Consider the following 244,760-nt stretch of genomic DNA (forward strand, 5'->3'; position numbering starts at 1 on the left):
AAGCTTAAGCCAAGGTGCAGAACCTGATAAAGTGGCCTCTGTTCTGGGCTGGCATTTTTAGAGCACTCCTTATAGCCAAGGTGACCTGACCGTCCTCAGCATGGGTAGTACCTATAAAGTTAGCCCTGTGGTTGGTAGATGATTTCCACTAGCAGTCTGTCCTTCATGGGAGGAGATAGTTAGGATGGGGAGTGGGGAGGGGGCAACTGAAGGTTCCTCCTAAAGAACAACCGTTGTTAGAGATTGTGGCCTTGGAATTCTCAGAACACAGTATTTGGGAGGACACTAGACGTGTCTATGTGGCTGAAGCCATGAAGCCCCATTTCTCTGGAGCTTCTCCCTCCTCTCAGGTCCTGTGGGAGAAGGCGAGGTGTGTAGGAGGCTTCAATAAAAACTGGGGGCTCGTCCCGGATCCTCAGATTTCTGGGGTACCTCCCACCCAGGTGAGCAGACAGGAACGAACACATACCAAGTCCCATGGAAAGCTGTGGAGAGCTTCTGACAAGGACATGGTGTGATGTGATTTCTGTTTTTAAAAGTTCACTCTTGGGGCACCTAGGTGATTCAGTTGGTTAAACTCCCGACTCTTGGTTTTGGCTCAGGTCATGGTCTCACGGTTGATGGGATGGAGCCCCACATCTGGCTCTGGCTCCTGGCCCCGAGCCTGCTTGGGATCCTCTCTTCCTCTCTCTGCCCCTCCCCCACTTGTATGTACCCTCTCTCTCTCAAAATAAATAAAATTAAAAAAAAAAAAAAGGTTCACTCTTTGGGGAGATGGAAGGAACTGGTGATTTCTTGAAAGAAGACCTGGTAAAGCAAGGGCCATGAGGAGTGGGCCCACTGGGGAGGTCTCCATAAGTAGACCTGGCCACTGCTCTAAAGACCTTGACGCTCACCTCTCACACCTGGCGCTTAATCAACATGCAAGTTGAGGAGCAGGCTGGTCCAGAGGACAGAACCGGTTGCAATCTGTAAATAGTGACATCGGTCAATTTTAGGTTATGTCTGCTTCACTGTCGCTATCTTTCCGTTTCCTCCTTGTGTGATATTTTGTCATGCAAAAAGGTTATGGGACACTTACCACTAGTCCTACTCAGCAGTGCAGATATTAAATAGGACATGAAAAGGGGAACCATACAGGCAGAGAGGAGGGGACAAGCAGCCCCTGGAACGCACTTCTCACTGCCCTGTCGCCAGAGTTGCAGTAGAAAGGGCCCTGTTCCAGTGATGTTGAGATGGAGGAGGAACACACTTGGCTGGCGTGAGTGATTAAAAAAGAAGGGATTTTTAAAAATGTTTATTTATTTGTTTTGACTAAGACTTAATATTTTAATTTTTTAAAAATGTATTTGTCAAAATGTCACATGCGATTTATGGAACAAACCATAAAATGCTGTGCAATGAAATCAATGATGAAAGAGCCGAAGATTCGTATGTGCAAGAATGATTCCCAGTTCATCACAAGCCTCAATCACAACTTTGTCAGCAGCGGAGCCGGAAGGAGCGGCTATGCCACAGCACTCCTGTTAGCTCTGTCTACGTTACCCCTGAAGGAAAGAAGGCATCGGAGCTGATAGGAACTTCATTAGGTTTCTCAACCCATTCCTTCTTCTCTGCTTCAGTTAGTAGTAGTTCAGGGACTTCCTCAAACAGTACCTTCCACTTTACCAAATCTTCATCCTCGCCTATGGTTCTGGTAACACACTGATCAATGGCATTGGAGATTTCTGCTCTCTTCACTCCAGTTTTAAACTTCATTGAAAACACTTGTGGATAATGTCTAAGCCACCAATAGTTTGCCTTATCCACTGCAAGGTCGTGCAGTGTTTTCAGGACTGCTGTCCTGCTCCAATACCGATAACCTGACCATTCCTGGCATAGCACACGGAGTTAGACTGCGTGTACTTCGCGGCATCGGTGGCTACAATGAAGTCTCTGAGCGCAGACGCTGGCAAATCTTTATTCTCGATCACAACATTGCTAAACAATGACCTGTCGATGACGCCATTATTTCTCTTCTGAGAGACCCAACTCTCTTAAACGAAGACCCAAGAGAGTTGGAACTTCGTTTTCATCTGGACTGTGAGACTGGTCCAGCTGAAGAACACAGTAGTACCCACTTTTCTTTTTGGAAAGTATTTTCAGAGCTTCATCTTCATATCTTAGGGCAACAATACCATCCGATACCTCTCCGGAGATAATTTTGGCAGTAGGGACATCACAAATATCAGATAATGCAACAAAGTCACCAAATGAAGACATCCCGTCAGCCCCTCTTCCTCTTGCATATGCAGTTGATATGAGCGTAAGGGTTGTTGTTGTTTTTTTAAATATTTTTGAGAGAGAGAGAGAGACAGAGAGAGAGAATCCCACGCAGGCTCCGCACTGTCAGCACAGAGCCCAACACGGGGCTTGAACCCACAAACTGTGAGATCATGACCTGAGCTGACATCGGATGCTTAACCAACTGAGCCATCCAGGCGCCCCAGAGTGTAAGGGTTTTACACAGATCGTAGACCATGCAGACTTTGGCCTCATCTTCACTTGGTGGAATTTCCAACAGCAGTACCTGATGGGCTGACATGTTTGAAAGAGGCAGCAGCAGGAATGTCTAAAGCTTCTTTGAGTTTCTTCACTGTATACAAATTTATAAATCCAGGGGCTCCATTTAGAACTGTGATGGGAAGATTGGGCTTCAGCGCTTTTGATGAGAAGGAGTTTGGTGAGCATTCATTCCATACCTCAAGGGTATCTGAGATAGTCCTTTACTATACTGTGTCCTGAAGTAATCTGAAATTGCTTCCTCATATTGTGCCGTACGAGTGAAAGCCTTCAAGGCTCAATGGCGTCTAGTCTCCAAGCGGGTGTCTTAACTGTCGGAGTTCTGCATCTCTGCGGACGTGGCCACATAGTCCTCGGGTTCACATACTACTGTCACTCGAGCGTGGTTTTCGGCTGCTGCTCTCAGGAGGGTTACTCCACTAATATCAATCTGCTCAACAGTTACATCTGGAGAAGCCACTGTCTTCACAAAGGGATACAGATTACAGACGACAACCCTGATAAGATTGAAGTCAAGTCTGGCCATGTCAGCATTATCTTCTGGGATATTATGAGCCAAGATACTGGCATGGACTGCAGGATGCAAGGTTTTCACACGGCCCCCTAACATTTCAGGAAATCCCGTCAGCTCAGAGACATCTCTGACTGCCAGACCAGCATCCCTGAGAGCTTTTGCAGTCCCTCCAGAAGCGATCAGATTCACACCAACAGAAGTTAGGTTTCTGGCAAATTCCACGAGGCCTGTTTTGTCAGGGACACTAAACTAGGCGAGCTGGCCTGGTGCCATGGCTGCGGGTGGCAGGGTGGGGAGTGAATGAGGGCAGCTGTGGCGATGCCAAATGCAGAAGGGCACAGAGTGGCCAGAACACGCACGATCAGGCAGGCTAATGTTTATTTATTTTTGAGAGACAGAAAAAGAGAGAGAGCACGAGCAGGAAAGGGATTGAGAGAGAGGGGAAAGAGGATCCTAATCAGGATCTATACTGACACCAGTGAGCCCGATGCAGGGCTCACACTCATCATGAGGTCATGACTTGAGCCAAAGTCCTCTGCTTAACCGACTGAGCCACCCAGGTGCCCAGGAACTTTTAAAAAGAATGGGTATGGGGAGAGAACAGCTATGTGACTATGTCACATTGGAAGTACCTCTGTCAAGGAAGTAGCCTAGTTAGAAAAGGGGAACTCCTATGGGGCACCTGGCTGGCTCGGTTGGTAGAGCATGTGACTCTTGATCTCAGGGTTGTGAGTTCCAGCCCCATGTTGGGTGTAGAGATTACTTAAATAAAATCCTTAAAAAAAGAAAGAAAGAAAGGGAGAGCCCCTAAAATCCTGTAGCTGAGATCATGAGGCTAGCTGTCTAGGGAGATGAATGAATCTCTAAGGCCATCAGATGTATCTCACCTTACACTTGAAAAAACATTCTGTGTCAATTAGGATGTTGTCATTGTAATTGAGTCTTCCTAACCAAAAGTGACTTAAGGGGTACCTGGCTGGCTCAGTTGGAAGAGCATGTGACTCTTGATCTCCAGGTCATGGGTTTGAGCCCCATGTTGTGTGTAGAGATTACTAAAAACAAAACAAAACAAAACTTTAAGCCAAAAGCAACTTAAGCTGTAGAATTTTCATAATCTCATTTAACAAGAAGTCAGCAGAAAAGTCCCTGGATTGACTCAGTGCGTAACCTGTCCCACAGGACCTTGCCATCTCTCCCCTCAGCCACCCACCTTGGCAACATCTCCCCTCAAGGTTGCAAGATGGCTGCTGCAGATCCAAATATCACGCCATTATGCAACAACATCCAAAATCTTCCCTCCTTGTCTACCCTCTTTTTTATCACAGAGAGAAAGCTTTCTCAAAACTCTGCCCCCACCTCCCACCAGGGGACATCCCCTTTCATTTCGCTGGTCAGAACTGGGGCACCCAGGCTCCACTGACCCAGCCACAGGGAACAGGGAAATGTGACCATGGCTGACTTGGACCATGATTCATGCTATCAACAGGGAAGGAGAGAATGCCTGCTGGGAAGTGACCCCCTGCGTCTCCCATTACATTTTTGTTCTTTTCTCTGATTACAAAAGTCATACATGTCCATGGTAGAAAATTTGGGAAATCCAGAGAAGGATGAAGTAGGAAGTAAAATCTAATATTCTACCATCTGGATCCAAGCACTGTCTTTTCACCACTCTTACCTATCTCTGCACTCGGCTCCGTGCAGTCCCCACCATCCTCCTCTGGCACCAGCCCTTCATATCTGCCCACCCGCTCCCAAGCCACCTTCCATTCAGCCCAGAAACGCTTGCTGTAGGCCTTGGCCCCACCCTCCTCCCTCACTTTTTTTTTAAGCTGTGAAAAAAAAAAATTGTGAATAACAGAGTATGTATAATAGATGTGTATAGTTTAAATAACGATGTGAGGGACACTTGTAAGCCCACCACTCAGCCTGAATACTTTGAAGCCCTGATCACATCCCTTCCTTTCCCTTCCCGAAATGGCTGTTGCTCACTGTGTTCATCAGTTGTTGCCACAAAAATGCCACGTGTTGCCTCACAGCTCAACAAGCCCTTGCCTCACTCTCACGGTCTGCAGGTTGCACTAATCTAGGTTGGGCTTGGTGGGGTGGCTCTACTTCAGGCCGTGGGTTGTCTGGGTGGGGCTCCAGACTGCAGAACTGGACCCAGGTCTGCCCCACGTGTCTCCCCCCCCTACTAGGATCAGAGTCTACCTGGTGCCTGTTCTCCTCCTGGTAGCTCAATGAAGTGGGAGAGCCACGGCAAACAGCAGCCCAAGCACGTTTAAGGCACTGCTCATCTCGTGCTTACTAATATTCGGCTGGCCCAGGTAAGTCCTATGGCCAAGCTCAACCTCAGTGGAGCGGGGGAGTCCACTCTCTTCACAGCAGCGGGAGGTCCCGAGAACACTTGCCAACCCATAACCCAGACTGCGCAGTCATGCCTTTGGTTTCTTTATGGGTTTACCCAAAAGGGGATGTATCCCTGAGGAATAGATGAGTTGTTTTCCTCTGGTTTTGCACTTTATATCCGAGTGGATAGATTTTGTCTGAGTTACTTTTTTCCTCCCTTCTCCTTACTTTGTTTTCTCCCTGTTTTATCAGCCAGGATGTTTGGTTGTGAACACAGACGCCAGTTCTGGCTCACTTAAAGAACAGGAATTTATCGGAAGGGTGTTGGGTGGTCTACAGAATTGACGGGAAGGTTGGAGAAGCAGGCTCAGGAAGTGGACAGGATACAGATCAGTACTTGCCTTGGGCTGGAGGTGGAGCTTCCCTCTACAGGGAACTAACTCTCTGTAAAGGGGCACAGAGAAACTTCTGGGGGTGATGAAAATATCTTGTATCTTGACTGTGATAGTGGTCACACGGGATATATACATTAGTCAGAACTCATCAAACTATACACTTCAAATGAATGCAATTTGTTATATGTAAATTATACATCTCCGTGATATAAAAAAGAGGACCTGCTTCATTTAATAATAATTTTTAAATCTGTAGTGGCTGATCCTTCAGAAAGCAACTGTGGGGTTCTCCCCAGACCAGTTTCATATGATTTGAGGTGATATTTTTGGCTCTATACCTGGTTCCGTTGGACTCTTATTGATTCTGTGAGCTCCCCAATACCACTTAAAAATTTTTTTAACGCTTATTTATATTAGAGAGAGAGAGAGAAAATGTGCAAGTGGGGGAGGGGCAAGGGAGATGAAGACAGAATCCAAAGCAGGCTCCAGGCTCTGAGCTGTCAGCACAGAGCCCCTCGCAGGGCCCGAACTCACAAGCCATGAGATCATGACCTGAGCCGAAGTCAGATGCCCAACAGACCGAGCCACCCAGGCACCCTAGCACTGAAGAAAAAAAAAAAAAAAATATATATATATATATATATATACGTATATATGTGTATACACACACACAAATATATGTGTGTGTGTGTATACACATATATACGTATATGTAACAGATATATCTCAATAAACAGTTCAGTGATTTGAGTATATTCACAGAATTGTGCAACCATCACCACAATCAATTTTATTTTGATTTTTTAAAGTTTATTTATTTATTTATTTGGAGAAAGATGGAGTGAGTAAGGGAGGGACAGAGAGAGAGAGAGAATTTCAAGCAGGCTCTACACTGTCAGAGTAGAGACTGACACAGGGCTCGAACTCATGAACCATGAGATAATGACCTGAGCTAAAATTGGATGCTTAACCAACTGAGCCACCCAGGTGTCCCACCACAATGAATTTTAGAACATTTCATTTCATCACCCCCCCCCCAAAAGTCCATACACCTTGGAATCACTCCCCATTTCTCCCTAGTCACCTGTACTACTTTGCTAAGGCTGCCATAACACAAAGTATCTGGGTGGCCTCAAGCAACAGAAATGTATTCTCTCATAGTTCTGGAGTCTAGTCCAAAATCAAGGTGCTGGTAGGACCAGGCTCTCTCTGCAGGTTCTAGGGGAGAATCTGTTCCAGCCTTTCGGTTAGCTTCTGCTGTTGCCAGCAATCCCCGGTGCTCCTTGGCTTGCAGGTACATCACTGCAATTGCTGTCTCTGTTACCAAGTGACATTCTCCTCTGTGTCTTATGTTTTCACGTGGCATTCATCTCTCTGTGCGTCTCTCTGTGTGTCTGTTCTCTTCTTATAAAGACATCACTTATATTAGTTTAAGAACATACCCTGGGGGGCCTGGATGGCTCATTTGGTAAGCATCTGACTTCAGCTCAGGTCATAATCTCATGGTTTGTGAGTTCGAGCCCCACATTGGGCTCTCTGCTGTCAGTGCAGAGCCTGCTTCAAATCCTCTGTCCCCACCTCTCTGCCCCTACCACACTCACGTGTGCACACCCACTCTCTCTCAAACATAAACATAAAAAAAAGAACATAACCTACTCGATAGTCCTTATCTTAGTTTACATCTTTTTTTAAATGTTTATTTATTTTTGAGAGAGACAGAGACAGAATGTGAGTGGGTTAGGGGCAGAGAGAGAGGGAGACACAGAATCTGAGGCAGGCTCCAGGCTCTGAGCTGTCAGCACAGAGTCTGACGCGGGGCTCGAACTCACGAGCTATGAGATCATGACATGAGCCGAAGCTGGAGGCTCAACCAACTGAGCCACCCAGGTGCCCCTCTTAGTTTACATCTTAATTATGTTTTCAAAGACCCTATTTCCAAATAAGGTCACGTTCATAGGTACCAGGGGCTAGGACCTTAACATATCTTTTGGGGGGACACAATTCAACCCACAGCACCCTCTAATCCTTAGGCAACCACTAAGCTACTATGTGTACTTATGGATTTACCTACTCTGGGCATTTCATATAAATATAATTATACGATATGTAGTCTTTTGTGACTAGTTTCTTTCATGTAGCATAGTGTTTTCAAGGTTCATCCATGTTGTGGCATGTTGTATTAGTACTCCATTACTTTTTATGTGAAATAACATTCCATTATATAGATATACTGCATTTTGTCTACTTACTCACTCATTAATTGATGGACATTTGGGTTGTTTCTGTTCTTTGACTATTATGAATAGTGCTGCTGTGAACATTCTTGTACACATTCTTGTATGGACATATGTTTTAATTTCTCTTGGATATATACCTAGGAGTGGAATTGCTGGGTCATATGATAACTCCATGTTTAACTATGAGGACCTGCCAGTCTGTTTTCCACAGAAGCTGCACCATTTTACATTCCTACCAACAATGTATGGAGTTTCCAATTTCTCCACATCTTTGCCAACACTTGTTATTATCCGTCTTTTAAATTGTTAGTCATTCCAGTGAATTTGAAGGATTTCATTGTGGTTTTGATTTGCATTTCCCTAACAACTAAAGATGTTGAGCATCTTTTTATGTGCTATTCCCATATTCTTTTCTTTAAGTTTATTTATTTTGAGAGAGAGAGACAGATCAGGCAAGGGGCAGAGAGAGAGAGAGGGAGAGAGAGAATCCTAAGAAGGCTCCACACTGTCAGCACAGAGCCTCATGTGGGGCTTGAACCCATATGAACATGAGATCATGACCTCAGTCTAGATCAAGAGTCGGGTGCTCAACCAATTGAGCTACCCTGGCACTCCTAGTCCCATATTCCTTTAATAAATTCCTTCTCTTAAATCAGCCAGAAATTTTTGTCATGGTTTTGTTCCTTACAACCATGAATCCCTGAGCCTTTCCTGAAAATCTCCTTAAGAGGTGTCTGTCTTTTGAGTTGGTTGTGGGCCTAACAAAGGAGTACAAAGGAGTTCCCCAGGGGTCCACTGAGTCTTCCCTTAAGGTACCTGAAGACCTCAAGAGTACAGGAATTCCATTTCACAGAGGCCCTAAAAATTCACCAAGGCCCCCAGGGGTGAGAAACTGCTTCCAAACTCATTAAATCATTTAGTAAGCACTCACTGACTCTCCCTACTTGTCCTGTGCCTGGCCCCGTGCCTAGGTCCTGCCTTCAAGTTGCTTGACATCTGCTACACAAGGCAGACCTAAACCTAGCCAGTTTCTGCTTAGAGTGACCAGTGCTGCTGCAGAGGAAAACATAGGGTCTCTCTGTCCCTGGGAATAGGAGGCTTCTTAGAGATGAAAATAGTTTAGATAAATCCTGGAGGATGAGTGGGAGACAGCAGGTAAAGGATGGGGTGTGCGATGAGGCTCAAGAAATGGTTCGTTCAGAGGGACAGCTTTGTATCAGTGATGATGTATTAGTATACTAGTGATGATGTAAGTTCAATTGCCATAACAATCATCCTCTATGCTGTAAATAGATGTAGTTCTTTAAAGTTCAAGTGTGAGCCGTCCAAGTGGGAGTATAAATTATCTATTTCTGCGTAAGAAATTACACCCAAATGTAGTGGCCTGAAACTATAGATGTGTATTGTCTCACATATTTTCTGTGTCAAGGATTGGAAATGGCTTAACTAACTAGTTCTGGCTCTAGGTTCTCATGAAGTTGCTGTCAAGACATCAGCCAGGGCTGCAGTCATCTGAAGGCTCTATGGGAAGCTTGGTTATTGGCAGGAGGTCTCAGTTCCTCAGAATGTGGATCTGTTCTCATGACATGGCAGCCACCTTCTAAGATCCAAGACAGAGTGAGGCAGAAGCCACAATGCTTTTTATGACCTCATCTTAGAAGTTACCCTCTATCACAGGTAAGAATTATGGAGGCCATCTTCGAGGCTGGATAACATAATCTGCCTTCTTAACCCCAATGACTTGTGTCTCTCCTACATGCAAAATACTCTCACCTTCCTGTAAGGCCCTGAAAGTCTCATCCCATCACAGTATCAACTTGAAATCCTGAATTTTGTCATTTTAGTCAAATTCAGATGAAAACAAGTCTCCTTGGGAATAGTTCCTCAAGTAGTCTCATCAAGTACAGTTCTGCTTTATCCAAACACCTGCAAATGAGAGACAAGTTGTCTTCTCTCTACCTGCCCAACATCCAAGCAGGACCAAGGTAACTGCTATCGACTTTCCTGCTCAAATAGAGAGGAAACAGGTACACAGCAGTCACTGGTCCATAGCGATTCTGAAATCAAGCAGGGCACACTTTGCTTCTGAAATCAAGCACTTCCATGATTCAGACCAAACTTGGGAATACTTCCTTGTGGGTCTTGGTTCTGCCCTCGGAGTCATCCTTCTTTTCTCATGAAAGATTGACCATGTTTGCAGCTAAGTAATTTTTTCAGCCCATTTCCTCAACTATTATACAAGTTTAGAAATCTAAAGTTTTCTTTTCATTTTATGTTGTCCCTGTTCCTTTCAAATATAGGCATTTGAGTTTGTGACACATGGTTTAGACAAAGGTCTTGTAGGGAAAAACAAAATCCATATTTAGGGAACTTCCATGAGTTCTATATGACCAAAACATTGGATGTTCCCTGGGTTTCTCTTTGCTAGAATGTTTAAACATATACTCACAATTATTACTTACTTGTGTCAGCCCTCATATCTGACTGTGATAACCTCTAGGGCAGGGCCTATTTCTCAAGGACAAATAGACAAATCCATTATTATGCTGGGATATTTAAAAAAAATTTTTTTTTCAACGTTTATTTATTTTTGGGACAGAGAGAGACAGAGCATGAACAGGGGAGGGTCAGAGAGAGAGGGAGACACAGAATTGGAAACAGGCTCCAGGCTCTGAGCCATCAGCCCAGAGCCTGATGCGGGGCTCGAACTCACGGACCGCGAGATCGTGACCTGGCTGAAGTCGGACACTTAACCGACTGCGCCACCCAGGCACCCCTATGCTGGGATATTTTAATACAACTCTCTCAGTAACTGATAGAATATGCAAATAAAAATATCAATAAAGACAAATGAAATTTGAATGACATGCTTCAGAATTTTGACATAATTGACATAATAGAACACTAGATCCAATAACAATAGAATACATATTCTTTTCAAGTGCACACGAATATTTATTGATATGCTGAGCCATAATGTAAGTCTAACTGAATTTCTAAGAGTTAAGATCATATAGAGTATGTTCAATGAACACAGTTGGATTATGCTAGTAATCAAAAACACAAAGAAAACTAGAAAATCCCCAAATAATGCAAAGGTCAAAAAAGAAATCACAATAGAAATTACAAAGTATTTGATTCAAATGATAATGAAAATATAATATGTCAAAACATGTGGAATGTAGCTAAAGCCATGTTTAGAGGGAAATTTGTGGCTTCAAGTGAATATATTGAAAAGAAAACAATGGCTGAAAATAAATTATCTAAATATCTATTTCAACTAGTCAGGAAAAACACCCAGAAATTAAATCCAAATGAAGTAGAAAGAAGAAAATAATAAAGTTGACAGAAGAAGTTAATAAAATAGAAAACAAAGATATGAAGGGAGGATTCAAAGAACCAAAAGTTAATTCTCTGATAAGACTAGTAAAGTTGATGAAGTTTTGGCCAGATAGGTGAAGGATAAAAAGAGAAGACAAAATTCTCAATTTAGAAATGAAAAGAGTGTCATCCCTACAGATCCTACATGAATCAAAAAGATTGTGGGAGGAAATGGTGAGTAACTATATCCCAACACGCTTGAAATTCAGATGACATGAACAGATAACTAGAAAAACACAGCCTACTAAAACTGACACAAGAGGAGACAGGAACTGAGTAGTTTCTATTAAAATTTTTTCTATTAAAGAAACTGAATTTTTTATTAAAAAAAAATCTTCCCACAAAGAAAACTCCAAGTCCAGATTCTTCCAGAGGACAGAAAAAATAGAAGTACTTCTCAACTTATTTTATGGGATGAGCATTACCTAGGTACAAAAACCTAGCGAGGACATTATCAGGAAGGAAAATTATAGGCTAAACAAAGATGTGAAAATTCTAAGCAAATTATCAGCAAGCCAAACCCAAAGATCAATAAGTAGGATAATACTACACAACCAAATTGTGTTAATTCCAGGGATACAAAGTTGATCTGACATTTGAAAATTAATATAATGCACCAATTTAACAGAATAAAGTTAAGAAAATCATAGGATCATCTCAAGAGATGTGGAAAATTAGTTTGATAAAAGCCACCAATCATTTATAATAAAATCCTTTCAAACTAAGAATAGAAGGGAACTTCCTTCATCTGATAAGGGGCATGCACACAAAACCTACATCTAACATCATACTTGCTGATAAAATAGAAAAAGCTTTCCTCCTGAAATGGGAATAAGGAAAGGGTGCCCAGTATCATCCCTTCTAGTCAACATTGTACTGGAGGTCCTCGCCTATGAAGTAACAAGAAAGAGTGTAGAATTAGAAAAAAATAATTAAAATTATAATTATTTGAGGGCAGGGGCCTGGCCTGATTCCTTTGCCGGGGCCTGGCACAGAGTAGGTGTTTGTTTGGTGGGTAACTATTAAGTGGACAGATGGAGAAATGGATGGACAAAGAGAATGTTAAGTAGTAGGGCCCCAAGGCAGGGGCCTATCTTGTAGGGCACTGATGACTACATAATCAACAGAAAAAATAAAACAACAGTGAAATTACACACAGTGAAAAATTTTTTTAATATTTACTGATTTATTTTGAGAGAGAGAGAGAGAGAGAGAGAGACAAAGAGAGAGAGTGCAAGCAGGGGAGGGACAGAGAGAGAAGGAGAGAGAGAATCCCAAGCAGGCTCTGCACTGTCAGCACAGAGCCCAATGCGGGGCTTGATCTCATGTAGCATGAGATCATGACCTGAGCCGAAATCAAGAGTGGGTCGCTTAACCCATTGAGCCAACCAGGCATCCCTGAAACTTCTTATTGATGAAAAATTGATAAAAGGATCAGGGAAATCTTCTTGATAAAGTGTAGATCAGCAAAGGTTTGGCCACTGTCTTCATTTCTTTTCTCTCTCTAGGAGCTTTAGTAGAGAGTCAAGATATTTGGCCCCCACTTTGACCCTAAAGATTAAATTTTTTTTTAAGATTTTTATTTTTATTTTTTAAAGTTTATTTGTTTATATTGAGAGAGACAGAGATAGCACATGAGCAGGGGAGGGGCAGAGAGAAGGGGAGAGAGAGAGAATCCCAAGCAGGCTCTGCACCGTCAGCACAGAACCCACAAAACTGTGAGACCATGACCTGAGCCAAATTCAAGAGTTGGACGCTTAACTGACTGAGCAACCCATGCGCCCTTAAAGATTTTTATTTTTAAGTAATCTCTACACCCAACGTGGGGCTCAAACTCACAACCTTGAGATCATAGGTTGCATGCTCTACCGGCTGAGTCTACCTGACCCTGAGGATGTTTTTGTCTTGTAGGTATGAATACAAATTTTTGATGGAATTATATTATATTGATTACTTTTCACTGAGAAAATATTTCCCAGAACAAATCCCATTAAGTCAGTTCAATACCTTTGATTTTTCTACACAGTCATTAAATCTATTTCCAACTTACTCATTTTTGCTTAAATTGAACTCTAATTATCTTCATCTGAAAAATAATTTTCGGTATAAATTTCATAATGATGATTTGTGTTACCAGTCAATTTAAAAAATCCATATCACAGTTTAATAATTATAGCTTCTGCCATTGTAAGTTATATTTTGTGGTCATTATTTCTATTTTCTATGGAGTTCACTTTTCCTGGGATGAATTTTCCAGATCTACATTTTGTCAAGAAGGCTTCCTTGATTTTTCCATCCATTTTAGTCAATGAGTAATTTCACTGTGTGCAATTTAGATGTTGTCAGTTTTATTTTTTTCTGTTGATTATATAGCGGGTATGAATCTTACTCCACAAAGTTAGGGAAGTAAGAAATGACATATTACTTCATTCAATTTAAATCAAATTAAATCCAATTCAGAGCTTACATTATATGGGCTCCTTCCCCTGCAAAGGATCTGGTCTTTTGTAGAGAAAAATATTTTGGTTAATGGATACCAATGTCCTTCTATCTACCATGTGCTGTCCCTCCAGACAGCAGGCCAGACATATGTCCAAGCCCCAGACCTTCCTACTTCTGGTAATCTCTCACTACCCTCAAAGGCATTGGCTCCTGAATGGCCTTTGCAGAAAACAGCCTCCCAGGCTCTCTTGGGTGAGATGCAGACACATTTCTTTTCCCCTTAATTCATCCAGGTTAGGATTAGAATGTTTCAAGAGAAGTTTAAGAGAAAACAAAAAGCCTACAAGAAAATGTGAGAGCTGGAAAGGATGGGTTTGGTGCATTCTTTGATAAATTTGTGCAAATTTATCCTCTTTGAAATCAGTTTTGACTGTCAAAAGGTGATTGTTCACAATAGATAAAGACTTCCTAAAACTGGAGAAAAAAGGAACAGCTCCCCCTTAAGACTACAATGAGAGCAAACTAGTGGGTACGCAGGTGGTTATTCTATTCTCAGAACTTTTCCATCTCTTGCAGAACAGCAACATGGCAGGCCATAGGTATTTGGACAGAGGCTCTTACTTCTAGGCTCTTCCCTGTGGGGGATTTCCTGCCTTAGTCTTGTTCTCTCTGCACTGTTTTGCTTACCTCAAGTGTATTCTCTGAGACCTAAGATCAGTCCATCCAGAGACAACTTCTCGTCTGCCTGATCTTGTCCGCTTTGCTCTATTCATTCCTGCCATCCTCAAGTGCCTCCTGCCAACCTTTCTAAAGCTTTCCTCCTTCATAAAGAGCCAAAACAATACAGTTGTAAACAAATACAACAAAACAAAATGCAAAATCCTTGTCTCTTTACAGAGTTGTAGGGTTGAAGAGAAATTTACATTAGACACTCATAACAGCCCTGGGAGGTATGTGTGAATATCCACGTTTTGCAGAAAGATGAAGTGACTTGCCCAAAGGTCACACAGCTTGTGAGGATGCAGATAGGAAGGAGGATTGGAGTTCAATTCTGGCTGGCTCCTTAGTCTCTGCCAACTGCATGGCACTACCTTCTGAACCCCACACTCCATTAAAAATTCCTATCACATGGCTAACAGACACATAGAAAGATGCTCAACATCACTCATCATCAGGGAAATACAAATCAAAACCACATTGAGATACCACCTCACACTGGTCAGAGTGGCTAAAATGAACAACTCAGGAAACAACAGATGTTGGCGAGGATGTGGAGAAACAGGAACCCTCTTGCAAACTGGTGCAGCTGCTCTGGAAAACAGTGTGAAGTTTCCTCAAAAAATTAAAAATAGAACTACCCTATGACCTAGCAATAGCACTACTAGGAATTTCTGCAAAGGATACAGGAGTGCTGATTCATAGGGGCACATGTACCCCAGTGTTTATAGCAGCACTTTCAACAATAGCCAAATCATGGAAAGAACCCAAACGTCCATCAACTGATGAATGGATAAAGAAGATGTGGTTTATATATACAACGGAATACTACTTGGCAATGAGAAAGAATGAAATCCTGCCATTTGCAACAACGTGGATGGAACTGGAGGGTATTATGCTAAGTGAAATAAGTCAGTCAGAGAAAGATATCGTATGTTTTCACTCATATGTGGAACTTGAGAAACTTAACAGAAGACGATGGGGGTAGGGAGGGGTAAAAAATAGTTTCAAACAGAGAGGGAAGCAAACCCATAAGAGACTCTTAAATACAGGGAACAAACTGAGGGTTAATAAGGGGGTGGGGGAGAGGGGAAAATGGGTGATGGGCATTGAGGAGGGCACTTGTTGGGATGAGCACTGGGTGTTGTATGTAAACGATGAATCATGGGAATCTACCCCCGAAACCAAGAGCGCACTGTATACACTGTATGTTAACTAACTTGACAATTAATTATATTTAAAAAAAATTCCTTTCCCAGGGCACCTGGGTGGCTCAGTCACTTAAGCATCTGACTTTGGCTCAGGTCATGGTCTCATGATTCGTGGGTTTGAGCCCCACATTGGGCTCTGTGCTGACAGCTCAGAGCCTGGAGCCTGCTTTGGATTCTGTGTCTCCCTCTCTCTCTGCCCCTCCCCCGCTCACACTCTGTGTCTCTCAAAAATGAATAAACATTAAAAAAATTTTTTAAAAATTAAAATTCCTGTCACAGACACAAGCCCCCAGTCTCTGTCGTCCCTTCCTACATAATTTTTATGCTCTAGTCCAACTACTTGGAAGAGAGATTCTTAACCTGGGGCCTGAGAGTCCAGAGGGCTGTGATCTTGGATGGGAGAGCTGCATTTTTATATTAATTAATCTTTACAGAAATCTGGTTTTTCTTTCCATTTTGAATATAGGTGACAAGCCACAAGTAGACTTAGCAGTACCTTCCAATTTTGTCACCAACAGAAATCACAGATGTTTCCCTATCACATTACAGTTGTTGCAAAATATCTTGAAATATTTTGAAATATCTTGAAAATATGCTGACATATTTTGTGTTCATCACTACTTTGAAACTGTGTGGTTATTAGGTAGTGAGATCTTTCATTTGTGAATGAATATATATTCATATTTGATCACTGTATTTCAGTATAAATGGTTTCTTTGATAATTCTGGTATTTTATGTTATGCACTTACAATCATTATTTTGAGAGGGGCTTCATAGGCCTTAGCAGCCTACCTAAAGGGTCCATGGCACGAAAAGGGTTGAGAACCCCTGATCTGAGTTTTCCTGAACTCAGGGACGCTTCCTCTGCCCTCTACAGGTTCCTTCACTGTCTGATGAGTTCCTCCTCATCCTTCAGAGTACACTTCAAGGGTTTCCACTTCAGTAAACTTTCCCAAAGGAGCTCAGTCCAGAATGGAATTTGATAACTAGAGTACCAGTGACCTCTCTCTCTTGGCCCCAATTCCACCCAAATCCCAGGCAGCCAATGCAGGAGTTACTGTACCTGGGGTCAGTACCTTATGCTGAATGAATAATACATAAGTATCCAACGCTGTCCATCTTCTTCTATGGGGGTTCATAGATCCCACCCAGAGGAACCTCAGCTCTTCTGGAAATAAAAGCACTTGTTCTTTCTCTTTTTCTGGAATGCTTTCCCACCTTCTAGTTGAAATGAAAATTGGTGGCTCCTTCCTTTCCCTTCCTCCACCAGCCAAACATCACCCAAATAAAAAGAGAAGATCTCTATTGCTCTCTGGACAAGGCAAAGTTATGTATCTCCTGGGTCAGGCACTGTACTTAACATGAATTAATTCATTTCACCCTATGAAGCAGATAATATTAGTCACATCTTACAATGGAGGACATGGAGGTTCAATAAGGACAAATGATTTTCTCAATGTGGTAGCCTCTAGGTGGCTGAGCTGAGATATGAACCCAGATCTGGTCTCCTAAGTCTGTGCAATTTGTATGATACCAGAGTTCTTTCTACTCATTCAAAGTATGGGCCACCCCAGGAGACAGGTCAAGAACTACTAGTTAAAAAGAGAAAAGGCATGGATTTGAAGACAATGGATGTTAACACAAATTTTCCATAGCTGCTTTTAGAGATTAAGTGGAACTGATAAACATTTCCCAAAATATACTCTTCTGAGTCTTTTTGGGGGGGGGTCTTAAAATATTTGCTAATTAGTTGATTACTTGGGTTGCCAGCTTAATTGGTATATTGGTCTCCTAGGACTGCCTTAACAAATTACTACAAACTCATGGCTTAAAACAACAGAAATGTATCCTTGCAGAGTTGAGAGGCCAGGTGTCTGAAATCAAGCCTCCTTCCTGGAGGCTTCGGGAGAATCCATCTATGCCTCCCTCCCAGCTTCTAGTGGCTTCCAATAGTCCTTGGTGTTCCTTAGCTTGGGGCTGCGTGACTCATCTCTGCCTCTATCTTCACATGGCCTTCCCATTTATTGTCTCTGTGTCTCAAATCTCTTCTCTTTTTCCTAATAAAGACACCTCCACTCACTGGATTTAGGGCCCACCTAAATCCAGGATGGATCTCATCCTAAGATTTTTAATAGCCAAGATTCTACTTTCCAATAAGATCGCATTCACACGCACGAGGGTTAAAACTGGGACTTTCTGGGAGACACAATTTAACCCACTATAATCAGACTGCTTTTTTTTTTTTTTCAAGTTTATGAACTGAGCAGCTTTATGTAAAGGATCTTCCTAAACGTAAACTTCCCAGCAAATTCTCTCCTGGACCTTCATCAGTAACAGCCCTCACTTCTGTCAGCTTTTCAGAGCATGCAAAACATCTGGTACTTTGATTAATTCTTTTATCTGCCCTGGGGTTCTATATGGTCAGCAATTTTATGGATAAGGATCAGGTGTAGGAGGGGAAGTAACTAAACACGCATTCCTAGTTGAGTTAGGATTTGAACCTGGGATGTCAAGCCTCTTTCCTCCAATTGCCTGCTACTGCATGGAAGCTTCCATAGCTGTTATGTTTGTGCAGATTCATTTATGATTTACCTTTGCCCTTAATTTATCTTTCCATTGTCATTTAAAAAAACTCTTCCCCCAGCTTTATTGTTATTTCCCTTGTTGATTGTATGGTCTATATACTTGTCATGTTAATTAAAAAATAAACTTCCTTAGATTTTTAAAAAAATATTTTATTTTTAAGTGATCTCTATGCCCATTGTTGGCCTTGAACTCTCAAGCCAAAGATCCAGAGTCCCGTGCTCCACTGACTGAGCCAGCTAGCAGCCCCTAATGGATTGATTTATTCTTTTTTAATGTTTATTTATTTTTGAAGGAGAGACAGAGTGTGAGTAGGGGGGGGGGGCAGAGAAAGAGAGAGACACAGAATCTGAAGCAGGCTCTAGGCTCTGAGCTGGCAGCACAGAGCCCGACGCGGGGCTCAAACTCACAAACCCTGAGATCACAACCTGAGCCGAAGTCTGACGCTCAACCAACTGAGCCACTCAGGGGCCCCTGATTTGTTCATTAATTCAACCACTATTTACTGAAGGCTTACGCTGTGAGAAGCCCCAGGCTGAACTGATTTAGGTGGGTCACAGAGATGAACCAGACCACCTTGCTCCTTGTCCTTGAGGACAGTAAATAGACAGTGAACATATAGTGTGAGCAGTCCATGGGAGCACAGTGGGCTTCTAACCTAACCAAAGGTGAGGAGAGGCTTCCTGATGTCGGAATTGGGTCTTAAAGGATAGATATATAGGATGCAATCCTATTCTTTAGTATTGGTTGTTAGAATTAAATATTAGGATGGGCATTTGATACCCATCTACTGAATGTTATTATGTTATTAGTTTTCTAGCACTCTGGGAAGGTGGCCTAACAGGTTGATATAACAGCCTTCATCACAAATGGTAGTAACTTCCATTTGTCCAGGGTTTGGTCATTTATAAAACATTTTCATACTCCTTATCTCATTTGCTATCACACAAAAAAAATCTCTTTTTAAAATATATTTAGGGGTGCCTGGGTGGCTCAGTCGGTTGGGCATCCGGCTTCGGCTCAGGTCATGATCTCACGGTATGTATGTTCGAGCCCCATGTCAGGCTCTGCTGACAGCTCGGAGCCTGGAGCCTGCTTCAGATTCTGTGTCTCCCTCTCTCTCTGCCCCTCTCCCACTCATGCTCTCTCTGTCTCAAAAATAAAAATAAACATTAAAAAAAATTTAAATATATTTAAAACATTTTAATTCAAGGGATGTCTAGGTGGCTTAGTCGGTGAAGCAGCCGACTTCAGCTCAGGTCATGATCTTGTAGTTCGTGGGTTCGAGCCCTGCTGTGCTGACAGCTCAGCGCCTGGAGCCTGCGTTGGATTCTGTGTCTCCCTCTCTCTCTGTCCCTCCCCAGCTCATGTTCTGTCTCTCTCTCAAAACTAAATAAACATTTAACAATTTAATTCCAGGATAATTAGCATACAGTGTTTCAGGTATATGATATAGTGATTCAACAATTCTGTACATTACTCAGTGCTCATCACTTAGTAATCTTAATCCCCTTACCTGTTTCACTCATGTCTCCACACCCCCCCTCCCCCACCCCCCCCCCCATAACTATCAATTTGTTTTCTATAGTTAAGAGTCTGGTTTTCTTTTTTGCTTGCCTCTTTTTTTATTTTGTTTCTTAAATTCCACATATGAGTAAAATCATATGGTATTTGTCTTTCTCTGACTGACTTATTTCACTTAGCATAATACTCTCCAGAGCCATGTGGTTGTAAATGGCAAGATTTCATTCTTTTTTTTATGACTGAGTAATATTCCATTATACACACACACACACACACACACACACACACACACACACCATATCTTCTTTATCTATTCATCTATTGATGGAAACTTGGGCTGCTTCCATTTTGGTTATTATAAATGCTGAAATAAACATAGGGGGGCATATATCTTTTTGAATTAGTGTTTTTGTTTTCTTTGGGTAAATACCCAACAGTGGAATTACTGGATCATATGGTAATTCTATTTTTAATTTACAAAAAGCTCTTTGAGAATGCTTTGTTTATATTCATGCATTTTTCTTGTTTATCTTAGCTAAACTCTAAAATTATAATTTAATTTTCCATTAAGATGATTGCAAAAGTTTAAAAATTAAGTTACATAATTTTTGGAACTTGTAAACATTCAAATTGCACCAAGTGTTAAACCAGGGCCTGGTTTCTGATCCTAACTCGGCCATCTCTTCCTCTCTCTGGGCCTCAATTTTCTCTGCTATAAAATGGGCATGTAAAGGAAGTTTAGGCTGAAGGATTAAATGACATAATGGATCTTAAATGCCAGCCCAGCAGCTGGCTCAATGAAAATTGGTTCTCCTAACATGGTCTGTAATGTCCATTTTCTTGCAATTCTAATGCAATACTTTTTTTTTTTTTTGCAAGCAATTCTTAAGTAAGAGTCCAGCCCACACATGTGTGCCAATGCTCTTAAAGAGATGCTTTGAGAGAAAGAGGAGCTCAAACAAACTCATTAACACAGTGGAGACAAAACCATCTCACAGTCCCAGTTAATCAGATAATAACAGGCAAAGGATAGTGTTTTGACACTGTCATTTTGTCCTTGACTGTGTTTTGCTTGGGTTGCAGAAAACAAACAAAAAAAATCAGATGTGGTAGAAATAATCAACACAAAATAAAACTGACAATGGCTAAAACTACATGTGGTAAACATTTATTATGGATGGAAAAGCAAACTGAATGATCCCATCTTTGTTGGTAACATTAAACATTGCAAAGTTGACCCCTGGGAAGATTCCACTTGGTAGACATAATCAACACAAAATAAAACTGACAATGGCTCAAACTGCTTCCAGGAAAAGGTGGAATTGGTGGAAATAATGACTAGAAACTTCATAATAACTGAAGCAAAAATCGGTAAAAATTGGTAAAGATAAAAGATAACCGAAGAATCTGACCTTTCTTGTAAAATTGATGGAGAAAAGAATATACCTTGATGAAAATTCAATATAGAAAAAGATCTAGAAAAGTTAGAAATTGTTTAACTGTGCTATACAGAAAATTTATCAAGGAATTAAATTGGCTTCATGGAGTTGATTCCTTAAATACTTTAATAAATCCATTAATAATGGTCTAATTCTGAGTAAAAAGTTTACATACCAACAGTTGGCAGGGATTCGGAGAGAGAATTCTCAAATTAGATGAAGGGTTTGCACTGTAAGTGTCACTTTACAGTCTCCAAATACTCTCATACTCATCGCTTTATTGGATTCTCCTAATAACGTTTTGAGGGGACAGGGCAGGATTCATTCCTTCCATTTTACAGATGTAAACACTGAGATTGAGGACAGTTAAGAGACTTACTAAAGGTCACCCAGCATGTTTAAGGCAAGGTCTAATTTAGGATAGTCTGGTAAACTTTCTCATCCCTGTGACCCTAAACCTGATAATGCTTTACTTCCTGGCCAGACCAGATCCCTTCTAATTCTGATCTTCACCCAGCCCCCCTCTTTCTTCCAGTAGGACAAATGGGAAAAAGAAGGAGGAGGGGAGTAAAGAGGGTTTAGAAGAGGGCCTGGGCAATGCAACACTTAGGGAGGGGAAGGGACTTCCCTGTCACATAGCAAACATGTCACAGGCACTTTTCTTACTCAGCTCAGAAAAGAGAGGGGCACTTGGGTGGCTCAGTTGTTTAAGTGCCCAACTTTGGCTCTGGTCATGATCTTGCGATTCACAGGTTAGAGACCCATGTTGGGCTCTGTGCTGACAGCTCAGAGCCTAGAGCCTGCTTTGGATTCTGTGTCTCCCCCTCTCTCTGCCCCTCCCCCACTCGTGCTCTGTCTCTCTCTCTCTCTCTCAAAAATAAACACTAAAATTTTTTTTAAAAATTAAAAAAAAGGGAGTAGAGGGGCTATGATATTTGGGGAAATGTATGTATGGGACTGGGCTTTTAAGGCTGGGCAAAAAGGATGAAAATGAGATAGGCAGTTTGAAAATGATAGTGCCCGCGGCCCCTGGCTGGTTCAGTTGGTGGAATGTGCAACTTTTGATCTCAGGGTTGTGAGTTTGAGCCTTACATTAGGTGTAGAGATTACTGAAAAAAAAACAAAAAAATCTTAAAAAAAAAACAAAAGAAAATGACAGTACCCGATATATTTGGGCAGAGTGAGTCATAAGGAACAGAAGTGTAACTAGAGTTAGGTGGGGTGAAGCTGAAGAGACTGATTGCAGCAGGGCTGTAGACCACATTAACCTCTGATACAAGGAACCTGGCCTTTCTCACGTACGCTTGAGGTTCTCCAGTGGGCTGGCTAGTGGAGCTTGAATGTTCTAGTGTTCAGAACATCAAGGAATAACAATATCCTAAATCTAAAATACCATAACAGGATTTATGCTAAATAGGGGAATCATCTGATGCCATGTTCCATATGCTAGGAGAGTTGGACACAGAAGAAAAATTATTTTTTTAAGTATAAGACTTATTCAGTCAATAGACAACGTTTTGTTTAAGGAGAGCTTTGCAGACCCTTTACAGTAACTCTGTTCCTCCCTCCTCACTCCCCATCTCCACAGAGATCTCTGGCCCAGAGATTAAAAACCAGTGCTATAAGAATTCAGATAGAAAGAAAATTAATGTGCCTAAAATTCATTCTAGGGAAGGTAGGATTTTGATTTGAATTTCAAGTATGAGGAGAAAAGGAGGAAATGGCTTTGGAAAGACCAGAAGAAGTAAAAATTTGAGAATAGGTAATGAGAATAGAAAACATTCTACTAATTTAATGGTTTTTTATTAATTGTAAATAACCACCATTATTTGTTTTAATAGTGGAACTGTTGAGCTCACAGAAAAACCAGACAGGCCTCATCCCGGAGCACCATCGAGGGCAACAGGAAGCCGTGGTAAGCTTTTAGACAGCAAAGAATTGTTGTTGGATTTTGGAAATTTTTTGAAAATAGTCTTATAACTTAAAAAATTAGATGCTCTTTTTTAAACAGTTCAGGCAATAAGAAAATAAGAATTACTTGAAATCTGACACCCTTTCCTCCAAGATAATCACTGATAGTATTTGGGGAACCTCTTTGCTTAAGTCTCACTATGCTTTTATAGACTATCGTCTCAAACTTCACGTAAATTGGACCATTTAAACATGCTGTTCTGTAATCAATGTGTTTCCCTCCAGAATAAATGGTGAATAGCTTTTCGTGTCAATAAATAGATCTACATCATCATTTCAAATAGCTGCTTACTGCTGTATTGTTTGTATATACAAATGGACATTTACAATACCCCGATAATCAAAAACCTCAATGCACCTTGTGCATTCATCTTTTTCAAAATGTTTCATTCTCTTTTTAAGGTAAAAAAAATTAATGGAGCCCGGTCGAAAAGCAACCTCTTTTCACATTTGCATTTAAGTTGCCAAATCGTCCTCTGATTTGCAGGGAGACCAGGAGGGAGCTGCTGAATTAGCTCTGGTGTGACAGTGGCAACGGGGCTGACGATGAGAGTACAGACTCACAGGTGATCTAACCCATCTAGGCCTATCCTCAGTGGGTTGGCTTATTCCTTCCTTTTTTCCTCTCTTTCACTTCTTTTTCTTAACATGGAGGAAGAAACGAGAACTGCATCTCCCAGCATTTCGCAGGCACCACCCCCTGGGAACTCTAGTACCGCCTCTGAGAAGGGTCCGGAAGGAGGGCGGGAGACTGTGGGAGCATGCTGGGAAGTGTAGTCCAGCAGGGGGCGGCGGCGGGTGTATGTGTGTGTAAAGAGGTTGGAGACGTTGCAAACATCGCTACTTTGAGAAGAGGGCTCGGGGAGACCTAACTTTCCTCACAAATGGTTTCTGAGTTTACAAAGGCCGCTAAGGGATGGTTGACTTTACTCCATTGTCCGTGACCAGGGCGGGCGCGGCCACTCTGCATAGGGCGCGCGGCTGGAGGCGCAGGCCGCGCAGGCCAGGCGCGAGCCGGAGCAGGGCATGCCGGGAATTGTGGTCCCGGCGCGCTGAGGCTGTGGGACGTGTCGCGGCGCCGCGCAGGCTCCTCCTTCCCCGCCCTTCTTAGCGGTCCCCCGCCCCCTCCCTCCGCCTCCTCCTCCTTCGCCCGCAGCCGAGCGTCCCCTCCCCCCACCCGTCGGGCTCTTCGTCGGCTACTGCAGAGGATTCAGAGCCGAATCTGAGGAGGAGGCTCTCGGTCCCTGCGCGCCATCCGCCACCTTACTGGACACAGGCGAGGGAGTGAGAGCGTCGTCGCTGTAGCCTCCAGAGAAGACAAGGGCATCGCCGCCTCCGCCGCCGTTTTCGCCTGCAGCGGCTCGCCGGTGAGGAGACCTCCCCCCCTCTCCTGGTCCGCTCTCTAGGAGCCTGGGCCGGTGGTACTTAAGGAGAACGAGAGTGGGGGCTGCGGAGCCCCCGCGCGGGTTGGGGGAAGGGGGTTGAGATCGCGATGGAACGGCGGGTTGGCAGGGGAGACTTGTCCAGGCGCGGGCTGGGGGTGGGGTGAGGGTGGGACCCAAGCAGGTTGGGGGGGGGGCGGCGACGAGGGAAGGGGACTTTTAATAGCGATTGACCCGATATGGGACAGGAGCGTGAGCTTGGGAGGTCGGGGTGGAATTTGGGATGTTTTTGGGCGACATGGATGATGAGACTGGAGTGGGATGGCTTTTAATGGGGGAGGGGACTGAATGAGGGAGATGGATTTGGGGTTGGCTTGGAGCAGTTGACAGCTTGGGATCCAGCCGGGGTGCAAGGTGGGGAGATGATTTCAATAGACAGTGGGATTGCAGGGTTGGATAGGATCCTGGGGGAGGGGTGTTAATTCAGGAGGGTGGAATTTGGGATGGACCTAAGGCAGACTAAAGTAGGTGGTAGGGGCTGGGAGTAAGGGGCTTGGCATGGGTTGAGACCTGAGCTTGAAGTGGGCGTTTGCCCTCTGGGGGCGGTGTAATTTGTGGAGACTTATGGAATAGCGTGGGTTAGGAGAACAGAGGAGGTAGAATTGGGGGTTTTTCTGGGGAGTGCTTATGGAGGTTGGAATAGGAGCTTGGTGGGGGTGAGACTTTCAATGAGAGGAGTATGATGGTGAGCTGGCAGGAGGGGGGTAAACTAGAAGTTAGGCCCAAAATGGGCAAGCAGAGATTGAAATTGGAGGGGGACACAGGGGATGGGATTTAGGGTGATTTTAGAGCCACTGGAAAAGGCATGGTGGCTCCCTGGGTGCGGGGTTGAGTCAGAGGGCTCAGAAGACGCTGCTGGGCTAGACACAGTGAAAGAATAGTGGCAGGTGGTGCACAAGGTTGGGGGATGGTATCTTGAAGAAAATGCCCCTTTCCAAGGTGGTGGAGGGAGTTTTGGAAAAGGAGTGTCTGAGATGAACTGGTAGGACTGGAGGGGTGGTTGCTGATGGTGAGGTGGCAAAGAAGCTATTTAAGGAGTGGGAAACCTGGAGTTGCAGGTGCGGATGGGGCAGGGAGGATGGAGTGGGGCGGTGAGCAGGGCTGGGAAGAAGTGGGTTGGATGATTCTAGAGAGGAAAGATTCTTATGTCCTCCAAGAGACACAAGAGGGTGAGGGGTTGTACTTAAATGGACAGCTTTGGAGGCTGTGGTTAGGGGAGGGACAGTAATCAGAGGGGACTTTGCAGGGGACAGAGAAGGTACATTAAAGACTTTCTTTCCTAGAGGATGTCTTAAGCTGTTAGTTCGATCTTTTTGTTTCATTTGTATTAGTATCATATTTGGAAGTAAATCAACCTGAAAGGTGAAGTTAAGAGGGGCTTCAGTTAAAGTAGAATTAAGGGGAGGGGGGGGCGACGGGAGGGTGTTTTCTATTCATTTATCATAAAAAGAAACTTTGAGGAAAAAACCTCCCAAACTAAAGATGGAGAAGATAAATCTGAAATGTGATAGATATCTTTCTATATGATGTCTCTGCCTGCTTCTTCCCACCCTCTCCTTGGTGCATTTGAAAATTAGTCCTGGAATTTGGAATTAAATAGATTTGATGAGTTGAGATATTTAAGGGAGCATTTCTTGCTTGAGAACCCATAAATGAGACTGAAAAATATGAGGCTGAATTTATTTCTTAGGCAAAGTGCATGTATGTAGAAAGAGCTTAGGCCTTTTTTTTTTTTTTTTCTCTCCTCTTAAAATTGATTGTCTGAAGACTCCATTTATTGGTGTCCTGGTTTGCAAGGCAATTAGGCCCATCATTGTATTGCAGGCTAATAATCCTGAGATGAATCTTGGCACCACTGCTTTATGTAAACAGAGAGAAGACAGGAAATACAGAAATGTCATAAATATTCATTGGTGAAATGGTTTGGTATTGATGGAGTTTTTCATTTGATTCTCTTTTGACATTACTTGATAAGATTTAAAATAATTGGACTATATTTCTATAGATTGAATTTTCTTCTAAAGGAATTCAGATGGTCAGAATTCTGTCTGATGTGGCTAGGTAAAGCATATAGAATCATTTTTGTGTTTTTTTTAGGAGGTGGTGTTGATATAGGAACATTGCATTAACTGCAGAAGCAGTGTCTCCATCTATTCACCAGCAATTTTATTTAAAGCTTCATGATATGTTCATTCTTATGGCAGAATAGTGATCCTGGAAGGTAGAGAGGGGTGTGATTGGGGGGAAACAGTTTTAGGGAAACAATTTTCTGCACTTAATTGCATTAACTATGATATGTTAAACATGAAGTAGCTGTTGATTAGAGCTCAGACTGAGAAAACATGAGGAGGGATGTAAAGAGGATAAAATTGGCATCAACAGGATCAAAATGATTTTTTGTTTGCTTGTTCAAGCTTCAGACTTCAGCTCGTAAACAATCCATTTTCCTTGGCTTTCACAGTTGAGCATGTAAAAATGCCCAATACTTAGAATCCTTTTTTTTGTTGTTGTTGTTCCAAAATAGGTAGAATGATGGAAGATTTGACTTATCCTTGGGATTGAAAGTGTTTTGTTATAAGGAAGCTGTATTACAATAAAAACCAGGTTTGAGCAGTTACCTGTAATTCAGTGAGAGTGTAATCTAATGCAAGCATTTCTTCTCATAACTTTGGGGTGCAGACATTGCTTTTGCGGATCTGCAGGCTTGAGCTAGAGGTGAGATATTTATGTTAAAGCTCTAGCTTTTGAAAGCTCAAAATGAAAAGTAATCACCTGGGAGAAGCGTCTTGGTGGATTATTCCCCCCTCACAGCTGTGGGCACCGTGCAGTAGAAATGTATATGAAGTGTGTGTTTAATTCTTCTGATATTCTGGTAAGAAGGAGAGAGCAGATGGAAGTATTGATAGGCCCCTCGGTAGAATGAATAGCCTGTGAATTTAGGGGTGGAGAGTCCTGGGTTCAAATCCCCATTCTACCTATTGATAGCTGAGCGATTGATTTCAGTAAAGTCATTAAAAACCTTTCATACTTAGTGGTAATGGTTGCACAACATTGTGAATGTACTTCTCCTGAATTGCACACTTAAAAATGGTTAAAATAGTAAAAACAAACAAACACTTTTATGTTTGGCAAGGCCATCAAGGGAAACAAATCAGTTCATGTCCTGAAATAACGTTATGCCTTGAAAACACTGTATGTATATGAACTATTTGTTCAATGTTTATTTACTTATTGCCTGCTAAGTGCCAGGGAAATAAAAATGAACAAAAAACAGTTGTGAAGGAGTCTTTCGTTGTTGGGAGAGATAGATGAATTAAATATAGTGAGAGGGGAGCCTGGGTGTCTCAGTCAGTTAATGCCCAACTCCTGGTTTCTACTCAGGTCATGATCTCCTGGTTTGTGGGATTGAGCCCTATGTTGGGCACTGCGTTGACAGCACGGAGTTTGCTTGGGATTCTCTGTCTCCCCTTCTGCCCCTCCCATTTGTGCTCTCTCTCTCTAAATAAATAAATAATCTTAAATTGAGAAAAGTGAGGCATAACTTGGTGTGGTGAAAGGTGTGGCTTCCGAATTGAGTCCACCATATACTGCTAGCTGTGTGACCTTGGGCACAATAGTCTTATCTGTAAAGTGGGCATGAGAGAACTAATTTTAATTTCATAGGGTTGTTTTGAGGATTAAACAAAATAATCCATGGAAAGTATTTAACATAGTGGGTTGATTACATAGTACATATTAAAAAACATTAATTGTTGCCATTATTATGAGACAAGAAGATATTAGAATGTAAATAGCCTTGTGTGTCCTACCATTGAGTTCTTGGTATAACGATGTTCTATAATTTAATAAAGAGGGATTACTTTGTATTATCATCTCACAGTTTATCTATTTACATGTTTGTACTGTAGTCTAGGAACTTTAATCAGTAAAGTGCTAAACATGTTAGCTGTAGCTTCCTCGTCTATAAAATAAGAAGAAAAACTGCTCTGAGGGTTTAAATGAATTGTTTAAGGTCACAGTAAATGGAAAAGTCTGGGTTACAGCCCCCAAATTCTGATTTTCCAACCCTGTTTGTATCTTCTTTTTACATTGCAGAATAAATCGTATGTATAAAGGTGCGTGTAATATACATCTTTATTTTAAAGTATGGTAACAAATTGAAGACCTATCTTTTTCCTACTTAGCTTAAAAAGGAATTTTTTAGTACCTTTAAAGCCTTTTGTTATTCCCTGCCTGATTGAATCTCTCTCCTTCTCTATTCCTAATAAGTAACTGCTTTCCTGAATTTTGTGTGGATCGCTTTCTTGTCTTTATAGTTTTACCAAACAAGTGCATATCTTTAAACAATTTATTTTTTTACTGTTGCAATTTTATGTAAATAGAATCATAGTGTAAGTATTCTCTGGCCATATTCTTATCATTCTTATTTTTTTCTACCATTAAAATAACATGCATGTGGTAGAAATTGGAAATTACAAAAAGTAAAAGGAAGCAAAATTATTGTCTATAATCCCATTATCTGGCTATTTTTTTTACTTATATGTATATGTAAGTAAAATTATATGTATACCGCAGTAGATGAGCATGTGTACACACACACACAGGGTAGTCTAGATAACAAGAAGCCAGCTTGCATTTATGGCTGATGAGATTATCCAGATGTGGATCAATCGTACTTGGAAATAGGAATGGGAAGGGGTAATAGCAGCCTTTGTGAGCTTTGGAACAGCACTTTCTTAGAGCTTTTTCCTCATTGCTAGCTCTGTATTTATTAGATACTAATTCTTTGTTATACCAACGTAGAACTTCATTTCCTGTTTTGATAGGTCACTTCATTCTTTTCGTCAGAATTTGTGTGTGTCTTTTTGCAGGTAGTCTGCCTAGTACACTGATCCTTTCCTGGTTGTACAGGAGGGTCTGTCATCTGATGTACAGAGAGTACCATGGATAGGAAGTGCTCAGTTATACATATCAGAATTTAACAACCTAGACATCAAGAATTTTTTTGTCTAAGAGGTGTGAAATCCAGATTCATTAAAATCTGTTGGAGCTTCAGTTTGCTTGTCTGTAAAATGGGTCTCAAATGAGATAATAAATGTGGAAATACTTTTTAAACTGGAAAGTATTATATAAATGTTAGGGTTTTTACCATCCTAGTTTACAAAATTGAAATCCCCACACAGAGGTAAAAAGCTCGTCATATTTGATTTATTGCTTTTCTGAAGAGTTGCTCTTGGAGGAGGGTTATAGGGACAGTTCACAATTTCTCCCTTGAAACTTGAAGATTGTTGGATATAGTGGGACAGAGAATGTGCTAGAGGACTTTCTCCTAGTGAATTTATGAGACTTGGTCCCACAGTAACTGTGCTGGCTAGCTCAAAATGAAACGAGGCTATATTGAAGTGGAGAATGCAGTATACAGTGTTTGCTTTTCATTATTCTGACAAAACTCAGTTTTCCACCTGTAACTTATAACCAAGACAGAGTAGAAGTGAGACAAATGATGTGCACATATGTAAAAGGGTGATAATACTCCATTGTTGATTTGTTGTATGGGTTAAATGAGATAAAAAGGACAAAGAACCTGGAACACTCACTGGCACATATATAATTGGTGCTTAATATGACAGCCGTGACTACTATTATTTTTATTTTACTTATGAATTGTTTAGAGCAAATTTTTCCTGTATGCTGTTCTTTTGTTATGCAGTATTTTTCTGAGCTGTATCTCCTCACACTCATTTTACATTTGGAATAGAAATTTATGTAATATTATCATAAGTAAAGCAAAACAAAGAACATAAATCCACAACTGCAACACATTCCAAGGCCAAAGAGCTAGTAGTCCTGTCTGCTTCAGATAGGTTTAAGACACTTGTTCAACAAATACAGGGCCACTTGGGTGGCTCAGTGTCTGACTCTTGGTTTCGGCTTAGGTCATGATCTCATGGTTCATGGGATGGAGCCTGGCATCTGGCCCTGGGCTGATAAACATGGAGCCTGCTTGGGATCCCCCCCCCCCAAAATAAAATAAATAAACTTAAACCACCAAAATACATATTGAGTGATTATTAGATGGCGGTGAGGGGGTGCTGTAAGTGTGGGCTACAAAAATTAAAATTCCCTGCTCTTAAGGAGTTTAGAGTCGATACATTTGGGAGACAGACATGCCACACATTGCCATAGCATGGTAGGATAAATGCCACAGTGGGGCATGAACAAGGGGCATGGGGAGGATGGAGGTTGGTGTGGCCTGATCTGCCGAGGGGAACTGGCAAGAGACAGATGCTTGGAGGAATTAATGCTTGAGCTGAGACCTAAAGGAGATGTGGATGTGTTGTGGAAGGAGAGCTTAAAAATGGTTCATGATGTCAAAAGCACAGTCTTCCTTGATTGTTCCCTCCCAGTGTTCTTGTAGGCCTTAGTTTCACACCTCTTTTTAAGGCCTTTCTAGCATGTATCCCTACTGTAAGACCAAATGAACAAATCCCCAAACATACTGTACTGTCTTGCTCCTGTTTTTTTGATATGCTATGCCTCTTACCTGGAAAGTCTTCTTCTACTGAATTTCTTAATTTTTACTTTGTTCATTAGATAAGGTGTATTAATGAACACGTTTTGTGGTTTTTTGTTCTTCCCAGTTCAGCTGGAAGAGATTTTTGAAGCTATGGAAATCAGCTGATACTTAAGATGACATCTTTATTGTTTCTGCTTTCTCAGTAACTGTTGGTATTCCTTAGGGTTGGCTCCTTGACTTACTGAACTTTCTAAGATTCTTTCCTTAAGTAGTCTTGCCCACTCTATTGGCTTAAACTGTTACCTATATGCTGATGACTCTGAAATATCTCCAGCATGAAGCTCTCTTGTGAGTTCCAGACTTGCAAATTTGACTAGCTTCTGGCCATCTACATACAGATTTTCTACATTTAGATTTTCCTCACATTCAAAAGGTCCAAAACAGAACCCATTTTCCCCATATACTTCTAACCTTTTCCATTCTGTCCCCTTCCACACAAAAAGTTAAAATCATCTCTTCTTGTAGTCTTGTAACAAATGTACTACCATATATCCAGTCATACTGGCTAATGAATATGTGCCGTTAGTCCTTTCTTTCTCTTTTTAAAAATTTTATTTATTTGTTTATAAAAGTTTATTTATTTATTTTGAGAGAGACAGAGACAGTGTGAGTGGGGGAGGGGCAGAGAGAGAGAGAGAGAGAGAGAGAGAGAGAGAGAGAATCCCAAGCAGGCTCCCTGCTGCCAGCACAGAACCCCATGTGGGGCTTGAACCCATGAAGCCGTGAGATCATGGCTTGAGCCGAAACCAAGAGTTGAACACTTAATTGACTGAGCCACCCTCGTGCCCTTCTTTTTTTCTTTCTTTTTTTGTTTTTTTTTTTAATTTTAATTCCAGTGTAGTTAATATACAGTGTTACCTTAGTTTCAGGTGTACAGTTCAGTGATTCAAACTATTATTTTTTTTTTCAACGTTTATTTATTTTTGGGACAGAGAGAGACAGAGCATGAACAGGGGAGGAGCAGAGAGAGAGAGGGAGACACAGAATCGGAAACAGGCTCCAGGCTCCGAGCCATCAGCCCAGAGCCTGACGCGGGGCTCGAACTCACGGACCGCGGGATCGTGACCTGGCTGAAGTCGGACGCTTAACCGACTGCGCCAGCCAGGCGCCCCTGATTCAAACTATTCTGTATGTTATTCCGTGCTCATGACTGAGCACTGTTTTTTTTTTTTTTTTTTTTTTTAATTTTTAATGTTTATTTTTGAGAGAGAGAGAGCGTGAGCACGGGAAGGGAAGAGAGAGAGGGAGACAGAATCTGAAGCAGGCTCCGGGCTCTGAGCCGTCAGCACAGAGCCCGACGTGGGGCTTGAACTTATGAAACTGTGAGATCATGACCTGAGCTGAAGTTGGATGCTCAACTGACTGAGCCAGCCAGGTGCCCCATGATAAGTGTGCTCTTAATCCTCTTCACCAGTTTTACCCATCCTGCCTCTAACCTCCCCTCTGGTAATTATCGGTTTGTTCTCTATAGCTAATAGTCTGTTTTTGGTTTGTCTCTTTTGTTTTTCTTTGTTTCGTTTCTTGAATTCCACATATGAGTGAAATCATATGGTATTTGTCTTTCTCTGACTTATTTCACTTAGCATTTATACCCTCTAGATCTGTCCGTGTTGCAAAATGCAAGATTTTATTCTTTTTTTATGGCTAATATTCTATTGTGTATATATACCACGTCTTCTTTATCCATTCATCTATCAGTGGACACTTGATAATTTGGCTATTTTACATAATGCTGCAATAAACATAGTGGTGTGTGTATCCTTTTGGGTTAGTGTTTCTGTATTCTTTGGGTAAATACTCAGTAGTGGAATTACTGGATCATATGGTAATTCGGTTTTTAATTTTTTGAAGAACCTCCGTACTGTTTTTCACAGAGGTGCACCAGTTTGCATTCCCCCTTTTACTCCACATCCTTGCCAATACTTGTTTCTTGTGTTTTTGATTTAGCCATTCTGATAGATGTGAGTTGATATCTAATTGTGGTTATGATCTGCATTTCCCTGATGATCAGTGATGTCGAGCATCTTTTCAGGTGTCTGTTGGCCATCTCTGTGTCTTCTTTGCAGAATGTTCTGTTTTTTAATTGGATTACTTGGGGTTTTTTTTGGTCTTGCATTGTGTAAGTTCTTTATACATTTTGTATACTGACCCTTTATTGACTAGGTCTTTGGAAATACCCCATTCAGTAGGTTGTCTTTTAGTTTTGTTTCCTCTGCTGTGCAGAAGCTTTTTGTTTTGATGTAGTGCTAATAGTTTATTTTTGCTTTTATTTCCCTTGCCTCAGGAGACATATCTAGAAGAATGTTGCTATGGCTGATGTCAGAGAAAGTTCTACCTGTCCTGTCTTCTAGGACTTTTATGGTTTCAGGTCTTACATTTAAATCTTTAATCCATTTTAAGTTTATTTTTGTGTATGGTGTAAAAAAGTGGTTCAGTTTCATTCTTTAGCATGTAGCTGTCTGGTTTTCCTAATACCATTTGTTGAAGAGACCGTCTTTTTCCCATTGCATATTCTTGTGCCCTTAGTCATTTCTTCTCCCTTATCCTTCATAGCCCCAATTAAATGTTTCTAAATATTTCTGGAATTCATCTCCCCATTCCTACTATTACCGCCTTAGTTCAGACCCTGATCTCACCTGGACAACTGGTTTCTGTATCACCCATCTAGTAAACCTGTCTTACTCAGCAGCTACGACATCTATCCAGTAGGTGTATATGTCCACATTGTTCTCTTGCTTAAATCCCTTTATTGGCTCTAAAGTCTAGGCTCCTTACCATAACTGTTAGGCCTTCTGTGACCTGTGCCTATGTACTTCTGCTTGTAACTCTTCCTATGACTGGGAATACTGAGTAGCATGTAGTTCTTACAGATATCTTGCAATTTCACACCTTTGTTGACGCCGTTTTTCCTTTTATTCATCCCTCTGGGTTGGGTCCATCTCCCCTAAGAAACCTTTCAAAACCTTAAAGGTTGCTGTAAGTGCCCCCAATTTGTTCCCTCGGTCATCCAATACATGCTTATGTCATAATACTCTGTTTTAGGTAAATTGACTGTTTTTGTCTGCTCCTGTAAGTTTTTTGGTGGCAGGGACTGTATCCTAGTCATCTTTATAGTTTTAGTTTTTGGAGGGTACAAGTAGTGAGTGATTAGTTTTTGAACTGAATCTAGTAAGGATAGAGGACAAGCCAGGAGTATGACATTCTAATAAGGAGTAAAATACTATGTTGTTTTTAAAAATTTTTTAGAATGGAATTTAGAATTTAATTGGATTGATAAAGGCTTTGGTGATGATGTTGGTGTATAGCTTAAGATTCAGAAGTAGAAGCAGCAAGAGGTTATATTCAGGAGTTGGCAAATGATTTCAGTAAAAAATATTTTAGGTTTGCGGGTCACATGCAGTCTCTATAATTTCTTCTTTTCCTTTTCCTCCTGTTCTTCCTTTCCCTCCCCATCTTCTTCCTGAAGCTCCTCCTCTTTTCTCCTCTTATGTTTCATTCAATTTTTTAAAAAATGTTTATTTTTGAGAGAGTGCAAGTGGGGTAAGGGCAGAGAGAGGGACAGAGGATCCGAAGCAGGCTCTGTGCTGACAGCATCGAGCCCAGTGTGGGGCTCGAACTCACAAACCATGAGTTCAGGACCTGAGCCGAAGTCAGATGCTCAACCAGCTGAGACACCCAGGTGCCCCATCTTCGTTTCATTCTTAACCCATAGGGTATCAAAAATCAAACTTTAGGTTGTAGAATATTGAAGATAAAAGAGACTAAAGCAAGTTCATATTTCTTATTTTATTTATTATAAAATTTAGTGTCGTGGGCAACTATGCATATCTTTAGTGTAGAGAACAATTATACAGAATCTTTTTTGTCAAACTGTTACTCTGTTTATCTAAGAGTTTAATGTTTTAATAAATGGACCATTGATCTCTATATGAAGATGCTGTAAGAACGCTTTGGTTTATAAAGCTCCAATACAACTCCCTCTCCTTCCTCCATTTAAGCAGTTATCTGGGTCCTTTTAGAATATGCCTGTTTTCATAATGGTATAGATTGTGCTTTTTCTTAGATATGGACATTTTGAAAGAACTGTGGCTGATATATTTTTTATAGTAAACTTCAATTCTTGGCTGACTGAATATTATGATCTTGATTTGCCTTGTGATCATGTCCTTCAAGGTTGACAGTTTCTGCTGATGCTCATATTTTCTAGCCTTTGTTTTAGAATTTTTTAACATATCCCAGTTTTCTAATGTGTCATCCTTGTTTTATTTTGAATTTATAGCAAAAATCTCTATAAGTATTGTTACACTATACTTCTGTAAACAGAATTATACTATTTTATTTAACCTATAGTGCATAGGTGTGTCATGTTGCATTATTTTAAGAATGAAGAAATCAAGACTCAATGGGATAATTTGTCTCAGGCCTGAGAACTAGTAGGGGATGAGGATGGAAAGACAAAAGGGACCTAATAAGTTGTATATCAGGTAATATGCTGGGTATTTTTTCTCCCTTATATAATTTAATGATCACATTTACCTTGTGTAGAGTATTGTGCCTATTTTACAGAAGAGGAAACTAAAGCAACTGAGGTTTGTAGGGATTAAGTAGCTTGCATTTGGTTACATAGCTAATAAAAGCAGCTTGTATTAAAAACCTGATCTGGAGTGCCTGGGTGGCTCAGTTGGTTAAGCGTTGGACTCTTCATCTTGGCTCGGGTTACGATCTCACAGTTAGTGAGTTTGAGCCCCATATCCGGCTCTGGGCTGATGGCATGGAGCCTGCTTGGGATTCTTTTTCTCCTCTCTGACCTTCTCCTGTTTCTGCATGCGTGTGTGCATGTGTGTGCTCTCTCTCAAAATAAATAACCTTAAAAAAAAAAAATCCAGTCCCACATAGATATGTGGCTAGGAAAGGAAGGAATGTTTTAATTGCCTTTTTAGATAATTGTGGATATTCTTTTTTGAATATCAACACCAAAACTTGACAACTGTTAGTTTCTTTTTCTTTAAAAAAAATTTTTTTTAAAGTAACCTCTATGCCTAATGTGGGGCTTGAATTCATGACCCCAAGACCAAGAGTCTCATGCTCTATTGACTGAGCCAACCAAGTGCCTGACAACTCTTAGTTTCATTTTTTAAAGTTTATTTGTTTATTTTGAGAGAGAGGGAGTCATGTGCCAGCAGGGGAAGGGCAGAGAGAGAGGTGAGAGAGAGAATATCAAACAGGTTCCGTGCTGTGCTGTCAGTATGGAGCCTGACGTGGGGCTGGATCTCACGAACTGTAAAATCATGACCTGAGATGAAATCAGGAGTTGGGCACTTAACCAACTGAGCCACCCAGGTGCCCCGACGACTCTTAGTTTCTTAAAGGTCCATTACATTATAGAAAATGAAACTATATCAGTGAGCTTTTTGTATTGTGTTACCTTAAAATCTGTTGGTCTGTTTTGTACTTTGAATGGATCTTCTACCCAGGCATGATTTTGTAGCATCATATATTGGTCATTTGCAAAATATTGGTTTACTGAGTTACATAGATCTTCTAAATGTTGTATTCTATTATGTAATGTCAAAAAATCACATTAGTTAATGTTACCACCAATCTTATCAGTCAATTCTTTTCTAATTTTTGCTTGTAAGCTCAAATTTTAGCAATGGCAACAAATAGTGACAGTTGTTTTCCATGAAGTGAGTCTCACATCATTCATTTTTGAAAAAATGCTGAACATCCAAGTCTGAATAATCATAGTTCATCTGCCAGTTGTTCTTTCAAGTAAAAACGGTGTTTCATGAAAAAAGCTGCTAGTTCAGCTTGAAACTTAATTGCACGAATGCTTTAATGTTTTTCTTTGAGACAATTCTTGTACTTTGGTATGCAGGAGAAGTACTTTATACTTCCAATTTCATCACAGAATATTAAAAAGATGTGCAGTTAATGATTGAGATTAATAAAGTTAATCATTTTTGTGGCTTTATCAAGAGCATTCTTTAGTGAAACTGAAATTAGTTCTCCTTTTTGGCATGGTTATGAAGAATGGAAAGATACTATTACAGTCTGGTGTCACTGCCTTCACTCAATACAGGATGGTATATTTTCATTTATTTGGATGATGATTGTGTTTCCAGGCTTTACTTATTTCTCATCAGAAGAATAGGTGGTTTTATTAAACCTTTACTAACAATACTGTTTTGAAAGCTAGCACTAGGGCAACTCGCTGGCTTAGTTGGAAGAATGTATGATTCTTGATCTTGGGGTCCTGAGTTCAAGCCCCACGTGAGGTGTGTAGAGATTACTTACATAATGTAAAACTTAAAAAAAAAAAAAAGCCAGCATGAATGCAGTTGGTTTTTACTTGGTTTAGTAGAACCAAAATACTTTAGAGTTGAACAGTTTCACAGGTTTGTCAGGATGTTAGAAAATCCCTGGGGTTGGTGCTTATTATTCACCACCTTGTGGTGAAGGAAAGGTATGAAATAGCCTTTAGAGAACTGTGCATAACTGTGTATAAAAGTGGTTCTCTAGGTATTTAGTCCTCGTACCCTTAACCTCTGGAGCATTTACAGTAGAAAAAGAAAAAAGATGTAGTTGAAGCCACTGCCAAGTAGTTTTGTTGCATAATGACTGGTTTTTCACTGTGATTGGGCAGTGGAGAACGGAGGAGGTGGGTTAGACAAGTTGTGGTACTGAGCATCATTTAACCTTTCTGCCAGCACACTTAAACTGCCTGGAGCCTCGGTTCCGAAGGGAGGAGAATGAACGTTCATTGTGTGTCTACGTTGTGCTAGTCCTTTATGTTTTTTAATCTTATTTATACTCACAGTTATCCTGTAGGATGGTCACGGTTATTTTATACAAGAGAAAACTTAGGCTGAGAGATGTAGAGTCTGCTCAGACCCACCAGCCGGTAGGTAACTAGGGTGGAATTTAGCCCCAGACTTTTCTGTCTCCATGGCCTATGAGAGCTCTTTCCTACATGCTGTTCTGTCTTCCATGGGCAATGTCTCCGTGATTATTTGTGTATCCTTGATACCTGGAACCTAGTGGAGCTTAGTACATTTTTGTTTAATAAATGAATCTGTGATAAATGAGTGAACCAGTTTTTACAGAGTAGGACATAACCTAGCTCCTCTGGGCTACTGTGTAGATTAGTGCTACAAAGTTTGCACACTAGATTCTCATCACCATTTGCTGTGGGGGAAACGGTCAACCTTCTTAGTGATAAACTATGAAACTATTTAAGTAATTTGGATATTTAGGAATTAAAGAGATCTAATGGGATGAATTTTCGTTACATTGTTAATGATCTCTTCAGAAATAAGGTAATACATCTTTTTTGCCCTTGTTTTCCCCCTTATTAGCTATGAGACCTTGGACAAGTTACTTCACTTTTCTGTGCCTCATTTTTTTAATCTTTAAAAGGGGAAGGGCAGTAATAATAGTACATAATTCCTGGATAGTTGTGAGGATTGAATGAAATAATTCATATGAAGAACTTAACACAGTGTTTAGCATATATTAAGAAATGCTAGCCATTATTCATATCTTTCTAGAATGAAGTATGGGATTAAAAACTTTTTTTTAATGTTTATTTATTTTTGAGAGAGAGAGTGTGAGTAGGGGAGGGGCAGAGAGAGAGGGACACATAGAATCCGAAGCAGGCTCCAGGCCCTGAGCCGTCACCACAGAAGCCAACGCAGGGCTCAAACCCACGAACTGAGATCGTGACCTGAGCCGAAGTCGGATGCTTAACCAACTGAACCACTCATTGTTTGCCTCTCCTCCCACCTTATATATTTCATCTCTAGTACTAATAAAGTATACATTGTACTGTGTTTGCATTTCTCCAGATGCGCCATGCCTCTTGTTTCAATGTCTTTGCACATCCTCCTCTCTGGGCCTGGACATCTTAATTGGTGTAACTCCTACTTGGCCTTTGAGACTCAGCTTAGGAGTTAACCTTTTCTGGAAAGCGTTCCTTGGCTTTTCTCAGATTGGGATTGGGTGCCCCATCTCTGGGGTGCCCTGATTGTAATGATCTGTTTATTTATTGTTTATTGATTTCCTCCACTTGCAGGGAGCAGGGATTGTATCTGATCACCCTTTTTCCCAAGGGCCTATTTTTGGCCCTTGAGGAAAAGGGCATCAGTAAGGTCTTGTTGATTGAATCCCTAGTGTCAGGCTAATCTGTTAGCAGCTGTACTTTCCCAACCAGCCACAGTTACTCCGTATTGTTCTAGACTGAGTTTTTGTGGAATGGCTTTTCTGTTGTTTTCTGTTGTCCTCCGCCCCCCTCCCCCATGTTACCTCTGCTACACTTCAGTCCACTCTGACGCAGCTTTCATCTATTTTTGCTCATAGTTGGGGTAGTGGGGCTGTATATGCAGTAGACCTGTAGATACTCAGAACTTGATTTGCGACAGATCTTAGAATCTCACTTGGAATGAATGAAGGTTATATTGGTAAATGAAGAAGTTTGGACCTTTTGTTTGCTTTTCTGTTGGTTCTATTCTCTACTTCCAAGTTTCTTTTTTTAACTTTTTAAAAAAGTTTGAGAGAGAGAGTATGTGAGCGAGCACTCATGAGTTGGGAAGGAGGAGGTCATGAGATCGTGATGCTTGATCATGATCAAGAGTTGACACTTAACCGACTGAGCCACCCAGGTGCCCCCTTCTTTTATTAAGTTTTTGGTCAATTTTAACTTTCAGATAACATAGAATGAATGCTATAAAACTAAATTTGATCAGTACTCAACTTGTGCATTTGATTTTTTGACCCTAAATATTGGATTTGACTTATTAGTTTTGGTGGTAGAGACTTTAGGAAATGTGGGGGTTTTTTGTCTACCCTGTTAAGCACTTAGTGGTCCCTGACAGGTGATTTAAATTACGGCTTCCAAAAAAGGTTTTGCTAGAGTCTTAGTAGCACATAAAAATAATCATTTATGTATGTGTTCACTTAGTTAACATGGATGTCACGCTCTGTGCTAGGTTGGTTCTGATGATACACAGAGATGAGTAGGATGTGGTCTCTGTCTCCAAGTAGCTCCTGGGTACAAGGAAGCAGGTATAAACAAATACATTACATTCAGTGTCTCATAGATGCTGTAAAATAACAAGCGGGGGGGGGGTGTTAATACCTTTTTCAGGGAAGAGTTCTTGGAGGAGTAAACACATGAGCTTATTTCTGAAAGAAGACTGGGTCTGGTGTGTGGAAGATTCTGGATGTAGAGTCAGAAGACCTAGGTTTGAACTCCAGCTTAGCCACTTACTAGCTCTCTGATTTGGAGAAAGTTGTTTAAGTACTCTGAATTTCAGTTTTTTTCCCCTGTAAAATGAGAATAATCACATCCATATCTACTTTCGAAAGTTGCAAGGATTTAATACATGTGAAAGAACTTCATAAATGTTCTATACAAATATTATATCCTGGTTTTTGTTTTTTATTCAATGATAATAGTATTTTGGCAGATTGGAGCATCAATTTTCTTACCTAGTCCAGAAATAAGTAAGAAAAAGACTGCATATATTAGTGTGTCATTTTTGAAGTACTAACACTATTGGCATCATGAATTAGGGCAAAGAGTTTTTTTTTTTTTAATTTTTTTTTTTTTAACGTTTATTTATTTTTGAGACAGAGCATGAACGGGGGAGGGGCAGAGAGAGAGGGAGACACAGAATTGGAAGCAGGCTCCAGGCTCTGAGCCATCAGTAGGGCAAAGAGTTTTAAGTCTAGTCCATGAAACTGGGGTTCTGTGATATTATGGAAGATGCTCTTAAGATGTTTAAGGTGTGGTGTCTGAAAAAATATTGAATGTGGTTCTGAATGGTGTGGATGGCAACAAGCCAAAGTGGAAAGAGTTCTATTTCTTGTCAGAAGACTTATGTCTGTGTTACCTTTGGAGTTTATTTAAATTTCAGAATTGCATTTTCCTCATCAGTAAAGCAGAGAAAAATAGTAGTTACTTGCAGACTGAGAATTAGGGATAAATTGAATAAAGTAAACACTAGCCTTAATCAGTTAAAAGTTTAATTTGTAGACTATGTTTTTAAATTTCTTTTTGGGGCTCCTGGGTGGCTCAGTCAGTTGAGTGCCTGATTCTTGGTTTCTCCTCAGGTCATGATTTTATGGTTCCCGGGATTGAGCCCTACATCGAGCTCTGTCTGCATTATCAGCATGGGTCCTGCTTGAGATTCTCTCTCTCCCTTTCTTTCTGCCCCTCCTCTCTCTCTCTTTCAAAAATAAACATTAAAAAAATTTTCCTTTTAATATAATACTTTTTTAGAAAACCTTTAAAGAATAGAGGGGGCTTTCTATCATTTAAAGTATGCTAACACTAATAGTATTTTATTCCTTCTTCAAGTTTATTACCTCAAGTAATTTTTAAGGTTTAAATCCCAGCTCTGGCACTTACTGGCTTTGTGATCTTCAGAGTTACTTAATCTTTCTATAACTTGTTTCATCAATCTTTGAGATGGAAATATAGTGGTATTTACAGTATACAGGTTTTAGGATTAAATGAGATCATTAGATAAAGTGCTTAGTTTGGTGTTTGGCATATAATTAACAATTTCAATAAATTATAGTATTGTTATTATTACTTTCATTTTGTAAGTGAGGAACTGGGTGGAGATTTAGCAACCTGACTAGATTCACTTGTAAGAACCAGAGATGGGAGTTAGTCCAGGTTGGGTAACGCCAAAGCCTTCACTCTTTATCCTTTTATCAGGCTGTATTTTGTAATTAATATTTTATTTATATAGAAATGTATTATGGAGTGTCGTTGAGTGTTTGGAAAAAACCTGTTACTCTTAAAACTGTTTTTCAGTGATGTTTTACTAATAGTTGATATGAACTCTAAACTAAATTGGTTAGGGAAAGAATTCCTTGGCCTGACTTCCCTGAGATCAGACACAATTTAAGGGTAGATACTCTGGTTAGTGAAACTTGATCAGTGGTTAGTAAAAAGAACCGTGTATTTTTTCATTTCTAAACACCTTTATTGAGGTAAAATTGACAGTGAATGACAGAAATTTAATACATTCTGCTAAGTTTTGACATATATATACCTGTGAAACCATCATCATAATTCAGATGGTGAATATATCCATCACCTCCCAAAAGTTTCCTGGCACCCTTGTGTAATCCCTTCCTCTTGCTTTCCCTGATCCCCCATCCAAGCACCCGTTGATCTGCTTTCTGTTACTATAGTTTAAACGTGGTCTTGAAGTCAGACCCAATCAGGCTTCAGATCCCTCATCTGCCACTGTACTATTTGGTCATCTTTGGAGATGTCATATCATCTCTCAGCCTAGTTTACTCATCTGTAAAATAGGAATTCTATCACCTGTCCAAAGGACCATGAGGAAGCTAGGAATAGTGTGTAGAAAGAGCCTAGCATGGTGCCTGACACACAGCAGCCTTCAGTCACTGGAAGTCAGTATTATCAGCCCAGCTTTCAGTTAGTGGTCCAGAGTACATTTAGGAGTTCAGAGTTCCAAAATGCTTTAATATCACCTTAAATCTTGTTGTCCTTTCCCACTGAATGAGCTTTTAACAGGAACGTTTAGATTTATGTAACTTGAGGCCCTAAAGGGCTTTTGATACTCTGTCCTTCCCTCCTCCATGCCCAGTGTTCCACATGTTATTATGAACACATGTTCTTCATAAATAAGCAAAGAATGCCACAGCAGATTTTTGAGTTCTTGATGCCTGTGTTTAAGTCTGGCATTGTGATAAGTTGTATGAGCAATGAGCTTGTAGTCAAGAGTTCTGAGTTCTAGTTTCCATGCTGCTTTGGGCAAATCATAAAATCTTTCTGAGCCTCACATATAAAATTTTGTCACATGTAAAGTTGGGAAGGGTCGTATCACACAAATTTGTTGAGAGGATTAGAGGAGAATTTTGAAAGTGAATTGTATGATGAAGTCTTGGTTCATATGCATTGTCCCATGACTACCTTGTATCGTTAGAACTTTGTAAAAGCCTCAGGTAGCACTTAAATGTGATGTCTTAACACTCCTTTTTTCCAAAAAGTGTATTTTATAAGGTTCTACAGGTAGCACAAAAAAGCAAAAACCAAAGGTTGAAAGTGCTTAGAATTTAAAGTCAATTTAAAGTCAGAGAACCTTGGGGCGCCTGGGTGGCGCAGTCGGTTGTGTGTCCGACTTCAGCCAGGTCATGATCTCGCGGTCCGTGAGTTCGAGCCCCGCGTCGGGCTCTGGGCTGATGGCTCAGAGCCTGGAGCCTGTTTCCGATTCTGTGTCTCCCTCTCTCTCTGCCCCTCCCCCGTTCATGCTCTGTCTCTCTCTGTCCCAAAAATAAATAAACGTTGAAAAAAAAAATTTAATAAAGTCAGAGAACCTTAAGTTCAAATTTTCCATTAGTAGCTTTGTGACCTTGGGCAAGTTATTTAATTTCTCTAAGTTTAAAATTTTCACCTGTCAATAAGGGATATCTAGTCTGCCTCAGAGGGTTGTTGTGAGGATTATAAGTAATGTGTGCAGTGGTTGGCATATAGCAGATACCTTGTGATGCTAGTTCCTTCCGTTTCCAAAATTGGTAGATTTGTGGAGTTTAAGTGAGCTATTACTGAAAGGATTACTTTGCCTTCCTCATTCTCTGCTGCAGTTTGGCTCAGGATAGGTGTTAGCTAGCATCTCAGATTTTTCATTTAAGTATTAAAATGAAGTTTGAAGTTTATGATGCTAGCGGTTATTATAAAGGGATTTTTTTTCTAATAATGGGAGGAGCCAGTTCTATACTTTTGTACTTTCTCATTAATTCTCATTGCTGTTGCTGGAGATACTTTGTGTTGTGGGAGCCAGGGAAACCAGGCGCTATTTTCTTGTTTCTTCTGTTTGTGTTTATTTGGGTTGGAGAATTGTCTAAACGTTTCTTAGTGAAAAAAGTGCATTTGCTTAGTTCAGATTCTTCCTCCTGGGCGAGCCCAGGAATGACCTACTGGGGTAAAAACAAATAGGAAAATATGTGGATAACTGGTGAGTTCTGCTTGTAAAGTTGTCATGGTCTTTGAGTTTGGGGCAGTGGAGAAAAGAGTTGATTCTCTGTTCCCCTCTTCCCCTTCCGAGCGTTTATAGCCCAACACAAAGGGAGCTTTAAGATGGAGGTCTGCATTGTAATTTCCTAGAAATTGCTGCTTCTGGTAACCGCTCATTCAGTTTGCACCTCTTTGCTGCAGTGGATGAAACAATGGGGACAATAAAGCCATTTATCTGATAGCTGTAGCCTCAATGGGATGTTTGTTTTAATAATGGTATAATTTGCAGGGCTCATAAATTGTGATTTTATTCTCATGGAAATAACTGCCCGGTGGTATTTGGATTTTCAGGTCTCCTGTTGTGGATAATTTCACTAACATTCTGGCTGACAATTCCCTTTATTCCAGACTTCGTTTTAGATTGTTCAGGCTGGTTGGGTAATTAGCCCAGTGCAGAGCCAATTTTCTTTAGTTTGGGGCTGGCAGGTGGTTACTAGGTAACTAGAGGATCTTCTGAGCAGGGAAGAAATTCTGCTTAGGGATTCAAGGGAAAAATAGCTGAATTTGATTTTGATTGTCATCTGGGATTTGTTTTTGAAGGTTTTGTGTATTTAATAACAAAGTATCTAGATGAAAATAAAAAATTTAAATCATCTGAATGTTTATTTTCCATGCTACCAAACATTCCATTATTTTTGGAAAAATCGTACGTTTGAGTTTTTAATTTTCATCTACACGTTTTTGCTGGAAATACATCCACAGAGGGCAAAGGATGATAATAGCTACTGCATGCTAGACATTGCCCCTAGGTGTTTTAAATACATTATCTCTAAATCTTAATTAGAATACTGAGAGGTAGGTATTGTTTCTGTTTCACATATGCAGAAAGTTAAATTCAGAGAAGTAATCAAATTAAGGTATCTCAGCTAATATGTGGCAGGCAGTTTATCAGATTCAAAACTCCTGCAAGGTTTTTAATTGTAGTAGAAGACATTCTGAAGAGACATTAAAGTTTGTATTAAACTCTTAGATATTACAGCGATTGGCTCAGTATTACATGAATTAGTACCTACCATCAGATATACATATATGATTGTTCTTCCTGTCATCTAATCTTTTTTTTAAGATTTTTTTAAAGTTTATTTAATTTTGAAAGAGCTACCGATAGAGACAGAATCCAAAGCAGGCTCCAGGCTCTGAATTGTCAGCACAGAACCTGTTTTAGGGGTTGAAACCATGAACTGCAAGATCATGACCTGAGCCGAAGTCAGATGCTTAATCGACTGGACGCCCATGCGCCCTTCCGATCTTTTTTTTTTTTTTAATTTGTTTATTTATTTTGAGAGAGAGAGTGTGTATGTGCACACAAGTGGGGGAGGGGTAGAGAGAGAGAAAGGGAGGAAGAGAATCCCAAGCAGGCTCCATGTTGTCAGCATAGAGTCCAACGTGGGGCTCAATCTCACGAACTGAGATCGTGACCTGAGCTGAAACCAAGAGTCAGACACTCAACAGACTGAGCCACCCAGGCACATCCCTGTCATCTAATCTTGTATTCTATAAGTAAGGTACATGGAGTATTTTGATTATCTTACCAAAATTAAAGGCCCTCCAAACATACACTGTTTCAAGAATGCTTTAAAAGGTACCAAAGTATATAATAATCTCTGGTTTCAAATAACCTCACACTTGGAGTTTGGGGACTGGGCTTTTAAGTCTTGGCACTACCACTTATTGGGTGATCTTGGATAAAGCTCTTAACCCTCATTGGCTAACCCTTAGCCCTTGGGTAAGGGCTCATTTTGCTCATTTGCAAAATAGGGATATGATACCCATTTACTAGGAATACTGGTGTTAATGTATGTGATAGCGCCCAGTATATGCCTATGACATAGTAGAGGCTAAATAAACATTGGTTTTCTTTCTTTAGACTTAACTCTAGTAGTATCGAACTACTAGAATAATTTGATGTTTCTTTTATCATTGGCCATAAGAGTTATTAAAGGATGGCCAACTTCTAGTGCCACTGTGTTACATTTCTTGTTGAAACTGTTAAATTGACAGAGTTCATTTTTCTCAAGGAACTTGCTGCCCAAACTAGGTAATTTGTTTAAGGGACATACAGACAGCTGGCTCACTATTTATACTCTCTTGGTCCAGAGGGTGAGTGCATATATGGTAAAGGCATTGGATTTGTGATCATACAAACTTGTTGAAGTTCCAGCTTTGCTGCTTACTAGCTGAGTTTCTTAGGACAGCTGACTTTCTCTGGCTATGACTTGGGATAGGGATAATAATAGCTGACCTTCTCATATGTTGTGAGGATCAAATGAGATAATAGATGTGAAAAAGGCTTTTAAATTAAAAAATGCTAGGTGAGATAGTAATTATGTGACTTTCATAGGTAGATTAGGTGGGGCTTAGTGAGAATTCACCACCATTTTAAGAGATAAATTTAATTTATTTAATTATTTTTTAAATTTAAATTTTAGTTAACATATAGTGCAATATTGGTTTTAAGAGTAGAATTCAGTGATTCATCACTTACATACAACACCCATTGCTCATCCCAAATGCCCTCCTTAATATCCATCACCCATCTAGCGCATCTCCCACCCACCTCCTTCCTTCATCCCTCAGTTTGCTCTTTATTGTTAAGAGTTTAAGAGAAATTTTAAATTTCACTTGAACTGTATAAAGGAAATGTTTTGATGAGTTTTGTGTTAGCTCTTGGGACAATTGAAGAGAAGATGCCAGAATGAGGTCCTTGGGCAGGAAGTATTGGGTGAATGAATGTAAGAATGGGGTGGGAGTAGGAGTACAGCTTATGGCCAGCCAAGAGTATTTAGGGAAGAACTTAGTTATGAGGTTCAGATCTTGGTCTAATCTTGATCCCTAGAGCAAGGAAGAGGGAGGCTCCTTGATTAGAAAATCTTAGAATGCTAGGCATTGTGTGGAGAATTAATTGAAAGAGTAAGGATGGTGGTAACAGCTGTAGCCTCTCTCCTGAGGACACTCAAGTTGAAATCCCAGTTTTATGTCTTCTAGGAATATGTACAGAAGATTTTGTTTCATTTCCAGCTCTCCCTACCTCCCAACAGCTAAGTGTGTCCATGTTTGGGGGGCAAGTTCCAAGTGAATCTTGTGCTTATTACATAAATCAGTTGGTGGCTCTCAGGTGAGCACATTGGCATATTTTCATTTAAAGAGGTGCAGGTGGCTGGCAAGTGGGGGATCTGCTTTCACAGACTAGAAAGCTTAATTTTATGCAATCATATTCAGGTTATCTCTTCCCTGAAAATTGGTTCTGTTTACAGCATTTCAGTAATGCAGATGATATTTTTCCTAAGTGGAACATCAACCAAAATTTTTAATGTGTTTAATTATTGATGTATCTGAATGCTGCAGTGTGTTGGTTAAAGATTTTTTCATACGAAGAAAGCCTTTTGGCCCTGGATTTTGGTGCTGCACCAGTTTTATTCATTTTTCTTTCAGGGGCATGCCAGTTTTTCTTTGCTACAAATGATTGTGTTATGTTGTCTGGAGCATTGCCTTTTTTGTTGGGTATTGGGATAGACTGTTTGTTGTATAGGATAGTTTCAAAGTCTCCATTTTATTTGATGATAACACGTTTAGACTTCTTTCTTCTGTCCTCTTTGTCTGCTAGTATGAAGATGTTGCAGTGATTAGGCAGGAGATGGATCTCCATAGGCCCCCCAACACTCAGAATCAGTGTGATTTGCTTTATCATATTAACTTCATATATAATAATGTCAACTGATATTTGCATAATTATGTTTGTAGTTTCTGTTATTTAATATTTTTCTTTTTACTTACCTGTTTCTTGCACTAAACTGGTAGCTCTTTTCGGGCAGGACCATGTATTTCTTCATCTTGTATTCACTGTGTCCACAGATCTAATAATGATGTTGATGATGGTAGCTAACACTGTGCTATTTGTATGTCAGGCATTGTGCCAAGTGCAATATTTTTTTAATCCTCATTATCCCCATTTTATTGAAGGGAAAACTAAGACTCAAGTAATTTACTCAGTCTCACAACTAACAAAGGGATGCATCTGTGATTAGAAGCCAAGCAGTCTGACTTCAGAGTCTACATACTTAACCCCTGTACTATATCTTCTCAGAAACAGCTTGTAAGGATATATGGGTATATGTAAAATATATTCTCTATCTTATTTGAGCCTTAAAACTCTGTGAAGTGGGTATGATGCTGCATCCATTTTATAGGTAGGGAAAAGTGAAGTGAATCAGTTAATATAGGTCATACATTTGTTGAGTGTCAGAATCTGGACTCCAGATCCCATGTCTCCTGACTCCCAACTCCTATATTTTTTTCCCCTCAATCATTCTGTTGCTGTTGGTTATAGCTACACATCTGTTTTCTTAGGAATGCACAGTAATCTTTTTAGATAGGGAAAATAGATTCCTTTACCTAGACTCACTGAAGATAAGAGGCAGACTTAAAAAAAAAAAAAAATCTTTCTGTGTGCTTTTCTTTTTTAAATCCAAGGAGCAAAATTCCCTGGTAGATAGACTGTTAGAGCTCCTTGACAATTCTGGATAGACATAGACATAGACAATTCTGACCTAGACAATTCTGTGTGTGTGTGTGTGTGTGTGTGTGTGTGTGTGTGTGTGTGTGTGAAAGAGAGAGGAGAGACCGAGAAAGAGAGAGAGACGGAGGGAGGGAAGAGAGAGAGACAGAGAGAGAGAGAGAGAGAGAAGGCCTTTGTTTTCCTAGTAGCTGGCACAGAACATATTTTCTGTAAAGGTTGCTGAATGCATGATTGCAAGAGTTTATGCTAATCCACAGTATTATTAAAGAGTGATGATGCTAAAATTGCTACTTTACTTTTGTATCTTATGCTTTCTCCTGATTGGTTCATTCTTGGTCACTATTTGATTCTGTTTGAGAATTACAGTAACACTAATTATAGTGGCATTTAATATAGTTGAGCCAGTATAAGTTACCTGTCTATAATAAAGTCTTCACATGAGAGAGAGATTCCAGTTACGCATTTGTAAATCCTTAAAGAAGCAATTTTTCTGGTGTTGTGTGAACTTAATTGTGCTGGACCCTTGATTGCCTTGTCAGGTTTTTTTTTTTTTTTTTCTTTTCCTTTTCTCTTGTATTTCTATGAAGAGGATGTGACAGTGGCAAATTAGTTTCCAGTATATTTTTTTTTAAGTTTGCATCTTAAATTGAAGTGATGCTATATTGTGACTTCTCTTTTTTTACCTTGAAATATAGATATTAAAATAATAGTAGGCTAAGTCAGTAGTATATCATTAGAAGATTTAAAAACTCCGGAACTTCCTAGGGCTGGAAGAGATCATCATCTGCCCACTCTCCCTCTCTCCTATATTATAGAAAGGGAACTGGAAGCCCAGGGAAGTCAGTTGATTTGTTTAAGGTCATATAGTTTGACAGCGGAGAACATGAGGCTAGCTAGAACCTAGGTTTCTGTACTTTTGCACAGCACGCTCTTTTTCCTTTGAAAGCTATTTTCTTACTTTGGCAGTTTTGAAGTCAGATATTGCCCTAAAGGTGATGTCACATGGCCACAGTTACAAGCTAAAGTGTTTGGGCTCATGTGTCCTGCAAATAAATAGTGTGGCTTTTGATATGAACATCCTAATAGTAACAAACAGATCAAGGAACTAGTTCCATGAATAGCCTCCTTCCAGGTCCTTGGGAAGAAACCGGTTTTGTTCCATTTAGCTTCTAGGCAATATCACATTCAAATAGTCATGTCATAGCCTAGCTACTTGGTTTCCCAGGTACATTGCCCTGAATTATTTTTAGGTATGATTGTAGTTCAGAATGTTTGAGAATTCCTAAGTCTCTCTTCTTATTTTTGTCTGACGTGGTTGTTATGTTCATTTAAGTTAACCCTCACCTAGGAATGTCATAATTGACTCCATCGTTCCAGATTGTAGATCTGAGAGTCAGATAATAATCTACATATTACTGGATTTTTTTTAAGAGTCGTTTTAATGTAGAAACTGTATGAGATCAAAAACTAGAACTGTCAGTCTTGATTAGTTGGCTACAGGCCTGGTATTGCTCTGTCACTTGGCATACATCAACTCTTTTCTCACTTTATGTCATGAGTGCACATATGCATATGTACTCAGGAATGTTCCTCTTTCCAGTGTTGAAGGTACTACCGATATCTAAGTAGATTTTTAGGGCCTTGAAATTTGTCTTGCATAGTTTTCTTATAGGTTTTACAAGCTCAGGAGGGTATATAGAGTACAGGGTAGTTGCTGAAACAGACTCAAATATTGAGTGGGTCAAACAAGATAGACATTTACCTATTATATAATAGTTAAGAGATAGGTCTGTTATGACCAGGAAGGGCAGAAGTTCTCCTCCATGAAATCATCCAGGGATCCAGAATACTTTTATCTATGTTTTTAAGTTATTTTTTTAAAGATTTATTTTTAAGTAATCTCTACACTCAACGTGGGGCTTGAACTTGCAACCCTGAGACCAAGAGTTGTGTGCTCTACTGACTGAGCCAGCTGGGCACCCCAGAATACTTTTATCTTGTTGCATTTCCAAGATGATGTCTTCATCAGAGGGCAAGCTTAAGACAGCTTATTAGCACTTCCACCTTCTAGCTCATGAGAAGAGAGAGAAGAGGGCACATAGCTGCCTTTAAAAAAGATCTGGAAGTTGCATACATCACTTCTACTGGCATCTCATTCATTGTACTTAGAAGCATGGTATACCCAGTTGTAAGTAACATTGAGAAATGTTTCCATTTAGTTTCCATTTAGTTGCATGCCTCAACTAAATCTTGGCATAAAGTGGAGGTAAGGGAGTGTCTTGCTTTTAGCAAGAAAGAAAAGATGGATACTATTAGCAGTCTCTTCCACAGAGTCAAAGTAGAAGGTAATAATAATTGTGCCCTTTCCCCATCCGTTATTCTATTTAATCCTCACCACAGCCTTTGAGGTATTTCGTATTATAACCGTTTTGTTAATTGGGAAACTGATTTTGAAGTATTAAGTGATGGGCTTAAAATCACATGATTGGCTTAAAACTGGACTTAACTGCCTTCGTGCCCAAACGCTCTTCCCTTGTGTTTATCTTAGTGAATGACATTCAGTCACCCAAACTAGAAATTTTGGATTTCCTTATCTTCCTGTACTTCCCATATCTACACTAAGCTTTGTGGGTAGTATCACCTTTACATTTCTCAAATTTAAACCTTTCTCTCCATTTCCAAAGCTGTTTCCTCAGTTCAGACTTTTAGCATCTCTTGCCCAGATAGTAGTGTCTATTTTTTCCTCTACTGTCAGGGTCACCTTCAGTGACCTCCCTCCTCTCAGCCTCACTCTGCCAAACCACTTGGCCTTCCCAGGGTTTACCATATACTGTTATATTGCCAAAGCTTTACTCATTCTGTTTGTTCTGCTCAAATGGTCCTTCTTCTTTTCTCAACTTGGCAAACACAGCCTAGTTTTATTTTTAAAAATCTAGTACCAACATCACTTCCTCTATAAAGCTGTTGCTCTCTTTTCTAGGTGGAATTGACTGTTTTCTCTTCATGCTTCTCCCTCGTTGATGCCTGTCATAAAACTTACTGTAATGCTTTATTGTACTAATTTATAATTTGTCTTCTTATACCATCAGCACTCAATATTCTGACTGGTTGAGAGCAGCTACTCAATAATTGTGTGAATGAATGGAGTATGTGACAGACTGGTACTTGAATCCAAATCCTGTGTTTTTCTGATCATAATGACTCATTCAATGTGTGTACATATTTCTCGGGAGTTGTTTCCCAACACCACATTTGGAGATCTGACCTTCAGGGAACTCTTTTCTTTGGCAGTCAAGAGTAACCCTGCTAGAAAAGGGCTGTTTCAACAAATGGGTGCTTTTGTGGTAGCCTCATCACCCTGTCATGTGTTGAGAATTTACATAAATGGTTTAATTTGTAAGAGTCGATCTCTTTGAAAGGTCACACTTGGACCTTGGAATAATCAAAGTTGTGAGAAAATTATTTTTCTGTTTGGATTTTGGGCATGTGCTTAATTTGGCTTTTATGCAGGTGCTGTTAAAAGCTTTCTGTGTAATGTGCAAAATAAATGTTGGATGTTTGACTTTAGCTTTTATTGATCAAATCAAGGGACAAAAGAGGTTTACTATTCATTTTGGAGAAAAGGTAGGCAAACTAGAAAAAAAATGTACCCCCTTAAAGATGGTTTTGTTCTGTAGGTTATTTACAAAGTACATGAAAATGAAAAAGGAATAGCTTCAATTTACAATAGGTACAATGTAGGGAAACTTGGTGACATCTTAGTGATGAGTGTAAATTTAGCTTGGTCATTATCATTTCTGATCACTGAAACTCCCTTATTGTGGATTTAAACCATCTGTTTTGGTGTTAATCCTTTAAAACTCAGTGGATGTTAATGTGATAAAGGGCAATAAAGCTTGAAGTATGGCAGTCATTTGGTCTGGTTTACTTTTCAACTAATTGCATGCAAACTAAGTATCTTTGGAAAAAGGAAAGTGGGGATTAATGCTGTAGTCAACTATTTTGATCTCAGCTTGAGCCCTGCACACCTGTCACTGGCTTGTGGAAGTTTTCCTCCGTAATTAAGAGCTTCTCCCTCATATTATTACTTAATTGGATGCCACAAGAGCCTGGTGAAACAGTGGAATCCTCTTAATTGCATACCAGCTCTTAAAACAAATCACCAATGTTTAGTGTGGCATTGTTTTTATAAGCCTTCCCTGGAAACAGTTTTGTCTTTTTCAAGTTCATATGTTTTGTTTAAACTTTTTTGTTTTAATTAAAAACTTTTCTGGTACGATTTTATTTTTAATCTCTACACCCATCATGGGGCTCAAACTTACAGCCTGGAGATCGAGTCACATGCACCACCCACTGAACCAATTGGGTGCCCCTGAGTCCCTATGCTTTGAAGCATTGAGGCTTTTGCTCTTTATAAAAGTAAGAGTTATATAAGACTTTGAAACATTTTCCACACAGAATTAAAGAACATAATAACCGACATTTACACAGTGCTTTTCAGTTGACCAAGTGCTTTCCCTTGCTTTATATATATTTTTTCCTATGATAGCTCCATGAAGGGAGATGGTACACTCATATTTCCCGTTTGACAGGTGAGGAAACTGAGGGTCAGAAAAGTGGCTTGCCCCAAGGTTACACAATTAGTAAGTGATGGAGATCGAAGCAGATCCCAAACCCCGCCTCCTTTCTGGTCCATCATGCTGTCTCAATAAACATAAACTGTATGTGTGGAGATGTCAGTTTTATGGGGCTTTTATCTTGTTTTGTCATATGATAATGTGGCCTCAGCTTAGTGTGTTTGGTACTTCTGTCTTTGAACTTTCGATCCTTACACATGCAGTGGAAAAGAGGCGGCATGGTAGGAGGTGGCAAAGCTAAAGTGCTGGGAAATGACAGACTGTCTAGCTCTGGGTTTGGGTCATGACTGCATCTAACTGAACGTCTTTCAGTAGGGTTGGCAGGGTCTTTGTGGTTTTGCTGCTTGTGCAGACAGGGCCTTTTCAGTGTATTTAAATACTGAGCAGTTACAGTAGCTGGTTTAAATGAGCTTCTGTGGCAGTCACCCCCATTGATACCCCACTACCATCTTCCTCTCATACCATTAGGACCTAGTGGTGGGAAGATTGCTGAGGGGAATCAGGAAATCTTGGTTCTACTGTTGTAGCTGGGCGATTTGTTTCCTGCCATGTTCTCTTTAGGGCTGAGGTTGGTCAATATATCACCTCTATGAAGACTTCCCTGAGTACCCCAAGTGGCCTTAGCGCCTTTTTGTTTCTGAATGCTGTGACATTTTGTTCACATATCCACTGTGGTACTTACCACGTTGTACTGCAATTATATTTATTTCTCACTAGAACCATACCTTTGACTCTTTAAAACCAGACATCTGTGCTTGCAAATCATTGCCCTAAACTCTATATTCCATGAGCACAGTCACAGGGTTCCTTGTAGTGGGCATTTGTAGTTTGCTTCCTTAACTTCCCCCTTATCTTGGTAATGACCTCAGACGTTGACTTTAGGAACCACACTTCCTCCCTGTTTTGCCCTGTGTGGTTTGGGTAGGAACTTCTTAGCTCTGGTGTATCTGAGCCAGGCCCAAGCTAACTAGTACATAACGTTCCTCTGGCCACAGTGATTGGTTTAGGATGAATATATGTTCTAAGCTGGTCTGAACTGGATTTTTTAGGACACTTGTGGGAGCCACTACAAAAGACCCTCTCCCAGTCTTGTTAGAATAGAAGGATATTAGTTTCTAGAAGGACTAGTTAGCTGTTAAGCTATTTTGCCACTATAAGAGGAGAGTCTGGCTTGTGATGAAACTGGCACCAAGGAAGGGAGGCTAAAGAGATGGAGATGGTGACTTTGAGTTCTGAATCGAGGATCCTCCCTAGTCTTCCATAATGCTGGGCTTCAGTTAATTGAACCAATAAACTTTACATTTAAACTAGTTTGGAGTAAGTTTTCTGTCATCTGCAATGGAAAGAGTCCTAACTGATCTGTTTCTCTTCTGCCCCTAGCATAGTGCATGGCCTAGAATTTGTTAAATGCATAAATGATTGGTCTCTATGAACATTTACACGATTGTTTTTCTTTCTTGGTCTCAGTTTCTTTTTCTATAAAATGAGAATAATAATTTCTGTTCTGCCTTAGAGTTTTTGTGAGTTAATGGAAGGAAAAGCTTTCTAGTCTCCTCCAGCACTTTATTTATGGCACACAATTCACCATTTAATTATAAAATTTTATATAACAGTTACCTTGTTTTCTCTCAACTAGATTGTATACTCTCTGAGAGTGAGACTGCATCCAGACCTATTGTTTCCCCCTAGTGCTCAGCACAACATTGGTAGAATAGTGGGCATTCATGAATAGTTATTAATGATGACAATAGCAGCTACCATTTATTGTATACTTTCTTTAGGCTGCACATTGTGTAGGCATTCTACATAAATTATCTCTAAACCACACTTAGCTAATAGTACTACCTGTTAGATAGCTGTTATGTAAGTAGTGTTGTCTTCAGCGGTTAGGTTTTCAGTTAACAGGTAAGAGAGCTGATCTTGTCAGTTGTTTTATGATGGAAAATAGAGTGATTGAGCCTTCCAGAGCATATACTAGGAATGTTTGAGTAGCTTGGCATACGTGAATGAGAGAGATGAAATGAGAGAAATGAAATACCTGATAGGGATGAAGCTTCAGTCTGGAATTGCTTGAAAGGCCACCTGCGCATTTTGTCTTTGCACAGTTTCATTGATTCACCAATCAATCACGTCAGTATTAAATAATAAAGGATACGGAGAGTAGTGGTATTAGAAATTCTGGTCACAAGGGTAGTGTATAATATAGTGATATCCCATTGAATAGTTTAGTAAATGCTCCCTCCCTGGGTCCCCAGTGAGTTATTTCCTTGCTAAATATGCTTCATTGGTGCCCAGGGAATGTTTTGTCCATGTTCAGCAGAACTACCCTATTAATAGGTGATCTTTAGTTCTTTATTGAGATTTAAAGTTCGAAACCAGATTAAGCAAGAAATCAAATGGAAAAAGTCTAACTAACATTGTAGACTTCATTCTATAATGGAAAACACTTTCACCTTGAAGTAGGAAATCTGGATTGTGGACTGAAGTCTGAATCAAATGATACGAGTTACTGAGGACCTGCTTGATGATTTGCATATATTGTCTTTTATAATCTCCAAAGGAGCCCATCAGGGTTAAGTATTATTCCCATCTATGATAAGGTTTAGAGAGATGAATTGAGGCACCTGACTGGCGCCTTTTTTTATTTGAAAAAGTAGGCTTCACTCCCAGTCTGGAGCCTAATGTGGGGCCTGAACCCGTGATCCTGAGGTCAAGACCTGAGCTGAGATTAAGAGTCGGATGCCCAACTGACTGAGCCACTCAGGTGCCCTGGTCATGCAACTCTTCATCTGAAGGTTTTAAGTTTGGGCGCCATGTTGGGTGTCAAGATTATTTAAAAATAAAGTCTTAAAAAAAAAAAAAAGAGGGTATATAGCTGTAAATATTCCCCTATAATGCTTTGAATTACAATCCTTCCTAAGATTGCAGCATTATACCTCAAGAACAAGAATCATATAGGGTAAGGGGATACTTAAATTATCCGAAGTTTTTTTATTGTCCACAGTGAGTGAAGTGTCACTTTTTGCCCCTTAGTTAAATGATGTAGATATAAAAATAAAGCCATTTCAGTTAATGGGAGGAGGCCTGATAAGGATCTTGGTTTATGGATTTTTTTTAAGTGAATGGCTATGCCATTTTGAGTCCTGTATGCCATAATTTTAATACATTTATAAGGATATAGTAGCGTTTACCAATTTGTGTGGTCTTTAGTGTATTTATTCCACAAAGAATTTAAGGTAGTTTATAATAGTAACTTAGTAAAATATTATAAAAAAGAAAATTATTCAGTACTAATGAAAGTAGAATAATATATGGGTCTTGCCACTTGCTGTAGGTGAGTTACAAATTTACCTCCGAATTTGCTGGAAGCCTAGGAAAGAAAGGTGACTTACAAGGAGAAAATAAGACATTTCCTCTGGGAAAGCAGTTTAACATTTACGGGTTTATCATTCAGGCATAGGGAATAGCATGGACGTAGCCATATTGGCATGAAACCTGAACCAAATGCTCTTGATTTACATATTTTATTCCATGTTAATGCATTGCATTTTTGTAAGGTCCTACTCATGTGGGAGATGGATTAAAATGTACTATAAACTACAGTTTATAGTAGTATAGAGTAAGTTCCTAGAGGTGGTACTTAATTTATACTTTTGTGATAGTCAGAGTTCAGAGACCACTTTCAGCTTGCATAACCAGGAAAGACTTCCCGGCAGAGCAACAGATACATTGGAAGTCCAGCAGGTAGATCTGTTTGGCGGGTATGGGGGCTTAAGGTAGGATCCCAGACCATCCAAACACTGTTGGCATTGTTAGATTTTATCCTCTTGCCTCTCCTCGGGACTCAAGACGCTTCTCATTGTTTTATACCAGTTATATCTTCTGCCATGGGCCACCTTTGTGCTCTGGTTCAGTCCCATTTCTTAGGATAGATATACTCCCGAGAAGCTACTTTTTCCTCCTATCCCAGTATATGTTCAAATGTAGTTACTCTTTCAGTTTAAACAACTTTTTTTTTTTTTTTCTCTCCAGCTCACATGTTTCTGCACCTTCCAGGCTTTTTTTGTTTGAAAAAGGAGAGCTAGTGATGTGTTTCTGAGCTCCTGATATATTTGTTAATGGTATAAAAAATGTGCTTTGGCATACAGTAGTAATAACTTACTTCTTAAGTATGTTAATAGTAAATTAATGTTGTAATAGTTGCTGTATTAGAGAAAATAGTAAATATATTAGTTTCAGCAAAAAGTGTTTTAATTTTTAAAGTGGATAAGTCAGGGGGCACCTGGGTGCCTCAGTTGGTTGAGCGTCCGACTTCACCTCAGGTCATGATCTCATGGTTCGTGAGTTCGAGCCCCACGTCGGGCTCTGTGCTGACAGCCCAGAGCCCGGAGCCCGCTTCCAATTCTGTGTCTCTCTCTGTCTGCCCCTCCTCCACTCACGCTCTTCTGACTTTCTCTTTCTCTCAAAATAAATAAACATTTAAAAAAATTTAAAAAAATTGGGGCGCCTGGGTGGCGCAGTCGGTTAAGCATCCAACTTCAGCCAGGTCACGATCTCGCGATCCGGGAGGTCGAGCCCCGCGTCGGGCTCTGGGCTGATGGCTCAGAGCCTGGAGCCTGTTTCCGATTCTGTGTCTCCCTCTCTCTCTGCCCCTCCCCCGTTCATGCTCTGTCTCTCTCTGTCCCAAAAATAAATAAACGTTGAAAAAAAAAATTAAAAAAAAAAATTAAAAAAAATTAAGTGTAAAGTTAGGGCTATCAAAATTAAAAAAAAATTTGTTTTAGACAACATTGTACTGTGTAATTTTTTAAAAGTGTTTACTTACTTTATTTTATTTTTTGAGAGGGGGGGGCGGGGAGGGGCAGAGAAAGAGGGAGAGAGAGAATCCCAAGCAGGCTCTGCACTCACAACGCAGGGCTTGATCCCACAAACCAAGAGATCATGACCTGAGTCTAAATCAAGAGTTGGAGGTTTAACTGACTGAGTCACCCGGGTGCCCCTGTACTATATAATTTTTTGATGAATAACATTTTGTTACAGAATGTAACACCATACACAGAACCTGACATGTTACAGATATTCAATTAATGTTTGTTCACTTGTATTGCTTTAAAAAAAAACCCATTTTTTTATTATGAAATAATTATAGACTCACAGGAAATTGCACAAATAGACACAAAGTCCTGTGTATCCTTCTTCCAACTTTCCTCAGTGGTCACATCTTATATAATGTAACAATATCAAAACCAGGTAATTGATCTTGGTACAATATGTTAACTAGATTACAAACGTTTTTCATTCATTTTTCACTATTTTTTTACATGTATTTGTGTGTGTGTGTGTGTGTGTGTGTGTGTGTGTGTGTGTGTGTGTTTGTATAGAGCTCTGTGCAATTTTATACCATGTTTAGATTTGTACAGCTACCACAACAATGAAGATACAGAGGTGGTTCCTTCACTACAGAGAAACTCACTCGTATTGTCCCCTTTATATTTGCGCATTTACTTCCCTTTCTCCCTCAGCCTATTCTTATCATTGTCCCCTGGCAGGTACTAATCTGTTCTCCATCTGTATACTTTTGTCATTTTGAGTGATAAATAAGTGGAGTCATATAGGATATAACCTTTTGAGATTGACTTCACCATACATAATACCCTTGAGATTTATCTGGATTATTGTATCTATCTTTATTTTCTCTTTTGTTGCTGAATAGAAGTCCATCATGTGGATGTACCAGAGTTTATTTAACCATTCTTCTCTTGAAGGACATTTGGGTTGCTTCCAGGTTTTTTGCTATTACAAAGAAAGTCCTTATGAGCATTTGTGTACAGGTTTTTGTGTTTTTATTTCTTTGGGATAAATGCCCAACAGTGCAATTGCTGGGTTATATAGGAAGTCCATTTTAGTTGTGTAAGAAATTGCCAAACTATTTTCTAGGGTGGCTGTACCATTTTACATTCTTACCATCAATGTATAAGAAATCCAGTTTCTCTGCATCCTTGCCAGTGTTTAGTATTACCACTCTATTTTATTTTGGCCATCTTACTAAATACATACTTCTTTCAGTTTTTCTTTGATTAAGCTACATTTTTTTAATGTTTATATATTTATTTTGATAGAGTGCAAGCAGGGGAGGGGCAGAGAGAGAGGGAGAGAGAGAATCCCAAGCAGGCCCTGCTCTGTCAGCACAGAGCCTGACGCAGGGCTTGAACCCACAAATCGGGAGATCATGACCTGAGCTGAAATGAAGAGCCAGATGCTTAACTGACTGAACTGCCCAGGCGCCCCTAAGCTACATTTGTTTTTAGCACATGGCAGGTTGATAGCCTTCCACATTTGCTGTTTGTATCCATTGCAGCATTATTATTATTATTATTATTATTATTATTATTATTATTTTGGTTTTCAAAGCTACTTAAAACTTCTTTCGGTTAAGTGTTCTCTTTGTCTCTATACATGTATCCTGAATCCCAGCAACAGGTGTCTTAGGAAAAGTGCTTTCATTGGGCTTTCCTGAAGTGAGACCTAGCCACTTGGACTTATTTAATGTTGTAGTAGGGCTATTGAGGATTTTGTTTATGTTCTTTTTATTTGTGAAAACAACTCCCTGGAGCTCTTGTTTTCTTTCCTGATGAGAATCAAGAAATACACTGTCTGGTGTTACAACTTGGGTCATGAGAAGAAAAGACAATAACTGAGTTTTGGGGGTGGACTTATGAGAGAGTTCTCTTATCCAATTGATTGACTGATTCAGGTGAAATTCACATAACATGAAATTAACCATTTTAGAGTGAAAATCCAGTGATATTTAGTACATTTGCGTTGTTGTGCAACCACCTCTATCTAGTTCCAAAACATTTCCATTACCCCAAAAGGAAACCCCATATGTAAAGTGGTCATACTCTGTTCCTCCCTACCCTCATCCAGTGTCAGCCTCAGTTTACTTCTTTCTAATTGGATTTACCTGTTCTGGATATTTTCATATAAATAAAATCATACAGTATGTGGACTTTTGTGTCTGGTTTCTTTCACTTAGAATGATTTTTTTTTAATTTTAGAGCACGTGTGTGTGCACAGGTGCAGAGGGGGAGAGAGAAAGAATCTTAAGCAGGCTCCATGCTCAATGCAGAGCCTGATGTGGCACTTGATCCCATGACCCTGGGATCACCTGAGGCAAAATCAAGAGTTGGATGCTCAACCAATTGAGCCACCCAGGCGCCCCTAGAATAATGTCTTTGAGGTTCATCCATATTGTCATATGTATCAGTACTTCATTCCTTTTTATAGCTGAATATTACACTGTATATATCACAATTTGTTTATTCATGTGATGGTGGACATTTGGATTGTTTCTGCCTTTTGTTCATTGTGAATGATACTTATATGAACATGTGGGCACATGTATTATCTGAGTACCTCCTTTCATTTCTTTTGGATCTATACCTAAGAGTGGACTCTCTGGGTCATACAATAATTGTGTAAGTTGTTGAAGAACTGCCAAGCTGTTTTCCGTAACAGCTGTGCCACTTTACATTCCCACCAGCAATGTATGAGGGTTCAAATTTTTTCACATCATTCCCAACATTCCTTGTTATGTCTTCCTTTTCTCCCCCCTCCAAAATGGCCATTTTAGTGGGTATAATATGGTATTTTATTATAGCTCTGATTTGCATTTCTCTAAGGACAAATGTTAAGCATCTTTTCATGTGCTTATTGGTCATTTGTATATCTTTGGAAAAATATTCAAATCCTTTGCCCATTTTAATTTAATTTTTTTTTCTTTCTTTTCTTTTCTTTTCTTTTCTTTTCTTTTCTTTTCTTTTCTTTTCTTTTTTTTCTTTTGAAAGAGAGGGAGAGTGTGTGTGCATGCGTGAGTTGGGGTGAGGGGCAGATGGAGAGAGAGAATCTAAAGCAGTCCCAATGCTGAGCGTGGGGCTCGATACCACAACCCTGGGGTCATGACATGAGCTGAAATGAAGAGTCACACACTCAACCAACTGAGCCACACAGGTGCCCCCTTTGCCTATTTTTCAGTTAGGCTTTTGCCTTTTGGTTGTTGAATGATGAGAATTCTTTCCATAGTATGGATATCAGAGCTTTGTTACATGTATGATTTCCAAATATTTTCTCTTATTCTGTAGGTTGTCTTTTCACTTTCTGGATAATGTCTTTGATATGCAAAATTTTAAATTTTGATGAAGTCCAGTTTATTCCAATTTATTTTTTTCTTTTGTTGCTCGTGCTTTTGGTGTAATATCCTAGAATCCATTGCCAAAATGATTATAGAGTAGTACCAGTCAACGGAAGGCTGCTCTTGCACAGATGTGGTCCATGTGAGACACAAGATGGTAGGTTGGATGAAGAGGATGATAGGTAGAAATGGGGAATGCAAGAGAGATGTAGTACGTGAAATTTATAGATCTGTGTGATAAATTATATTGGGGATAAAGGAGAAGGAAGTGATGAGAATGTTTCCAGGTTGTTGGCTTAATAACTCCGAGGTAGATGGTGGTGTCTTTAGCTAAAATGGGGACACTGGAAAGGACCACTTTGGGATAGAATATTATGAATTCAGTTTTGGACATGTTGAATTTAAGGTGACTCTAAGACATCCAAAGGATGATATTGAATAGTCAAATAAGCATGACTGGAACTTAGAGAAAGGTAACAGTCTAGAGAAACATTGGTTATGTTTTTGGCATTTAGATAGTAAATAAAGTCATGGACATGGATTAGATTGTCTAGGGAGGGAGAACAGAGGGAGAAAAGAAAAGGGAATGGTACAGTCTTAAACATTTCATCACTGGGTAGAAGAGGATAACCTTGGAGAGCAGAGAAGGGGCGGACATAGAGACAGGGAGAAATCTAGGAGAATGTAATGTTCAAAAGCCAAGGGATTCAATAAGGAGGAGATGAACAACAATGCTAAATGATGCTGAGAGATCAAATAAAAATAAAGACGATTTCTGTTGGATTCATCAATGTGAAGGTCATTCATAACTTTAGTGAACTATGAAGTGATTATTGGGGGATTGTTCAGCTGATATGTGTTTCATTGAGAAATAGAATGTTAATCTGTAAAGGATATTATTGATCATCTAGTGTAGTGGATTAAAAAAAATTTTTTTTCAGTGCTAGAACTCTTTCTACCAAATGTTACATGAGGAGATCAAAGGAAAGCTGCTCTGGTTGGAGTGGGGCTTATGACACTACTCCTTTGTATCCCCCTTCTTTTTACTTCTGGTCCTGGACACCTTTTCATAACCCTTAGCTCTCTGAAGACCAGTTTGAAAACACTGATCTAAGTGGTCTCTTAATCCTGAGAGGGAAACTGAAGGCTAGGGAGAGGCAGTCTCTTAGCAAGGCCTGCATGGCAGGCTTAGGTTTAGAATTAGCGTAGTACTATTACTAAAACTAAGGTCTCTAGATTCTCTTCCAGAATGCTCTCCACAGACTCTGAACTCGATAGAGTGCTTCTTTCCCTCTTCCCCAGGCCAGTAGTTCTTACTCACAGAGTCTTTGGGGTCACTGTGACATGAAGGAAATATACTAAGGGGTATGAAGGCAATCTGCTTCTCTCATTATTTCCTGTTTGTGTTCTAGAGGTGATGGGCACTGTGGTTGTTGTGTGTTTGCCAGGTCCCATTCCACCCCAGGGAATTAGTTTAAGTCAATTGTCATGGTAATCCCATGCCCCTTGCCAGTGAATGATTTAGGAATGGGTATATGCCCAAAATCTGGCCAGTGAGACATGACACCATGCTATTGGAAGCTTTGAAGAAAGGCTTTAAAAAAAAAAAAAAAAGATAAAAGAAAGGTGGCCTTTCTGGTAGATATTTTGCACTTATTTATTTAGATTAAACTGAGTCAGTTTGGCCGAGTGGAAATACTAATACTGATCTCTGTGAGTTGTTGCAAGGAGTAAGTGATTTAATGTGTTTAGAAGTGTCTGAGAACTGGGTGCCTGGGTGGCTCAGTCGATTGAGCATCTGGCTTTGGCTCAGGTCATGATTTCATGGTTTGTGAGTTTGAGCTCCACAGCAGGCTCAGCACAGAGCCAGCTTCGGATCCTCTCTCTCCCTATCTCTCTGCCCCTCCCCTATTCATGCTCTCTCCCCTCTATCAAAAATAAATAAACATTAAAAAAAAGTGAAAATTGTACAGTTAGTTTATTTGATAGTAGATGTCACCTAGCAGAGGTAGGTAAAGGAATGAGCAGGATTGAAAGGTGTATGGAAGTAGAAAAGAGCTTCCTTAGGTTAGTCTTAAACTTGGTGGTGTTGGGGGTGGCACAGATGGGAGTGTGAGAGCCTGAGGCAAATGGGCCAGAAGGAGATGAGAGCCTGGTAATGGTTTCTGGGGCTGATCTAGGGGAGGAAAAGGAGTGAGGGCTGTTAGTCATTGAAGCTTTTGTTAAGCCGCACTAATATTTTAGGTATTGCCAGTGGCACATTTGCCCTCCTGGAGGAAACATTGTTACAAACGTTGTATTTTTGTCCTGCTTGGTCTGTTTGGGGTTTGAAAGACCTTTGGTGAGCTGATCCCCTCCTCTTTTCTTCCTCTAGTGGCTCAGTATGCAGAGCATCCGCCTCTCTGGCCATTGGGGATTGCCCAGAAAAGTATTTGGTACTTAATCTAGGTACTCCCAGTTTAAAGCTTCTGCAGAGCTGGAGGGCAGGACAAGTTGGGGGCCTAAGCCCCTGTAGTAGCACAGAGAGGTAGGTACCTCATCCTAAATAATTCAGTATAAAAATAGAATTTTAACATTTAGCTTTCAAGGTTACTGTTACAAGCAGAGATAATGTTCATAAAACTCCAGCCACAGTGCCCCACATATATTAGGTGTTCAAGTAAATGACCTTTGTTTTCTGTTACCAACAAAGGTAAACAAAAGGTAAATTCAATGAGACTGGTTTTTCATACTGCATCTCTCAGGTTGTCCATGGATTTGCTTGTTTGTGACTCCTTAGGGATTCCACACTTAGTATTTGTTTTAATTGGTACTCAATGCATGTAAAATTACTAAATTGGATATGGATGGAAATGACAGTTGAAGGGAGGGATTGAGGAGACACTGCTATTTGCCTTTGGCTCCAAACTCCTAAGGGTTGGCCTTAGTCTTTAGTTATACTTGTACTGCTTTACATATTTTTTAAATGTTTACTTATTTATTTTGAGAAAGAGAGAGCATATGTGCGGGGGGGGGGGGGGGAGAGAGAGAAAGAGAAAGAGAAGCAGGCTCCCTTCTGTCAGTACAGAGCCCGATGCAGGGCTCTGTCCTACAAACTGTGAGATCATGAACAGAACCGAAATCAAAAGTCAGATGCTCAACCAGCTGAGCCACCCAGGTGTTCCTATACTACTTTAACCTTTTTTACATTTCTTTTGTTTTCCCTGTTGCTTCCTTTTTAAGTAACATTTTTTTGGGTGGGTTTTGTAATTTTATTTTGTTTTATTTTTATTTATTAAAAAATTTTTGTTAATGTTTATTTTTGAGAGAGGCAGAGAGGGAGAGGGAGACACAGAATCTGAAGCACGCACCAGGCTCCGAGCTGTCAGCACAGAGCCCGACACGGGGCTCGAACCCATGAACCATGAGGTCGTGACCTGAGCCGAAGTCGGATGTTCAACCGACTGAGCCACCCAGGTGCCCTATTTTATTTTTTCAAAGTTTGTATTTATTTATTTTGAGAGAGACAGAGACAGCCTGAGTGGGAGGGGGGCAGAGAGAGAGGGGGAGAGAGAATCCCAAGCAGGCTCTGCACTGCCAGCACAGAGCCCGACCTGGGGCTCAAACTCACAAAACCATGAGATCATGACCTGAGCCAAAATCAAGAGTTGGATGCTTAACTGACTGAACCACCCAGGCTCCCCTGGGTTTTGGAATTAAAATATATATAAAATTTGCCATTTTAACCATTTTATAATGTGTAGTTCAATGACATTAAGTACATTCACATTGTTGTGCAACCATCCCACCTTCCATCTCCAGAACTTTTTTCATGTTGCACAACTGAAACTCTATAATCATTAAACAGTAACTCTCCATTTCCTTCTCCTTCCAGCCCCTAGCAGCCCCTATTAAACTTTCTGTTACTATGAATTCGATTACTCTATTCAAATTTCATATTGATGCAGTTTGAAGTGGGGTTTGTGAGCAAATGGCTAAGAAAGTATTCTTGAGATGTTTTTGGTGCACAAAGGTGATTTTATTATAGCACGGGAACAAGACCTGTTGGCAGAAAGAGCTGCACTGGGATTGTGAAGAGTGACTGATAATATACTTTTAAGTTTGTGGAGGGAGAGGGGATAGAGTTAAAGTAAGTTTCTAAGGAATTTTGAAGCAAGATTTTCAGGACCTTGCCAGGCTAACTGCTCTTAGGATAATGTTACTTTTAGTCTTTAATAAACATAAACATTAAAGCACTCAGGAAGCCATGAGTTTCTTGAGGAAGGTCACGCTCTACATGTTTCAGGTATCTATCAGTGAGCTGCAAGCTGTAAGGAGGTTTAATTTAAGCTACATTTCTCTTGCCTTTGTTTCCCTCATCAATATGAGTGAAATTATACAGCATTTGTCTTTTTATGACTGTTTTTTTCACTTAGCATAATGTCAAGGTTGTAGTATATGTCAGAATTTACTTCCTTTTTGAAGTCGAATAATTTTTCATTGTATGTATATACCACATTTACTTTTTATCCATTTATCTGTCAATGAATGCTTCGGTTGCTTCTACCTTTTGGCTACTGTGAATTCCCATTGCTTTTTAATATAACAGCAAGCACCCTTATGTCTTTTTCTTCACAAATATTTATAGAGCAGCTTCTTTGTGCTTGATATTTTTAGTATTGGAAACATGGCAGTGAACAAGACAAATGAGGTCTTTGGAGCTTACATTCTGGTGATGAGAATGGTTGCCTCTTTGGAAGCATTGCAGGAAGGACTGGTTCCCTGATTTGCAGAATTTGTATCAGACCCCAGGTATCAACAGTGTGCTATCATCTTGTAGGTTGCTGCCCTTAGCTCCATTTTTCCTTCATGTCTCAAATTTGGCACCTTCTCTCAACTTTATGAGCCCCCAGACTGGGTTGGTTACTCTTTTCTTTGCTACCTGATTTCACTTATCTTTACTACAACGTGGCCAGTGTCTTTTCCTGGAATAAACTTCTTTTGGACTGGTACCCTTGTTGATTGATTAATGTGAAGCTGCTTGGCTAACAGACCAGGCATTTAGATCCGCTGAGACCTGCGTCTGATGACTTCTGCACCCACATCTTTCACCTCTGCCTGCCTTGCACTTTGTACTCTGGCAACACAGAAATGAATGTCCTTTTCTCAGGCATGTTAAATTGTTTCTCTTCTCTGGGCTGCCCCTTTTTCCTAGAATGGCCTTCTCCCCTTTTTCCAGGTTTAAGTCTTTATCTTTTAAAGTAGTCTTCTTGCCATCCGGATGGCCAACAGGCACATAAAAAGATGCTCAACGTTGCTCCTTATCAGGGAAATACAAATCAAAACCACACTCAAATATCACTTCACACCAGTCAGAGTGGCCAAAATGAACAAATCAGGAGACTATAGATGCTGGCGAGGATGTGGAGAAACGGGAACCCTCTTGCACTGTTGGTGGGAATGCAAATTGGTGCAGCCACTCTGGAAAACAGTGTGGAGGTTCCTCAGAAAATTAAAAATAGACCTACCCTATGACCCAACAATAGCACTGCTAGGAATTTACCCAAGGGGTACAGGAGTACTGATGCACAGGGGCACTTGTACCCCAATGTTTATAGCAGCGCTCTCAACAATAGCCAAATTATGAAAAGAGCCTAAATGTCCATCAACTGATGAATGGATAAAGAAATTGTGGTTTATATACACAATGGAGTACTACAGGGCAATGAGAAAGAACGAAATATGGCCCTTTGTAGCAACGTGGATGGAACTGGAAAGTGTGATGCTAAGTGAAATAAGCCATACAGAGAAAGACAGATACCATATGTTTTCACTCTTATGTGGATCCTGAGAAACTTAACAGAAACCCATGGGGAAGGGGAAGGAAAAAAAAAAAAAGGTTACAGTGGGAGAGAGCCAAAGCATAAGAGACTCTTAAAAACTGAGAACAAACTGAGGGTTGATGGGGGGTGGGAGGGAGGGGGGGTGGGTGATGGGTATTGAGGAGGGCACCTTTTGGGATGAGCACTGGGTGTTGCATGGAAACCAATTTGACAATAAATTTCATATATTGAAAAAAAATACAAAAAAAAAGCAAAGTAGTCTTCTTGCATATGAAGCCTTCTTGGACCTTCTGGATACTATTGTGCCACATTCTTGCTGTTGCCTTCCATCATGGTCTATATCATACCATATGGTAATTGACAGGTTCTGTGCTTTTAAGTAACTCACAAATTTTAGCATTAGATTTTAGCTATATTTCTGCCACCTTCACCCATCAGGCGTCATTCCTCACCTCACTCGTTGAACTTGACTTTGCTGCTGACAGACATTCCAGAATGAAAGTGACCGCCAGGGAATCTGATTGGATTTCCTCTTTATTGCTGTCCTATTGTGTTTCACCCGTGTAGTTGTGTCACTTGTCACTGGAATTAATGTAATCCTTTTGTATAAAAATAATACGCCTTTTATATCCTCACCTAGCAGAGATTCCAAAGATTTTGATTAGTCCTGATGGCATTTAACATCCTCATTTTTCTTCTTCTTCTTCAAAAGACCTCTGTGGTTTTTTGAAAAATGCCTGTTATGGGAAATTTGAAAACTTGACAAAACTCTCTCTATATCCTGTCCTCCCTATATTCTACTAGGCAGAGATTAACTTTTAAAACTTTCAGCATTTTTTTCCGCGTATTTATTTTAAACCTTACTTATTTATGTAAGTAATGTTTACACCCATTGTGGGGCTTGACCTCATGACCCAGAGATCAAGAGTTGCATGGTCCTGTGACTGAGCCAGCCAGGTGTCCCTCCTATTTATTTCATATAAAGATCATACTATAGAAACAGTTTTGTGAAGTGCTTTTTTTAAATTATTTTTTTTAATGTTTCTTTTTGAGAGGGAGGGATAGAATGTGAATGGGGGAGGGGCTGAGAGAGAGGGAGACACAGAATGTGAAGCAGGTTCCAGGCTCTGAGCTGTCAGCACAGAGCCTGACACAGGGGTTAAACTCATGGACTGCGAGATCATGACCTGAGCCAAAGTTGTATGCTCAACCCACTGAGCTACCCAGGAGCCCCAGAGTGCTTTTTAATTTAACATTAGGTTATAAGCATTTTCAAGTGTCATTAAAATCTTTTGTTAAATATCAGTTTGGTTTTTTAAACATTTTTTAATGTTTAGAGAGAATGTGAGCAGGGGAGGGGCAGAGAGAGAGGGAGACACACAATCTGAAACAGGCTCCCGGCTTTGAGCTGTCAGCACAGAGCCCAATGTGGGGCTTGAACTCCTGAACGGTGAGATCATGACCTGAGCCTAAGTCGAACCCTTAACTGACTGAGCCACCCTGGGGCCCCAACAACACATTCTTATTGAATGGCTACTATATGACAGTTGTGTAATAAATTCTGAAAGGTTTTCCCCCTTATCACAGAACTGTGATCTCTTCAGTTCATGCCTTCAGCCATTATTTATTCAACTGGTCAACAGCTTATTTACAAGGTTTTCTGCTAAGTACTAGGGAGGAAGACAGCGAATAAAGAAATTACAATTCAGTGTGAAACATGTTATGATAATGGTGTGTAATAGTAATAACAACAATAGCAACCGGCAATTAACGGTTGCTTACTAAGTGCCAGGTACTGTTCTAAGCCCTTTACCTGTATTAATTCATTTAATCCTCAAAATAAACTTTTAAGGTAGGTGCATAATTACTGTTATATACAAATTACAGCGAGGTGCAAAGGAGAGTGTAAAAAAAATAGTTACCCTTTATTGAATGCCCATATGAGCCAGATGTTCTATAGATACTTTATGTACATTTTCTATCATCTTCACCAAACTCTGCCAGGTTAGGTGTTATCATTATCCACATGAGGAAATTGGTCTCTGGAAGATCAAGAATTGTGTTCAGTTCATATAGCGTATAATAGGTAGAGTTGGAATTGAACCTGGTTTTAGTTTAATTACAAAGCCTTCGTTCTTAAGATTTTGTTGGTACAAGGCAGGAGGGTAGGTAAAACTCTCTAGGCAAAGGAACTATGGGATCAAAGTTATCAGAGTCCATTGCTTTCTCTTCTCTTCTCTTCTCTTCTCTTCTCTTCTCTTCTCTTCTCTTCTCTTCTCTTCTCTTCTCTTCTCTTTTCTTTTTTCTTTTCTTTCTGTAGGCTCCACACCCAATGTGGGGCTCAAACTTACGAGCAAGAGTCACATGCTCCACCAACTGAGCTGGCCAGGGCCCCAAGACTCCATTCCCTTTTAAGGGAAAAAAGATATGTTGTTAAAGTTGTGAGATTGTTTCTTTCATTTTCCCATATGTCCCCTCTACTTCAGGATAGACTAAGAATTTCTCTCATACCAGTAAGAGTATGTAGGTACTTCTTCAGTACTATATATACTTGTGGCTGTGGCTGTAGATGGCACATGGCAGTTCTGAATGCTTTAGCCAAGTGCCTAATAACTGAAAGTGCTGTATTCATTCAAGACAGCTGCACCAGGCAACCAGATGGGATTTAAAATTGGCATGTTCATTTAAAAAAAAAAAAAGACTAATTTAAAAATGTCAATTTGCAACCTGATGTTGCCATGTTAGAATTTTCTAATTTTTTTCTCTAATAAGAATAGGAAATGTTTCATTAAACTCCTGTTAAATTGTTTACACTTGTTGCACACTGCACAGATGTGCTCAGCTGGCTGAAGTGTTTTTCCAAAATTGTGTGCGGTGGAATAGAGAAAAATGTGCAGCCTTAGTTCAAAGAATGTTGAATAAGAGTGCAGTGTAATTTTTTTAGTTTATTTAATTGACTTTAACAGTTGCTTTTGTAGTTGTGCTGTATAATTGAATCGTGGTGTTAACAGCTTTGAGAGGCATAGACTAATGAAGACAGACCCATTTAAAATAGGTTGTGTTTAAAACTGTTTGCATCAGATAGCCCTTATCTCATCACTTTTTTCCCCCAGTTTGTGGTGGTGGTGGTGGTGGTGGTGGTGGTGGTGGTGGTGGTGGTGGTGGTAAAATATACCATCTCATCAGGTTTTTCCAGCAACTTCCCTGCTCCTATCCTACCTCCTCCAAATCATCTTCCATGCTGCTTCTGTGTGAGCTTTGTTGAATATAGATTGCACTCCTTTTTCCTACTTTAAAAACCTTCATAGGTTAGTTTATTCTGCAAAGCTTTTTCATGATTTGGCTCTGCCTGCCTCATTAGCCTCAAATCTTATTTCTTTTTCGTGTTGCTCCAGCCAGATTGAACTACTTGACATTTACTGTCCAAGTCACATGCCTGCCTGTACCTTCTTCAATGCCATTGTCTCTGTGTATGACACCTTCCACCCTTTTTTCATCTACCAGCCTCTTAATTACCCTTTAAAACTCACCTTGGGCATATTTTTGAGCAGCCTCCCTGTAGTTCCCCCACCCTCTGTCGCATTTCACCATTGGGTTCTCAGCCTTTCCTTTGTGCTCTTCATTGTTCCTGGTACTGCCCTTTATCATAGAGCACTTACCCCTTTGTATTATTCTAATTTGTTTCTATCTGCCACTAGAATTTATTTTTCTTTTTTAGCCCTCAGCCCTTAATAAGGCCTCAGAAAATGTGTGCCAAATGACTATATGTATATATAGAGAGAGAGATTGAGATTAGACTATATGTGTATATAAAGAGCATACTAAGTCCAAAAAGTGTGATAAATTTCAGTGTCTCCTTGTTTTTATTTCTGCTGAGTTGTCAGATTGTTCCAATATTTGAAAAAAAAAATCCTTTTAGAATTACCTAGAGTTTAATTACATGCTAAAACGGAAACAAGAAATAAGCCCTATTCTTCACCAAGTCTCACGTTAAGTAATGGAGCTTTGGTTTGAGGAGACAGACCAAACTTAGGCTTCTGATTAATCCTAACTATTGTGGTTCCAACCTTTTTTCACAAGTTCGTATGATGGTGAGTTATTACACTGATTCTAGCCTATAGGGGACATTGAACTTATGAAACCAAGGCCCTGGTGGTGTGTAATAATAAGAAAGGTAGAACAAGCTGTTAGTCATTCCTAAGAGACTTACTAGGAATTTACCAAGGGCTAGGTTACCACAATGAATTAAGCATAACTCCTGCCAGATTGCCTGCTAGACTGTGTGTGCCTTAGGGAACATATATGATGTAGACACAGTGCTGTCCAATAGAACTTTCTGCAGTAATGGAAATGTTTTATATCTGTGTTATCCAATATGGTAGTCACCAGCCAGCCACATGTGGCCCTTGCGTGTTTGAAAGGTGGCTGGTGAGACAGAGGAACTGAATTTTAAATTTTATTTAGTTTTAAGTAACGTATTTGAATTTAAGTAGCTACATGTGGCTAGTGGCTACTATGTGGGAAAGCACAGATCTGGAGGGGCAAATCAGTAACAAGACAGATATGTAAATAAGGAAGTACAAGTAAGTTTAATAGGTGCTATGATAGAAGTATATCTAGGGTTCTAGCTAGGAATAGGTCAGATACATCTGGGGTAAAGTGGAACCCAACGAAAGAAATAGATTAGGCATTTCTGGGAATGGGGAGAGGAAATCAAGAAAAGGTTAAGGCTTTTAAGAATCTTAATCTTAAAAGATGAGTGGCTATACCTGATTGTCACATACCCTAGCTTAAAAGAATTACCACTGTCGGGGCACCTGGCTGGCTCGGTCAGTGGAACGTGTGACTGTTGATCTTGGGGTCATGAGTTTGAGTCCCACATTGGGTGTACAGATTACTAAAAAAAAATTAATTAAAAAAAAAAAAGAATTGGAGCACATAGGTGGCTCAGTTGGTTAAGGGGCTGACTATTTTGGCTCAGGTCTTGATCTCAGGGTTGTGAGATCGAGCTTCCATTGGACTCCACTCCCTGTTTAAGATTCTCTCTCTCACTCTCAAAAACAAAACAAACAAGAAACCAGTCACCACTCTCTTAGAACTTAGGTTACCAGTTTTTTAAGAATGAAAATATAGTAAGATACAGACTTCTGGTTAGAAGATGAATAAGTAGTGGGGATCTAATACACAGCATTGTGAATATAGTTAACAATACTGTATTATGTACTTGGAAGTTAAGAGAGTAGGTCTTAAATGTTCTCCCCACACAAAAAATGGTAATTATATGATAGAGGTGTTAGCTAATGGTGTGGTAGTAATCAGTGCAATATATAAGTGTATCAAATCAATATGTTGTACACCTTAAACTTACATAATGTTATATGTCAATTATATCTCAATAAAGCTGGAAGATATAAACATATAAAACATATAAACCAAAACAAAACAGATATAATAAAACATAGTTATGGATTGGATGATAGACGATGGTAGGAACTCTCCTTGTGTAGTATTAGTGCAATGTGGAAAAGATGGAGAAAACCTTTCAATCTGACTTTATTCACTTATCCATTCATTATATCTCAACAAATATGAATGCCTGTCTATACTGTTGTGTGCCCCAGGGATCTCGATTTAAGTTATAGTTTTATCCCTTAGGGAGCTCATAATCAGACTTTTCTCTGGTGTAAGTTCTTGTTTGATAGATCAGGGCACCTAATCTATTCTGGGGATCAGGAGTAAGGGCTCTGGTGGATGATGTTGACCTTTCATTTTAGACATTCCCTAGTTCCTGCCACTTGGCCATGACTCTTTTCCTCCCTAGTGGATGCTTATTACTCCCCTCACTTTGCCAGCCAGAGAATTTTTGTTTCCCCTGAAGCCTACTGCCTGGCCAGAACACTGTGGCTTTTTCTATTTCTGTCACTCTATGTTAATTAAGTTAATTATGGCTTTAAATTTTTTTCTACCTGCGTGTGCGTCTGTTTGTCTAAGGGAGAATAGAGGAGAGGAAGTAATCCTTATGCAAGTCTCTGAGCATAAAGTAAGTGCTCTGTTGCAGGCATCCTAGTTGCCAGGTGAGCCAGAAATGCTCCTGAGTGTCTCAGAGTCACATCATGTGATGAACATCGTTGTGGGGACCAAGACAAACTAGTTAATAAATTAGCTTAGAAAAACAGTCAACTTTGGGGCTCCTGGCTGGCTCAGTCAGTGGAGCATGTGACTCTTGATCTTCGAGATTTGTGAGTTTGAGCCCCACGTTGGGTGTAGAGATTACTTAAAAGTAAAATCTCTGGGGCGCCTGGGTGGCTCAGTTGGTTAACCGTCCAACTTGGCTCAGGTCATGATCTCATGGTTTATAAGTTTGAGCCCCATGTCAGGCTTTGTGCTGACAGATCAGAGCCTGGAGGCTGCTTCAGTTTCTGTCTCCCTCTCTCTCTTTGCCCCTCCCTCACTTGTGTGCCCTCTCTCTCAAATAATAAACGAATGAACTTTGTAAAAAAAAAAAAAAAAGGTAAGGGGTGGCTGGGTAGCTCAGTTGGTTAAGCTTTGACTTTGACTCAGGTCTTGATCTCACGGTTCGTGGGTTCTAGCCCCTTGTTGGGCTCTGTTTACAGCTAGGAACCTGGAGCCTGCTTCAGATTCTGTCTGTCTCTCTCTCTGCCTGTCCCTGCCCCTGCCCTGGCTGGCTCGCTTGCTCGCTTGCTTGCTCTCTCAAAAATGAATAAATGTTAAAAAAATAAATAAATAAATAAAAAGGGGCACCTGGGTGGTTCAGTCGGTTAAGCGTCTGAGTTTGGGTCGGGTCATGATCTCACAGTCTGAGTTCAAGCCCCACATCGGGCTCTTTGTTGACAGCTCAGAGCCTGGAGCCTGCTTCAGATTCAGTGTCTCCCTCTCTCTCTGCCCCTCCCCCACTTGTGCGCGCTCTCTCTCTCTCAAAAATAAATAAACATTAAATTTTTAAAAAAAAGGTAAAAAAGGGGCGCCTTGGTGGCTCAGTCGGTTAAGCGTCCGACTTCGGCTCAGGTCGTGATCTCACGGTCGGTGAGTTCGAGCCCCGCATCGGGCTCTCTGCTGACAGCTCAGAGCCTGGAGCCTGTTTCAGATTCTGTGTCTCCCTCTCTCTGACCCTCCCCCGTTCATGCTCTGTCTCTCTCTGTCTCAAAAATAAATAAACATTAAAAAAAAAAAGTTTTAAAAAAAGGTAAAAAAAAAAAGGTAAAAAAGTAAAATCTTGAAAAAATAAAAGAAAAAAGAAAAGCATAGTCAACATTGAAAATGCTATTTGTTTGGAATAAGCCAACAAACCAGACAATTCAAGCATGAAAGAAAAAAGGAAAAGAACTAATGTTTATTGAGGAGTAGGTACTGATCTGAGTGCTTTGCATGTAGTAATTCCTACTTCAACTTTTTTTTTTAAATTCCAGTATAGTTAAATAAGTACAGTGTTATATTGGTTTTAGGGTACATGATAGTGATTCAGCCATTCTATACCTTACTTGGTGCTCATGATTAAGTGTACTCTTAATCTCCTTCACATATTTCACCCATCCCCCCACCCACCTCCCCTCTGGTGACCATCAGTTTGTTCTTTTATAGTTAAGGGTCTGGTTTTTTGGTTTGTCTCCTTTCTTCTTTGTTTTGTTTATTAAATTCAACGTATGAATGAAATCCTGTGGTATTGATCTTTCTCTGACTGACTTCTTTCACTTAGCATTATACCCTCTAGATCTATCCATGTTGTTGCAAATGGCAAGGTTTCATTTTTTTTTTTTTTTTGATGGCTGAGTAATATTCTGTTGTGTGTGTATATATACACACACTACATCTTTATCCATTCATCTATTGATGGACATTTGGGCTGCTTCCATAACTTTGCTATTTATTGTAAGTAATGCTACAATAAACATAGGGGTGTATATCTTTTTGAATTAGTGTCTTTGTCTTCTTTGGGTAAATGCCCAGTAGTGCAATTACTGGATCATATGGTAATTCTATTTTTAATTTTTTGAGGAACCTCTGTACTGTGTTCCACAGAGGCTGCACCAGTTTACATTCCCACCAACAATGCATAAGGGTTCCTTTTTCTCCATATCCTTGCCAACACTTGTTTCCCTGCATCAGCCTTTGAGCATGGATAATATTATTTCCATTTGGCAGATGAAGAATTCGAGATCCAGAGAGGTGAGAGCGAAGGTTTAGGTTTGAATCCTGGCTCCTTTATTTTTTTTTTCCCTTTGCTTTTTAGTTGTAAGATGTTTGTAAGTTTAACTGTATGATTCTCAATTTACTTGGTGGTTTAAATAAAAAGAGAAAGGGTGGCATCCAATAATGCTTTAGTCAAAGGATTCTTTTTGAGAATTAAGTGAGAAGCTTATGAAAAAAATCTAGTTCAGAAACATAGTATATGCTCAGTTAAGTTTGGTTGAAAGTAAGACTGTTGTTCCTCTGTTTTTCTTGTTTTTTGTTTTGTTTTTTTTTTGAGAGAGAGAGAGAAGGCGCAAGTGAGCGAGGGACAGAGAGAAAGAGAGAGAAGTGGGGCTCACCCGAAGTGGGGCACAAGCTCACCTGAGGCCGGGCTCAAGTTCACCCAATGTGGGACTCAGACTCACAAATTTGAGATCATGACCTGAGTTGAAGTCAGATGCTTAAGGACTGATGCACCCAGGCACCTTTCTGTGTTTAATCAGGGATTCCTTTTAAGGAAAGGATTAAAATTCCTGGAAAGAATAAGAAAATTTTACAAAGAAATATGGAGAATTAAGAAGTATGGCCTAGGGTTTAATAAATGTAGCTAATAAGTATATTTATTGTATATGTGTTTATTTGATAGAAGCTACAGGAGAGAAGGGAACTTGTGCTGAGGAGCCTTCATTGCCTTTCCTTGAATAATAGGGACTGTTTATACAAAAAGTTAGTTCCTTGTCTCTCTTCCATGCTCAGGTTCCTCCTTAACCCCCCATTCCTGCTGTTGACACTTTTGTTTGGCTTATTGTACTTTTTTTTTTTTTAAGTTTCTGCCTTTATATCAACAAACCTCGTAAACTGTGAGGTATGAGAGAATAAAGAATTTAAGTAGTAATGGGAAATCTGCTTAGCATTGGGCATAGATTGAGTTCTAGCACTCATTTATCTGGTGAAGATACAGAGGGTGATGTTTGTTCTGCAAAGCCTTAGGCTAAAGGGGAGTCTTTTGCGTAGAGCAAATACCAAAACGACTCAGAATTTCCAAGTGCCTGCAAAGGAAGAAGGTGACGCTTGAATCTTACCCTACGAGGTTTGGGGTGGGGGGCAGTATTAAAATTGGGATGCTGAAGGCTGGGGTCTTAGATTGTGTGTGCATGTGTGTGTGTGTGTGTGTGTGTCCGTCCCACCTGTGATTTGGAACTGTCACTATTTTGCTCTTTCTTTTATGGACTGATTTGGGGCATGGTTCTAAAGAGAGAGACTGTGTAGCTCACTAAACTTATGTATGTACATTTTTTATAAGAATAATCTTGATGTTTCCACAATGCTTTTGATCTGCTATATTGGTTGTACAGTATGTCTGCTTCTACTGTGGGTCTCTTCAGTTGATAGTTTAGGTTATCAGGACTGGCTGGAATAGTTATCTTTGTGAACTTCTATCTGTGGTATTTATATAGTATTTTATGTTGTAGTACAGCAGTTAAGGTCCTAGGCTTTGGAGTCAGACTGCCTGAATTTGAATTTAATTTCAGTTACTAGCTATGTTGTCTTGAACAACTGACTTGATCTTACTACATTCAGACATCTCATTTGTGAGAGATCATAATGATCCCCACTTTATAGGATTATGGTCAGAGTTGGGTGAGATAATGTGCTCAGTCATAGTCAGTATTCAATAAGCATTAGCTACTATTATCATTTTACCTCAGGTAATGCCCAGCTCATCTATTTTTAAATAAATTGTGGTAAAAAATACATATAATACATTACCATCATAATCATTTTTTTTTTCAACGTTTTTTATTTATTTTGGGGACAGAGAGAGACAGAGCATGAACGGGGGAGGGGCAGAGAGAGAGGGAGACACAGAATCAGAAACAGGCTCCAGGCTCTGAGCCATCAGCCCAGAGCCTGACGCGGGGCTCGAACTCACGGAGTGCGAGATCGTGACCTGGCTGAAGTCGGACGCCCAACCGACTGCGCCACCCAGGCGCCCCTCATAATCATTTTTAAGTGTACAATTCAGTGACATAAGTACATTCATATTCTTATGCAACCTTCCCACTATGCATCTCCAGAACTCTTTCGGGCTTGTAAGACTGATACTCTATACTCATTGAACAACTCCCCATTGCCCCTCCCACCAGCTCCTGGCAACCACTGTTGTACTTTCTCTGATTTTGACTACTGTGAGTACCTCATATAAGTGGAATCTTACAGTATTTGTCTTTTTGTGACTGGCTTATTTCACTTATAATGTCCTCAAGATTCATGTGTGTTTGTAGCACATGTCAGAATTTTCTTCCTTTTTAAGGCTGAATAATACTTCATTGTATATAAACACCACATTTTGCTTTTATCCATTCATCTTTTGGTGGATTCTTGGGTTCCTTCCACATTTTGGCTGTTGTTAATAATGCTGCTATGAACACGGGTGTACAAATATCTGAGACCCTGCTTTTGATTTTTCTGAGTATATACCTGTAAGTGGAATTGCTGGATCATATGATAATTCTGTGTTTAATTTTTTGAGGAAACTCCATAGTGTTTTTCACAGTGGCGGTACCATTTTACATTCCTACCAACGGTGCACAAGGGTTCAAATTTCTGCATATCCTTACTGGCACTTGTTTTTTAGTTTTTTGGTAGAAGCTATCCTAATGGGCTTGAGGTGGTAGCTCATTGTGGTTTTGATGTGCATTTTCCTGATGATTAGTGATACTCAGTATCTTTTCATGTGCTTATTGGCCATTTGTATATCTTCTTTGGAGAATTGTCTATTCAAGTTCTTTGCCCATTTTTTTCAGTGTTTTATTTTTGAGAGAGAGCGCAAGTGGGGGAGGGAGAGAGGGGAACAGAAGATCTGAAGTAGGCTCTGCGTTGACAGCAGCAACCCTGATGCGGGGCTTGAACTCACAAACTGTGAGATCATGACCTGAGCCGAAGTTTGGACGCTCAACCAACTGAGCCACCCAGGTGCCCCTGCTCATTTTTGAATCAGGTTTTTGTTGTTGAGTTTTGGGAGTTCTGTCTATATTCTGGATGTTGATTCCTTTTCACTATATGATTTGTAAATAATTTCTCCCATTCTGTGGGTGTTTTTACTTTGTTGATTATGTCTTGATGCACAAAGCTTATTTTTAAAATGTGGTTTTTCTTAAATTTTACTTTTAAATTAGCAACAATAAAATTGCTATTTTTTTTGTCATAAAATTCAATGAATTTTGACACATACATAGATTGTGTAACCAGCACCACCACAGTCAAGAGCACTCAGAAAAACTTCCTCATCACAGCTAGTTTTTAAAAAAAATTTTTTCTTAATGTTTGTTTATTTTTGAGAGAGAGACAGACAGAGTGTGAGCGGGGGAAGGGGCAGAGAGAGGGAGACACAGAATCCAAAGCAGGCTCCAGGCTCTGAGCTGTTAGCACAGAGCCGGATGCAGGACTTGAACTCATGAGCTGCGAGATCATGACCTGAGCCGAAGTTGGATGCTTAACCGACTGAGCCACCCAGGTGCCCCGACAGCTAGCTTTTTAGTAAGTGCTTTTTGGTGGTGTTATTGAGAAACTGCCTTATTTCAAGAATGGGCAAGATCAGCTGCAAACCAGTCGGAAGTGCTTATGGCTCTTAATTGGTTTGCTGGAGGATACTGTCTACTTTTTTTTCTTTCTCTTTCCTTTATTTCCCCCCATAGGTGACCTTGGAAATCAAACCTACCCCCTTCTTTTCATGTAGCAGAGCACTGCTGACCAAGTAATTAATGCAAGGATATTGGATTTTATGGTACACAGTTTTGATAATCATTCTCTCAGTCTTTGGTTATAAATCTGTGTTCTCATGATCTCTTAGTCCTTGGTTTATTAATTCATAGCTTTGATGAGTAAGTGCTATAGCTGGGTCTTAGTTATGCTCACTAGTAAGAAGTGGGGTAAGAGAGGTGAGAAAGAGCCCTAGATTTGGAGACAGTGAATGCAGGGCCGACTCTTGGCTCTGATAACTTCTATATATCTTAAATCATTTAATTTCTATGAGCTGTATGTTTTTTACCTGCAAAAGGGGTGAACTGTTAACCCCTATCTCATAGCATTTTTAGTTGTAAATATTAAGTAAAATAAAGAAGGTGAGAGTTATTTAGCATTCAGTAAATGTTAAGTTGAATGTGAATGTTAAGTATGTTGATAAGTGGAACCTAAAATAAATTCCAGATTACATTTTAAAGTTTTTTAAAAATAATAGCTGTATTGAGCAATAATCCTACATGTTATACAGTTCAACTGTTTAGAGAGTATGATTTAGTGGCTTTTAGTATATTCACAGAATTGTGCAACCATCATCATAATTAATTTTCATGTTCTTATCCCAAAGAGAAATATATATCCTTTAGCAGTCACCTCATACTTCTTTCATATCCACCAGCCCTAGGCTGTGTTTATTTATTTACTGTTTATTTACTTAGAGCTGGGGAGGAGCAGAGAGAGAGAGAGAAAGAGAGAGAGTCCCAAGCAGGCTCCACACTGCCAACATGGAGCCCAGTGTGGGGCTCAAACTCAGGAATTGCGAGTTCATGACCTGAGCTGAAATCTAGAGCTGTATGCTTAACCAACTGAGCCATCCAGGTGCTCCTGTGTATGTATGTATTTTAAAGAAATCACATACCCATTAAACACTTAATCCTAAACACTTAAATTTTTTAATGTTTATTCCATTTTGAGAGAGAGAGAGAGAGAGAAAGGCTGAGTGGGAGAGGGGCAGAGAGAGAGAGAGACACACACAGAAACCAAAGCCGGCTCCAGGCTCTGAGCTGTCAGCATAGAGCCTGATGCGGGGCTTGAACTCATGACCCATGAGATCATGACCTGAGCCAAAGTTGGACGCTTAACAGACTGAGTGCCCCAATCCTAAATACTTTATTTATTTTTTATTAAAAAAAATTTTTTAAATGTTTATTCATTTTTGAGAGACAGAGAAGCAGAGTGCAAGTGGGGGTGGGGCAGAGAGAGAGGGAGACACAATCCCAAGCCGGCTCCAGGCTCTGAGCTGTCAGCACAGAGCCTGATGCAGGGCTCAAACTCATGAACCATGAGATCAAGACCCAAGCTGAAGTCGGGCACTTAACTGACTGAGCCACCCAGGTGCCCTCTAAATACTTTAAAAAAAGAAAAAAAGTTTATTTATTTTTGAGAGCTTGTGTGAGAGAGCCTGCGCACACATACAAGCATTGGCAGGGGAGGGACAGAGAGAGAAGAGAGAGAATCCCAAGCAGGTTTGCACTGTCAGCACAGAGCCCATTGCAGCGCCTAGTCCCAAAAACTGCAAGATCATGACCTGAACTGAAATCAAGAGTCAGACACTCAACCGACTGAGCCACCCAGACGCCCCTGGGCTCCTTTTCATTTAGTGTAATGTTTTCAAGGTTCATCCATGTTGTAGCATGTATCAGTATTTCATTCCTTTTCATTTCCTAATGTTCCCTTTTATGGATATACCACATTTATTAATCTATTCATCATATCATTAATAGACATTTGGGTGGTTTCTGCTTTTTAGCTATTATGAATAATGCTGCTATGAACATTCATATATAAGTTTTTGTGTGGACATATGTTTTCATTTTCAAGTGGAGGAAAATGCATTCTAGGTGTGGAATTGCTGGATCATATGGTAACTATGTTTAACCTTTTGAGGAGCTCCAAAAGTGGCTGTACCATTTTACATTCCCACCAGTGTATAAATATACTGAAATATACTGAAATATAAAGATTTCAATTTGGGGGATGCCTGACCGGCTCACTCAGTGGAGCATGCAACTCTTGATCTTGGGGTCATGAGTTTGAGCCTCATGTTGGGTGTAGAGATGACTTAAATAAATATTAAAAAAAAAAAAAATAAATGTTCCAGTTTCTCCACATCTTCCACATTCATTTTTGAGAGAGGGTGAGAGAGAGAGCAAGAGTGAGCGCGTGAGTGAGTGGGGGAGGGGGAGGAGCAGAGAAAGAGGGGGACAGAGAATCTGAAACAGGCTCTGGCCTCTGAGCTGTCAGCCCAGAGCCCAATGCGGGGCTCAAACGCACGAACTGTGAGATCATGAGCTGAACCAATATTGGACGCTTAAATGACTAGGCCACACAGGTGCCAATTTTTTTTTTAATGTTTTATTCTTTACTTTTTTTAGTTACTACTAGCACTGAAAATCCTTAGGAAGGAGATCCAAAAAAGAGAAATTTTAAAATAATATTCAGTCTTTTTATGGCCAGACCAGACTGACAATATAAGATATTAATTAAAGAACAGTTAATACCTGAATTGATTACTAGTATTGATTATACAGCACTTAAAATTTGATCTTGGCACTGTGGATAGAGCAGTGAATAAATTAAAGCCCTTGCTTTCAGTTGCACTCTACTGAGCAGAGACAGGAAAAATTAGGCAATATATGGGGAAAGGGGGTTATTGAAAGGGAGGGACTATTTTAGATATGATTGGTTAACCTAGGCCTCTCTGGTGAGGTGAAATTTGAGTAGACATCTTAACGAAATGAGGGAACAAATCATATTAATAATTCAGTGGCAGAATGGGCAGAGAGAGCTATAAATGCTAAATTCCTGAGATGGGGTTGTGCTAGGCTTATCAGTGAACAATAAGAAGGGAAAGAATAAAGAATGTCCCTACTGTTCACATTAAGGAATCTGAGGTCTTGGGTGGCTCAGTCTGACTCTTGATTTCAGCCCAGGTCATGATCTCACGGTTCATGAGATCGATTCCCACATCAGGCTCTGCACTGATAGCACAGAGCCTGCTTAGGATTCTCTCTCCCTCTCTCTCCCCCCTTCCCTCTTCCTCTCTCTCTCTGTCTCTCAAAAATAAATAAATAAACATTAAAAAGGAAAAAGGAATCTGAGGCTTGCATGTTCTTCTTGGTATGTGTTTTTGGCCACCTCAGAGTGGTTTCTAAACAACATGAATGTTGGTGTGCCAATTTAGCTTTATTGCAGTGTAGCTGAAGTGTACCGAACAAAGAGGACAATGGTAGGGAGTAAGATACATAGTTCGAAGAGAGCCAGATTACACAGTGTCTTGTAGGCCATGATGATGACTTTGTATTTTATTCTGAGTGAGATGAGAAGCCATTGCAGGGTATTGAACACAGTGGAGTGACATGATCTGAATTGAATCTAAAGGATCATTTTGGCTTCTGAGGAGAAAGGGTCAGGGGATAGATAGATGGCAAGGGGTATCAGATAGAAGCAGTGGTATCAGATAGGAAGCCATTAACAAGAGTTAGGGAATGAGATAATGAAAGTTTGAGCCAGTGTGTTAGCAGTAGAGGTGGTGAGAAATTGTTGGAATCAGGGTATGCTTTGAAAGTAGAGCTGACAGAATTTGCTGATCAATTGGATGAGGACTATGGGAGTAAGAAAGTAGTCACAGGAAGTTTTTTGCTTTGAGCAACTATAGGATTGGATTTACCATTTATATGAATGGGAAAGACCGAGAAGAGCAGATTTGTAGGAGGGGATCAGGTGTTTGGTTTTACACAGACTACATAATAGATGGCTGTTAGACAACCAAAAGGAGATGTCATGTAGGCAGTTGGATTTACAAGTCTAGAATTCAGAGAAGTTCTGGTTAGAGATCTAATTCTGGGAGTCATTAGCATATGTAAAACCATAAAGTAGCTATGATCACCTAAGAAATGTGTGTAGATAGAGCAGAGGAGATTTGATGTTGGAGCCCTGGGGAGGCTGAGAAGATCAAAGGAAGGGCCAGTGAGGTAAAAGAAGAATCAAGGGAAAGTGAAGTACCAGAGTCCAAGTAACTTGTGGAGGATAATTGCAAGTGTCCCAACTTGGTTGCCTGGTTTGGTTCTAAGTAACCGTGGGACATTGGACAGTTCATGTTACTTTTTTGGGCCGTGGGTGATCTCTAAAGTGAAAGGCTTGATTAAATTGTCTTGAAACTTTCCTCATCATCATAATAAACGTATGTATATAATACTTTATAGCACATTAATCTTTATAACAAATTTATGGGACTTACATTTTTATGCCCATTTTACAGATGAGAAGAATAGAGGAGTTCAGAGACTTGTCAAAGTCACATAGTCATAGTCAGTTAGAGACTTGAACCCAGATCTGCCTGATCTCAAAGCATGTGCACTTTATACTGTATAACAACTATATTTTTACACTAATATTCTAGAGCTCTGTGATTTTGAGCATATGGAATTCATTTATTGATTATTTATTGAGCGCCTGCAATGTACTAGTCACTGTTCTAAGTGCTGGGTATACAGTTGTGACCAAACCAAAGTCCTTTTTGTTCTTTGATCTTTCATTCCAGTGGGTAAGACTGATAGTAAAGAAATTAACTAACTAATAATGTTAGTGCCATAATTAAAAAAAAAAAATCCAGGTGAGGGAACAGGATATGTTGGGGGAATGATCAAGAAAAGAAAAGCCTTTCTGGTGTGCCTGGGTGGCTCAGTCGGTTAAGTGTCTGACTTCAGCTCAGGTCATGATCTCGTGGTTCGTGGGTTCGAGCCCTGCATCAGTCTCTGTGCTGACAGCTCAGAGTCTGGAGCCTGCTTTGGATTTTGTCTCTCCCTGTCTACCTCTCCCCTGCTCATGCTCTGTCTCTCTTTCAAAAATAAGTAAACATTAAAAAAAAAGTTAAAAAAAAAAAAAGCCTTTCTGAAGTGAAGATATTTTAGCAGAGACCTGAATGATCTAAAGTAGAAAGCCATGAGACATGATGGGGGAAACAAGAAACATAAAGGTCCAGAGGTACGAATGAGCTAGATGTGTTTGAGGAACAGCAAGGAAGCCACTGGTAGGACAGGAGGTTGACAAGATGCAGAGAGCTTTGGAGTCATTTAGCCCTGGAGGGTAAGTTATGACTCCCTTCATTTGATTTGCTGTGTGACTCTGGACAGAGTACCTGACTTTCTTGAGTTTTAATTACTTTATCTCTAAAATGGAGATAATAAAATAAAGGTATCTTGAAAATGAAATGAGAGAATGTATGTAAAACATCTAGGATGGTGCCTGGAATATTACTTTATTAAACGTATGTTTACTGCACACTATTATTATTGACCATGTCCTAGACACTCATTCCACTGTCATCCAGTAAGTTTAGTCTGTTTTTCTTTTTTCTTTCCTTTTCTTTCTTTTTCTTTCTTTTTCTTTCTTTTTCTTTTCTTCTCTTCTCTTCTCTTCTCTTCTCTTCTCTTCTCTTCTCTTCTCTTCTCTTTTCTCTTCTCTTCTCTTCTCAATTTGTTTTAGTCAGCAGATCTTAAAGTTCTGTTTTTCTGCTCAGGCTAGGCAGTCTCCCTGAGCTCACCTTTGTATTAAAATCAAAGAAAGAAGTGTTGGACTGAAAAGAAAATGATTTAGAAGTTGATGAGTAAGTATAAAAATATGGGTTGGGATTCTGGTAATTGCAGCCTCTGATATATTCATTTATTATGGAAAGAAACTGCATGTGCATTTCTGTCATCTTTCCTCATCACTGGATACTAGCTCTACTCAGCCACTTCCCAGCCAGGCTTCCTGCTGACCCAAACCTGCTTGCCTTAGGAAAATCAGATAGGAGAGAAGTCTTGTATCCTTAGAAGACCATCTGTTTTTAGACCCACAGCTGCTGCCCTTACAATTGCAACCCAACACAACTGGAATGATTTATTCATCTCCAGGTAACATTTGTGCACCAGGCTTCCAGCAAAGTACAGTATCAGCTTTACACTTAATGAAGCATCCAGCACAGGTGGTGAGCTGCCCTGGAAAGGATGCTTCCGGCTTAGAAATGGCTGATGGACAGGTGGAGGTAAGCTGTTAGTATTGAGTGTAGCCAGAGGAAGAGCAGAGCAGAGTGAACACTAGGCAACAAGGGAGAGTTTCTTGTCCAGTAGGGTCTTGATTGTGTGTCCTATATTCCTGGAGTTTCAAGATAATTTAGTCTTTAAGTTAAATGTTGTATCACTGTTGAGTTAGGGGAGAAATTTAAAATCCAGAGAGAGGAAGGGACTTAGCTTAAGTTGGAAACAGTTCGGCATAGTTAACACTAGAACTCAGGTATTCCAGTATCCATATAATTTGCTGATACTGTTAATAAATCACAACTTTTTCCCTCTTAATAACTAAATAACCACGCAAGTAGCTTAATTTTTTTTTTTTGAACTTCTCTTCTTATATATAAAATTAGGATGATTAACACTTGTTCTGGATTGTTTTGAGGGTTAAATGAGATAAAGTATATGGAAACTGGTAAGGTCATTTTTGATAATCAGTAGGTATTAAATGTTAATTTCTCCTCTTTTTCAGGTCAATTGAGCAAACAGTAATTAAGCATCTGTCTTGTGCCAAGTGTAATAGTACTATAATAATAGTTATTGGTATAATTGGTATAATAGTACTTTCTCTTGTCAGAGTCCTTCCATAGTCAAATCTTCATAACTAAACACAGTTGTTGTAAACAAGTGATGCTTACTTTAGAAAAATTCAGAATGTTAATATTAACCTGTGGTGATAACTCTGGGACCAGTGCATCTAGAGCTAGTCTGTAAGACTTGGTTTCTGTTTCTACAGGGTGCTTTGGGGACCCTCTGGAGGGCAAATCATGACTATGATGATATTCTTTGTCACCTCAGAGATACCTTGGTTTCTCTTTTGGAATGTTTGGTTTTAGTAAATTGCTTCCTCTTCACCTTAGGTTTTAGGCTCTTTGACAAGCCATCTGCTTCTCAAACCCAATTTCCCTTTACCACCAAGTGCTTGCAGGCAGTTGTTCAGATGGAGAACAAAAGCTTTCTCCAGTTCCTAGTGGTTTTGTGAGAGTGAGAATGCCTCAGGGAGAGATTGCATCTGCTTATTGGAATTCATTTGTGATGTGTGCGGTACTTTAGGCAGTATTTTACCAAGGACTGTGCTGGGGCTGGCTGAAGAAGAGATAAAATTTTGGAATGGAGGTCTGTCAGCATGGATTTTGGCTATTTCTGTCCTTGCCGGTATCAGCTAGGGCTCCACAGAGCTTGTTGGGATTGCTGCTGCTGCTTCTACTATCCTTACTACTACTTACATCTATTGTCCCAAGTTTTCCACGTGTACTTTTTGTTGTTGTTGTTGTTTGGTTGTTTTTCCAGGTTGTTGATCTATTCTGTGAGTGGCTCAGTATAATGCAATTCAATAGACAGAGTAAAGTGGAGATTAAGTAATGAATAAAATAAGATACAGGGAAACTAGTGTGAGGTAGTAGAAAAGCCTTGGTAAATGTATAGGCATATCGTGGCTTTAAATTTCAGCTTTGCTTTGCACTGGTTCTGTGATCTTAGGTATATCATTTAATCTCTTTGCATGGTAATTTCTTCATCTCTAAAAGTAGGAATATAAATATCTACCTTGTTTAAGGTTGTGATGAGGATTAAATGAGAATTTATAGGAAAGAATCAAGCATTAAATTGGTGCTTATTAAATATTCCTTGTTATCTTTCTTCCCATCTTTCTTCCCATCATCCTTAAGGAATGTACATGGAGAAATCAGACACATATACATGTGTGTGTTAGTTTAACATAGCTTTGAGAAGTGGCTGGAATTTGCCACACTCATTGAAACCAGGCAGAGAGGTATACTCTGGTAAGGTGACATAACATAATCTTTGTGCCTTTAAAGAAGACCTTAGGGAAGAATAAAGAACCTGGCAGTGGAGGCCTTCGGATGTTGGTTTCCTCAGGGGACCATTAGAGTGTGTCTGGTAGCTACTGGTTTCTTAGAGATAGAATAATCTGTTTCGTGGTAAGGTGAGAGCAGAACCTGGGGTTTGTAAGTATGAGACCTGCCTTTTGGGAGCAGAAAGTGTATAGCTTGGAAGATTGTAGCCACCACCTTTTCCTTTCCCATCCCCCAAATCTGTAATATCATCCTCAGAATGAGCTTTTCCAAGATTTCACATCTGGTCATCTTAATTGGCTCTCCATTGGCTCTCAGTTGCCTCTAGGTTAGAGTCCAGATTCCTTCTATGACATATGAGGTCTTCCTCGGTCTGGTCTTGACCTGCACTTTTAGCCTTGTTTCCCACTGCTCCTGCCTGTGCTCCAGTGATGCTTCTCAATCCCTCAGTCCTCATGTATTTGGCCCCTGATAGTCTTTCTGCTGTCTGTATTTCCCCTCTTTCTTATTCCTCTGTTTTACTTGACAGACTTCTTTCTTTAAAACTTTTCTCTGGGGCACCTGGGTGGCTCAGCCGGTTGGGCGTCCGACTTCAGCTCAGGTCATGATCTCGCGGTCTGTGAGTTCGAGCCCTGCATCGGGCCCTGTGCTGATGGCCCAGAGCCTGGAGCCCCTTTCAGATTCTGTGTCTCCCTCTCTCTGACCCTCCCCCATTCATGCTCTGTCTCTCTCTGTCTCAAAAATCAATAAACGTTAAAAAAATTTTTTTTTAAATACTTTTCTCAAAAACCATGTTTTCTGTGAAGTTCTCCCTGACTTCTGAAAGTGAGGTGCCATGGGATGAGAGACTTCCCTCCTCTAGATTCATCTAGAATTTTGTATTTACAAAAATCTACATGTTTAGCATCAGTGATTAGTAGACACAGTTATGTTTCTTAATGCTTTTATTCATGACCCATTGACTTATTTTAGTGCCTTCACTGTGACACTCCATTCATATGTAGATCCATTTACAACAGATATCTTTAGAATTAGAAAAATAAACACAGATCTAATACAGCCTTTGCCAAGACTTAGCAAATTGTATTTTATTATACCTCTTATCCCTGATGAATAGTCATCAGTAAAATGAATCACTAGGTTTCGAAAGAGCTATTTATTATCAGGTTGGTGATGTAGGTCCATCTGATCTAATTTTGTGATATTTAGTCAATGATTGAATCAATTTTTAAATCGTTTAATCAATGATAAATCATTGACAGAGCATCGTTATTATACTTAGGCTTTTTTTTCATATAACTTTTCATTTGGATTCTCAAATTTGATATGAATAAGATCTGAATTCTGTTTTTCATGTTGGAGCTTTCCCCAGATATCTGGTGATCCTTGGTTGTTTGTTCATATTAAAATGGATACTAGGGGCGCCTGGGTGGCACAGTCGGTTAAGCGTCTGACTTCAGCCAGGTCACGATCTCGCGGTCCGGAGTTCGAGCCCCGCATCAGGCTCTGGGCTGATGGCTCAGAGCCTGGAGCCTGTTTCCGATTCTGTGTCTCCCTCTCTCTCTGCCCCTCCCCCATTCATGCTCTGTCTCTCTCTGTCCCAAAAATAAATAAAAACGTTGAAAAAAAAATTAAAAAAAAAATAAAATGGGATACTAAAAAGCTGATTGGAAATTTTAAATATTTGGGTGGGGCTTACTGATTGTGGACCTCACTATATGGTGATCTGCCTGGGATATTGGTGAGGCACCTACAATGTCAGCATCAGTAGGTCTTTTCACTAGGGCTGGTCAGATTTTGTGGAATGATCTTCTAGTCTTCTTCCTAGATGTTCTTGGCCTGGCTCTAGTGGTCTGGAAGTTGACTGGGAGAGGAAGGCTCTGACTTTACTTAACATTCTTATTTTCACTATTGTAACCCTGCCTTCAACTGTACCTGCTATTCCCTTATCTAGAGACCCTCTGTCATCCTTTTCAGAGGAAAAAGAAACCCTGAACATGGTGCTACCAGTTTCTGAAACTTGTGGGGCTTCTACAAAACCTCCACAGAAATAGCAAATCAGGTTACTTTTTGTCTCTGCCCCCTTCCCCCCCCCTCCCGCCCCCGCTCCCCCTCCACTGCTGGCTCAGTATTATCCTTCTTGGATCTGATGTCAGTTACTGATTATTGCTGCTTTCTAGCTTTCAATATTTGGTGGCTGTTGCTCTTCTCATTTCTCTTTGTTTTTATGATTTTATGTCTTATAAAAAGTCCAAAGGTGGGGTCTAAATTATATACTCCCCTCTTCAGAATAGACAATATTATTTAATCTTTCTTGAGATTCAGGTTCATTATTGTGAACATCAATTATTCTGCCTTTTTGTGTTGCACTGATGGCCATGGGAGCTATTGTATTCTATACTAACCTATCTGATGCTGTACTTTAGAACAAAAACAAAAAGCTAAGGGCCTCTTTTTTGGTGAGTACTGTGCTTTATATATCTTGTGGTTGTTTTGGAATTATTTTTCTGCCTTTTCTTCTTTGTCACTTCTCACATACTGTATGTGGTGCTCTGAAATTACTGAGTTTATTAGATGTGTTTGTAAAGGAAAAGTGAGGCCTTAGGGATTCTACTGCCTGTAAAGTGTGAAGAATTAAAATAAAGACAGTTATTTTGGCTTTGAAGAGGTGTTTTTGCTTACTTTCTAGTTCTCTATGTGATCCAGAAGACAAGGTTGTTGGATCACTGAATTCCATACAAGTGAAGTATTGCAATGAAGCTTCATAGCTTGTCAAATAAATTGTTTTCATCCATATCATCTCATTATTTTAAGCTTCATAGTAATTCTACAAGGTAGTAGGGCAGGTAGGATTATTCCGGTTGTATGTATAGGGCAGTTTGAGTTTCAGAGAGATTAAATGATGTGTTCATATCACATAATTGAGTGGAAGAGCAATCTCAGGTTGTCTGACTTAAACCCTTGTGTTCTCTGTCTTCTCTGTAAGTGGCCTTCTACAGAGAAGGTCAAATTCATAAGATTAGAATTCAGCACAATAAGGAATAGTCCTCATTTGATCTTTATGGTAACCCAGGGAACAGGTAATATTTTTTCTATTTCCTCTCTGGGGAGTTTGAAGTTTAGATTAAATGACTTGTTCAAGGTCACCTGGCAAAATAAAGAGCGGCACAGCTGGGACTCATTCTCTTCTTTTGACTCCAAATCTTGCTCTCTGATTTTAGTGCATGATACTTCCTCACTCTGAATGAACTGCCAAAAGAGAAAATATGCCAGCCATGTGCATATTAACAGCAATGGTTTGAAGTACTAGTAAACAGCCAAGTACTCTTCCCTGGGAAGGTTTCAGCTGATTGGAATTCTCAGTCTGTTTTTCCAGTTTATGTAAGGAAGGAGGATAAAGAACTGTAATGTTTGGACTTGCAACAAACTTTAATTCCCTTAGTGGAAACACTAAAGATACACAGTTGCATTGCCAGTTTGGCAAAAGGAAATATTTAAGCTCTCAAGTAGAAATAACTTACTGAGTTTCTAGTACAGCCAATGTTCTAGACCCCAGGAGGGATTTATCATGAATCAGGGAATGTTAGAGCTCTGAAATCCATTCATTCTGAGGCTTAAAGGCTGAGTTTGTCTAGACAGTTCAGTAGAACAATTCTGTATACCTTTATTGAGCTCCTGCTGTTTACTAGGAATAGTAATCGACACTGCTTAGGAATTTTATGGTCTGGTTGAGAAGGCACACACAGACAAATAATTATATTGTAGTTTAAGAAAGCACTATAATTGAGAGATACACGAAGAGCACTGAAGAGGGAATGATCAATTCTGAGCAGACCAAGAGTGAGAGGAGTGACTGGAAAAAAATTTACAATGAAGATGATGTTTGATTTGTACCTTGCAGGATGGGTCACATCTTTAGACAGAAAGGGAATGAAGGGCATTGTAGGCAGAGGGAACAGTATATGCAGAATCTTAGAAATATGAAAGAGCTTATTGTTTGAGGGAAGCAGTGGAAAGCTTGATTCAGCTAGAACTGGAGAGTAAGGTAAAGTAGGCCTCCTCTCTGATCTAGGACTGTCAAGGCCCCTTCTTACTATGCTGTGTCAACTCACTAGGTGTATTCTTCTTCACATGTGGGTGTTCTCTGAGATAGGCTACATCTCCTCTCCAATCTTGCTAGCCTTTCTTCAGAGCTTAGTACAATTACACACTCTTCTATAAAGCTTTCCAGGCTGATAGCTGATTGTTGTCTTACCCCAACTCCTGTCGCCCTTTGTAATAAGCCAGTGTAGTTGCCTCCTAAGTTAATACTGACAAGTGTTCATCCATGATTTGTTTCTATATTGCTTTCTATTCTAGAAGGATTTTTTATTAATGATGTTTCTGATTATGGTCGGAATGGAGGTTTATCGTTCGGTTACTTATATTTCTTAAGCCTTGGGTATAGGTTTGTTTTGAGGTTGTTTAACCTTCTAATCAGCTCAGGAATCCTTCAGTTTAGGGAATAAAACATGGTGCAGTGAGAACCTTTAAGAAACCTTTGCTGACCCTCCTAGAGCTAATAATTCCTTTTCTTTTTGTCTTAGGGCTTGTCACTCTGCCTACAGCTCTCTCTTTTTTAGTGTCTGTCTCCACAATTAGGTAGTGAGCTCCCTGAGGGCAGGGATTTTGGTATAGTTCATTTGTTGTGTTTTCAACAGCCAGTGTAGAGCCTGGACACAGAATAGGTGCTTGGTACATGTTTATTGTTTATTGAGAGCCAGAATGCAGGAATTCTAATTCCAATTCTACCATCATGTGACCTTGGGCAGGTAGGTCACTTCCAATCTTTCAAACTTCAGTTTCTTATGTGTAAAATATGAAGGTTGGACTCCATGACCAGTATCACATCATTTATTCTACTTACAGCAGTCAAGGTCCACTTGAAAAGTTAGAAACCACACTAATAATTTGAACAGGTAAAATTTAATATGAAGAATTGTCAACTAGATAAAAAGTAGTTAACTACAAAAGAGATAAAAGGAAACTCTAAGGTGTAATAGAGGTAGTAACTGCAGAAAACTGGTACCATCCCTAGGGCTGAAGGAAAGGTAAATGAGGAAGGAACTTACAAGCTTAAGAAAAGAGCGCTCCACAAGGCTGAAATTCAGGCCTCTGAGGAGAGTGTATGGTTGCTGTAGGAATGTGTTGCTTTCTGCTGTGGTGAAGAAGAAACTGGCTGGAGAGTGCTCGCCTCAAAACCTGGAAAGCCACTGTGCTGAAATCTGCCATGATCCCCTGCGTGCTGATCTACTTGCTGATTTGTAGAAAAAACCAAGCACTGTAAAAGTCCCTTCTTTCTCTCTTAGCTTTGCAATCTCTTTCCAACACGCTCTGTTGGCAAAATAGACGTGAATCCCCTGGGAATGGAAACATGTAGCCTGTAGAGTCCAGTCCAGTATCACAGAGCAGGGCAATGAAGAATTTGTTTGGAACCTTAAAGCAAGTAATACATTCCATTTTGTACTAATCTATTTTGATACTTATTTTCCTCATTGCACCATGAGCTTGATAGTGGCTAGAACAGTGTCATATTTGTCTCTGTATCTACATTGCCCCAGAAGGAGCCTAGCACTAAAGAATTGCTCAGTAAATACTGTTTGAATGAAGGAAAGACTCTGTAAGAGAAAATTAGGTGTTTCTCTAGGTTGGTGTAAGTCTGATTATCTTGGAAGAAATTGGAACTGAGCATCCTCCCTAGCAGTTAAAACCTTATTGAATGCCATTTGTCTTGTGCCTGTCATGTGCATACCTTGCATCAGATGCTACAGTGAGAACATTTTCCTGTTCATATATTTAATATGAAATTAAACATATCCCCTTTCCTAAAAGGGTGATGCTCTGAAATCTGAGGTAGTTAGTGTGCACATAAGTATATTCCTCAGAAGAGCAAAGAGATTAATGTATTATGTGTCATGTGCAGTTTAGTTCATTTCATCCCTAGAGCCCATTGTATTATACCCATTTTACAGATGGAGAAACTGAGGCTCAGGACTGTTGAGGTACTTGACCAAAGTTATACAGCCTGTAAGTTGCAAAAGTGGGATATGAGCTCAGGTTTGGCTGTTGTAAAATTTTGAACAGGGCAATACTCTATCCCTTTCTCCCAGCTTACAAGCATACAAGCACAGAGTTTCTATTAGCTGATGGCAATATAAATGTGTGGAATTGATTTTCTCTTTCTGGTCGTTTGGGGCTGGACAAGTAACAACAAAGCAAATAGCAGTACTTGCAAGGCTACAGTGATGGTGTTTGCTAATAGCTGGCCTTTCAAGTAAGCCAGTTTGAGCCTGAGCTTCAGATATCTGATTTGTGGAGCAGTTGCTGTCTGGCAGCAGGGTATTCTTTCTCCAAATCCCACACTAGCAGCTCGCAAAAGAGTTCTGATGCATTCCCTACATTAAACTTCTTTTCTCTTGCTCCTACACAGTTCTTTCCTTTTCTGGGACCTGAAATTAGATAGACCACTTAATTATTGTTAGGACACAAAATTTATGAGGCTAGTGTGTTCTGTTGCTTCTGAGCCAGCACATGTAGACCCTTTAGGTAAATTAGGTTTGAGAGTCAGTTACTCCTTTCTTTGGTTGTCAGCCAGGCAATGCTGGGGACCCAGATGCCTGTCTTATTGCTTGAGGGGTCAGAGTATTGCATGTGGCCTGAGAGAGATAGTGTTAATAAGAAAAGCTTTTCATTGAAAGCATTGGAAGAGACCAATAATGTCAGGATTTGCTAATCAGATTATTCAGCTAGTTATTTTGTGAATATCCACTGGGATGACCACTGATTGCTGACACGGGAGTGTGATTTCAACATGACAGTGAGAAGCCCTTGGGCCAATGTCACCTTTCCTTCATTTCTTTTGATACTATCATTGACTAGGGAATCTTAGGATAGTTACCTTCCCCTTTGATTTTCTTGGCCATAAATGCTGCTGCTTAACTGCATTTCAGAAGTAATGACATTTATTCTTTGGAAGGAACTGAAGAAAGCCTGCACATGTCATTTATTTTTAACTGCATGCTCATTAGAGTTGAAATCTTAGTTTCATTTTGTGGGTTAGCATTGAACAGGAAAAGCCATATAGTGGAATTAGTATGGGCTATAATAGCACAATCACCTGGGCAAAATCCCATTCTGCTGCTTAGCAACTTAATAGTTATTTATCCTGTATGAGCTTCAGTTTCCTTTTCACTAAAATGAGAATAATGATAAATAATAATGACAATAATAATGGTCCATAATTTGGGGTAAATCTGTTAATTTCTCTGAGCCTGAATTTATTTATCTGTAAAATGGAGCTCGTAATTCCCTAATAATAGGTTTAGTTTGAGAAAGAAACTGGCTAATGTAAATGAAAATATCTGTTGCAGTGCCTGGCACATAGTATTTGAGTATGCTAAGTGCTAAATAGTGGCAATGACTGCTCTTAGGAGATCTGAAGGAAAAGATCCCTGAGGGTGTAATAGTTGCTGTGGGATGGATCAGGGCTTAATAAATACTCATTGATTAATTCTTTCAGTGGGGAGGTCTTGTCATTTCCTTTAGGAACCGTTTTACTTGATCTATTGGTATTTCTTTTTCTACCGTGTCTCCAGACAGAACTATATCCCCTGAAAGTTTCCTTCCCAAGCTGTCGTCCTGACATTGCTCTCTATAGAGAAAGTGGAGTACAAAGACTGAGTTGTGGTTCAAAACTTCCACTAGCTTGTATTTCTGGGTTCATTGCTTTGTACACAAGACTGAGGAGGGTTTGTTAGAGGCCTTTAATGAGGTATGATCATGCCATTATTTTGCTATTTCTTTGGTATAAGCCAAGAAGGAGGGCTGGCCAGTAAAAAATGTTTTATAGGACAGTAAACTGGATGTCTCTACAAAGCTGGCCTCTGATCTCCTTAGCCTCTTTAGGCAAGAGACTTGGGCTAGTTTGAATTCCAACTGTTTCAGTTCAAGGGTTTCATTTCTCTCTGTGTCACAGAGGTAGAGATTTTTAGAGATGTTCAAAGCTGAAGCACAGAGATTAGAGGACTTGTTTAAAGTCTTATGGCAAAAGCAGAACCTAGATTTCTTTTTAATTCTCTTTCTGTAGTTCTTTGGGAAAATTCACTTTCTTTCATAGGATGTTTAGCTAACAATAAGCAGCTTATTTTTAAGAATATGCTCTCATTTTCCTTCTCATAAATGCTACGGGATTGTTCTGAGGTATAAAGATTACAGTTCTTTCATGGCCAGTGTTGCTTTTTTCTTTGCAGCACTCCTTGAGATAAGCAAGTCAGATACTCTTGATGATTTTTTTTTAAGTTTATTTATTTATTTTGAGAGAGAGAGGGAAGGGGGGGGGAAGGAGAGAGAATCCCAAGCAGGCTCCACACTGTCAGAACAGAACCCTAAGCGGGGCTTCATCTCACAAATCATGAGCTCAATGACCTAAGCCGAAACCAAGAGCCAAATGCTTAACCGACTGAGCCACACAGGGACCCTGGGTTTTGTTCTTGTTTAGACAACAATAAAAAAAGGAAATTGAGGCCCAAGGAGGGGAGGGTGACTTGTTTAGAGTCACATAGTGAGGGTTAGAATTAGAACTGAGGAGCAAGAAGGCCCTTTTGTTTTTTGGTTTTTGATTATCACTGGGAACATTGTCATACCTTGTCAACACTGGATATTATTACTTTCTACAGCTTTTGCTATACTCATGAGAGAAAAAGACCTCATTGTTTTAATTTTCATCTTCCTAATTACTGGACAAGCTAAATATGTTTTCATGTTTATTGGTCATTTGTAGTTCTGTGAATTTTGTGTCATTTATTGCATAGTCCCTGCTAGGTTCTTTGTCTCTAATCAACTTGGTGAGGGAGTGCTCTTTTGTATACTAAAGGCATTCATCTTTTGATATATAGACTGCAAATACTTTTGACATTTTATTTACAAAACTTGATGCTTCCTTAGAACACCAGAGAGAAAAAAGCCCTTTGTATTGGAATAGCTATTTATTTATTTTTTTAATTTTATTTATTTTGATAGAGAGAGAGAGAGTGCAAACAGGGGAGGGACAGAGAGAGAATCTCAAGCAGGCTCTGTGCTGTCAGTGCAGAGCCCAATGCTGGGATTGAACTCCCAAACCATGAGATCATGACCTGAGCCGAAACCCAAGAGTCGGGTGCTTAACCAGCTGAGCTACCCAAGCACCCCTGGCATAACTGTTTAAAAATAACATCTCTTACCACTAACACTACTACTGAACATTCACAAATTTAACAAGAACTTTCAAATTCTATCTTTTGTTCTCTCAAGAATTTCAAGAGGGCTTATGATGAAAATAAAGTGGATTGAGAATGTACATCTTACCTCCTTTTAAAAACTCCATTGAAATAACTAGTATTAACTTACAAAGGCTAAGAGAATGGGGGAATATGGAAAAGAGCCATAAGTGATGGATGATTTAGGGAAGGCAGAATGCTGAGGCTGCAGAGGGAGTGTGGATATGAACAAAGAAAGCCATTTGTGGTATGGAACTCTAGAAAACTCTGGATAGCAGAGGTTCTTGGCATCTTGAATGTTAGACTGAGAGGTGGAGCTGAAAACAGGGGTTCATTGGTTATAAGGAACAGTTAAAAACCCAGATCTTTTCACTATTTCAGAACATTGGAGGTTTATTCTCTAGGGAAGTAAAAGCTGGGAGGCCGCTTTTTCTCCTGAGGTGGGAGACTGGAGGATTCCTCTCTGAGTAACTGACTCACAGAAGTTGAGGGCCTCCCCAGTAAAAAACTGGTTTGTCACTTTCTCTTGTCACAAGGAAGCCTAGAAGTTAACATGCCCTATTGCTCATACAGTGTATCTGCAAGTGCCTTACTCTTAAATATGAGAGAATAGGCAAAGATCACCTAATATTTGAAAAAAACCCTCTAACATGAATGACAGAATGAAAAGGAATGGATGAAACGAACTCTACCTCCAAAAGAGAGGGGTGGGTGGAGAGCACAAGAGAGACAATGTAGGGAGCAAAAGAAAATTTGAAAAACACTCATCAAAGGAGATACTGTCTCTATGAAATAAGGATAAGGTCCTGTTAAAAAGAAGGAATAGTCAGAGAACAAGAAAGAATCTTCGACCCTTAAAAATGTATTGGAAGTCTGGGGCATCTGGGTGGCTCAGTCGGTTAAGTGTCCAACTCTTGGTTTCGGCTCAAGTCATGATCTTGTGGTTTTGTGAGTTCAAGCCCTGTATCAGGCTCGTGCTAGCAGTGCAGAGCCTGCTTGGGATCCTCTCTCTCCTTCTTTCTCTGCCCCTCCCTGACTTGTGCTGAATCTGTCTCAAAAAAAATAAATAACTAAAAAAAATTTTTTTTAAATGTATTAGAACTTAAGAAAGAATAAAAACAAATAAGTAGAAGGTAGGAGATGAAAGAAGTTAGAAGATCAGTTTAAAATTTATTTAAATGTAGGGGTGCCTGGGTGGCTTAGTCAGTTAAGTGGCTGACTTAGGCTTAGGTCATGATCTCACGGTTCTTGAATTCAAACCCCATATGGGGCTTTCTGCTGTCAGCACAGAACCCACTTCAGATCCTCTGTCCTCCTCACTCTCTGCCCCTCCCCGGCTTGCACTCTGTCTCTCTCAAAATAAATAAATGAACTTAAAAAAAAAAGAAATTTATTTAAATGTAAAAGGTTTTTAAATTCAAAAAAATTGATTTTTTTTTTTTTTATCATTTCCTTGTCCATTTTCTCTATTTCTTCCCTTTAGATCTCTGAGTTTCCTCATAATTAGGTGTTGGATCACAGGGTGAAGGAAATCATCAAACAAATACTATAATTTCTCAGAAGTTAAGTACACATATGTAGAGACTGAAAACCCAATCAAGTATGTTCCATACAATGAATAAAAAAAATTATATATATATCATCATGAAATTTCAAAACACTGGGTAGAATGAGAATATTGTAAAAGCTTCCAGAGAGAATTAACAGGTCGTACACATCCTAGCAATATGGGAAGCTAGAAGAAATTGGAGGAATTACCTTACATTCTGAGAGGAAATGATTTCCAACCTAGGATTCTATACCCAGTCAAAAGTAACTATCCGATATGAAGGTAGAAAAAAGAAAAAGGTTTTTAGAAATGCAGCATCACAAAAGATTTATTTCCCATGTATGCTATCTCAGGAAACTTGGTAGTTTGATACATCATAATGAGATGGAAGAGAAAGAGGAAGGCGTGGATCTAGGAACAAGGGATTCCAATATAGAAAAGTGAGTAGAAACCTCAGAGTGGTGGGAAAGAAGTATTCCAAGACCACAGCTATGCAGGTCTTGAGACAAGAGAGAGTTACCAGATTGGAACAAGACGGTGGAGATCTCCTAGAGGGGTGTTTTAAAGAAAAGGTAAAATGAAACCAATACCTTGTCTGATTTTTTTGACGATATTAAAAGGAGCCTTAATATTGTTTTGGAGACTTTGGAGGTGAAGTGGGGAAAAAGACTTAAAATTCAGTAAATTAAAACTGAGGCAACTGTTAATTCAAGGAGAAATTAGAATTCTAGTTGTCCAAGAAGGGCAATGCAGTCATAATACATTATGTGGCTTTGTTGTGAAAAACATTATAGTAATGTGAACTCTGAATATTAATTTTTAAAAACATTTTTGAAATAATTATAGATTTACAGGGAGTTGCAAAGATAGTATAGAGAGGTCTTATATACCCTCTACCCAATTTCCCCCAATGGTTAGATCTTGTATAACCATAGTACAGTATCAAAACCGGGAAAATGACATTGGTGCAATGTGTGTGTATAGTTTTGTGCCATTTTATCACATGTGTAGATTTGTGTAACCACCACTGCAATGAAGATAGAGAATATCCCATTACTGCAGAGATTTCCCGCATGCTGTCCCTTTATAGTCATACTCCTACCCCCCACCACAAATCCTGGTAACTACTAATTTGTTTTTCATCTCTATAATTTTATCATTTCAAGATAAGTATATAAATGGAATAATACACTAAATAGCCTTTTTTTTTCACTCAGCATAATGCCCTTGAGATCCATACAAGTCATTATGTACATCAGTAGTTCATTCCTTTTGATTTCTGAGTAATATTCTATCGTATGGCTATATCTTAAATACTAGTTTAACTAAAAACTGTGATGTGACTATGTTAGTGGAAGAATAGTGTGCATATATGTGTATGGATAGGTGTGGGGGTGATGATTATGTTATACAGAAAGATAAATGGTAACTAAAATTGACCAAAAAATTAAATCAATAACCAGTACAAGCATGGTTTTTTTGGAAATAAAGAGGTAAATGCCAAGAGAAAGAGCCAAAGTTAAAACTAGTTGCCTTTGGGAAGCAGAAATCAGGAGTAAGGCAGGGGACTGCCACTTTTTTGTTATAAGCTTTATAGTACTACATACATAGGAAGTAAAGGGCTATTACCTACATAGAAATAAGGCCCAGAGGGGCGCCTGGGTGGCGCAGTCGGTTAGGCGTCCGACTTCAGCCAGGTCACGATCTCGCGGTCCGTGAGTTCGAGCCCCGCGTCGGGCTCTGGGCTGATGGCTCAGAGCCTGGAGCCTGTTTCCGATTCTGTGTCTCCCTCTCTCTCTGCCCCTCCCCCGTTCATGCTCTGTCTCTCTCTGTCCCAAAAATAAATAAACGTTGAAAAAAAAAATTCTTTAAAAAAAAAAAGAAATAAGGCCCAGAGAGTTAAGGGGTCCAAGGTTTTAGAGTGAATATCTAGAGAAGCTGAGATTCCACCTTTGGCTCTCTGATTCTTACCAGTGTGCTTTATCCTCCAACCTGCCTTGAGGTGATCATACAAGTGAATGCTTGTGCTTCCAACAGAGCCTTCTCAATATTTTTTATGTTGGTCATTATAGCCTCTGCATCTAGGACACTGCAAAGTGCCTGACCTAGCAAACAAGAGTCCCAATGACCCAGTTCCTGAGTAGCTAATGCTGGGGTAATAAATTACTATAGAACTGATTTGTGAATGCCAACTTGGCAGTTCTGTTTTCCCTTTTGATGGACTAGGGATAGCTCTTTTACAGGAATTACGTGTGTGTGTGTGTGTGTGTGTGTGTGTGTGTGTGTGTGTGTGTATTTATATATAATAAATATGTACAAATACATATTATATATAAATAAATACATAATCTATAATAATGTTTTTATACACACACACACACACACACGTTTAAAAATCACTCATTGGCACCTGACAAAATATTCCTATTGTAAGAGAGGGAAGTCATAGCTTAGGCTTGGGAGTCAGACAGTTTGAATGCAAGCTTTTGTCCTGCTACATTTTTTGTGTCCCCCACCCCCTTTAGCAAGGTACGTTTCCTTCTTTTCTAAGCTCCAATTTCAACTTCCTTGAGAATTCCCTCTCTGACCTCTTCATTGGACTATAGTGCTCCTGAATTTCCTGTGCTCCAGATATTTCTTTGAGTCACTTCTGCAAATGATTTATTGCTCTCCTATCATGCGTGAGAATTTTATTCTCAGCAAGGAATCCCATTGTCTGGTGCTAGAGATTCATTCTTTGCCCTCATGTGTTAACTCTTGAACAAGATTCAACCCAGGGTGAAGGCCTCAGTATGAGTCAGTGCCCTTGTGGTTTACTTCAAATACTAGGTTATCCCCTTTTCATTGTTATTACCATTAAACTGTTCTTGTCCACAGGCATTAACTGCATGTTCCTTTGGTTTTCTTTGCTTTGTGGTTGTTAAACACTGATTTCTAAGTTCTGAAGATGAAGGTGAGAGCTGTTACTCACCAGCAGAGCAAACTTCATGACCGGATGTGAGCAAAAACAAGAGCAGAACTTTGTGTTTATCTCCTGCCAGCCCTGGGCTCAGTGGAGAGGAAAAGAGGGTCCCAATGTAGGTAGGGGTAGGTGTGTCTCAGTTTTCTTGTCCCTGAGGAGCAATGCCTTCAGAGAGTTCCACAGGTGTTGCAACAACAGTGCAGACAAGAGTATAGAGTCGTTGTCCTGTTATTTAGACTATTCCTGGAGAGGGGGCCAATGGGCTCCTTCTTTTATGGCTCCTACCAAGAGCCACAATAATAGGCTAGGTTGCATATGCAGAAAAAGCCACCAATCCTTTTAAATTATAAAACTAAAATCCATCTTATTATAAAAACAGTAACATACTTCCTGAAACTGCTGTACCATAATACAATTTTATCAGCTCATTTGGAACTTGGAACTTACCGGTTTCAACCAGTGTAAGAGAGAGTCTTTTAGACCAAAGGACCTTGCTGTTAAGGTAGTGTTTGCTGGGAGGTCTCAGGCTTGTGAGGTGGTTTTCTGGGAGCCATTGCCAGTAATGGTTTTTTCAGCTCATTATGTCAGTTGTCTTTGGGTGCAAAAACAGATGTTTGACAGTAGTGTGAAATAATGTGTAAGCCCATTTCTTCTTTTTCAAGGGCTTGACACCTGATAAGAGGACAAAGCCTTTGGGCAGGATATGTAGGGAGCCCCTTTGATGTTCTCAATTCTGTAAAGGGGCTGTTTCTTTTTAGACAGGGCATCCTTTGGTGACAAGCTTGATCATCCTCCCCATTTATGAATTATAATTTCAGAGAAACATTTTGAGAAGATTGCTAAAGAAACTAGGTCAAATTAGGTATGATTTATGAAATGCACCATTAATGAGGCAATGAGAAAGTCAGTTCTGTCTTTCTGTATCCTGAAATTCTAAAGAGGTTAATTACAGGAAGGCCTTCAAACCATATGTTCCTTTGTCTTGGAAACATTCCCATTTTTGCATAATGTGCTTGCTTATATGACTGCATCTAGTCATACAGCATTGAGTATCAGCACTTATTACTTGAGTTCTTTTGTTTTATATCTGAAGTTATATAACCTGGCTTTAAAAGAATAAATTATAAGAGGTGAGTTTGCTGATATGCTACTCTCACTGATCTATGATGAACTTAGCAGTATTGCTTCAAAAATCTATCTTCTGTTCCTGTGTGTTCTCCACCGTGTTCACTCTGTTCCAGCCACACTCTCTCAGTTCCTCTAAGAGCATATCAAGTTCCTTTCTGCCTCGGTGCCTTTGCCCATGCTATTCCTTTCCCTAAAATGTTTCCCTGAACCTTCCTCCATTATGACTAACTACTCCTCTGTTATGGCTTGTTTAAATGTCACTACCTTGGAGTGTCCTTTCTTGACTTGCTATTCACAAGAAAATCTCTATTTGCTTTTTTATGAGCATCTCTTACAAGTTGTAATTATATGATGTATTTAGTCTGTCCTGTCTGCCCTTCATCATCTTCCTCCTCTAGAGTATAAACTCTGAAGACAGGGGCAGTGGCTGAATGGTTCATTGTTGCATTTCACTACCTAAAACAATGTCTAGGGTTTGACACATAGTAGGGATTCGTAACAAATATTTGTTGAAAGTTTGAATGAATAAAGGATGTGTTCTAGGGAGTATCCAAGAGAACCAGGCAAAAGCTGAATGGCCATTTAAAAATTTTTTCTGAATCGCCGTTTTTGACTAAGCTTCGGAAGTGACATAGCATTTTACTTCTGCTGCATATTACTGGTTGGGTGAGTCCAGCTCAGATTCATGAGGAAGAGAATTATACTTTACCTTTTGATTGGGTACATAGATTTCCCATATACCCCCTCCTCCCATGTGGATAGCCTCCCCTTTTACTAGTATTACCTACTAGAATGGCACCTTTTTTTTTTTAACCAAAGATGAGCTTACATTGATACATCATAATCACTCCAAATCCATAGTTTACCTTAGGGTTCACTCTTTGTGTTGTATATTCTTGGGTTTGGACAAATATATAATGACACATCTATCATAATATCATACAGAGTATTTCACTGCCAGCAAAATCCTGTCCGTTCCTCCTAATCCCCCCCCCCCCCCCCAGCAACCACTGATTTTATTATTTCCATAGTTTTGCCTTCTCCAGAATGTCATATAGTTGGAATCATACAATATGTAGCATTTTATGATTGGCTTCTTTCACTTAGTAATATACATTTACGTTTCATTCATGTCTTTTCATGGCTTGATAGCTCATTTCTTTTTAGCACTGAATAATAGTCTGTTGTCTGGATGTACTACAATTTATTTATTCACCTATTGGAGGGCATCTTGGTTTCTTTGAAGTTTTAGCAATTATGAATAAAGCTGCCTGTAAACATTCTTTTATAGGTTTTTGTGTGAACATATATTTTCAACTCCTTTGGATAAATACTAAGGAGTGTGATTGCTGGATCCCGTAAGAGTATGTTTAGTTTTGAAAGAAACCATAAAACTGTCTTCCAAAGTGGCTTTACTTATTTATATTCCTACCAGAAATGTATGATAGTTCCTGTTGCTCTACATCCTTGCCAGCATTTGGTATTGTCAGTGTTCCAGATTTTAGCAACTCTAATAAGTCATCTCTGATGACTGATGATGTGAGCCAGCCATCTTTTCATCTGCTTCTTTGCCATCTGTATATCTTCTTTGGCAAGGTGTCTGTTAAGGTCTTTGGTCCATTTTTAAATTGGGTTGTTTGCTTTGTTATTGTTGAATTTTAAGAGTTCTTTGTATATTTTGGATAGTAGTCTTTTATCAGATGTGTCTTTTGCAAATCTTTTCTCCTAATCTGTGGCTTGTCTTCCAATTCTTTTGATACTGTCTTTTGCAGAGCAAAGGTTTTAATTTTAATGAAGTCTAGTTTATCAGTTATTTCTTTTATGGATCATATCTTTGATGTTGTATCTGAAAAGGCATCACCATACCCAGGGTCATCTGGGTTTTCTATTACTCTTCTAGGAGTTGTATAATTTTGTGTTTTACGTGTAAGTCTGTGGTCCATTTTGTGTTAATTTTTGTGAAATGTATAAGATCTGTGTCTAGATGGATTTTTTTTTTTTTGTATGTGGATGTCTAGTTTTTCTTCATCATTTGTTGGAGAGACTGTCTTTGCTCCATTATATTGCCTTTGCTCCTTGACCAAAGATCAATGGACTATATTTATGTGGCTTTATTTCAGGGTTCTTTATTCTGTTCCATTGATGTATTTGTCAGTTCTTTCACCAGTCCTACACTATCATGGTTACTGTAGCTTTGTAGTAAGTCTTAAAGTCAGGTAGTGTCAGTCTTCCAACTTTGTTCTTCTTTTTTGATACTGTGTTGGCTATTCTGGGTCTTTTGCCTCTCTCTCTATAAACTTTAGAATCAGTTTGTCAATATCCATAAAGTACCTTGCTGGGATTTTTATTAGGATTGTATTGAATCTATAGATCAAGTTGGGGACAGTTGATATCCTGATAATATTGTCTTTCTCTCCAGGAACATGGAATATCTACTTACTTAGTTCTTTTGTTAACGTTAATCAGAGTTTTGTAGTTTTCCTTATATAGATCTTGTATATATTTTGTTAGATTTATACCTATTTCTTTTTAGGGGGATGCTAATGTAGATGGTATTGTGTTTTTAATTTCAAATTCTTCTTTGTTAATATACAGAAAAGCAATTTACTTTTATATAATAACCTTGTATCCTGCAGTCTTGCTGTAATTACATATTAGTTGCAGGAGGGTTTTTTGGTCAATTCTTTGGGATTTTCTACATAGATAATAATTTCATCTGTGAAAAATGACAATTTTATGTCTTCCTTCCCAATCTGTGTACCTTTGATTTCCCTTTCTTGCCTATTGCATTGGCAAGGACTTCTAGTATGATTTTTTAAAAAAGGGTGGTGAGAGGTGACATCCTTACCTTGTTACTGATATTAGTGGGAATAGTTGGAATTTCTCACTATGAAGTATGTTAGCTGTAGTTTTTTGTAGATGGTCTTTATTAAGTTGAGACAGTTCCCCTCTCTTACTAGTTTACTAAAAATTTTTATGAGTCGGTGTTGGATTTTGTCAGAAACTTTTCTGCATCTGTTGATATGATTGTATAATTTTTCTTTTTAGTCTGTTGATATGATGGATTACCTTAATGGATTTTTGAATGTTGAGCCAGCCTCACATACTTAGGACAAATCCCTCTTGGTCATGGTGTATAATTCATTTTACGTTCTTTAAGAATACGTGTGCTAATCTTTTGTTGAGTATTTTTGCATCTATGGTTATGAGAGAGATTGGTCTGTAGTTTTCTTTTCTTGTAATGTCTTTGTCTAGTTTTGGTATTAGGGTAATGCTGGCCTCATAGAATGAGTTAGGAAGTATTCCCTCTGCTTCTATTCTCTGGAAGACATTGTAGAGAATTGGTATAATTGTTTCCTTAAGTAGTAGAATTCACCCCATCCTGTGAACCCATCCTGGCCTGGTGCTTTCTGTTTAGAAGATTATTGATTATTGATTTGATTTAATAGATGTCTATTCAGATCATCTGTTTCTTCTTGTGTGAGTTTTGGCAGATGGTGTCTTTCAAGGAATTGATCTGTTTCATTTAGAGTTGTTTATAGTATTCTTTCATTATCCTTTGAATTTCCATGGGATCTATAGTGATGTCTGCATTTCTGATACTCGTCTTTTGTGTCCTCTCTCTTTTTTTCTTAGTATCCATTTTATTGATCTTTTCAGAGAACAGGCTGTTGGTTTCATTGATTTTCTTTATTGATTTTCTGTTTTCAATTTCAATGATCTTGCTCTCTTATTATTTCTTTTCTTCTGCTTATTTTGGATTTAATTTGCTCTTCTAGTTTCTTAAGGCCCTTTTTTTATAGGCATTTACTATTTTTTAAGTTCATTTATTTATTTTGAGAGAAAGAGAGAGTGCAAGTGAGTGGAGGAGGGGCAGAGAGATGGAGAGAGAATCCCAAGCAGGCTCCATGCTGTCAGCACATAGCCTGATGCAGGGGGTCTGTCCCATGCATGGTGAGATCATAACCTGAGCCAAAACCAGGAGTTGGAGGCTTAACCATCTGAGCCAAGCAGGTACCATGTAGGCATTTACTATTAAGTTATGGCCTGTGCTGAAAGGAATGATTCCTGATCTCCACTTCTGTGACCTTAACATGAATGACTTATGCTTCCTATCTTATGTTGTAGTATTAGTATCTGCCTTCATGTTCAAAAACACTCAAGGTCATATTAGGTATTTCAAAAAAATTATTGGTGTCCCTGAACCAAAACCAGGCTTATACAGTATTTAAGATACTTATGAATTGTTGTTTTTCCCTGATCTTTTTGAGGGACAGAAATACTTATTTCTGAAGAAGTGCACCCTCAGAGAATTGATGGGCAAGCACAATCCATCATGACCTATACAGACTTTTTCCTCCCTAAGTAGTGTTCTTTAACTGTTAATAGATAACATCTATTTCTGTTGGATTTACAAATCTATGAATTAAAATAGCAAAAAGAGCAATACCCTGTAGTAATCAGGTGACCTGGATTCTAGACTACCTGCATGAGAGGTGACGGTGCAGAGACTGGGATGGCGAAAGACTGTTTACTATTCACTTGCTTAAAACAGAAAAGTATGTGGACTCAGTGACCCTGAGGGTGCCTTACAATCTAAATTTTCTATGCCAACATGCTCTTGTGTCTTCTGAGTTCCCATGGCAATCTGTATTTTTTAAAAAATAATTTATTAGTATACTTGTAATTATTTGTTTCATATTGGTCTTCCCCACTGGGCAATAAACTCCATGGGGGCAGGAATCATGTCTGTTTTATCCATTGCCAAGTACACAGAAAGCACTTAAGGGGCACCTGGGTGCCTCAGTCAGTTAAGCGTCTGACTTCGGCTCAGGTCATGATCTCGCCGTCTGTGGGTTCGAACCCCACGTTGGGTTCTGTGCTGCCAGCTAGGAGCCTGAAGCCTGCTTCGGATTCTGTGTCTCCCTCTCTCTCTCTGCCCCTTCCCTGCTCACGCTCTTTCTTTCTCTGTCTCTCAAAAATAAACAAACATTAAAAAAAAAAGGCATTTAATAAATATTTCTGGATGAACGAATGAAGGGCTTTCTACCATGTGTTCTACTTTTAAGAGAGTACAAGTGGGGGAAGGACAAAGAGAGAGGGAGATAGAATCAAAAGCAGGCTCCTCCCTGACCACACAGAACCTGATGTTGGGCTAGAACTCACAAACTGAGATCATGACCTGAGCCAAAGTCAGACACTTAACTGACTGAGCCACCCAGGTGCCCCTACCATGCAGACATTCTTACTCTTTAAAGTAGCAGAGGCCCTTGGGGCGCATAGGTGGCTCAGTTGGTTGAGCATTGGATTGTGGTTCTGGTCATGATCTAGTGGTCTGTGGGTTTGAGCCCTGTGTCAGGCTCTGTGCTGGACAGCTTGGAGCCTGGAGCCTGCTTCAGATTCTGTGTCTCCCTCTCTCTCTCTCTGCCCCTCCCCTGTTTGCATTCATGTGTGCTCTCTCTGTCTCTGTCTCTCTCTCAAAAATAAATAAAAACATTTTAAAGTAGCAGAGGCCCACTGATACATTAATTTCCCCTGGCAAACGAAAAACTACTTTCTTTCTCTTTGGATTTGCCTGTTCTGGACTTGGGCAAGTTATTTAACCTTCTTGTGCCTCAGTTTTCTCATCACAAAGTGGGGAAAACAATACCTACATCATCAGGTTGTTGAAAGTGTGATACAGGAGCAGGAAAAGAATTAACTTAAAGGCTTTAGAATTGTGTTTGAAACACAGTAAATGCTATGTGTTTGTTGCTGTTATGTCTTATTATGTTTAACATTATTGTGATCATTGTTTTGTTCCCCTTATAGCACCTAGCATAGGACTGGACACATAATAGACACATTCATCCAATTTCCTGAGGCCTCTACTATATGCCAGGCACTGTTTTAGGAGATGTTAAATGTGGATTAAAATACTGTCCCTGCTCTGAAGCTGTTAACAATCTCATGGCAGAGATAGATATGTAAACAGTATGTAAATATACAAATATACGTATACATATACATATATACTCACAGCATATGTGTGTATATATATATATAAAGAGATATATAAGGATAATAATAATGTTATACTAGAAGTAAATACAGTATGATATGGGAGCAGGAAGGAAGGAGAAATTCACACTGAATGACTGCAATGTTTTTATCATTTACCTTATTGAATTCTCAGGACAGCTCTGTGAGTTGGAGATTCTTAGTCATATCATTATGGATGAGGAAACTAATACTTAATGGCATTAAATTTCCTGCCCAGGGTCATGTAGATAGTAAGTAGTTTTTGGGACTTAAACGTGAATCTGACCAATTATAAAACCTTTTTTACTATTTCTGGTGCTTACAAAAATACTTTGCTGCTGTTTGAAATTTATAAGTCCTACAAAGCAAAGCAAAACTATGTTTTTGGCTGAAAGGATTTGAGATTCAGTACATATTTTGAAAAATTCAGCATCTGGAGCCCTGCTGTTCTATTGCTCCTGTTACCTGGTCTGGCAAGGAAAAACTTGATGACTGGGAAAGCTCAAGATGCCTCAGCTTTGGGCAAGATGGGCTGTGTCCCATTTAACTTTATCCATTGTCTATCCTGAGAGTCTTCTGACTGGTACCTCTTCTCTGGGCAACCAGGCTCCTTTGTGTGGGCAGGGACCTTGGGACCTGAATGGAGAGTTTGTGCAGAGCTTCCTGTGAATGAGAAGTGTTCCTGTGATTAGCCATGACCTCTTAGCAGCAGATACTTTCATCATTTGGCTTCAACTTTCCCACTTCTCCTTTGCAAAAGATTCCACTGGATCTACCAGGCACAAAGCAGCTTCCATTGAATTCAGCAGCTTGTTTCTGATTACATTAGGCATTATCTATACTGCCCTTTGGCTCACCTCATGAGTGGGCTAGTACTGTGGTTATTTTTCACAGAATATCCAAGCTGGGAGGACCCTAAAAAACGCTGGTTAACCCCTGCTCATTTTGCAGAGCAAGTAAGCTGAGACCCAATAAATGGAAAGTACCCAGATTCCACAGAGTTTGTTGCATAGGTGAGACTAGGACTCTGATGCCTTAACTCCAGGTCACTTTTTCTACCTATTAGACCCTGCTACCTCCTTTTTTCTCACTCATATAAAATCATAAGCTCTTAGAAGGCAGAGATTATGCCTTTTATACCTTTATATCCTTCAGAGAGCCCAAGTTATTAGATATGCTCAGATTTGTTATTATCTGATTTTACTTATGGAGAATGTATTGCCTAGTAGAAAGAGATAGGTAGGGGCACCTGGGTGGCTCAGTCAGGTAAGTGTCCGACTTCAGCTCAAGTCATGATCTCACGGCTGGTAAGTGTGAGCCCCACGTCAGGCTCTGTGCTGGCAGTTCAGAGCCTGGAGCCTGCTTCAGATTCTGTGTCTCCGTCTCTCTGCCCCTCCACCACTAATGCTCTGTCTCTGTCTCTCTCTCAAATACAAATAAACGTTAAAAAAATTATTAAAAAAAAAAAAAAAAGAAAGAAAGAGATAGGTAGGCCTGGATGGAAATCTTGGCTATGAGTCAATGGAGTTGGGGTTCTAACTCAGGTATTCTGAGTCCAAGTTGTGCAGTCTTTTTTCTAGTAAACTTTTACTGGATTGGTATGCTTTTAACAGGGGAAAAGTGATCCAGACAGAGCCAAGCTCCAGAGGCAGTGAGTGTTGGCTGTACATGGAGAGAAGCAACTAGACTGATGTGGCTAGAGCACAGGTTGGATTAAGTGAGGGGAGGTAGGACTCAGGCAGCCAGAAACATTGGGGGAAAAAGGTGAAAAAGGTGTGGAGCCAAAGAGGACAGATCACTTTATTTTTATTTTATTTTCAGTTTTCAAGTCATTTTATTCAGAATTTTGTGTTTGTTTCCTGAATCAATAAATACTATACAAACAATGTAGGAATGGCTACCGTTTTCTCTCCCCTGCCTCCCACCTGGGGACAGTCCTCTGGGGCACTTAACTCAGGGGTTCTCCAGATTTGGTTCAGCAAATTAGGTTGAGTGACACTAAAGCCCCTTGAGTAGGGCAGATCACTTTAATGTGCACTTTTTAAAGAAAGCCTCCTGGAGTTGGGAGTCTTGAGTTGGGCCTGAAGGATGGTTAGGATTTGAACTCATAGGGAAGGCACAGGATTTGTGGAGAAGTGAGGACATACTTCTTTTCCTCTTTAAACAAAGTTGGAAAGCCAAGCATCTTGCTAATTTGCCTAGAGTGTTTTTGAGGAGGGGAGTACTGGAAAGTGGAGGTTGGGGCTAGTTTTTAAAAAGCATAGAATTCTGGATTTGAGGATTTAATTTTTATTTCTATTGATACCACTGCAGATGTGCTCCCTCTTCAAAGATGAGTTGTAGGAACCCTGGACAGCAACTGGGTAATGAACTCTGCCTTACTATTCTGGGGTTTTATTTTAGACATTTCACTTGGATGAACTTACCATATGCAGCTTTGGCTATTCTGGAGCAGCCTCAGAGGTCCATGACATTTGTAATTCCCATTTTCCTGAGAAGAGCATTTGAAAAGCATTTGATGAGGCAATGGTAGGTGAGAGTGGTTTACTTAGCTAAGGAATCTCTCCCACTTATGGATAGTGACATATGTAAATATGAGGATTCTTAAACTGTCTCTGGAGATTTCTCTACAAATGACAAGGTTTTTAATATATTCCCTTCCTACACTTTAAACTCAAGTCCATAATCAGCCTAGTCTTGGGTTCTGATCCCAACTCTAGTCCTTGACTTGCCTGTGTGGCCATGGATAAGCCTCTTTCCTTTAGTTCCTGCGTCCACAGTAACAATGATGCTGAGCTGGAGACCTCTAACAATTTTTCTGGTTCTGATACTTTAGGACTCTGTATATGGAACACAGATCAGCCTTTTCTTTGGCACTCTTCTTATACACAGATCATAATGCATTAAAACATAATTGTACCATAGTGACTGTACACATATTGGTCTAATCAATACATGTACATGAAATGTTGATAATCATGCTACGCTGGCTTTTTGAGTGTTTTTGTTGTATTCTGTCCTTTTATGCCCTCCGCTGCCTTCATGTTTTGGCTTTGCCTTGTGTCATCCTGCAGAGCAGGTCATAGATCCAAAGACACCACTGCATTTTAGTAGTATTTGGGAAAAAACAACAAAAATCACATTTTAAATTGAACCCGCTGCTTCAGTTTAAACTGGCCTTCCTGGTATCTACACATTATCACTTTCCGCTCAGGCAGCCTGCAGGGCCAGGAGGAGGAGACGTGGCAATTTTGTCCCAACTTGATGGAAGAACCTTAGGCCTCACCTTTTCTGTTGGTTGCAAGTGTGTAGCTTACAGTCCACTTCTGCTTTACTGCAGTGTTAAAGATTTGTGGAAAGAGGCCAAAAATGCAAAAGAGGGAACTGTAAGGAACTATATATACAAAATGTGGTTTAAGACAACTGCCTTTGGACAATTTTTTGTTTTCTCCTCATTTTTTTTTTAAAGAATTTATTTTTATATATATATATATTTTTTTAACGTTTATTTATTTCTGAGACAGAGAGAGACAGAGCATGAATGGGGGAGGGTCAGAGAGAGAGGGAGACACAGAATCCGAAACAGGCTCCAGGCTCTGAGCGGTCAGCACAGAGCCCGACGCGGGGCTCGAACCCACGGACCGCTAGATCATGACCTGAGCTGAAGTCGGCCGCTTAACCGACTGAGCCACCCAGGCGCCCCTGTTTTCTCCTCATTTTTGTTAATTTGCTCCATAGTTTTGGATATGAGTAATTGTAATAAGGCATTCCAAACATTTCATGGCACTTAAAGTGTAGAGCCTTTTTTTTTTGCCTTTATATAACATACCTTTATAAACAACCTAGAGATAATGCCTACTATGAGTATTTACTTTTTATTGAGTACTTACTGTGTGCCTGACAACGTGATAAATACTTTCCATGTATCTATTTCACTCAACTCTTCTATCAGCTGTAAAAGTGGTGTTATCACAGGGCGCCTGGGTGGCTCAGTCGGTTAAGCGGCCGACTTCGGCTCAGGTCATGATCTCACGGTCCGTGAGTTCGAGCCCCGCGTCGGGCTCTGTGCTGACAGCTCAGAGCCTGGAGCCCGTTTCAGATTCTGTGTCTCCCTCTCTCTCTGACCCTCCCCTGCTCATGCTCTGTCTCTCTCTGTCTCAAAAATAAATAAACGTTAAAAAAAAAAAGTGGTGTTATCACAATTTGAAACAGATGAAGACAGTAAGACCCAAAGAAGATAAACAAGATGCCCAAGATCACACAGTTAATATGTGATGGAGCTCAGACTGGAATCCAGCCAGTAGTGCCTGGCTGGACAATCAGTTCTGTTAACTTCTGTGGTTTACTGTCTCTGTGAGATATGGCATTGTATCTTCATTTATAGATGAACAAGCTGACTAGAGAGGTTGTAAATTGCCAGTAATCACATGGCAGATATATGGTAGATACAGGACCTGAATTTTGATTGGTTTGGAATGTGTGTCCCAGCTGGTTTTTATTCATTTTCACTTTAAACTGTCTTATTTTTATATCATAAGATGAACCGTTTCACATTCTTTTGGATTAGTCTTGCTCTGGATTATAAATAAATTATAAAAAGGTCTTACTGGGGATGCTAAGAAAAATAAAATGTTGGGTCTGTTCTTAAGGAACTAATAGTTTGTTGCAAGGAAAAGATACATTCAGAAGCAGTAGTGCTCCCACTAGTTAGTAAGTAGAGAGAAAACCCCTAATGAGTTCAGGCTATGAGTGACTTAAAGGAGAGGAATAGAAGTGTGAGCTACAAGGGGCACCTGGGTGGCTCAGTCGGTTGGGTGTCCGACTTCAGCTCAGGTCATGATCTCACAGTCTGTGAGTTCAAGCCCCGCGTCGGCCTCTGTGCTGACAGCTCAGAGCCTGCTTCAGATTCTGTGTCTCCCTCCCCTGCTCATGCTCTGTCTCTGTCTCAAAAATAAATAAAAACATTAAAAAAATTTTTTTAAGAAGTGTGAGCTACGATTTAATAGGGAGAATTTTGTTGTTGTTGTTGTTGTTGTTGTTGTTGTTATTTTGGGAAAGGTTGTTAATATAGCATATGATAATAAAAATTCCACAACCCTAGTTAAGTGTGATTAGAAAAAAACAAAACTACAGAATTCTGGAGCCAAGTTTTGTTTTTAGTAGGAACACAGTTCTGAAGTACTTATATATGTGAGTGGGGTCATTTAATATATTTGTGTTTTCTATGCCTTGCTTACATAAATGTTTATTGAATGAATGAATTTTGGGTCTGATTGTGAAGATACAGAGGTACTGTGTCATTATTATGACATAATGTGCAATAAAGTGCTAAAAGTGGAACCTTTAGGGGCGCCTGGGTGGCGCAGTCGGTTAGGCGTCCGACTTCAGCCAGGTCACGATCTCGCGGTCCGTGAGTTCGAGCCCCGCGTCGGGCTCTGGGCTGATGGCTCAGAGCCTGGAGCCTGTTTCCGATTCTGTGTCTCCCTCTCTCTCTGCCCCTCCCCCGTTCATGCTCTGTCTCTCTCTCTCCCAAAAATAAATAAAAACGTTGAAAAAAAAATTAAAAAAAAAATAAAAGTGGAACCTTTAAAGAATGTCTAGTCTAGCCTCTACTTCTAACTGATGAGGGAACTGGGGCACAGAAAGGGGAAGTGACTTCTAATAAGTTGTAGAGAAGGACTGGAATCCACAGCTCCTGGCAGCACTAATGAGTTTCTGTAATAAGTTGCCAATGTTTCCACAGATTTCCTGAGTATGGGTAGAACATACAGAGAAAATATTGAAAGTATTTTGAATTACTGACTTTTTACAGTAAAGTGAGGATGTGGAGGTTTGGTTTTTTCTCAGTTCTACAGATCTTGTGTACCTAGTTTAGATTAGAAAGGTTCCATAGGTTAAACCTAACTTTTGATCATAGTTTTCCCACAGGGCACATCTAGCAGAGTTTTTTCCCTCAAAGGCCTGGCTGGAAGCAGTGGCCTTTATCTCTGATGTATAATTTACCTCTCCTTCCTGGTGTTTGAGGCTTGTTGGTCTTGATAAATGCCTGTTTTCTATGCACAGCCTGCAGTTAACATGGGGAGCTCCTGGTGTGGAGCTGCTTAGGAAGCGGTGGGTGAGACTGCAAGTGAAGTGGGCAGGGTGGGTTAATGGCCTGTGCCCACGAGCAATGCATTAACTCAGAGAGCTTGTCTAGTCTGAATGAATCTGTAAATCTCAGTACCAGAAGGGGAAACTGATGTGAAAAGTATGCATTGGTATTGTTTCGCTGCAGAAAGGAATGGAGGTCAAACAGAGTCCAGTAGTGGAGAAGGAATTAGAATCCAGCAGTTCTGGATTTGATTCTAGGCTCAGTCATTTATAAGCCGTATGACCTTGGATGGGTTCCTTAGTCTAAGCTCAGTTCTCCCATCTATAAAGTGGTGTTAGTAATACTAAGCACCTCACAGGGGTATTAAATTCTTCCCGAGATACTGAATGGCTTGTTTATTTTCCTACTCTTCCAGATCATTTCTCAGATATCACCCTCTCAGTAAGACTTCCCTAACTATCCTCTTAACAACTGTAATTCCTATCCTGACACTCCTGTTCCCTTATCCTGCTTTATTTTTCTGCTGTACTGCTAATTGTTCATATTTTTTATTTGTTAATCTTGTTGCTCCCCACTCATAATAACAACAAAATACAGCAATAATAGTAACAGCTAGTTCTTGTATGTTGGGCACTGTTCTTAGCACTTAACATATGTTAACTAATTTAATCCTTATAAAAATCCTTTTAGGTGGTAGTATTATTATCCCCATTTTATAGATTTAAAAATTGAGGCATGAGGACATTAAGTGATTTTCAAAGAACACATAACTAGTTAGCAGTGGAGTGATAATCTGAACCTGAGATCTCTGGCTCCAGTCTTTGCTTTTAACCACAGTACTACACCGCCTCATTAGAACATAAGCTTCTTGAAGACAGTGCTGTTTCCTTAGCACCTAGAGTAGTAGTTGGTACATAGTAAACAATGACTATTTGTTAAATGAATGAATGTGCATTGATAATATTTGTGCGAGAAAAAGTTAAATGGAGCTATTTTATTTACTGTGGCCCCTTTTATCTTCTAAGGTCCTAACAGTTGCCCTAGTCCTGTGCTGGTTCAATATGGTAGCCAACAGCCACATTTTAGGTGCTCAGTAGCCACATGTGGCTCATAGCTACTATATTGGACACTGCAGATGTAGAACATTTTTATCCCTGTAGAAAGTTCAGTTTGAACAGCACTTCTCTAGCACCTCCTGGGTATCCAGGCTCGAGCAAAAAGGAGGAGGAGGTGGAGGAGCTAGTAATGAGAAAGGAGAGAGAGAGAGAAAGAGAGAGAGAGAGAGAGAGAGAGAGAGAGGGAGAGGGAGAGGGGGAGGGGGAGGGGGAGGGGGAGGGGGAGGGGGAGGGGGAGGGGGAGGGGGAGGGGGAGGGGGAGAGAGGGAGAGAGGGAGAGAGGGAGAGAGGGAGAGTGATGGGCTCATGGAGGGCCTTGAATGCTGAAATAAAGTTTGGCCTTTATTTTTAAGCCAGAGGTTTCTGAATTTGACCGTATATCAGAAATACCTGGGGGAAGCTTGTTTAGCATTCTGATTCTCAGGTGGTCTGAGTTAGTAGTTTTGGTGTGGGACCTAAAAATCTGTGTGTGTGTGTGTGTGTGTGTGTGTGTGTGTGTGTGTGTGTGTGTATGTATGTGTAAAATAACACATGACATAAACGTCACTGTCTAATCTATTTTTAAGTGTGTAGTGTAGTACAGTAGTGTTAACTATACGTACCTTGTACAACAGATCTCTAGTACTTTTCCTTTTGCACAACTGAAATTATACCCAATAAACAACAACTTCCTATCCCACAGAGTCCCTGGCAACTACCATTCTACTTTCTAAGAGTTTGACTACTTAAGATATTTCATGTAAGTAGAATTATGCAGTATTTGTCTTTTTGTGACTGGCTTATTTTACTTAGCATAACATCCTCAAGGATTATCCATGTTGTAGCATATGATAAGATTTTCTTCTTTTTATTATTTTATTTTTGTTTTAGTTTTTAAATATTTATTTTGAGAGAGAGAATGTGAGTTCAAGCAGGGGAGGGTCAGTGAGACAGGGAATCCCAAGCAGGCTCCATGCTGTCATCGTAGAGCCCGATGCGGGGCTCCAGCCCATGAACTGTGAGATCATAACCTGAGCTGAAATCAGGAGTTGGACACTTAACTGACTGAGCCACCCAGGCGCCCCCAGGATTTTCTTCTTTTTATTTTTTATTTATTTAAAAAAAATTTTTTTTTAACATTTATTCATTTTTGAGAGTGAGAGAGACAGAACACGAGTGGGAGAGGGGCAGAGAGAGAGGGAGACACAGAATCGGTAGCAGACTCCAGGCTCTGAGCTGTCAGCACAGGGCCTGATGTGGGGCTTAAACCCACGGACTGTGAGATCATGACTTGAGCCGAAGTCAGACGCTTGACCGACTGAGCCACCCAGGCGCCCCTTTCTTCTTTTTAAAGACTTAATAATATATTGCAAATATACACCATATTTTCTTTATTCATTCACTGTCAGTGGACATTTAGGTTGCTTCTCCCTCTTGGCTGTTATGAATAATGCTGCAGTGAACATAGTTATGCAAATATCTCTTTAATATCCTGTTCTTAGTTCTTTTGGATTTAGGCCCAGAAGTGGAATTGCTAGATCATATAATAATTCTATTTTTAACTTTTTGAGGAACTTCCATACTGTTTTCCACAGCAGCTATACCATTTTACCTTCCCACAAATTGCACAAGGGTTCCAGTTTCTCTGCATCTTTGCCAACCCTTGTTATTTTCTGGTTTTTTTTTAATTTAATTTTTTTTTAATACTGGCTATCCTAACAGATGTGAGGTAGTAGCTCATCGTGGTTTTGATTTGCACTTCCTTGATAATTAGTGATGTTGAGCATCTTTTTGTATGAGTGTTGGCCATTTGGAGAAATGTCTATTCAAGTTCTCTGCCAAGTTTTAAATCAAATTATGTATTTATAAAACTGTTTTAAATAAGTACCCTGAGTAATTCTGATGGAGGATGGTGGTGAGTGGGCCAGCAGCTGTGATGGAGAGTGAGGAAGCTTGGCTCATTCAAGCTACATTATTCTCAATTGGGTTATTCTTGGCATTACATGCTGTCTCCAGTTTGATTTTTTTGTTATGTCTATATCATTAAGCCTCAAATTAGACAGGTGCTTCCCTGAGGAGTCTTCACTGTGTCCTGAAATTACCCTCTCTTCCATTTTCTGAGCCTTTAGCTTGTTCTAATACAGTATCTTTCCTTTTCAGCAGGCGTGCTTTCTCAGTGTTGGTGCTGCTGGGCAGCAATCTCTCCATTGGTCCTATCTTAAATTTCTTCCCCATTTCTTCAGCTTCATCACAACCAAACTCTTCCTGATCTTGTGGCAAGGCCTGTAGCCTAGGGCTTCCTGGGGCCTTTGCATCAAACAAGGATGGTTTTGCCTGGTTTTTCTGAGCCTTTCTGTCCTGAGACAAAGGACTTGGCCTGATACTCAGAGTCTCAACTGTCTGGAATGCAGCAGTTCCTGATTCAGAGTCTTGGACCTCCCACTGCAAGGGCCCAGTAGTCTTTGAACTACACAGTAAGCAGAGGAGGTCTCTTGTGCTTCAGGTGGAAAAGCAGCCTCACTGCCATTCTTCTGGTTTGGGGAGTCTAGAAACCTGCAGTCCAGTCCTGGATCTGTTACTGATTTGCCTTGTGACTTTGAGGAAGTCACTTGGTCTCTGTTTTCTCTGTTGGAAAATGAGGGCTTGAATTAAATGATCTTTGAGGTCCTACTAAGCTATACATTCTTTGGTCGCTTTCCATTAATTAATGGTGTGCTCAGCTCTGTATCAGCCAGTGGGGAACTCCATAGGTTAGCAAGATAGCCTCTGCTTTCACAAAGCTCATAGACCAGGAGGGAAGCACTCACATGAACAATCAGGTCTAACTTGAAGCAGGTCTAGAATGGGACTGTTACCTGGTGTGTTTGAACAGAGCACAGCGATTAGTTCCTGCTGGAAGGATCTGTGAAGTTTCAAGTAGGAGAGGGGGTTTGAGCCTTTGGTCCTGTCTTCTGGTATTCTTCCTTCTCCCATCCCCATACTCTCCAGGCCCATTCCCTTCTCAAACTTTGCCACAGTTTTCATGGTAAATCATGTTACTCCTTAAACACACACATAGACACACGCACAGACACACACACACACACACACACACACACACACACACACACACAAACCTAAAACACATACACACATAGAAATCCCTTCCTCCCTTGTCCAAACTCTTGCAGTAGTTGTATAGGTGTACAGGTTACATGTAAAGCTCCTCTAGTTTTTATTATTTGGAACCAGGAGTTCAATTAGCTTCTCTCATTTTGTCTGCTATGAGGATTTTAAGCTGAGGGTTTGAGTCTCAGTTTTGCAACTACACTATGACCTCCGTAGGGCAAACAATAGATCTTATTCTTTGGTCATCTATACCTCTTCCAAGTGATTTTCGTAACAAATAGCCCTGAGTAGAGAGTCATTAGATGTGGGCTTATTTTAAACTGAGTCTCTTGGCTCTGATATGGATGTCACACTTGCTTATTTATTCAAGATGTGGTGTTTCTATTAAGTGATAAATTTAAACATGTAACAGGTTTTTTTTTTTAAGTTTATTTATTTTGAGAGAGAGAGAGTGCGTGCGTGCGTGCACGCATTCATGTGCAGGAGGGGCACAGAGAGAATCCCAAGTAGGCTCCACACTGTCAGCGCAGAGCCCCATGTAGGGCTAGATCCCATGAACCGGGAGATCATGACCTGAGCCAAAACCAACAGTCAGAGGTTTAACCAGCTGAGCCACCCAGGCACCCCAAATGTGTAACAGGTTTTTGTTGTTGTTGTTGTTTTGTCTTTTTTGTCAATTTGATCCTTCTTTCTTGCCTCAACCATCTTCTTGGCTCTAAGAAGGATAGTAAACCTGTTGTTACATGAAGGAAAGAACACTGGGTTTAGAGTGTGAGGAGTCAGGGTAGAGTCTGGGCAACTTTGTAAGTAGAGACTAATCCCACCTCTGATTCCCCATTGAGTTGTTAGATGATTGCAGAAATGCTTTGGAAAGTAAAAAATGGACCTTTGAATTTTTTTTTGGCTTTTAGCATTTGTAATTTAACAAATATTCACAAAGTACTTAATGTGTGCCAAATCCTGTGCTAGAGAAATAGAAGGAAGAGTAAGATATAGCCTTTGCCCTCCAAGTACTTTACATGCTAACTTGGCAGGCAGGTATGAACACAAAGGAATAAAGGAAGTGAACAAAGGGGGTGGGGAGGGAAAAGAATTGGGGAAAAGTGCTTGAATGTGAGACTTGTCAGGTTTTATGGGGTTCAGTTTGGGAACTTGACTTGCCTTGTGAAGGTCCTATGATGTCTTTTCTCAGAGTACAGCTAGGGTGAAGGATCTGCATCTCACATACGATATGAGATCAGAGAGTCAGTGTTTAGTCAGTTATCATTTTTGTATAACAGCAGCGTTGCATAGGAGAAAGAATAGGGAACTTGAGTTCAAATCTCTGGTCTTCACTTAAAGTGTATTCATCCTTGAACATGTTACATAATGTTGCTGAAAGATTAGTTTTGTTAATAAAAATGAGAGAATAAATGCCTCACATAATTATTCAGTTCAATTTGATAAACATTTACGGGAGTCTACTTTGTGCTAGCTGGATTCTGAGGTTGCAGAAGTGAAAGGATAGTTTCCCAGGAACTCTCAATCTAGTGGGAAGAATTGTATCATGTAAGAATGTGAGATAGAAGCTATGTAATAAGAGCATCCCATGATTATAAGTGCTATATAAACATGAAGGCTTCGGGGCGCCTGGGTGGCTCAGTCGGTTAGGCGGTCGACTTCGGCTCAGGTCATGATCTTGCGGTCTGTGAGTTCTAGCCCCGCGTCGGGCTCTGTGCTGACAGCTCAGAGCCTGGAGCCTGCTTCATATTCTGTGTCTCCCTCTCTCTGGCCCTCCCCTGTTCATGCTGTGTCTCTCCCTGTCTCAAAAATAAATAAACGTTTAAAAAAAAAGTTTAAACATGAAGGCTTCTGCCATAGATGACCATTCATAGAGCTGCTTCCCACTAGAACAGTATTACCATAAGCAGTGTCTTATCATATCTCCTTTTTGTTTTTGGGAGTTTGTGTGTGTGTGTGTGTGTGTGTGTGTGTGTGTGTGTTTTCTTTAATAACAGCTGGTTCCTGAAAGCTCAAGATTATTACAAGGAATAAATGTGATAACATCAGTCAGGTCAACTGGAGTTAGCATCTGACACACAATAGGTAGTGACTAATGGAAGCTTTCGTTATCCCTAATCTGTGCTTCATCTGAGTCACAGAACAAGGAGAGTCTCTCAAATTAACTGCCATGTTCTGGGCACTGTTATAGGGATTAGGGGTACAACAGTGAACAAAAATAGATGCAAATATTTATCATAATGGAGCTTATATTTTTGCGGGGAAGACAAATAACCAACAAGATAAAAAGTAAAATATTAAGTATGGTAGACAAGTGGGAAAGAGGAAAAAATAAAGCAAAGGAGGGAGAACTATAGTGTTGGGGGTGAAGGTTTAAACTTAAAAAAAATTTTTTTTTAAAGTTTATTTATTTTTGAGAGAGAGACAGAGTGTGAGTGAGGGAGGGGCAGAGAGAGAGGGAGACACAGAATCAGAAGCAAGGTCCAGGCTCTGAGCTGTCAGCACAGAGCCTGATGTGGGGCTCAAACTCACAAACCGTGAGATCATGACCTGTGCTGAAGTCAGATGCTTAACCAACTGAGCCACCCAGGTACCAGTGAACTTTTAAATAAGGAACCAAGGAATGCCTCACTTGAGAAGGTAACTTTCGATTAAGATTTGAAGAAGATGAGAGAATGAGTTGGAGGAAGAACATTCCAGGCAGAGAACAGCAAGTGCCAAGGCTCCAAAGCCAGACCTGGTATGTTTCAAGGAGTGGCACGAGGACAGGGTGGCTGAAGTGAAGTGCTCAAAGGGGAGAATAATAGAAGAGGTTGGAAGGTTGTAATGGGAGTAGACCTTGTTGGGTCTTCTAGATCCTAGGAAAGACTTAGCTTCTCCACAGAGTAAGATGGGAAGTCATTGATGGAAGAGTTACCTGATACAAGTTATTCATATGTTTTCATAGACTCATTCTGACTACTCTGTTGAGAATAGAGGGAAGAAAGGATAGATCCTAAAGCAGAGAGACCAGTTAGGCAGTTACATCAATCCTGGTGAGAGATGCTGGTGGTTTAGATTAAGATGATTGAAGTGGGGGTAGTGAGACTTGATTTTCAGGTAGAGCTGAAAAAAAATTGCTGTTGAAGTAGTTGTGAGGTATAAGAAAAAGAGAAGTGAAGAGAGACACCAAAATTTTGACCTTTGCAGTTGAAAGGATGGAGTTGACTGGGTGCCTGGGTGGCTCAGTCGGTTAAGCTTCCAACTTTGGCTCAGGTCATGATCTCACGGTTCGAGAGTTCATTCGAGCCCTGTGTTGGGCTCTGTGTGGACAGCTCAGAGCCTGGAGCCTGTTTCAGATTCTGTGTCTCCCTGTCTCTCTTCCCTCCCCCACTCATGCTCTCTCATTCTCTTTCTCTCTCAAAAATAAATAAACATTAAAAAAAATAAAAAAAAAAAAAGGATGGAGTTGCCATTAACTGAACTGGGAAAAGACTTGAGGAGAAACAGATTTCAGGGGAGAGGGTGAGTGAATATAAAAATAGAGATGGTATTTACATTCACAATATTAGATGAAGTGACCTTGGGGATGCATGAAGATAGAAAAGAGAAAAGAGGCCCAAGACTTGAGCCTAGGTCACCACAAAGTTTAGATACTGAGAAAAAACTGCCAGAATAATGCAGAAAAACAAAACAAAACAAAAAACCTCCACCAAAACTCAGTGAGTATAGTGTCTGGAAGCCAAGTGAAGAAAGTGCTTAAAAGAGGGGAGAAAGTGATCAGCTGGGTCACATTCTGCTGACACATCAAGGAAGATGAGCGCTGAAAACTGATCACTAGTTTTAGCATGGTGGAGGTCATTGGTGACTTTGATAAGAACAGCAGTTGTGGTATGTATGGTGGGAATGAAAAATCTGATTGGCATGGGTTTAAAAGAATGAGACGAAAGACAAGAGAAAGCAAATATAAATAGCTCTTTCTAGAAGCTTTGTTGTGAAGGGAAGTAGAGAAATGGATTGATAACTGGCATGTTCAATAGAAAAGAGAATGGGGGTTTGTTATTTTTTTTTTTAATTTATTTTTTTAGATAAGACAAAAGCAGCAGGAGGCTAACAGGAATAATCCCGAAGAAAGGGAAAAACCTGATAATGTGGGAGAAAGAGGAGAAATAACCAGAGTAATGTCATTTGTTTGCTGAGGGGATGGAATCTGGTTTATCTGTCTTTGGAGGGTTGGATATGGAGTGGTACCCATGGTCAGAGGGGAGAAATCAGAGTATACGTGCACAGATGCACTTAGGTAGGTAAATGTGGTGGGAGCATGTGACAATTCTCTTTTGTGATTGATTTTATTCAGACAGATAAGCAAAATCACTAGGTGATAAAATAACTAGTGAGGTTAGCAGCAGAGAAAGCATGAAATAGTGTAGGAAAAGTAAATTGTCTTGGCAAATACAGAATGATTGGGTTGCATTTAGAGCCTACATGAAAATAGTGATCATAAATTTAAAGTTTAAATTTGGTGGACATAGTTGTGTATATTTTTTTCTCCCAAGACCTGTGCCAATGTAGGCAGAGAGTAGATGGTGAATTGCATTTAACCAGAGCTGTGGTTTAATCAAACTTGTGTTAAGATAGAGGGCCAAGGGAGTGATTATAAAAATTGACCAAGGAATTTAAACTAGCCAGGATTAGGAGGGAAGTAAGGATGTGAGGAATGTGATAGAAATTAAATGTAGGTAGGATCAGTAGATTAAATGTCCTGATAGGCTGAAGGGTTGTTAGAATTGGGGTAACTATAGTGAGTAAACTGGAAAGATAGAAGATAGTGACTGGAGAATGAGATATTTGGAATTAAGGTTATAGAAAATTGACAGTTATTGGTAATGACAAGGTAAAACCATGGAATGAGAGGCTGAGGTAGAGTGTAATTCAAGATCAACAAAGAAGAGGAGGTCAAGTAACTGGGAGGGCAGTATTCTGTAGCCATTATTTATATAGTTACTGAAATTACCAAGAATTATGGCAAGAATGGTATTGGGGAGAAAAACCATTTGCTAGGAACCATAACCTTTAAGACATAAGTGGAAATAACTTGGGCTACAAGTACAAGGCCCAGTGGTAGATGGGGAATGAGAGAAAAAGCCCCATTTGCTAGGGCTGCAAAGGAAACATTGTCAGGGACTGCTAGATTTCACTGAGAGCAAGAAGGCACGGGGGGGGGGGGGGGGGGGGACATTCACAGAAGAGATTGAATATACAGAGATTTGCTAACCTTGAGATCCAGAGGGAACAGTGGAAAAGGTCAGGAGATGAAGAGGGGAGAGAGGTAAGAGTCAGAAAATTCAATGTACAAGCCACATAGGAGTGAAGTCTTGGAAGATGAGAAACAGCCTGGGGGCCCAGGGGTGGGGTTGGGTGCAGCAGCTAATGACATTCCCAACTGAGAAGGAGGTGGTCTTTTCTAATTGTTTGTAGTAAGATTATTCAAATTGGTTTTCCAATGACATTTGGAATAAGATATGATTTGCTGGTTAAAAAATTATCCACTTGTGGGCGCCCTGGGGGCTCAGTCCGTTAAGCTTCCGACTCTTGATTTCACCTCAGGTCATGATCTCATGGACTGTGGGATCAAGCCCTGCTTTGGGCTCTGTGCTGACTGCATGGGGTCTGCTTGGGATCTTTCTCCCCTTTCTCTGCCGCTCCCCCGGCCCACATGAGTGCTCTAACATTTATTTTTATTAAAAAAAAAAAATTTTTTTTTAATGTTTATTTTTGAGACGGAGACAGAACGTGAGCAGGGGAGGGGCAGAGAGAGAGAGGGAGACACAGAATCTGAAACAGGCTCCAAGCTGTCAGCACAGAGCCCGACATGGGGCTCAAACTCACAAACCATGAGATTGTGACCTGAGCCGAAGTCAGACGCTTAACCGACTGAGCCACTGAGGCACCCCTATTTTTATTTTTTATTTTTTTAATGTTTATTCACTTTTGAGAGAGAGTGTGCGCCTGAGTGTACACACGTGAGAGTCGGGGAGGGACAGAGGATCCGAAGCAGGCTCCACAATGACAGCAGAGTGCCTCATGCGGGATTTGAACCCAGAATCCATGAGATCATGACCTGAGCCAAAATTGGATGCCTAACTTACTGAACCACCTACCACCCCTCAAAATAAATAAACATTCAAATAATAATCCATGTGGATAATATAAATTTATTTGCAAATATTAAAAACATACTGCTTTGGAATAAGAAACACTTATAGGTGTATTACAAAAAGCAGACAGATGCACATTATTCTCCTGCAAGAAAATATGCTTGGCAGTGCCAAAGTAGATTGGATCTTGTTCGAAGCATTAATTTATATATTCAAACATTGATACTACTTTGTCTTTTTTACTGAGGGTCATTTTGCTTCCTAATGAACATGCTGGAATTTATTTTCAGGTTGCTTCATCTGAGGGATCTATTCAGAAATAGTTGTTCCAGATTACAAATCAATTTGGAAATCCCAGTGGCACTTGAGGGGGAAAAAAAAATCCTGCAGTGAGCTTTTGATTTTATCTTGAAAAGCTAATAAGTGGTGGACAGACTTCTAGTTTGTGATCATCTTTATCTAAAACAGGAAGTCTGGAACGTTTTAAAAATCAATGTCTTCATGTTACAACAGATAAACCTTGGCAATGTTATGCCAGTGAAATAAGTCAGTCATAAGGGACATGTGTAATTCCTCTTATACAAGGTTCCTAGAATAATTAAATTCATAGAGATAGAAAATGGAATGGTGGTTGTTGGGGGAGGAGAGAATGGGGAGAGTTAGTCTTTAATAGGTACAGAGTTTCAATTAGGTAAGATGAAAAAATTCTGGAGATGGATGGTGGTGATAGTTGCACAATAGTGTGAATGTATTTTATGCCTCAGAACTATACACTTAAAAATGGTTAAATTGGTAAATTTTATGATACATATTTTACCACCACAAACAAAAAATCCTCCAGTGTTTTGAGTGTCCAGTGCCTACAAGATTGCTTGCCTAAACAAGTTGACCATTCTCTTTATTCTATTTTATTTTATTTTATTTATTTTATTTTAGAAATAAAGAGTGCAAGGTGGGGATGGAGGCAGAGGAAAAAGAGAGAGAGAATCTTAAGCAGGCTCCACGCTCAGTATGGAACCCAACTCAGGGCTCAGTCCCACAACTCTGGGATCATAACCTGAGCCAAAATCAAGAGTCAGATGCTTAACCAACTGAACCACCTAGGTACCCCATTCTCATATTGAATTACAAATAATGAACCCCCTTCTCCCTAATACCTTACATTTGTGTACTGCTGTACAGTTAAATGTTTTCATATCTCATTCAGAACAGCCTTGAGAAGTAGGTAGATAGGAATAGATAAGGAAATTGATTCTAAGAGACTTGCTCCTGTTAAGTCAGAGGGAGTGTCTAGTTCAACATGGTCTAGTTTCAGAACCTTCCTAGCCATAAATGAGGGAGTTTAAAACTTATAAGTGGGGGGCTTTTCCTGAAGCAATATAGTTCCTTCAGCAGAGACCTCCTCCCTTTATTAGAGCACAGAGGCAGAACAGTTGAGATCTGCACTCCTGACTTGTACACGCTGCCTGATTTGTATCCAGTTCTTCAGCAGAGATTTGGACCTGGGAGACTGATCATACCATCTGCAGTTTGACCAGTTAAATTCTATATGCTCACCTTTTTTTTTTCCCCCTGAAGGGAATTAGTTTTTCAAATATCATAACATAATAGGATCAAAAGTAAATAAAGAGATTCACAATGAAGGGGAAAAATAAGGAAAACAGAATAAATGAAGCCAAGATAAATTTAGTACCAGGAGTTTTTGTTTTTGTTTTTTGTTTTTTTTTTGCTAAGATTTGGTAGCAAATTCAACTCTGAGCTTCCTGGTGGCCACAGCAAGGTCTGGTCCAAGATTCAGAGTGTCTGTCATTCGCTCATCTATTCTTTCAACTGATAGTTTATTCTCAGAAGACACACATGTATCTCTGGCTCTAATGTCTGAAGAAAATAGAGCTCATTTTAAACAATGGCTGACATTAGTGGTTGCCACAGTAAACTTGATGGTAAGCTCTTTGTCTGGTTTATTTCTATTTAGCTTATACCTGGCACCAGCGATTGGCTCAGACTGAATAATTATTATGGACTTGATGAATGAATAAGAAATGATTGCTCTTTTTAGGATCTGATGTAAAACTTGGACAATGGACAGTCATTTTGATGTTCAGCAAATACTGAATACTTGTAGATACTTGGTCCTGTGCTGGGCTCTTTGAAAAATTAAGACATAAATTATGGCTTTATCTTCAAGGAGTATTTTTAAAAAGCTAATGATACAAAGCACTGTGTGAAGATATAAAATGCTTTGTGAGGATTATGGGAGCTCAGAAGAGAGAGTTCATCATAGGCCAGGCTGTTCAGTTTCCCCAGTGGTAAAAAGGGAATAATAGTACCTACTTCATAGGGTGGTTGTGAAAATTAAAAGAGTCAATATATGTAAAGCTCTAAGAAAAATGCCTGGCTCATAGGAAGCATTCCACAAATACTAGCTAATAATAATATTTAGGGAAGACATCCTGGAGAAAAGAGTGCATGGAGTTAGGCTCTTTATATCCCTGTGTTTGTCCCTACCAAAGCGTGTGGGTGTCCTTATTTGACTCTTGATATGTTTCCCTTGTCTGCTAGCTCCAAGGTCCTTAAGGGCATGTATCATAACTTATACTCATCTCTGTATCCTTTTTTTTTAATTGTCTAAAACATTTTAATGTATTTTTGAGAGACACAGAGCATGAGTGGAGGTGGGGCAGAGAGAGAGAGAGAGGGAGACACAGAATCTAAAGCAGGCTCCAGGCTCTGAGCTGTCAGCACAGAGCCTGATGCGGGGCTCAAACCCATGAACCGCAAGATAACGACCTGAGCCGAAGTTGGACACTTAACCGACTGAGCCACCCAGGCGCCCTTCATCTCTATATCCTTAATGCTGGTACTGGGCCTGGTATAACATAAACACCCAGTGAAGGTTTGTTGACTAAAGGAAGAAAGCAAGCAAGCATACTGGGAGCCAAGCAGGCTTGCTCCTTTAACAGCTGAGAAGGTTCTAAAGACATGCTTTCTGGGAGCCCTACTTGGCTCTGAATTACATCTGACAGCATGTTCTGCTTGCTGTCCTGTTACTCTTCCTCCATGTTCCTTCATTCCTTACTGCCTTTATACCCTTGTTGGACTACTACTGACCTCTAAGCAAATGAACTAATGGTTGGTGGGTAGTTAGTTCACAGCAGTCGTCATCTCAGATCATACTGATTTCCAGTTGTTCACTGGACATCTTTGCCTCTGCTTGTTCAAAAATGAATGCCATATTTCACTGCTTACCTAGAAACTCCTTACTTTCTCCTCATTGAGCCCTGTATAGAGTTTCTAAAACGTATCAGTTATGACTCTAAAATAATTTCTGTGTTCTTTCCTTCTTTTGTATTTCCACTCTTCCTTTTTAGTTCTTATTTCTTTTCTGCCAGTTCATCCTCCAACTTCTCATGAAATGTCATTCTAAAACACAAATATGTCACTTTATTAATTTAATTTTTTGTCACTCCCTATTTATCTTCATAGCATTTCTTTAGATTATATGGTAGGGCTCAATTTCCATGTTATAGATGAGGAGATAATTGCATTCCTGGAACAGCTGGCCTCAAGGTGAAATTAATACTCCTCTTAGCCTTTTGAGGCTAATTACCCTTCTAAAACCTCAGACCCAGGAAGAGAACAGTCTAAAGTCTAACAGTCCTATCCCTATAGAAATTGTGGGTCCAAGGCATTGAAAATCATATGTGATGAGGATGTTTCCCCAGATGCAATAATGATAAAAATCAACATTTGTTACGTGTTTGTACTCTGGCAAAACATGTATTGTCTTATTTAGTCCTCCCAACAATCCTAGGATATAGTTAACCCTAGTATTTCCACTCTACAGAAGAGGAAACTGAAATTAAGTGTGGCATACAAGGCCTCACATGTGCTATGACTTAAAAACTATGTTCTTAACTATTATATGAAGTTTCTAGGTAGCACTTTGCACATGTTGCTTCCCTAGGAAGGATCATAACTTTGTGTGCTATAAACTTGCTGTTGAGAATTGCCAGTCTAGTAGGCTTTGTGGGTTTGCTTCAGAGAACTAACATATTCTGGTAGAACACTTTGACTGAATAGGTACTTCAATGAATACCTTTATTTCTTTAGATTTCCTTAGTATCCTGTGTCTCATGACAGATCAATCTAAAATGCCACGTAAGACTTATTACCAGCAAAAGGGGGAAGAGGGGCTTTATTGGGACTGTGTTTTCATATAGCTATCTTGTTCATTTGTCTGTCTTCCCATCTAATCATCTGTTCATCTGTCCATGCAGAGAATGATATCAAGGAGAGATGGTAGAAAGCCTCCAGTGTAAAGTTGGAGACCTGGGTTTTGTTAAGGACCCAATCCATGACCCTAACTTGCCATGTATTTCTGGGGTAGTCCCTTCCTTTCTCTGTGCCTCAGTTTTTGTTTTTGTTTTCCTTCAAAAAAATAAATAAATAAAGGTATTTGGATGCCATGACCATGGGCCTCTTCCAACTAGCTCTCTGCAGCTGGATGTCATAGGTAATCTGGCATTTGTACTTTTGAAAAGTAGCACTGGTACTTTTATATTATATTACAGGCCTCTTCTAAGAAGATAAAATCTGGCTTATATATTTGCATTGCAAATCTAGCCTCTTGTCAGTAACCATTAAAGAGAGGCTCTGATTTATAGCTTCTCTAGAAATGCGTGTTGACTATTTCCTATAGCTTGGGATGTTATATAGCAAGTCTGCCTATAGCAATCCATTTCTAGCAAATTATAACTTTGCTTCAGAGGTATGTGATAATTTAAGATCATTGTATTATGCGGTTGTGAAACTGTGGTATGCAATCAGTTTGTTCAGTGAATAGTTCCCAGGCACACACTGTGTTCCTGACTTTGTGCTAGGTATTAGGAATAAAAGTCTGACAAGACACATCTCTGCTTTCATGGACTTGGCAGGAGTTGGGAGTGTGATATAATTATGTTAAGAGTGTGATAAATACTACAGAAGCTTCCCAGTGAAAGTGACATCTAATTGAGCCCTGAAGAGAAGAGGAGGAATTATCCAGATTAAGAGATAGGGTAGATCAGGGAGAACCCCTGAATGATGGAGAAGGATGGTATTTCAGTCAGGCACAGTGAACAGCAGTGTTGGAAAGACTCAGAGGCAAGAAAGTATGGCATGTTCAGGGGAACTCAAAAAAAGATAATACCTGCTGGATTATAAAGTGTGAAGGCAGGAAAAGGCTATTTTAAGATTACAGCCATTTTAGGTATCCCTTCTGGATTGGAAAATAGCATGATGTCATAGAAAAGACTAGACTTGGGATCTAAAGACCCAGGTTTTAGTCCTTGGCTTGCCACTAGCTATCTATGGGATCTTGAACAAATTATTTAACTTCTCTGATTCTTAGTAATTGTTAACTCTTGCACCATCCTTTTAAGCTGTAAAACTGCTACACGATGAAAGCTTTTCTTAATTCTTCTGCAAAGCAAAATGACATCCTTGCTCTGTTTAAACACTTTTAGTATAGCACTTTTATTATAGTAATTTTTATATACAGGTGTTTCCCCATTAAAAGGTGAGTTCTTTTAAGGGCAGAGAAATGACAATGTAAGTCCCAACTACTTGCGAGGTTTAATGGATACTTGGATTGTATATTAAGGGAGTTTCCCTCTGAAATTTGCCCTTAGAAAAAAAAACCCTGAGAAGAAATCTTGTATTATTTGCAAACATGTGACTGGAGAGACAATTTTGTTGTGTTTTTTACTAGCAAAAAAGCCATTTTTTTAAAATATAATTTATTGTCAAGTTGACTAACATATAGTGTGTACAGTGTGCTCTTGGTTTTGGGGGTGGATTCCTATGATTCATCGCTTATATTAAAAAAGAAAAAAAGCCATTTTCTTAAAGCTGTTTCGGTGGACTGAATGCTCTGGTGGTTAGAATGTGACATTTTGCAGATGAGCATATCATTTACAGGCAGGCAGGCACAAGAGGTGGTTGTTGAAGTTTTACATGAAAAGAGCTTTCTGTTAACAGTGGAAACCTTTTTGATATTGAGATCCTCTTAGCAGATCCTAGAAATCAGAGTTCTCCTCCATTTCACCTTTAAATTGAAACGTTTTCTAAGATGAAATGATATATACAGAGCTGTAAAATGTGGAAATCTAATGGGCAGTTTGATTACATTTGGCAGACGTATAAAGAAGCAGACATCTATTATAAAAACTGGCCTTCCTTGTGTATCATCATACTGATAAAATTAAGGGGAAAAACCCACTGAAATGGAGTTTTCTTAAATTTGTTTGCTCAGAAGAAGTTAATGTGATATGAAACTGTTGAATTCCAGTAAAGGTTTATTTTTATTTACCCATTAATTCATTCATCTTGCCTAATCAACAGATGTTTACTGAGCACCCTGCTTTATACCAGGCCCTTTTCTAGAAATTTAGGAGTGGATAAAACATACGGTCCCTTGACCTCATGGTGCTTCAAATGTAGCAGGAAGAAAAGAGTTGCACAAGCAAATTACAGCTGCAACGAGTATTTATAACAGAAGTTCAGAGAGCTCTGGGATCATACAATGGCCTGTAGTCATGCCCTATCTGGCCTTCTGAGATTCTTCCTAAGAACTGTGTAGACACAACTGAGAAATGAGTATAGGATGATAATATCCCTATCATGTTTTCACTTAGATTCTGTGCTCCAGTTGTTCAAGATGCTTGACATCCTGCCTTGCTCGCTCATGACTTAGTTTCATGAATGCCCTTTCCTTTGCCTTCTGTAGAATTCCCATCATCATTCAAAACAGATCGAATGACAGTTTTTTAAATCTTCAACATCTCTCCCTCAAATAGAACTAGGTTCAGCTACAACAGTCTAAAATAACAGTGGGTTGGAAATATAAGGTTTTATTCTCATGTAAAAGAAGTACAGAGGTAGGCAGTCCAGGCCTGACCTGATTGTTCCATGAAATCATCAAGGACACAGGCTCCTTCTACCATCCTTGATTTGAGACTTCTATTCTCAAGGTTACATCATGGAAGAGAAGGCTGATGAATTCCAATCCATTGTGTCCTAATTCTAGACAGCAGGAAGGAGTAAGTGGAGAAAGCTGGGCCTCCAGATAACACTGTTCCCTTTAAGTAGCCTTTAATAGAAGGCTAACGATATTTGAATTGTATCTCATTGAGCAAAACTAATTACGTAGCCACACCTAACTACAGGAGGCACTAGGAATTAGAATCCTTTAACTGAGTGTTTTGCCACCTAGTGGTAGTTATAGCGTTCTTTCCCTGACTACCATCCTTTAGTTAGTTATAAATTCTAAACACTCAATATAATAACAGTACTGTATTGCTTTTAGTTGTCAATTTCTATGTCTGTTTCTTTCTTATACATACCTCAGAAATAGAAATTGTGTCCTGTTATCTCTGTAACACTTCGCACAGAGCCTGGCACAGGAGGTATCTTCATGTGTATAAAATGAAGGTGTTGAACTAAATGACAATACTTTTAGCTGATAAAAAATCTGGAACTGTTTCTTGAAACACCAATTTGTATTTTTAAACCACTTTATTGAGATATAACTTATATATGATAATATTCACCCTTAAGTATACAATTCAGTGATTTTAGTAAATTTACAGAATTGTGCAACTATTGCTAAAATCCAGTTTTAGACCATTTTTATTACCCTATAGAGATCTCTTGCTCCCATGTGCTATCAATCCCCATTCCTACTCCAAATCCCAGGTAACCAAAGATCTGTCTGCCTCTATAAATTTGCCTTTTCTGAACATTTCATATAAATAGAATCATATAGTATGTGGTCTTTTGCTCCATCTGCTTTTATTGCATGATATTTTCAAGGTTAATTCATGTTGTGATATGTACCATTGGTTTTTTCCTTTTTCTTGCTGATATTTTCTTTGTTGTTTTGGGAATTAAATGTATATCTTAATTTATTACAAATTATTGTATTTATTACAGTCTGCTTCACATATAATCTACTCAGATACAAACTAAATGAATTTCAGTAAAATATAGAAACTTTGTCTCAATATAATTCCATTCTCCCCTCTCCTTTACTTGTTTTTATATAAGTCAAATCTTTATATATAATATGCCCAATAATACAGTTTTGGAGTTATTGTTTTCATAAATTTAAAAGACAGTATATAAGAGAAAAATATTTATACTCTTTACCTACATAATCACCTCTACAGGTGTTCTTTATTTTTTCACGTGGATTTGAATTACTCTCTGGTACCGTTTCCTTTCAGCCTGATAGCCTCAGTATTTCTTTAGTATTTTTATTTATTTATTTGCTTGTTTGTTTTAATTTATTTTTTATTTTATTTTTTAAATTTACATCCAAGTTAGTTAGCATTTAGTACAATAGTGATTTCAAGAGTAGATTCCTTAATGCCCCTTACCCATTTAGCCCATCCCTGCTCCCACAACCCCCTCCAGTAATCCTTTGTTTGTTCTCCATATTTAAGACTCTTTATTTTTTTTTAATTTTTTTTTAATGTTTATTTATTTTTGAGACAGAGAGAGAGACAGAGCATGAACAGGGGAGGGGCAGAGAGAGAGGGAGACACAGAATCTGAAACAGGCTCCGGGCTCTAAGCCATCTGCCCAGAGCCCGACGCGGGGCTCAAACTCAGGGACCGTGAGATCATGACCTGAGCCGAAGTCGGACGCTTAACCAACCAAGCCACCCAGGCGCCCCAAGAGTCTCTTCTGTTTTGTCCCCCTCCCTGTTTTTATATTATTTTTGCTTCCCTTCCCTTGTGTTCATCTGTTTTGTGTCTTAAAGCCCTCATGTGAGTGAAGTCATATATTTGTCTTTCTCTGACTAATTTCACATAGCTTTTAATACCCTCTAGTTCCATCCACGTAGCTGCAAATGGCAAGATTTCATTCTTTTTGATTGCCGAGTAATACTCCATTATATATATATATATATATATATATATATATATATACACACACACACACACACACACACACACACACACATACACACACACACACACACCACATCTTCTTTATCCATTCATCCATCAATGGACATTTGGGCTCTTTCCATACTTTGGCTATTGTTGATAGTGCTGCTATAAACACTGGGGTGCATGTGCCCCTTTGAAACAGCATACCTGTATCCCTTGGATAAATACCTAGTAGTGCAATTGCTGGGTCATGGGGTAGTTCTATTTCTAATTTTTTGAGGAACCTCCATACTGTTTTCCAGAGTGGCTGCACCAGTTTGCATTCCACCAGCAGTGCAAAAGAGATTGTCTTTCTCTGCATCCTCGCCAACATCTGTTGTTGCCTGAGTTGCTCATGTTAGCCATTCTGACAGGTGTGAGGTGGTATCTCATTGTGGTTTTGATTTGTATTTGCCTGATGATGAGTGATGTGGAGCATTTTTAATGTGTCAGTTGGCCATCTGGATGTCTTCTTGGAGAAGTGTCTATTCATATCTTTTGCCCATTTCTTCACTGGATTGTTTTTTGGGTATAGAGTTTGATAAGTTCTTCATAGATTTTGGATACTAACCCTTTATCTGATATGTCATTTGCAGATATCTTCTCCCATTCTGTTGGTTGCCTTTTAGTTTTGCTGATTGTTTCCTTCGCTGTGCAGAAGCTTTTTATTTTGATGAGGTCCCAATAATTCATTTTGCTGTTGTTTCCCTTGCCTCTGGAGACGTGTTGAGGAAGAATTTGCTGCGGCCAAGAGCAAAGAGTTTTTTGCCTGCTTTCTCCTCGAGGATTTTGATGGCTTCCTGTCTTATATTTATGTCTTTCATCCACGTTGAATTTATTTTTGTGTATGGTGTAAGAAAGGGGTCCAGGTTAATTTTTCTGCATGTTGCTGTCCAGTTTTCCCAGCACCATGTGCTGAAGAGACGGTCTTTATTCCATTGGATATTCTTTCCTGCTTTGTCAAAGATTAGTTGGCCATACGTCTGTGGGTCCATTTCTGGGTTCCCTATTCTGTTCCATTGATCTGAGTGTCTGTTTTTGTGCCATCTTTGGTATTTTTAGAAAGGCAGGTTGCTGCCAGTGAATTATCTCAGTCATTATATGGGAATGCCTTTATTTTTGCCTTCAGTTTTGAATATAGTTTTGCTGGGGTTATAAATCTTTTTTTAAGGAGGATATTTAATTTTTAATTTATTTTTTTAATGTTTATTTTTGAGAGAGAGAGAGAGGGAGAGTGCAAGCGGGGGAGGGACAGAGAGAGAGGGAGACACAGAATCTGAAGCAGGCTCCAGGCTCTGAGCTGTCAGCACAGAGCCCAATGTGGAGTTCAAACCCACGAACTGCTAAATCATGACCTGAGCTGAAGATGGATGCTTAACCCACTTAGCCACCCAGCTGCCTCTATTTTTTATTTTTATTTTATTTTTTGAGTAAAGTTGACACAGTGTTAGATATTTTAAGTATACAACTTAGTGGTTTGATAAGTTTATACATTATACTATGTTCACCCAAGTATAGCTATCATCTGTCCCATTATAATGCTATTAACATTGTCACTGACTGTATTCCTCACGCTCTGCTTTATATTCCCATGACTCACTCATTCTATAACTGGAGGCCTGTATCTCCCTCTCCTCTCCACACCCTTTTGCCCAGCCCTTCCAACACCCTCCCCTCTGACAACTATCAGTTTGTTTTTTGTTTATAGTCCTGATTCTGCTTTCTGTTTTATTTATTTTTTATAGATTCCATTTATGAATGGAATCATAATGATATTTGTCTTTCTCAGTCTGCCTTATTTCACTTAGCATAATACCCTCTAGGTCCATCCATGTTGTGTCAAATGGCATGATCTCATCCTTTTTTATGGCTGGGTAGTATTCCATTGTGTGTGTGTGTGTGTGTGTGTGTGTGTGTGTGTGTGTGTGTGTGTGTATGTGTGTGTGTGTGTGTATGTTTTCTTTATCCATTTGTCTATTTATGGACACTTAGGTTGTTTTCATGTCTTGGCTATTGTAAATAATGCTACAATAAACATAGGGGTGCATATATCTTTTTGAATTAGTGTTTTCATTTTTCTTGGGTAAATACCCAATAGTGGAATTATTGGATCATATATCTTTAATTTTTTGAGGAACCTCCATACTGTTTTCCACAGTGACTGTATCAATTTGCATTACCACCAGCAGTGCATGGGGGTTCCTTTTTCTCCACATGCTTACCAACATTTGTTGTTTCTTGTATTCCTGATTTTAGCCATTCATACAGGCATGAGATGGTATCTCATTGTGGTTTTGATTTGCATTTCCCTGTCAGTGACTGATACTGAGCTTTTCATGTATCTGTTGGCCATCTTTATGTCTTTGGAAAATGTCTGTTCAGGTCCTCTTCCCATTTTTTAATCAGATTGTTGTTTGTTTGTTTGTTTTTAATTTTTTTTTTTTTTTTTTTGCTTTTTTGGTGTTGTATAAGTTCTTTTTAAAAAATTTTTTAATGTTTATTTTTGAGAGAGAGAGAGAGACAGGGCACAAGTGGGGGAGGGGCAGAGACAGAGAGGGGGACACAGAATCTGAAACAGGCTCCAGGCTCTGACCTGTCAGCACAGAACCTGATGTGGGGCCCAAACTCATGAACTGTGATATCATGACTTGAGCTGAAGTCAGTTGCTTAACCCAGTGAGCCACCCAGGCATCCCAAGTTGTATAAGTTCTTTATATATTTTGGGTATCAGATCCTGATCAGATACATCATTTGCAAGTATCTTCTCCCATTCAGTATGTTGTCTTTTCATTTGTTGATGGTTTCCTTTACTGTGCAAAAGCTTTTTATTTTGATGTAGTCCCAATAGTTTATTTTTGCTTTTGTTTCCCTTGCCTTAGGAAACATATCTAGAAAAATGTTGCTATGGCTGATATTAGAGAGATAATTGTGTTCTCTAGGATTTTTATGGTTTTAAGTCTCACATTTACATCTTTATTGTTTTGAGTTTATTCTTGTGTATGGTGTTCAGAAGTGGTCCAGTTTCATTCTCTTATATGTAGCTGTCCAGTCTTTCCAGCACCATTTATTGAAAAGACTGTCTTTTAGCCATTGTATATTCTTGTCTCCTTTATCATAGATTAATTGACCATGAAATGTGGGTTTATTTCTGGGGTCTTTATTCTGTTCCATTGATCTGTGTGTCTGTTTTTTGTGCCAATACCGTACTTGTTTTGATTACTGCAGCTTTACAGTATATCTTGAAATCTGGAATTGTGATACCTCCAGCTTTGTTCTTTCTCAGGATTGCTTTGGCTTTTCAGGCTCTTCTGTGGTTCCAAAGGGGTTATAAATCTTGATTAATATGTTTACTTTTTTTGTTTTAGCACATTTTATATATCATTCCACTGCCTCTAGCCTCCATTATTTCTGATGAGAAGTGAGCTGTTAATCTTGTTCCCTTTTATCTGACAGATTGTTTTCTCTTGCCACTTTCAAAAATTTCTCTTTGGCTTTCTGCAGTTTTTACTGTGATGTACACAGGTATGGATATTTTTTGTGTTTAGCCAACTTGGAGTTCATTATCTATCTTACATGTGTAGTTTAATGTTTTCTTTCTTGTTTTTTTAATTTGAGAGGGAGAGAGAGAGAGCATGAGCAGAGCAGGGCAGAGGAGCAGAGGAAGAGAGAGAGAAAATTTCAGGCAGGCTCCATGCCCAGTGTGGAGCCAGAAACAGGACTTGACCCTGAGCCGAAAATGACCTGAGCCGAAATCGAGTTGGACCCTCAACCGCTGAGCCACCCAGGCACCCCTATTTGTTTTTAAAATCAAATTTGGGAAGCTTTTAGCCATTATGTCTTCAAATATTTTCTGCTCATTTTTTTTTCTTTCCTCTTTCTGGAACTCCCATTACTTACATGTTGGTTTGATTGATATTTCCCACAGGTCACTCGCTCGGTTTATTTTTATTTTTGTTTTTCAGATTGTATAATCTATATTGATCTGTCTTTGGATTTGATGATTTTTTTCTCTGTCAGCTCAGATTTGTTGTTGAATCCTTGAATATTTTATTTCAGAATACAGTTTCCATTTGGTTCTTTTATTTTTATAATTTCTATATGTTGATATTCTCTATTTGATGAGTTATTATGATCATACTTTCATTTAATTCTTTAAATATGGTTTCCTTTTATTAATTTATAATAGCTGTTTTAAAATATTTATCTGCTGATTCCAATATCTGGGCTCCCTTGAGTCAGTATCTATGGTCTTTTTTTTTCCTTAGTAAAGGGGCACACTTCACTGTTTCTTTGCATGATTCATTTTTTTTTTTTTTTTTGGTTGAAAACTACATGTTCTAGATAATATATTGTAGCAACTCTTGATTCAGATTCTTCCCCCTTGGAGGTTGGGGGATATTGTTGCTGGGTGTTTTTGTTTATTTAGTAACTTGCTTAGACTATTCTGTAGTGACTATCTCTTCTGCAGTGTGTGACTACTGATGTCTTTTTTTTAAACATGAATATTTAGTTATTTATTTAACATGAATGTAGTTTATTCTGGTCACACTTTTTTTTTTTATTATTATTATTTTTTTAACATTTATTTATTTTTGAGACAGAGAGAGAACATGAACAGGGGAGGGTCAGAGAAAGAGGGAGACACAGAATCTGAAACAGGCTCCAGGCTCTGAGCCGTCAGCACAGAGCCTGACACGGGGCTCGAACCCACAGACCGCGAGATCATGACCTGAGCCGAAGTCGGACGCTCAACCGACTGAGCCACCCAGGCGCCCCTTCTGGTCACACTTTTAAAACTATTGTTTTAATTTTTAAACTTGGCTTCTTAAAAGTCATCCCTGGGTCAGTGTAGATTAGTGGTCAATGATTGGCTTAACCCCTAGGCCAGGAAATTTTGTACTCTTTGCTATAGGATCTGTTTGTCATTTGGGGAATGCATTCAAATTTCAGACAACTTACAATTCTGCATCAGCCTTTAGTTTCAGTGTGTTCAAGGCCTTACATTCACATAGAGTCAGTAGATAGCTAGGACCCTCTCCAGTTTCTCCTTAGCAACTGTGAAGTTTTACCACCAGGGATCCCATAGTAGGTTTTACCAAGACCCATTATGGCTGTTTGGTTCCCTAGTATGCCCTTTTGAATTTCTGGTTTATCTGCTCTGTTGCCTGCCCTACCTAATACTAATAGTATGACCTTAGTCTAGCTCCAGTAGTGGCCTTCCTGGATTGTTTACTATTATTGTTCCCCAGATTGTCACCCTATTGTGATGCTGGGCAGTATCTAGAGCTGATTTTCTATGCTCAGCTTCAGATTAAATCAGCCCACTCTGGCTCCAGTCATCCTCTTGGCCTGGCCTGGCCTGCTCTGACGGAATTACTCCCAGGAAGCTGGGGGTTGGGAGATAAGGGCAGCTCTAGGCTAAAATGCCACAGATTCTCACGTTCTTAGTATGGTTCAATAATTTTTCCTGAATAATCCTTTCTCAATTTGATGTATGTATGCCTTTGGTTAATTTTCAGAGGCCTGAATTGGTTGTTTTTGACAATTTTATCCAGTTTTGTTGCTTTTTAGGGAGAAGGTTTGCTGAGCAATTTAAGCATTCCAGAATTTCTGTCTCCTTGTATTATTTTTGGCATCTTTATTTTTATTGAACTTTAAAAATTCCCCAGCTAGACCATAACCTTCTTTGGGCAGACACCATCTTTCTCTTTTCTGTACAGTACCCATCCAAAGTGCAATAAACATTTGAGCTTTCATTCCTTTATCTGTCAAATGAAGTTAATTTGCATTGCTTACCTCAAAGTATCAAGTGAAATAGTAGTTAAAATTTTCATAAACTGTAAAACACTTTGTAAATGGTAAAATTCTTTGAAAATTTTAAAGTAGTTTGCAAGCTACAACACTAATTTTTAATTTTTAATGCTGCAACCTGTTGTGCATGAATACTTGGAAGTATTCATCCTGAATCCATGGGCTTTTTTTTTTTCCTTGTCATTTTATGCTCATAGGTTTTACTGTTGGTTTGAAAGAAATAGTTCACGTGTTTTTTGGGGGAGCAGCAACAGGTCATTTGCAGAACAATCTGGGTATGAAAGCTGCTAGCTGCACCAGGAGGGAAGTTTTTAGGACCTGTTTTCTCTCACATGTTATTCTGGCTCACCACTGCTTATTCTGCAATTAGAAAGGTGAACTACCAATGGAGGCTAGTGTGGACAATAGAAATAAATACTGGGGAGATGTGGAGTCAAGTAGTTCACTGGGATATGCCAAGAAGTGGCAAGCACTTTGACGCTTTTTTCTGAGTTGTCTTTTGGAGAATATGAAGGATGGTTCATTATTCATTCAACTACTATGTATTTAGTATCCATTCTGTGCTGGCTAATATTTTGGGTGCTGGGGATACAAGACAAACAGAATCCATATTGTTATGGAACTTACTCTAGTTGGGGAGAAAATAAATAGGTAAGAAAATATATAAGGTAGTGATAGGTATCAATAGGAAAGGTAAAACAGGATGATGGGACAGAGAATAACATCTTTGGAGGAAGTATTTTAGGTAGGTGGGTTAAGGTAAAGAAGTCATTTCTGGTAAGAGATGAGACCTGATTGAAGTGAGGGAGTATACTATTTGGATATCTGGGGGAAGGGCATTCTGGGTGGAGGGAAGAGCAAGTGCAAAGATCCTGAGATGTAAGCATGCATGCTGTGTTCAGAGAACAAGGAGGTCATTGTGATTGGAGTGGAGAAAGCAAGGCAGTAGTAGTAGGAGTTGCAATCAGAGATGTGGGCATGTGAGGTCAGATCATAGAAGGCCTTGTAGACTTTTAAAAGGATTTTGGATTTTATTCTGAATAAGATGAGAAGGAAGCTATTACACAGTTGTGTTCGCTGGCACAAGAAATGTAGACTTGCTGTGGTTCAGCCTCAGGAAGTAGGGGCAACTCCATACTTGGCTCTGGAGAGATAGCTAGGAAGGATGTGCACAGTGGGCACTTACTTTTCTTACTAAAGAAGTGAAATCAGGTCGGATGGGTAGTGAGTGTATGGCAGCTGAGATTGTAGAAGTCAGGCAGGCAGTGCTTTTATTCTCTTGTAACTGACTGTGTGTGCCCCGCTGGGACCCAGCAGGTAGATATGAACTGCCTCCATGAGAGGAATCTGTCAAGGTCACAAGGGATCCTGAGTTAAAGGGAAGGGCTCAGGGCCTGCCATTCCAGAGGCGAATCGAGTGCTGGGTTTGGGAGACTAGGAACTTCATCTAGCATGGTGGAAGTAGCTTAGACATTGGAATCAGACAGACCTGGTTATGAAACTGACCTTTCTCAATTCTTGGTAATGAGACTTTGGATAGTTTGCTTTCTTTCTCTAGACTTAAGTTTATTTATCTATAATACAGTGAAAATAATACCTATATTGCAAGATCACTGTGACCTTTTAAGACTTATAGGGACTTAATAAGGTAAGTCTCTAGCGCAGTGCCTGTCACCTGGTGGATGTTCAGTAAATAGTAGCTGCCGGTAATAGAGGTAATATTTATAATATTGGTAATGGTTAATCCCTACACAATACCCATTGTGTATCAATCATTGTAGTAATGTACTGTCAATCATTGATAGATTGTACTATCAATCAATAGTAGTATTCTTAGGTATCACAAATTTAAGTCCAAATCCAAATTTGTTTTTCACTCCCAAACATGCTCTCTTCATAGTTCTCATCCCAGTAACTGGTTATTTTTATTATTCCAATTTCTCAAGTTAGCTTTGGAGTCATCCTTAATGTCTTTCTCCTTCTCATACTCCATATTCAATCCATTGGTAATAGCTGTCAGCCTGTTCTTCAAAATATATCCAAAATATGACTACTTTCCACCACCACTATCACCACTGCTACCACTCTATTTCAGGCCACCATTATTCTTCATCTGGATTATTTCAAATAGCATCCTGACTAATTTCCCTTCTTTTCCATTTGCCTTCCTGCCATCTGATCTCAGCTCAGCAGCCAAAGTAGTCTTAAAATGAAGTCAAATCATGTTACTCTTCTGTGCAAAATACTCCAGTGGCTTCTTATTTCAAATAAAAAACAAATTCCTTATACTGGTCTACAAGGCTCTGCATGATTTGGGCCTTATTACCTGTCTGATGTCACTGTCTACTCTTTTCCCTTTCATTCGCTGCTTTCTAGCTAAAGTGGCCTCCATGGTGTTTCTCAGACATAGTTCCACTTCAGGGCATTTGCATTTGCTGTTTCCTCTACTTGGACAGTTTCCTCTCAGCTGTATGGCTTGCTTCTTCAACTTATTCATTGCTTAGATGTCACTCAGTGACACTTTCTCTAGCCATTTAAAAAATTGCACCTCCCCTCCCCCCACCAGCACTCCTTGTCTACCCTCAGTGGATTTCTCTACTGCATTTACCACTATTTGATATACAATATATTTTACTTTTTAGAAAATTTTGTCTCTCCTCCTCTCCCAGCTCAAGTGTAGGTAGGAATATTTGTTGTTCCTCTATCAAGTTTATGTGGGACAAATGACGTTTGGGAAAGAGAGTCTCAGGCATTGTCTTCAAACTATTTGGGCTTCAAAATCTCCTTGGAAACATAAATGCATAGATTCCTAAGCCCTATCCCATAGAGCATAGAGAATATTGTACACCATGTGAAAGAATTTGGATTTTATTCCCAAAGCCTTTGAGGAGAGTAACCCATCCAACCTTTGTTTTAATAATGAATATCAAGGATGAGGTAGACTGGGTTAGACTGTGGAAAAATAGACTTCTTGGCACTGTTGTAGTAGTTTAGACAAGAGATGATGAAACTTAAAACAGGGGCAGTAGGGTTTTTTGGGAGCTCATGATCAGGTGTGAAAGAGTGGGTGGCATTTAGGATAACTTCCAGGTTTTTGTCTTAGGTGCTAGGTGGATGGATTGTCAGTAACTCTGAGACAGGCAATACAGGATGAAAGAATGGGGCTGGGAAAAGATTCTGAGTTTACTTTTGGGTATGGTGGGTTTGAATTGCTTAAGGTGTGATCAGGAAGAAATGTTACGAAAGTAGGGTGTATGTGGGTGTGGATGTGTGGTTGAGTGTTACGTTATAATAATAATTGTGAGAAAATGTGGATTTGGAAGTTACTAGGTTTCATGTGTCATGAACTAATCTAGGCAACCATTAATCTACCTTTGTCTGTATAGGTTTGCCTATTCTGGAAATTTCATATAAATGGAATCATGTAATATGTGACCTTTTGTGACTGGTTTCTTTCACTTAATGTAATGTTTTCAAGATTCATTTATGTTGTATCATGTATCAATACTCCATTTCTTTTTATTGCCAAATATTTCATTGTATGGATGTATCACATTCCATTTATCCATTCACCAGTTGAACATTTAAGTTGTTTCCCTCTTTTGTTTTTGTTTTGAGAGAGAGAGTGAGGTGGGGGAGGGGCAGAGAGAGACTCCCAAGAAGGCTTCATGCAGAGCTTGATCCCTGACTGACCATGAGATCATCCTGAGTTGAAATGAAGAGTTACATGCTTCGGGGCACCTGGATGGCTCAGTTGGTCGAGGGTCCAACTTCGGCTTAGGTCATGATCTCACAGTTTGTGAGTTCGAGCCCCACGGCAGGTTCTGTGCTGACAGCTCAGAGCCTGGAGCCTGCTTCGGATTCTGTCTCCTTCTGTCTCTGCCCCTCCCCACTTGTGCTCTGTCTCTCTGTCTCTCAACAATAAATAAATGTTAAAAAAAAAAAAAAAAGTTGCATGCTTCACTGACTAAGCCACCCCTGTTTCCATCTTTTGACTATCATGAATAATGCTGCTGTGAACATTCATGTGGACATGTGTTTTCATTTCTCTGTGGTATATACCTAGGAGTGGCATTGCTGGATTATATCGTAACTCTGTTTAATTATTTGAGGAACTATCAGATTTATTTCTAAAGTGACTGTGTCATTTTACATTACCACCAGCTTTGTATGAGGGTTCCATTTTCTTCACACACTTGTCAACACTTTTTGTTATCTTTTATTTTAGCCATTTAGTGTATAGAAGTTGTATCTCATTATATCATTTATATAACTTCTTTGAAGAAATGTGTGTTCAGATCCTTTGCCCATTTTTTAATTGAGTTATTGGCCTTTTTATTATTGAGTAAAGATAAGAGGTTTTTTTTTTTTCCGAAAAATTTTTTTAATGTTTATTTATTTTTGAGAAAGACAGCGACTGGGGGAGGGGCAGAGAGAGAGAGGGAGACAGAATTTGAAACAGGCTCCAGGCTATGGACTGTCAGCACAGAGCCCAATGCAGGGCTCAAACTCATGAACCGCAAGATCATGACCTGAGTGGAAGTCGGACACTTAACTGACTGAGCCACCCAGACACCCCAAGATAAGAGTTCTTTATATTTTTTAAATACAGATATTTGTATTTATATACAAATACAATACCCGGGGCACTTGGGTGACTCAGTTAAGCATCTGATTCTTGATGTTGCCTCAGGTCATGATCTCAGAGTTCATGGGTTCTAGCCCCATGTCGATCTCTGCACTGTCTGTGCAGAGCCTGCTTGGAATTTTCTCTGCCCCCCTTTCTCTCTGCGCCTTCCCCACTTGTGCTCTTGCTCTCTCAGAATTAACAACAACAACAACAACAACAACAACACCTTAAAAAAACCCTAATCCCCTATCCTATACAGTTGACCCTTGAACAACATGGGTTTGAACTGTGTGGGTCCACTTACGCGTGGATTTTTTTTTATCGTACAATAATACTGTAAATGTATTTTCCTTATGATTTCCTTAATAACATTTTCTTTTTCTAGCTTTATTACAAAAATACAGTATGTAATACATAGACAAAATACGTGTTATTCGAATGTTTATATTCTCCACAGTCAGCAGTAGGTTCTTAGTAGTTAAGTTTCGGGAGAGTCAAAGTTACATACAGATTTTGGACTGCACAGGGGTTTGGCACCCCTAACCCCTGCATTGTTCAAGGGTCAACTGTATATGGTCAGCAAATTTCTCTCCTTCTCTGGGTTGTCTTTCACTTTCTTAATGGTGTCTTTAAAGCACAAAAGTTTTTAGTTTTGATTAATCCAGTGTATTTTTTTTTTCTTTGGTTGTTTGTACTCTTGGTATATTTAAGAAACCATTGCCAATCCAAGGTTACAAAGGTTTATGCCTATATTTTCTTCCTTCTTGTATGAGTTTTGTGTTTCAGCTCTTTCATTTAGGTCTTTGATCCATTTGGGGTGCTAGTCTTGACCCTGCCCTTAACTTGCTTTGTGACCTTGGGCTGTTCATTACCTTTTTTCAGCTTCACTTATTTCATCTATAAAGTAAAAGTTGTTATGTGTGTATATATAGAGCAACAGAAAACAGATCAGTGATTGTCACAGGCTGGGAATCAGTGGGAGGGTACTGAATACAAAGATGAGAGAACTTTTTGGGGTGATGAAAATGCTTTATATTTTACTTGTGGTGGTGTTTGTATGACTACACATTTTCAGGGGTCATAGAACTATATACCCCAAAGGGGTAAGTTTTACTATATGTAAATTATACCTCAATAAATCTGTTTTAAGAAAACCTTACAACACCTTTATAAAGTATGGAATATTTTCCATTTTGAGGCTAGAGGAAACTGAAGCTCAGAAAGGTTAGTGGCCTGTGGTCCCACATTTGGTAGGTGGCAGTGCTAGGATTTGAACCTAAATCTGTCTGATCATAGAGCTTGTGATCTTCCTACTCATGTTTAGTCTGTCCCTGAAACTATTAAGAGTATGTGGATTCTCTTGTAAAGGGTTGACTTACCCTTGAAAGCCAGGGACCATCTCTTCCTGCAAGCAGCTTCCCCAGAAGTGGCTGTCACATTCTTAATCCAAATTTTGAACCTATGGGATATCTCATTTCTGTCAGTCATCAGTAGGGCTTGGAATCAATGCTGTTGTGGAGTGCTCCCCAGTCAAGATATCCTTTTGAGGCTGAGGCCCTCATTTTGGAGCAGGAGGAAACCATTTCCAAAGTTTTTGAGTTTCTTTGGTTATGAAAAACATTTTCATACCTTGCCCAGTCAGCAACATGGATTACCTTCTTATTAGGAGCGTGACTAGATGTTTACAGGGCCAGTTGTGCTCTTTAGCACTTTAACAGTCTTGCTTACGCCACATTATTTAGCAAATAACTAGTTGGGTAGAAGAGAGACCTAAGGCAGGAAAAGTGTACAAGTTGTCTTCTGTGTTGTTGCTGCCATCACATCATCACCATCATCATTTACATGTGTGCACCACCTGACGGTTGGTGGTGTATTTTGACCTTCTGAGATCTTTTTTAATTCTCCCAGTATCTGTTAAGGAGAGTGCTTATATTTAGAGAGAGAATGTTACCTAGCCATATTCTTAGATAACTCTGGATGCAAGGGGTATTTTCTCCTTAAGTTGTGCCGAAATATATATATATCCTGTAACCTTCATCCTCAAGTTTTCAGTTCATTTACTGGTAGTAGTTTAGCCTGTTGCCTTGGGGTCATCTGCCAGGACTGCCCATTGGCTACCTTTCAGGAAGTTCTAGCCTCTGGAATTAACCAGTAGCATTTTCCTTTTTGCCTGTTTGACCACCCTGCCTTCCTCTCCTTGGGAACCCATCTTTACTCCACCTCTCATTCCAGAAGCCTGGAAAGACTTAATTAATCTCAGAGCAATTGTCATCAAGCCAGTTGTTGACTGCCTGTCTTGACATTTGACTTGTTTCCTGTCCTGAGGTGCTATAAGAGAAGTTAATGACCTAAAAAATTGCCCATCCATCATGTGAGCCTAGTTAGGAGAGAATTGTTTGATTTTTATGAAGTGTAAGTAATATATTTGTAGAGACAAGTTTTTCAAACATGTACTGGCCTATGTGTCAGAGATGGTTCTCTAAACAAGATGGGACAAATGGGCTGTAAAACAGAGTTTAATGACAGATTTTTCCATTAATCAGAATGGAGAATGTGCTTCATTAAGGTAATTAACAGAGCACTTGTGCAGGTGATACTTACTGCACACAAATTTCCAAGTTTCTTTCTGTTGAACAAATTTTGAAAGAGATCTTGACTGTGTTTTGCATTAAAATTCTCAGTGGTGATAAATTTCCATTTTTCCCAAATCTGTTAGTAACTGGTATCTTGTCCTCTGCAGGTGCAAAGGGTTGGTGAGACACTTGCTGCTCTTCCTAATAGTCTGTGTGTTTATTGTTTGGCTCTTACACTCCCCTGATGAACAGTAGAAGTGCATCCTTTCCCAACTCCCGGACTGGCATCCCTAGCATTGGAAAATACCTCAGAGAGCCTAAACTAATTGATTTGACATCACGATGTTAGAGTCCAGAGAGGGGAAGTGACTTGGCCAATGCCACACAGTATACCAGTGGCAGAGTCATCTGTGGGATAGTGGGTCTGGTTCTGAACTAAAAGCCAAAAGGTCTGGGTTGACATTAGGCAAGTTGTATCACCTCTCTGCTTCTCAGTATCTTCATTTGTATAAGGAGAAAAGTGTATAGCATAGGGCCAAGTACAAACAAATGGCTTTTTGCTTCTTTCTGCTATACCATGTTGTTCTCTGTGAGTATAAGTTGAAGATTATAGAAGGGAAACTGATGTCAGGGAAAATGAACAATCAATAATCAGTGCTATTTTCTTTGTTTCTGTATAGGATCCTCAGTCTTCCACAATGAACCCTGTTTATAGCCCCGTGCAGCCTGGGGCTCCTTATGGCAACCCTAAGAACATGGCCTACACAGGTAAGTGGTGTAGTTTTGAAAAAGGGTGCTTAAGGGCATTACCAAATAACTTGCTGAATGACTTTTGGTATACTGTGCCTCCAAAAGCCCTGGTAAAGCTTGAGAACTTATAGAAGAGAGATATGTCTGGGGTTCAATGGAGATGGAAATGACATTCTTACAACTAAGGATTGTTGAATTGTCATCTAGGGGAAAGGAAGGGAGGTAACATTTATTGAATACCTACCATGGACCTAGCCCTGTGATGCACAGTTTCACATATCATGTTTAATTTTAAACCAGTTTTTCATGGTACAGCTTCTTATCACCATTTGACAGTTGAGAAAGCCATAGTCACAGTAAGAGGCCATAAAACAAAACCAAAAATAGATATTTGAGCCCAGGTCTGCTGATCCTGAAAGCTGATCTTTTTCCTGAACTGCATACCAAGCTGTTTCCTACTTCACTCTTTGTGTATGTTGTCCCTCTGTCTGGACTGCCATTGTCCCCTGATAGCATCACCTTGTTCTTTAAGAACTCCGCTCTGAGCTCAGAGAGCACTCTTCCTGGAATCATTCTCTCCCATACTTGGCCTTAGGCAAAATTTTTTAACCTTCCAGAGCCTTTGTATTCCTATTATAATATTACCTTCTTCCTTCCTTCCTTTCTTTTTTTTTTTTTTTTTGTTCCTCACACTTATTCTTTATTCTAGGTGTTTGTTTTTTTAAATTGAAGTATAGTTGACACACAGTATTACTTCAGTTTCAGGTATGCAACATACTGATTGGACAAGTCTATCTGTTGTGCTGTGCTTACCACAAATGTACTTACCATCTGTCACCATACTACACTATTACATTATCATTGACTATCCCTATGCTGTCCCTTTTATCCTTGTGACTTAATTCATTTTATATCTAGAACCTGTATCTCCCACTCCCCTTCACCCATTTTGCATCCCCCATCCAACGCCCCTCTGGCAACCATAACCATTAGTCTGTTCTCTGTATTTATAGGTCTGTTTGTGTTGTGTTTGTTTAATTATTTTTTAGATTCCACATATAAGTGAAACCATGGGGTATTTGTCTTTCTCTGTCTTACTTCACTTTAGTGTAATACCCTCTAGGTCCATCTGTGTTGTTGCAAATGACAAGATCTTCTTTTTTATGGTTGAGTGATACTCCATTCACACACACACACACACACACACACACACACACGCGCGCGCGCCCCACATCTTTTTTATCCATTCATCTGTCAGTGGACACTTAGGTTGCTTCTATAATTTGGCTATTGCAAAAAAATGCTCCAGTAAACATACAGATGCATATATCTTTTCAAATTAGTGTTCTTTGGGTAAATACACAGTAGTGGAATTATTGCATCATATGTTATTTCTGTTTTTAATTTTTTGAGGAACCTCCGTACTGTTTTCCATAGTGATGGCACCAGTTTGCATTCTCATCAGCAGTACACAAGGGGTCTTTTTTTTCACCAACACTTGTTCTTTTTTGTGTTTTTGATTTTAGCATGAGGTGATATCTCATTGTGGTTTTGACTTGCATTTCCCTGGTGATGAGTGATGCTGAGCATCTTTTCATGTGTCTCTTTGCCATTTATATGTCTTCTTTGGAAAAACGTCTATGCAGATCCCTTGCCCATTTTTAATTGGATTATTTGGGGTCTTCTTGGTGTTGGGTTATGTAAGTTCTTTGTATAGTTTGGATATTAACCCCTTCTTGGGTATATCATTTGCAAGTATTTTCTTCCAGTCAGTAGATTGCCTTTCCATTTTGTTGATGGTTTACCATGCAAAAGCTTTGTGTTTTGATGTAGTCCCAGTAATTTATTTTTGCTTTTGTTTCCCTTGCCTTAAGAGACATACCTAGAAAAATGTTGCAATGGCCAGTGTCAGAGAGATGTTTTCTTTTAAGAATTTTATGGTTTCCTGTCTCACATTTAGGTCTTTAATCTGTTTTGAGTTTATTTCTGTGTATGGCTTAAGAAAGTGGTCCACTTTTATTCCTTTGCATGTAGCTGTCCAGTTTTCCCAGCTACATTTATTAAAGAGACTGTCTTTTCTCCATTGTATATTCTTACCTCCGTTGTCATAGATTAATTAACCATATAAACATGGGTTTATTTCTGGACTGTCTATTCCATTCCATTGATCTATGTGTGTACTTTTGTGTCAGTACGATACTGTTTTGATTTAGGGCTGTCATAAGGATTAAATGAACTAGTGTAAGGCACTGAGCATATAATATCTGGCATAAAGTAAGCACTTAAAAATGTTATTATTTACAAATAAATAAAGATGGGTAAAACATATAGTAATAGAAATAAATAAGAAAATGTATTTAGATTGCCCAGCATGGTGCTTAGCATAGCATGGGCCTTCAAGAATACAGTGATTATAGATCCAAGGTGAAGGTAACAATATGAATAAACACATGGGGAAGTAAGAAGGTATGGTTAGATTACATACAGTCATTACTTGAGATTAGTTGGAGTAAAGAGCAGGAAAGGGGAAACGTGGGGGAGCGCCTGGCTGGCTCAGTCAAAAGAACATGCAACTCTTGGTCTGAGAGTCATGAGTTAGAACCCCACACTGGGAAGGAGATTACTTAAAAAAAGAAATAAAATCTTTATTAAAAAAAAGAAAAGGGGAAAAGTGGGAAATGACACTCAAAAAGTAGATTAATAATGGTCTTCATAGGGGCACCTGGGTGGCGCAGTCGGTTAAGCATCCGACTTCAGCCAGGTCACGATCTCGCGGTCCGGGAGTTCGAGCCCCGCGTCAGGCTCTGGGCTGATGGCTCAGAGCCTGGAGCCTGTTTCCGATTCTGTGTCTCCCTCTCTCTCTGCCCCTCCCCCGTTCATGCTCTGTCTCTCTCTGTCCCAAAAATAAATAAACGTTGAAAAAAAAAATTAAAAAAAAAAATAATGGTCTTCATGGCAGGATTGGAAGTGAAAGAGGGAGTAGAGAGTTTTGTCCCAGAAGAGAGTCATTGGCAGTGAATTTTGGAATGTATTGGTTCCTTCTTATAACTTCGCACTTTACTGTGTATCCTAACTTCCTAGACAGAAACTTGAGGGTTCTCTAAGTGTCCTTTGTCTAATTGTTCCATACTTTGCTCTGTAAAAACACTAGGAAGGTGCTTCAGAAATTCCTCAAATAATGCGATTTGATTTATTAAAAATATTTAGAACTATTTTTATAAAGTATGTATACAAATAAGATGATCAGTATGTTAAGCTTCTAAGAATGCATGTTAATTTTTAAAAAAACACAAATAGTCGTAGCTATTTGTGTCTGTAAATCAGGATTTTCTTAATGCGAGGCAACTCAAAAAAACATTCAAATATGTTGGATGTTGAGCCTGATATAACTATAGCTGTTATTACTTTCAATTTCATATGTTTATGTTTATCACAACAGCCTTATTGTCCCTACTTAACATTAATAGTAAATATTTTGAAATTTCTGTTTGAAAATATTTACGATATACTAAAATTGTTGTGTGTTTACTCTAAGAAATTAATGCCAAAACCAGGACCTACCGAGCAGTAGTTGCTCTTTTTCTTCCCAGTTTAGTGTCTCAGCAACCCAAGTCCCTTTGGCAGAGAGGACTGAGCCACTTTGGCAGACAGAGCCCAGGGGAATCCTGTGGGTTTCCTGTGATTCTGGCTGCATTCATTCTCACTGAATTGCTAAACTTGAGAAAGAAGAAAACAGTTGCATTTATCTATTGATTTGCTCAAAAAAGATTAGGCTGTGTGATATATTGGGAAGGAAGTGGACCTTGTTTCTGCTTGGCACACAGTATAGAACTTGGTAAATGTATTTTGATTGAATGAACAACAACCAGGGGCGCCTGGGTGGCTCAGTTGGTTGAGCGTCTGACTTCGGCTCAGGTCATGATCTTACAGCTTGTGAGTTCAAGCCCTGCGTCGGGCTCTGTGCTGTCAGCTCAGAGCCTGGAGTCTGCTTTGGATTCTGTGTCTCCCTCTCTCTCTGCCCCTAACCCACTCACATTCTGTCTCTGTCTCTCTCAAAAATAAATAAACATTAAAAAAAAAATTTTTTTTTGAATGAACGACAGCGAGATTCAGATCCCAGCTCTGTTAGATAATAGCTAGGTGACTTTAACCTAGCTTAACTTTGCTTAATCTCCCTTAACTTAAATTTCTTTTATAAACTGAGATAATATTACTTACTCCATAGGACAGTTGTGAAAATTAAGTGAAATAATTAGTATTCCTCCCGAGGGAAAGAGGGAGGAGTGTCTTTGTTTCTAAGCCTGAAACTATGTTTTAAGTTAATTTCTCTGCTGCAGATTCTAAGGCCACATAGGAAGAATAAACTCCACACAAATAGAGTAAGTTCAGACTTCACATAGGCCAAGGTTTCAAATTCTTCAGGAAACTTTCTTTTTTAAGCTAAGCTTCCATTGTCTCTGTATTTTTGAGTCAGTTTTTTTTTTTTAATTTTTTTAAATGTTTATTTATTTTTGAGAGAGAGACAGAGTGCGAGCAGGGGAGGGGCAGAGAGAGACAGAATCTGAAGCAGGCTCTAGACTCTGAGCTGTCAGCACAGAGCCGGACATGGGGCACAAACCATGAACTGTGAGATCATGAGCAGAGCTGAAGTTGAATGCTTAACCAACTGAGACACCCAGGCACTCCCCCTTTTTTTTGAACTGACAATATGATTCTTCCAAGATCCCAGCTTTTTAGAAGGGAATTCGAGTTCCGTTGTCCTTCCCAGGGCCCAGCGCCTCATCTCCCACTTCCAGTGGCGAAATAAAGCAAGCCCTGTAATTGCCCAGACCAACATCAGCTATGAGAGTTAGTTTCCTCTTCAGTTTTTCACTCCTGGGGATTTCTTTTTCTTTCTTAAATTTTTTTTTTCAACGTTTATTTATTTTTGGGACAGAGAGAGACAGAGCATGAACGGGGGAGGGGCAGAGAGAGAGGGAGACACAGAATCGGAAACAGGCTCCAGGCTCTGAGCCATCATCAGCCCAGAGCCCGACGCGGGGCTCGAACTCCCGGACCGCGAGATCGTGACCTGGCTGAAGTCGGATGCTTAACCGACTGCGCCACCCAGGCGCCCCTCTTTTTCTTTCTTAAAATCTCAACTCTGCTTATGTTTATTCTATGACATGAAGTGTTTGTTATCCAGCTTTTCAAGATGTTATGTAGTAAGTAGATTTTCAGGTTATCTTCTCCATAGTGCTGGAAATAGAAAACCCAAGTAAGATAATTTATAAGCAAATGCCAAATGTAATGCATTAGAGTAAACATTTGTTATTGTTAATAACAGTAATGGTTATGTTAAAGAGTATTACCATTTGGCAAACACATGCTGAGTACTTTCTATAATTAATCTTATTAATCACAAACCCCATAGGATCATCTTTTAATGGTGGTTTAATTGGTGGTTTAATTCAGGTCATAAAACTTGGCCAGTGTATATAGCTTCTAAAAGATGAGGAAATATCAGGTCTTTATGATTTCAAAGTATATGTGCTTCCTGTTATAGTAAGCTGATATGTTTTAAAATATGTACTCCTTTTACTGTTCCCAGTGATAAGCTAGATGAGAGGGTTGTTTTTTCAGTTTCTAGGACTAGGGAGCCGTACCTTGGAGGGGCTGGAAGCCTGCTTCTGGCCAGCAGTTTGGAATAGGCTAGTGAAGGGCAGTAGAAGCAAAAGTGGAAGGTCAAGTTCATTGTGGTCTCATCTGCCTCAGAGGTAATGGGGTAGTGGCCACATGGAACAGAGGTTGGAAAAAACTGATTTGAAATTCTCTGTGGAATCTGAGACGGAAATAAAATATAACTACACAATTATGATTCTGACATCAGTTCTAATGTGTGGGTTTTTTCCTCACACCATGCAGTTCTCCAATACCAGTCAGGTATCCTACAGTTCAACTCAATTCTGATACTATCTACTTGGAGTTAGTGTCAGATTCCACAGATTGAGGGCTCAATCCCACAACACTGTCTTTATTTCAGATGCTAATCGCACGCCCAAGTTGTTACCTGTACTTCTGACTGATAGCCTGTAAATCAGAGGTTCCCACAACCACTGCTTTGGGTTCATTTAATCTGGTAGAGCAGCTCAAGAACTCAGGAAACCAGTTTACTTACTAGATTATTGGTTTATGGTAAAAGAATATAACTCAGGAACAGGTCGATGGAAGGATGCATAGGGCAAGGAATGTAGAAACGAGCACGGAAGCTCCAGAGGGTGCCACTCTCCCTGCACCTCCATGTGTTCACCAGCCTGGAAGCTCTCCAGATCTTGTCCTTTTTGCCTTCTATGGGGACTTCATTACATAGACATTATTGATTAAACCATTGGCCATGGGCAATTGATTCAAGCTGCAGCCCCTCTCCTCTCCCCAGAGGTCAGGGTGGTGGGACTGAAAGTTCCAACTCTCCAATCACATGTTTGGTTCCCCTGGCAAACCTGTCCCCATTGCTTTCCAGATGTCACTCATTAACATAAACAGATGTGGTTGAAAGGAGTTTATTTTGAATGTCAAGATACCTTTATGGCTCTTATCACTTAGGAAATTCCAGTGGTTTTAGGAGCTTTGCACTAGGAATAAAGATGAAGACCAAATATTTATTTCCTATTGTAAATCATGGTATACAGCAATACAGTATATTTCAGTGAACAGCTGTCTGCTAGTCAAATGACAGTATTTTCACGTCCTTTTTAAACTCCTTTACTGAGCACTTACTGTGTGCCAAAAATTGATCTCAAGTGTTTTACAGACAATATTTTTATACTTGCAACAGTCCTGTGAAGTGATTATAATTAGCTCCTTGTGCATCTTGGAAAAGAGAATTCAGAGACTATACTATGTCCATATACTTTAAAACACTTAAAACATAGTGTTGTAGACTGAATATATGTGTCTCCTCAAATTCATATGTTGACACTCTCTCTAATTCTCAATGTGATGTTATTTGGAGTTCGGGCCTTTGCAAGATAATTAGATTTAGTTGAAGTCCTGAGGATGGGGCCCTCATGATGGGATTAGCGCTCTTATAGGAAGAGAGACACCAGAACTCTCTCTCTGCCATGTGAGGACACAGCAAGAAGGCTGTCATTAGCAAGGCAGGAAAAGAACCTTCACTAGAACCCAGTTGGGCTGGCATTCTGATCTCATATTTCCATCCTCCAGAGAGCGAGAAATCAATGTCAAAGCCACTCAGTTTGTGGTATTATATTATGGCAGCCTGAGCCAGTTAATAAAGATAGTAAGTACAGTGAACACTTAAATACCCTTCACATAGATTTACCATACCAGGGGGCTCTTTAAAGAATGGGGCATTTCTTTTTCTGAAAGGCCTCAGAAACATTTCTCTGCCAGAAGTTTGCAATGTAGACAGGACCTAAATAATTCTCCATACTCCTTTCCTTTCCTTTCCTTTCCTTTCCTTTCCTTTCCTTTCCTTTCCTTTCCTTTCCTTTCCTTTCCTTTCCTTTCCTTTCCTTTCTGTTCCCCTCCCCTCCCCTCCCCTCCCCTCCCCTCCCCTCCCCTTCCCTTCCCTTCCCTTCTCCTCTCTTCTCCTCTCTTCTTCTCTCTTCTCCCCTCCCCTCCCTCCCTTTCCTTCCCCTCCCCTTCCCCTCTCCTTCCCTCCCCTCCCCTTCCCTTTTCCTTTTCCTTTTCCTTTTCCTTTTCCTTTTCCTTTTCCTTTTCCTTAAAATGTTCTGATTCTGAGAGTGTCCAAGCATCACCAGAGATCTAGAATAGATGCTGAAAAGAAGACAGATATTGGAATCTATCAGATCTGGGGTGGACTCCAGGCTCTGCCACTAATTAGCTGTAGGACCTTGGGTGAGTTCTTTAATTTTTCTCAGTCTCATTTTCTTCAACTCTAAAATAGAGTCATGATCTATACAGATGGTTGGTTCACAGGCCCATGAAAATGTTTATGAAGTCTAAGGCACCATGGCTGGCTCAAATGTGGTGCTCAGTTAACAGTTGTTACAATGCACAACACTAAGTATATCTCTACTGGGGAAAGAATGTGGGGTAAAGAATGAGTGACTTAGATTTAGACCTGATTCTACCATTTAAAAACTGTGTGATGTCAGATAAATTATTAAACTTTCTAGGCCTCAGTACATCTGAAAGAAAAAGAAAAAAAGCAACGGGGGTGGGGGGAAACCGTTAGGAATTTATTCTTCACAAGACAGCAGAAAGTAATAAACGTAACAGGGCCAGCCATTGATTTGGAGTGAAGTTTCCAAAACCCAATTGGAAAGAATTCTGAAATGTGAGAATAGATGGACCTCTTAAAGTAACCCATAATTTTATAGGTGAGAAGATGGAGAAGTGTTTTGCAGAAATGTTGGAACTGGGTCCCCCTGTTTCGGGTTTGTGTATTCATTGTCTCTTTACCACAGAGCAACATCAAGGTTTCATCTTACATCCTCTCCTGGCTACTTCTCAATCCTCTGCTGGTCCATACCAGCTCATATCCTTTCCCCCCACTCCTGTGCTGGGCCCTAAATGAATTTCGTGCTTTCAGCTCACAGCAATTATCATTGAAATACTTCAAATACCCCAACAAAACACATGACTCTCAAGGTTGGAAAACTAGGAAATTGACCTGTTCAAAGACTTCGTTGTCATTTTTCAATTTTTTTTTTCCTAGAGTGCTTTTTTTGCTTAAAAAAAAAAAAAAAAAACAGTGGATTTAAGAAGTATATTTGTATTTGACACAGTTTTTCAGGTGGAAGACCTTGATAATTAAGCTGACAGTGTGCAGATACAATGAATAATCATTGTAATGTCAGTGAGACTAAAAAAGAGTATCTTTCTCTTCAATGACCCCGGCCTGCACCCTTCACCCTCCTTTGTGAGGATCACCTGATGGAGGTTTTAAGACTAACTATAACTAGTTTGTTCTTTGCAAAGAACCTTTTGTGGGGTTTTTCCCCCTCATATTTATTTCTTGTAACAAGTCTAGGGAGATAGCCCTTATTTTCCAGATGAAATGATGGGATCAGGCTTCCCAAGGTCACATTGTATAGCAGAACCCAAACCCCAGATTTTCTGCATTACAAAGCAAGTGCTTTTACTCCTCTAGCCAACTTGGCTATCTCTTGGACACCATAGTGATTAGGATCTTAGATGAGCCCAGGAAATGGTGAAAACTACTCCACAAAACTCCCTTTTGATGTTCAGACTGAATGTCTACTCAGGAAAGACTTCTCAGGTCAATTAATTACTTTCACCTATGACTGAAATAGGTCTCTAAGAAGAATTCTTACTAACTCTTCTCCCTATGGTTACTAGTAATCTCCTTGTTGTTAAATCCAGTGGACCCTTGTCAGCCTTTCTTCTAATTTGACACTTCTATATCATTTGAAACTCCAGATTCCTCCCTTCTGGAAGTTTTCTCATTCGTTGCTTTTCATTGATTACAACATAGTCTTTCTGTTTATTTTTCTGTTTGTTTTTCCTTTCTTCCTCTCTGGCTGTTCCTGAATCTGTCTGCTTTCCAGTTTTTCTTTCCCCACTCACCCAGTAAAAGTTGGTGTTGCCCAAGAGCCCACTTTCTCTTTCATCTTAGTTCCAGCTACTGTCTGTAGGCTGATGATTCATAAACTCTAGCTCTACAGCAAACCTCTCTTCTGAGCTTCAGACCAGTTTATTATCTAGCTGTCTTCAGAACCTCTTCTCCATGAATGTCTCCTATTTTGTTTAGATGCATCATGTCTAAAACTGAGCCTATTATCTTTCCTTATAATGCATTTTTCCTTTTATCAGTTTGCAATTAGTACCATCATTCACCTATTCCCTCAAATCAGAAACATAGGAGTCCTTCTTAATACTGCTTTTTCTTTTGCCTTCTAAAGTCAGTTACTAAGTCCTGTCTTTTTTTTTTAATTGTGGTAAAATACACATAACATAAAATTATTTGACATCTTAAACATTTTTAAGTGTACAGTTCAGTGGCATTAAATACATTCAGATTATTGTGCAAGCATCCCCACCATCCATACATAGAACTCTTTTCATTTTTTTTTTCTCAAAATTATTTAAATTCTAGTTGGTTAACATATAGTATAGTATTAGTTTCAGGAATAGAATTTAGTGATTCATCATTTACATGTAATACCCAGTGTTCGTCACAAGTGCCCTCCTTAATATCCATCACCCATCTAGCCCATCTCCCACCCACCTTCCTCCATCAACCCTCAGTTTGTTCTCTGTCTTTTGTAGCCCCCTTTTCCCCTGCCTTCCCATATGAGTGAAATCATGGTATTTGTCTTTCTCTTACTGACTTATTTGCTTAGCATAATATACTCTAGCTCCATCCATGTCATTGCAAATGGCAAGATTTCATTCTTTTTGATGACTGAGTAATATTCCATTATTTGTGTGACAGGGTGTGTGTGTATATATATATATATATACACACACACATATATATGTATATATATATGTATATATATATGTATATATATATGTATATATATATACATACACACACATATATCTGTATATACCACATCTTTTTTTAAAAAAAAATTTAATGTTTATTTTTGAGAGAGAGAGAGGGCATGAGTGGGGGGAGGGGCAAACACACACACACACACACACACACACACACACACACACACTCCAAAGCAGGCTCCAGGCTCTGAGCACAGAGTCCGACATGGGGCTTGAACTCACAAACTGTGAAGGTCGGACACTTAACCTGCTGAGCCACCCAGGCGCCTCCTATACCACATCTTCTTTATCCATTCATCAGTCGATGGACACTTGGGCTCTTTCCATAGTTTGGCTATTATTGATAATGCTGCTATAAACATTGGAGTGCATGTATCCCTTTGAATCTGTATTTTTCTTTTTTTTTTTTAAGTTTATTTATTTTGAGAGGGAGAGAGTGAGAACAAGTTGGGGAACAGAGAGAGGGTGACAGAGGATCTGAAGCGGGCACTGTGCTGACAGCAGAGAGCCCGATGCAGGACTTGAACTCAGTAACTGTGAGATCATGACCTGAGCTGACGTTGGACACTTAACCAACTGAGCCACCCAGGCACCCCATCGAATTTGTATTTTTGTATCCTTTGGGTAAATGCCTAGTAATGCAATTGTTGGATCATAGATTAGTTCTATTTGTAACTTTTTGAGGAACCTCCATACCATTTTCCAGAGTGGCTGCACCACTTGCATTCCCAGTAGTGTAAGAGTGTTCCCCTTTCTTCTCATCTTTCCAACATGTTGTTTCCTGTGTTGTTAATTTTAACCATTCTGACAGGTGTGAGGTGGTATCTCATTGTCGTTTTGATTTGTATTTCCCTGATGATGAGTGATGTTGAGCATCTTTTCATGTGCCTGTTAGCCATCTGTTTGTCTTCTTTGGAAAGATGTCTATTCATGTCTTTTGCCCATTTCTTCTTCTTTTTTACCCCCCCAAGTTTGTTTGTTTGTTTATTTGTTTAGAGAGCATGAACAGGGAAGGAGCAGAGAGAGAATTGGAAGCAGGCCCTGCACTCAGTACAGACGCAGGGTTCTCTAGTACTTACAACCCTTTAATGATACTTCATTGTCCTTTGGTTGAATTGAAAACTCCTTAGTTTGCAAGAGAAGGTTTTTATAACCTGACCATTCACATCCCTCCAGCCCATTTCCTGCTCATCTTATGTATCTGTATTTTCCAAGTGGTGGCTGGTATTATGTTTTTATTTAGAGCTATAATTTCACTAGAGATCATCAGGGCCAATCCTCTTCTCAGGTGAGGAACCTGAGGTTTCATAAGTGCCTAAGGACAACACCTATTACAGTTCACCATGAATTCAATATCTGATTTACCTCTCTCTTCCTAGTACGCAGCCCCTGGCATGCCATGAATATTGACTAACTATTTTTTAGTCAGATAGATGAACTAACCGATACCAAAATTGGAAGTAGAACCCAAAACTTTGACAGCTAAACTAGTTTTCTTTCTATTCACCTTATGCTGCTTTTTAATTTCCAAGCCACTTATGTGTAAAACATCTGGCATACAGTTATGCTCTTATTAGGTAGTAAAACATTAGTAGCCATTGTTATTAGTCATCATTATGGGCATACCTTATTTTATTGTGCATCGCAAACAGTGCATTTTTTACAAACTGAAAGTTTGTGGCAACACTGAGACAAGCAAGTCTTGACACCATTTTCCCATTAGCATTTGCTTATTTCACGTTTCTGTGTCACATTTTGGTAATTCTTAAAATATTTCGAACCTTTCCATTACTATATTGTTATGGTGATCTGTGATCAGTGATTACAGCTTGCTGAAAGCTTAGATGATGGTTTATATTTTTTAGCCATAAACTGTTTTTAATTAAGGTTTGTACATTGTTTTTTTAGACATAATGCTATTGCACACTTAATAGACCACACTATAGCGTAAGCATTACTTTTATATGCACTGGGAAACAGAAAAGTTCGTTTGGCTCACTTCATTGCAGTGTTCACTTTATTGCAGCGGTCTGGAACTGAACCTGCAGTATCTCCAAGGTGTGCGTGTATATCACCAGCACCTGGCACAGTGACTTAGTGCAGAATAGACTTAGTGAATTTTGAAAGAAGGAAGGGAAGACGAGAAGAAAGAGAGAAGTTAGTAGCCCTCTGTCATGGCAAGGAGAGTCTGGGACAGGTAGCCAATGTGGAAGAGATTGTTCTTGCTTTGTAGGTGAATGAACTGAGGCCCAGAACATTTAATTTGGATAATCTATTGTGACTGGTCAACCCCTCTGTATGGACTAAATGGAATAGGGAGATTTTTCTACTTACGAGTTTCGTATAGATAGCACAGATCTTCAGAGGAAACAAACTTGGTTTATAGCAAATTTTCTTTTTTCAAACAATGATAGTTGAAGTCTGATGATTCCTTTGAGCTTCTTAGCAAGGAAGAGCTGTCCTCAAACCTCCTAATGTTAACTATGTAGTCAGCCTTGGACAGGCTCATTTTGGGTCTTGGCTTCTTTGGTAACAAAGCCAGATTTGACTTTTAAAAACAAAAATTGGGGGTGCCTGAGTGGCTCAATCGGTTGAGTGTCCGAGTTTGGCTCAGGTCATGATCTTGCGGTCTGTGAGTTCGAGCCCCGCTTTGGGCTCTGTGCTAACAGCTCAGAGCCTGGAGCCTGCTTCGGATTCTGTGTCTCCCTTTCTCTCTGCCCCTCCTCTGCTCATGCTCTGTCTCTCTCTCTCTCTCTGTCAAAAATAAATAAACATTCAAAAAAAATTAAAAAAAAAAAACAAAAATTGACTCACCAATGACAGATATCTTCTGAAGCTTGAAAAAACAGGGCACACAAAACTCCTGATAATAAATAAGAGGTACAATACTTTACAACTTAGAAAACTTTTTACCATTTGTAATTTCATTGAGTCCTTACAACAGTACTATGGGTAGAAATTTTTATTTTTTATTTTTTTTAATGTTTACTTTTGAGAGAGAGAGAGAGAGACACAGACAGACAGTGTGTGAGTGGGGGAGGAGCTGAGAGGGAGAGACAGAATCTGAAGCAGGCTCCAGGCTCTGAGCTGTCAAAACACCCAGGTGCCCCTAGAAATTTTTATTAAAACATCCATTTTATAGGTGAAGACTCAGGTTAATAAATATGTGCAACTTTATGCTGTTAGTAAATTGCAGCGATGCTCTTCCTGTTCCACCAAGCTGTCAGGCAAAGCCTCTCTGGGTTTTGGAGAGAACACAAGAAGTGAGTGTGTCTGCCTCTGATACATAATGTGTGATGTCAACACAAAAAGCAGATGGATTAAATCTTGTCTGGGCAAGAATCATGCACTTTAAACTAATTTGCTGTTGGCTTATGACAGATTTACTTTCCTGGATCACAAAATGATTTCCCACTTCTGTAGAAAAGGTCAACCTTTTCCCCCAAAGAAAGAAGTGTTGGTCGTGGTGTTGGATTATTATTTCCTTGCTCCTTCTTGGCTTCCTGTTTTCTGTAGTTGTTCATTTATTTCATGTCTTTCTAGACTGTGAGCTCTTTGAGCAGCAGTCATGTACCTTCTGTGCCTAGAACAGAGCAGACAGTTAGTTACTCATTAAATATTCATTGGATTAAGTTATTTATCATTATGTTTATATTATAATGTTACTCTTGCGGTTGATAATTATTATAGTAATAATTACCATTAATGACTGTCAGTGCAGTGCCACGCACTTTACAGACATTGTCTCCAATTCTCATAATAACCGTACAAGGGAGAACTGTTATCCTTATACATATGAAGGAATAAGGTTCAGCTTATTAAGTAACTTGCTGAAGGTCATGTAGCTTTTAAGTGTCACCTTAAGCGAAATATAAGTAGACTTACATTTTTTTTTTGCTTTATTGTGGCAAAATATACATAAAAATTACCATTTTAGCCATTTTAAGTGTATAATTTATTGGTGCTAAGTACCTTTACAGTGTTGTGTGACCATCTCCACTATTTCCAGACTTTTTCATCATCCCAAACAGAAACTCTGTGTCCATGAAATAATAATTCCCCATTCCCCCCTCCCTCTAACCCTTGGAAACCTCTAAATCTCTGTCTCTATGAATTTGCCTATTTGAAATATTTCACATAAATGGAATCATATAATATTTGTCCTTTTATTTGGTTTATTTCATTTAGCACGATGTTTTCAAGGTTCATCCATGTTGTAGCTTGTATCGAGATTTCATTCCTTTTTATCACTGAATAATATTCCATATAATGTATCTGTCACATTTTGTTTATCCATCTGTTTCTTTAAATCTTCTGGAATAAACTTCAGCCCAGGGAGGTTGGACCATGGCTGCAAGCCTCTGTCAGCCCCTCAGCCATCAAAGGCAAACCCTAGATGAAAAAACTGACACAAGGAGCTTAAATGACTTTTCCAAGGTCATAAAGGATTTCATTAGTTTTGCCAGGCTTTAAAGACCCTCCTCTGACCTCTATCTTATGCTGAATGAGGGGAAGACCTAGAATAAATAGTTTCTTTATTTTGGCTCACTTCCCTCATTCAAAAAAGTAGGAGGTTGCCTTAGGAGCTGTTAAAGGGAAAGGTAAGCCAAGTGGGTGCCCCTTTCCCCTCCGGTAGAGATCTGTTCATGCCCATTTTATGTATTAGGCTTCTGGATGAGGTTTTGTTTGACAAAAAGGGTTCTGCTACAGTAGGGAGCTAAATGAACTGCTTAAGATGAACTCTGACCTTCTAATTCTCTTATACACCCTGTTCTTCAAAGTGTGAGATTATCAGCTTTGTGAAGACAACACATACAGTGTGTCTTTTGTGTGTATTGCCCCTCTATTGACTCTCCACCTTAACCAGCACAGATTAAGAAGGGGAAAGACAGACATGTAAGTAGACAGTTACAGCACCTGAGATAAATGCTGTCGCAAAGGGATGTGCCATTGTGTTCCAAGAGTCTAACCTAATAAATAGATGTACAGATTGCCATGAAAACTTGGTGGGTATGTGGGAGGGGCCACAACTCTGGCAGAGGTTGTGTCAGGAAAGGCTTCTGAGAAGTCAGGCATGGAACTAGGTCTGGAAGCACGAAGAGAAGCTGAGTTCCAGGTCTGCTGCTTATGACTCAAGACGCTGGAGCAAGGCCTGCCCATCTCTCTTGCCTTGCCTTCCCTTCCCATCCAGGCTGAGGGGCTTAGATGTGTTGTTTAGCAATTTGCCTTCCAGCTCTAACATTCTGGGCATTAATCTATAAATTTTTGTTAGCCTTCTTTCATTAAAACAATTGGCTAACTCATTCCCTTAAACTATTTCTTTTGCTTCTTGAACAAAATTTTCTGTACCCCTTCTTGGAATCCCTGGTGTTGATGAAGATTTCAGAAACAGGGAAGATGCAGTCAGCTGAGAACCCTCTCCTATAGTGACTGTGCCTTCTATCATCTCAGGGCTTCTTGCCCCAGAGCTCCTGACCTTCTTGGAAAAGATCAGTAGGAAACCATGAAAGCCTTTTCATAAGTGTCCTCCTATGAAAGGTCGGATGTAACCATAGTCACCACTAAGGCCCTTGTCCTGCTGATTAAGCTCATGCAATTTAATTTCATTTTCTATTAGTTACTTATGGTTCTTAGTCAATGAAAATATAATTTTGTGGCTGTGACTACAGCTGAAAATTGGCGAAATATCGATAAAGGACTTGAATTTTTGGCCGTGCTATGTAGATTCTCATTGGAATGATGACTTTTGCTTAATGTAGTGGGGAGAGTCTCTGCTAGAAGTCAGAGACCTGAGTTTGACCCCTGGCTCTATCTCTAACTGAAAACTTAAACAAATAACTTTATTTGGGAGGACCTTAGTTTCCTCCTCTATAAAGTAAGAATAATAATACCTACCTTATCTATCACTTGTTTGTAAGAGTTTAAGGAGATAATTGATCAGTAAGAGCTTTTTATTTTTTTTCAACGTTTTTTTAAATTTTATTTATTTTTGGGACAGAGAGAGACAGAGCATGAACGGGGGAGGGGCAGAGAGAGAGGGAGACACAGAATTGGAAACAGGCTCCAGGCTCCGAGCCATCAGCCCAGAGCCTGAAGCAGGGCTCGAACTCACGGACCGCGAGATCGTGACCTGGCTGAAGTCGGACGCTCAACCAACTGCGCCACCCGGGCGCCCCAGTAAGAGCTTTTTAAATGAGACAAAGCTAATTAGGAGTGAGCTGCTGGGTCCATGATTGTTCTTATCCTGGGGGTTAACTCCTTGGGCAGACTGAGGCCAGGGAGGCCTGGAGGTTGATGAGACTAGCTACTTTACTGGTGCTGAAATTCTTTTTTGAAGGGAACTCCCTGGCATATGGGGGCAAAATTGGCCTGCTTCCTGGGAGTTCTACTTCCCAAGGAATCACAGGGTTTCTGGGGAGCAACTGGAAAAGTCCAGAGGTTGGAAAAAAGGGATACCTGGGTAGAGAGGACACCTTTATCTACCCTAGACACTACAGAGTAAGTTGGTTTCTCCTGTGGAAGCATTAGTAATAACTAACAGCTATCTATTATTACCAATAACGGTTGCTGTTTGTTGGTCATCCATTATTGGCCATGCACAGTATTTTGGAAACTTTCCTACCCAAGTGTACTTGACATCAGAGAACAAATTCATCTCTGAATCAGTGGGGGGAGTATAGCCCAGAGTGGATCTCCAAGGTTAAAAATTACTTGAAGCCCCTGCATTATCTTCAAACTGCATAAGAATTTTGTCTTAAGTCATCATTATATAGTCATAGTTGTTTTCTGTTCAACAGATAATTTAAATTGTTTACCCTCTGGTATAATTACCTTACCAAGAAAGTACACTATATTTGCTCATTTACCCTTTAGTATACTGTTGAGTACCCACAGGGGTTCCTGTGCCCAGTTTGAGAACTGTATCATCATTATTTTAGTTAACCTTTATTTTCCAAAGTTTTTATTGATATAGACACAAGTTAAGGAAGATGGAAAGACTTGTCCCTATCACAGAGTAGTGGAGCCAGAATCAAGTCTAAGTTTGGATATTCCATTCTCTTAATCACTGAGTTACTGGTCTATATTATTTACTGCCTTAGAATTGTTTATATTTCTGGAACACTTATTCCTCTCATAGGCAATTACTGTGTCCTCAGTGCTTAACATAGTGCCTAATTCAAAGTAAACTCTTGGGGCACCTGGGTGACTCAGTTAAGTGTCCAGCTTTGGCCAGATCATGATCTCGCAGTAGGCAGGTTCGAGCCCTGCGTCAAGCTCTGTGCTAACAGCTGGGAGCCTGGTACCTGCTTTAAATTCTGTGTCTCCCTCTCTCTGCCCCCCTGCCCCGAATCATGCTCTGTCTCTCTCTCTCTCTCTCAAAAATAAATAAATGTTTAAACAATTTTTAAAAAAGGACAAAGTAAACTGTTGATTGGTTGAATGATTAAATGGCAAATGATCAAGCCTCTAATAATGAAGCCTTTTCAGAGGTCCATAAGTATCTGGCAAATTGACCTCAGAGTTTAGAATAAATGTTTTTCTCTTAACTCTTCTCTAAACCAGTGATGCACAGTTAGCTCTAAGCCAGTACTTCCACACAGAAAACGATGGTATTTGTAGAGAACTCTGGATAAACAGACAAGGCCACGAGGGAGTTCCTGTGCCCTACTTCCTTCCCAGACACCCTATGTGCTTAAGGAATCAGTGTCTCAATTCACCTGTAACCCATTGACAGCTCCTGAGCTACCATGAATGGTATCTAAGAATTATCTGGTTTTTATTTGTCTTACCATTTCCCCAGTATACACTCATACACATCCTATCTGCTCCATCTTTGTACCTATCCATCCCTCATCATTGCTGTCATGAACACAGTTGTGTTGTGGAAAAAGGTTGAGAGTTTGGACCAAATTGTGGCTTTCCAAAGTCTCTGTGACCTCTGTGGCTTCTAAGTATAGTCTCAGGTGTAGGAATTTGTTAGAGATGAGAATTATTAGGCCCTACCCCAGACCTCTGGAATCAGAAACTCAGGAGGTGGTTCCCAGCAAGCTATTTTCACAAGCTCCCTAAATGATTCTGATGCTCCTATCTGCCATCTAGTAACTGTTCAATAAATGACATTCTCTTCTCTCCCAGTTCTTTGAGGTTATCTAGAAATCTTGCCATCATTAATTCCATAATTTCTCTGAGAAATGCCCTTTGAGTTCCAAACAGCTTTAGAACAGAGATCATGTGTCATCTGTGACAGGGGTGGCTGGCTCCTTCTCAGACAGATTGGGAGGTCTATGAACAGGCAGTCTAAACCCTGGATATGGGAATAGAAACTACAGCTTCCAGCATGATAGCCAGCAATCGTATCTTTTTCCCTGCACATGTTAGGAAAACTAAATAATTGGCCCCTAAAATTGGCTTTAAAAGGACTCATGTTGGGTGAGGTCAAAAGTGTGATTACTTGAAAATTGCTCTGCTGGTGGGGAAGGTACTTGAATTTAAGTGTCTAAATCAGATTTTTGCTATTACTGCTCTCAGCAGGAAAAGAGGCAGAAAAATCAATAGTCCGTGGTTTTGTTTAAGCTACAAAACCACACTTCTTGCCTCCAAAGGTCTCTGGCTTCCAAAGATTTCGTCTTTCACTGTCACCACAGGTGCTGTCACGATTGTAAGTTTATGCTGAGTTCCTTGAACTCTGTCCTCTTATGTGTGCATGGTAGGAGGCCTGGAAACTTTGTGGTACCATGAGATAGGTAGGTATGAGCATCCAAGACCTGGCTCCAGACCTTCCCTTTTCCCTCCTTAGGGTAGACCCTGAGCTGGGAGAATTGAATTCAGAAATGCAGGCAAGAGGGCTGGACACAGTGTCCAAAGGGGTGGCCTCTTCCTGAGCAGCTACATTATGATTTTAGGTTACTGGCAATCCTTGAGTTTCCAGAGGAGCTTGGAACTTTGAAGAAGAATGCTGAATGACTGATATTATTTTAATCATTTCATTATTTGAGTACCCATTCCCTAAGAAGTCCAGTGCTAAGTGTTTCTCATATAGCTTAATGGTTAAGGCTGCTTATTTTTGAGTCTTAGCTCCATCATTTGATTACTTTATATCACTTATACAAAGTATAAGTGCCTGAAGTATAAATACCTGAAGATGCTACTGGAAAACTTGACTATTTGTAGCTTAAACAAAGTATATTTTTCTTACATAAAAAAAAGTCTGGAGGTCAATGACTGATGGCATTGATTTATTAGGTCAGTGATTTCAAGACCAGTATTCTGTGACTCTTTTGGCTTTCCTCTTTTTTTTTTTTAAGTTTATTTATTTATTTTGAGGGAGAGAGCAAACAGGGTAGGGGAAGAGAGAGAGAGAAGGAAGAGAGAGAATCCCAAGCAGGCTCCTCATTGTCAGCACAGTGACCAGTGCAGGCTCGAACCCACGAACTGTGAGATCATGACCCAAACTGAAATCAAGAGTGGGAGTTTTAGCACTTTTTCGCACCTGTTGGCTTTCCCCTTTTGATCTAAGATGGCTGCTATAGCTGTAAGTATCATGTCTGTGATTGAGGGAGGAAAAAGGGAGTATAGAGGAACATCAGTAATGTTTGTCCTTTTACTAAGAAAGCAAAGGCTTTCCCACAATTCTCTCAGGAGATTTCTGTGTAGATCTCGTTGGTCAGAATTGAGCGACTTGGCTAATTTTAAGTTCTGGGAAGGCTGGAAAAATGAGTTTTTAGCTTTGCCAGCCTGAATAGTCAAAGAGCAGAGGGGGCTGGGAATGAGCATTGAGTTAGCTCACCCACGGTCTACCCTACCACAGTGGCCTCAGCAAGTAAATGGCTTCCCTGGCTGGTTTCCTCATCTATAAAATAAAGATAGTAGTAGAACCTACCTTATGAAGGAGCTGTGAGGGTTAAATGACATCAGTGTAAAGTGCTTAGCATAATACTTGACACATAATAAGTAATTATTGTTTTATTACTAATATTATTTCAGCTTCATAAAGTAATTGTTATTATCCCATTTTACATAAGAGGAGGCTGAAGGTCTGTGAGTGGAATAACGTGCCAGAATTCAGAGTCTGAAATGGCAAAACTGGTTTAGAGCCTATATCTGAATCTAAATTCCACACTTCCTTTTTCTGCACTGCGAGTTGAGTCAGCAGGGAAATGGAGGTTGTTTGATGAGTCTACCTTGGCACACCCAGGGCACTAGCCACACACTTGGTGAATAGAGTGTGAAGGCAACTGAAAAAAATAGATTTGGACAGTGAGAGCCCCAGCAGAAACCCCTGTCGGTGACATATAAGGACAAAGAGAACCACAACTTAGGGAGTTATCACAGGACTGATACTAGATCCACCAAATTGGGGGATGAGAATTTGAGAAAACCAATTTGGAAATATAATTTGATAAGAACTGTAAGAAAAGCCAGTTGGGGGGGGGGGTAGTCAGAAGGGGCCCCTACTCTAGCCTCAAGGGAGGAAGGTCAAGGCAGACTTTCTGGAGAATGAAATAAGGTGAAGGGCAAGGGAAGGACAATCAAGCATTGAAGACATCCTGAACAGTGACCTAGAAGCAGAACAGTCAAATGGAGTATGCTAGAACAGCTTTGGGTTTGGTGTTGGTAAAGTGTAAAATGCCAGGCCAGAGTTGCCATGAGGGGAAATGGGACATCTAGATGGATAGAAGACTTGGAGGGTTATTATGCCATGCTAAGAACTTTGCAACTTTATCCATAGCAATATCTTTATCCTTCTTTGGATATTTGTTTGGAACTTTTATTCTTGGCCACCAGAATGGTTTAGGCATGATGGATAGATTGGCATTTTCAAAAGATCTCTCTGGATATGTGCAGAGAATGGATTAGAGGGAGAGAAAATGGAGGTTAGAACACAAGTTAGGAGCTCTTTAAAGAGGTCAGTTGAGAGACCTGAACTAAGGGTGGTATTTAGGATGGACAGGAAAAGACACTCTTGAGACATTTTTAGAGAGAACACTATCTGGCGTACAGTAGACATTCAGCATTTGTGGAATATGAATTAATAATTTAGGACTTGATACTGGATTCAGGAAGTGAGGGAGAAAGAAGAATCAGGCTTCCTCTTACTTAGGTGACAGGTTGCATGGTTATGCCTTTCACTGAGTTCTCCGGAGTACCAGGGCTAGCATATGTCTGGGAGCTTTCCTTGTAATTTCTCAGGTAATTTCCTCATAACCCTTTGGGAATCCCCCTTTTTCCTAGTGCTGGGACTTCTAAACCCAATACGTGTTGGTAATGATGGGGCAAGATAATGCTATTCCCGTTCTACAGATTTGGAACCTGAGGTGCAGAGTAGTTAAGTAACTTGCCGAGGTACTCAGTTAGCTTACAGCATGTTGCCTGTTAGAGCATATTGCCTTTGTGTGAGACTCTTGAACTTCCCATTGTAATTTCAACTGATTATAGGCCATAATAAAATAAGCAATAAAATTCAGAAGATTAGATTGATCTAATTACTCAGCTGTTAAAATGAGGCCATGAGTTAATCATAATTCAATGCACCTTCTAATTCAATCCAATAGTGTACAATATCATTTGCATTATACAAAGAAAGGTCTACTGATGCCTCTTTAGTGTTAAAAGGAAGAAATAAAATAACTCATAAAAATAGAATCCACTATTCCTTTACCCTTATTCTTCTTTATTAGATAGATCTGGGGTCAGTCTTGTCACTTACATAACTGTGAACCTCAGTTTTCTTATCTGTAAAATAGGGGAGATTTTCATTTAACAGTAGCTGTTGTTATTTTGCAGACACAGAAATGGAGATTCAGAATTTGATAAGGATTATAAGGGTCTTACCCGGGTCACACAGTACTTTAGTGGCAGCTCTAAACAAAAAATATGTTGAAATGGAAGCATTTTCGGGGGAATCTTTGAAGACATGTTCCATATTTCAGCTTGTTTGAAAACCCACTCCTGGTGTGCATGTCATGCCATCTTCTACCTTCTTCCTTTAGGACCTCACTCGTGAGCTCATAAGTCTCTAGGAACATCAGTCTTAAATTTGTAGAGCCCAAAAAGAGTTTTTAGGACATTTTTACATAAAGCTGGAAAATATAAGTATCTGAATTCTAGTCCTGGCTCTGCCTGAAGGATGAGTAGCAGTTATTTGGAACAGATGAAATATCTAACCAATGGGAGATTAATGGAACCTACCTAAGTGTCTATTAATATAAACATTTTGTGGTTTCTGTTGTTATTTTTCTTTATTTCCAAAACAATGTGCTCATTTTAGAAAACTCAGGAAATACTGAATATGAGAAAAAAAAATCCGTAGTTCATCTGATCCAGAGACCATCACTGTTAACACTTTGGTATATCTTTTTTTCCCCTAGAACTTGTAAAATAAGCACACATACACATTATTTTTCAATAAAAATGAGATTATATGCTGTTCACTGTCCTGTAACACCTTAATTTATTTAAGGAAGTTTGAGTTGTTGGGTTATTTAGATTTGTCTCATAATGCCCTGTTGACAGACATTTAGGTTTCTTTAACTCTCACTATTAACCAGTAGCACAAAGCAGAAATAATAGACTGAAAATGAATGAGAAAAATGCAAAAATGTGGGGATACTTTCATTTATAAATTTTTTTAAAAGAGACAAAAATGCTTTATAATGCATAAAAGATTGTAAGTATACATAAACACAACAGTACACAAAAAATTACCTATATTCAAAGCATAGTGACTGGTTCGATGTTTGCATAAAGAGCCACACTAACTAGGTAGGATCTTGCTTTTGTCCAGTTTGTGTTTGGCCAAGCAATAATAGGTTTAATCACCAGGAGTCCTGTAAGGGGGAGGGAAAGGCAGGAGGTAAGGGACGTGATTGAGGATCTAGAAGATTTTCATTAAATAAGACCATTTAGGGAACTTTTAATGAAAGGGATAGGGGTGGGGACTAACATTTATTGAAGTACTTACTACTCTGTACCAAGTTTTGTGCTAGGTATTTTGCATGCTAAGTCTTAATTTTCTACCCTGTAGTATATTATAGCCCTGTGTTCTTGAGGCTCAGGTAAAGAGACTTGCCTATGATTTCATGTCTGGTTAGTGGTACACTGGACTTTTGAATCCACATTTGCCTGCCTTCAGAGCACCTGTTCTTCCTGCTGGACTATGATGGCTCCCATAAGAGAGCCAGAGCAGGAGATTCTTTCTCCCGATTCTCAGAAGGAATGAGTCCTTTCCAAAAAAAAATTCCTATGGATCCTCTTACCTCCTTAGGCTGTCATCTCCTCTCTTTTCCTTTACTGTCAACATCTTTACTCACTTTTCAACACAGCCTGCTGTTCCGATGCCTTCATTAAATCTGCTGTATATAAAATAAAAAGGCAGATATTGCCATACTGGATTTAAAAAAAAATCAGTATCCAACTGTATACCGTCTACAGGAGATACCACTTTAGATTCAAAGATACAAAAATGCTGAAAGTAAAAGAATGGAAAAAGATAATGTAATAGCAACCATAAGAAAGCTAGAATGGTTATACTAATATCAGACAGAATAGACTTTAAAACAAACACCCCAAAAAATGTTACTGGAGATAAAAAGGGATATTTTATAATGATAAAGGGTCAATCCAGCCTGAAGATGTAATGGTTATATATGCACCTAACAATAGAGCCCCAAAATACACAAAACAGAAGGTAACAGAAATGAGCAAAAGAGATAATTCACCCGTTATAGTTGGAAACTTCAGTACCTCACTTTCTTTGACCACTGCATCCTGCTGACTTCCAGTACCTCACTTTCAATAATAGATAGAACAACCAGACACAAGATCAACAAAGAAATGGAAAACTTGAACAACATTGTATACCAACCATATCTAACCAGTATCTGTAGGACAGTCCAACAGTAGAATATAATTCTTCTCAGGTACACGTGAAACATTCAGGATAGACCATATGCTGAGCCATAAAACAACTCTCAATACATTTAAAGTATTGAACTCATACAAAATATGTTCTCCAACCACAATGGAGTGAAACTAGACATTAAAAATAGAAGAAATTTAAGAAATTCACAATTATGTGAAAATTAACACACTCCTAAATAACAAGTGGGTCAAAGAAGAAATCATGAGGGAAATTAGAAAATACTTGGAATGAATTAAACACAGCACACCAGAATTTATGGGGTGTAGTTAAAGTGGTACTTAGAAGGAAATTTATAGCTGTAAATGCCTGCATTAAAAACAAATAATTAATTCACCCTAACATATTGGGGGAAAAAAGAGCAAACTAAACCTAAAATAAGGGAAAGGAAGGAAATAATAAGGATTAGAGCAGAAATAAAAGAAATTTAAAAATAGAAAAACAAAGGTGTCTGGGTGGCTCCGTTGGTTAAGTGTCGACTTCTGAGTTGGCTCAGGTCATGATCTCAGGATCATGAGATTGAGCTCCGTGTGTTGGGCTCTGCGCTGGGCAGATTCTCTCTCTCCCTCTTCCCCTCTCCTGCTCTCTTGCACATGCTGTCTCTCTCTTTCAAAAGAAAAGGAAAGGAAAAGAGAAAAGGAAAGAGGGGAGGGAGGGAGGAAATAGAAAAAAAAATAAACAAAGTTTATTGTTTTTCAGCAGATCAACAAAGTTGGCAAACTTTTATCTAGACTGATCAAGAACAAAAGGGAAAAGACTCAAATTACTAAAATCTGGAATGATACAGGAGACTTAACTCCTGACTTTACAAAAATAAGGATTATAAGGGAATACTATGGACAGTTGTATGCCAACAAATTAGATACCTAGGTGAAATGGACATATTACTAGAAATACACAAACTATCAATGCTGATTTATGAAGAAATAGAAAATCTGAATGGACTTAATAACAAGTAAGTGGAATTAGTAATAAAAAAAAAAAAAAAAAATTCCTCCAGAGAAAAGCCCAGAACCAGATAGTTTCACTGGTGAGTTCTGACAAACATTTAAACAAGAATTAACACTAACTGTCCACAAACTCCTTCAAAAATAGAACACTTTCTAATTCCTGTGAGACTAGTTTGTGTTGTCTTGATACCAAAACCAAAGACATCACAAAAAACTATAGAACCAGTATCCCATTTGAATATAAATGCAGAAGTCCTCAACAAATACTACCAAAATGAGTCCAATAAGTTATAGAAAGGATTATATTATACACTGTGACCAAGTGGGATTTATCCCAGGGGTGCAAGATCCATTCAGCATAGGAAAATCAATCAGTGCAGTGCATCATATTAAAAGGTTAAATGACAAAACCCACATAATCTCAGTAGACACAGAAAAAGCATTTGCCAAACTCCAGTACCCTTTAATGATTAAAAAAACAAAACAAAACAAAGAAACAGCCCAACAAATTAGGAATAGAAGGGAACTTCCTCAGTCTGACAAAGGACATTTATGCAAAACCCATGGCTATTACTACACTTAGTTTTAAAAGACTGAATGCTTTTCTTCTGACACTGAGAATACGACAAGGATGTGCAGTCTTACCCTTTCTATTGAACACTGTATTGGAGGATCTAACTAGGGCAATGGGGTAAGAAAATGAAATGAAAAGTAAAAGTATTTGTATTTTGCAGATGATGCGATCTTGCATGTACAAAATTCTGAGGAACCCACAAACTGATAGAACTAATAAATGAGTTCAGCAAGGTTATAGGATACAGGATCAATGTATAAAAATCAATTGTATTTCTATAGTTATAATAAACAACCCAAAAATAAAATTAAGAAAACCATTCCATGTACAGCATTATGAATTTATAGCAAATGAATTGAATGAAAGTACTTAGGGATAAATTTAACAAAAGAAGTGTAAAACTTATACTTTGAAAACTCTAACATGTTGAAAGAAATTAGGATCTAAATACATGGAAAAACATCCCATGTTCATGGATTGAAAGACTTAATATTTTTTAAGATGGTAATAGTTCCTAAATTGATCTACAGATTCAAAATAAACGCTATCAAAATTCTAGCTGGTTTGTTTGCAGATTTTGACAAGATGTTAATAAAATTCATGTGGAAATTCAAAGGACCCATATTAGCCAAAACAATCTTGAAAAAGAACAAAGTTGGAGGACCCACAGTTCCCAATTTCAAAGCTTATTAGAAAGCTACAATAATAAATGTGGATTTATTGTGATTTTTGCCACAATGTGATTTTGGCATAGGGGTAGACATATGCATCAGTGGAATAGAATTGAGTAGCCAGAAGCCAGCTGTCACATTTATGGTCAATTTTCAACAAGCATACCAAAAACAATTCAATAGAGAAAGAATAATCATTTCAACAAATGGTGCTGGGACACTGTATATCCACATATGAAAGAATGAAGTACTTCACATGATATGCAAATATTAACTTAAAATGGATCCAAAGCCCTAAATATAAGAGCTAATACTATAAAATTTATACAGGAGAGCTTGGAGGTAAATCTTTGTGAGCTTAAGATTTGGCAGTGGTTTCTTAACTATGTAACACCAATAGCACAGCCAAAAGAAAAAAAAGACAAATTGGAATTCATCAAAAGTAAGAAGTTTTGGGGGCACCTGGGTGGCTCAGTCGGTTAGGCATCCAGCTCTTGATTTTGGCTCAGGTTATAATCTCACGGTTCATGAGAATGAGCCCTGCATCAGGCTCTGTGCTGACAGCGTGGAGCCTGCTTGGGATTCTCTCTCTCCCTCTCTGTCTGCTCCTGCCCCTCCCTTGCTTGTGTGCACTCTTCTCTCAAAATAAACATTTAAAAAATAAATTAAAAAAAATAATAAAAGTAATTTTTTTTTTTAAAAGGGGAAAACTTTTGTGTTTCAAAGGACATTCAAGAACGCAAAAAGACAGCCTACAGAATGGGGTAAAATATTTGCAGATCATCTGTCTGATAAGACATCTAGTTCTAGATTGCATCTAGAATATATCAAGAACTCTTAACAACTCAATAAAAGACAACCCAATTAAGAAATATGCAAAGAACCTGAATAGATAGTTCTTCAAAGAAGATATACAGATGGCTAATAAACACATGAAACAGTTCCTACATAATTATCAGGGAAATGCAAATCAAAACCACAATCAGATAGCACTTTACACCCCTAGGATGGCTGTAATCAAAAAGTCAGGTAATAACAAGTGTTGACAAGGATGTGGAGAAAGTGAAAACTCATACTGCTGGTGGGAATGTAAAAAATGGTGTAGCCACTTTAGAAAACAGTCTTGTCAGTCCTCAGATGGGTTCCTGTCTCTGACTGTGCTTATATTGTTCTTTTGGTTTTATTTTATTTGGATGTCATTCCTCTTATCTTTGCCTGCCAGAATCCTGCCACCTCACAAGACCCACCTCAAAAATCCAGTTTCCCAATTGCTAGGTTGTATATCTTTATCTGGTATTGCCAAATTGCCCTTCAGAATGCTTTTACTGATTCCCATGGTTTTAGATCCTTCCCAACACTTGCTATTGTGAGACTTTAAAATTTTTGTCACTCTGATAGGTGTGAAATGATATTTTATTCCATGTATTCACATTTTGCTGATTACTAGTATGATTGAACATCTTTTCCCTTTCTCCTCCTTTTCCCTAGTCATTTTGAGTGATTTCTTCTGTGAATACTGTGATTAGATGTTATTGGCTTATTTTCATTTCCTTGTTGATTAAATATGAGTTTTTTACTCTGGATACATTTGTTACAAATATCTTTTCTCTGTACTGGTTTTTTAACTTTTTTAAATTTTAGTGAATTAAATTTATCAACCTTTTGTGGTTTTTCCTTTTGATTTCATCTAAGAAATACTTTCTAATCCCAAATTCAAACTATACTCTCCTATTTTCCCTAATAGTTTTAAGTGTTTTTGTTGTTGTTGTTGTTTTAATATTTAAGTTTTTGGTCTTTCTGGAATTGGAGAAGTATGAGATGGGGATCAAATTTTTTCTTCACATGGGAAAAGCAAGTATTCTATGTTTTACTGAATTTAAACAAGATCTTCCCTTTCCAGATCTCTTAAAACAGCATAATAGAATAAAAAAGTGAATTGACATGGGAGGAAAACGAATTTATGGACTAAATCATCAATTTGCAAAATTTCATCTTGCTCTTTTATTTCTTTTTAGAAAATAAATACAGGGAGGGTGGGAATCACTCACCAAACAATCTGTAAAGTATTGAGACCTCCCTTCATAGATGCAAAAAAAAAAAAAAAAAAAAAGGCAGCAGCACACTCCTGGAGTGGAGATTGAGACAGAATAGGCCATCTGCTTTCCATTAAAATTTCTCCCATACCCCATGCTGACAGGGAGGGAGCTTTGGAGATACTGTTAGATTTGTAAAAGACAGGGAGGGAGCTTTGGAGATACTGTTAGATTTGTAAAAGAATTTTTTTTCCCTTCAGAAACAGCACACACTTGGCCTTATGTACTTACCTAAGGAACAATTTTATTATTAGTTTTAACAATCTATTCTTCCTCTCTCTCTCTCTCTCTGTCTCTCTCTCCCCCCCCCCCCCCGCCTCTATATATATAATTTATTGTCAAATTGGTTTCCATACAACACCCAGTGCTCATCCCAACAGGTGCCCTCCTCAATGCCCATCACCCACTTTCCCCTCCCCCCCCTCAATCAACCCTCAGTTTGTTCTCAGTATTTAAGAGTCTCTTATGGTTTGCCTCCTTCCCTCTCTGTAACTTTTTTCCCCCCTTCCTCTCCCCCCTGGTCTTCTGTTAAGTTTCTCAGGATCCACCTATGAGTGAAAACATATGGTATGTCTTTCTCTGCCTGACTTATTTCACTTAGCATAATACTCTCCAGTTCCGTCCATGTTGCTGCAAATGGCCAGATTTCATTCTTTCTCATTGCCAAGTAGTATTCCATTGTATATATAAACCACATCAAAAAAAAAAAAAAACAAAACAACAAAAAAACCACATCTTTTTCCATTCATCAGTTGATGGACATTTAGTTTCTTTCCGTAATTTGGCTATTTAACAACCTATTTTCTTATCTTTTTTCATTGATGATACTGCTTTTGCACTAAAGGCATGCCATGTTAAACCTGCTCTGGCTTTAGCAGCCTTCTTCTTCTAGGGCTCATCCAGGATGAATGACCCACACAGGTTACTGGCTTTTTAACTAGAGGGTAAGTCCTCCCTGGAGATGCAACACAGGTCAGAGCACAATTGATTACTGGATATTTCTCAGAGGGAGTTGCCTTGCCCCAGACTGGGAAGAACAGTGCCTTACTTACCACCCTTAAAATTCCATGGGGCTCACTAGTGGGAGTCTGGGTGGGTAGGCCTTGCCAGTGTTTAGGCTACCTCAAATTCAAGTCTGGTGGGCAGGTCCAGAGCTAGCCCTGTAGAACCGCTGTCTGTGTAGACTGACCTGCAGTCTCGCCAGGATAGCACTCTAAGCAGCCAGGCCTCCCAGCTAGGAAGAAAATCAGATTCAGGCTGTTTTCCGGAGCCAAGAGATTCAAGAGCCCATTTGATTTATTTTCTTTCCTTCTGCCTATTAAAAGAAGCAACAAAAAGCCTATAAAACTTGCAGTTAGAATGTTTCCCATCTTGCTTTGTAGCCTTTTGCCTCACAGCAGGAAAAGTGAGGTTTTGCTATAAGGATGGTATTTTGTAGGCTGTGTCTCCTAAACATCTTTGTTGTTGCCCATTTTCCTCTTTATCCCATCGCTACTGTTTTAGCTTTGCCTTTGGGCAATTGCAGTAACTTCCTATCTGGTCCTTCCCTCTGATCTCACCCACTCTGAACCTGTTTACAGTTGCTGCTGGAGTAGGCAAAACACAAATCTGAAACTCTTGGTTCAGAATCCTCCAGTGGATTCTTATTATTGAGTGATAAATTCTTTCCCTAAGCCTGGCATTCAGATCCCTTCACAACCTGTTCTCAGTCTACCTTCTTATCTTCATTTCTTGTTGCTTTTCCCTGCACACTATAAACTCCAACTGTACTAAACCATTTGCCGTTTCCCTAGTGTGGCATACGTTTTCATGCCATCGTGCATGAAGGGAGTATCTATTTCTTTGTCCCCACTCCTTCACACCTCTGACAAACTGCTCCCACTCATTGTTCAAGGCCAATCAAATGTTCCTTCTTTTAACAAGCCATTCCCAGCTTTCCCAGACCTGTTCTTCACTCCTTCCTCTGCATTCTGGTAACACTCCGACATTCTCTCATTATATGTCATATAGATTACCTGTAGATTAATATAAGTAGCTATATTATTTCCCTATTAAACTTTAAGTTCCTCTGTAAGGAACCTTACATCCTGTTAGCACAGAGTAAGCATTTGATAGATATTAACTATGCTGATGGATAATGATGAAGAAATCTGGATTAAGTTACTTTCGGCCTTCACTGACTGCACATCACCAGCATCTTAATACGTCAATTAATTATTTTTCAAAAATTTTTAATGTTTTATTTACTTTTGAGAGAGAGAGAGAGAGAGAGAGAGATGGAGTACAAGTGGGGGGGGGGGAGGCAGAGAGAGAGGGAAACCCAGAATCTGAAGCAAGCTCCAGGCTCTGAGCTGTCAGCTGTTCTCTCTCGTGAACTGTGAGATCATGACCTGAGCTGAAGTCAGATGTTTAACCAACTTAGCTACCTAAGTGCCCATTTTTTTTTTAAATTGGGGAAAACCCATCAGCAGAAGACTGAACAAGGCAAGAAGGAAGTTGAATTGCTTTAAGGGAAGGGGATTTGTAAATTGAAGTCTGGCCAAAGGTGGGCAATCAGGATGGAGAAAGGGTTGAAGGAATTGGATCTATTGGATTTAGACAAGAGAAGATTCAGGAAGAATATCTGATACCTTCATATCTCTGGAGGATTGTCCTGGAGCAGAAAGAACATACATATTCTTTGAGAACCAGGACCAGTAGCTTGGAAGCTTTTCAGGGTCAGATACCTTATAAGCCAGGTTGTTAGCCAGTGTGAAGAATTTCTTAACTTTCAGAGCTCTCCTGCAGGAACTTTGACTGCCTAAAGGGCTTCTGAGCATACCATCATTAGAAGAGTGTGCCAGCAGGGGCCATGTGGCCAGCTATGAGGACCATTATAAAGGATATTCTTGTACTGGGTGGCAAATTGGACTCAATCACCTCTAATACCTCTTCTAACTCTGTAATTCAGTGCCTGTGTGATGCTTTTCTTTAAAAAAAAAAATTTTTTTTTTATATTTATTTTTGAGAGAGACAGCACAAGTGGGGGAAGGGCAGAGAGAGAGGGAGACAAAGAAACCGAAGCAGGTTCTAGGCTCTGAGCTGTCAGCACAGAGCCCAGTGTGGGGCTCTAACCCACAAATCGTGAGATCATCACCTGAGCCGAAGTCTGGCGCTTAACTGACTGAGCCACCCAGGCACCCGTCTGATGCTTTTCAATAGCACCAGTATGACTTACATTAGTATGCTGAGTGGGAATAATAGCTGTTGTGTTGTGTTTTGGGTAACTGAACCATCTTTGACCAAATTGAGTAATTTTTTGTTTTCCCACATTATGAAGCTAAAACTTGTTGGGGGGGGGGGGGGGGGCAGCCAAATCCCAAGGTTTGTGTTGAGTAGACTCATGTTTTGAGGAGAGGTAGGGAAGTTGGTAGAAATGGACTTTGTCTCACTCAGCAGGCCTGAATTCTGTCTCCACTCTGTTCACAAGCTATTTAAGGTAAGTCTAAGATATGTAAGATAAGTCTAAGTTTCAGTATCCTTATCTCTAAGATGGGATTGCTAAGGTATTTCATAGAGTTAGTGTGAAGATTAAATTAGATAAAGAAGGCCTGACATAATGCTCAGAACATAATACAGATTCAAAATTATATTCTTCCTTTTACCCTCTTTTTTATTTTGAGAGAATTAAATATTTTTTGTTTGGGTTTTGGTCACCAGGCCTTGAAGTGAAGGGGGTGGCAGTTTTTTTCTTTTTCATCTTGAGCTGCAGACCTAAAATGTCTTCATTGCATAAGTGTCCCCTGATCACAAAGACATAATCCTCTTTGTCTTCCTAAGCCAGGGAGTTAGTTTTCCACTAGCCTTTTGATACTCTTGCTTTCTTACTTCCTAAAGATCAAGTCATTTCAGAAATAGTCCTCTGATTTCTCTTAAAAGCAATTTCTAATTTCCATTTTAATCGAAAACTAGCTTTACATTTCTTCAGTCCTAATCCTAGTGACAACAAGAGGAAGGGATTAGATTATATTGACATCCATAAAGCAATTAAAATGTACACATCAGAATCCCAGGAAACCTGATCACTACTATAGCTTTTGGGATACAAAGGAGAAAAGCTCATTTTTTCCATTTATTCTCTTTACTCCTGACCTTCAAAGAATTTAACTATAGAAGGGGCAGACTTCCTTCCAAGGACCAAATCATAGTTATTTGACAGGTGTGGAAAAGGCATTATTGCTTTCAGGATTCCCTTTCCAGTAATACCACTGACTTGCTGAAAAATCTTATCCAGAAAGACACTTCACCTCTCCAAGCCTCTGTTTCCTTTTCTACAAAATGGGGGAAATAGCATTAGTTTAGTTTTGTTTTAAGATTCTATTTTTAAGTAATCTCTACACCCAATGTGGGGTCTGAACTCACAACCCCAAGATCCAGAGTCGTGTGCTCCACTGACTCAGCCAGCCAGGTGCCCCCACATGAGTGTTGTTTTGAGGCTCAAATGAAATCACAGGTGTAAAAAATATCTTTGTGTGAGCAGTGGGAGAAATGTATATGGTGTATTATTTGAACTCAATATCTTTACCCCTGATGAGCTTCCACAGATCCAGGTAGCCTTGGGGGACCAGGACCTGGAATGCATTCTGCTCCCTTGAGTCTTTGAGAGTCAAAGGGAAGGTCTTTGGAGTGTGCCAGGAGGAGACTTCCAGCAGGGAATAGCTGCATACCAGCAAGTGCTACTGTGGACTAAGCTTATATTCTAGTGGTGGGAGACAGATGGTCTCCCCTAAGCAAGTAAATATATAGTATGTCAGGCTAAGTGCTGTGAAGAAAAACAAAGCAGGATAAGAAGCATAGAGAGTAATGAAAGTTGAGGGTACTATTTTAGAAAGAATATAAAATCCTTTGAGCACAGTTCCAGGAAGAGGGAATACAAAGAGTAAAAGGCTGAGATGGGAAAATGCTTGACACGTTAAGAAGAGCAAGGAGGGGGCCCCTGGGTGGCGCAGTCGGTTAAGTGTCCGACTTCGGCCAGGTCACGATCTCACAGTCCGTGAGTTCGAGCCCCGCGTCAGGCTCTGGGCTGATGGCTCAGAGCCTGGAGCCTGTTTCCGATGCTGTGTCTCCCTCTCTCTCTGCCCCTCCCCCGTTCATGCTCTGTTTCTCTCTGTCCCAAAAATAAATAAAAAACGTTGAAAAAAAAAAAAGAGCAAGGAGGCCAATGTGGCTGGAGTAGATTAGCATGGGGGCAGATAGTTGGAGAGGAAGTTTAGAGAGGTGGCTGAGGCTCAAGTGGGTCATTAAAAGGATTTCTTTGTGATTGCCATGGGAAGCTAAAGAGAGGAGTGTCATGATCTGTTTTAATGTTTTAACAGGATCACTCTGGCTGCTGTGGGAAATAGACTGCACAGAATCAAAGGTAGAAGCAGGGAGACCAATTATGAAGCTAGTGCAGTAATTTGGAAAGATGTATGTAGGCAATGAGAGAGAGTCAGATTCTGAATATATTCTGAAGGTGGAACTGAAAGGATTTGCTGATGTGGATAGGAGAGAAAGAATAGTATCAAGGATGAATCTAAGGTTTTTGGCCTGAGGAACTGGAAGAATGAGTTGTCATTTACTGGTGTAGAGAAAACTGCAGAGGAACAGGTTTAGAAGGGAATAGGAGGATAGAAAGTAAAAATTCCTTTTCAAGGAGAAGTTTGAAATAATAATAGCTGACTTTTTGAAGTCTTAACTATTTGCCTGGCTCCTAGTGTTTTGAGGTCTTAACTAATTTAAACTTAGGGCAACTTGTTAGGTAAGTAACAGTCCCATTTTACAAATGAAAACTCAAGCACAGAGGGGGTAAATAAATGGCCCAAGATCACATAAATAGTCGTGTTGCTGGAATACATACCTAAGTCTGGGTCTAGCTCCAGAGACCAGGCTATCCGATAGCTTTGATAGTCTAGCAAACATCTAAATGGAGATGTTGAGTAGGCAGTTAGATACTATATGAGTCAGGAGTTGAGGAGAGAAGTCTGGTTTAACAGTACGAAACTCAGACATAGTGACAGATATAGATGGAAAGGTAAGTTAGAGCCATCCACTATAAAGGGAGACATGGTTACAAGAAGATAAAATGATGAGCTCAAGGCCCCAAGACAACCTTTCCTCTCAGGTATGATTACCCCATCAGTCCTGCTTCTTAGAGCCAAGGAAGGTACAAACCAAGCCACTTATGGATGCCCCAAAATGCTACCCTCCATGCTCTTGCCTGGAATGTCCTTCTTTCTCTTTCTTATCCACATCCAGGACACCTAGTGCCCTGCATAATCCCCGGCAGATAGTAGATACTAAAAAATATTGGTTAATGAACGCCTCTTCTCTGCCCACTCTCAACCTTTATCATGGCACTTTTCAGGAGGCATTCTAACTATCCACTTACCATCTTTCTCCCTCATTAGTTGGTGACTCTCTCAAAGCCAGGGACCCTGCTGAATTTGTTTCTCTTGTTTATAAACCTATCTTAGCTCCAGAATACCGCCCCCCCCCCCCCCCCGCCATAATCTTTGCATTGAGTACCTATTTTCTGCCTTATCTGTGCCAGGCTTTAGAGATGCCAGCACCATCATCAACAGAAGCAGCAAGATGAATAATATCGTTGGGAACAAGGAAACAAAACCAAACCAGGAAAGTTGTAGGGAGAAAGACTAGCTTACATTTGATGCCCTTTCTAGAGAAGGAAAGTTGATGGTGGGGAAGAGATTCTCTACTGGCCACAAAGACTATTCACCACCACCTTATGTTTGAGAAGCTCAGATGCTTCCTGTCCAGGCTGAGGGAAGGGGAGGGGAGGAGTGGTGTGTTAATAGAGTGGGAACGAGGAACTGACCGAAAGCTATTGTATACAAGCAAATAAGACATAGTTGTGTCTTCAGGGAGCTTACAGTTTGGGGAGGGTGAGCAGGACAGGAAATATAAACATACCGTTGATGTACAGTGTGATAAATTCTGTAATTGGGGATACATGTGTCTTCAAATTTGTTCTGTTCTGAAGGGCAGAAGCTACCAGTAGAGTTCAGTGAAGTATGAAAAGTCACTTTCAGACCATCAGAGCAATCTCACAGTGTAGTAGGGGTCTCAGGAAAGGAAAGAGTTTGCTATCTGTAGAGATGTAAGGGCTAGGTTGAATGATCCCATGAGTGTGTCATAGAGGAGGCCCTAGACCCAAATGTGAGGGTCGACCAAATGGCCTTTGAGTACATTCTAGCATCAGCAGTCCCTTTTCTTTCTCTCAGCCTGAGGATGTAATTTATAAAACAAAGAGGGTTGGAGGATCAAATAAAGCTCGTTCTGTTCAGCCATCTTATATCTGTCAAACACAAGTGAATGAAAAATAATTCTACTTGGAAACATTGAAGGGAGATCCTATAATTGCCCCCCAAAGTAAAAGGCATCTGAAATGACAAAACAGGGGTATGATTACCCTTGGCCTCACAGTCCTCTCACGTGAAGCTGAATATAGATTTCAGCTAGGAGACTGGGTCACTTTGCTTCTCAGATTAAAGCCCTGACTTTCTTCTTGATAAGTAGCAGATCTCCATGATGCTAATTAAGAGATAACAAGTTATCTACCTTGGTTCTGAAATTAGAAAATGATTGAGGGATAAAGTGAGATGAATTTTCTTTGGACTTGGAAAAGATTTAGGGAAAGGCATACTAACAAAGATACATTATTAAAGTGCAATATTTACAAATCCCAAAGAAGCTTTTAGGGATTTAGGGATTTAATCTTTGACTTTTAAAATCAGCTTTCCATCATCAGTCAAAATACCAATGAGCATTAAAAAGTTGCAGGGAGCAGTGAGACAGGCACTTACCTACTGCTAGTGCAAGTACAAATTGATAGTTTGTCTAGGAAGCAGTTTGGCAAAGTATGTGAAAACTCTTAGCACGTCACTTCTCATCACCTCTGCTGATATTGCCCTGATCTGAGGCCCATCATCTATTGCTAGGAGTTTGCAGTAGCCTTCTAACTGGTCTCTGCTTCTCTACACTGCCCACATTATACTCTGCTTTCAACACAGTGATCAGAGTGACCCTTTTCAAATGAAAGTCAGATCATATTATTCTTCTGCTCAAACCCCTGTGATGTCTTCTCATTTCACTCAGAATGAAAGTGAAGTCCTTTCAATAGGACTATGAGGCCCTGTGTGAACTGTCCAGCCCTTTACTCTGACTTCCTCTACTACTACTGTCCCCCTCATTTGTTCCACTTCAGCCATACTGGCCTCTTTGCTGTTCCTCGGACACATCCCATAGGCTTTCCACTTAGGGGCTGTGTACATTTTCCTTCATCTGAAATGCTCTTTCTTTAGCCATCTGCTTGGTTAAGTTTATTTCCTTCAAGTCTTTGTGAAAATCTTACCTTCTCAATGTGTCTTATGTTGGTTACCCTATTCAATATGGCAGTGCCTCCGTCCAATACTCTGGCACTTCTTCCACTCTCTACCCTGCCATTTTTCTCTTTTCCATAGCACTTTAGACTGTGTTTATTCATATTTACTATTTATCCACTGCCTTCTCCTACCTTTTTAAAATATAAGTTCCACAAGTACAGGCATCACAGTGTCTGGCACAGAGTAAATACTCAAATATTTGTTGAATGGATGAGCTTTAAAAATAGCACTATCTTTTGACCTAGAAATCTCACTTCTAGAATCGTTCCTAAAATAGAGATTTAGCCAAAGATTTATTTAGGTTGTTCTCATAGCTGCATTTACTATAATGAAAATTTGCAAACAACCTAAACATCTAAAAACAGAGTCATGGTTAAATGATTTGATATCTACATAATGGAATATCATAAAGATATTTAAAATAATGTTTTTGAAGAATATGTAGTTAATATGGAAAAATACTTACAATGTTAAAGTGAAAAAGTAGAATATAAAACTACATATACCCGTACCTCACACCATTTACAAAAATGGATTGGTAATCTAAATATAAGAGCCAAAACCATACAACTTGTAGAAGAAACCATAAGGTTAAATCTTCATGACCTTGGATTTGGCAATGGATTCTTAGATATGACACCAAAAGCATGAGCAACAAAACAAAAAAATAGGTAAATTGGACTTCATCAAAATTAAAAATTTTTGTGCATCAAAGGCATTGTCAAAAGGAAAAGACAACCCATGGAATGGGAGAAAATATTTGCAAATCATATACCTGATTAGGGTTTAATATTCAGATTATATAAAAGATTCCTTAAACTCAACAACAGAACCAAGTGACCCAATTTTTTATTTTTATTTATTTTTTTTTTTCAACGTTTATTTTTGGGACAGAGAGAGACAGAGCATGAATGGGGGAGGGGCAGAGAGAGAGGGAGACACAGAATCGGAAACAGGCTCCAGGCTCTGAGCCATCAGCCCAGAGCCTGACGCGGGGCTCGAACTCACGGACCGCGAGATCGTGACCTGGCTGAAGTCGGACGCCCAACCGACTGCGCCACCCAGGCGCCCCGCTGTGACCCAATTTTTTTAAATAGGCAACTATTTTGAATAGACATTTTTCCAAAGAGGTATATGATGACCAATAAGCACATGAAAAGATGCTCAACATCATTAATCATTAGGGAATTGCAAATTGAAATCACAGCAAGATACCACTTCATTCCTACTAGGATGGCTATAATTAAAAAAAAAAAAAAGGTAACAACTGTTGCTGAGGATATGGGAAAATTGAAACCCTAATACATTGCTGATATGAATGTAAAATGGTATAGCCACAATGCAAAACAGTTTGGTGGTTCCTCAGAAACCACCAAAGGATAAATGGTAAATAGATGTGGCATATACATACAGCGGATAATTATTCAGCCTTAAAAAGGAATGTAGTTTCAGTACATGCTTAAACATGGGCATATCTCAAAAACATTATGCTAAAGTGAAAGAAGCTAGACACAAAAGGGTAGTATATGATTCCATTTATATAAAATATCTAGAATAGGTAAATTCATAGAAACAAAGTAGATTAGAGGTTAACAGGAGCTGTGGTTAGAGGGAATGGGATATTATTGCTTAATGGGCATAGAATTTAGAGTGATTAAAAAGTTTTAGTAACAGATAGTGGGGAATGTTTGTACAACATTGTGAACATGATTAATGACACTGAATTATACACTTAAGTGGTTAAAATCACAAATTTTGTTATATGTATTTTGTCCCAATAAAAATTTCCAAAAAAGGGGCTCCCTGCAGGCTCAGTTGGTAGAGCATGTGACTCTTGGTCTTGGGGTCGTGAGTTCAAGCCCCACATTGGAGAGTGGATTGTACTTAAAAAAAAAATCCTTTAAAAATTAAACAACAACAACACCAACAATATGTAACATGCAGTGGCAGGCTAGATCTAGCTTGTGTGCACCCTCTAGAGCCAGTTGTGAGCGCCTTTTCCCAACTACTCCTTCAGTGACATTGGTAGCTTGAAATTGGCCACGGTGGGAGTATTTCTACCATGGAACTTGGCAAATGCTAGAAATAGAACTCCACTTCAATCCCCTCAAGCCAGTTGTTAAATATTTACCAGAACACCACTGAATATACGTGAATATATAAAATGTATAGAAAACTCTCCAGAAGGATAGCTGTTACCACCTCGGGGGAGTAGAGTAGTGTTGCAGCAGGAATGTGAGAGTAAACTTAGACTTTTTACCACATACACTTTGATGGTGTTTACATTTTTTTTCTTTTTTACAATGAGTAAATAGACATACAATTCTTACACTGTTTTTTTAATGTTTACTTTTATTTTTGAGAGAGAGAGAGAAAACACAAGTTGGGGGAGGGGCAGAGAGAGAGACACACAGAATCTGAAGCAGGCTCCAGGCTCTGAGCTGTCAGCACAGAGCCAGACGCAGAGCTCGAACCCACGAACTGTGAGATCATGATCTGAGCCCAAGTCGGATGTTTAACCAAATGAGCCACCAGGAGCCCCATTTCTTGTGCTATTTTTTTAAAAAAGAAAAATCTGCATGTATTAGGATTGTGGTATTGGTGCCTTTTCTCAAGAGGCTAAAAGCTGGTTACATATACTGTCTGAAAAAAAAGGCCCATGAAGAGGCTGAAGGCCAACCCTGGGACTTGGATTCTGTTTCCTTTTCTTGTCCAATTAATTGGGGCTTTTTTGTCTCTTCACAGGTTACCCTACAGCCTACCCCGCTGCAGCCCCTGCCTACAATCCCAGTCTGTACCCCACCAATAGCCCCAGTTATGCTCCAGGTAAGGAGAAAGTGAAGACAGCAGTGGTGCCTGGGGTGGGAGGTGGGACTCTGTTTGGAAAAACAAACCCACCCGCTGGCCTTTTCCTGTCCTTAATTGCTCTGGACTCCGCCCATCCAGGCCTGATTCTCCTGGGAGTCCCCTCTGGGAACTGGGGGCATTTGAGGGTTGGGGTGGGAATAGAATCTCCTCCGTTCTCCTTGGGATTTAAGGTTGGCCCGTCTTTTCTCTGCTGGAATATCTGAAACATGCATCCTCTTCACAGAACCTTTTCTGCTCTCCCAAACAATGTCCAAATCAGTTCTTTGCTCAGTTTTCCCTAAGGCTGCCATTGAGACACACACAGATGCAAACACACACACACACACACACACACACCAGACTTCCTGGGTGTGGATTTGGAAGAGAGTGAGAGACTTGCCACCAGAGGATAAAGAACTGGTTTTCAGGCTGAGGCAAGGAACCTGTTTTTCACAAATCACAAAGGCCTAGCATTCCTTTATCTTATCCATTCCTGGATAGAGATTGATACAGATTTGAAATGTTAAAAAAATAAAAAATTGTTCTCATTTGGGCTAGGAGCAGTGCAGAGGTCTTACCACCAATACTAACCCTCATACTTAGTGGGTGCTTTAACACTCAAGGGGCCGGAGAAGGAATCTGGATGCTGCATGTAGAAAGTCCTGGGTTTGAATCCTGATTACTCAACTCACTAGTTGTGAGGCCTTGGACAAAATAGTTCTCTCAGAGAAATGTGCTACTTACTTACCTCAGGGGTGTAGATGGTTTTAAGTAAGTTCCTCTTCATTTACTCAACAAGTATTTATTTGTTGAGTGTCCTCCACACTAGAATAGAGAAAAAGAGCCATCTTTGCCTAAAATAACTTCTAGTTCATTTGGGAGTTGGCATATAAACAAATTCATAGCTGTGTGGTGTGATGAAAGGGTACAGGATGCTTCACAGGGGGTCTCTCAATAGAGACCTGAGGGAGAAGCAGGAGACATTCTTTTAAGCACATAAGGAAAGAACTGGACATTCTAAACAGAGTAGAGCCTGGGCAAAGGAATGGTGATGTGGGAATGGTTGAAGCACACTGTAGGGGTGGGGATAATAGATGAATCTGAACTACAGATGTCCAAGGGCCAGATTTGGAAAGGCCTTAAATGCCATAATCATACCCCACCCCACCCCCCGCCGCCATGTTCTTGTTTAGTAATGATTATTCTAGAGTTAAAAAGCTTGAAAAGACCTTAGAGATCCTCCAGTTCAGCCCCTTCTCTTGACAAGAGAGATCCAGAGATAAACAGTGTTTTGTCCAAATTACTCAATGATGCAGCAATAGCATATGAACTAGAACCCTTGGCAGATCTTCGAGTTCTTGGTCTCATGCTTTTCTGTGCCAATTCAGCACTCATCCTACCATCGTTCCCTTTCTTCTGGAATATTTAAATAAGAGAAGAACATGGTCTATGTCAGAAGACCTAGATGTGAGTTCTGACTGTCACTTCCTAAATTAACAACCTTAGAGTCACTTGACCTCTCTGAACCTCAGTTGCCCCATTCTAAAGTAGGGATCATTTTGTAATCATACACACATACATACCGTGAGCTCCCTCTTTTTTGAGAGACAAAGTACTATTTTATGCAAATAAGTGATGTTAACCCCTAAAGTCTTTACATAGGTATGTCATTCCACAGATATTTATTTTGGCCCTGCTATGCCCAAAGCACTCTGGAAGACACTGCATGTGATTCAGATTTGAGAAAGCTGAAGTCATTGACCTCAAAGAGCTTGTGAGGGTAGGAGTAATCCACAAGCCAAAACGTCTCTATCTCAGCATTAATAGTTTATTCTATATTCACTTTTAATCAACAAGATACATATTTCCAAAAAAATGTATAATAGGAGGCAGAAACAATGAAAGCTACAGAAATTTACCCTGATAAAAGATTTAATCAAATTTGATAAGATCTGTCTTAAAAACTACGGTGGTTTTGATTATCAAGTATCTCACAATATAGAAATGATTTAAATTTAAATGCTGTGAGATCTGTGAATTGGCTTGGTAAACTATCTGGTCTAAAACAAAATGAGGTGAGTAATTTCACAAGGTCAGCTAAGGTCAGGATGAAGAAGATGCGTGTGTGTAGTCAGGAGGCCACCAGTGACCTACGGAAGCAGAGTCAATGAAATGGGGAGCCCGGGAGTGAAGAAGCAGAGTTAGCAGACAGAGCCTGCTCTTACAAGAGACTTGACTACAAGGGAAAGGAGAACAAGGAAGGTGAGGTTAAAGGAGGCATTTTCTTAGATGTGAGCATGATTAAGCATGTGAGCATGTAAGCGCTGATGGGAAGGAGCAAATGAGGAGGATAAGTCAGAGAGGCTGCCAGATAGAGCCAGGCCTTCAAGGAAGCTTTGCTGAGGTGGGAGATCTAGAGCTCTGTTCTCTTCTTTGTTTGGGGGAGCAGGTGGACGGGGCTGCCTCACACAGGAGGGCAGCTCTTCCTCTCCGACTACAGGAAAGGTCACAGATGCATGTGCTTAGAGTAAATTGTCCAGTGGAAAGTGGAGAGTTCTTATTTAATGACTTTGATTTGCTGTTGGAGAGGTGAACAAGGATAGAGGGAGGGTTCTTAAGGAGAGAGGTCAATGTGTGAAAGCCTTACTGGAAGGAGAAGGATAAGTATCACCAGCAGATGACATAGTCGTGTAACAGGGGGCTCCACTGAGGGTGGAGGCCATGAATTCTTCAAGGCTCTAATTCCAGCACTGGGGCATTTTCTCATAATGTTCAGAATTTATGGTGCTGGTTTGTGGAACTGTTTGAGGATTAGTTTAGCAAGAAAGTGGAAGGACAGGGAATAAAAATAAATAGATAATATTTGTTGAATGGTTCCTATGTACCAGGGACTGTTTTAAGCTCTTTATGGATATTGACTTGTTTTCTATCACAACAAACCTTTGAAGTCATTACTATTGTTATTCCCATTTTCCAAGTAGGAAAACTAAAATTTAGAGGAGTTAGGAACTAGCCCAAAGATCCAAACTCAGGCATCCTGCCACCACACCTGCATGTGGTCTGTGGCCGGCCAGAGAGAAATTGAGAAGTTAGACTAGAGCAACCAGACTAGAGAGAACAGACAGAAGGAGCCTGGGACTGTGGGGAAAAAAAGAGGAGAGATTGGAAAGCTCCCAGCGTGTATAAAGTACTGATTAGGTCTTAATTTTGAAACAAACAAATATCATCCCACTTCTAACTTGATTTTCCCCAATTTTATGTTTTCAAAATTTCATCATATTTCTAAGCTGTGACTGAAGCAACCTGACTGTTTCCTTAGAAACCCATACAATCCACTGTAGAGCGTGGCATTCCCACATGGTATCAGAAGGCCCCTAACTAGAAGCTGGAAGGACTGATTTTGATGTGACCTTGAGCAGATCCCTTTCCTTTGGAGTTAGACACACCCCACTGGTCTGTTCCATATTTTCAGAGGCCAGCCTCTGCATTCACCAGGTCTCCTGACTGCAGTAGGGGAGCTCCTGCTGAGGAAGGGCCGGCTCAAGGGCAGTGTAGGTTACTCTCAGCTTCCTGCTAGAAGCAGCCATTTGTGATGCTGAGAGATGCCTGTGGGGTAGAAGCCTGCAAAGAGCCAGGCTCTCAGGTTTAAATTTCTCTCAGCTTCTTCAAGGAGACCAAGAAGTTGCTTCAGAGAGAGCTATTTTTAGCAGCTCTGAGTACTCTAAGATGTCGTCTGTTCACGATGCAGGGAAACATTTCACTCTTTCATTGGTTCTGAAAGCAGTGTGGGTACTTGGAGCTTTTTTCTAAGCTCTTAATGACTTCGGGGATCTTATTTAAGGACCATTTGGCTCTGCAGGAAGCAGGAGCCAACTGAGACTCGTTCTCAGAATCTGAAAACCAAAGGATGTATCACATTATTGGTAATCTGACCTGAAAATGAAAGAAAAGGATAAACAGAATAACTAATGTAGATAGAAATGAAATACCTCCTCACAAGAGATGTGTTTATAAACCATTTTCACCTACTGTCTCACTTGATTTCATAGCGACTTTATGAAGTACAAATACAAATTGTTCCTGTTTTGTATGTGACAAACCTGGAGAAGGGCAAGGGAAAGGAATTTGTGCTTCCTGAATACCTGCCATATTCCAGGCACTGTGTGAGTCATGGCACAAATGTTAATTTTTACTTCAGTCTTGTGTGAGTTGAATCTTCCTGCCTCCAGTTTTACTCAGAGGTTAAATAACTTGTCCAAAGTTGCACAGCTAAAAAGCAGTGGAGCCAGAATTCAAACCCAGTCTGTCTGACCCTACAGCCCCTCCTGTAGCACCTCACTTCCCCAGAAGTTTCAAGTGATGAAGTACCTCTGCATTGGTCCTAGCCCTCTGGGGCTTTACAGAGAGCTCTTCAGAGGCCAAAGGTGATGATTTTGAACCCTGAACCTTTACTTCCTCTCACACACAAAGCCTCTGTCATGTGTGAAGTCCCTCTGCAGTTCAAAGAGCACTAACTTGGATCAGATGCCTGGAAGATGCAGTGGCATCAAGGAAGTGCTTCTCTTCAATGAATGGGCTTTCCTGGATGGCAAGTCTGTCATTCCCTCCAGGGTAGAGACACTTCACGCCCTGTGCATTCACTGTTTTCTTATGTAGCCTGGGGGAAACTGCTATCTTGAGACAGTCTGTTTTTGTAACTGCAATGTATACTACTTTGCACAAGTTCTTAGTGGTAATTTCAACTAACATTTCTATCCAACAGAGTTTCAGTTCCTGCATTCAGCTTATGGTAGGAGAGCTATTTTTCCTCATCTGTATTATGGCCTATGAATGTGTTATCTCGTAACAACAGTAGATTCCCTCTCCTTCCCTCCCCAAATCCCATCCCTTAGGCTTGGGCTCCCCCAGGTGGCTCAGCAGCAGTTCCTAAAGCATGCAGGAACATGTCTGATGGTGCAAAATCATGGGTTGGAGACACACATGAACCGTCCCCTAGGGCAGCAATGAAGGATCATGGCACTAAAAGGCGTCTTTCCCCTTCCTCACCTCCGGGGTCCCATCTGACCTAGGTCAGAAACTTTCACCCTAACCTGGCTGCTGAATTCAAACAATCAAGTGAACAAAATTCTTCAGCCTGTATGGCTCCTCTCTGTTGGCTTTGTGGCAGCTCCTGTGGAGGAGTACCTGGATCACGCCTATAAGAACCCCAAAACACAATCTGCCCCAGGATCAGATTTTCCATCTCCATTGGCAGTCTGACATGTTTGAAAGACCTGGTTGACTTTAGATACAATCTGTTCCCTTAGCCCAAATCTTGAGCTCTAGCTCATTTTCAGGGCATTTTCCTGGATGGTGAGAGGTGAGGGCCAAGTGTGCTAACTAAGTGGGCAGTGTGGACTCCAGGCCCAAAGCACCACGGGAACTTCTGGGCACCTGTGAGGGTCCCAGCAGTGTAACTGGACTAGGTCCTTTTTGTCACAGACAGTAAGGGACCATGGGAGGGACTTGCCACTTTCACTACTCTCACCTGGGCTGCTCAGGACAATGTTTTCATTAAAATCTCTGCACACTTTCTCAGCTTTTAACCTTGAATTATTTGGATGTTGAATATTGAATTTGTGTATGGCGCATCTTTCAGGAGATGAGCTGTGAAAATTTCTCCTTGCCACTGCTGTGGGCTGAGTGATCTTGGGCAATTTGCTAATGTCTCCAAGCCATAGATAGTGTTTTGTTACAGATGTTCTCTCAGCTCCCTCTAATGTTAGCAGTCTATCCTCTTATAATTTTATTATTTTTGCCAGTCACAGACCTCTCTTGTCATTTATGGAGAGTCCATTTTTTGTTTGCCTCAGGATCTATGAACTTGGACAGAAGATTCCATAAAAAGTGAGAGAAGTTCTCATGCTTTCTCACCCCTCTAGTTATAGCATCTGAAATAGAAATACTAAAAAGTATGTGCGGAGCTCTTCTCTTCACAGAATGCTTTGTGCCAGACCCTGCACTGGCTCTTTAGAGATAAAGACTAGTGACACAAGGTCCCTATTCTAAAGGAACTCAATTTAGTGGGGGAGACAAACAAGCCAGCAAGTACAGGGGTTTCTAAGAATCACAGAAACTGGGATAGCGAACCATATGGGATATATGAAGGGGCTGTGGTCAAAGGGTGGGGAAAAGAAAAGACTTCATAGTAGAGGCAAGCTCATGATTGATGGCTTAATAAATCTTTACCAGGTGGCATTTGGGGAAAGACAGGCCAAGAAAAGTGAACCATGAGCAAAAATACAGAGATGTGCTGTGACACTTCTTGGCATATTCTGGGAATGATAAAGTTTGTGTGGCTATAGTGTAGGGTTGGAAAGTGAGAACAGTGAGAGACTAGAGAGATCACAGGGCTAGATCATGAGGGGCCTTGAATGCCACACAAGAAGTTCAGTCTTAGCCTGTAGGCAGTGGAGAACCGTGGAGTGTTCTTAAGATTTTGTGATTAGGTTTAGGTCTTAGAAATGTCTCTTGATTGCAGTTTGTAGATTGAAGTTGGCAGGTGTAAAAACAGAACAATGAGGAAGCAGTTGCAGTAGTTAAGAGCTGATGAGAACTTAAATTAGAGCTGTCTATAACTGTGGGGATGGAAGACGAGCAGATACCAGAATTAGAAACTGTTAAGACTGGATGACACTTCACTTTGATCCTCACGTCAACAATATGAAGCAATCAGAGAGAAGTTATTACTGCTGTGTTATGAGACAACAAAATAAAGATTAAGTGACTTGCCCAAGGTCCCCCAGCTAGTAAGTGGCACAGCCCAGGTTAGAACTCAGATTTCCTGACCTACTGCATTATTCAGGATGATGGTCCCTTGCTGCCTCTCTTCCTTGTAAGTGTGCTTAACAGATTGTTCAAAGTGTCAGAGGGCGTGAGGGCCCCGTATCCAGGGAAGTGAACAACCCAGCACCTGGATGTGGGCAGCATGCTGTGACTGGGCCATGGCCCTTCACTGCCAAGGGTGTGTGTTCTCTCTCTCTCTCTCTCTCTCTCTCTCTCTCTCTCTCTCTCTCTTTCTTTCTTTCTCCCTTTCTCTCTCTCTCTCTCCTTTTTAAATTGAAGAATACATATACAGTAGTACATAAAGTGCACTAGTCTCAAATGTACAGCTCAGTAATATTTGACATATGTATACACTTGTATTTTACTACCACCTAGTTGAAAGTGTAGAACATTTCTAGGAGTTGGTACCTTTCATGGCACCCAAGAGCGGGCATGCCTGTCAGAGCAGCCTCCTCTATTACTGTGCCTCTAAAGTTTCAGTTGGATTGTCTCTATCCCACAACTGAGCTCTCAGTTGCTACCACCAACACAATGGGTTACGTTAGAATTTTACATGGAAGAGGAAGATCATATGGCACAATACAACAGACCAATGAGGAAGTCAAGTTGTCAGCTAATATTTGTTGGTTTTTGTAGTCTTCATATTTGTCCAGTTTTAAATTATAAAGTACTCAAATATAGAGAGAAACATAGAAAATCCCAATATTTGTTTTCTTTTCTTTTTTAATGAAACCAGAAGGAAATACCCACTTCTTCAGGACATACACAGTTTAGTTCACTTGATCAGTTAGATAGGACATAATCAAAGGCACAGTCGCACTTGCTTCTTTCCTGGTTAATCTGGAATGTTATTTTATTGTGCATAATGCTGTCTTGTTCACTCTCTGGTTGGCGTGTGGCTGTGTTGCATCCCCAGCTAGCCCATAAGTACCTTGTGTGCGGTGACCATGACCCACATGTGTTCCTGTCCACTGTGGCGCTCCCCTCAGTGCTGAGTGCAGTGTAGGCTTCAGTTACTCTTTGGTTAATCTTGATTTGCTTTAAGTGTCATGCAGTCCTTCAGACTGATGTCAGACTTCTGGCTTATGATGAAAATTATGGTGAAGTATGCACCACTTGGGGGAAAAAACTGGCCTGGAACAGGACATCCAAATTTTATGTGGCTAAATTCAGGCCTTCTGCTCCCTGATGGAACCCTGTAGGGTCTTGAGGACATCTGACTTCTCAGAATTACGTGTTTCACTTTTTAGGAAGTTGTTTGGAGTGACCAGGGCTTTCCAGCCACATTGAGTGGCAGATTCTAAATTTGGAGACATCTTGATAAGATTTTTCAACACTAATTGGATCCTTTATTAATCCCCACCCCCTGCTCCCACCCCGGGGAAAAGAAACTCAAGGTAATTGTTTAAAATTGACTGCCCTCCTCCTGTATTGTTTGCAGAGCCATGTCTTGGTGTCCAGCAAAGGCTTTGGACTCTGCATGGAATTCTGCTGGGTGTCCATTTCTTCTGCCAGAATTCTCCTTTTAGTGTCACTTTCCTGCCCATGATTTCCTTCTCATTTCTCAGCATCTGCTGTATATATTGCGGGCCATTAATGCAAGCACAGAGTCAGCCTAGAACAGCTACACTTCTAGCCTTAGTTTGGCAAAACAGCAGGGTCCTTGACCTCTTCCTCTGGCCGCAGTACTCCCAAGGCCGAAGGAACCAGAGGCATTACCTGTTACCTGGATGGGCAGAGGGGTTATGGGATCTCTCTGGAGGCGGGCTGTCCTTGCCCTGGCAGAATCAGAGTGGACAGGCATACTTCTCATGCCACCGTGCTGCACCTTAGCCCCTTGTTAAAATGTTTCCAGTATATCCAACTATTGGCAGTGTAGCCCCCACATCCTGCTACTGTTCTTTAAAACCCCTCATACCCAAGATGTTATTTGAGTGGAAAAGATACTATTAAAATTGTTCTTCCTACTCTAAATAGAAATTTGGGTCAAGAATGGTTTCTCCTTTAGGAGAAAGTATATCAAGAGAAATCTCTAAAAGTTAGGCATTTCCCCCCTTTGAAACCCTCTTTCCTCTCTCCTTCCCCACAGGATACCACGAAGGTAAGTTTTTTGAGTCATTCCCCACTTCCAGATCATATGAAACATCATCCTTCAAATTTCTCAGGCTAAGCTTCAGGTGAACCTGAGAAGTGTCTGCAGATTTCAGACTGGGCCTCATCTCTATTTTACACCTATCCCAAGTTTGACATAGAATTTCTTAATGGCCCAGCAGATCATCTCTAATTCATGAGGAGATATCTCAGGTGGGGCACAGCAGCACCTCAATAGGAGGTATAAAGGGTGTGCAAGATGTTTATCTGTCTGGCTCCAGCTGGGTGTACAGAAGAAGAAGGAATGGGAAGAGCCCCTGTGGACAGCCTATGCCTCCTGAACCGCCACAGCTCAGTCCCTTTAAAAGAGATGGCAGTCCAGTAAGGTTCATGTCACGTGATAATTCTTTTGAGGTCTCTCTTTGAAAACAACTTATTAAATACCCCCCAGGTGAGATTTCAGACATGAAAAATGAGTACTTGGTTGATGTGGCCCAGTACACAAAGGCTCCAAGTTGTGATATATTCATAAGAAAGCGGCTAAGGAATATCCCAGAGCCTTAGGCCAGAATGTCAGTAGGAGGTGGTATTCATAGGCATCTTCATAAGGTTTTGGTAGTGGATAGAAAACCCTGGCTCTCTTAGTGTAAACTCAGATTTCCTTGGTTTCAAATCATTTGGAAGCTCACTTCAGCACTCCCCGCAACCCACTCGCCCATCTCAGAAAGGCTGAACCATCCTGTGTGTCTGAACAGGGCCCCTTGGGTTATATGTTTCCATCCAGCACAAGACCCTTGCTTTGTGTCTGTGATTGGTGGTGCCCACTTCTTATTTCTGCCTAATGCCATTCTTGTGTCTTCCCTTAAGCAACTCTGCTGATGAAACAGGCCTGGCCACAGAACTCGTCTTCCTGTGGTACTGAAGGCACCTTCCACCTCCCAGTGGACACCGGGACCGAGAACCGAACTTACCAAGCATCCTCTGCGGCTTTCAGTAAATACAGCCTGTCTCCTCCTTTCCTTGTTCCCCTTGGTTGGGACTGATTTGTCTCTTAGAAAGAAAGGAAAGGGCACTTTTAAAACTGACCTTGTAAGACACTTATTTTAAGAGGTTCTCCTACCCACACAAAAAATTGACCTTCCTCACGCAGGGAAGGTCATCCTCTTTGATCATGTACCCGGCTTTGGGGAGACACAAAGCAGTGAGGGAGGGAGGAGGAAGTATGCACCTGGCCAACAAGTTTGATAAGGGAAGAACTGTTACTACATTTTAAAGGAAAGAACATTTGAAGGCCTGTGGACCTTTGGACAGAGAGGGCTCCTCTAGCTAGCACAGGGTTTCACAACCTTGCCATTATGGACATCTGGACCAGATAGAAATTCTTTGTTGTAGGGGGCTAACTTGTGCATTGTAGGATGCTAAGCAGAATCCCTGGCCTTGCCCCGCCCTCTTTCCCCCCCATCCCCGGATGCCAGCAAACCCTCATTATGGCAACCAAAATATCTCTAAACATTGCCAAGTGTCTCCTGGGGAGGCAGAATTGCCCCCTGCATGAGAAATATTCTCCGAGTGGAAGCTACACTGTGAGAGCAAGGTATGTACAGGGAATCCTCAGGGAAGACAGAAACCATCTGGCCAATCAGATTGGTTATGTTCATCTTGAGGTTCAGTGGGGTGACTGATGGTTTCACCTTCACACCTGATGTTTACTTTTTTTTTATGTTTATTTATTTTTGAGAGAGAGAGAGAGAGAGACAGACGGAGTGCAAGTACGGGAGGGGCAGAGGGAGAGGGAGACACACAGTCTGAAGCAGGCTCCAGGCTCTGAGCTGTCAGCACAGAGCCTGATGCAGGGCTCAAACTCAAGAACTGCGAGATCATGACCTGAGCTGAAGTCGGACGCCTAACCGTCTGAGCCACCCAGGTGCCCCCACACCTGATTTTTAATACAAGATGTCTCTGTGGGTAAAATGAGGACCAGTGTTTAGAAGTTACTGAGTGGCATTTTGACTCCATATAAGGAAGACTTTGTGCCTTGTTGGAGCTGTCCCAAAGAGGAATGGCTGGCTTTGGTTGTGGGGAGTGCATTTTTCTTAAGTTGTGCCAGCAGAAGCTTGACATACCCTTAAGAGGGATATTGCAGATAAAGCCTGATAGTTTGTAGTTCAGTAAATTATTAATCTATTAAGTGGATTAAATGAATATGCTGCATTTTTTTCTTTTTTTTAATACCCAATATTATTTTCTCCTTAGTTACTGTTGCCCCTAGATGTCGTCATCAACTTACATTTAAACAACCTAACTCTTCACCTTTAGAGAATTTGCTTTCATTATCACCCTCTCATTTAATCTACACTATAGTCCTATTATGGTGGATTTTTATTCAGGTTTGAAAGCTGAGGCCCAGAAAGGTAATATGTCCAATGTCATCCAAGTAGCAAGCAGCACAACTAAAAAGATATCACTCAGGTTTAAATTTCAGGTTAAGTTTATTGACTTTTTTCATGAGATTAATTGTACTCATTAAGAGAGGGATGGCAGTAGTAGGGAGTTTTCTCAGGTACCTCAGGTAGAATTGAGCGAACATATGTGTAAATGGGTTTATACATACACATATTTTCTCTTAAACCCACACGTGATTGTACATGCATATAGACACACCTACTATAGTTTAGCAGAAAGAGGCCTGGGATGGAGACCAGAAGAGTTGGATTCTAGACTTGGTTCTGTACAACCTTGGATAATTTATGTCCATGTAAAATGAGGGGGCTGGACTAGGCCCTCTTGAAAGTTCTGTCTAACTGTTAGACTCCTGATTCTGTCACCAGGGTGCTGTGTACTCAATATCTACCACCCCAGCAGGGACCTTTCTGGCTACCCTGCCCGTAGTTGACCAGCCAGCCTTTGCTCACATATATATCTCCAGGGTATTCATTCCCTCCACAGGCAACCCTTTCTACAGTGAGAATGTCTGAATATTAGAAGGCTTCACCTTCTCCTGTGTTGAAATCTTCCTGAAGTCCCACTGAAATGTCCTGCAGCTACCTCCCACTGTCCTCACAGGCTGTCACAGTCGCTGGAAAGGACCACAATGTGCCCCTTTTCTTTAAAGCCAGTAGTGTGTGAACCTGTGGAATTTTAAAATAGAGGCTGGCTCGCCTGCCCCTCTCACTCCCACCAGGCTTCCTGCCGACACAGATTTTGTGGCTTCTAATTGCTACAGAAAATTCAGGGCACTTTAACAAATTCAGTTTAATTTTACTAACACTTGCTAAGGCTGTTTGTAATTGGGTCTCCCTCCTACTTATTCCACACTCTCTTGTTCGGCTATCAACAAGGAGACTTGGGCGTCAAGGCAAGACTCAGACATAGAGCTTTGTTCAGACATGTAAATCTGACGGTCAATAAACCGATTAGTCTAAAAGGCATCCTTGATGTAAGGATCAATGCCTTTGAAGGTGGTAGGGGCTCTCCAACTGAAAACGATTTATGGTAGTGCAGAAGGATTGAAGAGAGGGCTAAAACAGTTTTTATCTCACTAATGTGCAGACTCTATTTATTTTCCTGTTTGATGGACCCTAAAATTATAGTTAGGGACCTGAGAGAAAGAATAGGGCCTCATAAACAAAGCCTCTTTCATAAGGCAGAGCTGGGACTTCTAGTGATCTAATTCCCTTTTTTCTGTCACAGTATTGCCTTTATTTCAACGTTTATTTATTTTGGGGACAGAGAGAGACAGAGCATGAACGGGGGAGGGACAGAGAGAGAGGGAGACACAGAATCGGAAACAGGCTCCAGGCTCTGAGCCATCAGCCCAGAGCCCGATGCGGGGCTCGAACTCACGGACCGCGAGATCGTGACCTGGCTGAAGTCGGACGCTTAACCGACTGCGCCACCCAGGCGCCCCCACAGTATTGCCTTTAATGAAATGATGACATGAAGGCCAAAATGCCAGATGTCCAAGATTGGACTGCAGAGACCTATAACTCAGAAAGGAACCGCTGCCCAGGTCATGGGAAGCCCTGAACTCTGAGCCAGCTCTGCACTGATTCGCTGTGCGATTTCGGGAAGGTCGCTGCCCCCCTCTCAGCTCCAGATTAATTTGAAATGTAAAAAGTTGAATGCAAGTCTCTAATGTCCTGAAGGCATAGCATTCCAAAGTCCTAATCCTGTGACCTTCAGACTTAGGTAGAAGTCCATTCACAAGTGCCAGACCTCCAGTGAGGGAGCTGAGTCTAAGTTCATTTCAGGAAAATCAGTGAGGTTTTTTTGTTTTTTGTTTTTGTTTGTTTGTTTTTGCATCATCAAGCCCAATAGCGTCTTTTACTTAGATGCACAGAATAACAAATCCTAAATTTTGCCTTACCCAAGGTAGCTGAGGCTATAGCTCCAGGGGACTTTATAATCCTCAGTGGTACGGACAGGACTGTCAGTCAGTTGTAGAAAGTCCACTGCAGTGATTTTCTCATAAGTCTCACTGAAATACTCAGAGACTTAGAATGTCAACACTAGAATGCCTTCTGATACTGTCCAGTCCAAATGAGGGTATTCCTTGAGAGAAGAATTGACCTGACTCACTGATAAAGCCCAGGATGGGAGCCCAGGCAGTTTCTGCAGCCTCTTAACACAGGTGGAAACCTTGAGAACTATTGTAGTTGGAGGAAGGAGCACTGGGTCCTGAGTCCTGGCGAGCAGTTGCTCTGTGTCAGCCATCTGTCCATCATCTCATCTGTGAAATGTCTGTGTTGGGGGCTTAATGATCTCTAGCTCTGCTTCTTCCTTCTCAAACTGTCTGGACAAATGAGCAAGGCCTTCTTCTGCAGCATCATCTTTTGGCTGCCAAGGGTACTCTGGCTGCTGATTTGTATTCTGAGTATATGTGTATCTCATTTCATAACATGAAGAAAGGGAAACATTTTCAGAAAGAGTTATTCTTAGACTTGGAAACCAAATTCTCCTGCAGACTCTTGGTGCTTTTTGATTTTCCTTAGAGAGATAACCTCAATACTTTGTAAGGTGGTTGATTGTCCTTGTGGCATAGAGGAATAGAGCAGCCTTCCCCTAGGGATAGAAATTCCAGAGCACATTCTTGGGGAACATAAAGGAAAGTTGCCAGTATCGTTGGCTTGTTAACTTGAAAGAATTGTGAAGTCATGGTATTTTAAGCCATACAGTTTTAGAATCTTAGAATCCTGGAGTCTGTGTTCCAAGTTGGATCACACAATGGAAGTCATAGTTTAACCTCTCTATTGTAGTCTTTCAGACCAGTCTCTGCTTGCACACCACCAGGGCAGGAAGCTTACTAAGTGTTTCTCTATACAGTGAGAGAGAGAAAAGAATAATAGCTCACCTTTATGAAATGCTTTTAATGTGTCAGGCACTATTCTGAGGGCTTTGCAATTATTAATTAATGTATTTATCCCAGCAACCCAATGAAATAGGTACTGTTGTCCCCATTTTACAGATGAGGAGACTGCTGTTTTCTACAGCTGTTAAATAGCAGGGCTGGGGTTCAGACCCAGGCAGTCAGTCTGGCTCCAGACTACTCATAACCGCTACTCTGTGCTGTATAGCTTTCAGAGACAGGTATCTTAGGATTCAAGGGTATCCTGCCCTTGTGCATAGAAAAGAGATGCTTTCCACTCTGGCAAGACTCCTCATAACCTTATTTTATTCCTTTAAATCAGATTGAGCAAGCTATCCCTGTAGAAGTCCAAATAATAATAATAAATACTCTAGGCTTTTCAGGCCATATGGTCTCTGTCAAAACTACCGTTGTAGCAGGAAAGCAGCCATAGTTGAGAAGTAAATGAATGGACATGGCTGTTACAATAAAACTTTGCTTAGAAAGATAAGTTGCAATTACAAAAACTGTAGTTTCCAGGTTTTATGTATTCATTTATTTATTTAATTTTATGGTTTATTTTTGAGTAATCTCTACACCCAGCATGGGGCTCGAACCCATGACCCCAAGATCATGAGTCGCATGCTCTTCCGACTGAGCCAGCCAGGCGCCCCTATAGTTTGCCTGTTTTAAATGTTAATAGCGTGCATAAAAGATTCAGTGGTAAATTAAATTTGTGAATAGTCTCCTGCATATCCCTATCTTGGAGATTCATAGTTCATCCTGTCATTTTAAAACTTCTCAGGGTCATGGAATAAAAAACAAACCTATTTATCTCTATTCTACATTACTGCACTTTTTTTTTAAATTTTTTTTTCAACATTTTTTATTTATTTTTGGGACAGAGAGAGACAGAGCATGAACGGGGGAGGGGCAGAGAGAGAGGGAGACACAGAATCGGAAACAGGCTCCAGGCTCCGAGCCATCAGCCCAGAGCCCGACGCGGGGCTCGAACTCACGGACCGTGAGATCGTGACCTGGCTGAAGTCGGACGCTTAACCGACTGCGCCACCCAGGCGCCCCATGCACTTTTTTTTTTAAACAGTGATTAAAATCCTTCAGAATGCTATAGTTCATCGCACAGTCTTGGGACATGCCCATTTTGAGAACCCCCACCTTTGTTTTACAGATTAAAAAACCGTGCCTCCAAGGTGAAGTGCCCCTCAGATGGCTCCTTGTAGGTATCACAGACTTAGACTTCTGTCTGCCCCTGCAGTATCTGCTTCACCTGCCTTGACCACATATCATAATTAGTGCCACAATCTAGAAACTTGGAGGAATCTGCTCCAGACTTCTCTCAGCTGATTCGCACCTCCATGTCTAGTTTCTCTTTTTTCACAATGCTACCTTCTCCTGAATGTATTCTTTCCACTCCATCTTCATTGCTACTTATTTCCCAAATGTATTTGACCACAAAACCAGTTTCTCGTGGAATAAACTATGGATCTGCAGATGGAAAAGTAAATGACATGATTCCAGGGAAGAGGACAAGGATGCCTTTCGGTGGTGTCTTTTGTGGTGACCAAATAGCAGCGTTCGTATCCTACTGAGTACTTCATCAGGGTCCGGGAGGTGGGGGGGGGGGGGGGGGGACGCCAGGCCAGTGCTGTGGATGGAGACAGATTTGTGACCTTACAGCAGCTTGCTTTTACTTGGAGATAGGGTAAAAGAGACCTAGGATCTTTAGAAAAATGGGATTTTAGTTCAGGAGGAGATCTTCATTCTTAGCCTTCTGATTTAACAAAATAGGAAACTAAAGCCCAGACACTTGATAATAGGCACACCAAATTGGAAAAAAAAAAAAGCCTGAACTGAAGCGTTGGTCTGTTTTCTTCCAATAAAGCACCCCTCTCTGCTCTGCCCCCCAGTCCCTTCTTGCAGAATCAGCACCACGTTGCTGACAGTCCTTGGTGAGCATCTTGTAGGTGAAAGACCTTACTTTGAGACAGGAGAAGGTCAGTGATGTACCAACCAGACTGAGCCTGGATGGGAAACCCAGGGAAGAAGTATCAGCAACACCCCATTGGAGATCCAAAGCCAAGGTCTTCTGGCACTGTCCCTTCAACTTAGAAAGAAGGAGCAGTTTGTAAAAACACTTGCCCTTTCTGAGTCCGTTGTATAGAGTAAGAGAGTTAGGGGTCACTTGATGATCACTTGGTTTCCATAGAATCATTTCATTTTGTGTTCTGTGAGTACACAGTCTGGTTCCTGGGTGATTTATGTCTCAGCTTTTTCCTGTGGACATAGGATCTGACTCTATTTTCCAGAGCAGTCAAAGGTAGCACAGTTTAATCGAGTCGCTGATTGTGAGCTCCCTGGGGCCTAGGTTTCAGGTTGATGTGAACTTTCATGACCCCTGACTTGAGGCAGAGGTGGTTCCCTCCAAGCCCCAGGAGTGGGGGGAAAGGCTGGCTCTGAATGGTGTTTTCTGTGGGCTTTTCACCTTAACCCTCTCAGGGAAGAAGGGGAATGTGGGAGAGAGAATTCCAAAAAGAGAGACACAAGGAGAGAAAAAGAATAAGGGGGAAAACAAAAGAGAAACAGCAGCAGAAGACACCTGGGCTGCTGAGTGAGGGGACAGAAAAGCAGGAAGACAGAGTGCAATAAAGGGCAAGTGGGCAGAGGGTCTCCTGTCTGTGTGTACGTGCCTGTCCCACAGCATGTAGACAGAATCCCAAACTGTCTGAGCTGCAAGGGTCCCTTAGGAGATCATCTGGTTCCAGCCTCTTATTTTATATGTCATACCCCTGAGACCCAGAAAAATACAAGATGCCAGAATCACTTGTGTGCCCCGTGCACCAGGACTGAGGGAGCTGCCTCTGGGGCCAAGGCTCTCTGGGTGGAGCCCTGTTCACTGTTCTCATCTGTGTTTCCAGCCTGGAATCAGCCCATCCTTGTCTGGGGAGTCGTGACTGGGACCTGCTACCTTCTGACAATGTTCTGTCCACTAACTGGAAGTCTCTCTTATTGCCTTGGTACAGGATATACTGCAGGGACACCGTACAAGGTCCCACCGACCCAGAGTAATACTGCTCCACCCCCCTACTCCCCATCACCCAACCCCTATCAGACGGCCATGTATCCAATCAGAAGTGCCTACCCCCAGCAGAATCTGTATGCCCAGGTAGGTGCACGTGGAATTCTGGGCCCACCACTTCTGCAGGTAAAGGAGTGACCAGCCTAGGAGGGTTGGGGGTGGGTGAGGAAGAGAGGGAAGGCAAGTTCGTGGCTCTGGCCACTTGTCACTATTATATCATAGAAACGGTAGCCCTGTAGTCTACACACTCCCTCACCCCACCTCAGCCCCTCAGGGGTGATGCATGAAGCCATTGAGATGAATAGCGCCCAGAATGTCAAAGGAGTAGGGGCCCCTGGAAATCATCTCGCTCAATTCCTTCTTTTTTTTTTTTTTCTGGAGAGAGAGAATGAGGGGGAGAGGGAAAGAGAATTTTAAGTAGTCTCCACGCCCAGTGTGGAGCTCAATACAGGGCTCAGTCTTACCACCATGAGACTATGACCTGAGCTGAAATCAAGAGTTGGACGTTTAACTGACTGAGCCACCCAAGCACCCCACTCAATTCCTTTTTATACAAGTGGGGAAGCTGAGACCCAGAGGAGAGTGAGTTGTCCAAGGTCACACAGGGAGTTGTTGGTTGAGTCAGGATGAGACCCCATGTGTCTTGGGCTTCTCTCCCTAACCTCCACACCTACCCTTCCTTGATAAAGTCTGTGAGCTGAACAGGGAGGAGATAAGTTCTCAGGCTCTGTCACCAGTTCCCTGTGTGACCATCAGTAAGTTATTTCTCTGAGTGCCTTAGTGTCCCCATCTGGGCTCTTTCAGCTAGAGAGAATGTGTGTACTCTGAGGGGATGGCTATGACAGGGACTATATGAGGCTCCAGCATACCACATGGCACATTTTTTCTGGGGTGACAGTTCTACATGAGGTTTTTAAGTAGTGAGGAGAACACTTTTTGATTTAAAGAACAGCTACATTGTTCAATAGAATGCAAAACTTTTAAAAGATAGAACAGTGGGCTGGAGATTGTTTTTCTGGTTTGTGGTAGGCTGCTTTGCACTATGTTTTCAGACCTCTGGGATTATAAACCCATATTCTGAGGCTCCTGTCATTAGTTAGTAGAGGCATTGGGAAAGCTCTGGAGTAAGATGACCCAGGGGGCTGTGTCTACTCCCCACAAAGGTCACCAGGCCTGTGGGCTGTGGCAGCAGGAAGCAGCCATGTGATCTAGGCAGTGGGAAGTCACCTAAGACAACTGTCTCCATCCTCATCTCTTTGCCTAAAGAGAAATAGTAAGAGACATCTGGGGAAATGCTCTGCATTTGTGACAGTCCCCAGTAGGTAAAACGGCAGTACTCGCACCAGTGTGATCGCCCCGCTGGTAATTCCTCATGTGGATGCACACAGTGGTCTGGATTCACCAGCCCCATCCATATCCTCACTCACTGACTGTGGTCGCTGCCTTTACATTTTAGGCAGCTCATAGAAGCACACTGCAGTAAGATCCAACCATTTTAAAATGTCAGAATTCGGGCTGTTACCTATTAGATCACATAGCAACCCTAGGAGCAAAGGAGGACAGGGTTGGAGCCTTATTTTTCGTAATTCATAACGAAAAGCTGAGCCCGTTACTGCACAGTCCAGAGTCATGTAGTAAGACAGACACAGAGTCCCAACTGGGGCCCAGACCTTGTATCTCTAGGTCCATGCTTATCTGGCCCTATCCCATAGGGTCTGGGAGGAACAGGCTCCCCCTCCCTTTTCCTCCTCCCCATGTCCTACCCCACATCTCCAAAAGCTTGTGTGACCTCGGCCTCTTTTCTCTCAGGGAGCCTACTACACACAGCCGGTGTATGCTGCCCAGCCCCACGTCATCCACCACACCACGGTTGTCCAGCCCAACAGCATTCCCTCCGCCATCTACCCAGCGCCTGTTGCTGCCCCCCGGACCAATGGTGTGGCCATGGGCATGGTGGCCGGCACCACCATGGCAATGTCAGCAGGTGAGGGCAGCATCTATGTCAGTGTCCATCCCCCTTCTCCAGAAACTCATGACAGACTGGATAACACAGTCATGGAATCGAGTGTCCCATAGCATGAGAAATTCTGTTCTGGGGGTTTCTGGGAATCTTGTCCATAGGGATGAGAAAGATTTCACCGAGGAGGACATACTGAGCTAGACCTTAAAGGGTGAACAGAAGCTAACCAGAGAGATGGAAGAGGGGAGGGAGGGCAGTCCAGGTGGAAAGAACATGAACATAACATGTTCACAGAATGGAAATGGTCCAAGGCCCTTAGAAAAAAGGGGCATGGAGTTGGAAGAGCAGCTGGAGTAGTCAGCAAAGTAAAGTGGGGAGCTAGCAAAGGAGTTCAAGCAGAGGAGAGATGGTTTTGGTTTAAACGTTCTCGGCTGCAGGGTGGAGGCACAGTTATGTAGGAGAGGCTGGAAACAGGTAGGTCGGTGGGGAGGCTGTCATTTAGAGGAAAGATGATGGCACTAATACTCTGGTAGCAGCAGGGTTCTAGAAGGGAGTGCACGGGGCTAATGTTATTGAGCAGGCAGAAGCTTAAGCCCCTGTCCAATAATTAATTGTAAGGCATGAGGGAACCCTTTTCCATTTCTGGCTTACTCCAGAAATCACATCAGAGCCCTGCCCTTCAGGAACCCTGAAGATAGGGATGGAGACGACACCGGGAGAGTAAGTTTAGGGAAGTCTCTGGATGCGCGGACATTCAAAAGAAGAGCGTGAGATGACAAGAGGGTTGTGGATAACTTTTAGAGACCCAACTTTTAAAGAATCATTTGAGGGAAGAGAGTACAAGGGGTCTAGTGGGCAGGGGGTGAGAATTGGGATTTTATGTGGCCCCCTAATGTAAGGGGTTGTTGAGGCCTCATTCCCTAAATCAGGTTAGCAAGCTATCGAATATCTGCTTGGTGCCAGCCTTCGTTCTGGTCCTGGGGACCAGTTACTGATAGATCAGACCAGAGCCCTGCCTTTAGGAACAGCAGGGCCCATGAGAAATACAACCATATAAACCAACAATTCCCACTCGGTACATTACAAAAAGCATACAAAGAAGAGTAGAAGGAGGCCACTGAAGATGAGTGATTGACTCTGTCTTGGCGTATCAGCAAAATTTTCCCTAACGAGATGAAGCCTGGCAAGGTGGGAGGGGCAGGAAGTTCATGAGCAGGTGGGGGGCCCAGGTTGGGGAGCAGTTGTGTGAAAGACCATGGCTTCATCCTCTTCATCCCAGCACCCTGGGACAGCCTCACTGGGTTTACTCTTCTCTCTGGATGCTCAGGTACCCTGCTGACTGCACCCCAGCACACCGCGATTGGGGCACACCCTGTGTCCATGCCAACATACAGGGCCCAAGGGACCCCTGCGTACAGCTATGTGCCCCCGCACTGGTAAAGCCTGCAGCCCATCCAAGTGAGTGGGGCCTGGGCTGGGAGAGGTAGGAGGATGACCAAATACCAGAACCGCCCCTAGCAAAGCACAGGTGTTGGTAGGGGCCAGTGACAGTTACCAGTTGCTTTCCTGCTCTGAGTTCAGTAATATTACCCTTAGTGATAGCTGTCACTTTCCATATGTTCTAGATACTTTACGTATGTTATCTCATAATCCTTAGAGCAGCTCTGTGAAATGAGGATTATTAGTTCTGTTTTACTGATAAATGCATAGTTCAACATCACTGAACCAGTAAGAATTAAGCTGGAACTTGAACTCCAGCCCTCTAGTGCTAAATTCTGTGCTCTTTACCTAGTCTCTAGACTTCCTTTAACTCTGGTCCTCATTCTTCAGATGCAATCTTACCTTAATCAGATGTTGGTGATGATAGTGGGGGAGGGGGGCAGCTGGAGACCTTGGGCCAACATCCCCCCCACCCACCAGCTTCGTTACTGCCCTCGACTGCTCCTGAGGGACATCAACTTTTAATACCTCTGCCCTACCTCCTGATCTCCCCTACCCTCCACGTCCTCCAGGAGCTCTCGGCACTGGACAGGAAGCAGGCAGCTCCACTAGGGAGGCACAGAGGGCTCCATTTAGGGCTCCCACAGTGAGGGGAGGGGATCCAGTGGCTTCCTGAAATGGCCTGACAGGAATATCCTGGTCACTAATGGCTCTCCTCTTCCTTCCTCAGATCTGGAGTCACACATTGTATGCAACTACTCAAGTCTTACACAGGTGCTGGAGCAGTTCCCTAGCAGCACCACCTCTATTTGCAAGAAGAGACAACGGAAGTGCAAGGGTCACTTTATGCATCTTTAACGGTTTTGGTTTTTATTTTTGGTTTTTGTAAAAGCTGCTTTTTCTAATCTCCTGCCTCTCCCCAATGTCTCCTTCTTAGCAGCTACCCTTCCAGCTCTGTCCCCTCCTCCTGACCAAGCACATCCTCTCTGCTCTTCTCTCCTTCCCCAAGCATCCAGTCCCCGGGGATCCTAGTTTAGTGGCAGAGAGCAGGGTTTATTGCAATGGTTCAGCTGAAGGTGTGATTTCCTTTGAAGAGCGTAACACTTGTGGCCCTTGGGTCTAGGGTAGGAACTCAAAGCTGTTGAGCAGGTTACATCTCTGGGAGATTGTTCTTTATTTTTCCGGAACAAGATTAGTTTAGGACGTTACTATGTCCTGACACAAAGGAAATGTCTTCTGAGAACCATCGCAACAGACCGAGAACAGGACCACCTGAATTAGGTAGGAGTGTTCATAGCAGCTTAATACCCCAGGTGAGAACCGGGGGAAACCAGATTCTTTCTTTGGGAGAACTTGAGGGAGGGTGGGGGGAGGGAGGGCACTGGGGGAAGGAAGAGGGGAGAGAGGTGCTTGCCTGCTGGCTTTGATTTGTAAGGTCTCTCGCCAAATTGTCTGGGCCTGGACCTTCTGATTTGCACAGTGTTGTTAACTGACCTGGCACTTCCTCAAAATGTAATTTTGACCTCAGTCCTGCCAAGCAGCTGCAGGGTGATGGTATCCCAGCCTCCCAAAGCCTTGGAAGGCCAGATGCCCTATGTAATCCAGACCTTGGCCCTTGAGCCCACAGGGACCCACTCTGATGAGATGCTTCCTCCTGATTAGAGTGGGAACCTATGGCATTTCTCTCCCTTCCCTCTGCCCTTCCCAGTGCCAGGGCTCACCAGCCTGTCCGTGGGGCTCTTGGTTATCTTGTGCCATTCACGGCCAAAGTGAAGGAACCACATTCCAGGTGGGTGCTGGCAGCTCTGAAGGTCAGGATAGTGAAGGAAAAGCAATAGCAATAAACATTTCATAGACTCATGGAACTGACGGGACCTTAGCAATCATCTCATCCATTCCCCTGTTTGATAGATGAGGAAGCTGAGGCTCAGAGAAGATGAAAGAACTTCCCTAGATCTTGCAGTAAATTAGCATTAAATGCAGGCTTCCTACCTAGGGGCATGTTATCCACAAAAATTTAACTAGGGATGGATTGGCTTGGTTTTGTAGAAATTAAGTCAGCAGCACTCACACCCGGTGAACTCTGGAACAGTCTCTGGGCTCTTGTTTCTGCTCTTTTTCTCCATCAATTCCAAAGCGGGGTTAAAGACTGGGCAGAGGTCACATGGGGGCAAATGGCAGGAACAGAAATTGCAAATGAAGAAATAGCATTTGGAAATTCTGTGAAGACATCTAGAACTTTCGTTCTATACCTGACTCCAGCCCTAGGAGAAGGAGAAAGCGGGCTGGCTGAAAAGGAGGATCTATGCTTTTAGGACAAAAGCCCCTCCTCCTGAAAAGAGAAGGGGACAAGGATGAGGCCCAGGAGGCATGGGAGAAGAGGAACCCCCAAGTCAGGAGTCCAGGCTAGTGTCAGCCAGGAGCCCAGGTTGCCCAGCATTGTCCCCTGCACCCAGCTTTTGGCTGAGCCAGCAGCTCCTGTGGGGGTGGGGGTGCAGGAACATTTTACTGTACAAAATGGGATCATTGATAACATTTGGGACTTTTAAACAACTCTTTTCATTTTAAATTCACATGCACTTGGACATACCCTTACCCCTACCTCCCATGTCTCCCTTAAAGGAGGAAGAAATCAGGAAACTCTTGAGCCAGAAGGACCTCAGAGGTTGTCTGGCATTCCCAGGAGGGCAAAGCCCATCAGCATCCAACCCAGAGCCAGGAGTTAGGGGACCCACCTTCTTGGCTTTCCAGGGAACTGCAGGACCAATAAGGAGAAACCTAGCTGTTCTAAATGGTCTGTTCTAGAGTGCTGATGGGGTTTCATTTTAAAACAACAAAGTTTCCCAGTGTTAATCCATTTTTTGCAGATACCTCCTCCTGCTCTCTGGTTTTGTAAGGGTGGGTGAAGGTTGTTCTAGATTATGTCATATGTGTGTGGAAAATGCCAAAATAATACTAATGATAATAATAGGAGACCTTTGCATTTGTCAGGTGCTTCATAGATTTCAGAGCACTTCACAGCCTTTAATTTACTGGCCCTGAGAGAGAGAGAGACGGGGTTAGAGTTATTACACCCATCTAACAAATGAGCAAACTGATTGTAGAAGAAAAGGGAGCTTGCCAAGGTGAGCAGAATGCTAGCTAGTATCCTAATAGGTTTCCATGTACCCTGCTACCTCTAGGTGGGCTGGGTAGAACCACAGAGAGGAAGTAAAAAGGGGGAGACCTAGGAATGGCCCTGTTGCTTTTGTTCTTTCTATGCCAGTAAGTAAAAACTAACATCTAGTACCTCACAGTTCACAAAGCAATTTCACATCCATCATGTGGCTTAACCCTGTGAAATAGATTATTCCTCCTATTTGATCCATGAGGAAACTGAGACTTAGGAAAGCAAAGTGATTTGCTCATAAGTGGCAGAGCCACTTGAATCCCAGTTTGTCTGCTTTCCCTCCAGTCTGACTGCACATACAGGCTTGAGGACTAAAGCATCTGCTCTGCACCCTTTCTTTGCCCCAGTATGTAATTCCACATCAAAGACAGGCCCCAAGGCAAAAACAGGGTGCAGAAAGGCTGTGGTCTGCAAGAGCCCCAAGTCCAGCACCCTCTTTTCAGTGTGCATGGTGGAGCCCCAGTTCTGCTGGCCTCCCCCTCTTGCTTTGACGGAGATCCACAAGCCTGGCCAAGCTTGGGGAGTCATCGCAAAGGGAACAAGTCCAGGAGAGCAGGGGTAGTAGTAGTGTGCCTCTGGCAGAATGAACATTCGTGGCGGGATCATAGGCATCTCTTGGGAGGCATCTAAAGATACTGGGTAGCCCATTGGTAAAGCTGGACAGAAGGTCAGAGCTGGAAGGGCCCTGTCATTGTTAGGAAGGCCAGCAAGCCAGAGAGGACAAGGAGTGTGCCCACATGACATAGTGAGCTACAGTGCTGGCACCAGCATGCAGACACCTCCACTCCAGTGCCTGCCCCCAGTACCACAAGCTTGGTGGCCAGGGTTAGGGGTACAGGTGGTTTTAGTCACCAGCCAACCCTCTTGGCTTCCCCAACTTGTACCTGACTCCCTTTCCTCATTAGCCTGGGGCCCAGGAATCTGGAGTCTGGAGTGCCCCCCAGTGGTGAGAGCCTGAAACATAACTTTTCTGCCACTTGTGAAAACATTTTTTTCCTCACGAGACGGGACAGTTGCTGTGGCTCTTCTCTCTTGGCAATGACCCTAAAGTGTATATCCCCTTATCTAAATATCGAACAAGGACACACAAACCTATCCACATGTTTTTTTAATGTACAAAGTGCTTTGACATTCATTGATTGCCAAATCCTCATTTTATAGATGGAAAAACTTAAGTCTTAAAAGGCTTAGGAGACTTGGGGCACGTGGCTGGCTCAGTTGGTAGAGCATGTGACTCTTGATCTCGGTTGTGAGTTCAAGCCCTATGCTGGGCCTAGAGCTTACTTTAAAAAAAAAAAAAAAATGGCTGAAGAGATTTGCCAAAAGTCATACAGTTAAGACAAAGAGCTGAGATTTGAACTCTTCAAATCCTCTGCTCTTTCTGCTGGCACCTGCTGGATCTCAGTGGCAGGCATTAAAGAAGGGGTGGGCTGCTACCTGTCTGCTCCAAACAGAGGAAGATTCCAAAAGACCTGGGGAGCTCAGTCTTCCCAATTGAGATTTTTTATGAGGGGCCCCGAGGACCCTGGCAGCACCAGGAGGATGAAAACTGGCAACAGAAGGCCTAACCTGAACATAACACTTTGGGGTCATGATGCCGAGAGCTGAAGACACATTCAAGGGCAGCCCCCAGGTTTCTGTCCATTGAAAGACCCGTGTCCCAGGGAAGCCTGCATACCCCTTGCTTTCTGACCCCGGAGGGCCTGCCCACTGTCCAAACGCAGTGAGTCGACACGCCCAGGGGACCTGATGTAGCCTTGAATGGCCAAAAGCACATGCCTTCAATCCCTGGGCTTGCTTTTCCTATGGGTGAGAACCAGGACCAAGAGAGACACTGTATAGTTCCAAGTTTGAGGTTTACCAATCTCAGCTGGAATGCTCCTTTGGAGGGGCTTACTCTGTTCTGAGTGGCATTGAGAAATGAATCACATGGAGCATAAAAGGCAGGCAGGCCCTTAGTCACCAAGTTCTGGCGTCCTTGTGTAGACAAGATTTAGCCAAGAGCCCCAGTGAGGCCCTGGCTGAGCCAAGCCCGGAGCCCTGCATATCAGATTCCTTGGGTCTGCCTCATGGCCAGAGAAGGAAGGCCTAGAGGACATGGATCTTGGTCTTTGTGTGGTCTTGGTTATAGCACTCTGGCTGGATTAATCATTTAGGTATCACCATGGCATTTCTTAGTTGCATTTGAGTGAAGATAAATGGAAGCCCTGTTTTTCCACCCTCTGTTCTACCACATCACTACAGAGTGTGCGGTCCCCAGCTGCTTGCCAAGCTTCAGAGTCCAGAGAGGGGCAGGTTAGGCAGTGGAGTGAGCAGGTAGGAGGCAGGTTCCGTGCAGGGGCACAGCCCCAGGGGAATCCAGGCCCAGCCCAACAGCAGAGGAAACTCAACCAGGCTAACATTGAATTCCATTCCTGAGCCTCAGAGATCAAGTTTCCATGGGCATGCCAGGTTGGCTGCAGGGTTTGTCCTTTACCTGTGTTCCCTTCTCCTAGAAAACTTGTTTCTGAAGTTATGTATTACATGGTTCCAGGGCCCAGCCTTCACAATTCCTGCCTGGCAGGCCAGCTTCAACATTCCATAGCCAACTTTGCCTGAGCCAGACTTGGGCCCTGTTCCCTCAGTTTCTCCAATGGTTATTTTCTATCTTGCATGCTGTTGAGTCCAACCCAGTGGCCAAGTGAGGAACACAGGAGTTGGGACTGGCTGCCACAAAACCAGAAAGGGTAACTAGAGCTCTTGCTTCCCTGCGGCTGCATCCATAGTCCCTGGGCATTCATGCTGTGGCGGTGAGGCCCTGGACCCATTGCAGCTCCTGGCAGAGTGGGTACTCTCCTTCCTGAAGAGAACCTATAGAACAGCTTTGCAGATAAGTACCAGCCCATAGGAGTCAAATGGGTGAAATCCTCTTTGGGCCTGACCCCAGCAAGACCAGCATCTCAAGGCTCTAGCCTTCCTCCTCATGCCTGTGAGTCAGGAAAAGAGTGGGATTGCCCACAGACCACCTTCTGAAGTCAGCCAGATCGTGTGGATCTATGGTGGGACTCAAGCTCCTCCTTACCCCAAGGGGAGGTAAGGCCAGGCCTCTAGCAACTTGGAGTTGTCTATAATGACCTTTAAAGGCCCAAGGGTCTATCTCCTGACTAAAGGCATTGCATCCCTATATCATATCACGTGACAGAGAAACCTGTTCTCGTGGCATGTAACATCCCTGTGAGAGCATTGTATATGATTTTGTATTTTTTAATTCATTTTAATCTACAGGTTGGAATCTAATTTTTAAATTTTATTGGAACTCACATTTTAAAAAGAAAAGCATTTAAAATAATAATAATAAACCTTTGACCGGTGTCTTCCAAGTAGTTTGATCAAAGAACTTATCAGTGTTTTCAAAACACAGCCTGGAGTGTAAAGATTGGAAAGCCCCGTGGCCTCGCCTTGTGTGTATGAAGTGTAAATCTGGTTTTGTTTTGTTGTTTTGGATTCTTTTGGGTTTTTGTTTCATTTTGTTTTGAAGATCAGATAGTGATCACTCTGAAAGATTGAAGCCAAGAATTTGTAACTATGATATTTACTGTAAGCTGTAGAACATTCAATAACTATTAAAAGAAAAAAAAGTTTCCAAAAAAAAAAAAAAAAAGTCCGGGGTGACCAGACTGGTGGTTCTTGGGGCAGGGAGACACCACCTCTTAGGCCAGTGAGTCCCCTGGGTTGCTCCCCAAGCTGATGCTAACCTTGTTTTCACTATGCTGCATCTCCCCTCAGGCATAGCAGGGCTTCCTTGGGATTCAGTTGAGGGGTCTGGGAAGTGACCATCAGCACCTGGACTAATTGAGGTGTGTGATACACGGCCAAGAGGTCATAAATGATGAAGGCTGCCATCTTCCAAGGCTCACCGTGTGGCCAGCGCTGTGCTTTATGTTTGCAAGTTCTCAAAATCCTCACAGCAGGAGGGGAGGCGAGCCCTATTTATTAACCCTGCCCTCAAGACAGGGCAGCCAAGGAGGGTAAGTACCTTGGCCAAGGTCACAGGGCTGTGAGATTCAGAGTCGGAGCTCACATCTGGCCAGGCCCCACATTCTCCTGCCCACCCCAGAGGAGGCAGTGTCTGTGTTTGCTTAAAGGGAGAGTTTGTCAGTTGGGAAACCAAGGGAAGAAGGAGCTTACAGGTTTGTAGTCACAGAAGGACAGTCGAGGGAGGTTATGTGGTCTCCACCCAAACGGTCAACTACTGTCCATTTTCCATCCTAAATCTCTGCCTCCTCCTCCCTCTGGGCAAAGCCACAGCCCTAGTCCAGGCCCAGGCTTCTTTCCCTGGTCATTGTAGCCACCATTGCCTCCCAGGGCCTGGCCCCCAAATCCTGATGCTCCTATAGCCTGTCAAGTATTTCAGCCTCCTCAACTAGAGAAAAAACTGAGGCCCCAAGAGGCTCACTGACCTGGCTCACACTAGAGCTGTAATTGGACTTCAGGATAGCCTCCTAACTCTCCAGCCCTTGCTACCAACCCATGCCCTGTGCCTCTGCAGCATGCTCCCCAGTTTCCCTCCTGTCCTCACTTCACAGGAGACTCCTTCTCCCTCCCTTGCGGTGGAAAGCTCTTATCATGTGTGGGAGCTGAGGGCACTTCTGGCCACAGACTTTGTTGGGCTGTGTCACAGCAGTTTCGCCAGAGCAGGAAAGGGATTTTCCAGGGACTCAGCTCCAGGTCACAATGGCAGGGCTGAGGACCAGGAGCAGACAGGGAGGTGGAGATCTGGGCCCCATACTCACAATTCTGGTCCTTGGGGTGAGGGGTGGACTAAGGAAAGGTGAGACTCAGAACTTCCCTCAGCCCAGCGCCCCAGTCTGTCCTCTGGCTCCCAGGGCTGCCAAGATTCAGAGGGACAAGCCAGGAAAACTTTCAGATGAGGGTGGGGGCCCTGAAGGCCAAGGGCATTGGATATACTCGTACCTGATCCCTCAGCAATGCATCCCATCCTTTTAGGGACAGGTGAAGAAATTTAGGCCAGAGTCATACTTTGACCTTCCAGCAAGCAGAAAATGGGGTGCCGGGGTGGGGGTGGGGGTGGCAGGCAGTGCTGGAGAAGAGCTGTGCTTATTACCCCAGGGCCCAGCACCAAGGTGAGGGTTATCTCTTACCTGGCCTGGGAAGCCAGACCCAGCCTCAGTCTCCACAGCAAGAGGGCGTTTAGAGTCCCCAGTCCAGCCTTCCCCTGGAAAAGGAGGCTGGAGAGTAGGAGGGACCCAACTCCCACCCCATCTCTTGCTTTCTCATCATCTTGGTGTGTCATCCAAGTCCTGGGTGAAGTGGGGTTGGTTGGCTCAGGGGACAGCCAAGTTTGAGAAGCCAAACCTTGACATGCAGCTAAGAGTTGGCAAATAGGGACACCAAGTGGACCCTGGTAGTCCAAGGGAACATTTCCTTGGGAGCACGGATGATGTCCACTAGGCCCCTACAGTGAACAAACTGTTTTAGACTTTGGCAACCCATGGTGCTCCAGAAAATTCCTCCTGATGTACAGCCTGTCTCTTTCCCTCCTCTCTCCTAGAACAGGGAAAGCTTTGTTTCCTAGGCCCTAGGAAGTCCCCTCCCTTTCCTACACACCTCAGAAGCCTCAGAAAGAGAAGCCTGTGCCCTGGAGAGGCAAGAAAGAGGCAGGGAGAGATCAAATCTCAAGGCATGTCTGCCCAGCTTCTCTGGGCAGGAGTTTTCTGTGCTGCTAACTGAGCCAAAGGTCCATGGCTTGTGCACAGGAGAAAGGCCTCTGCCCACAGACAAGATGGTGATCTCACTTTGCCATCCTGCTGTGGCCCCAGCCTTAGGGAGCCCTGGCCGGGTTGGGCAGGGGTCTGGGAGTAGGAGTAGTGGCACCTGTGGCCTCAGGGGAGCAGCAAGAGCAAACATGAGCTGGGCCTTCTGGAGTCCCATCCTGACCAGCCGCCTTTATCCAGCAGGTCTGGGGCTCCCACAGGCTGTTCCTTTCCACACCTCCCCAGACTCCACCAAACATCAGTAGCTGGTTCTTCAGCCTCTCTTTGGGACTCTCCCATTAGCATTTAAACGTGTCCCCTTCTTCCACCTTTAAAAAATATACCAATACCCAGAGAGCCCAGAATTAAAAACCTTACCTCCCTGGGGCCTAAGTCCCCACCAGGTATCTCCTGTCACAATCTGGCTCCTGTGGGGAGCTCAATCCAATCAGACCTCGTCCTGTTCTCACCATGTCCACGAACCAAGGACTGCTGCAGTCCTGACCCTGTGGCAGCACCTGGCCTTGTGGACCATCCTGCCCCTCACTCCCTTTCCCTCACTTGCAGGACACTGCAGTCTCCTGGTCTCCTTCCCACCTCCTTGGCAGCGCCTCTGGGGCAGCCCAAGAGTCTGCCCTGAGCCCTCTCTCCTGGTCCAGTCCTGGTGCCAATGCCTACTTGAGTGCTTCTAAATATTCCTGTAGCCCAGGTCGGTCTCTCGACCACTTCAGGCCTTCACATTCCAGACGCCCAGGGGGCTGTATCACAGTTGTCTCCTGGGCTGCTCCTCCGGTTTCCCCACCCAGCTGGCCCTAATCTGTTGACCCACATCTTGTTACCAAGTCCTAGCAATTCCATCTTAGGACTCTTAGATCCTGCCCCCACATCCTGGCTTCCACCACCTCTTGCCTGGACAGCTGCAACAGTTTCCATGCAGAATTCCTGCTCCAGCCTCCACGCTGTGACCAAGAGCAAGCTGACCAGCTCCCCTTCCTAAATGCCTTAGAGGTTCCTTGGCATCTCTGGCAGAAGACTGATGGCCTCCAAGAGCACGTGTAGCTGTCTTCTGCCCACACCCAATCCAGTCTCCACACCTGGCACCTTCAACTTCCAGCTTCTCCAGTTCCTCGTAGTTCCCCTGGGCCTTTGCACATGCTGTTCTCTCTCTGCAGACGTTTCCCTTTCCCACGTTCGCCAGCTCCCAACAGGTCAGTCTGACCCCATCCATCTCCCAGGCTCCACTTCCTCTAGAGCTGTGCTGTCCAAGATAGGAGCCACTAGCCGCATGTGGCTATCGAGCCCTTGAATATGCTAGTTCTTATTAAGATGTGCTTTAAGTGTAAAATACCAGATTTCAAAACAAAAAAATTAGTGGTTCACGCATAATTTTTATACTGACTTTATACTGAAATGAAAATAGTTATACTGGCTTAAATACATTATTGATACTAAGCTTATCTTTTTCTTCCTTTTAAAAATGCGGCTATTAGAAAATTTTAAATTACATATGTGGTACATACCATATATATCTATTGGACAGCACTACCTCTAGGGGCTTCAGTGAGAACCTGATGAAGTGAGGGGCCTCCTCCAGCCCCACTTCACCCGCTGTCCCCAGGCCTACCTGCCACAGAGCCAACACTGCGAGGGGAGGGATGGCCTGTCCCACACACAGTACCTGACACACAGCTATTTGGTGAATGGCCAGATGACCTGGGAAGAGACACAGGGAAAGAAGCTCCTCATGACACGACTTTCCCACCTTTTATTATCCAATAAATGGATGGGAATAGAGACAAAGACAGGACAACAGCAAAGTTTCAATAAATAAGAGAAACAGGGATGGCAGTGGGGCCCATGCCTGCACGACCCCACATAAATAACCAGGTTGCTGAGCCAGAGTGGACATAGGGACTGGGCTGGGCAGTCGCCCGCACTGCCCAGGCTGGGGGACAGACACCAACACCACAGGGACACACAAACCACTGAGGCCAGGGGCACCTTACCAGCCCCTCACCCACGCCTCTCCCCAAAAGCTCCTGAGATCTTGGGGTGGCTATGCAGGCTGGCACCTTGTACTACAGCCCTGCCCAGGTCAAGACTGTGGTACCAATTTCAATAAAAACAGCAGGGTGGGGAGCAGATACATGCATTAAGCCCCTTCTTATAGACAGAGCCAGGGATGGGCCGCCCCATGGGGGCCTGAAGGCAGAGGCCTTAGAAGCCGCAAAAATGGGGCCAGATAAAGCTACTAATGGGAGGGGTGGCAAGGAGTCAGGCTCTCCCCTCACATGACCCGGGCCAGAACCTGCCAAGTAACTGGAGAAGCCCTGAGCCCTGAGATGCCTTTCTTTTCCCACTTCATGGTCAGAAGAATTATAACCAGGTGATGGCCAGGGACTTGCCCATGGTTAGAGCCTGGGAACTCAAGTCTCCAGCCCATGGCTTTTTGTTGCTCCTTCCCTTTACAGGGCCCACTAGAAGAGGCGGGAGAGGTCCGTACTAGGGCCCCGTACAGAGGCAAGGGCAGCTAATTACCAAGGTGTGGGGCCAGGAGCGCCAGGCAGAGGGCCCCTCCCCACCAGGCCAAGGCCTTGCCACTTAGTGGTACAGAGGATCCTGCAGGGTCCCAGGATCTGGCCAGGCTAGGGCACAGGGCATCCTTCAGAGAAAAAACTGGGTGGCAGGGACAGGGGAGGGGCTCTCAACCTGCTCCTGCACACAGCACCCGCCAGCTGGCCTGCCTCCTCACTGGGGCGGACGGCTCCCACCTCCAGGCCTTGGCCTTTGCTGTTCTGTCTGCTGGGCCATTGCTTCTTGGTCCTCACACGCCCAGCTGCAGCTCTACCTCCTCCAGGAAGCCTTCGGAACCTCCCAGGGCAGGGCTGCCATGTTCTCAGATGAGATAGACCATCAGATGACCAGGTTGCTCTCATTTAGCCGGACCACATAGCGGTTCTCCTGGGAGACAAGGTGAGGGGTCAGAGTGGAGTCAGGGGCTTCTGTACTCCCTGCCCAGGGCCCCCTGGACCTCCACCAGCGCCCTATTTGCAGTCAGGGTCGGCCCAGGTGCCAACTGACACTTTCCCCTCTAGCCCTCACCTCAGCCTTGTTCTCTGCTGGGGGCTTCAGCCACTTAGTATGGCTTCCGCCACTTCCCAGCAGTGCCTGCTGCTCATTGGGGAGGCCAGGTTGTGGGGAGCCAGGGAGAGCACCCCCTGAGGGCCCAGCCTCTGTGACAGTCTTCACTTCAGAGGCCGCTGAACTTGACCGTTGCTCAGGAATTCGGGCCACTCGGAACCTGTGGTGGTGGAGTGAGGAGTGGTGGTGTGATGATTCCATTAAAGACAGAACCACGGGTCTAGAAAGGGCAACACCCGCCAGGATCCCACACCAAGTTCATGGATCGGAGTCTGAGCCCTTCCTATGCCCTCCCACCCACAGATGAGCTCCCAACCACTCTGAACCCTAGGCTGTAGGTAAACAATCCTTTGGCCTGAGGGGCCCAAGGTGTGATGGAGGCCAGGACCCTGCCCTGGCGCCCAAGGGCTCGTGTGAGACACAGCATAGCTGGAAGACCTGACTTCTCTCTGACAACCCTCCTTCTGCCCAGAGAGGCATACTGAGGCCAGAGAGGGACCAGTCACCAACCAGGATGTTTAGGGCTCAAATGGGGCCCTGTCTCTCCCACCCTGGCTGTAATGTCTCTCCCCGACCTTCCAGTATCTATGCCCACCTCACCTGCCCACAGACAAGATGGTGATCTCGCCCTGGCGTCCTGCCTTGGCCCCAGCCTTGGGTGCCCTGGCCGGGTTGGGCAGGAGTCTGGGAGTAGGAGTAGTGGCAGCTGCGGCCTCAGGGGACAGCAGCACCTCAGGCCACTTCTTCTGGCTGCAGCGGGAGCAGCAGGGGCCAGAGAGTGAAGCCAGGCCCTGCACTGTGTGGAGGTGATGACGATGTGGGCAGACGTGTGGCATGCTGGGGGGACCCGGCGGCAGCCTACAGCGGGCACAGGGGGAAGTGGTCACTAGGGCAGGCCAGCCCCAGCGGGTCCCAGGAGGTAATAAAGGGGAATCGTGAACATGAAAGGGAACATACCCAAGTGGTGAATCCCCAAGGAGGCAGGCTGATTATCTGTGGGTTTGGATCGCCTGCCCACTCACCTGGGTACGGGCCTGTGGCTGGTCTGCACCAGCTGTTTGCTGTGATACTCCTTCAGCAGCTCCTCCAGGGCCGCGGCATTCTCTGTTGGGCAGCTGTGGTCAGAACCCAGCTCTGGGCCACAAAGGGGTGCTCCCCGTGCACCCACACCCCACCCCACCCCAGGCCTCGTGCCTTTTCCTCCACCCCTCAGCCACACTGATGAGAGAGGGCCAGGCTGGCCCCAGGTGTCTCGGTGGGAGGGGCGGAGCAGAGAGGAGACCATCCTCTCCCCAGCATGGGGATGGGGTCAGACCTCCCCTCACCTTTCTTCTCAGTGATCAGGCGTACTAGGACCCCAATGGTGTCCTCATTGGCGTCCTCAGCCCGGTAGGCGGGGTTGATCCCTGTGGAAGAAAAGCAACAGCCATGGTCCTGGGGAAGTGGAGGGTTGATTGGGGGGGGGGGGGGGGGGGAGCGGGGAGGGGCGGGCGGTGCTCCAGACTTGACTCCAGATTTAACAGCTATGCCAAGATGTGGCAGCAGAGGGCACCGCAGGCCTTCCTGTGAGTTGTGCTGCAAGCCTGGGTGTTGATGCAGTGGTGGCACTCCAGGCCTCAGCTTAGGCTCTACAAGCTCATTATCACTGCTCCCTGCAATTGGAGGGTGAGGGGGGCCACCCCTTCTGGGGCCTATCATCTCCCCTGCACAGCCTCAGGTAGCTGTGGGCTGTCTCCCTGCCCAGAACCCTGGACAGTTCTCGGGCACACTCTGCCATTCCGGGCTTATCACACTTCCCCACACACCACCCTGTCCATATGTCTGAGGGCCCTCAGGGCCCAAACCTCAAGAGTGTGAGAATAGGCCACGTAATCAATCCTGGGCCAGTGGCAAACAGCTCCTAGGACTTGCACCCAGGCAGCAGCCAGCAGCTGAAGGAGAACCTAGGCTAGGAGAAAACAAGTGCAGTCCCAGACAAAATGGCCTGAGCTGCCATCTTCCTGCCTGCCTAAAGCCCCTGTGCACTTCCTGTCCCTGCCAGCCTGCAGCGTCAGGAGCTGGGAAGGGCTCTGGCCAGTCCCGGGCAGCCTGTGGCACAGGCATGGGAAGCACCGGTTCGATCTTAACTTGGCCGCAAGGCTCTGTGGGCAGTGTGTGTGCATGGGGGGCCCTGCCCTATTGGCCTTCAAGGGACGGTGCAGGGAAGAGAAAAGGTGCCCAGGACCCGGGGATGGGGGGAACACATCTCTCCCTCTGGTTCCAGGACTCCTAACTCAAACCATGGCCTGGAGCTGAAACCTGAGCCCCTCGTGGGGTCTGCCAAGGACAGCTGCCCTGCCAGCCACTCAGGTCAGAGGTCAACCTGAGAAGGCAGTCCGACCCTTGAACCATATACATACAACTGCAGTCCCCAAAGAGTTCAGATCCCTACAGCCGGACAGGGCCTCACCCAGGACCAGAATCCCACTGAAGCCACTTGCCCTCTGCTGTGCCCCCGTCACCACCTCAGGCCACTTCATCTTTCCTTCCACTCTGTCACTTCGCACGGTCTCCTCTGTAGCCGCACGCACACCTCCAGGAAGCCCTCCTGGTTAGCCCTCTGCAGGTCCCTCCCTGTCAGTCCCTCTAGGCCAACAGGTTCCCTTGCGCAGCCGCCAGGCTGAGCTGGGCTGAGCTAGACCCTACCCTCTGGCCTCCCCACTCAAGACCCCAGGCTGAGCCTCACCGCTGCCTCCACCTCCAGGGCCGGGCCCAACCTCCTTGTGGGCCGTGCAGTGGTAGCCTTTCCGCTTGAGCAGGTTGCACACCAGGATGCCCAGCAGCCCCATGAGGCAGAAGACAGGTACGATGGCAATAACCGCATACTGGGCAGCTGTCTCCTCAGGGCCACCTGCCCGCGTGCCATTCCCAAGCTGCCGCGTATCCCCAGCGCTGCTGGCCCCTGCTGCCACCTCCACACCACGTCGGGCCCGTCGTCCCCGCTCTGAGCACCACAGAGGATGGAGGCATGGAGGAGAGATGGAGGCAGAGAGGCCCAGGGCCTGGGTTAAATGGGAGGGGGTTGGGGGCACGAATGTGTCCAGAGCCGCCTGCTGCCCACTCTCCACCGTGCTGGGGAGGCAAAGGCCAATTCACCCTACTTGTTCTTGGCCATCTTATCAGCCTGAGCAAGGCCTCCTCAGACCTCAGGACAGCCAGACCCTCAGCCCCCTGTCCACCCCTCATTCTGGGGTGAACACAGTACCTAAGCACATGCCTGGGCCCGTGGACACCGGATCCCACCCCCCACGACTGGCCGATTAATTAGTTTCCTCAGAAAGTGACTGACAACAGGCGAGAGGTGTGTGCGTGTGTGAGTGTGAGTGTGCGCTCACACGCATCTTCATGTGCCTCTCTTTGACGGGAGGAGGACAGGGGACAGGCAGGGTGTTAGCTCCTCAGGGCCTCAAGCCATGGCTGCCACCTGCCGGATGGGTCCTGCCACTCAGAAACGAGGAGAGCAGACACTGCCAGCGGAACAATTGAACACGCGTTGCCGGACGCCCTCTGGCTGCGCACCCTTCCCTGGGCTCAGGCAAGCTCACTGGACCCCCACCAGTCCTGCCCCCCATCTGTCACTCACCATAACAGCTGCGAGTACCCAGAGGTGTCCAGGAGCATGGCTGACAGGAGACAAGGGGGACCCCTGAAGCGGCAAACCACCTGCAAAGAGAGAAGACATCACTAAGGCCTAAAAACTATCCTTAAGAGAGGCTCCTGCCAGGCACACTCACTGGTCCTGACCCCTCCCATTTCACAGATGGGAAGGCAGGCCTGCTCAGGGGGTGGGTGAGGCTGGGACCCTAGGACCCAAAGTCCTGGTCACCTAGCCATGAGCCCTCAAGTCCCACCCCATGGCTCACCCAGGCTGGCAGTCTCCACATAGGGTGTCTCGAGTCGCTGTGCCTGCCTGGGCCTCCAGCCTCCCTCGAGGGCTGCAGCGAGCGTGGGGCTGGCACGGGCCAGGGCCCCATGAAGCAGAGAAAGTGCCGGGGGGACAGGACCTGCATAATGTGCCCTGCCCCAGGTCCTGTGGGAGGGAAAGGATGAGAACAAAGCCGGGAGCCAGGTCTGGGGAACCCGCCCCTGGCCCTCAACGGTCTTCCCAGGACAGGGCAGCTCACCAGGCTGGGCTCCTCCCCAGGTGGGCACCGCCAAAGGGTCCTTGATGTTGGAGTGGCCAGAGGCCAGCGCAGCAGCTGGAAGAACAGCAGGCAGGACACACTGAGAGAGCAGAAAGTGCTGGGATATGGCATCTCTGGGCCATCTATCCACCACCCACTTCCTAATGTCTCAGGAGTGGGGACCACTGACCACACAGGGCCAGCCCCCAGGTTTCAGGGACCTTTTCTAACCTCAATCCCTCATGTTCTGAGTAAAACCTGCCTGTCCCATACCTGCTGCATCACCACTGCCTAGGTAGAAAGAAAACCACATCGGCTTCTGGAAAGTGCTGGAAAACCCCAGACGGAGCCAGATCAGGATCTCAAGCCCTTGGGTCCCTGAGTCACATCCACTCCAGCTAATCAGGACGATAAAGAGGAAATGCTTCCGAATTCCTCTCTCAAGTTCTGTCTCCCTTCCTGTGGCTGTGGCCCCACCACCACGGCTGGGCCTGTTGTTAACCAGGCCCTGTTCATCATCCCTGGGGCCAACCAAGTCTGCAGCCAGTGCTTCCTGTTCTGGGCCCTCAGCAGAGTGTTTGGGACAACTTCCTCCATGACCTCTCCACACAAGGCCGGCCAGCTCACACTCCTACACCCACACGGGGCGGGATACACCTCAAGGAAGGGATCTCAACTGGCCTCCCCCAGCACATTCCACTGACAGCTCCCTCTGCACCTCACTCCAGGAATCAACTATCTGCCCTGAATCCCTCCTGCTGCGGGCAGATTCCCCCCACCCCCAAACCTGTCCTCCAATTTGGCCCAACTTGGGGTAACAAGCACAGAATAGAGCCAGCTGCCCTGGAGGGCAGAAGGAATGTCACACAGGAGGCTCTGGGACTCTCCCCAGGCCCCAGCCCTGGCTCCCAACATCTGCCAAGCCCTAGGAGGACTCCTGCACCAAGAGCCACACAGGCCAGGAGGTGTTTCCTAGGGTTGGACTGCCTCAATTTGCAAAGGAAGAGGTGTGTAACCAACCCTAGCATGGCAGCCGGCGTGGGGTTCCTGAACTCAGAAGGGCTGGGGTGCAGGGTTCAGTACTCCCAGGTCCCATCCCCAACTCACCACAAAAAGGCAGGACAAGGGCCAGTGTGGCAGGCTCAGCTTCATCCTCGGGCCCCAGGAGTCACCAGCCTACAACACACATGGAGGGAAGGCTCAGCAGGAGATGGGAAAAGGCAGGCAGCTGCTGTCCTCCTAACACTGTTTCCAGGACAAGACTGGATGGGAATTTGCAAGGTATTGCTGGGCAGGCAACACTGGGGTGGTTTGGCCTACACTCACCGCACCTCTCCCTCCCCCCACAAACCTGGGTAGAGATGGGGGTGCCCTGTGTGGGGCTGGCCTCCCAGGGCAGCAAAGGAGGGGGACAGAGGGCTCTGCCAGGCTTGGGGGACTTCCCAGAGGAGGAAGGGCTTCCTTTCCCTTCCATAAATAGCCATGTGCATGGGGACATGGGCAGGGGGGCCCTGGGAGGAAGGAAGTGTGCAGCAGCAGTCCTGGGGGTGGGGGCTGAGAGGGCCTGCAATCCCCCCATGCCCAGACTCTGCACCTCATTTCCAGCTCCCAGGCTCCTGCCACTTGGACCTCCTGTGGGCCCAGCCCCTTGGCTTCTCTGCCTTCACTCTTGCTGTTTCTGCTCCAAGGAAGGTACTTTCCCTCAGCCATCAAAGCCAAATACGAAGGCAGCTCTGTCCAGAAGCTTCTCGAGATTTCATTTCCCCCCCACAGCCGGGATCAAAGCGCCTGCATGTCTCCCTACTCACTGCCCCCCATCACAGTCCCAGTCCCACCACAAGTCCCACTCCCCAGTGGGCAGTCTTCTCCACCGAAGGATGTGGAAGGACATGTCCAACACTGGGAGGGGTCTGACTGCATCTGTGGGTCAAGAGCAGACCGCCTGCTGCCATAGCAACCAGTGTTCAGCCTTCTGTCCTCTCTCTCAGGCACCTACCACTGTGTGTTGGGCATTGCCCTCGGCACAGGAAACAGAAGACGACAGACACTGTCCCCATCCTCAGAGAGTTCACATCCCTGTTGACCATACCAATGGTCTACAGATGAACAGGGAAATGCCCCCCTGCCAGACAGCGGGAAGTGCCAACAAACCATGAGGCAGGGTGAGGGCGCCGCGTGGGATGGCCGCTGGCCTGAGGCTGAGCACCCAGGCTCCAAGCATGGGGTCCTCTGGAGAAAAGCCTCCAGCCAGTGGGCAGGTTGGAAGAGCAGGAAGGAGGATTCAGTTTAGACAAATGGAACTGTGGCAAAACAAGAGAGTTCCATAACTTTTTTCCAGGAGACCTGGCTTCCGGCTCAGGAGGGTGAAGGAAGCTGGATTTGTCAGGCCTCAGCCACAGGCCATATAGCTTCTGACCCCCAAGGGGCAGCCAAGCCACTGGCCCAGGGCCCCCAGCAGATTGAGGGGACTCTACCCGGAGCCCCGTGCTGCCCGATACCAAGTCTGGTGGGAGAAGCAATACCTGCCGTAAACCCTAGGTCATATGAGAGCCCCTCGGGGGCACAGGTGGCCCGGCCTTCCCACGTGGAAAAGGAGCCAGAGGAAACTGATCCCCCTACACAGACCTCGGTGGCAGCAGCCAGGGGTTCGAATTACATCACAAGGGATGGGGAGGGGCGGCAGGCACAACATCCTCGGGACTCTCCAAGTCACTCTTGGCCCAAGGCCAGCTAAGGGGAAAACCTAGGACAGGAGAAGGTCGGGCCACAGCATAAAGGCCACACCCTGGTTGTCTGTATCCAACAGGTAGCATACTCAGACCCATTCCCTCACTTGTCCCCTCCTCTAATTTGGTCACAAGTCTTCCTTTCCAGTTTCTGGCCCAAAGTGTCCCTTCCCCTGCCCAGGCCGAGCTCCCACTCAAGCCCCGCCCCCCCCATGAAGATCCTTCTTCATAGGATCTAACCCACGGACTTGACCACAAGCCCCAAGGCCTCAGGCTGACCCCACAGGGGCTGGACCAGGGGTGAAAAGAGGCACAACAGCCACAGAAGAGAGGACCCCAGTCCCACTCCTGGCCCTGACTGGCACCTGCTGGGTAACCTGAGCCCACAGTGAGGGGCTGTACAGCTGCTCACCTCCAGGCCGATGGGGAACCGTGATCTTGAGACTTCCAGGAGGAAAGTCTTCCAGGGGTCCAAAGGCCCAAACTCAAAGCCAGCAGGGGCCCACTCAGGCATATTCACAGACACTCGCCGCCTAGCGCCCTGACGCCTTCTAATTACGTGCCTTCTAATTACCCCAAACTGGTACTTACTCCAGTCTGGCCGCCGGAGTCTGCTTACAGCTGCACTCCCAGCCCCCTCACTCAGCTAGATTGAGCCCCCGATGAACCTGTCCGGTCAGGCGGCCCATGGTAGGCCACCCAGAACCCCCTCCGTGTACACACAGGGCAGCACCTGCCGCTCTGACCTGCCCCTCGGCACCCCCTGTCCCACCAGGACTCCAGCATCTCTAAGCCCGGAGTCCTGAAATCTTGACTGAAAAGCAAGTTCAGATCAAAGCCCCTCGGCTGGCTGAGTGTCCGTGAAGGCTCCATCCCCACCTCTCTGCCTAGTCCTAAGGCCAGGAAGTCAGTGACCTTCCAAGGCCTCCAGAGAGCCTCCTGGAAGAAGGCTGTCAAGGTAGCTGAGCAGACCCAGGCCCACAGCAGGGAGCCTCCTCTCAGGGCCCAGTGCTCCAGACAGAGGAGAAACACCCAACAGGGCCCCAGGGGCAGAGGAGGAAGTAAGCCTAGAGGCCACTCCTCCCAGAAGTCTAACCTGGGCCTGTCCCCATTGCCACCAACTCCCTGTGGGACCGGAGCCCCTGCTACACCTTGCTGGGTCTCAGTATCTTCATCTGCAAGATGGGGATATTTGTCTCCCAGGGCAAGACCATGATTAGGTTTAAATGAGGTAACAAGCCTAAGGAAGGTCTTGTGATTTCCTCCCCATCACTCCCTTCTTTCCCTCTGCACCTTGGCTCAGGTTTGTAATTAAGTATTTGTTTGCTTACTTGTTCAGCGCTGCTCCCCCTACCCCACCCCGACAGCAGCAAGGGCAGGGATGTCTGCCTCATTCACCACAAAGCCCTCCCCCAGCAGTGTCTGGAGCCGGAGGCCTCCACAAAACAGGTTGAGGGGGAGCAAGCTTCCTAACATGCAACCCACCCCCATCTCCAAAAATGCCCAAACAATTAGAACCAGAAATTCCCTGGAAGAAAACCAACTAACCAGGGCAGCGGAGCCCCAGGGACATGCAGCCCTGGAGGCCTCAGAGAAAGAGGAAGCTGTGACACCACCCAGGTCTCCACAGCTTCCCCTTTCCCAGAACTGAAGCTTTGTAGGGTCATGAGGCCCCAGCCTGGGGCCCTCCTCTCCACTTACTCACTCTCCAACCTCAACCTGGCCTCCTACTGAAGCTCCACTGAATCTCCAAGGGCCCTTGCCCTTGGCCTCCAGTTCAGCCCCACCTGCAGCCTAGGCATCCTTACACTGGGATCTGGCCCCTGCCCCTTCCCCCAGCCATTCTGAGCTTCTTTCACTCCCCTACACTTGCCTCTCCTACCCAGAAACCCTTCCCATCACCTGGCCAATACCCACTCTTCCTTCAGAGCTCAGCTCAAGGCCCCTCACCTCCTCCTGGAAGCCCCCCACCGCTACCTTCCCTTACATAGTCATCATCCACATGTAACCTACCCGGCCCCTTCCCCACAACCTGTGTGCCCAGTACGCAGCACAGGGCCAGGGCCCTGGTAAGTGAGTAGATATATGCTGAACTGGGGATGGGATGGGTTTGAAGGAGGGGGCAGGGATCAGGAGAGCACCTAGGTTCTGTCAAGGCTGGGTGGGCCGAGACCAGGATCTCCGTTAAGGAGCCCAGAGTCTGGGTTAGGCAGGAGGGGAGGGGGGGGGGGGAGAGTTGAAACTGGATCTGAACCCCTGGGCTAACTTGGGGAGAATCAGTCTGCCTTGCTCTGCTCCTCAACTGGCTCTGTGGCTGTGGACACCCCTGCTCCCATCAAGACAGAAGGCTGCTGTGAGGCTAAGAGAATTCACCTTAAATATGCAGCACAAGGCCTGGCGCACAGAATGAGCCCTCAGTAAGCATTCGCCATGCCTCCGTTTCCCCATGTATAAATTATGGAGCAGGGAATGACACACACTTGACAAGCAGGTGTGAGGTACAAAAGAGATTCTTCTCTATTTATGCTTGGCCCAGAGCCTGTACACAGGAGGTGCTGAATTAGCCATGGTGAGGCTCTGGGAGGTAGGGGGGTATAAGAAGGGAGAGAGGTCTGGAAAGATAGGTGGGCAGAGCCCAGGTCACACCAAGACTTGGATGCAAACTGAGAAGCCTGCACTGCCTTAAGGGCCTGTGGGAGACTTGAAGGGTTAGTGGGCGGAGGAGAGGTATGGAACAATTTGCCTCTCAGAGGGCTTCCTGGGCTGCCTGCCAAGAAGGCTGGACTGGGGAGACAGAGGTGAGAGGCAGGTCCCCACCTGGAGCAGAGGGTGGGAGGCAGGTACTTGTGTTTCCCAGCGGTGGCTCTAGGGCCTATGGACCTCCCTGCAGCCTTCAGAGGCTAGAGCTGCCGGGAAACACAGCTGGGCACAGGCCTTCCTTGACCACTCGAGGCGGCAAGACAAAGGCCGCCCATCAATGGTTAGAAATCCAGGTTAGTGAGGAACCCAGTGGTTCCCTGGCAACTGGGGCTGAAGTAGGGCAGTGGCCACAGTGGGTGGCGGTGAGGGCAGCTAGGCATGCCTCCTTTCCATCCTCCACCCTCACGGGGAAGCCAACTGGCCCTCATTCCCTCGGGCCAGGCCCTCAGTTGCCCCTACTCCTTAGGAGTATCCCTGTTTCATACAGGAGTACTGATGCATAGGGGCACTTGTACCCCAATGTTTGTAGCAGCACTCTCAACAATAGCCAAATTATGGAAACAGCCTAAATGTCCATCAACTGATGAATGGATAAAGAAATTGTGGTTTATATACACAATGGAATACTACGTGGCAATGAGAAAGAATGAAATCTGGCCCTTTGTAGCAACGTGGATGGAACTGGAGAGTGTGATGCTAAGTGAAATAAGCCATACAGAGAAAGACAAATACCATATGTTTTCACTCTTATGTGGATCCTGAGAAACTTAACAGAAACCCATGGGGGAGGGGAAGGAAAAAAAAAAAAAAGAGGTTAGAGTGGGAGAGAGCCAAAGCATAAGAGACTGTTAAAAACTGAGAACAGGGGCGCCTGGGTGGCGCAGTCGGTTAAGCGTCCGACTTCAGCCAGGTCACGATCTCGCGGTCTGTGGGTTCGAGCCCCGCGTCGGGCTCTGGGCTGATGGCTCAGAGCCTGGAGCCTGTTTCCGATTCTGTGTCTCCCTCTCTCTCTGCCCCTCCCCCGTTCATGCTCTGTCTCTCTCTGTCGCAAAAATAAATAAAAAACGTTGAAAAAAATATATAAAATACTTTAAAAAAAAAAAAACTGAGAACAAACTGAGGGTTGATGGAGGGTGGGAGGGAGGGGAGGGTGGGTGATGGGTATTGAGGAGGGCACCTTTTGGGATGAGCACTGGGTGTTGTATGGAAACCAATTTGACAATAAATTTCACATATTAAAAAAATAAATAAATAAATAAATAAATAAATAAATAAATAAATAAATAAAAAGACACAGACTGAAAATAAAATGATGTATCAACCAAAGAAAGACAAAATGGCACTGTAGCACATAAAACATTGAAGCAAATAGCATTTAGTAGAAAAAAGAACATTACTTTAAATACATATGCTATTTATAAAAAAAAAAAAAAAAAGGAGTATCCCTGTTTCACACCTGGGTAAACTGAGGCCACGGGAGATCACTTGAATGGGTCACACAGCCAGTGTGTGGTGATGCAGGGGCCCAGGTCTGTCTGATTCTGCCTCCTACCTCACTCCTGACCCCTCTTAATCCTAGAGCCTAGCTTAGGGTCCAGCATATAACAGATAGTCTCTGAGTGTTTACCAACCAGATGGCAGAGGCTAGGGAGGTAGTGGCATACAGAAGTGGCTCACTGAGAGGCTATTACAAAGCCCCGAAGCAGGCCCCAGGGAAGGAGGTACTGCCCCCATTCCTGGGGGTCTCTGGGGTTTGCCTCCACCCACACTAACTTGCATATTGCCCTGTGTACCAGCTCCTGTGGGAAAAGGCAGTGGCACCTTTGAGAAGCAGGAAGCCCAGGAAAGGCTGGGAATTCCCAGGGGGCTGAAGAGCAAGTCCCAGGGTGGAGCCCAGCTCCTCAGGCTGCTGACAGGCTGAGGCCTAGAGTTGTACAGAGGCTATGTCAGGGCCACTCAGTGGGAAGGGCACCCCCGTTCCCAGCCCAGCCTTGGGCAGCCTTGGTCTCCCGGGCACAACCCTTGGGTAAGGACTCCATGCGTGTGAACCCCAAATCCCACACCAGGGCACACCAGACAGCAGCTGCTCCCCGGCCCACCCCGGGGGCTGGGCATGGTTCTGCCCCTCAGACCTCCAGGCTGCTCCCGGGCCTGCACTTCAGAGGCTCAGGGAAGTGATGGGGGCAGGTGGGGCTGAGGGAGCTAATTGGCCCTTGAGGCTAAGAAAAGGGCTGAGGTGGCCAGACTGGGCCAGCCCCGCTCCTCCCAGTCTGGTGCAGTTCAGCTGCAAACCCGATCCCTTACCTGAGCTGAGTCTGGGGCTAGGGAAGGGGGGCACTAAACCAGACAGTCATCTCTGGGGCAGAGCTGGGCCTCCCCAAACCCCCTAAGCACTTACTGCGCGCCTCAATCCCATCCCAGGCCTCAAAGATGGCATCCCAGGCTTCACAGATGAGAAAACTGAGGCTCAGAGAGACTAAGGAGTACCCTGTAACAAGTCGGTCTCAAAGGAGACAGGGTTAACCCACCCAGTGGTGAGGACAGGCAGCCCTTGTCCTTGCCACCCCAGGCCTGGCACTTCTGCTCCTATAGGCCCTCTCCAGCCTGACACCCAACCACTTAGCACCCTGGGCTTCCTGCAGGGAGACCGAGCCAGCCCTGGGCCGTCTCCCTGGCCCCAAGGCAGGATGGCAATGGCCCACTCACTCATGCTACTGCTACTTCTTCCTCTGAGAAGCCACCTTTGCCGCCAACCCCAGCTGCACACTCGGTACCAATCACCGTACCGTGCTCAATCACAGTCTGCTCAGCACAGGCCCCCCGTCACCCTGACCTAGGCAAGACTTCACAAGAGACTGAGGGCAGACCACAGGCCCAGCCTGCCCTGTCCTCAGACTCCTCTAGACCTGAGGTGCGGGGGAAAAGAACCCTCTCCCCAGCAATTCTAGGTCAGGCCCCAACCCATGGAGACTGAGGACTGGGGTCAGCACAAGGCAGGAGGTTGGGTTCCAGAACAGTTACTCCTGGTTCAAGCTGTTTGTCACTTAGTGACTCTGTGACCTTGGGCAAAATACTTACCCTCCCTGAGCTTTCGGGGTCTCCTCTGCAAACAAGGGCTCTGGTCCCTGTCTCTGGGGATGCTGCAGGGATAAGTGGAGCCACTGTAAACAGGGCTGACCAGGGCCTGGCCTGACCAAACCTCTCCTGAGGATCAGTTCTCACCACAACCCACAAGGGCCAGAGGAGGAGCCAGGCTCAGAATTAAGCAGCATCCAGCCAAGGTCATCCAGTGGCTTTGGAGCAAGCAAGGGTGCTTTGGGGAACCAAGCATCAGTCCCAGCAGCATGGACAAAGGAGCCTTGGCCTCCCAGGGAAGCCCGTGGGTGCCCACTTCCCAGCTGCTATACCAGGCCTGTATCCACCTGCTCCCATGCCAGCTAAAGCCACAATCAGGAAGGTGGAAGGGTGCTGAGCAGTCAGGACCCAGCCCCACAACCCCAAGCTTCAGTTTCCTCCTCTGTAATTTGGGATAGTTGTGTTTCTTCAGCTGACCTCCTGGTGTGGCTGGAGGATCCAGAGTTCACAGGACAACAGTGGCTCTTCTTACAATCAGGCTTCAGCCTAGGTGCCACCTCCTGCAGGAAGCCTTCCCAGCCTCCCTGTCTGGGTGGACCCTCCCCTCTCCTGACCCCTTCAGCCACCTGTGATCTCCCTGGAGGGAAGGAGGGAGGGAGGGAAGGCAGGCAGGCAAGCAGGCAGGCTGGTGGGCACATAGGGGCACCAGGCCACTCCCTGAGCTCATTGCTCCTTCTCACGGTGACTACAATATGCAGATCCAAGTTTAGATCCCTCCTTCCTTCTCCCACCCACACACTCAGACCCCGCTTCTAACTGGCTGCAGAGGCCCCTCCATCCCTCTCTCTGTGCCAAGTAGCCAGGGCACACACTCACAGCCACATGGGCAGTTTATTTATAGAGCTCTCATCTTTCCCAGGATGGCTTTCCAGGCAAACAGACCTGGGTTAAGATCCCAGTTACACTAGGGTCTTGCAAGTCCCTTCCCCTCTCGGGGCCCTCTTTTCCCTACCTATACCTAGAAGGGACTGCTGACCCTCAGGGCATAAAGCTAAAGATGTGAGAGCCTTGGGGTCCTAATCCCAGGGCTGAGCACACAGTAGGGATGCAGCCCTGGGTCCCTCCTGTCCTCCTTGCAACCCCAGCCCCAGCCAGTGGCACTAGGGCCAGGCCCAGTCACCCAGGGCCTCCGCAAAGAATGGGTACTGAGCTCTGCCAGAGACCGGTCCCAGCAACACTCAATCCTGAGTGGGGGTGGGGCGAGATGGGCCCCGCTGGCTGACCTCAGGCAAAACCCCGCCCTCTCTGGTGCACCCCTCCCACCCACCAGGCAGAAGGGCCAGCCCCATAACAAAGGGGGTCTGGCCTTATCCAGCCAGGCCAGGTGCTGAACAGCCCCACTACTTCCTCCTCCCAATGCAGGTAGCCAGCATGATCTTTCTGTGGAAACGGATGCCAGACAAACCTTGCCTCCACTTGGGAGACAGGGCTGGGTAAGAGCTTGGGCACCAGACTCCAGCACCACGGTTGTGTGACTCAAACTAGCACTGGTCCCTTCTGCCCTTTGAGTTTCAGCTCCCCAGTAAGCAGCCTGGGAAGGAATAAGATCCTCTGTCAGTACGGTTGAGACCTGAGCCCAGGGCCTGGCAAACAGCAGGGAATGTGCTGGCCCTGAATGAGAGCCTTGTCTGAGGAGGGCCCAGACACCAGATGTTCCCCTTCAAAAAAGGATGGTCATGGGTCTTCACCTCTAAGCCCCCCAGCACACAATAGGCCCTCAGCCTACAGTGGCTGTCGTTCCTCAGGAAGAGGCCTGGCCGGCACCGATATGGCACCAATATGGCAAGACAGGGCAGGCTGCTGACCAGGCCTGCCCTTCCCAGCCGGGTATGTAGTGCCCATGAGTGTCCCACACCTGTGCCCATTCCCAAAGGTGAGGGGACAGGAGGGGGGGACACCTGACAGGTGGACCACAACAATGGAGAGGGGCTAACATTGGGCTGGGAGGGCTTCCTGGGTGAGGGGAAGCTGTACCCTGAATGGCCAGGAGGGTTCCAGAAAGGGGAGACAGCAAGAGCAAAGGCAGACTCGAACCAAGGCACACGGCAGGGAGAGATGAAGGTGAAGACGTAAAGTTCAGAAGGTCTTCGAAGGAAAAGTGCTGATGCTCAGATGAGGAGTCTGGACTATGTTATGCAGGCAAAAAAAAGTAAGTTGCCTTAGGGAGGATGATCTGACAGTGCGTGGAAGAACTGGAAATGGAGGCAGAGAGGCCAGTACGGGAGTCTGGGGCAGGACAGCAAGGCCAGAGTGGAACAACAGAGGGAGGCCTGATTTTGTGAAGGTGTGTCTGGAGTCTGCTTCCAGTCTTGGGCCACGTCCAGTCTGCCGGGGAACATGTGGCAGGACAGAAGGAAGAAAGGTACCCTGTTTGGAGGGTAGAATACCAGGTTTCTGGACGCCTTGGGTAAGTCCCAGCACTTCTCAAACCTCAGTCTCTCCCTCTGTAAAATGAGGCTGACTCTATGAGCAGGCGTGGAGTGATGACTGCCCCTCAACGTCTCCCCTCCTTGGCCAAACATAGGTACCTCCCTCCAGCAGCTATCCCGTCAGTCCCAACTGGGGCCATATGTGGAAACCCACCCTGGCCCCACTGTCATTCTGGGAGGTCCAAGTTCCCAGAAAGCTTTAGCCTGGGCAGGGCACAGGGTAGGACTGGGAGGGCCTCCACCAGGGCTAGGATGAGAAGAGGAGGCTATCCCTTCCCCTCTTCCTCCCCCCGCCCCGGGCCCAGAGCTCTTTCCCTGTTTGCTGGGGATAGAAATAACTCAGGCTCAGCCCCAGGAGACCAAGACAGCTATTCTGATCAGCCCCAAGAAGCACAGCCCCAGTCATTCCAGGGAGGACCAAAAGACACCCTGACCCCCCAGCAACAGCCCTCGGCCCAGTGGCAGCAGTGGTCAGAACTTGCGGGGCCTCTGGGAAGAATGGGGAGACTGAAGGACCGAGAGGGTGGGGCAACCCCAGGTCACCCCCAGCCTGCCCCCACACCACAGCTTGTGGGTAGATTTGGGAAAATACGCCCAGAGCAACTCTAAATAGCGGAACAGAGCCTCTCCGGTATGGTGAAGGTCAGCTGGGACTCTCAGTTATCCTTGCCACCCCTGGAGCCTGGGCTGTGCTGCTGACTCCTGACACTTTTTGTAGCTGTGTGGATGCTCCCAAAGCCAGTTGCAGACTCTAAAAGGCAAGAGACAGGCCTCTCTGGTGACCTCCCGCTAGGGGTGAGAGCTGGGGGAAGGGAAGAGGAGGAACAGGAAGACCACATAACTTACCCACCCACACAGACACGTGTACAAATACACACTACCCTCAGAACTCACAAAGGCACACTCTGGCAAGGCCATGCTTGCCAGTCCGGGTTTGAGAGAGGGAAGCCTACATAAGCCATGAACAGATATTCGAAAGATAGGTGGCCCTCTCCAAGCATCTCACAGGGTTTCAGAGGCAGAAGACCTGAATTCCAGTCCTGGCAGTGTCCGGACTCAGCATGACCTTGGGCAAGTCACTTTGCTTCTCTGAGCCTCAGTTTCCTTCTCTGAAAAATAGTCCTATCTCAGAACCACTGCGAGGATTCAACAAGAGTACACCACAAAGTGTTCAGCATAGCACCTGGTACTGTCCCCCTGCCCTCAGCCCCAACACAGAATGCGACCAACATTTTCAGAGCAGGACAGAACTTCCAGATCCTTTAGCAGATACCTCCTCACCCCTCCTGGTCTAGAGAGCCCAATTTCCATTCTGCCCTGTATGGACCCAACAGACCCTCTTGTGGGGGGTGGGGGCCTCAGAGGGTAGCCCAGATGGTGCTTCAGCTCTCCAGATCAGAGACCACTCGTGGGGAACAACTCCATGCCCCCTCTCCCCCAACAAAGGGAAATGAAGGAGACCGGGGCCACAGAGGTCAATGTCTATGGATCGGAATTCTGGGCTTTGTCAGAGAAGCTGTACTTCCATCCCTGTCGCCAGCAGCCCCTGGGCCATTGTGTCCCCAGCAGCCAACCTGCCCCCACCCCCCACTGCAGTCTTTCTGCCTGGAGGGAGGGAGGGGAGAACAGAGGCGGTTGACCCAAAAACAATAGAGGATCCCAAAGTGATGATTCACAGTCCATTCACAGCCCAACACCTCAGTGTGCAGAAAGGGAGACTGAGGCCCAGTGGGGGCAGGGTCTGAGAGGAAGATAGGCCCAGTGAGAATACAGGTTACTGGGGACAAAGCTTTGCCAGGCATCTGGGACCTCGGTGTGTGAGTGTGTTTGGGAGGTGGAGCCTGAGGCTACCTCAGCGCCCCTCAGCTGCTGCCAGAAGTGTCAGTCATCTCAGCAGATGTCACCCAGCCTTGGCCTCCTCTCCCTCTGCCAGAGTAAGTCACTCAGGGTCCTCCCGGCTGACTAAATTGAGATGTTGAGAGGCACCCTCTTAGGAACAGCTCTGGAGCCGCCCCTGGCCTCCCCTCCTCCCCTTCCCTCTTTGTACGGCAGGTGGTTGAGGTCCCTCCTCTTTCTGCCTCTTACTCATTCTCCTGAGGCTTGGACACACACACCACACACACACATACACACACACACACACACACACACACACACACACTACTTGGCCCCACGAGCACACTACGGCCCCAGTGATTTGGAGGTTGGTTCTCCAAATCAGTTAGGGTTCCTCTCTGTTTCACACTCACATTAGGGAGTCACTCTGGCCCTGCCCTGGTCTCGTTCCAGGCCACATACACTCTCAGTGACCCCAGTGACCGGGGTCTCACAGTAAGCTGGGGTCACGGTCACCCGCAAGGACCTGGGGTCTCTCTCACACAATCACACGCACTCACTCGGCCTGTCAGAGATACACAGAGCCCCTCTGTGTCTCCCGCTTGGTCCCGGCGTCACTGCCCAGTGTCCCGGCCACACGTTCTCCCGGGCTGGGCCGCCTCACGCGCCGTGTCACCCACAGTCACGGGCTGACACCGTTCAGAGCTCCCCCCCGTCCGGCCGCCCCGCGCCGCAGCCGTCCCGTCCCGCACCCGTTCCTGGTCTCGGTCCAAGTTTTCCAGGCCGGGGGCGTCTCCGGGGCCCGCCGACTCCTCAAACTGCAAGTCCCGCGGCTGCTTGGCCCCCGCGCACGGCCGGGCCTGGAGTCGCGGCTAGAGGACGCGCAGCTCCCGGGGCAGGGGGCTCAGAGAGCGGCAGGGACCTGTGCGCGGAAGACGCCGGGACAGGACGCGGGGGAGGGGGGTGCGCAGAGCCGGGGCTGCGGCATCCGCCGCCCCGGCCAACTTCCTCAGAGACTCGGGTCCGCACCACTCTGGCCCCGGCCGCGGGAAGCAGACCCCGGGCTGAGGCCCCACGCGCCCTCCTTACCTGACCGCCCCGCAGCAGCTCCAGCAGCTCAACCCCTCGGAAGACTGGCAGGCCGGGCCCGGCTCCGCGAGCGCACCGGCGGCCGCGCAGGCTGCGCGCCTTTTGAATGAATCGCCAGCCGGGCCGGGAAGGTGCGCAGCCCCGCCTCCGCGCGTCATGGTCTCCGGCCCCGCCTCCTACGTCAGAGCCCGGGCTCGAGCCCCCAGGTCCCCACCCCCTTGAGGCCGCGTAGGGCCTCGCGTTCTCCCTTCGGGCCGCGCCGCTCTGTTTCGCCATCTCTCGCGCCCCCCGGGAACTGCAGGGGGCTGCGAGGGAAGAGGCTTCTTGGATCCACCTCTCCCGGACTCCAAACCAAGAAAGAAGGGGTTGCGCGATGCAACACAGTCTGGAGACTTGGATGCTACCCCGGGTCCTGTCACAATTGCCGGTTCAGGCAGGACCACCGCCACCCCTTCTTGGGTCTTGTTTTCCTCCTGGAAATTGGCAACCAGGGAGAACGACCTCACTTTGTTGATGAGGCCCAGGTCGGTCCCTGGAAGTGCTAGCTTGTTGAGGAAAGTCCAAGTGAAAGTGAATCTATAATGGAGGTACACGTAGTGATCTACACATGCCTCAGGGCGCAACCCAAAGCGCCTTCCTCCAGAGACCTTTCCTGTCCCCATTCCCCACCCTACCCCACCCCACCCCTCTCTGACAAGATAGTGAGTGTCTCCTTCCAACGGGACAGATGACACAGTGTTCTCTCTTCCCTACCACCAGCTGCCCCACCCTGCCAATTCCCATTGCCAGCTATCTGGGTGCCCAGTTAGGCAGGGACTAGGGACTCCAGGACACTATTCACATTGTATTCCCAGCTCTGTGAATTGTGCCCTCTGGAGTTGTGCAATATGGTGGGCCAGGACTGGAGGCAGCAGCTCAGCAGGCAGAGTTTCCCCCACTCAGTACTATTGAGGGGATCCCAGGCGGTCCTCCCAGGACAGCAGGGCTGGGAGAAGATGCACACAGCACGGAGGGCCTCATGTTGGGGGCAGAGGCGGGCTGGGAAAGAGATAATCACAGCCCATGACAGAGGTAAAGGAAGGTAAATAAGTCTATTGGGGATAGATTGTGGGGAGAGGTGGAGAATTCTAAAACTGAGTCCTAGAACCTGAGCTGTAGGGTGAGGGGGTGGGGAAGGTCAGGTCCCCAGGGTCCAGGAGATTCTCAGAGGAGAACTGGACACCTGCAGAGGGAGAGGGGGAGGGGAAGAGTTTCCATTTCCCTGGGCCTTGCCCAGGTTGTAGGTGAAGAGCTCCAGGTGACTGATATCAGGATCATAGCCCCATCCCCCTCACATCTCAATGGACACCCCTCAGGGCTAGGGCAAGGGTGGTCCTAGGGTCGAATATCTCAGATCCAAGCCCATGGGGTGGGGGGAGCCCAGAGAGGATCCATGCTGGCACCTGGTGAGGCGATGAGAGTAGCCCAAGAGGCCCTCTGTTCCTGAAAATGTTTTCTTTGTAAGAGGACCTTCTATACCTGAGTTCCAAGTTCTGGAGTTCAAATGGTGGCATGTCACGTGCCACTTAATAGATTACATGAGGATATGCTTTTTGGTCAAGGAGCATAGGCTATTAATCAGACATCTTACAGAGGGTCTACACCTACTGCCGGCTCTCTGTGAGGCTTTGGTCAAATCCCTCCCCAGACTCAGTTTCCCCATCTGAAAATCTGGGTGCCAAACTTGTTACCTGAAGGTCGTTCCGGTTCTCTGTGGGAGGAGGTGATCTGCCCCACCTGTCTGAGTGCTAAGGGTGGGCAGCAGCAACCTGAGCCAGGAGGAAAGATCAGGAATGGTGGGGCTGATGTGGTCTCTCTTGTGGCTTTGGGGACTCTGGTTGGCAACTTTGGGCTCTCAGGTTGCATCTCCGTGGAGTTGGGTCTCCTGGAGCCACAGACCACACACATCCCACCCCCGCACCCTCAGGTTATGAGGGAGCCTAACTGTTATTTACTACCAGCTCTGACTCCTGAACCACAATGAGCTACAGATGGGACCCTGCTCAAGAATCTGGAAGCATCTAGTGAGGAGACAGAGAAAGAGTTATGGAGGCCACAGGAGAGATTTAGATAGGCTTTTTATAGAGCTTGGACAGCCACAGGCTTGAGAACAAAGGACTCTCACAATCACAGGCTTTTAAAACTCCTGGCATCTCACATGAACCTGCGAAATCTTAGCATTACAATCCCTGCACTTAGGGACCTCAGAGACCATCTCATTTGAACCTGTTATGGTGCAGCTGAGGAAGTGAGCCCAGAGAAAGCCAGCACCTCATCTTAGGTGGCACAGCACATGCTCCAGTAAACCAGGATGAGCTGCGATGGTGCTCCAGAGGCACAGTCATGAGCTCCATGTCCCACTGAGGCCCTGCCTGCAGTGGGGACCCTGTCCCAAAGGATCAGAGGCATGGGATGCAGTTGTTTGCAAGGAACCTGAGCAGATGTCAGTCTCTGGGTTGCGGACCAGAAGTGGTAGCGCCCTCTGCTGGCTGCACTGGAATTTTAACATGGAAATACAAAGGAGGAGGAATGCTGGGGGCTCCGACTTAAATTTCAGTGCTCTAGGGGTGCCTGGCTGGCTCAGTCAGTGGAACATGCGACTCTTGATCTCTGGGTTGTAAACTGGAGCCCCACACTGGTTATAGAAATTACTTAAAAATTAAAAAAAAATCTTTTTAAAAAATTTCAATGCTCTGCACTTGGCTAATCCCCAACTGGCCAAGTCCTACCCCTCTAAGGGCGGGCTGCCCCCTATGTCTGTGCCTTAGCTCCATGGGGAGGTGCAAGGAGGAACTGAGGCTAGGACGCCAGGGTGGGTGCGGCTCAGCCTGGGGCAGGGCAGAAACTGAGCTGAGGCTGCTGGGCCCGAGAGCTAGATTCAGTCCGAATTTAGGTCTAGACCCTGACATGGGTTTGAAATCCCACTGGGGTTAGGTTTTGGTGTCGCACAGAAAGAGGTCAAGTCTCAGTTCTGCCATTGCCAGACTGTGTCACTTAAGCAAGTGACTTTACCTCTCTGAGAGCAAGCTCCCCAGCCCAGGGTGTTGTGAGGATCTATTGAAACCCCATTGTCAGCGGTAGCAGCTTCTTCTAGAAAGAAGAACCCCTTCCAGGCTCAGAACCCCTATCTGCTCCCTCTCCTCCTGCATCCTCAGTGTTTGCCCTGTGTCATCCCCACACCCTGGAATCTGGGCTCTGCCCCTACTTGTCCCTGATACCTGCTCTATATCCACCTCCTCAGTTCAGTCCTGCAATCTATCCCTGATCCAGCTTAGGATGCCTGTTCACTTGCCTTTGCCAGGCAGGACTCCTCTTTGGCCATAATGGGCCCAAAATAGCACTTCCCCTTGCTGCTTCCTGCAACCCGGCCTGTGGCTTAAGGTCTATGAGGACAGAAGAGAGAATTGGTGTTTGGCAGGCATGCAAAATATGTGAAGGTCTCATAGAGGTCATTTGGGTCCGGAGAGGGCAGACACTTGCCTGGGGTCACACAGTGAAGGAGGCGAGGGCTGAGGCTTGAGTTCGGACATCTGAGTCCCCTATCTCCTCCTCAGTCTCTACCCAAAATGTCTAATTTGCCTTAGCCAAATTTGCTGTCCCTTCACCAAGTCTTCTGGACCTGCAGATTATTGCTAGCCCCAGTTCAAGGCATATGACGGGGCCCCTGAAGACCAGCTAATTTAGTTCTGTGCTTCAGGGGTTCTAAGGGTCATTCTCTGACTGTTCTGATCACAGGAAACCTTCCTGCCTGGGCTGTCCTCTACACCCACCCAGCTTCCACTCCCACCCCACCCCCCAGCCTCAATGCTGCCTTGCTGTATGATCTGAAATAAGTCCCTATCCCTCTCCTTGCCTCATCTTCCCCCTGAGGTAGATGTCTAGCTAAACCCTGCCCTCTGTCCCTAGCCCAAGGAACCACTTGGAGAATCCCTTTGGAGAAGAGATGGCTCTCTCTTGTCCTCTGAGGTCAGAACACCCCACCCAGGGCTGGTTTAAGGAACTTGAGCCAGACACCTCATGAGTGATTGGATGTGGCTCTGGCTGCTCAGGCTCTGTCTCTCCTGTCCTCCAGCCACTCCATGTGACTTCCCCTCTTCTCTTCCCTGAGCCTCAGAGACCTGAGCAGACAGATCGCATGTGAATCCAGGCTGTACCACTTAGCAGACTGGTGACCTTGAGGAAGGCATTTAACTTCTCTGAACCTCAGTTTCCTCATCTGAAGAAAGAGAATAATAATGGTACCAACTTCCCGGGACCATTCTGAGGATTGAGATGGTCCATGCTCCGGACTTGTAGTAAACAATAACTGGGAGCTGGGGTTATTGTTTTGTGATATTTAAGACCTAGAAGGAGGGCACCTGGGTGGCTCAGTCGGTTAAGCATCCGACTTCAGCTCAGGTCACGATCTCACGGTTTGTGAGTTTGAGCCCCGCGTCGGGCTCTGGGCTGATGGTTCAGAGCCTGGAGCCTGCTTTTGATTCTGTGTCTCCCTCTCTCTCTGCCCCTCCCCCGTTCATGCTCTGTCTCTGTCTCAAAAATAAATAAACGTTAAAAAAAATTAAAAAAAAAAAAAGACCTAGAAGGAGACCCTAACTGAATTCTCCAGATTTAATTCAGCAAATATTTATTGAGCATCTACTGCGTGTCAGGTACTGCAGGCAGCCTAGGGATGGAGCAAAAAAACAAACTGAAGTCCCTTTTCATAGAGCTCACGTTCTGGCTTCCCTTACCTCTTCCTCTGCTCCAGCTGGGCCTACACCATGGACTCCTCACTCCAGCTGGCCCCCCTCCCCTGCTTGCCTTGCCTCAAGCTGTGCTCTCTTCATACCAAACCTAAGCCCCACTTCTTCCGACCCCAATGGCCAGCCATGGCCATACCCTTTAAAGTACTGGTTCTCCACCTCAGCTGGTGAAATTAAAACATGGTGTCCTAAGACAGTTACTCTTGGAGGATAGACTCAGAGGGGACATTTGGGAAGTTTTCAGGCTGACAAATACTCGGTTTTTTGATCCGGGTGTATTTACATTATGAAAATTCATCAAGCTACACACTAACAACTGTGTACTTCTTTGTACAAACATTAGACTTCAATCCAGTTCCCTTGGAAAATACTGATACCTGGGTCCTACACTCAGAATTCTGACTTAATTGGCCTGGGATATGGGCCGGGCCCCTCAGGTGATTATAATGTGCAGCCAAGGTTGAGAACTACTGCTTCAGAGGAGCCAATTCTTCTAGGACCCTCCCCTGGGCCTGAGGCCTGATAACTATTCATCCTAGGACCTCCCTCCCCACAGCTGACTGGCTCAGGCATAAACACCTGTCCACAGGCTGACCAATGCCCTGGGATGTGGCCTCCTCGGTAACAGTGGGCTGGGCCTGACCCAGTCCTACTAAGGTACTTGAGCTGGGAACATGCTGAGAATCCGGCCTTGGGTATCCAATGCCAGAACTGAAGTCTGACCAGGACCCCTATGTTGAGGTGAAGAGGCCCCAAGGCCACAGAAGCTGTGAAGCAGTGAGAACAGCAGCCATCTGGCAGCAAGGGAGGAACCAGAGTCTCAAGGTGAAGAGGCCAAGTGTCCAGAGATGGAGTGCCAAAATGTGGGCCACTGTGCTGAAAACTATTTACTGCCAGTTCCCCTTTCCATTAACTAGCCCCCCTCTTACTTCAGGGCAGAACAAATCTCTTCTTTGTGGGGGGAAAGGATTAATGGCCCCATTTTACAAATGAGGAAATGAAGGCTCACAGGGGACACAAGTCATTCAAAGTCACATAGCTAGTTAGTGGTAAAGTCAAGATTTCTGTCCAGCTGCAAAGTCTGTGTTCTTTCTGCTTTGTTGCACCATGAATTCCACACAAACGTTGCCTTTTACCCTGGAATATGTGTGTTTAATATAATCCCCTCCTTCCCAGATCTTCCAAGTGAAGTGATGCTGCAGGGAGGTGTTCCATGCGTGTCCTGTGGCCTCGAGGGCCCAGCAGACCCGAGATATGTGTATACCAGTTTGCAAAGCATGAACCTGCATTCCCCCTTCAGCAACTGGTATGTGTAAAGTGTTAATCACTTAGGTTGGAAAACGTTCCAACGAGTTCAGCAGAGCTGGGGCATGCTCTGCCCTTCGCAAGTGGTCGTCATCTTCAGCCCCGTGGGTGTACCCTGGTGGGAAGAGATCTGCTGTGTGGACTGGCCGGCCCCATGGGTTTGGCCTCTGTATTCTTTTTCTCTTTTCCTTTTTCTTTCTTTCTTTTTCTTTCTTCCTTTCTTTCTCTTTCTCCCTCTTTCTTTCTTTCTAGATAGCACCAGTG

At 42.4% G+C, this 244,760-nt stretch overlaps 2 protein-coding genes, 1 long non-coding RNA gene, 1 other non-coding gene and 1 pseudogene across 10 annotated transcripts; 1 reads left to right on the top strand and 4 right to left on the bottom strand.

Annotated features, from left to right (window-relative positions):
- Positions 1–1,305: 1,305 nt before the first annotated feature.
- Positions 1,306–3,349, bottom strand: LOC101098331 (annotated as a pseudogene).
- A 6,092-nt stretch (positions 3,350–9,441) lies between these two features.
- FAM168A (family with sequence similarity 168 member A) lies at positions 9,442–214,901 on the top strand. 5 transcript variants are annotated; one of them, XM_019811851.3, is made up of 11 exons: positions 9,442–9,731; positions 23,194–23,267; positions 147,476–147,563; positions 187,411–187,491; positions 192,275–192,301; positions 196,427–196,438; positions 197,296–197,421; positions 204,814–204,956; positions 206,679–206,853; positions 208,157–208,287; positions 209,000–214,901. In XM_019811851.3, exons 3-10 carry the CDS (start codon positions 147,494–147,496, stop codon positions 208,267–208,269), a joined length of 747 nt encoding a protein of 248 aa, XP_019667410.1. In that variant the 5' UTR covers positions 9,442–9,731; positions 23,194–23,267; positions 147,476–147,493; the 3' UTR covers positions 208,270–208,287; positions 209,000–214,901. The 5 variants fall into 5 exon arrangements, with proteins under 5 accessions (XP_019667410.1, XP_019667409.1, XP_023095220.1 ...); XM_019811850.3 differs by lacking the exons at positions 9,442–9,731; positions 23,194–23,267 and adding an exon at positions 24,446–24,690; XM_023239452.2 differs by lacking the exons at positions 9,442–9,731; positions 23,194–23,267; positions 196,427–196,438.
- LOC123380474 lies at positions 195,043–202,410 on the bottom strand. The gene is made up of 2 exons (XR_006586303.1): positions 200,795–202,410; positions 195,043–197,478 (listed from the first exon to the last, which is right to left on the bottom strand). It is a non-coding gene; the product is annotated as an uncharacterized LOC123380474 (long non-coding RNA).
- On the bottom strand, positions 202,369–202,441 carry TRNAM-CAU. Its single transcript has one exon. It is a non-coding gene; the product is annotated as a tRNA-Met (tRNA).
- Positions 214,902–218,936: 4,035 nt separating the features above from the next.
- On the bottom strand, positions 218,937–238,701 carry RELT (RELT TNF receptor). 3 transcript variants are annotated; one of them, XM_011286616.4, is made up of 11 exons: positions 238,411–238,701; positions 225,603–225,671; positions 224,496–224,570; positions 224,235–224,401; positions 223,955–224,034; positions 223,058–223,315; positions 221,658–221,738; positions 221,355–221,436; positions 220,933–221,190; positions 220,294–220,492; positions 218,937–220,152 (listed from the first exon to the last, which is right to left on the bottom strand). In XM_011286616.4, exons 1-11 carry the CDS (start codon positions 238,684–238,686, stop codon positions 220,105–220,107), a joined length of 1,593 nt encoding a protein of 530 aa, XP_011284918.2. In that variant the 5' UTR covers positions 238,687–238,701; the 3' UTR covers positions 218,937–220,104. The 3 variants fall into 3 exon arrangements, with proteins under 3 accessions (XP_011284918.2, XP_044894702.1, XP_003992797.3); XM_045038767.1 differs by lacking the exon at positions 238,411–238,701 and adding an exon at positions 233,000–238,402; XM_003992748.6 differs by lacking the exon at positions 238,411–238,701 and adding an exon at positions 227,634–230,498.
- Between the last annotated feature and the right edge of the window lie 6,059 nt (positions 238,702–244,760).

This window comes from Felis catus, chromosome D1, assembly GCF_018350175.1.
Source record: "Felis catus isolate Fca126 chromosome D1, F.catus_Fca126_mat1.0, whole genome shotgun sequence".
NCBI classification, from domain to species: domain Eukaryota; kingdom Metazoa; phylum Chordata; class Mammalia; order Carnivora; family Felidae; genus Felis; species Felis catus.

Coding starts and splice junctions, on each gene's coding strand:
- FAM168A (XM_019811851.3), top strand. CDS start 147,494: ATGAACCCTGTTTATAGCCCCGTGCAGCCTGGGGCTCCTTATGGCAAC. Junction 197,422..204,813: donor AGCATCCTCTGCGGCTTTCA/GTAAATACAGCC, acceptor GCCTTGGTACAG/GATATACTGCAGGGACACCG. Junction 206,854..208,156: donor CACCATGGCAATGTCAGCAG/GTGAGGGCAGCA, acceptor CTGGATGCTCAG/GTACCCTGCTGACTGCACCC.
- RELT (XM_011286616.4), bottom strand. CDS start 238,686: ATGGCGAAACAGAGCGGCGCGGCCCGAAGGGAGAACGCGAGGCCCTAC. Junction 221,739..223,057: donor CCCTGGAGGTGGAGGCAGCG/GTGAGGCTCAGC, acceptor TTTCTTCCACAG/GGATCAACCCCGCCTACCGG. Junction 221,191..221,354: donor AGCCACAGGCCCGTACCCAG/GTGAGTGGGCAG, acceptor TGCCCGCTGTAG/GCTGCCGCCGGGTCCCCCCA.